The sequence below is a fragment of the Aphelocoma coerulescens genome (genome assembly GCF_041296385.1).
Source record: "Aphelocoma coerulescens isolate FSJ_1873_10779 chromosome Z unlocalized genomic scaffold, UR_Acoe_1.0 ChrZ, whole genome shotgun sequence".
Taxonomy (NCBI): domain Eukaryota; kingdom Metazoa; phylum Chordata; class Aves; order Passeriformes; family Corvidae; genus Aphelocoma; species Aphelocoma coerulescens.
In genome coordinates this window covers 1994715-2225322 of record NW_027184085.1, presented here as the reverse complement: position 1 = coordinate 2225322, position 230608 = coordinate 1994715, and the positions used below count along the sequence as shown (strand labels likewise).

At 49.2% G+C, this 230608-nt stretch overlaps 2 protein-coding genes across 9 annotated transcripts; one reads left to right on the top strand and one right to left on the bottom strand.

Annotated features, from left to right (window-relative positions):
* Positions 1-19148: 19148 nt before the first annotated feature.
* Positions 19149-167254, top strand: CTIF (cap binding complex dependent translation initiation factor). 3 transcript variants are annotated; one of them, XM_069001583.1, is made up of 12 exons: positions 19149-19212; positions 47501-47713; positions 50834-50917; positions 65637-65710; positions 66540-66644; positions 70559-70634; positions 99070-99146; positions 123082-123523; positions 125292-125591; positions 146097-146252; positions 160820-160873; positions 162733-167254. In XM_069001583.1, exons 2-12 carry the CDS (start codon positions 47534-47536, stop codon positions 162946-162948), a joined length of 1764 nt encoding a protein of 587 aa, XP_068857684.1. In that variant the 5' UTR covers positions 19149-19212; positions 47501-47533; the 3' UTR covers positions 162949-167254. The 3 variants fall into 3 exon arrangements, with proteins under 3 accessions (XP_068857684.1, XP_068857683.1, XP_068857685.1); XM_069001582.1 differs by having other exon boundaries at positions 125262-125591; XM_069001584.1 differs by lacking the exons at positions 160820-160873; positions 162733-167254 and adding an exon at positions 153997-154267 and having other exon boundaries at positions 125262-125591.
* A 21355-nt stretch (positions 167255-188609) lies between these two features.
* On the bottom strand, positions 188610-225603 carry SMAD7 (SMAD family member 7). Of its 6 annotated transcripts, XM_069001215.1 has the most exons (7): positions 225532-225603; positions 217104-217206; positions 216173-216354; positions 215020-215738; positions 214047-214100; positions 208931-209005; positions 188610-190484 (listed from the first exon to the last, which is right to left on the bottom strand). In XM_069001215.1, exons 4-7 carry the CDS (start codon positions 215528-215530, stop codon positions 189946-189948), a joined length of 1179 nt encoding a protein of 392 aa, XP_068857316.1. In that variant the 5' UTR covers positions 215531-215738; positions 216173-216354; positions 217104-217206; positions 225532-225603; the 3' UTR covers positions 188610-189945. The 6 variants fall into 6 exon arrangements, with proteins under 6 accessions (XP_068857316.1, XP_068857312.1, XP_068857317.1 ...); XM_069001211.1 differs by having other exon boundaries at positions 215020-216354; XM_069001216.1 differs by having other exon boundaries at positions 208931-209002; positions 215020-216354.
* Between the last annotated feature and the right edge of the window lie 5005 nt (positions 225604-230608).

The following is a 230608-nucleotide window of genomic DNA, read 5'->3' as shown; positions in this document are numbered from 1 at the left end:
GAGCAGGACTCAGGGCCTTGGCTCAGATGCATTGGGAAAAAAGATGACTCTGGGGGCTCAGTGTCACTCCAGTGCCACCAAATGCCATGCTCTGTGTGGCACCAAGCCATTGAGAGGGTGCTATGGCCCCTGAGAGGTTACTGTGGCCATCATGGGGGCATCTTGGCCATCAAGGGGTCACTGTGGCCATTGAGGGTGCATCTGGGCCAATCAGAGCAGCCTGTGCACCACCCACCCCATCAGCACCCCTCAGATCACCAGCTTCATCAGTCACAGGCAGATGCAAGGTCCTCATCCTAAAATCCAAGTCTCTCTTGCTTTGGGTTGCTGGGTGGATGCCCAGGAACCCCGGAAGAGTCCTGGCACAGAGCAGGGCTGGCCAGCTGCTCCAGGAGGCAGGTCAGCTCCACATGGACATAGCCCTGGACGATTTCCTGTGTGTGGAAGAACTTCCTAGTGTCCCACCAGACCTTGGCTTGCTGGCAGAGTCCTGCACACGGAAATTATTTGTAATTTTCTGAAATAGGCTGCAGCCCCAATTATATCTCACAGCACTTTCCCCAGTGCAAATGGTGTTCAGGGAAGTGGAACAGGTTTTGAGATATGCCCACAAAGTCTGAGCAGAGAAAATACAGTGACATATGGGTATGGAGACAGCCCCTGAGCAAAATACTCATAACTTCCAGGGAAAGAATTAGACAGCATCCATGAGATGTTAAGGAGCAAGTTAAAACAAATTTTAAGTATCTTCTTGTGAAGATGCAGCTATGGGACTTGCTTCTGCAGTGTGCCTCTGCCTTCTCCTCTCCAGCCCTGGCTTCAGGAAGGCCCTGAGCTGTGTTCCCAGAGGAGGGGGTGGCTAGAGGAAAATGAGTTGGGAGCTGCATCCAGTGCACACCCATGGCTGCTGGAAGCTTGGTCACTTCTTCACATGCTGTTCGTGGCATTTCCCCAAGCAGTCCCCATCCCTAAAGGATTCAGAGGTGATAGCTGTCCCCGTGGTGGGGGGCAGAGCCTGCTGTACCACCCTGAGCTCTGCAGCCAGGCTGACACCTGGTCTGCAATGGGTCTGACCACAGCAAGCCCTGGAGGGATCTCACAGGGATGCTTCAGCCTCAGGGTGACTTGGGCAGAAGAAACCCGCCCCGAACTGCTCTCAGGAGCTCAGGACCCTGACTGGGTGCTGAAATCTCAGTGGTGAACATCTCTGCAGTGGTGGGAGCTGCCTCAGCATCTGCATACATCCAGCCTGCCATGTGTGGTAGCTGGGACTGGAGCAGGTGCAGTGGGATTTTCTGGTGATCTCCATCATCATCCGTGCATTTTGCCTGCTGGCCATTCCGTTTCCCAAGCTTTTCCTCAAAGCAGGACTACCTGTTAAAGCTCCAAGCAAGAAATCTTTAAATCTTCATCTGACACCCCTTCCAGGATGGTGTGGCACTGAGGTGGCAAAGGGACCCGATTGCTTGTCACAGCTGTGCATCACTGGGGGAAGGAGCATCCCCAGGGACGGCTGGGAACACACGTGCTGGGCATCCTTCCCACTCTCATCCCTTTATCAGCAATCTGGATGAGGGGATCGAGGGCACCCTCAGTCAGGTTGTAGGTGACACCACGTTGGGTGGGAGTGTTGATCTGCTGGAGGGCAGGAAGGCTCTGCAGAAGGACCTGCACTGGCTGGATGTGTAGGCTGAGGCCAGTGGGATGAGGGCCAACAAGGCCAAGTGCTGGGTCACATCAGTCCCATGGAACACTCCAGGGTGGGGCAGAGGGGCTGGAAAGCTGGGAAAGGCCCTGGGGGTGCTGGTGCCAGCGGCTGGACATGAGCCCAGGGGTGCCCAGTGGGCAGGAGGCCAATGGCCCCTGGGCTGTCCCAGCCAGGGTGTGGCCACAGCCCCAGGGCAGGGCCCGTCCCCTGTGCCGGCACTGCTGAGGCACCTCCAGTGCTGGGGACAGCTCTGGGCCCCTCAGGACAAGAGAGACATTGAGGGGCTGGAGCGTGTCCAGGGCAGGGAACGGAGCTGGGAAGGGGCTGGAGCCCCAGGAGCGGCTGAGGGAGCTGGGAAAGGGGCTCAGGCTGGAGCAAAGGAGGCTCAGGGGGGACCTTGTGGCTCTGCACAAGTCCCTGACAGGAGGGGGCAGCCGGGGGGGTCGGGCTCTGCTCCCACGGATCAGGGACAGGAGGAGAGGGAACGGCCTCAGGCTGGGCCAGGGGAAGTCGAGGTTGGATATTGGGGAAAATTCCTCCATGGAAAAGTTTGTCCATCCCTGGCAGAGCTGCCCAGGGCACTGATGGAATCCCCACCCCTGGAGGGATCTAAAAGCCATGTAGATGTGGCACTTGGGGACATGGGTCAGTGGTGGCCTTGGCAGTGCTGGGGAGTGACTGGACCCGATGGTCTTGGAGGGCTTTTCCAAACTAAACAATTCCATGATTCTAAAATCTTCCCATCGGATATTCCATAACACTGGGAGGTCCCATCTGTGTCATCCCCGTGGTGCTGTAGCGAAGGTTTGGGAGAGGCCCCTGTGGGTTGAGGAGGGAAGGGTTCCCTGCATCATCTGGCTGGAGCTGGGAGCCGTGGGTGCGCAGGCAGGGTGTGCGGGGTACAGGAAGGGGTTGGGGTGCAGGCGGGGGTTGGTTTGTGATGGGGACACGTTGGGGTTTGGCGTCATGGGGTGCGGGCAGGGATGGGGGGCAGACGAGAGCTCAAGGGTGCAGGCAGGGGTCGGGAGATGCAGGCAGGGTTTTGGGGGGCGGTCAGGGGTTCAGGGGTGCAGACAGGAGTTTGGGGGTGCAGGCAGGGGTTTGGGGGCGGGCCGGGGCTCAGGGGTGCAGACAGGGATTTGGGGGTGCAGGCAGGGGTTTGGGGGCGGGCAGGGGCTCAGGGGTGCAGACAGGAGTTTGGGGGTGCAGGCAGGGGTTTGGGGGCGGTCAGGGGCTCAGGGGTGCAGACAGGAGTTTGGGGGTGCAGGCAGGGGTTTGGGGGCGGTCAGGGGCTCAGGGGTGCAGACAGGGATTTGGGGGTGCAGGCAGGGGTTTGGGGGCGGTCAGGGGTTCAGGGGTGCAGACAGGAGTTTGGGGGCGGTCAGGCTCTCAGGGGTGCAGACAGGGATTTGGGGGTGCAGACAGGGATTTGGGGGTGCAGGCAGGGGTTTGGGGGCGGGCCGGGGCTCAGGGGTGCAGACAGGGATTTGGGGGTGCAGGCAGGGGTTTGGGGGCGGGCCGGGGCTCAGGGGTGCAGACAGGGATTTGGGGGTGCAGGCAGGGGTTTGGGAGCGGGCCGGGGCTCAGGGGTGCAGACAGGGATTTGGGGGTGCAGGCAGGGGTTTGGGAGCGGGCCGGGGCTCAGGGGTGCAGACAGGGATTTGGGGGTGCAGGCAGGGGTTTGGGGGCGGTCAGGGGCTCAGGGGGCGGGCAGAGGCGCTGCCCGCAGGCTCCGGCAGAGGCCAGCAGAGGGAGCCACAGCGTCACCGCCCGGTGCTACAGGGAGGGGCGGGAGCGGGATGGGGGAACCGGGATGGGAATGGTGGGATGGGAATACACGGACAGGGATACCGGGATGGGGGAAATGGGATGGGAATACAGGGACAGGGATACCGGGATGGGGGAAATGGGATGGGAATAATGGGATGGGAATACAGGGACAGGGATACTGGGATGGGAATGGTGGGATGGGAACACAGGGACAGGGATACCGGGATGGGGGAAATGGGATGGGAATAATGGGATGGGAGTACAGGGACAGGGATACCGGGATGGGAATGGTGGGATGGGAATACAGGGACAGGGATACCGGGATGGGGGAAATGGGATGGGAATAATGGGATGGGAGTACAGGGACAGGGATACCGGGATGGGAATGGTGGGATGGGAATACAGGGACAGGGATACCGGGATGGGGGAAATGGGATGGGAATGGTGGGATGGGAATACAGGGACAGGGATACCGGGGTGGGGGAACTTGGATGGGAATGGTGGGATGGGAATACAGGGACAGGGATACTGGGATGGGAGTGCCAGGATGAAGGAACAGGGATGGGGAACCAGGATGGGGATACTGAGATGGGTGTTTTGGGATGGGGATGTAAGGATGGGGGAACAGGGACCTGGTACAGGGCTGAGGAAATGGGATAGGGGTATTGGAATGGGGATACTGGGATGGGAGAACCAGGAAGGGTATAAAGGATGGGGGAACTAGGATAGGGGTACAGGGATGGGAGAACTGGGATGGGGAACTGGGATAGGAGTACTGGGATGGGGAAACTGGGATGGGGTATTAATATGGGGGAACTGGGATGGGGAACTGCAGTGGGAGTACTGGGATGATGGTATTGGGATGAGGGTACTGGGATGACGGTACTGGGTTGGGGGGACCAGTATGAGGTGAGTACCAGGATGAAGGAGAACCAGGATGGAGGGAGGTACTGGGATGGAAGCGCTCTGGGATGCAGAAACACTGGGATATGGTCTGAAATGGAGGAACTGGGATGGGTGTGCTGAGATGGGAGTTCTGGAATGGGGTAAGTACCAGGATGAAGGAGCACCAAGACAGGGAAAGGGATTGGGATGCTAATGCACTGGGATGAAGGAACACTGGGATGGGGGGATTACAGGGCACCTGTAGTGGAGCATCAGGATGGGGAGGCTGCTGGAATACAGGAAAACGTGGATGGGGAGCACTACGCTGGAGAAGCACCAGGCCCACTTGCAAGCCATCTATTGCAAAGGCTGCAGATGGAATAGGTGGTGTAGGACACAAGGATGGGCTTTGTGGAGTGTGCTGTGGTGTCAGGGACCCAGCGGTGACCCTGTGGTGACCCTGTGGTGCTCAGCTGCCTTTCTGTGCTGTGAGGTACCAAAGGCTCTGCTCAGAGGGCAGCAAATACCAAATACACTGATTGAACAGCTTTTTCTTGTCTCTCATGGGTCCTGTCTCTCCACTCATGAGGGAGGCAGCTCTCCTCCTCTGCCCACCCATGCACAGAGCATTTGCCACAGCTGGGCTGGGTTTGCCCAGGAGAACCTGGAGGATGAAGGCTGTCCTGGATGGGGTATTTGTGCTGAGGGGGGTGTGCTGAGAGTAAAGTCTAATTTTTAGGGAGCAATCATCTGTTTTGGCCCCTCACATGGATTGCAGCACCACAGGCCCTTGGGAAGCAAGTTGTTTGCTCCCAGCTGTTGTTTAATAGGTAATGGGTAAAATCCTCCCTTGGAGCTGTTGAGCCACTGTTAGAGCAGGAACTGACAGAATCAAAGAATCCCAGAATGGTTTGGGCTGGAAAAGAGCTCCAAAGAGCACCTAGTTCAACCCACTGCCATGGGCAGCACTCCCAGAGTGCTCCAAACTCTGTCCAGCCTGGCCTTGGACACTGCCAGGGATCCAGGGGCAGCCACAGCTGCTCTGGGCACCCTGTGCCAGGGCCTCCCCACCCTCACAGACAGCAATTCCTTCCCAATATCCCATCCGTCCCTGCCCTCTGGCACTGGGAAGCCATTCCCTGTGTCCTGTCCCTCCATGCCTTGTCCCCAGTCCCTCTGCAGCTCTCCTGGAGCCCCTTTAGGCCCTGCCAGGGGCTCTGAGCTCTCCCTGGAGCCTTCTCTTGTGCAGCTGAGCACCCCCAGCTGTCCCAGGCTGGCTGCAGAGCAGAGGGGCTCCAGCCTCGAGACTGAGTGGTTTTAGCCTGAGATCTGCCTGTTCTGAATTCCTGAAGGACAGACTCATTCAGGATCATTCAAAGACCATTCAGTTCAATGCTGTAGTTAATGGCAACCGCTTCTGATGGCGTTGGTTTGCTTGCAGGGTTTTTTTTCTTCTATCTAGAATGTGCGTCAAATATGATCTCATAGATATGTCAGTTTTACCTTTAATGGCATTTTTAATCCCATCTTCTCACGGACAAACTCATGGAGAAACAGGATTTTTCACTTAAAATAACATATGCTTTTTGCCACTCCATTCCCTATTCAGCTTTAAACACCTGAATACCGAACCTTGTTTATTTCTATTTTTCCCCCTTCCTGTTTTTCTATCTACCTAACTCACAGGCAGGGTAAACTTTAAACCTTGGGCTTTGGGCTTGATGTGACTGTAAAAGGTTTGGAACCAACTGTGCAAGAGTGCTTTTGTTAACACAGCCAGGGGGTCCAGGCTTGTGGGATGTGAAAGGATTCAGCTGACTAGGAGTATCTCAAATCCTAAAGCTTGACGAGGTCAAAGGGGCAGGGAGCTCCCTGGCAGGCAAACAACAGAGAAGGCATCCAAATCCCCTCCCGGGTCTCCGCAGGGAGAGGCTCCTTCCTGCCAAAGCAGGAGTTTGCTCCTCTCCACCAACCCTTGTGCTCAAAGGAGAGGTTGGGCATCTCCCAAGGAGGGTTCCTGCCCCATCCAAGGCTGCAGGTTGGAGTTGGGATGTACAGTAGAGACCTCTTCCCTCCCTTCTTCCAGGAGGGCCACGTGGTGGAGGTGGGGGAAAAGCAGGGGAGCTGCAGTAGGTGAGGGTGGAGAGGGAAAATGAAGCTCAGTGTGGATTGAGTGTGACTTTCCAGTGTTTCCTCGGTTTATGCTGTACCTAGACATTGGGTTTGGGCTCCTACAGTTTGATTTTGGTTTAGAAGCTGAGGTATTTCAGAGATCTCCCTAAGATCACCCTCTCCAGTGGAGGTCCTGGAGGTCCTGTGTTATCCATGTACCCAGGGAAAGGCCTTAGAGTGTAAAAAAAATCAAACATAAACATGGCATAAAACATCAGTGCTTGGGCAAATTGCAGAGCCCTTTCTATTTGTGATGCTGGTGCCATTTCGGATACAAACCAGCCTCCCCAGGACTCACACTGGAACAGCAAATGCCATTCTGCAGCACAGGAATGTTTGGGTTTGTGCTTAACCAAAGAGCAAGTCAATAAAGGGGCATTCCACCAGACTCTGACTGGGAGGAAAAGGTTTATACACAAGACAGACTAAAAAAACATGGGTTTTTTTGTTTTGGTTTGTTTTTCTTTCTTAACAAAATGATATTTCTCTCCCCCAGTCTCCCATATCCATAGCAAAAATATCCTGATGTCCATTCTGCATGTGACTGCTGCCAGACAGAAGATGGGGATGGGAATTATGGGAACAACATCTGTATGGGAAAAGTGTTCCGGGCCGGAATATGGTACTGGAATATGGCAGGAATATGGCTGGAGATGCTGAGGGTTACGGTCTCTAAGAATCAGAGAATCCCAGAATGGTTTGGGTTGGAAGGGACCCTGAAGTTCACCTTGTTCTACCCCCTGCCATGGGCAGGGACACCTTCCACTGTCCCAGGCTGCTCCAAGCCCCGTCCAACCCGGCCTTGGACACTGCCAGGGATCCAGGGGCAGCCACAGCTGCTCTGGGCAGCCTGTGCCAGGGCCTCCCCACCCTCACAGACAGCAATTCCTTCCTGTACATTTTCTCTTATATTATGTGGATCCTTCCTATCTTTCTTCCTACTATATCCCCATATATTACATGGATGTGGTGTACCATCTCCTCTGCCTAAGAAAAGTGGTCTAACAAATTGTGTTTCAGCAGTATTGGTGGAGAAATGTGGCTCCAGGTTAGTTTTCTGAACACCCAGGTGAACACACCAGGAATTGTGTTTCTGCTGGGTGTCCTCGGGTCAGATGTTGAATGGGAATAACCTCTGTGAGCAAACACGTCCAAGGCTGGAACAAGCTGAGTGCTGCAAGTGAGGGGAACAAGAGCAGCTCCTCTGAATGCTTATTCAGGACCTGACTCAGGTGTCTCTGAGGCTTGGCTGCTGCCAGCAAAGGCTCAGATATGGGAAAAGGGCTGGAAGAGGAGGCTACTGGTGTGTCAGGGTCACGGTACTGAGAACCTGTTCTGATCGATATCACAAGGATTCCTAGAATTTATTCTCTGTGTGACAAACTATGGCACAAAACCTGTAGAAAGCCAAGAAAATATCAGCTGCTACAGCTGATGGCTCAGAGGCAGAAATGCAGCTCTGTTTGACTGTGCTTTATGTAAACTTTGCTGCCACGTTTCACCTGCCACGAACTGCGGCAGGAGCCCAGGGTGGTTTCAAAGGGTGATGCCTGCTTTGCTCAAAGCTGGGGCTGCCCTTGGATGGGGGGTGGGATGTGGTGCTGCTGGGGCAGGGGAGGCAGCCAGTTCCCTGCTCTTGTCTCAAACAGGTTGTTGGTGTTAAGAGGAGTGACAGGGATGGGGAAGGATGGGCTGTGGATCTCAAGGACATGCTCGACACAGAGTTAGTCCAATGGGAGCAGGGAGGAGCTCCTCAGTCTGGTGCTTGGTGGAGGTGTTGTTCTCCCAGTGACAGAAAGGGCTTCTGCTGCTCTGAGGATTTTTATATTCCCATTATCATGGGGAGTAACACCAGAGAATCAGAGAATCTCAGAATGGTTTGGGTGGGAACGACCTGTAAAGCTCATTCCATTCCACTCCCTGCCATGGGCAGGGACAACTTCCACTGTCCCAGGCTGCTCCAAGCCCTGTCCAGCCTGACCTTGGACACTGCCAGGGATCCAGGGGCAGCCACAGCTGCTCTGGGCACCCTGTGCCAGGGCTTCCCCACCCTCACAGACAGCAATTCCTTCCTGTACATTTTCCCTTATATTATGTGGATCCTTCCTATATTTCTTCCTACTATATTCCCATACATTACATGGATGTGGTGAACCGGCTCCTCTGCCAAACCCTTTCACCAGGACAGGAGTCAGGCAGCAAAAGGCAAAGACACAGAGAAACTACAATTTAATGCTGAAAATGGGGAACAGAAACCTCCTTATAAATGTTGGAATATCTTAGCTGCTTGTGCCCGTTACGTGGGTTATCCAGCCTTTGGGCTTGCAGCACTGTGAGGGGTCACAGAATTCCAGTCTGAAGACACCCCAAGGATCATGTGGTCTAAACTTTCTTGGCAAAAGAAACATTCATTCATACAACCCCAAATCTATTAAAACCCCAAACTCTTGTCTCTCCAGACAGAATCCCTGGAAGTATCCAAGGCCAGGTTGGACAGGACGAGCAACCTGGTCTAGTGAAGGGTGCCCCTGCCCATGGCAGGGGATTGGACTAGAGGACTTTTAAGGTCCTTTCTAACCCGAACCATTCTGGGACTCTGTGATTATTTTAATAGAATTTTTTTCATTTTTCACATGTGTTTTCTCCCCACTCCCTTCAGTGGGACGGTGCCCTCGCAGGGTTGGTCACAGCCCCACCACAGCCAGGGGTGCCACAAGGTTTGATGCTTCCCCTTGCATCCCAACGTACTCAAATAATTTATCCAGGATTTCCGAGGTGATGTTTGCAGGTGGATTTTTCCCAAGGTCAGCAGGAACAGGCTTGCTGAGTCAAAGCCAGGAGGGACGGTCTCCTCTGAAGTCTTTTCTCCCACAGCCCACAGAGCCCCACCCTGTAATCCCCAAACAATGCCCACCGATTCACTAAAGCCCCAGCACACTGTTTTAGAAGCCTCTATTAAATGCACCCAAAAAGAAAAGAGAAACAACTTGATTAAAGACTCCAGATGATGAGGAATCCACCACAGCCCCAGGTCCCACACCCTTAATTTCCTTTGCTCTTAAATGCTTGCAACTAAATTTGTCTATCTTTCATGTCCTGCCATGCATACCTGTATTTCTTGGGAATTCCTTGTTCCATTAAAATTGCTGCGTCCTGGAGAGAACAAATAGAAGGTTTATTCAGGGCTGGTTTTGTAGCAAAGTTCATTCCCTTCTGAAGTCAAATCCCTCTTAGGACAACACACCTTACTTGGGAGAGGGAACCAGGTTCTTTTGTTCTTTAAAACTGTAGAAAATAATTTCCCATCACCACGCCTTGAAAATATCGTGGATTTTCCCAGCTCCAGGACCTGGGTGAATGATGGAACGAAGGTTTGAGTCTACTATCGCTCTAACTGTCTGCACTTCAACCCCTGTGAACAAAGCCCAGCTGGGGAATATGGAATTATTATACAGAAATTAAACATTATCTGCTGGAAACTGTATTATCTGGAATCCAAAAGCAGGCCTTTCATGAAAAGCAGTTTCTCTCTGTGGAGCGCACTTAATTGTGCTGCTAGTCCTTCTAATTAGTATAATTTAGAAATTGAGTCAAATTAGACAATTTATTTCAGCAGCAGACGAGGGGACACTGGAATATCTGCTGACTGAAGGGCTGTGCCTGTTCACTCCTGGTCTAGCTCCAAAGACCTGCTAATAATTATTCATAGGGGCAAAGCTAAGCAGAGATGAACTCAGCATCTTCCCAGGTTTTACTGTCACTTCTGAAACAAGGGAAAATTCCTCACTCGATGCAGGGAGGAAACCATCTCCCTGCGTCCTATCCCTGGGGAAAAACAGTTGAGTCCTGCTATACAGGAGAGCCTGGGTGGTGTGGAGTCATCCCCACCTGGGGGTCCCTAGCTGGGGTAGAGCACAGTCATACTATAGTGACATACTAGAAATGCGAGTTTATTTTATGGAGAAAGCTCTGGGAAAAAAAAAACAAACCTGCCTCTTTCTTTTTTCTTTTTTTTTTCTTTTTTTTATATAGCAGTTAGTGGATTCTATAGGAAAAATCATGGAAAATATGAGAGCCATTAGCAAACTTGTGTGTAGCACTGAGGACGAGCCTTTTAGCAGGGCCTGTTGCAACAGGATGAGGGGTGAAGGTTTTAAACTAAAAGAGGATGGATTTAGATTAGATATAAAGATGTTTTTTACAATGAGGGTGGTGAGGCCCTGGCACAGGCTGCCCAGAGAGGTGGCAGATGCCCCATCCCTGGAAACCTTCAAGGCCAGGCTCCCCCAGCCCCTCTGGCTCTTCAGTGCCCTGAGCTCCACGCTCCAGCTCATGGGGGTGAAAAGTGTCAGTCAGAGCGAGGTGAAAAGACCTCTCATTATTTCTGTCATTTCTGATGTCACACACTGAGCATTTTGGGGAGAGCAAACAGAAGTTTTGCTTTCAAGCAGCCAAATCTTTAAGCAATGCCTGTGCTAGAGGGGATAACTTGTGTTGGGCAGGTCAGCTGGCACCTTCACGTTGTTGGTTATTTGGGCAGCTGCAAATTTCCATCTGATGTGTGCCTGCTACCCTGTGTGTAGATATGAGGGTATCAGCATGTCTCTATTTGGTCCCAGCATGGTTAATATAAACCTGCCCCGCACCGATTCGCAGAGGCCAGAACATGATAAAATACCTGCCATGTGCCTGACATGCCTGTGGTTTGATATTGTTATCTCTTTTTTTCCTCCTATCAAAAGCAAGAGTGTGTTAAACCCTTTTTTTTTTTCTCCTAACAGCTTTTGCAGCAAGCAGGGACTGGAAATATTTCCCTTTCCTCCCCAGCCACCTTACTGGGAAGGCAGTGGGGTCAGAGCTGGGGTGCCAGCCCTCGGCAGCTGCTGAGGAAAAGAGGGCAGGACTCCAGCAGGGTGTATTTTTACCAAAGCAAAGTGATAAGAAGCAAAGCCCACGTGAAGATAAGCTCGTTTATTTTATTAGCAGACAAAGGATAAGTCCTGGGCTCTTGTCATTGCTCAGCCTGAGCTGCTGACATGTGGAAACCACAAGTTTATGTGGTCAAGGACTATAATTTCACAGTGCAGAGATGCCCAGTGGGGAAAAGAGGATGAGAGACTCAGGTGTTCTGAGGCATCACGCTGGTGGAAGGAGGGCTGTGAGTCCTTCTTGGAGGAGCAGAGTCTGAGCAACCCTGATGGTTTCTCCATAGCACGTAAAATATAAACTACTTGTCTGTCAAAAATACACATTTTCCAAGCTCCCCCATGGCTGATGGGTGCTGGAGTGCTGTTTGCTGCCAGTCCTTCCTTTTTGGTGGCTCTGCTGGTAGGGGGAGAGAGAACGTGGCTGGAAAGGGAGGATGTCCACATCAGCAGGTGAGCCAGGGCCAGGGAAGGCTGCGTTAGATGTATGAGAGATAACAGAGGGTGCAGACAGGTGACTGCAGAGGATGTGGGCTCCCAGGAGCAGGAGAAGCTAGAACCTGGGCTGCTGCCATCAGCAGGTGTGTGGTGAAGGCCTCATTGATGTGCTCTTCCCCACCAGGTTCTGGATTAACCCAAGACCAGGCAAGGGAGCTGCCACAATCCCAAAGGAGATGAGGCACAAGGCTGTAGTGTTACAATCTGAGACACTTCTCGTTTTCCCAAAGAAGATTCTCTCCTAGAACATGTCCTAAGGACCACAAGCATATGTTTAAAGAGTCCTTGCTGACCCGGGACTGCTGTTATCCCTACAAACACAGTGTTGATGTTGAAAGCTGACTCTCGAGGTGCTTTACCAGCAGGGTAAGTAGTGCTGTACCCACTTCGGAGCAGGAAAGCTGAAGCTGAGAACTGAAGGCTTTCATCTGCCACCACCAGTAGCCTAGGTCATCCAAACCCAAGCCCATTGAGTCATCCTGCCTTCCCTCTCTCCAGCCAAGGGTTGGGCTACCAGCCCTGTGGCACTACCAGCCCTGGCTCTGGCAGAGCCAGCTCAGATGGTGCAGCCATCGCAGCTCTCTGTGGTGCCCAGCCTGCTCTCCTCAGCCTTGTTCATGATGAAAAGTGTGCCCAGGACCAGAGTGCTTGCCCAAAGCTTGGCTTTCTTGCTACTACATCATTACAGGCAGACTTTTGAGGCTACAATTTGCTTAAAAATCTGCATATCAGTAAAACTGCTGTAGACAGTATGACCCTGAATGATGAAATGGCCAAGGCAGAGACCCACAGGATCATGGAATGTCTTGAGTTGGAAGGGACCTGCAAAGCTCATCCAGTTCCACCCCCTGCCATGGGCAGGGACACCTTCCACTATCCCAGGCTGCTCCAAGCCCCATCCAACCTGGCCTGGAACACCTCCAGGGATGGGGAAGCCACAGCTTCTCTGGACAGCCTTTTCCAGGGCCTCCCCACCCTCATTGTAAAAAACTTCTTCTTTATACATAATCTAAATCCACACATTTTTAGTTTAAAACCTTCACCCCTTGTCCTGCCACTATAGGCCTTACTAAAAAGTCTGACCTCACCTTTCTTCTAAGTCCCCTTTATTGAAAGATTGCAATAATTTCTCCCTGGAAAATCAAGTTAGAAAAATGTTTTTCTGTCGTCCTCCATCCAGTGTTCTGGATTTTCCACATCCCTTACCCAATGAAATTCCCCTGCTTCTTCTCCCACCCCCAACTATTAGCAATTCCGTCCCACTGCACCCCTCCAAGCAGCATCACAATCCTTTGATGCAATTAATATCCACAGTAAGGGATTATGGAAAAAAAATCCCATTTGCAGCCAGAGGAAGAGAGAGATTTCTGGGTTACTGTAATATTTCCTGGCCAGCCATGCCGCTGCAAAACATGCTTGTCAACGTTTAATTCGAACTCCGGCAAAACTGGAGTTATTAATGTCCCTGTCAGGGGTGTTTTCTGTCACCCTGTGGAGGTATCTGACAGGATCCATCTTGCCTGGTGTGGAAGGACATCCTTCATCACCATCCCAACTCCCTGTGCTGCCTGCCTCTGCCAGCTCTCAGCTCCTCAGCAGCCTGACCTTTGCAAATCCTCAGGGCTAGAATCATGGTGATCCTTTAAATTGGTAATTTGTTCTCACCTGGAATATCATACTTTGTATTTCTAAGGCCTCTTCAATCCAAAGATGTAGCTGTGAATTAAATCGGTGGAGGAAAGTAATTAATTATGTCCGGGTAGTCTCATTATTCAACTGAATTATGTGAAATACAGGAAATTAAGGCTATTATTTTAAGCTACATGGGAGGTCAAGGAGAAAATTCAGCTGCTCTGAGTTGCATCTTCTCACCTTTAGTACGGAAAGCAGCATCAGGGCAGGATTTCAACCCTTCTGGAGCAAATCAGTACTCACAAACCCAGCTCTCCAAGAGCCTGGGCCATTCCCATTTCAGACCTCCTCCAAATACCACTGAATTTAGCCTTGACTTGCAAACAGCCTTGGCACCCATGGCTGTGCTGGATAAAAATGAAAAATGCCCTTCTAAAAATAACTGGGAAGTGGGGGAAGGAGCCTGTCCCCACATTCAGTATTTCAATACCAGCTTCTCCTCCCACCACAGCCAAGCGTTGCTTCACCCGTGGGTACCCTGCTCTGAAATTTGAGATATATATAGATAGATATAGATATAGATATAGATATAGATATAGATATAGATATAGATATATAGATATATAGATATAGATATAGATATAGATGTATGTATATATATAGGAGAGAGTATTGACATCTTACTGCTGTCTCTTTTGTCATGAACACCCTGTCTGGCCACATTCACACCCCATCACCTCTGTTTCTCTCTAGGTTTTCAGCCAGGCTGTGTCACACTGTAAGGTTTGGATGGAGCAGGGACTGCTGGAACCCCACATCCAATGCCCCTGGACCCCAGGCACAGACAGACATCTCCCTTGGGAAGGGGGACAGATGCTGGGGAAGGAGGGCAGAGCCACTCACTCAGGCTCTGTCACGATGGGAGTAAAGACCTTGTCTGTCTCCAGTCAAAGGACTTTGCTCCTACAGTGGGTCTATTACTTGTGTTTTTAAAGGAGGTCTATTTGCTTTCAATTCAACTGCAGCCCGACCATAACAATGATCAGCCTGATTCTGGCAGGAACGTTGTTGACCGACTATTTTAAGTGTTTATTTTCCTGCAGAAGCCTCTGAGGGAGCATCTGAGCACTTAATGGCCATGGCCACTTCTTAGAAACCCACTGAGGTCATCACTGTGCCTCCATCCTGGCAGACACCTCCATCATCCCACCTACGCTGGGAGGACTTGGGGAAGAAAAAATGAATTCTCATCTTTAGTTTATTTTTTCAGTACCTGTCTGTATGTATCACTGAGAATTCCATGGAGGGGGTGTATGATTTGAGCAGAACACAGTACACTGAATTTTGCCTTCTGCTACTCTCTCTGAGGCCAAGATTTGCTCTGAGCTAGAGAGGGAGCACCAAGCTACCAGCACACAGCAGCTACCAGCAAGGTGCTTTGTAAATATTCTGTATTTCCCCTTCAAATCAGCAGATTCCCACCATTGCTAAGGCAATTCAAAGGCTATTGCCAGGGCAAGACTAGAGTTTGGCACAGGATTTTTTGAGTTGCAGCTTGTGCTCTCAAATATCTTCGTGTCCCCAGCTGCTCTTTCCGCCTCTTGCTATTTTCCTGGGACAAAAGTCTTGAGGCTGGAGCGCTTCCCACTGGCAGACACCCAACAGTTTCCACTGAATTAGGTAGGAGAGAGCTTAGGAAGAGCTCCTAAGATCTTCCCAGAGATGCTCAGTGCTTCCCTGGGAGCCCTGGGAGGATGCTGAGGCTGGATACGTGTACCAGCACCTTGTGAACTCCGTGCTCTGCAGCATTAGGAGCCAGACAGCCTGCCTGAATTCCCTCTGCTAAGGCAATGCAGGGACTCCCCTGACACCTCACTACCTCCCTAAATACATGCTTTTAATAAAGAGCCAATTTAATTTCCCAAACATTGAGTCATCTCGTGTTATTACCTGGCATATGGTACCCAGAACAGCAGCCACAGCATCTTTTCCTTGAAAGAAGGATGTTTCTATTCCCTCCTCCATCCCCAGCTTTTACAACTCCTCTCCTTTTTTTCCTTTTAAGCAGAAATCCTCTCCTTTCCCAGCTTCCCTCCTTTCTAACCTATGATGGGATTAAGCCAGAAGCAGGGATGAAAGGAGGAGGTTGGGATGCGCAGCTCAGAGGGGCTGAGCAGAGCCGGGTTGCTCCTGCATGGGGATGGGATCGGCAGCTCCACTTTGCTCTTTGGACCTGGAGCTGTGCCAGCTCCTGCAGAAAAGTCCCCGCTCACCGGAACGCTGCCTTTCTTCCTGCTGGACACGTGGATGACGAACGCCATGAGCAGCGTGGCCGGGGAGCTGCAAACCCACGCGAGGGTGGGAGCGCCGCGGTGAGGTGACAGACACGGCACCTTCTCCGGAGTCTGGCACCCATCCGTGGGTTTACCTTCGGCTGCCCTGCTGTCACCCTGCTGTCACCCTGCTGTCACCCTGCTGTCACCCTGTCCACACCCCCCCCCCCCCCCCCACACACACCTACTAGAAAAATGAACCCAGCTCCCTCTCACACTCCCACAGACACTGCGCTCTGCGGGATGGGTCGTTTCCCAAAAATCTCGGGCTGGAAGTTGTGTGCCCTGATGCAGCATCCATCCCGAGCTCCTGATCCAAAGCCCCCAGCCCTGCCACCCTCCAGCTTCCACCAAGGATTCAGGCAAACGCTTGGTGGCATTTTGTGACATTTTGTGATGTCTCCAGGGCAAGGATGTCGTGAGCAGGTTGGGGCAAGTGTGGGGTGCACGGAGAGGTCCCAGCATGTGAGGCCAGGATGTGCTGTGCGCACCCAGGAGCTGGATTTACACGTGCCAGCGTGTTCACGCGTTAATGTTACGGGCTGGTGCTCTCCACAGAGAGCGAGCTGCTCTAAATAACTATCTGAGATGAATTGTTTCCAGGTTAAAGCTGACACTGAAATTGCAGAAAAATTATCATTAATGCAAGAGTGGGTCCTACCTTTTTTTCCCCCCCCAACCTGCTCCGGTGCACCAGGAGCATCCCTGTGAAATCCTGGGACTGGGGGCTCTTGGTTTAGGGGCTTGGGGGCTGGAGGGGATGTGGGGAGGCTGCGTGAGGAGATGAGCTGAGAAAAAGGAATGTGGGCAGAGCCGTTTTCTGCCCTGGTGAGCTCTGCTGCTCAGCTGTCACTGGAGAGATGCTATTGGCACTTGGATAAATAATTAAACCATAGTATGGTCATAGATAAAAATATGAAAATCTAGGCAGTCCCCCTTTGCTTAAAATACAACAAAATAAAAAGAATCTGGAGCTAAATTAACAATGTGCTCTCCCAATTACAGCCACCCTCCGGTGAATATCAGGTTGTCATGACAACCTGCCCAGCAAAAGATACGGCCCAAAATAAAGCACAGCAGGGAGAGAGATCTTAGGAATCCGATTTTGCTGTCAAAGTAGAATTAAGGTTTCTTAAGAGGCCAGCATTTCTGGTGAATTTATGGCTGCAGTCCTTCCGTTGATGTTCATTAACGTGAGCCATTTATCTGGAGGAGTGTGACAGAACCAGACAGGGAGCAACAAAGAATCCATGGTTAGAAATAAGTTAACCTCTTGAACGCAACCCAAACCACAAGAAAAGGGAGATGATTGTTGGGTGGGTGTTTTTGAGAGCCTGATGTGGTAAGTAGAAAGTGGTTTAAATTGCTTGTAGGAACATTTCTGGGTGGCTTTGAGCACTAGGGCTGACGGGATCCAGCGGGGTAGAGGGATGTTTAAAAGGTGCTTAAATTCTGGTTTTTACATTTCTTGTCTGAGAATTTCGTGTGTTGTTTATATAGAAACACTTGGCTTATCTGCCATGCACAGGGACCTTGGCAAGCTTGAGAACTGGGCCTGTGGAAACCTCATGAAATTCAACACAGCCAAATGCAAGGTCCTACATGTGGGTTATAGTAATCCCAGGCACAAACACAGACTGGCTGGAGAATGCATTGAGAGCAGCCCTGGGAGAAGGACCTGGGGGTGCTGTGGGGGAGAGCTGGACCTGCCCCAGCCCTGAACCCCCCGTGCCCTGGGCTGATCCCCAGCGTGGGCAGCAGGGGAGGGGGGATTCTGCCCCTCTGCCCCACTCAGGTGAGACCCCACCTGCGGAGCTGCCCCAGCCCTGGGGAACAACAGCACAAGGACCTGGAGCTGCTGCAGCCAGTCCAGAGGAGGCCACCCAGATGCTCCAGGGCTGGAGCCCCTCTGCTCTGCAGCCAGCCTGGGACAGCTGGGGGTGTTCAGCTGCACAAGAGAAGGCTCCAGGGAGAGCTCAGAGCCCCTGGCAGGGCCTAAAGGGGCTCCAGGAGAGCTGCAGAGGGACTGGGGACAAGGCATGGAGGGACAGGACACAGGGAATGGCTTCCCAGTGCCAGAGGGCAGGGACAGATGGGATATTGGGAAGGAATTGCTGTCTGGGAGGGTGGGGAGGCCCTGGCACAGGGTGCCCAGAGCAGCTGTGGCTGCCCCTGGATCCCTGGCAGTGTCCAAGGCTAGGCTGGACAGGGCTTGGAGCACTCTGGGACAGTGGAAGGTGTCCCTGCCCATGGCACGGGGTGGGGCTGGATGATCTTAAGGTTCTTCCCACCCAAAGCATTCTGTGATTCTGTGAAACATTTGCAGCCACCTTCTCTTCAGCCCAGTTTAACACCCCTCCACACCCCCCCCAAAGCCCAGCTGGATGCTGCTTTGTCTCGAGGAGGAGGGCTGGGAGAGGACGCAGCTCTGAACTAAATCCCGATGGATGCAGGTGAGGACATGCGAGTCCGTGTTTGCCCCGGGCGCTGTGTGTTGGGTGGGTTAACACCGCCCCAAAGGCTGCTCTGAGCCCCGGTGGTCTCTCACCTGCCCTGGAGGGTTGGGGGTCCCAGGCTGCGGGCATCTGGGGGTTCCCTGTCAGATCCCCGGAGTGCAGGGCCCGGGGGTCCCTTGTCACATGGCGGGGTTGTGGGATCCGGAGCGTCCCTGCCAGGTCCCCGGAGGAGTGGGATCCGGGGCATCTCTGTGAGACCCCGGGATGCGGGACCAGCGGGTCCGAATCAGATCCCCGGGGGGTGCGGGATGCGGGCGGTCCCTGTCAGAATCCGGAGTGCCGGATCGGGGGGGAGGGGGGATTCCTTCTCAGATCCCCGCGATGCGGGACCCCCGGATCCCTGTCACATCGCGGGACTGGGGGATCGCGGGGGTCCCGGTCAGAGCCCAGGCTGCGGGATGTGGGGGTGTCTCTCTCGGAGCCCCGGCGGTGCGGATGCGAGAGGTCCCTGTCAGATCCCGGCGTCCTGGGGTCCGGGAGGTTGCTGCCCGAGGCCCAGGGTTGCGGGGTTCGGGGTGTCCGTGCCGGATCCCCGCCGTGCGGACAGGCCGCAGCCCCGGACTACATCTCCCGTCAGGGCCGGCGCGGGCCGCGGGCGGGGCAGAGCGCGTCACTGCCCGCCGCCCCGGCCCGTCCCTCCGCCGAGCCGGAGCCGGAGCCGGAGCCGGAGCGTCCTCCCGGGCGGCGCCCCCGGAGCCCCCCGGAGCCCCCCGAGCCCCGCGCCGCGCCCATGACCCCCTCGGCGGGGCACTGACCGCGCCCGGCCCCGCACGGTAAGCGCGGCCCGGGGGGGGGACGTGACACAGCACCGGCCGGGGGGGGTGAGCGAAGGGGGGCAGCGGGGGGAGCGCATCCCGGCTTTTGTCTCCCTTGGAAAGACGCGAGCCCCGCGGGGGGGTGGGGGTCGTGCCGCGGATGGAGCCGGTTTCTGGGCAGGTCTCGGTGCTGGCGGCGTCCCGGCGGCCTGGCCCCGCGGGGCTCCCCCCCGCTCGGTGACAGCCCGTGCGTGGCGGCGGGGGCCCCGCGGGATGCGGCGCTCCCCGCGGAGAGCTCCGGGGCTGGGCTCGGGTGTGCTCCCGGCCTCTGGAAGCTTCCCGGCCGCTCCGTCTGGCTGGAGAGGGGCAGTGCTGCCCCGAGCCCCGCCCGCGGCGAGCCCCCCGTGGGCAGGAGCAGAGGGACCCCATCGCGTCCCCGCCGCAGGAGCCGCGGCCATCGCGGTCCCGTGGGCCCGCACAGCGGCACCGCCGGCACAAAGCTGCCACCGGCACATCCCGGCGGGGGCACGGCCCCGGTGGATGCCCGCGGCGGGGTGGTCCGGGGCCGGGAGCAGCGCCCACCTCGCGGGAGTTCGGGCTGGGTTCGGGTGTAGAGAGCGAGGGCTCGGCAGAGCCCCGATTTTGTTGTCATTTTACGGTTATCGTTTTCCTGCAGAGTCACTCCGGCTGCACGTGGTCTCGGGGGCCGTGGTGGGTGACAGTAGGGGACAACAGATGCGGTGGCAGCGGAGCAGCCGGCAGTCGTGGGATGTTTTTTGCCGCAGCTGCCCCCAGCAATGCCGAGCGCTGGAGGCACAGTTGTTGGGTGTACTGGCCTCCCCGTGCCTCAAAACTCAGTCCTTGGAGTTGTTTTTCTGTACAATGAGACTAAGGTTCACCTCCCAGGGCTGTTCCCTGGGTCAGGCTTCTCTGGAAAGGGTGAGATTTCCTACAAGTGAGATCCCACACTGGATGAGGCAGCAATGCCATTAGATTGGAAAGGGACAGGTGGTGTTTCTCAGTGCCCCAGAACGTGGGTGCTTCTCTCAAATGGGCCATTTCCATGTGTCCATGGGTGCCACGTTCATTCCTTCTCCAGTAATCCACGCTGCTCTTTCTCCACCACTCAGGCAGGTGTGGGATGAAGCTTGAAATCACAGCCTTGTTAATGGAAATTGAAGAGATGAGGGGAAGCAGAAGGTAGACTGAGCTTCCAGGTTGTTTCCTTCAATGCAAAGACGCCAAAATAGGAGCAGGTCATTCAATAGTCCCTTTTCTACGAAACCTAGGAAGGCTTTTTGTTGGTGGACCATCCTCTGAGCATCCAGATTCTGGCAGGGGGTGCCACGCAGGATGGAGAAGAAAACATCCCACTCTGCTTGTGATTTATGTGACCCTGACAAGCAAATATTCACACTTTGTCACCAGTGAGTGGAAAAAGCCATTTTATTGTGTTCTCCCACATTATTTTTCTCTCTGAGGATCATAAAGGCTTTGCTCTGCCATTGATGAACCCGAGGTCCAAGAGCAAAACCTTGTGCTGCATTTTATCCCCTCAAGCCTTGGGTAAGATTTGTAGGCTGTGGTTTCCCTGCGCTGAGTTATGTTATCTTTGGCACAGATGAGCAGTGGCTGTTTCGGGAAGCTCAGGCTGTACTCTTTTTTTTATCTTTTTTTTTATCATTTATAAGATCTCAGGTTTCTTTGAAAGCAGAGGAGCAGCAGTTGGATGCTGCTGCAGGTGAAGGTGATGCGAGGAAGAGACTTCTCTCAGATGAGCTGGGGGTAAAGTCCAGCACCCAGGAGCTCTCCAGCTGATGGAAGACTGGAGAGACTATATGTGGAGATGAACTGAACCCCAGCTCTGCCTTGGTGATGTGTTTTGGGAGAGGACTGAGGTACCTGAGAGGCTTGGCTGGGTTTGGCATGTTTGTTCCCATAGCTGGGTCAACCTGATCCAGAAATGGGATGGGAATGGTCTATGGAGGGTTCCTGAGAGCCCGGAAAAGGAGAATGCAAAGCATGGAAATGCACCTGAGGGATATTAGCCCTGGATCCAAACTGTGGAAGTTTGATGGTGGGGTGCTGGGCTTTATCCCCAGAAGTCTCTCCCTTCAGCACTTGGTCTTGGATGAGAATAATACTGTTTTTTTGCTCTCTGGAGCATCCTCACTTTGGGGTGAATTGCATGGTTGAGTTCACTCTGCTGTGGTCTCCTGGTAAGGACAAATTTTGCTGTATCGACTCTCCCCTTCTTTCTCATTTTGGGTCTCTCTTTCCTGTTTCTCCTTGCAGCCATCCTTGCTGCTGCTTGGTCTTTTCCCAGCAGGAAGGGTGTGAAATTGTGGTAGTTACCACTGGTTGAGATTTTGTCCACAGGTCTCTGCAAAGCAGCAAGAAAACCCTCCTGGACCTAATTTAATTTCATGTTCTTGCTGCTCAGTTGAGTCTTTGGGGTCCTGTGCCTTTGTGAGGAGCTGTAGCTGAAAGTATAGCAAGACCTTGTGGTTTCTATGGAAGCTGGGGGCAGCTTTTTCAGGAGCTGTTTGGGATACATTTAACATTCGTCCTGTCTGTTTTGATGGAGTAATGAAATACTGTTAATGATTTCACTGTTCTTCAGTTTGGCAGAAGTGTTAAGACTTTATTTGTGTTACACCATCATTAAGTTTCAGAGTTAACAGTTTGCTGCTCTGTTTGGGCTAGCATCAGGTTAGGGGAAGGACCACAGAAGACTGGAAGCGTTGAGGCTTCTGGATGAGTAATCTCCATAAATGCCTTGGGATGTTGTTGTGAAACTCCTCGGAGAAGGGGCAGTTCTGCCACCTGAGGATAATTAGCAGATTACTGTGTCACCTGAAATGAAGGGCTACTGTAGCCAACCAGTCATCTTCTGTTTGTTTGCACCCCTGGCTATTTCTATTTATTTATTTATATGCATTTTTGCACATATATTTATATATATTCACTTACAACATAGATGCCTTGCTGGTGATCCTAAGAGAAATGTGTTTCCTGCTCAGTTCAGACTGAAATGGGAACAACATTGGGTGTTCTCAAAACTTTTCTGCATTTAAGCTTCCCTGCTAAAATGAGAAGTTTTGTTTCTTTCGTGTCTGCTTTGGGCTGTTGCATGGTCAGTCTTGGCTTGCTGGATTCTGCATTGTCATTGTCGGTCTTCTGAAACGTAGAGGTACCTCAGCAGTGACCAGGAGTGGGAGGTGATGTCTCTATCATGAATGGATTGCAGAAAATTTATTATGAAAAATGAATAGATTTGAGATTTTGCTTTGAGTTAGCTCTTGGAGAGTCCTTTCAGGCAGTCCATGGACCACTGAGATTTTAGGCACCACAGGTTGGCTGGGGGTAGTGCTGTGCTCACTCCAGAAAGGCCAGTGCTCCCTGTCCTGCAGAAACAACCCTCGGCCTCCCTGTCCCCTGGGCACGTAGCAGCTGTGATCCAGGAGAAGAAGAACCTGGTTTCTGAGCTGTGGGAGAACCTGTGCTGACAGAACCAAACTTCTGCTATCTCTGCAGGACCAAATCCTGCCACACCTGTCAGCCAGGAACCTGCTGCAGGTGTATTTCATAACGTGCAGACACTTATCGAGGGCGTCTCCTCTGTGGCAGCTGGCCCAGCTTCATCTCCTTCCCCAGCGTGGTTGCATCCATGCAGGGGGTGGTGGTGGAAAACATCTGCATTTCCACCAGGATGGGAAGGGATATGGGTGGGGTAGCGTGGATGTGGTGGGGCTGTCCCTGGGATGGGGAGCAGGGGTGGGTGGCTCTGTGGTGTCCCCCATCCCCTGGTGTCACGTCATGCCCGGGTGACCTGAGGATGCACGTGGCTGCCCACAGGCTTCCTATTTCTCACCAGTGGGTTGAATGGGTTTATTGGGTTTGCATGACCAGGTTTTGGTAATGGGGGGAGGGTGCTACTGGGGTGGCTTCTGTGAGAAGCTGCCAGGAGCTTCCCCATGTCCAGCAGAGCCAATGCCAGCCAGCTTCAGGACAGACCCCAAGGCCAAACCCATCAGGAATGATGGTGATGTCTCTGGGATACCAATTTAAGAAGAAAATAAAGTTGTTGCCCAGTTGTAATTGTGACCAGAGAAGAGCAGGGTGAGAACACGTGAGAGGAACATCTCTGCAGACACCAAGGTCAGGCCAAGAGGAGGGGCAGGAGCTGCTCCAGGTGCCAGAGCTGAGATCCCCCTGCAGCCCTAGAGGAGCCCACACCAGAGCAGGGGATGCCCGAGAGAGGCTGTGATCCCATGGGAAGCCCATGCTGGAACAGGGTCCTGGCAGGGATATAGTGTTCTGCAGAAACAGGAGCCCATGCTGGATCAGGTGTCCTGGTAGGACTTGTGACCCTGTGGGGGGACCCATGGTGGAGCAGCCTGTCCTTGCATGCACCCCATGGAAGAGTGATCCACATTGCAGCAGTTCATGGAGAATTGTTGCCCATGGGATGGACTCACACTGGGGAATCTTGTGGAAAACTTTCTCCTGTGGGAGGGACCCCATGCTGGAGCCGGTGAAGGACTCTGACTCCTCTCCCTGAGCAGTGGCAGGAACATCCTGTTCTGAGATGATCATAACCCTCATTCCCATCTCCCTGCACCACTGGGGGAAGAGGTAGAGCTGGGAAGGAGAGAGGGATGAGGGGTAGGTGTTTTTAAGATTTATTTTACTTCTCATTATCCTGCTCTGATTGTGTTGTTAATACATTCAGTTAATATCCCCAATTCAAGTCTGTTTTTCCCATGATGGTATTTGGTGAGGGATCTCTCATGGTCCTCATCTCAACTCATGACCCTTTTGCTCTGTTTTCTCTCCCCTGTCCAGCTGTGGAAGGGAGTGAGAGAGCTGCTTTGGTGGCTGCCTGGAATCCAGCCAGAGTCAACCCACTGCAATTGGCCTTAATACAAAAAGAAACCCAAAAAACAACCAACTTCTCCCTCCTTCTGGAGCAGGCTCCACTCTCTGGGACTGGTTTGTACAGACTGTTCCACCCTGGAGAGGCTTCACCACCACTGGAGCCTGCCCTGCACCAGAGCAAAAGCTACTGGGGGACACACAGCTGCTTCCCCAGGCACCTGCGATGGGGAGCCATTAGCAGGTTCGTAATTAATTCTGAAAAATGCTTTTGAACTCATGAAATCCTGGAGGAGCTGTGCTGCTTGGCTGGCATTCACTGGGACTGTGACAGAAGCTTGGGAGAAGCTGGTGTTCACATCCAAGCTGCCTCCAGTTGTGTTGGATGGCATCTGGCTTGGGACACGAGTGCTCGGCTTGGGGTGGGAAGGGTGGCTGCGGAGGCTGTGGCACGGAAGGGTGTCACACTGCAGCAGCCAAGGTCCCTGACATCAGCTGTGCCGTGCCACGTGTCAGGGGTCACACCCCATCCAAATTAGTGTTGAGAGGGTCTGCTGCAAGGTCAAGCAGTGACAGGGCAAGGGGGAATGGCTTTAAGCTGAAAGATGGTAGATTTGGGTTGGATGTTAGGAAGGAAATTCACCCTGTGAGGGTGGGGAGGCCCTGGCACAGGCTGCCCAGAGCAGCTGTGGCTGCCCCTGGATCCCTGGCAGTGTCCAAGGCCGGGTTGGACAGGGCTTGGAGCAGCCTGGGACAGTGGAAGGTGTCCCTGCCATGGCAGGGGGTGGAACAAGGTGAACTTCAGGGTCCCTTCCAACCCAAACCATTCTGGGATTCTGTGTTTCTATGAAATAAGCAGTTGTGACCCCGAGTGTTTTACATAATTTGATTAAATCTCACAAGTCTGTCTGTGCTACCGCAGCGCTTTTGAGCTACAACAGAAATGCACTGCAGATGTTTCAGGGGGCTTGGCTGTCGCCAGACTGAGCACCTCTCTTGCGAAGCCAAAGCTTTGCAAGTGATATGGAGCGGTTTTTGGGTGGAACAGCCTTGGGTGAGACTGGGGCTGGGGCAGCTTTGCAGAGCTGGGATCACCTGTTGCTGTGGCTGCGAGCTGCTCCTTCTCATATGTGGTCCATGGGGATGTCATTTTGGGGCCACCACCTTCTGCAGGTGGCCTTGAAGGATGTCAGTGTCTGCAAAAACACTCCTTAGTGTTTGTTAGTCAGGGATCTTGCAGGAATTATCCTGGAGTGAATTTTAAAGGATTTTTTCATCCTTCGTGGAAGTGTGTGCTTCAGTCACTGGCAGGAGTGTGATGCAGTCTAGGTCCAGCCAAGCCAGCCCAAAGCAGTAGTCTGCAAATCATGGAATCAGAATCATTAAGGTTGGAAAATATTTCTAAGAGCACCAAATCCAATCACCAATCCAGTACCACCACCATATCCACTACTAAACCATGTCCTCAAGTGCCACATCCACATCCTTCTTGAACACTTCCAGGAATGGGGACTCCACCACTGCCCTGGGCAGCCTGGCCAGTGCCTGACCCCCCTTTCAGTGGAGAACTTTTTCCCAATACCCAATCTCACTTCCCCTGGTGCAGCTTGAGCCCATTTCCTCTCTTCATATCGCTTGTTACCTGGAAGAAGACTCTGACACCCACCTGGCTGCACCCTCCTGTCAGGGAGTTGTAGAGAGTGAGAATGTCCCTTCCTAGCCTCCTTTTCTCCAGGCTAAAATGCTGGTTTGCTTTTGGGTGCTGCATTTCCCTGTATTACCCATGCAGAAGCAAACCCCCCGGGGCCAGAGGACTCGTGGGCGCCGTGTCCAACTGCAGTGAAGCCCGGGAGCATTTTAATAACATGTCATCAAAAATACCATGTTGTGTGTCTGGGCAGGAGGAGAAAAGGAAGCAGGAAGGGTTGTGGTTGTGCTGTGATTGTCAGCTGGAGGTTAATAACAACGTTTGTTGTTTAAGAAGGTGTTTGCTTTGCACAGTGAGAGGAGAGAGGAGTGTATGCCTGAACCCACGGGAAGTGTATTCCCTTAAATCAGGGCATGTCGTTGATCCAAGGAATATCTCTTCCCAGCCAGATGATGGCCTTGGAGGCGTCTTTGATTGTATTTTTCTTTGGCTAGGGAAGCTGGGTCAGTGATGGTGAGACTTGCAGCAGTATTTTTTGCAGCAGGAGGTTTTACAGCAGGATGGGGAGGCTCGGGGGATGCTTTAGGAAATGATTTCTGTATTCTTGCCATGTGCACATTCCATCCTTGCCAGTGAGTAGATGAACCAGGTGAAGTTTTTAGGGTCCCGGCTGTGATGTCTGCAGAGGCCTCTAAAGGAAGAGGAGGCCACAGATGTGCATGAAGGGCTGTGATGAGGCAGTGAATGGTTTTCTCTCACAGCTTTTCCCCCTTCTTTTGAGATCAGCAGTTTCTCTCACCCTGACAGCAGCTCTGCAATGAAACACACACTTCTGGAAAGCTCTTGTGGTGGATGTTGAGTTTTCCATCTCTCCCTGCATCCCTGCCTGGCACAGGCAGAGGAGTGTTTTTCCTGTCTATGCAGGTGCTCAGAGCAGCATCAGCCACGGGCAGGACATCACAGCCCTGTGGAGTGCTTGGTTGTCAGCAGAGCTGCATCATCCCTCCCTGCCAGGATGCTTTCAGTGCCAAGATTCACCTCAAGGCACTGTCCTCACCCTGCTTCTGCATTTTGGAGCATCTGCAGAGCACACATCGTTTTTCTCGAAATTGGTTCTGAGAAAAAGCACTTGCTTCACTTTTTTTTTAATAAATATATTTTTGTCACATGGGGTGAAAGATTCGTTTACTGACTGCAGCCACTTTGAAGCTTCTCCCCTGTTTTTGTGCTTGCTTCTTTTTTTTTTCCAATTAACAGAAATGAGGGTTATGCACTCAGACTGGCTGTCACTCACTATTCCTCCAGAAGATTTTTAACCTGGAGACTAACATAAGCCAGAATTGACAGAGGAGGGTACATCTTGGAGATAAGAACTTAATCTGTAAGAAAGAGGGTGGAAAAGGGAAATGCAAATTCCTTCTTGTCTGCAAGGAGGGGTTGCATCAATCGTAAGCTTAAATAATATCTGTCTGGGTGCAAGCAGGTCAGTTAATTCTTAAGTAAATTACCTTAGTAATTCACTACATTTTATTTAAGGAAGTAACCCAAATAATTTTGAACATGGGGGAGGAGGAGCTGGCTGTAGGGATGCTGCCAGGGAGGGCATGTTGGGATGATGCTAGGTAACTTTTAAAGGTTCCTCCCTACCCAAACCCATAGCTCCTCTCCTCCTCTCCTCTCCTCTCCTCTCCTCTCCTCTCCTCTCCTCTCCTCTCCTCTCCTCTCCTCTCCTCTCCTCTCCTCTCCTCTCCTCTCCTCTCCTCTCCTCTCCTCTCCTCTCCTCTCCTCTCCTCTCCTCTCCTCTCCTCTCCTCTCCTCTCCTCTCCTCTCCTCTCCTCTCCTCTCCTCTCCTCTCCTCTCCTCTCCTCTCCTCTCCTCTCCTCTCCTCTCCTCTCCTCTCCTCTCCTCTCCTCTCCTCTCCTCTCCTCTCCTCTCCTCTCCTCTCCTCTCCTCTCCTCTCCTCTCCTCTCCTCTCCTCTCCTCTCCTCTCCTCTCCTCTCCCACACCATTGTCCCCAGATTTTATGCTTGTGTGTGACCACTGAGGATGCAGTGAAAAGCTGGTGTCTGATTTCTCTCCAGAGTCTCCTGCCTGTACTGGTATCCTGCAGTTCAAAAGGGTTTTCCAGCCTTGATCTTAGCCTTGCCATATGCCTGCTGGGACGGATAATCAGGTATTATATATGCTGTGACTGCTCCTGATAGTGATGTTCCACGTGTTAACACCTACAAGCTCACAGAGTCTTTGCACACTGAGGTGTGGGTAAATTCTGTCCCCAAAAGCTTGCTCGGACACTTCCCAGGCTCAGTGCAGGTTCCCATCTAGACTGAGGTCACAGCTGGCAGCATCACCTGGAGAAGATGAGGCAGCATTGCAGTGGCTTTTCAGCATCAGCCATGTTCCATGAACTTGCCTTGGAGCTGGAGCTGCTAGTGAGCTTTCAGTTCCCTAAGGAGCTCTGCCCCTCTATGCTCTTGTTCCCATTACAGCTGCAGCAGGAGGCTGCCTTTTCTGTCCCTTTCCCTTTTGCTGTCACTATGTGCACTTCGAATTTTTTTATAATTTTTCTTTTTTTTTTACACCGGGGATTCTCTTCCTTTTTTGTCAGCTGGGAGAATGATTTTCCTTACGCTCTTCTCTATTTAGGGCTGTGGGGGAGGAAGTGACTCAGCCTTTCCCCCCCTCCCCCCTGCTCTGATTTGCACCGTCATCCCTTGGTGGCTTTGCCGAGTTTTTCTCTGAGCACCTCCAGTTACGCTCGCTTCATTCAGCAGGAACATTCCCGCCTCCTCGCCGCACGTTCCGGCAGGGAAGGGCACAGTGTGGAAGGATGAGCCCTCAGCAGGATCTTCCCCTGTGCCAGGAGGAGAGTGAAGCGGCAAGCAGGACGTGCTGCCAGACCTGTGGCAGCTCCAAGTCTCTGTGGCAGCTCCAGGTCTCCTGTCTGCTCCTCACCCGTACGGACATCTGTGGAAGAAGGGCTGGCCAAATGAAATTTCGAGGGCTGGCCCGGTCACACTATATAAAAATGATGGAATATGATGTCATGGGCTCTCCCAGGAGGGGAGGTGGCCTGGGTTGTGCTGCTGGCACTGCTGGAGGATGCCCTGCTCGCTCGGGTGATGGTGGGAGAGGTGGGTGTGGGTGATGGATGGATGGTGACGCCGGCTCCGTGCAGGACGGCTGCCAGCTTGCCTTTCATGGCACGGCTGAAATGGCTGCGAAATACCAGGGAGGACACGCTGCCTGCTCTGCTCTCCACAGGGCTTTCAGACATTGCTGCTCAGCAAGGAAGCCAATAAATCACTCTAAGTGATACCAGGCATTTGGTGTCCCATGTTCTGTATAAAAAAACAAGTGCATTAATTTCAGGTTAATTATTCTCCTACCCTGGAAGCCAGCACAGCTCTGCTTCTCTCTAAAGGGGAGAAGGGTAGATAAAAAGAAGATGAAACTCCCAAACGCCCCAGAATCTTTCCTCTCTGCTCCCAAATCAGATACTCAAACCCTGAAAGCAATTTCGATCTGCTGAGGGAATTCCAAATGCATCGCTTACTCTTACGCTTTATAAAGCTATTGGAGAAGGAAATGTCCCCTTTGTCCCAAATTATTCTTCTCTCAGATTTTATCTTCTCTCAAATTTTCACTTTTGGGAGTAGTTGTATGTGATGGGATCCTTGCTGAGGTTGGATGGGATCCAGTAGCACCAAAGATTGGAGGTGTTGGTATGAGCTTTCACTGTGACCCTGTTGTGCCACAGACTTGAGAAGAACTGGAAAGAAAGCAAAGCCTTTTGGCATGGGGGGGTGGTGTTCTCATGCTACATGGTACCAGCAGTGCTTTTGATAGTTTGCTAGGACTAAACCAAGCTTCTGCTTGTCTGAAGCACCTCTAAGGTACCTCCAAGTGCGTAGAGGCTACCTGGGAATCCTCGCATTGAACAGCCTAAAACTGGCAACAAAGGTATTGTGATGAGTGCTCCAAAGCAGGGCCTTGACAAGCCCAAAATCTTGGGGTAAGGAGCACAGAGCCCAGAACCCAGAAGTTATGTCTGATCTCTACTGGGATCTCTCTTGGCCCAGCCCTGCCTAGTTCAGCCAGATGTTTCTGGAGAAGGTTTAGGAGTGTTGCTGGAGGCGGGTGCAGTTGCCTGGGAACATCGCTTTGTCTCTTCTGTCCAGTTCTAGCTGTTGTGACACAATACAGGCGTTAAAAGCAAGTTTTATGCTTTAGACTTGGGTCCTAATAAGGTGGTGGCTGATGTGTAAAAATGTGTAATTGAGGAATTGTGGAAGTTTGGCAGCCAAGGCAAATATTTGCATGGAGGTGAAGGGTGTGCTAGGAAACATGAAGTTGATCATCACCTAGAAATCACCAGTAACCCATCTTGGGTTTAGACTTGCTTGAGTTCATCTTTTTTCTTCTTTTTTAAGAAATCCAGCCACATCCTGAACCTGTCCTCACAGCATCCTGCGCTCTGCTCGGGCCGTATTAGCTGCCTTCTGAACATCTCTGTCTATTGATTAAAGCATTAGGAGGAATTTCAACTTGGAAGCAATGGGTTTGATTAGCCAATTATTTTAACAAAAAAGCTGTGAACTTTGATTAAAAGTACAGAGGGAGCTGTAGTCACTGTTTTTTAATGTGCTGGAAGGGAGGTCAGAGCACATAACCAAATGAGAGCATTTGTCAGGATGCTGATGAGGGGAGTTTGGAGGCTGAAGGTCAGCATTGTGCATGACATCTTCTGCTTGACCTAGGAATATGGAAAATTATTTGTGTGTATTTAGTGGGGGCTTCTGGTTTTTGGCTAGTGAACTGCAGTGAGTGTAGGAACTTCATGGCTGCATGGAACACATAGAGGACAATTGAGTCTGTACGATGCTTTTCTTGTGCGAGAATGGGGTTTAACTTCGACCGGTCAGTCAGTGGAGTAATTATATCCTGAAGGACTTCATGAATTCAGAGAATCATACAGTCCTGGAATGGTTTAGGTGGGAAGGACCTTAAGATCATCCAGTTCTACCCTCTGCCAGGGGCAGGGACACCTTCCACTATCCCAGGCTGCTCCAAGCCCTGTCCAACCTGGCCTTGGACACTGCCAGGGATCCAGGGGCAGCCACAGCTGCTCTGGGCACCCTGTGCCAGGGCCTCCCCACCCTCACAGACAGCAATTCCTTCCCAATATCCCATCCATCCCTGCCCTCTGGCACTGGGAAGCCATTCCCTGTGTCCTGTCCCTCTATGCCTTGTCCCCAGTCCCTCTGCAGCTCTCCTGGAGCCCCTTTAGGCCCTGCCAGGGGCTCTGAGCTCTCCCTGGAGCCTTCTCTTGTGCAGCTGAACACCCCCAGCTGTCCCAGGCTGGCTGCAGAGCAGAGGGGCTCCAGCCCTGGAGCGTCTGGGTGGCCTCCTCTGGACTGGCTGCAGCAGCTCCAGGTCCTTGTGCTGTTGGGGACTCCGGATCTCGAGGCAGCTCCGCAGGTGGGGTCTCACCTGAGCGGGACGGAGGTTGGATACTCCACAGTTGGCAGGTGGGAAAAGCTTGCTGGTATCAACACAGCTGTGTGGACTGCAAGCAGGAGACTTCACAAAACCATCCCATGCTGTTTGTTGTTGTTTGGGTTGTTCTGAGGATCTGTTGTGGGTTGTAGGGGCAGGTGGGAATATTGGTGAGGTGCTCAGAAAGAAGCAGCTTAGAAAACAGTGTGGAGGTACCAGTGAGGGAGTGTCTGCCTCCTCTGTTAGGAAAAGCAAATGTCTTTTGGAAGGAGGTGGTTTGATTCAAATCAGTGCCAGGAAGAAAGACCCGGAAGCCCAAGAAATGGGTGACTGGTTTCTGTGTTCTCGGCTGGGGGGATGGCCAAATCAGAGACAGGCAGATGATGGCACAGGTGGGGAGGAAGAGCCAAGAACAGGTCAGGGCAGTGAGCACATCCTCCTCTTTGGTCTGCCCTTCTTGTTTTCTTGTTCTGGGGTCAAACATCTGGATGTGTTCTCAGTCCAGCCCCCACTCTGGGCCCGCAGCTGCGGCTCTTCCAAGTCGTTGAGCCCCGAGGCTGCCAGGATGGGCAGAGCTGATGGCAAACCATCCAGGAAGGAGGAGATGGGTAATAAAAAGCTTCTGGCTCCCTTTCTACAGGGAAAAGTGCGTGCATACGCTGTTCAGCACTCGCTGCATGGGACCATCCTCTGCCTCCCAGAGCAGGCAGCTTTGCTCAGTGGGATTGCTGTGTACTTGAATTTCATGTCAGCCTGTTTCCTCTCCTAAAGGTCAGCCTGACCCCTTGCTGTGTGAAGAAGTTTCTTTTGGTTTTGATTAAGCTTGAAGTACATCTTTCTTGCTTTTAGTCCTGAAAGTCTGGGCTCAGGGAAAGTCTCCCTAGGTGAGATCCTAGAGTTACTCTGGATTGAAGTAAGCTCTGGAGGTCCTCTTGTCCAGCCCTCTGCTCAGTGCAGAGCCAGCTTCTACATCAAACCTGCTCAGGGCCTCCTCCAGCTGAGTCCTGCTGCTGTTCCCAAGCTGCACACCCAGATCTCACACTCGAGTTACATGTTGGCTGCTGAACCACGGCTCAAAGCGAAGGAATTTTCCAGTATCCCATCGGAGTTTCCCAAGCTTCATCTACCGATCCCCAGACCTAGAGCTGAGCAGCTGCAGCTCTTTGCTGCTGGAGAAGGCTTTCTGCTCCTGGTGTTTTCTGTGCTCCTGGCATTCTCCTGCTGGGTTTCTCAGTTCCTGGGAGATGTCACCACTCCCCGGCCGAGCGGCAGCGCGCGTGTGCCTGTGTGTGCTGGGGAGGCTTATCGCCAACTGACCTAATTATTGTAATCTTGCTCTTCCCTAGATAGTGCAGGTTTCCTTGGCTCTCAGGAGGCTTCATGGGTTTTTCCAAGCTGTTCTTTGATTTATTGTCTGTCTCTTAATAACAGTATTCTTTCGCTCAGGCGAGGTGAAGCCTGAGAATGCGGGTTGTAGCCAGAGGGAGTGTAACACTTGTGAACTGCCTTTCCTGCTCCAATGGCCATCCTGCTGGGTTTGGTGGTCCCAGCCTGCCAGGCTTTCCAGGCAGCCCACCTCCAGGGATTTCCTTGCAGCCGTGCTCTTCATCACAGCTCCCTCCTCTTCCCTCTGCCCTGATTGTACATGTGCATCCTCTTATTGCAGAAATCTCTGTCTGCCGAAGTTAACAGGTGAAAACTGTGCAGTACCACTTTCTGCCCAGCTCTTGGATGCAGAGTTGCCTGTCCCTTTTTTTCTTTAGTTGCCTATCTGTCCCTTTTTTTTCTTTTTTTCTTTAGTTGCCTATCCCATTTTTTTTGTTACCTATTTCATTTTTTTGTTGCCTATCCCGTTTTTTTCTTTTCTATCCCGTCTTTTATGTTGCTGATCCCACTTTTATGTCCCTTATTCCATTTTGTTCCCCATCTCATTTGTGTTGTTCTTCCTGATCCCTTTTATTTTTTATTCCCTATCCCATTTCTTCTTCCTTTTGCCCTCCCTGCTGTGGTTTCTCCCTTCTCTACCTGCCCCTTTTCCTGATTATACTATGTTTGTTTGGCTACAGGTATAGGCCAGGTGCTTTTTAGAGGTGCCAAATTCTTTTTTTTTTTCCAGCAGGACAGGGATTTGCAGCCTGATAACAGGATTTAACATGTACTTCAACATTAAAAAAAATAAAGTCTAGGAGAGAAAAAAAAAATTTAAATCCAGCCCAACAACAAAACATTGCAACCTGGGATGAATTTCCTCCATTCATACACTTAATTTTCTTCCCAAAAGCCGTAGCTGGGATTTATCCCTGTGCTGTCTGAGAGCTCCAGGGTCCCCGTTGGGCAGAGAATAACCCACGTAACACGGTGCCTCCTCACAGGAACAGGGCTTACTGCTAAGCTTCCCGGTTAAACCACCTGATGGGATCAGCAGAGGTTAGCAGCACCGCAGGGGCTCAGTGGCAGAGGGCTTGGAAAAAAACAAGTCAGCAGCACTGCCCTGAAAACCTGTTTTGTTTGGTGTTTTTTATCCCCTCGCCCCATGCGAGATCCAGTCGGACCTGAAAGGGAGTGGGAGAGGATGGAGCGGGGCATCATGCAAGGCTTTATCTGTGTCAGGGTTTCTGCAGCCCTGGGTGTTATCTTGTGCAGTGCCTGATAGTCTCTGGAGAGTAAATATTTTCTCCTGGGGCAGAGCAGCCCGTGGAGGAGCTGGGAACAAGCCAAAGCGAAGGCATTGCTGGGAGGTTAAAGACTGAAGGGGCGCTGGGCTTGTGCCTGGTGTTCCACCTTGCCTGCAGAACTGGGTCTGCACCAGTGCCCCTTCTTCCTGGGGGAGTGTGGGTTCCCATTTTCCTTATTTCCCTCTTCTTTAGAAATAAAATATATGTCTGAACTTCCCTGAGGTTCCTGACTTTCTAACTTACAAGTGAATTACAGTAACACTTTAAATAGCATCTTCTTTCCTGAAGCACTGCTGCATCCTTTGGGTGGGTACCCCAAGCTGCCCTTAGATTCTGTGAATACTCTTCTACACCAGGCCATACAACAAATAGTTAATGCTAACTCCATTTTTTGCCTTAATTAGCCTGTAGAAAAATCATGCTGCTAAGGATAGTAGTGGGAGATAAGAGTGTTTTTAGCTGGGTTCAATGCAAATACATATTTTTATTTGTTGAAACAGGAAACAAAATAATGTCAAGTCCCATTTCAATCCAAAATTAAATCTGTCTTAAATTATTTTACAATGGAGAGTTGTGGAAATTCAGTGTGCATCACCATGAAATAAAAGAAAAAATCCTTTGTTTAAAAATACCAACCCCTAAAAAAAAGGAAAACTATTTTTTCAGTTTTTTTACTGTTTTCTTCCCAGTGGTTTGGCTGCAGTGACTTGACCAAAACTATTTAAAATTCATCAAGCCAAATCTAGGCTGCTGGCAAACAAGTGATTTTTAAAAATAATATTGTTATTATGTGATGGGTTCAGACTTTTGCTTCTTCAGGGATGAATTCTGTTCCTCTGGAGACTGTGACAGAGGAGAAGCATGACCCTTGTCCCACACTGCAGGAGGGGACATGTGGGGCTTGATTGCCAGGTGTCACCTCTGGTTCTTGGTGCTGGAAGGCCTTTGGATGTCATGGACGTGTGGGAATGCTCACCAGCAGCAAGGTGTTCCTGCGGAGGTACCAGGGTTTTCGGGAAGCACCGGCACAAGTTTCCAGGAGCAGCTGTGGCTGTTCCATCCCTGGAAGTGTCCAAGGCCAAGTTGGACAGGGCTTGGAGCAGCCTGGGATAGTGGAACGTGTCCCTGCCCATGGCAGGGGGTGGAACGGGATGGTTTTAAAAGTCCCTTCAAACCCAAACCATTCATGGTTCTATAAAAGCTCTAGAAGGAGTGGGAAGAGCCTGCCCCAAGCCCCAGAGCTGTCTGTTTATCTTGTCATTCTTTGTATATTCCCCTGAAGCTTCCAAGTCCTGCACTACCTCAGCACTAGGAATGAGTTTATTTTCTTTATCATTGATACTGCATCATTTGTTGCAGAAGTGCCTTTTCCAGTCCCCTGTTAAACTCTGCTGCTGAAGTGGTCGGTCATAAAAGACCCCTCGGATGGGCATCCTGTGCAGGCACCCAAAAGCAGGGAATGGTGAGGCTTCACCTTCAAAACCCTTTGATGTGAGACACCATCTGGGTGTACAGCACTAAACAGTCTCTTGATTAATTAAATTATCCCTTACCTCGTTTTTTTTTTCCTTTTTTCTCCCCTTTTTTTTCTGCAGAGCAATATAGTTTGGGTTCTCTATTTAATCTCTGAAGTCAAAGGTACATGAATAGCAGGCGTCCTGCTGTGATGTTTCTGCTGAAGCTGCTGATGCTGCTCCCCTGTGCTGCCCCTGCAGCCCTCCCCCCTGATCCTTTGGGTGGATACCCCAAGTTATCCTCAGATACTGTGAATTCTCCTCCACAAATAATTAATGCTAATTCTATTTTTTTTTTTTGCTTAATTAGCCTGTAGAAAAGTCATGGTGCCAAGGATAGTCGTGAGGGATAAGAGTGTTTTTAGCTGGGTTCAATGAGAACAGGTATTTTGTTGAAACAGGAAACAAAATAATGTCAAGTCCCATTTCAATCCCAAATGAAATGTGTCTTAAATTATTTTACACTGTAATGGAGAGCTGTGGAAAGTTAGCATACCATGAAATAAAAGAACAGGGTTTGTGTTTTACAAGAGAGGGAAGCGAGGCAGGATGGAGGAGCTGGTGACACCCCAGTCACATGTGTAGTGCATGGCACATTTGGGTCCATGGTGGGTGCAACAGGTGGACACAAAGAGCAGCTCAAGGGTATTTTGGGACAAATTTGAGGTTCTTGTCCCCAGTACACCAGCAGCAGCACTGGGACTCAACAGGGCTTTCTTGCAGTGCCTGAAGGGAGCCTACAAGAAAGACAGAGAGAGGCTATTGGAGTGACAGGACACAGAGGGATGGCTTCAAACTGACAGAGAGGAGTTTTAGATTAGATATTAGGAAAAAATCAGGTGGTGAGGCCCTGGCAGAGGTTGCCCAGGGAATTTGTGTCTGGCCCATCCCTGGAAGTGCCCAAGGCTGGATGGGGCAACCTGGGATAGTGAAAGGTGTCCCTGCTCATGGCAGGGGGTGGGACTGGAAGATCCCTTCTAACCCCAAGCATTCTGTGATCCAAGACCTGGGGTTAGCAGAAGGGAATGGTGTCAAGGACACTGACAGCAGGGAAGATCACAGGGTCGGTGAATCCCAAAGCTGTCTTGATCAGGGCCAGTCCCAACTGTCCTTGCTGCTGATGGAGGTAAATAGGCACTCCCCAAGCTCATGTACATTTCAAAACAGATTACTTGTCGTGTCCTGGAAGTACCTGTCTTTCTGTTTGCTTTGTAATAACAAACACCTCCCTGTCCTGCTCCTGCCTGCCAGGACTCAGCCAAGTGAAGCTGCTTCATTTTCCTGTTATTAATCAAACCCAGAGGTCCCCTGGGTGATAAATGTGCAGGTGCTTGCAGCATCTTTATACCCTGGGGGTCATCAGGCTGCTCTTCCCACCCCCATTGCTGGCTTCTTGTCACTCCTGACTCACTGCAATTTAGGGGGGAATAATCACAGGTGGAGTGGGGCCACCTGGGAAGGGAATTTTTGGAGATCTGCAGCAGCATTGCTGGTGCAGAGCACCCAACAGAGTGATAGTCTGGGAGTGATCGCAATAAAATGCACTTCAAGCCTCAGAAAGGAGGCTGGTGGCTGGCCAGTAGCTCCCAAAAATTCCTGTCTGGGGAGGTGCTTGGTATTTTTGGGCTGGTTCCCTAAGGCAGGCATTTTCCTGGTGAATTGATTCAAGATGTCTCATCAGCTGCTGGAAGGAGCTGAAAGCTGGGGATGGGTTTGAGAGGAGGGTTAAGCTCGTGGGCTTGGTTCATGCTCCTTGTACAAAGCAAAGCTTGGGGAGGGTCTGATCCCCCACCCCATCCTAGGCTGGGCGTTCCTGCTGCTGGGACTTCGTCAGTGTGGTGGGTTCACAGGGAGCCCATCTCTGCCACACAGCAGCATCCCTGGGCTTGGTGAGGCCCTTGGTGGGTGCCTGTGCTGCATCATGTTCCTTCCTGGGGCAGCTACTGGGGGCCCAGTGCAAAACCCGGGTCCATCTGGGTATCACATTTGTTCTAGTTGCAGTGGGAAATTATGTGGGAGAATATGGCATGAGATCCTTGTAGGTTGAAAAGTGGATTTAGGGTCTGCAAGGGCATCTAGGAAGAAACTCTTTTATGGAGAAATTCTTCCCTGTGAGGGTGGGGAGGCCCTGGCACAGGGTGCCCAGAGCAGCTGTGGCTGCCCCTGGATCCCTGGAAGTGTCCCAGGCCAGGTTGGACAGTGCTTGGAGCAGCCTGGGACAGTGGAAGGTGTCCCTGCCCCTGGCAGGGGGTGGAACTGGATGGGCTTTAAGGCCCCTTCCAACCCAAACAATTCTGAGATTCTGTGATTTTCTCAAGCTGTGAGAGGTGCCTTAGATGATGCTCTTTGCCCACAGCAGTCACAGTTGAATTTGGAGGGTCCCTCTGATTGCAGTGGGAGTCACTTTTCCATAATGCAGTCACTTTGCTGGATGGAAGCTGACTGTCCTGACCACATCCAGTTCATGTTTCCAGGAGCAGGAGCTAAGGAGGACACTGTCCAACCTACAACTTCCAGGTGAAGGAAAAGCTTTGGTGACTGGCTCAGTCTGGGGTCAAAAATATGAGAGTCAAATGCCTTGCTGGGGTGTCTTATCAGGCTGTGCCTTTCTCTGCCAAGCAAAAGCTTCCAAAAGTTGGGAAGAGCATGGGGAATGCTGGCTGTGGCCACCTTTGTCATGGTGAACCTGTTCATGTGGTGTTGGACACTGACTCCACAGGATTCCCTTTCCCCATGTGCTTCTCCAGGCCTTTTGTTTGGTTTCCTGACTCTTAATTTTTATTATTATTATTATTATTATTATTATTACCAGAAACAGTATGAGGAAACATCTGCTTTTCCTTCTGCATGTACAGAATTGCAGAAGGAATTGTACTTTCCCCAAATCCTATTCTTTTCCACTAGAATTTTTAGAGTATCTCATCTCATGGCTGCTGCCCTATGGGCACTGATAAGGTCAATGACTGATGGTCCCAGGGTGGTTGTGATGTAAAAACCAATCTGCTGCTTCTTTTATAACTTAAACACTAGAGCACAGTGGAATAGTGGGGGTCCAGAGGCAGATTTGGGAAATTTTATTTGTTTGTGGGTGTTGTTGAGTGGGATTTTTTAGGGCTTTTTTTTGTTTGTTAAGAACTGAAGCTAATTAAAGATTCAGAAAATCTCTGAATATACTCATTTGTGCATGGAGTTTTTCAGTTGAGCTTAACTAGCTCAGAGAGGACTTGGTAAGTTATTATCCACTTTCCTCTGCAATGTGGCACAGGTTTACTTGATGATTTCTCTTTCCAGTTCCAGTTGAGCAACTCATGTTGGGCAGAATGCACAGAGATCCCCGGGAGTGAGCCATCCTTGGGTCAGAGGGAATTGTCTCTCCTTCAAATCTTCTTCCTCATGTAACCCCATCCCAACCAGGACCATACCCAAGGCTGGGAAGGGTTGCTCCCTTTGGTTGTAGCAGCAGCAACCCAGGGAAGATTTGCTTTTGATGGTGCAGAAGGTTCCTCATTCCTATTTCCCCTTTCAGAAGCGTTGAATTTGGGATGCACCTGAGGCTCTCCTGTCCCTAGCCTTGTTACACAGAAGAGATTCATTTCCAAAAAAGGGGACAGATGTGGAAGGGAAGCAGGTGGTGGGGGTGGAGGTGAGAATCCTTAAGGATGGGAACCTCTGAGGTTTAACAAGTGCTGGAGCTGCACCAGGGCTGGGGCAACCCCCGGGATCAATCCAGGATAGGGATGAGCAGCTGGAGCAGCCCTGGGAGAAGGACCTGGGGGTGCTGTGGGGGAGAGCTGGACCTGAACCCCCCGTGCCCTGGGCTGATCCCCAGCGTGGGCACCAGGGGAGGGGGATTCTGCCCCTCTGCCCCACTCAGGTGAGACCCCACCTGCAGAGCTGCCCCAGCCCTGGGGAACAACAGCACAAGGACCTGGAGCTGCTGCAGCCAGTCCAGAGGAGGCCACCCAGATGCTCCAGGGCTGGAGCCCCTCTGCTCTGCAGCCAGCCTGGGACAGCTGGGGGTGTTCAGCTGCACAAGAGAAGGCTCCAGGGAGAGCTCAGAGCCCCTGGCAGGGCCTAAAGGGGCTCCAGGAGAGCTGCAGAGGGACTGGGGACAAGGCATGGAGGGACAGGACACAGGGAATGGCTTCCCAGTGCCAGAGGGCAGGGACAGATGGGATATTGGGAAGGAATTGCTGTCTGGGAGGGTGGGCAGGCCCTGGCACAGGGTGCCCAGAGCAGCTGTGGCTGCCCCTGGATCCCTGGAAGTGTCCAAGGCCAGGTTGGATGGGACTTGGAACAACCTCATTTAGTGTGAGGTGCCATTGTCCATGGCAAGGGGTTGGACTGGATGACCTTTAAAGGTTTGTTCCAACCCAGACTGTTCTGTGATCCTAGGATTCCCAGGAGGAGAGGACCAGCTGGCTCCTCCTAGCATAAAATCCATCCAGAGTGGCAGCTCCAGAGTTTTGGCTGGTGGCCAAGGTATGTTGTCTGAATGCTGCTCCAAGCTGGTATACAGGCCCAAAAATGCTTTTTGCCAGTGAACCAGAGGTATGATTTAATAGGGATTAAGCAGCCTCCACGCCTGCCCTGCTGCTGACCAGGATGCTCTGCTCCTGCCCAATCCCTCCCGTAGGCAGCCACCAGCAGGATGGATTACTTCAGCAGGTTGACATCTCAACTTAGAGTTGGATGTGTCTTTTAGGATTACAGAGCTTTTCACAGCCCAAGTGCCCATTATATTGCCTGGATGCCTGGAAAGAAAAGATTTCCTTCCTGATAATGGTTTCCCTTAATTTATTTACAAAGGACGATGCACGGCAGCCGGCACGGGCACGCGAGCGACTGTGTATGGATCAGCTTGTGGTTGTGATGCTTTTGTTTAGGATGTGGGCTGTGCTCTCTGCCTGCAGAGCTCTGCCTGCACAGGGAGTTTTGCACCCTGGTTGCTGCTTCCATGGGATCGTGGCTCATCCCTTGGGGTGCCAGAAGAGCTGGGCAAAAGACAGGTGGTGTGACCTGCCAGGTGCATCGCAGAGGTGCACACACAGGTGCACGTGTGCAAGCTCATCTGGCAGGAGAGCATCCTTGGTTCATGTCTCCCAGCATGATCCCTGCGGCCATCACATCCTGCCCAGCTGCTGGAGTGATGCTCTGTGCTCTCCAAGGAGAAGCAGTGCAGCTCCAAAGAGGAGAGCATGTGCGAAATGCTGTTTCTTCAGATATTCATAATAATTGTTCAATATCTTTACCTGGCAACATTTTCCTTTCTAAAGGTGAAAAATAACAAGGGTAAGATGTATCATGGGCTCTCGTTCCATTAGCTTGTAGCAGAAGCAGAGGAATGTGGAAATCGATTATGTCTGGCTTAAGTCACAGTTTGTAGCATGAACCAGTGTAAAATAGGTTATAAAACTCAGGCTGTTCACAATTCAGAGGGTGTTGATTGGAGGCTTTTTATGACCTGTTTCAGATTTTATATCTAGAAATGCTGAAGCATTTCCATGTATTGAATTTGTATCAAAATCTGTGAGCATTCCTTGCTGTTGTTGCTGCAGCCAGAGTGATGCTTCAGCAGTCTCCTTGCCCTGACATCCCCTGCAGAGGAGCATCCCACCACAGGGTGAGCCCATAAACCCATCTCCACTCACCTGATGTTCAGATAGTAGTTTTCTTAGCTGTGTGCTGTTTTTTCCTTTTCTATTTTGATAATATCTATCACAAGCCAAAGGTAATGTCTTCCCTCAGGCAAGGAAACCCATCTGGTGGAAAACCACTCCAACTTCATGCACAGATTTGACACACTAAAAGTCTTTATGTTTCTAAGGGTGATGTGGCTTTTGGTTTTGTTTAAAAAGAAGAAAATAAAAAAGATCCACTTTCCAACCACAAGGAGCTGCTTATTGCAGGGAAGCAAGCTACAGAATAAATTATTGTCTGGGTGAGAGTCAGGGATTTCTGGCTTTCTGGTTACTGCTTGCCCTTCCTTGCTGAATCAAGCTGGTTGTTTTGGGTTGGATTCTGCAGCACTTGGCTGTCCCTCTCTTTTTTCTCCCCATTTATTTCTGTTTGTTTTAATGGCTCTGTTTCAATGCACCGTGGTGTTTGCTTGCTGTGTTCGTGCCAGGCTCGTGAGTGGCACTGCAGTGTGGAAGCTGGTGGGCTCCTGTCCTGTCCTGTCACTGGGGTTTTTCTGCATCACCAGGTACCAGAAACCAGACCTGAGATGAGAGGGATGGTGAAATATATTAAATGCTCAGCCAGCTGTGCATGCGTCAGTATCTGAAAAGCCCAAGGCTGGCCCCCAGCAGTAAACACTCAATGTGGTTTTCCAAGGTGTTTACATTTTAATTAGAAAAGGGTCAGATCCGGGGTGTAATAATTTACATTTCCACACTTGATGTTTTGGTGTCTGGAAAGGTATTGGTTTTAGAGTAGCAAATCCAAGAAAGAGACCTGATGCTTTGTGGAGATGCAGCAGTACCTGGGTACAGGGAGTCATGGTTCATCTCTGTTGCTTTTATTTTCCATAGTAACTGTTCCTGCGGGTGGCTGGGTACGAGAGCTGCCTGCCAGCAGTAAAGATAAACTGCTCGTCTCGTTCTCTGAGATACTCTCACCGCTTGAGAGAGACACATTGCTAATTGCTTGTTGTTGGAAATGGGCTGGATGAGGAGAGGGAAAATATTGCTACAGAAGGGGCTCATTAACGGGAGATGCTGGGAATCGAGCCGTGCTGATGGCCAGGAGTTCCAGCCCCAAACGCAGACAGTCAAAGGTCTTTGTGCCTGTGCTGCTGTCAGAGTGTGAGCTGGTGCATGGTTGTTTGCAGAGTCGTGGCACACAGAGGGTTTCACCTGACCGGAAGGTGCTGATAAGTAGATAAGAAGGGTTGTCCTGCACTATCTGCTCTGCCCTGGTCTGTGTGGTCAAAGCGTCTCTCATGTATGAGGGATTTTGGAGCCTGGACAAGAGATGTGAAAGTTGGTGTTGGTTGCTCATGAGAGAGGATGTGATGTCTGGGACCGGGATGGGGCCCTTCCCTGTGTCTCCCTGGGGATCAGTTTGGTTCGGTTTTACCATCATTGCATTCAGGTATGGACAAATCTCGGCTGCTGAGCTGTTCTTCAGTTCATGTCCCAGGTGTCTCAGAGCAGAAGGGGCCTGCTGGATCACAGTCTATTATAAACTCCCAAGGGAGAACTAACACAAGAGGCATGCTGGATGTCCTATCACAGAACATTCTGGAAGCAGGTGGCTGCATTGGTACGTGAAGAATTTGCACCGCAGCTGCCTTTTATAGGAGGCATCTCTTGTTCCTAGAAAACTCTGGGATGATAAATCCCATGTGGCAAGACAAAGGCTTTCAGGGATCTGTCAGGATAGCTCTGTAGCCTGTCACAGCCTGCCTCTGTAGCAGCTGGCCTGTGATGGCATTTCTGAGAAATAAATCTTGTATGCATAAAGGATGCTCTGCATTCCTCCTGACTTCACTTTGGAGTCACAGAGGAATGGAGGACTGGCCTGGGATTTTTTCAGTGTTTAACTGGAGGATAAGTAAGGAAGAGACATTGGTTTTCCAATTAAATGCCTTAAGTCAGTCATTTAAGCCTGAACAGCTGAGGGAGGCCATGTTGTTGGAAAGATGGGCTGGGCACTTGCCCTTTCTTGGGATTGGTGGCGGTTACACCTTTCAGTAATTGAATTTCGATTCAGGTGTGAAGAAGCCAAATGCAGGAAGTAGTTCTGCCTGAACTCTGTATTTGGAGTTCTTTCTCAGTGACCTTACCTAGGCCTTGGCATTGGGTATTAGCACCTGGCTGTGTAGTTGTCAGGTAAATCTGCTTTCAGCTTTCACCAATTTGACGTGTGTGACAGTGTAGTGCTCCTGTTTCTCTTGCCTCTGGAAGCCACAACCTTCAAAGAAACTCTTCCATGTGTGCAGAAGCATTTTAAGCTCCTAGCATCCATGCAACAGAAGCAAAACACTGGGAAAAGCAATCTCTTAATTTTGTTACCTTTGCTGATGCTTGATCACATTGGACCTCACGTAGGAGCAAGGTGTGGTGTTGTTGGCCTAACAGCAGGTCAGGATGTGGGTTTGTCTGGATGAATTGGAGCAAGAACTGGCTCGCACTTGGGTTACCCCAGGCCCCTAAAGCTCTAGGCTCGGGCAGAGGGGCTGGAAAGCTGGGAAAAGGCCCTGGGGATGCTGGTGCTGGTGCTTCAGTCCTCGGGACAGCTCTGGGCCCCTCAGGACAAGAGAGACATTGAGGGGCTGGAGCGTGTCCAGGGCAGGGAACGGAGCTGGGAAGGGGCTGGAGCCCCAGGAGCGGCTGAGGGAGCTGGGAAAGGGGCTCAGGCTGGAGCAAAGGAGGCTCAGGGGGGACCTTGTGGCTCTGCACAAGTCCCTGACAGGAGGGGGCAGCCGGGGGGGTCGGGCTCTGCTCCCAGGGAACAGGGACAGGAGGAGAGGGAACGGCCTCAGGTGAAGTCGAGGTTGGATATTGGGGAAAATTCCTCCATGGAAATGGCTGTCCATCCCTGGCAGAGCTGCCCAGGGCAGTGGAGGAGCCTCCATCCCTGGAGGGGTTTAAAAGCCGTGTGGATGTGTCACTTGGGGACATGGGTCAGTGGTGGCTTTGGCAGTGCTGGAGGAATGGTTGGACTCACTGGTCTTGGAGGGCTTTTCCAATCTAAGCAATTCCATGATTCAATGATACTGTAAGAATTGTTTTAGGAAGATCTCTTTATGGGTGGCACTTTTGTTGTAATGTTGCTGTGCCAGCGTGTTTTTGCCCAGAAGCCCCAGCTCCTTGCCTCAGGGAATGGTGTTTGTTTGGGGGGCTGGGATCCCTTGGCATGGCTGGAACACAGGTGGGTCTCATCCCAGGGGAAGAGCTGTGTGAATTTGCCCTGCTGTGCTGTCTTGGCTCTGCCAGGCTGCTGCAGTCCAGGTTTTGGAGAGCTTTTGGTGTGGAGGGGAATGACTGGAGCCTCCTCCCTGGGGGAGGACGTGGGTGTGGGGTCCTCTCACCCAGCCTGCAATGAGCTGATGGAAATACATCGTTGTCCTGTGTGTCTGTGGTCTTCTCATCACGGACTCACCATTTCTTAAATCATTCTGATTGCAAGTTCTGCTCTCCTGTTGCCTCCCAACCCAAAGTGGGTTCCTTCTCCATTGCTGTATTTCACCTATCAAACTCACTACTTGTTTCCACAAGTTCAACAAGCCTGGAGCACCTTTGGGAGAAAGGGAATAAGCCTACAAGTGTCATAAAAAATGCTTGTCCTTATTATTTGCTGATGAATGCTAAAACTATATAAAAAAACTATATAGTCTTGCTAGAACAAGAACCCCATTTAGATCACCCTTAATAACAGCTATTAATAATAATTATACATTACAGTAATGCTGATAATTGCTAAGTTATAGTAAGCCATTTGCACTTCTATTGACTTTTTCTGCTGATGATTCCTTCTTTAATGATCACAGTAATGAGCGCAACATGGGCTCTGTAAAATCATAGAATTCTACAGTGATTTAAGTTGGAAGGGACCTTCAAGGTCCTCTAGCTCAAACCCCCTGCCATGGGCAGGAACACCTTCCACTGCATCAGGTTGCTCCAAGGCCCATCCAACCTGGCCTTGGACACTTTCAGGGATAGGAAAGATTTGGAAGGTAATTTTCAAACTCCCAAAACTTATGGACTTTGTGCTTTGAGAAAGTAGAGGGAGGGAAGGGGAAGCAGGGAAAAAAGTTCAAATTTGAGGTTGATCTCTCTTAATTATGATTAAGGAATGTACCTGGGGTCTGGGAATCCTTTGTGGTAGGTGCTGAGCCAGCACAGAGCCAAGGGATCACTGCTTCATGAAGAGCTCTCACGAACATTTGTTTGCTCAGTGTGGGAAGATGCCAAATGCTTTGATGCTCAAGTGTGGGTTTGGGTTTTTCTTTGAAAACCTCTTTTTTGTACATGTTTTGAGGGCGAGGTGAGGTGGGAAAACAGCTCCAGGCAGAGATCACCAGGAAGAGCAGGAGTTGAGTGATGGTTTCCTTTAGAAAGAGGTGAAGGTACCACAAGATGATTTGGTTTCAGAGTTTCCCACTAGAGATCCACAAATATCTCAAATATGTGGTTTGTGTTTGTTTCCTGGACCTGGTGACTTCTGACAGACGAGTTTCCTTTCAGTTTGCCATCTCTCCTGTTGCTACTTGACAAAATGCTGGTTGGACACCCCAAAAGTGGAGGCATGTGTTAGTTCTTCCTCTACTTCATGTTTTACCATGGGTATTCAACGCGGAGCATCCCCACAGCAGTGCTCTGGGCTTGGTTTCCTCCAGTGTCACCCTCAAAAAACCCTAAAATAGGCAAAAAAACCTTGGGCTTTGTAACGTGTGGCCCAGTGGGATGGAGGATAACCTCTGACCCTGCTCACTCCATCCTGAGTGATTCCACCTATATCATTTGTCCCCTGCCTCATGCCATCTCCCCATGCCATCACACCCCTCCAGGACTCATAGGAGCCTCCTATGCTCGCAACTCTTTCTTTAGTACCTTCTGTTTAATAATTGGTGCTTTCCGTTTGGTAATTGGCACTAATTAGTGAAAAGGAGAGAAGCATGCCCTCCTCCAGGGCTCCTTCTTTTTTCTTTCTTGACTTTTTTCTTTTTTCTTTGTCCTTTTTAGTATGCCACATGATTTTTGTTCAGGAGCGAATGTGTGATATTGATCTACATAATGAGCCTTTTTGACAGTCTGGGCACATTTGGGAATAACTCCTCGTGCAGATGAAATCCTTTAGGCCAGTACTGCTCATTCTCTGCAGTTTCCAAATGAAGCCACAATTGTTCAGAAGTGACAGAGGAGAAAATAATTCAGGAGCTGGAAATTACATGAGCTGGGAACAGATATTTTTTTCCCCCCCTTCCCTTCCGGATGGCATGTGACTCACTCCGAATTTGCTTAGCAATTTTATACTCGTCTCAAAGCAGACTCTTAAATACCCATTCCTGGTGAAGGAGAGGGTGAGGGATGAAGTTTTTGTGTTCTGCAATGTTCTGGGAGCTCCCGTGTCTTCTCCCCTCCAGCTGCAGGGAAGGAGGAATAGGAGTCTTACCACAAGACACTGCTCCAAGGCCTCGTTCTCTCCAAACATAGAATTATAAAATATCCTGAGCTGGAAGGGACCTGCAAGGATCAGAGCCCAGCTCCTGGCCCTGCACAGACACCCCAACAACCCCACCCTGGGCATCCCTGGCAGCGCTGTCCAAACGCTCCTGGAGCTCTGGCAGCCTCGGGGCCGTGCCCATTCCCTGGGGAGCCTGGGCAGTGCCCAGCACCCTCTGGGGGAAGAGCCTTTCCCTGATCTCCAACCTAAACCTCCCTGGCACAGCTCCAGCCGTTTCCTTGGGTCCTGTCCTGGTCACAGGGAGCAGAGAGCAGTGCCATGCCCAGCACAGTTCCAGGAGCTGGTGGTTTCTTTTCTTTACGGTGTTACTGGCATTGAGCCCTGGAGAAACAGGAGGAAGAGCATTATAAATCCCCTGCATCTTCTGTAGAGCCAGTTTTCTGCAGCGAGAGGTTTTAAAAGTGAATTCTGTTCTGATCTCTGTTTCGCCTCCTCACTGGACCATTTACAGTCGCACCATTGTTTACTGCCAGTGCCCTAGAGAAGCTTATCATTTTTCATCCTCTTCCTCACCCTTGTCCATTACCCCCAGCTTCTCACCCATATCCAGCACAACTAGTGCTTTGGATTTGTTAAATCAGACATGTTAGTGTGGGGGTTTTTTTCTCCTGTGCATATGTCTGGAGGTTTTCAGCAGTTTGGGTTTTAAGCAGGAGGACAGGAAATATGTCTGTTGTCCTTAAATGCAGGAATATTACAGAAATGGAACATTTTTTGCATGCCTGGAAACCCTAAATGCAACCACCTAGGATTATTATAAATATTACTGGAAATGCAGACGTACAGAAAAAAATATCCTGCCTGTGGTAACCAATAGGCTTTGTCTGCTGGGTTTTTAATCTTTTTTATAATTACTGGGAAATAATTCCTTGCTGTCTTTCTTTGTCCCGCTTTCTCAGGCCCCCTGTGTTCCCGGCGTGTCCCCTGAAGGGATGGAGAGCTCCTCAGTGGCGTCAGCCTCCTCGGAGGCAGGGAGCAGCCGCTCCCAGGAGATTGAGGAGCTGGAGCGCTTCATCGACAGCTACGTCCTGGAGTACCAGGTCCAGGGGCTGCTCACAGACAAAACTGAGGGGGATGGCGAGAGCGAGAAGACACAGTCCCACGTCTCACAGGTGGGTGAAAGGCTCTCTGGAGGGTGGGAGAGGGGCTGGGGCACGCTGGTGGCTTGTAGGCTGGGTTGGGGATGCGTGTCCCCAGCTGAAGTAGCTTCTCCAGGGTTTGGATGTGAAGCAGGATGTGATAAAACTCTGGGGTTTGGGCAGCTTGCTTGTTGGGGGATGTGTTTGAGGTCTCCAGCCTGCTGGTAGCAGTCTCCTGATGCTGGGTTTGGTTTTTTTATGGTCTCAAGGCACATCACTGAAAGTGTTCTGGGCCAGGTTGGATGGGGCTTGGAGCAACCTGGTCTATTGGAAGGTGTCCCTGCCCTTGGCAGGGGGTGGAATGAGATGGGCTTTAAGATCCTTTCTAATCCAAACCATTCCATAATTCTGTATATGAGGGATCCCTTCTTTATCTGGTATCAGCAGTGTTTGATCTGATCTGTCTGAGCTCTGCAGGTTTGCTGGAGCTGAGGGTCTGACCCAGGGCTCTAGACCTGTTTTCATACCACCTCAATGTAAAGAAATTACCAAACAAAGGAACCTTTTTAAGAACAGGTTTTGGTGAAGAGGTCTTCTACAATTTGAGGATCAAAGCCCTTAGAAGCAGGAGAAAATATATTTTAAAATCTAGTGATCCAAAGTGTATTTTTTAACCTAAGGCTGGAAGATGTCTGTGTTTGAAGTGATGCTTTGGAGGGGCTTCAGGTCAAACAGACAAGTTCTACTTATTAATGTGTCAAGTTCAGAAGTAGTATTGAATTAGAAATAAATTAATAGACAAAGTTTTACAACCGGTTCCAGCCTGTCCACTGCTCTGCCAATAAGCCTGGGCTCCCTCTGCATCTTAAGGACAAAAATTGCTAATTCTCTGAAAACCGTGTACAGTTTTTGCATTAAAATCCTTGATTGCAGCAACCAAATCAATCTTCCAGTTGTGGAAATGGCATTTTAGCTTTCCTTCCTGGCCTGCCCTGGAAAAAATGAGCTGCTGAGTTTTTAATGTCAGTTCTGAGACTGTTCTCTTTCAAGATGGCTGGGTTCTATTTTGAAAGAAAAATTCCTAATAATGAAAGATCTGAACTCTAAATGAAATGAATGATCTGAATGAAAGATCTGACTCTTTTAATTAAACCACTTTTAGAGGCGCCTCAAATGAAGCAGCTAAATGTGGTTGTACCCCAGACCACTGATGCAGAAGTTTAATTAGGATTTATTGTGAAACTTCATCAAAACGCAGCATTTTGTATTTCTAGGGCTGTGTAGTAGACAAAAAGTGAGGATGGGCTTTCACTTAGGTCACTTGCGTTTATCAAGCCATGTCTTAATGGATGCACCAAGAAGGAATTATCTTTTGTCTCACAAAGGTTTTAATTTTTCCTCCTATCAGAAATATTCAGGAATTTTTATTTCTGATTTTCTCTTCCCGATCAGTTCTTAGCAAAGCAAGGAATAAACACGCACATATCCTGCAGCTGGCTGGAGTAACCCTGGTGGAAGCCAGCCTGATGGAAGGTGGCACATTCCCTCTTAATGAAAGCTAGAGGGAGAAAGATGGATTTAGGGGAAAGGCACTCGGCTGAAACCAAGGAAATGGTTTTTAACTGCGAGGTTCTGCCAGCAACTAAATCTTTAATGTTGGGCAAGTTACTTAATCTCCCTGCAGTTTGTTTCCTTATGGCTGTGATAGTGTTTTCCCTGCCTGAGAGTGGATAAATCCATTCACATGTGTGTGAGAGTTGCTTGGATGGTACCGCATCCCTGGACAACTGCTCTCCTTGCTGGGGGCAGGAAGGAAAGGCACATCCTCCATGCTGCTCTCAGGGGAGCTGAATCCATCAGCACTTCAGAGAATCCCAAAATGTGGATCTTCCTGTGATGGGGATGTCCTCAACCTTGCTCCCACCAGAAAAAAAAAGAGAAAGTCAGAGGGGAAAAATGCAATTATATTTTGCTGTGGACATAATAATGAGTGAGCTTTTCCCTTGAGAGACCTTTCCAGGCACATGGTTGCACTCCAAATTGTTAGAGGAGATAGGGATAGGTCTGGTAAAAGGCTCTCAAGAGTGATGGCATCATGAGCCTGTCCAGGTGGGTCAGCAGAGGTGGCAGGAGAGAGAGAGTCATCACTCTCTTTAGTGAGGGGAGGCTGAGATCCCCGCATCTGTGAGCTAGAATGGGCCCTCTGATGAGAGCAGGGACCATGGGCAGTTGTAGTGGTGACTCTTATTTTGTGGCCTCATCCATACCTGTCGGGGAGCTCTCAGGTGTTAGTTTGTATGAAAAACAATGAAAATGGCTTTTTCATTTTCTTGGCACGTTACCCTTGGTGATGGTACCAAGCACTGAGTGTCTCTGGAGCAGCCAAGTGCTTCCAGCATGAAAGACCTCAGAAGAGGGACTGGTCAGTCCTCGCTTTGTTGAAGGAGTGACAAAATGACTTGAGGATTAAACAGCATCTCTCATGTTTGTCTACTGAAAATTGCCTTTTTTTTTTCGCCAGTATGATGCAGCCCTTCATTTCTTTAGGGGGAAAAAAAAGAAGAAAGCAACAAATGACACCAAATTCAAATATTTTGGTGGAGGCACCTTGCTGCCAAACCTTGGGGCAGCCTGGCCTAAGCATCTGCTGATCCCCTATGGCCATGTATGGCAATGGCTAAACCTACAGTTCCATCCTCATTTTCTGTTTTGTTTAAAATGAAAACACAGGGTGTTGGCAGCTCAGGGCGTATATCCATCCCTGAAACACACAAGAGTTGGGAAAAGCAGAAATTTCCCAACTTTCCATGGAAGAATTCCACGGAAGAGTGATAAAGTCAAGCCACACCTGGTGTGTGAGATTCCAAACACTATCAGTGTCAGCAAGGAGATATTTGGGCTGGATTTTACTGCAAAGCACCATATCAAGTGCTTTCCCACAGTTGTTCCTGCATCTTCCCTGTACCCGCTGTCAGTGGGTGGAGCATTTCCAAACCAAAGCCTTTGGGATCATCCTCAAAAAGGAGGGGGTGCCACACGTGTGCAGCGATGCCCATGGCTGGACGGTGTTTTCTGTGCACTCTGGACTGACACAGCAGTTTTGCCCAGCCCAGCTATTATTTTACACAATCCCTTTTTTTATCCCTTTTGCAGTGGACAGCGGATTGTAGCGAGCAGCTTGATGGCAGCTGTTCCCCATCCCGAGGGAAGGGCTCGTCGTCTCATGAACATAACCAGGTAGGGCTTGTGTTTAGTTCCTCCTCCCCAGACCTTTGCCTTTATTTCTTGCACTGCCTCGCCTGGGAGGTGCTGCCAGCTTTCCCTCTCCCCTGGGAGGGAAGATGTGTCCCTCTGCTTGGCATCCGAAAGCTCGTTCCTGCCCAAACCATGGGAGGTGGGCAACATCCTGATGTGTGGTTGGATGCGTTCACCAGGGGCTTAAAGGGGGAAAAATACGGAGCATCACATTTATTCCTGAAGACTTTCTTATTGCCACCTTTCCAAGGAAGTTGTTTGGGGCATCAGAGCTGACTTGGCAGCATGAGCTGTAGCTGGAATGAGGGGTCTTTGTGTAGCTGGGCTTCTCTTTTATGTGCTGTAGCACAAGGATGGTGTTTCAGGGAAGAGCATTAAACAGCTGAGAAGGTGAGCTGGCAGAAGAAGCAAAGTTGCACGTGCTGAGAGCCTCTGTTGGTCGTGCAGTGACAGGAGCCAGGTGTGAGTCGGGTTTGGTGCTTGGTCGTGGTGTGAACACAAGTGAGGAGCATTTACCAAGCACTGCTGGAGGTGGCTGTCCCTCCTCATGTGAGTACCCCCATGGCAGAGGGTTGGGTAGGGTGGGAGCCTGTGTTTGACCATTGTTGCTTGGTTGAGGAGCTGCTGTGTCACCATGAAACCATCAGCTCTGTGAGAGCACCACTTGCCCAAGGAGATGTGAGACTGAGGCATCTGAGGGAAGGGGAAACAGCATTTCCAGTTGTTGTGGCCAATGGATGTCCCACCCGGAGAAGTGGCTTCAAGCTGGTGGCTTTCATGCTCTTGCCCTGCTTGATGTCCTCCAGATTCAGCCCCATGTGTGGGGTCCATGAGGGGGAGCCTGGGAGCCCCTTGCAGGGCATACAAGAGGCTGTGCCAGCCTGAGCAGGGCATGTTGCAGCTCTCATTTTGGGCACAGCTTCCTCCCGCATGGAGCCATGCTGGGACTTCTCGGCTGAGGGAAGGGGGGTCAGGCACCCTGTCCCTGCCACGGCCCCAGATGCAGGGATGCTGGGAGCACCCCTACCGACACCTGCACCCAGCAAAGGCAGGGTGTTGCTGTGTAGGAAGGTGTGTGCTGAACAGAGGCGCTGCTTCGGATGAGCTCCTGGAGGTGCCAGACGGAATTGTGGATTTGATTTATTACAGCTTTGATCTGCGTCGAAATATTCGGCAGCAAAACATCATCCAGGCTCCCTCCCAGCACTGCAGACAGCTGCTGGATGTTCAGCCAGGAGGCTGGCCGTTTCCATCGAGCTTCCTTGAGTGCATCAGGGGCTTTCCCTGGGGAAGAAGGTCCCTGGCTCTTTACCCAAGGGCTCTGCTGACATGCCAGTGGCTGGTGGGGACCACAGGAGGATGCAGGAGTCGTGCATGGGTGTTATTTTCCTGACATCCTCCATCTGCCTGGTGCCGTGCAGTCTTTTGTTTCAGCTTACATGGGGTTTTTTTGGTTTTGTTGCTGGTTTGGTTTTTTTTTTCCCTCAGAATTAAACGTATTTGATCTCCTCCTACAGGGAGCTCCTTTCCTACACACAAACACCATTTGCTGATGCCCAAGCTGCTTACCCTGTGTTTGGGCTCTCTCCCAGCCTGCAGCAGAGCTAGTAATTATCTCTCTCCATGTTTGGCTTCCTTTAACTGTGAGTAACAAATTTTACTTGGCACCAAAGAGGAGCTGCAAGCTATTGTTCCTCAGTCCAGGCAAGCATTTCTTTCACTGTCGCTGATGTATGAGTGAAACGCTGCTGGTGAGGACCAGGTGCAGTTTATTACCATTTCTGGCTGTTTTCACTAGAATCTTTCAATATTTGAAAAAAAAGATCATTAATAAGTTGTTTGTCTTGAATTAAAATTATCGATCACTTTTCAAACTTTCTAAGGAAGAAGCCAGCTAATTTCCCAGTGGAGTACAGGGTTGGGTTTGTCTGGTTTGGTTTGGTTTTGGTGGCGTTTTTATGTTGCAGTTTTTTATGTATTTGAGGGGTTTGGGCAGAAAATTGAATTCCTGGTTTTCCTATTGTGTTTCCGGCCGAGATCTTTGCATTGCCAGTCTTAGTTGAAAAATACTTGGATTTGAGATTTCTGCTGGCTTCAGCTACTGTTAAAATGTGGGTTATGTATCATGGTATGCCTCACGTGGTTCTAACCTGGCCATCAGAAAGGGTATTTATATGGAAATCTAGGTTAGTCCTGGAAATATATTCAGCATGTGGTTCATTTTCTCTGAAGACAGAGTAGTCTAAGCTTGCATTTTCAGAAGTAATTGGCTTCCTAAAGGTTATAGGGAAGCCTAGAGAGAAGCTCACTTTCCCATGCCTGACAGTCCTCCTATGCACTCCTGACTACCTGATGCCTTTGAAATTCTGGGCAGCAAGGTTAAGAAAAACAAAGGAAATATTTTTTTTAGTGTGTATGTGTTATGCATTTATATACAGTATGTGTGTATATAAGCATCTACTGGTTGTACAAGTGTGGGGCTGAGAGCAATTTCTGAATAAAATAGAATTTAAGGATAAAAATGAGGCGTCTTGATGCAACCTGCAGTCCAGGATATCCCTAAATTGCTGGTTTCTGATGTTGTTTGCTGTATCTGGGAAAGAGCACCCAAGACTTGTCCTGCTCTTGCACCACTTGGTGAGACGTATTAGCAGCTGTGTGAGACTAGATGGATGTCAGTTCCCACAGGCTGGCAGATAGGCATCCCATACAAAGCAGTGGCTTAAAAACGCAGAAAATTCCCCCTAAAACCTTCTGGTCTTTCCAGTTCTGTGGACGAATGGCTGTGAGAAAATGGTCTGCTCATGGGGAAATCTCCTGAGATACATTTTGTGAACTCATGTGCTGAGAAAATCCTGGTCTCACAATTGTATTCAGCTCATCTGTAGTTCTGGTTTCCTGCTGGGATCTCTCTGTTTGCTGCATGGCATGGCCGTGCTCCACTAAACCACCAGAAGGTTTGCTAGGTCTCACCCCGTGTGAGCCTCTGGGGTGAAGACCAGGTACTCAAAATACTATTTGAGCACCTCACTGCCTCTATAAATGAGGAAGGTTTAGATAATGGAATTATTTTAAACCCTTTTATGTTTGGATTTTTTTTTTCTTCCCCAAAAAGACCCAGTGGGAAGTTTTTATATAATACTTTATTTGCATTCCCCTTGTGAGGCTGTGGCGAGTAGGAAGCTCTTTGATATATTTCTGAGAGCAATTCATTAAGTAAAAGACTTCTGGTATGGTGCATATTTAGGGAGCCAGCAGAGCTCTTGGTACATGAAAGGCCTGGCAGGAACTCATCCCAGGCTCCCCTTACGTAAAAGCCATTAACAAAAACCAGAGCAACTCTACGGGTTTGTGCCATTTCTCAGGGCAGTGGGAGAGGGAGAGCTGAAAATTCTCCTTCCTGGCCAAGTCGCTCCCTTCCTCCATGGTGGCTGGCTGTCACCCATCATCACCAAGCAAAAACCTGTGTTGTTGGCAGTAAACAGGACTTGATTTTATGCTGCTGATTGTGTCTGTGTCCCACCAGGTGCAGCAGGAACTTGGTACAGGGTTTGGGCCCTCAGAGGCTTCCCCAGTTGATGGTCATGTTGCTGGATCTGAGCAGTGAAGGAGCAGAAAGGGTGTGTGGATCACACCTGCGTGGTCTTATACCTTGCTTGTAGCACTCTGGTCCTGTCTTCCCTGAGGAGCTGGTGGTGGAGGAGATGGCTTGGTTTGCCCTCCTGTAAACCAGCAGATACAGCAGCACATGGTAGCAGGGTGGGGTGGTGGGTTTGTGCTCTTGGGCCTTGGCTGGAGATGATACCACATGGAGTAAAGAGCGTCCCAAACTGTGCTAACATAGAGTTCTGACAAGGGCCTGGAGGGACAGAACGAAGGGGAATGGCTTCCCACTGCCAGAGGGCAGGGTTAGATGGGATATTGGAAAGAAATTCTTCCCTGTGAGGGTGGTGAGGCCCTGGCACAGGTTGCCCAGAGCCCTGGAAGTGTTCCAGGCCAGGTTGGACGGGGCTTGGAGCAACCTGGGGTAGTGGAAGGTGTCCCTGCCCGTGGCAGGGAGTGGAATGAGATGAGGTTTAAGGTCCTGTCATTCCATGTCCATGGCTTGATGTCATGGCTGGAAAAGCTGCCATGTTGCCAAAGCAAAGGCAGTAGGAGGTGTGGGGCAATAAGGGAAGCTGTCTCTTGGGAAACAGCAGATTTCAATGACCAGTGGAACTCAGTTTTAATGGAGAGTGGAAAAATCCAATTATCTGTGCAGATTTCTTTTGCAATTCCAGAGAATTTTTTTATTTGCAGGCATTGGTGCTGCTTGACTTCCTGGGGTCAACCACCAGGACATCCTCCCTGGTGGATGCTGCAAGGGCAGGTGGGAAGGGATCATGTCACCGGGTCCAGATAACTGAAGTTAGTAGGGAAATTGTCTTGCTGGCTTAAGTCCAGTGACATCAGCAGGCAGCGTGTAATGCCCCAAATTCTTGGCTAACCAGATAGGGCTGGAGAGACACTGGATTGGCAGGATGTCTTGACTAAATTTGTCATTCATTTTCCCTGTTCTGGTGGACAGCCTGTGTCTTACTTGAGTTGCCCATCCTTGGGTCCAGATCTGAGAGAAAACAAGAGGGATGACTCTGGAAGGACTTTTAGAAATTATAGAACGTTAAGGGGGTGGAATGGACCTTAAAAATCACCCACCTGCCATGGGCTGGGACACCTCCCGCTACAACGGATTGCTCAGGGCCTTAACTGACCTGGTTCTGAGCACTGCCAAGATTGGGGCATCCACAACCTCCCTGGGCAACCTGGGCCAGTGTCTCACCACCCTCACAGGAAAAAAAATCTCCTTATATCCAGTCTAAATGTCCCTTCTTTCAACTTGTGCCCATTACTCCCTGCCGTGTCACTGTAGTTCTTGATGCAGAGTCCATCTCCAGCTTCCCTGTAGCCCCTTCAGACACTGGAAGGTGCTGTGAGGTCTCCACGTAACCTTCTGTTCTCCAGGCTGGACAGCCCCAACTTTCTCAGCCTGTCTTCACCAGTGAGGTGCTCCAGTCCTTTTATCAACCTCATGGCCTCCTCTGGACTTGCTTCAACAGTGCCATGGTTGGGGCTCTTGTTTGAGGTTCTCCATCTCATTGGCCTGCTCATGTCATAGCCCAGGGCCAGTTTGTGCACTGAATTTGGCTGAGGTTGGCCACCATGTTTAGGATCTGTTGGGGCAGGTGGGTGCTGGCTGATGCTGCAGATGCTGTTTTCATGCTTCTGAAATAAAAAGAGAAAGAGAAAGACAGACACTGGCTTTGCCAGGGAGTACATGTTGGTGTATCCCTGCCTGATGGAGGAAGAAAGTAGAACTTTAAGTGGGATAACTTGCCCATGATCAAAGAGCAGCTTTGAGGAAACCAGTCACTTTTCTGCCTGTAATTGCTGGGTGACGCTTCCTCATGTAGTGAATGCAGCAGCCCTGCTCAGCTGCGGTTGGAGAGGTCTGCCATATAGGTGTAACTTTCTCTGGACCTTGGGGTTGGCCTCACGGAGCAGCAGTGCCTCTTGTGAAGCAGACGCCCGCTCGGGTGCCAGGAGGTCTGGGAGGGAGATGCTTCACTGCTTTGCTGCCTGCTTTGGAGAACTGTTGCTTCTGAGAGTGGAGGGAGGTGTCTTCTGGGCCTGGTGTCACCAGTGACTCACATGAGAGGACATCTTGTCGCCCTCAGTTTCCATTTGGGTGGAGAGGACCGGGTGATGGCTGTCTGCCCACTGCAGAGCTTCCCACACTTACTTTTGTGAGACTTGATTTACCTTTGAGGTCTCCATCCTTCCAGGTTTGGATGAATAGGTCAGCCAGTGCTGAAGCTCCAGGCAGGGAAAGGATGACATGAGCAATTTCCCCTGAGGCTGGGACAGGGTCTTGCTGATGGGTTTCCGTAGCACGTCTGGAGTTCCCAGTGCCATTCCGAGAGTCCTCAGTGTTCCTCCTCTTCATCCTTGTGTGTAAACGAGCTATCTAGCACATCCTTGGCTAGCATGGCTCTTCCAGTGTTGTCCAAAAAACACAACCACACAGGCTTGGTCCTTTCCCAGGTAGTCCAGAAAGATCTTGTAAGCTTAATTTCCTAGTTCCAAGTCCATCAGGTCCTTTGGTCCATTATTGAGACACAAGTATAGATAAAACCTTACTTTCTGTGGTGGAAGAAGAGCTCAAAGTGACATTTGGTGTCCCTTCTGCAGATTGGAGAGGGCTGGGGAGGGTGGACAGAGACCTGGGGACAAAAGGAGCAGAGCCAAAGGGATTTGGGTTACTGCATTTTTATAACAATTTCTGATGTTCTTATAGCATTATGTAATACTTATGAGAAGAAAGAAACTAGAAAGTTTACACTACTAATATATTTAGAGGAATCTTGTGGTTGGCTTGTTGTTGGGGTTTTTTTAAAGGTGTATTTTGAATTGTTAAAATAATTAAGCCTTTGGTTTCCCATAGAAAGATTGGAGTGGTTGTTCTGAAACAGGTCTAGGGAGATGCCTGGAGTGCAGTGCAAAAATTCTGCATAATGGGAAGATTTGGCAGCAGCAAAAATTGGGTGCATGAAAACCTCCACTGCAGAAAAACCTCAAAAAGGGCCTTTTACGCAATAGCTGTTTTCTGTTCTGACAAGGATTTAAAACAAAGTTGAGGAGTCATTTGAAGGACACCCCACAACTTGATCTAGGGATCTCCTAAGCACAGATGTGACGCTTGTTACCCTGGGGAATATCTCGGACGTTTTTGGGGCCTGAGAAATCCTCCACCTTCCTGTTGTTTTTCCTCTGGCCTACCTGTGAGTGCTGTACATTGAATATTGAGATTTTTACATAGAATTGAACATGAATCCCATCCAGAATCCACTGATATCTTCAGGACACTTTAAAACTTGTGCTGCTGCCAGGGTTGATCTACATCTCTACCAGCACAGCCCACTTCACCCATACTTGTCATCACTGAGAGCAACTACGTAGGTGATCACTGTGTTTCCATTTATGGCTTCTGCACTAGGGAAACTTATCTCCTTTTTCTGCAAATAGGATTTTCAAACTTGCACTGAAGCAGCAGGAAGTATTAACTCTTGAGCTGGCAAAGGCAGCAGGATTAATTAGTTCATGCCTCAAAGAGCTCGCTGCAAAGGTGAAAATTGCAGTGTAAGTGAAACATATGATTATTGCTAATTAAAATGCAAATGTTAGATTTGACAGCTAGTTTTCGAAGGAGGGCTGCTGACAGTGGTAATGTGCACGAGCCTGACTGTTCCTGAGAAGGTGCAGAGCTTGGCCAGGAGGATTGGCATGGGTTTCAGCAGCTTCTGGGAATCAGTCTCTGGAGGGATGGAGTTTTCCCTTCCAGTCCCAAAGTGTGGCTCATAAGTCCCATCTCCTGCTGATGAGTGTCGACCACGAATGGTAGGTGGAGGAGCCCAAATAAGAGCCCAAATAGGAGCAAGAGTTCAAGGGCTATGTGGGAAGAGTTTGGGAGAGCCTTGTTTTTTTGAGGGCACAGTAGAGTAATGGGGCCAGGTGATGGGGGATTGGGTCAGCAGGAGGCAAAAGTTGGAGGGCTTTGTGCCATTACATCTGTTTCTTCAGTCTTTGTCAGCTTTGGCAGACAATTCTGTTTGTGCAGCACGCTGGGTTTGTTGAGCAGGAGCCCTGTGTGGAACACACGCAGGTGGTGGTGCAGGATGGAGGAAGATCAGTGCCACATCTCACCAGTGCCAAGCCATGGCTTTCTGCTGGACTCCAGCTGCCTCTGTGGGCTTGGGAGGAATGGGTTTTTATGGGCTTTGCAATGATGCTGGTGAAGGGGTTTTCTTGCTTGGTTGGTTTTTTAAGGAGCAATCATTACCTGCGTGCTCTCACCCACTCCTCGAGCATCACCCATGAGGTTGGTGTGAGCAGCCCTGCTCCCACAGAAGGTCTGCAGAGAGGGTCCATTTTAGCGTGACAAAGCTTTATTGCAGGACACAAAGCCACCAGAAATGTCTGGGATTGTTTCTGAGGGTTGTATTTTCGTTCTGGAGATTTGAATCCCTGTCAGTAAGGTACCAGTAAAAAGTTGTTCATCTGTGGCAATTAGTCAGAAATTTGGGGGAAATACTGAGCTTGGCTCTGCTGGTGAGTTTGAACTTGAGGGTATTCAGGCCATACTCAGTTTGGACTGTTTGCATCTTCAGCAGACGTTTCAACAGTTTTTGGTGTAAAAATTTTATTTCAAAAATTATTTGGTTTTTTCAATATTAGTATCAGTGCTTGATAAAGGTAAGGAAGGCAAACAGGGCAGAAGCCCCAGGCCATGAGTTAGAGCCAGGAGACAAGCTGATTTAGTAAAACCACCTGTGATTGTGATCTAACTGGTTTGTGCTGTATCCAGTGGCTTTTCTCCGTGGACACTGATGCACAGTGGTACCAATATCCTCATTTCTCACAAGGGCTTTGTTGTGGCCAGCTGCATTTCTGGAATTTGCAACACCTTGGATTGTCTGAAGGATCTAAAAGTTGCGTCAACTGAATATAACTGAACAGTGTTTATTTTCAGTATGTCTTTCAAAGCAAAGGGTGTGTGTGCTGACCTGGTCCCACCATAGCATTTGGCACAGAAATTTTGTATGTGTGGGTGAACAAGGTGTTCAGTGTGTAGGATACAATTAATCCTTCAAACATCGAGCAGTGAAGGTACATTTCTGCCAACCACCTTTTCAGCTGGTGCACATCTTTCCCATGTCAAGGGATGTATTTCTCACTTCTCAGGATGCCTGCAAGGTTGGCTCTTCCCCAGGGCTTCCTAAAGTGGCCTGCCTGACATCCACCAAGTTTTTTTTCCCTCCATGCCAATTGAACAACTCCTTTTGTGCCATTTGGTATTTCTCAGCCATTGGGAGATTTGGGTCAGGGTGTGATGGGAAGGGAAGAAGGTGCTTTAACTGTCAGTGGGAATGATCACAACCTTTCAGATTTCATTTACATACAACTTGAAAACTAGATAATCTCTTTTGAAGTCAACACTGCAGTGTATTTGAGCTTGCTTAAAACTTACGAGGTTGCAGTGTGGAGAATGTCCAGCTGGAGCGATGCAGAAACCAGCACTGGAGTGTTTTGCTTCCAATTCCTTGTGTTGGGTGAATGTGCATCAAGGTCCATGCTGGACCACTGGGTAGCATCACCTTAGGTAGTCTAGGTTCTGCTGTGCAGTTGTCTTCCTGCCTCATCCAAGTCAGGTGGCACTTGTGGAGGTGGGACCTGGGCTGTGCCCTCAAATTAATGGCCTGGACTTGGCTGTTGTGGTGAATCCTTTTGACTTCGAAGGCCAAGGTGGCCCTGCCCTTGCCTTAGCCCATGGCACTGTCTGCAGGACCTCATGTAGCCCCATGAGGATGTCTGAGACATGAAAAACACTCTTGAAGTGTCAGCTCTCACACCAGTCCTAAAACAAAGGCTTCCCTTTGTATTTCCCAGATTTTCAGAGTACTTGGAAGAGTTGAATATTCTGCATGTTTTGATATCATGGGGTTTTAATCATTTTAGGTCACTTTAAAAGCCTTTCCCAAGCCTTTTCAGTAATTACCTTGACAATATCCACCTTTTTCCCAAAGCACATTGTGGGGTATTTGGATAGAGCTGGTCAGGTGAGTTATTCTGGTTTTCAAATGAGCCATTATGCCCTGAGGGCTGAACAAGAAACTTGCAGCTTACTTGACAGCACAACAAGCGAGAGAAAGAACATCAGGCACAGCTCCTTAAGAGACAAAAATAGTTACTTGTGTAATGTGTCTCCTGGTGAACTACAAGAGTTCTCAGCCATGTGCACAACTGGACTCCAGCAGTGGACTGAGCAGTGGGAAAACTGACTGAGAAGTTCATCTGGGCCTGGGAGGGGAATGGAATGGAGTGGAATGGAATGGAATTGACCCTGAGATTAGCTCAGTAGGTCAGAGCATGGTGCTAAAAACACCAAGGTCATGGGTTTGATCTCTGTACAGGCCATTCACTTAAGAGTTGGACTCGATGGTCCTTGTGGGTCCCTTCCAACTAAGGATATTCTTCGATTCTGTAAAAGGAATGGAATGGAATGGAATGGAATGGAATGGAATGGATAGAAAAGAATATTTCAGTTCAAAGGTACCTACAACTGTCATCCAGTCCGACTGCCTGCTCGATTCAGGGCTGACCAAAAGTTAAAGCATGTTATTAAGGACATTGTCCAAATACCCTTAAGCAGCTTTAGAGGATGTAGGGTTGATGAATATGCATAATTAATCCTCATGAAGATAGAGAAGGTAAGTATTATTTTTCCCCATGCAAACACTAGAGTACTAGGGCCAAATCTTATCTTCATCAGAGCCTCCCAGAGTGTCATTCCTTTGCAACGTGTAAGTAGAACATGTTAAAGGACCCAAAGGAAGCCCCGCAATGAGGATGCTGCTCATGGGCATGGTTTTGTAGGTGCCAGCACGAGTGGCCTGGGAGCTGGAGCTCTCCTGTCCCACTAAGTCAGTGGTTTTGGAGTGTGTGGGGCAGAGTTGCCCTTGACTAAAGCAACCTTTTTGTTGTGTTCAGGATGAGTGGGATCACAGCAACAGTGGGAGCACAGGATCCCGGCCAGGATCGGGCTCCAGGCAGGGCTCTGGATCCAGGTCTGGCAGGAGAAGCAGCCAGTTCAGGCAATCGACCAAGGTGTACCTGGTAGTGACGTGCTTGAAGCTGTGTCCTGTGCTTGCCGCTTATTGGAGGCATCTTCCTCACGACATGTTTGTGGTGTGTGTCACATGTAGGTGTGGGTGCATGTCAGCTGTGAAGGACACTTCAAAGACCTATTTAATTCACTCATGATGTGTGACCCGCTGAGGTGTGCAGAGTGCCTTAATATTGGGAAAGAAGTCCCTAGTCAGCTGGTTAAGTGCAAAGGAAATCAGGGATTTTTTCTGTATTTGAAGTCTTGGAGTATTTCAGTTTGGGAAATCAAGAGATGTCTGTAATTATTTGCTGGCAGGTCTTCATTAGAAGTTGAAAGATGAGTGGACAGTACATAGATGGTGTTAAATGGTGATCTTGAGTCCAGCTGCCGTCTGTGTGAGCTGTCTGCAGGGCTAGATGGGGAGTTACCTTCCTACCCTGCAAAAGACTGTAAGAATTCACTTTTTATATGGTCTTAGGTCCATCCTTGAACTCAGACTAGGGACCATTCCTGTTAGTTTCTGTCACCTTCTGTCTTCCTGTCTTCTCTTGGGAGTCGCTCTCCTCCTATGCACATGTGAGCACCGGTTGTGCCAGCAGTGGAGGGCAGACTGAGGTCTGGAACCAGTGCTCAGAGTCCTGGTCCATTCATCCTTTCATCCCCCTGAAGAGCTTGAGGAAATAGCTTTTCCTCCTGAGCCGTGCTGTGGTGGGACAGGACCCGCAGAACCTGGCTGTATCTAGAAAGTGATGGTCCTTTCTGGTCCTTTTCAACATATCCTTTTCTCTTTGTCCGGGGATAATATTGTCTTCCTCAAAATTTCTATACTTTTATCTGTGTTTTTCATGTGAAAACTTACAGTTTTCAACAAGGAAATGCTTAATTGGAGCCTTTTCAGACAGTTCAGTATCTATCTCATCTTTTTTTATTTTCTACCAAAGTGCAGCCAGGGGTTGTAGGCAGCTGAGAAGGAGGAAAAGTGGGGGAAGCTCTTCAAGCTCAGAACTGAAAAATGCTTAAGTAACACATGGCACAGGATAATCCCTGAATTTATACCAGGGACCCAGGTGGCCACTTGGTGTTGTTCTGTGTGCAGTGATGATTTAACAGGGTTGCAGTTGTGCAACAAAGGGCATGACTTCGTATTTGTTTTCTGGAGGATGGTAATGAGGAGCGGCAAGAGGTGGGACGCTGAGCTGGGCTTTGGAAAGCTGCTGTGTGCATGCAAATGCTGACTTTGTGGGGAATTTGCTGAAGCTGCATGCATGGTAAACAGCCAGAGTCCACGTGGGCCTGTCCCTGTTTGTCTGGGCAGCTACAGGGGCTGGGCAGCAGTGGATGGAGGTCATTTGTGCTCACAAGGGCTGGAGGACAGAGGTTGTGGACGTGCATTTGAACCGCACGGTGTGGAGGATCTGCTTTACTGGATATCTCATCTCTCAGAGTACTGGTGTTACTCTTGAAAGTCTGTCTCTCAATCATCATTGCTAGTGAATTAATTAATTTTCAGCAGTACTAACTACTTCTCAGTGAAAAAGATGATCTAAAGCTGAGGGTGGGGTCACTGGGAGCTTCATGTTAAAATTGCTGAGGGTTATAATTGCAGTCCTGGGGGGACTGACAGCAAGTCACTGCTTTTCTTAAATACATGCAGTTTTTAATCTTTTTTGTACCTGGATTTGAGAACTGGCTTTTTCAAGTCTTACTATTAAGTCTTGGCGCTGTGCTGGGAGCATTTTAGTGAGCTCCCTGCAGCACGGGGCTGCAAGGCTGCTCCCTGTCCTGTGAGCTGAGACAGAAACTGGTTCTAAAGACAGGTCATGGAAGACCAAAAGGGTGTCTTGAAATGACCACAGTGACTCACAACTTAATGACAAGGTGTGTTATCATTGGGGCCTGGCACTGTCTTTGTGGAGTCTGGCTGATGCTTGGAGTCTCTCCAAGAGGTTGTGGGGACATCCTCTAGGAGGACCAGGTTTGGGTGAGAGCATCCAGCTGCTGCCTTGGACCTGCCTGACCTCCTCACCACCTGAAATGGATTTGTCTGCAAGAAGAGGTTTCTCTTCTTTGTGTGACAGCCATGCTAACTTGCACCTGTGAACTTCCATTGTACTGCATTTGGATGTTTGTAAGGATTTAAAAAACTAATTCCTCTGCTTGGTGGGAGAAAATCGTGCTTACATTTGCCTAAAATAAAAAGCTCATCTTCTGTAACTGATCATGGGACTTATTATGTATTTCTGGTAGTTTGTTTCTGAGCAGAGACATGTCAACTTGCAGATCCCCAGGGGTTAAAATCATAATCCATAAACCCCTTGGAGGAGACTAAAAAGGGAGCAACCTGTCTGTGTTTGGAGTTTCTGGTGTCTAAATTGGTTGTTGTGCTGGAAATAACTGCAAAGTGTAACCATCTGTTCCTTGAGGACATGTGTCCTGACACTGGTTGGAAAAGTGTTGCTCACTTTGTGAGCAGATTGAGCTCTGGGACTTCATTAAGAAATGGTCACATTTTTTATGAGTTTGTAGTGTCTTGGTTAATATTAATAATACTTGAAAATGACAGAAGTTATATGGTGGGGAATAGATGGAATCCAGCTTCTCTGTGTTTTGCCGGAGTGGAACCATTTGGACTGAAATGCTTAAATAATCTGAATATGTGCAAGATTATGAGTAATCTGAATAAGAAATGTTGAGGGGAAAATCAGTTAATATGGGATTCGCTATTTGCAATGCATTCAATCCATCCAGACTGAGTCAAGTCTGATTTCTTGAATGGTCTTGAATGGCAAAATCCAACCTGCTTTACTTCATCTGCAAAGGGTGGAGAGGGCATCCCTCTTTGTGCAGGGAGGACATGTGAGGGGTGATGACTGTGAAGGGGCTTTGAATAACGTATGTGAGGTCTTTGCTTTAGTTGCTCATGCTTTGGGTTGTCCATTTTGACATAAGCAGCTGCACAGGGAAATTCAAGGTGTTTTACTGTTGGCTGGAGGTTTCTTATAATGCCCGTGGGGAAAGGCCCCGCTGGTGCCAGGGGCTGGACATGAGCCCAGGGGTGTCCAGGTGGGCAAGAGGCCAGTGGCCCCTGGGCTGTCCCAGCCAGGGTGTGGCCACAGCCCCAGGGCAGGGCCCGTCCCCTGTGCTGGCACTGCTGAGGCACCTCCAGTGCTGGGGACAGCTCTGGGCACCTCAGGACAAGAGAGACATTGAGGGGCTGGAGCGTGTCCAGGGCAGGGAACGGGGCTGGGAAGGGGCTGGAGCCCCAGGAGCGGCTGAGGGAGCTGGGAAAGGGGCTCAGGCTGGAGCAAAGGAGGCTCAGGGGGGACCTTGTGGCTCTGCACAAGTCCCTGACAGGAGGGGGCAGCTGGGGGGGTCGGGCTCTGCTCCCAGGGAACAGGGACAGGAGGAGAGGGAACGGCCCCAGGCTGGGCCAGGGGAGGCTCAGGGTGGACGTCAGGAGGAACTTTCACATGGAAAGGGTTGTTAAGGACTGGAACAGGCTTTCCAGGACCCTGATGGAGCCCCTATCCCTGGAGGTGTTCAAGGAATGCCTGGATGAGGCACTCAGTGCTCTGGGCTGGGTGACAAGGTGGGGATCAGGCACAGGTTGGACTTGATGGTCTTGGAGGTCTTTTCCAACCTAAATGATTCTGTGATTTTGTGAATCTCAGCCTTCCCCCTGGACTTTGGTGGATCATGGTTGTGGACATGGGGCAGGAGGACAGGGCTGGAGTCAGAGCTGAGCTTGTGCATTGTTTGCTCCATGTTGTGCACAGCTCTGTGTCCCCAGGGCTGAAACTGTCACTCTTTGCCTTCACGGTGCAGTTTTGCCACAGGTGAGGGGTCTCTGCATTGCAGTGAGCACGGATTCACACAGGAGCACAGGATTCCTTGTCCAGAACCAAGACACCTCTGTGGTTCGTGCTGGGAGAGGCTGTGCCGTGGTTCACATAGCTCCATGTGCCTCCTGGCAAGTAACCTCCTTTCCCTCTCTCCTAGAATGGCAACAAGGAGAGCAACCTTGACATGCTGGGCACAGACATCTGGGCTGCCAACACCTTCGACTCCTTCAGGTAAGCTGGTTTTAAAATGCTTTAAGAGAAAGATGAACCCTTAAGATGGACCACACCTTCTCTTAGCCTTCACCAGTGTGTCCATCTTGCTGGTACCCAGACACCAGAAAGTACCCTGGTAGTACTGACATCACTGTTCCTCCTCCTCCTCCCCATCCCCATTTAACCTGTGGCACCAAGCACAATTTATTGAAAGTATCCTGTGTGCTCTGGAGAGGCCACTGGGTGGGTTTGCAGTCCAAACACCTGAAACTGATACCAGTACAATTACTTACAGTCACCCCAGAGCTGCACAGGCAGGGCTTGAGTCAGCTCTGAGCTGCTGCTCTGGGATTTTACTCTCCCATTAGTTGGAGGTACCATCATGTGTTGGCTTCTTAGCTGCTGCCTCAGTGTGGAAAAGCAGTGAAATATGCTTTCTGTCTGGTTTTATGCACAGCCTGCACATGTTGAGTCACTGGAGCAGACAGGTTGTGCAGGATGAGAGAGAACATCATTGCATGGAGCAGACCAGTACCTGTTGGTATACCCCCTTGGTACAGAGAGCGAGTATGTCTTGCAGGGTGTGTTCTGTATCAAAATTAGAGGCTTAGATCAAGCCACAAGAGCTCAGTGTACCTAAAGAACAAGACAAAATGAAATTAAAAGAGATACATCAGTGTGAAGGTTGGAGGCTCACATCCACATGCTCTGCAGCGGGGAGTGGTGCTCCCAGAAATGCCTGCTTTCCTTGTTTGCAGGCTCTGATGTGCCCTCTGCTCTTCAGCTCAGTGGTGTTTAATTAGTAGTGGACTTCCTTTCTCTGTTTTTCCCTGTTTTTCTCTCCTAGTGGTGCAACGTGGGACTTGCAGCCTGAAAAACTAGATTTCACCCAGTTTCACAGAAAGCTGCGAAACACCTCCAAACACCCATTGCCTCACATAGACAGAGAAGGGTGAGTGCTGTGTCTGCAATACTGTGCTCTCCAGGAAGGGTCTCTTAACTTCTCCCTTGCTCTAGGAACTTTGGCGTGGTGGCACACCTCACGTGGAGGACACGGGAAGAAGCGCTGGACCACTTACAGAGTTTGAGGATGCCACAGTCAGTCTGCCTGGCTCCTCTGTCACCCAGTTCCGGGTGGGAGCAGAGTTGTTCTCTGTGTTTTTGCATTGCTTGATAGATTTCAGTGCTTAAATAACTCAGGATCCAAGCCTTTTAGATCCAGGTGTCCTAGATTTACACATCTCTGGATATTGAAGGAAAGATCCTGGCTTAGTGCTGACCTGGTTACAGTTCCTGTGAGTGACAGGGCTTCCACTGTTCTGCCTAGCAAGAGTTCAGGGAAGGAGAGAGCATCAATGCAATTCATAAAACTGTGAAAACATTAAACAGCTCCTTTTGGTGATGTCACCCTCCACGGGCTTCCCTGGTATTTCTGGTTTCCTTACTGGTTGTTGGTTGGTCAAACCAAATAAATGTGTGCTGGCACCAAGTGGCTCACCAGCGTTGCTTGGTTGAATATCATCATTTCTCTGCAGGTTCTCTGCAGATGGAGAAGCAATCACTCCTTGACAGGAGAGTGCAGCCAGGTGGAGATCAGGCTCTTTTCCCATGTAACAAATGACAGGATAAGAGGTAAAGGCCTCAAGTTGCACCAGGGGAGGTTTAGATTGTATGTTAGGAACAGTTTCTTCACAGAAAGGGTTGTCCAGCCCTGGCGCAGCTGCCCAGGGCAGGGGTGGAGTCCCCATCCCTGGAGGGCTTTAAAAACCCTGTGGACATGGCACTTGGGGACTTGGGTTAGTGGTGGCCTTGGCAGTGCTGGGAATGGTTGGACTTGGTGATCTTGGAGGTCTTTTCTAACCATAACAATTCCATGATTCTATAGGTCAGGTTTTCCTCACCCTATCACTCAGAGCATAGAGGAAGGAAAAAATCAAAACAGGTTTAAAAGATGGTGTTGAGAAGATTGCAGCTGATGTTCCATCACTGCCATGTTGTTTGCAGGGATGGAAGTCTTCTCTTGGAGACGTTTTTCTGCTGATAACTTGGTTTTGCCAAAGTACTGTCCAGTGCCATATGCCTGGTCTGCACATCTTGTTTAGAAGACAAGATTAGAATTGTTATTAGAACAGTTGATTGGAAACAATTAGAAACATCCAGCCAGGCCAGCAGTCCCACACCAGCCCAGGCTCAGCATCTGCAGGAGGCTGCTGTACAATACAGGGACAGGAGCACTCACACAACCTATTTTTCCTGCTCTGTAAGGCATACTGCAGGTTTGTAAAGAGCAATTTTCAGAACATTTGGAACAATGTAACACTAAATTTCTCTTAAGTCACTACATCTCATAGTTTACTCCCATTTTTTCAGATGGGTTTGAAAAATGAGATGAAGGGACTTGTCTGTAAGATAAGATACAATATGCTTCCTCTGTAAGAGAAGATATAGTGTGCCCCATGGTTGATGGCACTTGCCAGGTGATCCTGTCAGTGACACCTGCTATATGCAGGGAGGATGCAGCAGGGTTGGTGTTCTTGTTTTCCTCTGGTTCTTGCTGTGTTGTGAATGCCCACATTGCAAACAGGTAGAGGAGGCAGTGTGGAGGAGAGATATTTAATCACTCCTAAATATTACAGCTATAAAGGTGGAGGAAGAATTCGTGTATCTGCAGAAAAGTTAAGCAGATGTTATCAGCACAAACAGTGCATCTCCCAAAGTGCATGCCATGTAAGTAACCTGGCCAGAACAGAGGAAGCACAAAGGAGGACAAAATGGTTCTTATTTTTTAACTTCTAAAGCTGACTGTGCTGTGCATTCATCAGCTCTCCGTGGTGAATCTGTGCTGAGATTTTGCTTGCTGAGCCTCCGTGAATCTCTACCTGCAAGCTAGGCATTTTCCCTCTTGCTTGAATAGGAAGCTTCTTTTAGCAATCTAGCTGTGCAGTGAAAAAAATAATAGAGAAAAAAAAGGAAAAAAAAAAGGAATATGCTGTTCAGTGTGTGCTTTTAACACTAAAAGAATCATTTTATTCCTTAATCTGATCAGTTGCCTAAGGCTGGCCATGTAGTTGCATCCAGTTGTGTGACCTCAAGTGACTTTTGCTTGGGTGAAGCGCTTTCCTCCCGGAAGACATCTGCTTTTACTGGAAGAAGTTTGGTTGCATGCTGAATAATCAAAAGTGGAGCAGTTACGAAAAACCGGGGAACTGTACCGCGTTTCTGACCTGAATTCGTCTGGCTTTAATTTCCAGCCTAGCTCTTGCTCTGCTTTTACTCTTCCAGATCAAACAACCTTTTGTAGCTGGTATTTTCTCTTCATTCCAGGTATCTCCCAAGCACATGTATCACTTGAGTTTTTCAGGTACTCTAAGGAATTTCTCTACCACCTCTTTGAAACGCGACTGCTGGCACTGCCTGTGGTCCTGTAACTGGGGCTCAGCCACGCTGTCTCTAGAGGGAAGCTGCCTTCATCCCCCTAATCCCTGCCTCCTCTTCATCCCCTGCCTTTTTGCCACAGTTCAGCATCAGAAATTCAGCCTGGGATGGTCTCCACTCTTTTCAGATGACCTTTTCCTACAATACCCTTGTGTTCTGCACCTGCAGCCGGCATTATTTGTCCCCAGATGTGTGACACGATTTTTCTCATCTATATAAATACATATATATCAATATTTTTTCATACATTTATTTCTGTATGTGTACACACACTATGTTTTTCCCTCTGTAGATCAAAGTCAGGATTTTATCTGTGATGGAAAGTCAACTGTTGAACACCTCTGATTTCCTATAAACATAGAATCACAGAATGGTTTGGGCTGGAAGGGACCTTCAAGATCACCTAGACCAACCCCCCTGCCATGGGCAGAGACACCTTTTACTAAACCAGGGTGCTCAAGCTGATTAAGATTAATGAAATTGCTTCCCTTCAGCTTGCTGGTTTTTGAGCCTGGTACTTCAGCACACACCATTTTTCTCAGTTTTTTCCTCCCATTTTCTCTAATTCCAAGATCTACTTTTTTCTGACTTCTAGGCACTGGTTACTTGGGGCTGCTGCTGCCAAAGTCTCTACTGTATCTTATTTAACAATATCTCGCTTCTAACTGACAAAAAAGTACTTTCTCATTCTTGCATAATAAAAAAGATCATCTCTGTTGTTTTTGAACATAGAAGGGTGATATTTATTGACCGTTTTTTCTTTTTCTGTATCGTCACAAACTCTCTGCATCCAGCTAGCAATTATCTTTGGATTGGTTTTTCCTTTCTTGTTCCAAGAAAGTCCTTCAGCTGCCAGTTCTGTGTGTGGTATGGGAGTGCTTGACTTCTCACCCCAATTTCTTTGTCTTTCAAATTGTCTGTTTATATTTATATCGATTGCCACTTCCTGTCTGAGGTGTGTGTTCGTGCTGATTTTCGACACCTTTCTCAGCAGGGGAGCTGGAGCTCCTGTGGAGACCAGCAAATGAGCAGTGCTTCAAAGGAAACGCTTTTCATTACTCTTCTTGTGCTCTCATTTCTGCTGTCCAGGTGGGCTGTGCTTTCAGTTTTGCTTGGTCTGGAAATCGAGTCACCCTGGGCTCGGGACTGCCTTTGGTTTTCTCACTGCTGCTACTACCAAAAGTGTTTGCAAGCTGTGGCAGATGGTGCAGGTGGAGAGGACTGAGCAAAGCATTTAATTTTGTATTAACAGCTTTACGCCTGCGTGGGAGTGTTTTGGAGGCACAGCACACTTGCTCCAGAGAGAGCCTCTTTGTTTCCGTGAGAGGCCTTTACAGTAAGAACTGATATTCCCCTTGTGTCGTGATAAAAAATTAACTGTGTCCCCAGCGGGTTTTCACGTGCTTTTGTTTTGTTTTCCTCTTGCCACAGGCTTGGAAAGGGGAAATACGAGGATGGTGACAGCATCAACTTGAACGACATAGAGAAAGTCCTTCCAGTGTGGCAGGTAGGTGACAAGGACATCTGCCCCTGCCACAGTGGAGACTAGCAGCAGTGCCTTCCCTGCCTTGTGTTCCCTTAGGAAACCCTTCTCAGGAGTGGGAAAGCTGCTGGGCTGTGGTCCTTTCGGGGTTGGGATGGAGATTTGTGCCTGTTTTTTTGGATATTAGTGCTGGGCAAGGGCAGTGACCATGCCGGCTTTGTGGGGAGGTGATACACTGAGGGCGTTACATACCTATGTGTGTATATATGTACATGTACACAGGGCTCCTATGTTTAAGAAAAGGAGATTCTGAAAAGCATCAACCCCCCCTGACAGCTCCAAAATAAGTTGCTGTCAGGAAGCCAGCAGTGCCTGTGTGCTGACCCAGGTATTTCCCCTTCGGGAAATACGCAGTGATATGTGCATATGCAGTGATAATCCACCTGTGTGTGTTTTCTCTAGCCTATTTTTTCCCCAGATATCTCTTTACAGCCCAGTTTTGGCAGTTCTGGTTAAATGACCTCTGATGTGTGGATGTTGGGGAATGGCAGGATGAGACCCCACAGTTCAGAAATCAGGTTGAATAAATCAGTGTGTCAGCATCATACAGTTTTTCATTTTACAGAGCCCTAGTCCTCAAAAGAGCTGAGTTCACTGAGCAAGGCAAGTTTCTGAGGATGCTCAGTGTGTTTTTGCTGAAATCTCTTTGCCTCCCCAGGCAAGGATGAAAACATCTCGTGTGCTGTGGTAGTGTTACCCTTTTCAGTGTTCAGCCAAGAGCTCGCCGGGCTTCTTGCTCACGCATCATGTGAGGAAAAGCTTTGCTCATCCTGCAGACCATGTGACAATCTATCTTACTGTTTCTTTTGGGTGAGCTATTTGGCACTGAATACATGAAGGAGTGGAGAAGGGCAGCTGACTTTGGCAGGGAGGAGCACTGCCTGCAGCTGCTTCCTGCTCAGTCTCTTCCATGTTTGGTATGTCTGGACTTTAGGTCACAGGGAAAAAATATCAAGTTCAGCTGATACAAACCCCATTAATTCTGCAAAATAAGGTTAGTTTCCCTGGGGAATAATTGGAAATGAAGAATCAAACCATCTTTGGTGCAAGGAGCTGATTTCCTTCAAGAGAGTTTTAATCAACAGCTGTTAAGTAAGCCAGGTCCTCCTGGTCTGGTTGTCATTTCATCATGTCCTAAGAGTGCATTGAATACAATTAATTAATTCCAATATATACATTAATATCTGGCTTAATTGTTAGTGTGACATCTCTAAGCTGGAAGACCTAGTGGGAATACTGGATTTGATGTTTTGTTTGTGCCTCGGGGCAGACTCGTGCAGTGCTGCATTAATTTGCAGACGTGTTTACCTTGGCATGTACAGTCAGTCATTTGTGTCTGTGGGAACTAGGACCCAGGTGGCTCTGGGAGGGGGTTTATCTTGTTCAGCATGGACAAGTGAAATACTTGCAGACAGCTGGTTTAATCCTGACATATCATTGTTAACTGGATTTGAATGCGATCATGCAATGCTGACAGTGATTTTATAGCTCTTTATCCCTTGTTTTAAATGGCTCTGTGGAGCAGTGGAGGTGGGGGTGTGAGTGGGGAATAAGGGAAGATATTCCCTTATGTGAGCTTGTGAAGGGAAGACTCCTCACCCCATAGGGTTGTCCCACACTGTTATGTTCATGTGCCATCCTGAAGAAGAGGCTTTTCACGTTGGTGAGGTATAAACTCCTGTTCTGTCTGTGTTTGAGAGCTCATGGGTAGCTTACAGCAGGTGTGCACAGATGGAGGGGCCAATCTGAGCATCCTTCAGCCCCACTGGGGTGGTCTGAGCATCCTCCAGTGTGATTGAACCAGTCCAGGCATCCTCCAGCATGACTCAGATGCAAATGTTTTGCTGCTGGGCGCGCTTCAGCAGCTATGGAAAGGTTAAAAGCACCACATTTGAGAGAGGTAGGAAGTCTTGCTGGCAGGTTGCTTGGAGATTTGCCCACTTTGGTGTTAAGGTGTGATAGACACAGGACATGAATGTAGAACTAATCTCCAGTGCACATCCAGGTCTGCATGGGTATCTCTACACAGAGGTGCAGTGATGTCCCTAATGAGCAGAATATTCTGGTTATATGGGGGTTAAGCAGACTGTTCTGGATATCTGGGTGTTAATATCCCTATCCATGAGTTTTTCTGCTGGAATCTATCAGTAGTATTTTAACAAAATATTGCAAGGAAGGCCTATGACTATTCGGCAATTGAAAGGTGGAAAAATAAACAAAACAAGCCCAAACGCCCTCCCCCAGATCCTCTTCTTTTGTTTGGAATTCATGCATCCCAGTCCTTGGGGATGCTGTCACAGCGCGGTGTGCTCTGCCATCTCGTGGACATGCACAGGCTTCACAATTCCTTTTCCACAACTCATAATTTGAAGCTTTCTCCTGCTCCATTCTTTCAAAATCCATCTGAGGTGCTTGTTTTCACTGGTGAATAGGTTTTATTTTTGAAAGTTTCGTGGCTGGGAGCTCATGAGGTCATTGCCTTGGCTCAGCTCATGAGCCATAACCTCTTCATCTCTCGTTACTCATAAGAGTCTGCAGTAGGATTTGGGCACTAATTCACCAAAGTGCTGCCAAAAATTACTCTTTTGAAGATAAGTACTCTCCATTTATAAGATCTGCTTTTTACTGCACACCAGGGAGCATCTGCTGCATAGGGAGGCGTAGCTCAGGTGCAGAGAGAGTCTTTATCATCCTTTTCTTTTTCACATCGGCTGTTTTGTTGAAGGAGACCACATAACCACCTTGGCGTCATGAAGACGTCACAGGGAGGGCTGAGTCAGTGCCTTTTGCTTTTGCTCCCTTTGGCAAACGCTTGGGAAGTCTTTCAGGCTTGGATGTGTCACATCCGAGTACCCTGGCCCCAGATTTAGTCTTCAGAGCCCTTGGCAAGTGAGCCCTTGGCAAACTGTACGCTTACCAGAGAAAACAACCCAAGGGGTCATGTTCTGCAAGATCACAGGACCATGGAATAGCTTGGGTTGGAAGGAACCTTAATGCTCATCCACTTCCAAACCCCCTGCCATGGGCAGGGACACCTTCCATGATCCCAGGTTGTTCCAAGCCCCGTCCAACCTGGCCTTGGACACTTCCAGGGATGGGCCAGCCACAGCTTCTCTAGACAAGATCCACCCCCCTCCTTCCTGTGGAACTCCTGTAGCTCACAAAGGACCCAGGAGGCTGCATGTCACAGGGGTGTGCTGTGAATGCTGCTAGACACAAGCAGAGAGTTTTGGGACATGTCCCAGATAGTTTCTGAACTGGTGTATTGCAGTGTTTGGCTTTCAGTTTGCTGGACTCATGCCTTCAAGCTGGGCTTGCCCTCCTTCGAATGCTGGGAATGTGCCTTCACTGCCCAGCTGCTCCTTGTCTTGTGTTTTAGGAGGTAGAAATGTGGCACTTCTGAAAGGCATATTGGGCTTTATTGTTGTAGTGTGATAAACTTGGAAGATGGCATTGATATAATTTGTTTTGGCATCTTACTGCCTTCAGCTCATCTCCTTCCGTTTCCTTACTGATTCTTGACCCTTTTTGTCATATGCTTGCAGTTACAATAAACTGCTTGTTTCTCTTCTGGCTGCGGTCATCATCCAGCTTCCTTGTTGGAAGAGAAACAAGGGAGAAGCTCCTTAGGAGAAAGGCAGACTCTCTAAATTGTTCACGTTCCTCTTAGCACTGCTGTGATCCTGATTTTGTCCAAACAGGATTAGAAGCACCGGGATTCCTGATTCGGTTTGTAGTTCAGCCTACAGGTGCTTAGGCATATAGATTTGTTATTTAATCTCCTTTTTTTTTTACACATGCCTGTGTTTGAAAGCAAAAGCAAGCAAGCTGCAGGTTCTTCTTTTAGTCTTGATGTTATGCTGCTTTTCTCTTGGTGCTGGAGAACCACATGAATTGAGGAAGCTTTGCCCATTTTCCTTGGGACCCCTCCTCACTGACAAGTATTTTCAAGTCAGACCTTACAGTTCAGTGTGGAGATCCTGTGGGTAAAGGTGGGGACCTATGCATGGGCTGGTCACTGGGGGTTCCTGCCCCAGGGGAGGCATGGACACACTGGGACATGGTTTGTTGCACCTCATTGTAGAGGTCTGGGAAGGGCTGGGTGATTTTCATCTGAGGATACCCATGTCCTTTCCCTGTCAGCTCTGTAGGGTACAGTGATGGGCCAGCTCACTTGTGGATTTGGTCAGATACGGAAGGTTCCTGAAGAGAGATGAAGCCAACCCAGGTATCCAGGGGGAGAGGGTAGATCATGGGCAAATGTCCCCTCTGCTGTCGCTCTGCAGGCAAGGAGGCCAGATTGGTGTCCAGCACTGGTGTGAGGGCTTGTTCTTGGGCCCTGCAGATCACTGATTCTTCCAGGGAGTGGTAGTGGGAGAACAGGTCTCTTTGGAGCTCACAGACAGATTTTTGGTGATGTGGCATTATTTACTACCGCCATACAGAGTTGTCATCCACTCCACCTCCTCTCTTGCCTGCTCTTTCTACACTGCAAGGCTGGGAAGTTCTCTTTTTACCCAGCACATTGGGCAACCCAGATTCCTCCTCTTTCACAGCCTTGGCCATAGCAATGTGGCCCTCTCCTAGCAGGCTGTTCTGTACTGGTGCATCTGGGGTGGGCTGATCCCTCTTCTGTCATCCCCTCCCACTGGGAGTGACCTGGCCGATGTGGTGTGTGCCCCTTGTGCTCTGTGTCCCTGCTGTCACTCACCATGTCTAGCCCTGGTGTCATTTATGTGCCCACCAAACACTTACGAAGAGGGTGGGGTGCTTCTCTAGGAGCCCCAAAAAGGGGAGATTACTTCTGCCCATCCCCAGTTCCTGCTGGAGTCTGCCCAGAGTGTGTGGTCACGGCACTGCCTTCAGAGAAGGTTTCTTGCCTGACAAACCCATATCCCAAGGGTCTTTCCAATACAGTAACAGCTAAAACCGCTGTGGAAAGTCCCTGTCAAAGAGCCAAGGCTTGCTTGAGTATAGGTCACAACGTATTGGGAGTCAGAGCTCTGCTCCTGAGCAGAAAGCTTTTGGTTTGCCGTGATTACCAGTGAGACACGGGCCTTCTGTGGCCCTTTTTTTTGCTGCATTTGACCCACCTGACAGCACCTGGGGCAGAGAGGGCAAGCTACCATGGTCACCTGTAACTCCTCCAGCGTCACTCCCATGCCAGAGTTAAGGCCCCCGTTGCCAAGGAAGGCAGATGAGGCCACAGACATCTCCAGAGCAGTGGAGAGGTCTGAACCAAGACTATCTGGTGTCCCATGCAGATCATCACCTTGCAGGTTCCTGCAGGCCTGGGCTCTGGTGGTAGAGCACAGTCCCTGTGATCCCTGAACCAGATCATAAACCCTGAGGGTTTTATCAGATGTGCAGGAAAGGGAGGATCTTCTAGTGGCTTTTTAAGATTATGATGGTCTTTCATACCACAGAATCAGAGAAATATTAAGGTTGGAAAAGACCCATAAGATCACTGAGTCCAACCATTCCCCAGCACTGCCAAGGCCACCACTAACCCTTGTTTCCAAGTGCCACATCCACGTGGCTTTTGAATCCTTCCAGGGGTGGGAATTCCACTACTGCCCTGGGCAGCCTGTGCCGGGGTCTGACAGCCCTTTCCATGAAGAAGATTTTTCCTAATACCTCATTTCCTAATACCGTACAATAGCCTTTTTCAGTGCATAAACGAAACACTAGAGAAATGGCCAGGAACTTCGATGTTTCCATTCTTATTTTTATTATCATTATTATTTTCTTCATTATCATTATTAAAATTGTTAATGTTGCTTATTATCATTATGTATATTATATATTATCGGTTATTATCATTATTATGGTTATTGTTGTTGTTGTTATTATTATTATCATTATTATGGCTCAGAGCAGGTTCCTGATTGTGGAAAATGAGATGGGCTCTCCCTTCTCAGGGCTGGTGTTACTCTTCTGTCCCTCAGGCAGCTGTAGCAATGCCGACTCATAATTCCTGGGGGTGTCTTCCCAACCTGGTGGGCACAGAGATCCCGTTTCATAGTGGCTCCTTATGCTGCTACTAGTCAGCTGGTCAGAATTAGGGCCAGGCTGCCATGCTTGCCAGGATATGAGGTGTTGGGATGCTCTCACACCCCGGTTGGATTGACTGGTCAGGGGTTTGGGTTTAGGATGAGCAGGGAGGGAAGGTGGAAGGGACGAGGGTGGTTTATGCTGCAGCTCTGAAGTTTGGCAGTGTTTGGTGGCCGGGGGGACAGGGCTGGTGGCCGAGGGGAGCCCTTCAGCACTAGAGGGCACTGCGGCCTCGCTGCACGGCCCTGGAACACGGCTCTGGGCAGAGGAAATGAGGTTTTTCCAAAGGCTTTTTCCAAGCAGAAACCCCACTCTGCAGTGTCTCTCACCCTCCTGTGCCAGGTCATGCTGCTCTCTATCCTGCTGTGTCCACCTTGGGCTCGGAGTGCGTCTCCAGCATGGGGAAACCTGAAGGTGTTTCTCTGTACCTGGGGCAGAATTTGGGTGTGAGCTGCATTTTGGCTCCGAGCAGAATGAGGTTAAAACTGAAGGTGTCTGTGACACCCCCCGCCCCCGTACCAAAGCCCTGAGGGCGGCTGGTTCTTAGGGGTTGGACAAGTCCCATCTCATGACTCCTTGGAAATCCCACCTTTGCACTCTGAGTCCTCAGCTCTGTGTATCTCCCACGGGATGCTCCAGCAGGGCTCAGTCTGGCACGATGTTCCTTGCACCAAGGAGCAGTTCCACATGTGCTGGGGGGTTCTCCCTTTCTCTGGAGGTGCTGCTGCCCTGTCAGGGGTAGGATGTTCCCGTGAACACCCTCATTTCCATCTGTCCCTGTCCCCCACCTACTTTGTTGTACCCACCCCATGTTAAGGACATGCCAGCCTCAGGAGGACAGAGATGGGCACCATGGGTTGCCCACTGCTGGACCATCACTGTTCCTTACACACCAGTTTGCCAGGCACTGGTTTGTACCACAAATAAGATTAATAATGGGATGTGGGCTGCTTTGCAGCTTTTTTTCAGGTCAGGATGATGGAGGGGTGGACACATAGAGATGTCAGGACTAGGCTGGGCTTACCAATAGGAAGTAGTGAAGTTCATGTTCATGACCAGGGACCACAAAGAAAGAGGAGTATGGGAGAGCTGTTCCTGGGAGGGCGATGAAGAAAGATCCTCTGTTTTACTTTTAAGGAGTCCATAAGTAGTTTTAGTCCCGTGAACTGCAGTTTTCTGGGGAATTAACTGGTTTGGGCAAGGGGAATTGTACTGGGGTATAAATAACAGCTCAATAGGCATTTCAGGCTCAAAAGTGTCACCACATTATGCTCTGGCTGAAACACACCAGGGAGCTACTTGGGTTTTTCCCAGCTTTACAGCTGACTTCCCTTTCAGAAAGTTTGCTTTTATGCAGCTATATAATATCCAAAGCAAACCTGTTTTGGTTTTTCCCAGTCATGTCTATAGACTCCAAAACACACCCTTTAAATCCTGCCTGAATTTTATCTTCTCAATAATGTTACATTTCCTTCTCCCTTGTTTTCTCAGAGGATTCATTAGAAAACTGAGAGGGTTTTTGCTGCACTCACTTGAGTTTGCTGAATACTTTCCTGCAGCGTGAAAGTAATGTGGAGGAATGATTAAATTTTAAAAAATGTTATTAAAAGTAGCTGAGAAAAAAAAAAATCCAGATTTCTAAAGATCCCAAGTAAAAACCCAGTGTCTCTTTGGTCAAGCAGCTATTTCTGCTGGCTTGGCTGTTTCCACATCCTAATCCCCTTCCCTGCTCTCTGTGAAAGGGATGAATTTTTAATAAAATCAAGGGAAGGAAGGAATTTTCTCTCTCAAAAAAATGTAGGCATACCACAGGACCAGAGAAGGGAGACGTGCATACATCCCTGTTGTCAGAAGGACCTGGAGAGCCTAGAAACACCTCGCTCTCTAAAAATCCTGCTAATGGGGGATGTCCTCATCCCTGGTCCAACAAAATAGGAGGTTAATGTTTCCTGACACATTTATAAATTTCTTCTTAACCAGAAGCAGCTCCCTCACCCTTTTCTGCTGCCTTTCCTCTGATGTTGTGGGAATAGAAAGCAATACAATAAATGAGACCAGAAGTTCTTAAAATGCGAATTTCCTGCCTGGAGGCAGCAGGTAAGTGAATCCCATTCAGCTTCGAGAGATGTATATATAGCTATGGGTGTAAATATAGGTATTTAGTGGCAGGGTAAGTGTTTATTGCAATGCAGGGTGGTTTGGTCAAAGATTGTCATTTAAGTGGGAAATTTATTGCTGCACACGACGCCTGGATGTCTCTTCCACGGGGAAAATAAAGACTGTTTATGAAGGGATTAAATGATGTCCTCACTGTGGTAGCAGACCAAGCTCTGTAACCCAGAGGTCCTTTTAGTCCTACATTTGTATTGTCCCTCATTTTATGATTTTAAAAGTACTTTTGGTGGTTGGTTTTTTCAGGATCATAGAATCATGAAATGGTTTGGGTTGGAAGGGACCTTAAAAATTTTATTGTTCCAACTCCTCTGCCGTGGGCAGGGATGACTTCCACTAGACCAGTTTGCTCAGAGACCCATCCAGCCTGGCCTCGGGTCACTTCCAGGGATATTCCATTAACTTCTCTGCTGGCTCTGGAAATGGCTCAAATTTCCGTACACGTGCTGGCATGGTCAGTGAAAGAAAACTCTGTGACCTCCCCAAAATGCCTTTGCTGGATGGTGGGCTTGAAGGATTTTGTTGGGGCTAATAGGAATAGCGAGCGGAATGTGGTCTCCACACCTTAGGCCATGCGATGCTGCCCCTGTGTCCATGTCTCCCAGGGTTATTCCTCTTTATTCTTCTCCTGTTCATACTGCTGTGGAGAAACTCCTCATTGTTAGCTTGCTTTCTTTTTCTTTTTTTTTTTTTTGTTTTTGTTTTTTTTTTTAATAATTCTTGTAATGTTTGAGCAGAGAAACCACTGGAGAATGATAAAGCTTCATTTCTTCCTGCTTTTGTGACCTGCTTCATTATTTCGTTTCTCATTGTATATTCTTCTGAGGCGCCCTGTCCAAACGGAAAGAAAATATGTGTGCTTGTAGGAGCTGTTTGTTTCCCTTTGGCTGGGAGAAATAAGACCCCTTGGGTGGGCAAAATAAGTAGGTATCACAGAAGATATGGATTGCTTCTGCTGGTTAGTTCTGGGGAGCTGACATTTGCTCCATCATGCATCTGTGAGCAGCTTTATTTCCTGAAGCTGGTGGGCTGTGTGTACCTTCAGCTGGCCAGCCTTCCTCTTGGTGCTCTGCACAAATAAAATATAAAAATATATGTTCCTTAAGTTTAGGTTGCTGCACATTTTCTAGATAAGAATGAGAAGATTTGGGGTCAGTAGTTACATGTACACGGTTTGAAGGAGCAGCAGGAGAGATGAGACACCCTGTCTTCTTGTTTCATGATTGTTCCACAACAGTAATCCAGACCAAAGGCAGTTTTTAAGATTCAAGACACAGATTTGCCCTTGTAATTCAAAAGAAAACATCAGTTCAGGCTGACCTCCAGAGTTCTAGCCTGATGGCACCATCCCACTGCTGCTGCTGGACACCCTGGGCACACCACAGAATGACAACAGTGGCTGCTCTGCTCCAGCCGTTGGGCCTGTGGTCAGTGAAAGTTTGGTTTTCCAAAGTTTTCCTCTTGTTCGGGTTGTTCCCATACCTCTTGCCCATAGAGCTTGTTCAGCTCTGCATCTAGGATCTTAAAACTGCTTGACCAGGAGGGTGTCGCTGGGGAGAGTCAGTCTGTTCTCCCAGGTAATGAGCAACAGGACAAGAGGAAGCAGCCTCAAGTTGCACCAAGGGAGGTTTAGATTGGATATTAGGGGAAAATTTCTTCACAGGAAGGGTTGTCAAACATGGAAATGGGTTGCCCAGGGCAGTGGTGGAGTCTCCATCCCTGAAGGGATTTAAAAGCCGTGTGGATGTAGCATCTGGGAACATGAGGCAGTGGTGGCCTTGGCAGTGCTGGGGGAATGGTTGGACTCGATGGTCTTAGAGGTCTTTTCCAACCTAAATGATTCTATAATTGTATCAGTCTGTCTCGGTGTAGACAGCGCTGGGAGACATCAGGGATGAAGAAGCTTCAGGATTTCCTGTGGTTATACAACCAACTCAGCCCGAAGGTTATGGAGAACCTGGGGGCTAGGCAGGTGGCTGTGGATGATGACAGGTGGCTAGGTGCAACCAGTGTGCTAAAAAATCATCTCCATGCGAGCAGATTTTGATCTGGAAACCTGGTGGTGTGCTTTGATACCTGTATTGTTGGGATAAGGTTTCCACTTGTGCTTTATTTTGCTGTCACAGCAAAGCCAGCCCCGTGTGCCTCAAGGCTTTGGGAGGCGGTGCAGTCCCTGCGCGCCCTGAGCCAGCAGTGTCCCGGCACAACAGGTCACCACCCCAATAAGCACAAAGGCAAGGAGTCAGGCTCACACTGGAATGGTATTTCAGCCAGAAAGAGCAAAGGGGGCAGAAAAATACCCTGACCATCAGTATGTGAGTGGCCACCTTCGTGTCGTGCGATCACAATATCGGTTTTCTATTTTATTTTTTTTATGGTTGGCTTAACAATTAAAAGGCTACACTGCACTTTGGTTTTTCCAGTCTGCTGCATCGTGTGACCCCGGTGACTCCGAGCTAAGCCTCGTTATATAATGGCGGGGTGTTTTTTTGGAAAACCTCCATTTAATCCTTTCGGAGCAGAATTTGCTGTTTTTGTTTTCTTTCATATCGTCGTCTTGTTTCCCCCCTCCGCCTACCCCTTCCCCGGCCGGCGCACGCTGGAGGCGTCAGTCTGGGAGCAGGGTCCTTTCTTCCCTTTTCTTTTTTTTTTTTTTTCAAATCTGCAGAGAAAGGAAAAAAAAAGGTTTATTTTCGTTTGCTTGGGTTACAGCGCCTTTCCCTGCCGTCGGGGGGAAGGACTACGTGATGTGCAGCAGGTATTTTGTGAATGGAGCACAACCCTGTGACTCCCCGTCGCTTGACCGAAGGGGGAGGCAGGGGAAGGAGAAAGAAAAAAAAAAATAATTAAAAACCACCACCCAGTGACTCCATCTGACTCGTTTTGGCTGGAAAACTTTTTCAGCGCCGTGGTTCTTAAGCCAGGAGGAAGCTTTCTTCTGGCCCAAGAACAATAAAGGGGTCAGCAGCCTGATCCTCCCTCCTACACCCTCTTCCTTCCATTGTGAGGGGTCTGTGCAAATATCCCAGGCTGCTTCTGCTGGGGCCTGAGGGACCTGAACAGCACATGTGACATTAAAGAGAGACTCCGCGAACTCAGTAATCCTGCGAAAAGGAAAAAAAAAGAAGAAAGAAAAAGCAAAATGAAGTCTCAGAGGAGCTCTATTTATGGTGTAGTGTTATGCCTGGAGAAGTTACCGATGGGTGTTTCTCATGGTGGGGGGAAATCCATCCCCTTACCCTGCCTAGGTGCTGCTTCATAATCCACGGTAGCATCTTCACCACTTGGTCAACAAGTGGCCAAATCCACACCCAGGGAACGTGAACCCTCATGTCTCACCAGCCCTGCACCTCCTCCATTTCTTGGCTTATCCAAGAGGGGGAATTTCTGCTGTTCTCATAGTGCAGGTGCAAAGCCTGTGTGCTGCAGGTGTCCAGTCTCCAGCAGAGGATGGGGATGAAGGAGGCCCAGCTGCTTGACGTGTTGTGCTTGTTCAAGGGATTCACCACCACCTGGCAACACTCAGTTTTTCAAGCCAGCGCTTTTAATACTTACCCTTCGGATGTATATCACAGACCATGAAGGTCTGAGCCAGCAATCCCTGGGGCAAAAGGTCTTGAGAGGTGCTGTGGGGCCACAGGAATGTGCCCACCAGTCCTGTCCGTCATGAAGGCCACCCGCATCTCTCTGGAAGGAGGTCAGACACTGGTCAGAGGGCTGCTGTGGTTTCTGTGATATTTCTGGTGAATGCAGAGCAGTCACAAAACTCGCAGCCCACACTAGGTTCTGCCACCATGAGTGATGATTCTCTTTCCAGGTGGTATCTGCCAAGCTAGATGACATCTCCTCCCAAAGGAGAAGGTGGGACATGTGGCCTTCTAAGAGAAGTAGAGTTCAATGCAGGAAGCCACATCATGCACTGAAAACCTGATGCATTTGCCAGAGGGAGAGCATATGATGCTCATCAAGTTGTAGGAACCCACCCTTTTTTTTTTTTTTGACACAATTACCCACCTAACAGCATGTGTGACCTCACCTGGCCACATCCCGGCTCGCTGGCCCCTGGCACCGCGCGGCCGCGTGGATCACGGTGGCGAACTCGCCGTAAGGCAGTTCCCGCCGTTATTATCTCCTCGCCGCCTCGATAACGCTTCACTGGCGATGGCCAGGATTTCCTCGCACTACAGAGCTTTCCTGAGAATCAGCTCTGCGAGCGGCGGAGGAAGCAGCCACTGCGAGATTGCTCCTGGCTGCTGAGAACACGGTGGCCGACTTCAAACGTACGTGCGACCTGACATGATCCGAGGAGCGCCGCGCCGGCTCCTCTTTCCCCTCGCCCGCCTCGTCAGGGTGGGTGGGTGGAAACTCCTCTTCTCCTGCAAGTGCTCCAAGAGCTGAAGCAAGACCAAACATGGTTATGAAAGCCTGTCAGAGGTGGGGGAGAGTTGTCCCATGTCTTGCCTGGAATTCTGAGGGAACGGCCAGAGCACTCACGGCCAGGGTGGAATTCAGGGTGTCCCTGCCACTCCTCTTGCTGTGCCACAGGGTTGGGACATGCTACGCACTTCTTTTTAGTTGAAAGGGAAACCATTTGTAGTTCCATTTTTAAGTGCCTAGGCAAACAGATTTGTTATTTAGACTATTTTCTTTTTTTACAAATGCCCATGTTTGAAGGTAAAAGCAAGCAAGCTGCAGGTTCTTCTTTTAGCCTTTTCTCCTGGTGCTGGAACAGCTCTATGATCTCTGCAGACAGAGTCTAGCTCCAGGATTTTGATGGTGCTTCCAAGTATAAGTGATAATTACATTGGCTGTGTTGACCTTGGTGGAGGGCAGGTGAAGTGTGACAGAGTTCCAAGGTACAGCTCCTTTGCTGATATTCCAGAGAACCAGTACCCAGCTGCCCATGGCCAGTGAGGCCACAAAATTAAAGTAGCTCCAAGGGTTGCAAGTGTACCTAAGGCTGGGAACCTGCTGTGTTAGAGGTGGAGTTCTGGGAGTACCTGACCATCCTGACATTCCTGTCTGAAGGAGAAGAAAACTGCCTCACTTGGCTACTACTTGTTGCATCTTTTCCTGGCATGATTTGCATACAAGGCAGGACTTGAATTTATTCTGCAAGTCCTCAGCTTCTGAGAGTTGTTGGTTCAGGAAGGGCAAGGCTGCAGTGTAGCAGCTGGTGGCTGTGCTCTTCTGGGAGATCTAAGGTAATTTTCCTGACGTGAGGTTGGATTAAAAGACAAGGTGTTTCGACAGCACAGAAGTCTTTATGTGAAAATTGATGATTTAGTGGTCACCTAGAATGATTTGCAGTTTGGATGGAGGAATCCAGGCATCTTTCACAGGTGCTTTTCCAAAGGCACTTGGTTATTTGGTGCCTTTGCTATGTTTAGCATGGGTAAATCAGAAGTTAAAGCCCTGGTGGGAAGGACTGACTGTTCAGGAGCAGAGGGTATTGCAGCAGAGGATGGTTAGAAGTGAATTATATGGAGACAGGGATGGGAGTGGGACTTGGTGGCGGTCCCTTAGTCTACTGTTAAGTCCAGTCAAGTTGCTGCTCCTTGATGAGAGCAGTCCTGTTTTCAAAGAAATTGACCGAAAATCTCCATCTTCTGTGTCCAGATTTCTGAACTTCTGCGTGTGTCTTTTGTCCACGTCTTCCAAGACTTGCCTGTGATGCCTGTTTGGAGTGGCTGCCTGTTTGCCAAGAGGGCTTTCACTCTGCCAGACCTAAGCACCTACCCACAGCCACCAAGGTCCTACTATGGGTAGATGCAATTGAAACAAGGTTTAAAAGCTCATATGAAAGGGCATTGAATGGCAAAACATACCCCGCTCCTGCAAGTGACCTCCAGCCCTTTGGAAGCCATTTGGCATCTTGAAAGATTCCCCATTGGGTGCTGCAGTTTGCTGTGGGGTGGTTTAATGGATTTTGTGTTGCCACATCTCTCTTCTTCCCCTGTGTGGTCACGAAATGGCTTTTCAGACCTTAACTCATGGAGAAAGACATGTCCAGGGGATGGGCTCAGGGAGTATCCTGCCCTGGGAGGTGAGGGCTGAGGCAGCTGGGAGTTTCTGCTGGAGCTTTAAGGAGTCTCCCCATGCTGGGAGCTGTGTACAGTAGGAACAGTCATCAGCCTCATCTTACGTGCGCCTCGTCTCACTGGTTAGGATCGCTTCCCCCGTGGAAACCATCAAGAATTTCCGTTATTTCCTTTCCTGAGGCTTTGTTTGGGTGGGGATTTCTGGAAGGTATTTCACAGGCAGGTATAATTAAAGAAAGACATGCTTTGCCTGGAGGCTTGACGAGATTTCTTTAAAGCCGGGCCTTTAGCATGGTGGCAAAACAGAAACCGTTTTTTTCCCGGTCCAGTGGAGGGGAGGCTGGGGAAAAGGGGGAGATAATCAGCTGGGAATCATCCCAGTTAAATGCTACACACTGGGGTTAAGGCCCTTATCCAGCAAATCCTTGAAATATGTGCTTAATTTTAAGTCCCCCTGACTTCAATCTGTTTACTCTTGTGCTTAAGTTTAAGCATGTGCCTAAGTGCTTGGCTGGCTGCAGGCCAAGGCAAATAGTAGTCTTAGGAGCAGAATCGCATAAAGTAAGTGCTTTACTGGACTGAAGTTCCGTGGGACAGCGGGTGCCGTGGCACGTCTGGGATCCTGGAAGGGGACGGTGCTGTGTATCCCAGCTCCATCAAGTTATTCCGTGTTGGGTACCACAGACTTGGGGCTGTGCGCACCTTGCAGGGAGCATCCAAACAGTGTGGCCTCTAAACAGGTACCTGAATTTCAGCATCTGTGTTTCTCTGTTCTGAAGGCATCAGCCTCACCTGTAACCTTCTGTATATCACAGACACAGTCTTGGAAAAGTATATAATTTATTTCCTCTCAGTTGAGAGAAAAAGGAGCATGTTAGTGGGGGAAAATATTCTTGATTTTATCATCAAAGAAGGAAGGAGAGCAGATTCTATGACCTGACTAATAAATCTTCATAGGAATTTGGGTGGCTGCATTAACACAACAAAAAGGACTCCTGTATTAGCACAAGCTTTTATAATGGCTTTATCTTCTTCTTTCCTGTTCCAAGCTAATTCCTGAAAGCCTTCTTCTAATCCCCCATTTTGCTCATCCAGCCTGGACTTCTTAGAATGGTGACAGGGTTTTTTTTCTTCAGTTTTAATCTATAAATGACAGCACTTAAAGCTAATAACTGTAGCCGTGGCATGCACAAAAGTGAAAAACCACCATCAGGAAAACAAGATCTGTGTTTTTTGAAAACATCACTGCCAGGGGTTAAGGGAAATCTGCAGCTGGAACAAATACAGCATTCGTCTAACTTCCTCAATAACTCTGCCGGGGGAGCGGGCAGTTGCCAGACTGAGGAAGCATGGTTAGCCATCGAGTCTTTGAATGCAGCTCCGTTTCCCCCTCAAACCCATGGAATTTATATTAACCTCCAGCTTTTCTTAGCTGGTGGGAATTTTTTTTTTTTTTAATTTGCTTGAGTAAGAGCCTCACTTTTGTTGCTTTGGTTCACAGGAGGAGCGGAGGAGATGGTTCTGCTCCTTGTGCCGCGCTCATGCTGGCAGAAGGCCAGGGATGTTAAATGAATAATTTCTGGCAGTGATAAAGGAGAGAAAGGTTGAAGCTGCCAAGCACAGAGTCACAGATGCCTGATGACTTGGTTTTGGGAAGGGCAGGCTTGAGAGATCCTGGCTCGCTGGGTTGTCTCCAATCCCAGCAGAGATGCAGGCAGGAGGAAGGACCCCATGTGCCTTTAGCATCTTGTACATGGGTATAAATGAAGTGGGCGAATCACAGAATCACAGAATGGTTTGGTTGGAAGGGACTTTAAAGACCAACTCACTCCAACCCCCTCTGCCATGGGCAGGGACACCTTCCACTATCCCAGGCCACTCCAAGCCCCATCCAGCCAGGTCTTGGACACTTCCAGGGATTCAGGGGCAGCGACAGCTTCTCTGGGCAACCTGTGCCAGGGCCTCACCACCCTCACAAAGAAAGAATTCCTTCCTAATATCTTACCTAAATCCAGCCTCCTTCAGTTATGTGAGAATGCCAGTGGGATGTCTAAAACCATTTTCACTGTGATACTTGTCTACCTAATTTAAGGCCACAGGAGACCTACCCAGGTGAGCATGGAGTGTAGCTTGGGAGACCTCATTTTGCATCCTGGGGCTCTCGTGGGGTCCCTCTGTGACTTCAGAGCCACTTTGGAGGCAGGGCATCTGCCTTGTGGCTGTGGTGCTGATGGTGGTGACAGGAGTCCTGGGCAGAGGAGAGAGCTGGCTGAATGGACATGGTGGATGTCCTGGTTGCCAAAATTGCCACCTCTCTAGTGGCAAGCAGTTTGATGTCTCCTTCCAAGTTGCTCATCACAAAGTGCATCTGCAGTTTTCCTGTCGTGCCCCGTTCTGCTCATTGCCCATTCCAGTCTCAGTGGCCACTATCTCAGACTCTTTTCAGCTTCTGGAGCTGAGCCCATCACAGACCCAGTTCTGCCAGCTGCAAGGGCATCAAGGAGATTAGAAAGCAGCTGAAAAAACTGTAGTGAGGAGGGGCAACATGACCCAAGACATCCCAGTAAGGAAGGTCTTTGGTGTTGGTCACTTGACATATGAAAATGTATCCAGCAGTTTGCTGCAGATTCTTACGGAATCATGGAATGGTTTAGGTTGGAAAAAACTTGTAAGACCATCAAGTCCAACCATTCCCCAGCATAGCCAAGGCTACCACTGGCCCACGTCCCCAAGTGCCACATCCACATGGCTTTTAAATCCCTCCAGGGATGAGGACTCCACTACTGCCCTGGGCAGTGTTTCTGTGTTTGACAACCCTTTCCATGAAGAAATTTTTCCTAACATCCAACCTCAATCTCATCATTTTTGTCCCCAGTTAGATCTGATGAAACACCTGAAGGTGCGTCCTTGTGACCAACAAGGAATTAATTGAGCAGGCTTCACCCAGCACCTGGTAGTCATTACAAAAGCAGCTCTAACTTAGGCTTTCTCTGTCAGGAAAGCTTATGTTTGAATGATGCCACAGTCTTTGGAGTTGACACGTTTGAGATGCAGACTTTGCGAGATGTGGGAGAAGGGATATGGCCATCCTGCTGCCTGTCCTCTATCATCTGGACAGAAACCAGTTTTTGAGGATTCTTTTTTTGGTGGGGATGCCAGATCCATGTCCAGTGTCAGATTTGGATGCTGCTACAAAGCAGCTACAAACATGCCTTTCTCACTCATCCCCATTTTACTGCTCAGAGTAGCCTGTGGCTCCCAGAGGTCTGCAGAACGTCAGTGAAAAACCACCAGCTTAATTAATATATGATGTGATATGATTGATATTCTGTGGCAAGTGCATCATGTTTTCTGAGCTTTTGCCTGCATTAAAGCCCATTGCAGCTGGAGGAATCTTAGATCCTCAGTGCATGAAAGGAAAGTCCTGGGGAGGGATCAGACAGACACTCAAGGAGCAGCTTCTTCTCCCCAGGTACAAACTGCCAGTAAACTGGCAAGGAGCAAGTCAGACCCTTGTGTTGCACAGCCCACACTCCCGTGAAGGACTGACACTTTTCAAAGGGAAGAGTAGGGCTTTTATAGGATTAAATTGGCATGTGCACCGCACCTTGGGATATTTTCCAAGCCAGAGTGACTGAGACATGGGATCCTTACTTGATCTCTGTGGGCTGAACTAGACTAAGCAGCAACTTCAGAGAGGAGAAAAGACATCTCTTGGTGGCATAGTCCTGAGGAGAGTGCACTGGCTCAGTCTTCAGCTGACTGCAAACAGGAATATCTCTTGTGTGAGAATGTTTCCAGCACAGCACAAGGGACTTGGTAAAGGAAAGGACCATGCTTCGGCCATGAAGGCCTGTGAGAAACATCCACTGTTGGGCCAAGAGGGGCTGCCACCAGCATGACCATCTTCAAATTGATGCCAAAATTCCCTTTTGCTTTGGTAGTGCAGTGTAGGGATCACAGGGATATGGATCATGTAAAAAAAAAAAAAAAACCAAAATTGTTGAATTATAAACTATTGTTTGCAACCTTATGGTGTTGAAAAACTTCATGCACTTGGAAGATGTCCAACGGGAAGTGCCAAGGACTGAGCACTGAGAAAGTTCTCCTAGTGCCTCTGGATCTACCCATGGTGAAAGAAAAGAGGAGCCACCTGTTGTGTGTAAGGCTGTGAAGTTGTCACTTTGTAAATAGGGCGGTTCATCACTGGTGTACTGTCCCAAACCCCAGGAGCTTGCACAATCTTGAAGCTCCTTTAGGCTGAAGCTCTGGTCTGCCTAAAAGATGAGTGGAGGCCTGGTTCTGGGGGACTGCACAGATGGACGTGGAAAATACACCTTTTTTTAATAGTAAGAGTGAAATGGAAATATTCTTAGATGCAGCCCTTATCACCTGGGAGCAACACTGAGGTTCAAGCATACCTGGCCAGGGAGGCTGTACCAGCACTGGGGGTAGCACAGAAGGGTTCCAGCTTAGAGGTTCCTAAACTCCCTGAGTATTACTGTCTCTCTCTGGCTCTGTGGCTCACACGCATGTACACACAAACACACAGCTAGCTTCAGTATAAAGTTGGTGGCAAAAGAGGCAGGAAGGTTCTTTGCGTGGCTTCCAACAGGAGCATTTATTGCTTCTACACTGTCGAAGGTTGCAGAGGCAAAGATGAACATGATCCCAAAGCTCACAGTTTTATCTGAGGGCGGGGAAAAGGCAGGACCAGGGAACGGGGACCAGTGGGGAGCTCTGGGGGAATGATGAGGGGTAGAGGCTGACAGCCAGCCAGGGAGTCCAGACTGGGAGAGATTAATGTAACAGAACAAGCATGCTGGGAGAAGTCTTTCTGGTCACCCCAACATGAAGTGCTTCTTGTGGTACTAGGGACTTGTCTTACTGAAAACTCTCTGTCCCTTGTAATGTGTGTTCACCGGCCACCACACCTGAGGTCCTGTCAGGTCTGTTTATACATTACCTTAAGAATTTATCCCAGTTCTGCCTGTAGGTCTCCTCCTTGTGACACCACCCACCACGATGGAATGGTGGGGAGGTGTTGAGGGACCTCCTGCCGTCCCACCTCCCTCATCTCAGCGGGAGAGATGTGGTCAAACAGCACACCAAGGTGCACAAATGGGGGTGGTGGGCTTTGAAGAGCACAAGGTACAGGAAAAACCAGACTGGGGAACTTGACAAGTACAGAGGAAATGTATATTTTAAAGAAAAGTGGGACTGAAATATTTCAGAGGGACTGAAATAGCTCAAATTATAAATATTCCAATAGCAACCTCATAACACTCTTAAGGCCCGGGTAAAGCTGTTCCTCTCTCACCCCCAAGCTGGTGCAAGCCAAGGAAAATGTAGGAAAAGCTTTTCAGAGTAGTGCAGCCCTTTCTCAAGATGAGCTGGGGCTACCTGGACAGACTGCAAACCAAACAGCGTGTCTGGTGCCTCCTGGTCGCAAGTGATGTGGGCAGTATTTATTCCCAATATTAGCTGAAAAAGGCTCCTTTTTCCAGGGAAAAGCAAACCTAGGTCATCAGTGTGATTTATTTTAATGATTCTATTTAAATATTCTGCACTTAAAGACTCCAAGCAATGGTATGGTTATAGCTATACCTACTGGATAAATGTATTTATTTATGGATGGGATGCTTTACTGCTGACAGTACAGTTTGTTTTTAAGCCTGACCAGGGTAGAGGAAATACATACAAATAAACAATAAACCTAAACAACACTAAAATAACATCAGTTAAGACAATTAGAGTTACTTCCACTCGCAAAGTATTGTTCCCATTTTGCTACAACATGGGAAAAAGCTCCATTTCCTAAGTCAGCTAGTAACTGATTTGGGATTTGCGGATTCTGGTAACAAAAGGGGATTTCTTTTGTCTGTTATTTATACTCTTCCTATGGCTCCATGTGTCCGTGTCGGCATGTCTGGAGCACCCTGTCTCAGTGCAGCAGTGTCTCCAGCCTGTCCCCATCTCCGTGCCTTAGCTGGGCCTGGTTGGGCTTCTCCTGCTGCCCGTCCTGGTTGTGCTGGTGTGAACATGTGTGTTTGCAGAGGCAGTTTCTCCTAGAAGACATTGTCCTGGTTTTTAAAGTTTTATTATCTCTGAATTATGTATAATTCAGGAGCTCAGGGGCCAAGAGTTAAAAATAGAGCCCGGAAAACGCGCTGTCAGTAATCAGCAGAAGGCGCCAAGGAAGGTTCAGGCCATGTTTTAATTGGGATGCTTTGCCTAATTATTCTAATGCTTTAATTGCATTTGCATCCTTCACCCCACACAGGGAGTTTCATGCTGGGTTGTTCTACCATTCTCTGTGTGTTTTGTGCCATCCCAGAGCTGGCTGCAGAGGGTTGAGGTGGGACAACTTAGCTGCCACCAAGTAGTTTGTGCCATTCCCAACACTGTCTTGCCTCCTCCAGCTGTGTGTCTGCTCTCTGCCAGGAGCCAGTAACAAGCACCAAGGAGAGGTGACAGGATAATAAGTGTCTGAATGATGCTTCTTTGGGTCTGGGGCTGCTTGTGTAGAGTCTGTGGTTCATGAAAACACCCATCATTCTGTGAGAAGTGTACACCAGAGCATTCACACTCAGCAAGTGGGAGTGCAGGAGGTTGTATCTTTGGGGCAACAGGGGAAGGCAGAGCCCTGCAGGGAATACTGCAGGTGCTTTTAATGATAACTAAAGAGTGATGTTTAGCTGTGACCATCCTGATCACAGTCACAGCAATCCCAGTCTTTTTTTTGGAAGAAGTCTCCTCCAAGGTGCTTATCACCGAGACGTGTGCTGCAGCTACACATTCAGCCTTTGCTGGCCATCTGTGATTTCTAATGTATGCCCCAAAGATGCACTTAACCAAGAAATCCTCCAAACTGGGACATCTCCCATGCAATTGCTTAGAATCACAGAAACATAGAACCACCTGAGCTGGAAGGAACCCATAAGGATCATTGAAATCCAGCTCCTGGCCCTGCATAGGACAGGTCTAAGAATCCCACCCTCTGCCTGAGAACGTTGTCCAAATGCTCCTGGAGCTCCTCTCTGGGGCATGTTGCCCTATGCCATCAGGCCAGCACATCCTACTGTCAAGGTCCCATAGAGCATCTCTTCTCCACAACAGAACTTCTTAGATCAGTCGTGGCAAAACCCGGAGAGTTTTGTTCCTTTTCCAGCTCCGGGATGGCTGGAAATTGATTTCTTCATCAGTCCTGTAGTTTAATTTAGCCCTGACTCCAGTGACTGAGGTTGAAGAAGGTGTCCTTGGAGGTTGCCAGGACCCACGTGTGCTGTGTTGTGGATGAGGAAGGATGGTAGAGCCACAACTGTCAAGTACTGTTAGGGTTTACTTGCCTTTTATCTTGTGTGGGGAGTATTTTGCAAAACTGTTGCACTTTCTGTTCTCTAGATGTTGAGCACCAACCGGTTGCTTATTCAGAAGCAACTCTTATTGTAAGCACCTTACAGGAAAATATGAATAGCTTGCAATTTAAAGGAACAGATTTATCACTTATGTTTTAACAGAGAGGAAATAATTTCTGTGTGGCTTCCTGACAGTGTTTGGTGTCCTTCCATGGCCTTCAGACCAGGTCAAGGCTTTGGTTTGTGCCTCAGCTCTCTCCTTTCAAGATGTAAAAAATTCCCCTCATGGGTGACAGGCCAGAGCCGTGGGAATTCCTGGAAGAGGAAGAGGCAAGTGGCCTCTGGGAGGAGAGCTCTGCTGGAAGTGCCCACAGGACTTACAGGTGTTCATGTGTCACTGAATCATGGAATCACAGAATGGTTTGGGTTGGAAGGGACCATAAAGCTCATCTCATTCCAACCCCTGCCATGGACACCTTCCACTGGAATCACCTCCAGGAGAAATGCTGGCCTTGGGTGGATAGAGGTGATGCTGCCAGTGGCACCTTTGCCATGTTTTTCATGTGCAAGGGGCTGGCCGGGGTGGTTGTACTGAATATACTGGCACATTGAACCCCATAGGCACCGTGATTATGGGACTAACACAATAAAAGTTAAATATATCTGCAACTCTGTGCTGTCCTGGACTTCCCTGCCTTGGACAATCCATCCTATAGGCAGATGAAAGCCTTATTGCGGGGTGTTGCAATTCACTGGGTGGGTTTCTGCTGATCGTTTCTGGAACCACAACATATTTCTCTTTTTACACTCCCTCCAGCCTCAGTATTTCTGTTGTTCCCTTTGCATGGACAGATGGGTTGTCCTCGGTGATCCCAGCCCCACCTCACCCTTCCCACTCCCCCAGAAAATAAATCCCACCCTGAACTTCGTGTGCAATAAAACCCAGCGAAACTCCCAGCTCCTACCTCAGGCCTAATAACCAGTTTGTTCAGTTCAGGCCTTCTGCAACCATTTGTTTAAGATAAGCGAGAGCGGATGTTTCTTGAGGGCACAAAAGGTTCTTGAGATAAAGCTCCAGCAGGACTGATCCCGCGCTGTGGCTGGAGCATTTCCTTCTCTCATCACCTGAGTGTTGGTTTTTTCCATCGGTACAGTGCTTTTCTCAACCTTCTGTTCACACTCAGGGTTTCAGCGTTGCTGTTTCTATTCAGGTGTCTTCACCTGCTTGACGATCACAGGCTGGGGGTGTTTCTGCTGCATGGGGAACATCTGTGAAAGAGGCTGAGTAAGTTGTTACGAGTGAAGACAGTTGCCTTGTGGGCTGAGGTTTCACATCTGAAAGTCAGGCTGTAAAACCACAGGGATGAAGCAATGAACCCAAACCCCTAGAGGCCCCTCGAATCTTTGTGAAACACCCATGAGTTCAGCCACCTCAGGCAACAGCTGCACTTGGGAATTGCAGCAGTGGAGGAGGAGGAGGAGGGAGGGTACAGATTGGTCCCAGATAGAACTATCTCTTTTGTAAGGCTGTTGTTGTCAGATGCCAAAGGAGTTGCCGTGATTTGCTGCCTCGGGGTGGTCACAGAAGAACCACTGGGAGCAGAAAGCTCTACCTCATTCCTGCTTATCAAATTGTGACTTGGGAGTGTTCATGGAAGAGAGGCTGGACCTGCCCCAGCCCTGAACCCCCCGTGCCCTGGGCTGATCCCCAGCGTGGGCAGCAGGGGAGGGGGGATTCTGCCCCTCTGCCCCGCTCAGGGGAGACCCCACCTGCAGAGCTGCCCCAGCCCTGGGGAACAACAGCACAAGGACCTGGAGCTGCTGCAGCCAGTCCAGAGGAGGCCACCCAGATGCTCCAGGGCTGGAGCCCCTCTGCTCTGCAGCCAGCCTGGGACAGCTGGGGGTGCTCAGCTGCACAAGAGAAGGCTCCAGGGAGAGCTCAGAGCCCCTGGCAGGGCCTAAAGGGGCTCCAGGAGAGCTGCAGAGGGACTGGGGACAAGGCATGGAGGGACAGGACACAGGGAATGGCTTCCCAGTGCCAGAGGGCAGGGCTGGATGGGATATTGGGAAGGAATTGCTGTCTGTGAGGGTGGGCAGGCCCTGGCACAGGGTGCCCAGAGCAACTCTGGCTGCCCCATTCCTGGCAGAGGGGTGGAACTAGATGGTCTTTATGGTCCCTTCCAACACAAATCATTCTAAGATTTGTTATCCCCAAATTTGCTGTCCCCAGTTTTAACAGGCAAAGCTGGTGCCTTCCTCCAACTTCTTCAGATGATCCTGCTGCAAAGGAGGCATGAGAAAGATCGTAGCAAAGTCTTTCTTGTAGGAGGGTAGCACTAAACCCAACCATTTCCCTCTTCTGATCCTGCCCCTCTTCCTCGTGTCCCTCCCAAGCCAGTATCCCACAGGCTACTGCGCTGGGGTATGGGGTGGGATCAGCAGAGGGATGTTGCTGGGGAGGGGCAGGTATCAGTGGGTGAAGAGGTGGAGGCTCTTGGGTTGCTGCAGAGTGCCAACGAGATCTTGAAAGCTTTTTATTTGTTCTTCCATTAAACTTTGATGCAAATGGGTCTGAGGGGGGCAGCTTTTTGGAAACACACAGGCAGGCAGACAGGGATGAAGCTTGGACAGACAGGTAAAGCACAAAAAGAGAGCACATGGCCTTCAAACCTGCTGCCTGTGACCTCTGTTTGCAGCAAGTCCAGTAGATGACAGGTTTTCCTAGCTGGCCATAGGACAGTCACCTGAGCTTGCCAGACATCACCTTCTCCAAGAGTTGTTTTCCCCCAAAAATCTAAAAATGTGTATGCACGTCACAACACAGCTGGTCTCCTGGGGACTGGCCCAGAGGGCAGACCATTCCTGAACAACCCTTCTTTTCCAGAGCTTCTGGCCCTTCTTGTCAGAGCATGTATGTTTATGATTTAAATTGGAACGTATGTGCATTAGAAGTCCCATGGGCGTCTCAGGTTCTGCTCCAAGCTTCCCACCATGCAAACCACAGAGTGTTTAGCATCCAAAACTGAAAATTAGCCCTGTTAGCAATCCTTCCTGTGACCATGGGCTCCTTGTGCTTTGCTTTTCCCACACCCCTTGCTTTCAGAACCAGCAGCACTGAAATGCTGGTTTGTTACCTTCTCCAGCCACCTGTGCATAAATATTAGAATAAAACCCATGTGGGAAGGAGACCAAACATGATTTTGCTGCCTGCTGAGGAGCTGCAAACCTGCCTATGAAAACCATGAGCAGCTGAATTGGATGGTGTTTCTGGCCAAAGCAGGAGAAAAACCCATGCCTGTTGTAGACCCACTGAAGAGCAGAGGGTGGTCTTCTGCCTTCAGAGACGTTTCCCTTTGGCTCTGTTCAGGGATTTGGGCTTCCCAAGGAGTGTCTCTGCTGAAAGACAGAAGAGCTGCATTTCAGATCCACGTTGTCCTCAGTGAGCTGGCTCTGCTGAAGGCACTTCCATGACTGTCCTGCACGACCTATGGTGGGCAGCAGCCTCAAGGCAAGAACTGTGTTATCAAAGCTCTCACCGTGCCCTTGGGATTCTGCCCCCACCCACCCATCACCTTTGGTCTTCTCCAGCCGCTCCGCCCTACTTGCAAGTTGCTGATATTTCCTTTTACATCAGCTCGCTGCACAAAAAAAAAAAAAAAGAGTCAACTTTTCTCCCTTCCAAATTTAGCTTTGTTTAGGCACTAAAATAGACAAGAGTAGGGATCAGTGACTGTTTTTTTCCAAAACATTGTCTCATGACGAGGACTGAGGAAGGGAACTGCTTGGCTGCAGAAGAGAGATGTTTGATTTTTGTAAATGGGGACACAAAGTTCTCCTCTGTTCAGGCACAGGCGGCGTCCAGGAGTGCTCCTTGGATTAGGAAGTTATTCCCAAGTAATTAATTCATCTTTCATCCCCTAGACATCAGCTGCTGGTGGGTAGAGGTCTGAGGAAGGACAGGGATTCTCTGCAAGGAGGACATGCAGGAATGCACCGCCGTACGTATGGTTTCTAGTTGGAAAGAGCAGAAAGGCAGCTCCTGAGGCTTTAATGAGGGCTTCACTAGAGGAAATTGGTCCTTGAGTGGAGTGGAGATAGTTTCATTTTTCCAAGGTAATTGTATTTGCACATGTGTCTGCAATGCAGCTTAAATTCCTAAAAACACCCCAAGCATTAGCCTGCTGTGGTAGTACAACATTTAGAAGCAGTCTCACTAATTATTATACTATTTTTAGTCTTATTTCCTAAACTAGCTCTGCTGATGGGATTGGGCTGTGTGTGTCTCCTCCTTCCCTTCCTTTTCTCATTCTGTTTGTTATCTGTTGGCCAATTTCAAGTAATTTTTCAGAGGAACAGAGATCTCAGAGATATTGAGCTCTTCCTATGCATTCAGTGAAAATAAATGGTTGGGAAAATGAGTGATGAAGAACACTCAAACCACAGCCCTCAGTAATGAAGTTTCAGTATGAGCATGCTGGTCCAATGTAAGGTGTCCCTGCCTGTGGCAGGTGGGTTGGAACTGGATGATCTTTAAGGTTCTTTCAAATCCAAATCATTCTGGCATTCTGTGATTCTAAGCTATTATAGAATCATGGAATTCTAGAATATTCTGAGTTGGAAGCCACTCACAAGGATCATCCAGCCCTGCTCCTGGCCCTGCACAGACACCCCAACAACCCCACCCTGGGCATCCCTGGCAGCTCTGTCCAAACGCTCCTGGAGCTCTGGCAGCCTCGGGGCCGTGCCCATTCCCTGGGGAGCCTGGGCAGTGCCCAGCACCCTCTGGGGGAAGAACCTTTCCTGATATCCAACCTAAACCTCCCTGGCACAGCTCCAGCCGTGTCCTGGGTCCTGTTCCTGTCACAGAGAGCAGAGATCAGAGCTGTCCTTTGGGAGGAGCTGCAGACCCCAGTGATGTCTGACCTCAGTCTCCTCAAGGCTAAACAAGCCCAGTGATGTCAGACACTTCTCGTGTGACCCCTCCAGACCCTTCACCATCATTGTAGCTCTCCTTTGGACCTTTTCTAATGGCATTATATTTTGGTTCGGTGAGTTCCTTATGCCTTGAAGTCTGGAGGAATGAAGCTCTCTGAATGGGAAGACTCCAGCTGCCATGGGAGTGATAGGGTTGCTGCAGCAGCAGTTTCTCCAGGCTTTTTGCAATGGTCAGGATGGATGGTCACTATAAACCCCATCTGTCCTCGACTTGGCAGTGCCTTCTCTGGCCTAAATTCATCATCATTCCCAGCAACTATTGTCCTCCATTATGTCTTCCACAGAGAAACTCAAAATACTGTTATCTCAGTAACTGCTACTAAAATCAACTGTCATTTCCACAGGCTCTTCACTCAGAGAGCGGCTTTTCTCTGAAGTCAGTGTGTTATGTTGTCATGCCAATGTCACAAAGCTGCTGCTGGATGAGGCACATCCCCATCCAGCCTTTGCCCTTGCCCAGGCTGCTCCCTCATGACCCCTCGCACGTGGTGGTTCCCAGCAGTGGCTGGAGCTCCAGGCTGAGATAGATTGCGATGGAAATAAAAGGAGCAACTCTTACAGGGCTTCTCGTACCAGCTGGAGAAGGACAATACTGCATAAATAAAATTCATTATGGTTATGACAGCTCTGTGGTCCCTGGTAAATAAATAATGCTTTGCACTTACGTAGAGCCTTTCATCCAGGAACCTCGGAGCTCTGTGTGAGCATTAACAAAGCCTTGTCATGCCCATAGTAGGATGGTAAATACAGCAGCCCCCTTATCAGATGAACAGACCGCATCAGAGTCAGCACCTTCAGTGGAAAGAGGGCACTGGAAAGGCAGCAGCTGGAGTTACACACAGCTCTTCCACTGCCTTGTCTTGGAATCGTAGGATCCTAGATTGGTTTGGGTTGGAAGGGACTTTAATATCATCTAATTCCATCCCCCTGCCATGGGCAGAGGCACCTTCCACTATCCCAGGTTGCTCCAAGCCCCGTCCAACCCGGCCTGGGACACTCCTGGGGATGGGGCAGCCATGGCTTCTCTGGGCACCCTGTGCCAGGGCCTCACCATCCTCACAGTAAGGACTTTCTTTTTAATTACCAATAAAAAATGTCTTCCTAGTATCTCATCTAAATCTGTCCTCTTTCATCTTGTGCTTGGTCACATGCTTTACCATCCTTGTCCTCAGTTGTTCCCTGCAGGGTGGATCCCACCTGTCCTTGCTGCAGGGGTGGCATGGGCTGACTCGTTCATGGTGGGCAGGCTTAGTGAGGTGCTCCTGCTGTGGTTGTTCCCTCCCTGCTGGCGTGAGGGCACAGTCCCAAGACCTGCCTGTTGGCTCCTGTTGGCTTCCCCCAGTATCCTCATAACAATGCCGAGCATCCTCCTTTACAGACATTTTTTCACCTTTTTGGATAAATATACAAAGGAAGCAGCACAGGGAAATTGGATGGCTTAGGTGCGCCAGTGTCATGTGTGAAGTGGGTGAATTCCTTGTCTGTGGTACATATGGGATTTATACATCTGTGATCCAGTTATTTGCCCTTTGTGGTTCCTCCCATACAGAAATTGCAGACAACTTCATTCCCTGCTCCATGCAATGGCCCTGAGACAGTAGAACATGTCTGTGGGTTTTCAGACCTGCTTTTGTAGGGTCTGGATGTTGTAAGGATGTTTGGGTGGGAGCTGTTTCTTTTATTATGCTCACGTGCTGAGTGTACAGCTCTATCCCACTCTGACCCTTTCCATGTTGACGCCTCCTGGAGCTAATGACTGCTTTTCCCTCTGCTTTGCAGGGTTACCATCCATTGCCTCATGAAGCTGAAATCGCACACACCAAAAAACTGTTCAGAAGGAGGAGAAACGACCGGAGGTAGGTGAAACCTCTTCAGTGTTTGGGGTTTTTTTTAATCTTCTTTGTTGCACATCTTCCTCAACTGCCTCATGGTGAATCTTTGGACAGTGCTGCTGTTCAGCAGGGTTAATGAATAAACTCTTATTTGAGCACTAACATCCTGAAAATGTTTTGGGATTGTCCTGCATTGCTCCAGGAGTACCTTAAGGACCTTCTCTTCTTCTTGTACTTATTCCTGCATAACCAGATCCTCCCACTTGTACTCGAAGAGACAGCTGGCAAACTATTGTCTGTAAAAGCTCGAGTCCTTGGGATTTGTTCTCTCTTTTTCTGTTGAAAAGCAAAACTTGATGAGTTTCAAGGTTGCCTGGAAAGCGGGTATGGTTTGGTTAAGAGGGGGTCACAGCCAGCCTCAGGTGTCTGTGGGAAGGAGGGGATGTGCTGTACAGGCAGCTGAATTCCTGTGGCATTGATTTCAATCCGTTGAGTTAATTTAATCGGGTCGATTGGATATTTAATTGTATAAAGTGCATATTCAATTATATGAGGGCATCTAAAGTCCTTGATGGGAATTGTGACCATGGTTAAATGTGAAAAGAAGCGAGGAATAAGGGAGTTAGTTGTACATGCAGCTTTATTTCTGCTGACTTGTTCTGCTGCAGCTGCGACAACACACCCAGGGCAATAAAGCAGCTCTAAAACCACGACTTTGAAAGATGATTGAACAGGAGAAGAAGTGGCCAGTGCTTTCTCCTGGAATAAACAGAAGTCTGTGCCTGAGCTGTCACAGGGGGAAATTCTTGGTGAAGCCTGGAAGACACCTTGGAGTGTGTCCTCAAATCCCCCCATCACTTCTTATCTTGTGAACAGCTATGATGTAGTTAACTCTGCATGGTTTGGTTTTCCTAAACTTCACTGAGTGACCAAAAAAACAGCTAAAAGAAGTTTTCTCAGGCAACCTAGAAACATCCTTCTGTGGTCAGGATGGTTTGTCAGCAGCAACTCCGTTTACTCTCCTTCTGGAGACTCCCTCCTTTTTAGCTGTACACAATTTAAAAGCCAATATAGTTTCATGATTTGGGGCAGGGGGAAAAAATCTTATTTCAGCTGGGTTGCAGCCCTATGATCACCAAAACATGGTTAAAACCAAGCTGAGGTCTGCTGTGTTGCAAAACTGAGCTGGGTGAGCTTAACTGGAGTACTGGGCTGGGCTCCTTGGAGGAATCACAGTGGAGGTTGGAGAGTTCTGCTCCCATTTCTGGTCTTCCTCTGCCATGCAAAGAGTGCTTGATGCTTTGGGAGAGGAGACCTTCAGGGCCAAGGGGTCTTCTGCCTGAAGCTCCATGCCCAAGGCTGTGATGAACCGTGGAGCTGTGTGTTGGTTCTTCCCTCTCATCCAAAAAAACCTGCCTGTTGGAGGGGTGGGAGAGAACATGCCAAATGTGCATTTCTGTTTCTTTTTTCTTTCTGGTCCCTTCAGATAAGCCATCAGCAGACAGAAGCATTCAGCCCCCCAGGGCATCCCTGCCTCCTGCACAGATGGCAAGGAGAGATAGCAAAAGAAACTGCCTTGGGCTGGGGTTGGAAGATCACGGGGTGAGATACAGCCCCAGCCAAGTAGCCCTGGGATAGTGTCCCAGGAGAAGAGAAAAAACCTTTAAAATCCAATTGATCCAGCATCATTCCGGAGGAGACGTGGGGTCACTTCAGCCCTAAGCAGTCTCAAATGAAATAAAATGGAAAGAGCAGAGGATATGCACTTCTGCCCAAGTCCTCCACAGTGCTGTCAAAGCTTAGCCAGAAAACCACATTTTTTTCAATTTCAAAAAGCTAAGAAGCCTGAGCAGAGGGAGCTGCAGTGAAAAAACATTTTTTTTAAGTATTTAAAAGGAAAAGGCATGGTTTCTGTCCCCTTCCTTCAGCTTGAAACCTCAGCAGTCTCTCTCTCCCCATCCCACTTGTGTTGTTGGGGGTTTTCAGGGTCCCCTTGTCTCTGTGGTGCATTTGGGAGTAGGAGGGCAGGTTTAGTCCTTTTAGTGTTGCTTGAGTTGCTCCAAGAGAGCACTTGCTCCTTGGAGAGCTCCTTGCTTCTTAGAATTGATTTCTAGCAGTGAGTTAGCTCTTAGAATGTTTATTTTATGTGGAAAGCATGACAGAAGTAGGGGGAGAAAAGGGCAGGAATTGGTGGGGGAGAAAGGCAATAGGAAAAAAACAACAGATTGTATCAGAACACAGACTACAAAGCTGTTTACACTTTATTGCAGTGCTATTATCTTAATGTCCCAGGCATCATTCTGGGGCAGAAAAGCTCCATTCCGGAGCTGGTGGAGCCACACAGGTGATATAAAAATTCCTCAGGGTGAGATTTTATGTCAGGCAGAACAGTTGGGAGTCACAGGCTTTTTGTTTAAAACCTTATCTGGATACAGAGAGAGTCAAAATTGCGGAGTGTGGAGGGGACATCAGAGACAGTGAGGTTTGGGAGAGGCCTAGCAGGGCCATTTGGTGGTGCATGGGTTGGGAAAGGGCTGCAAAGCAGCTCTGGATGCCTGGACCCAAGGGAAGAAGGTCTGGTTTCCTAGAAAGGTGGTTGGTAGCAGCCAAAGATGGGAGTAGGGCTGGCATGCGGTGAATTTGCAAGAAGAGGAGAGGTTGTCCTGCTAAGTTGGTTAGAAGCAGGTGTGGCCCCAAAGTCCTGGGCACACCTGGGTCTGGTTTTCATGGGGCAGCTTTTCCCCTTCTACTGAAGCTGGTGAGTCCTGAAGCAGCACCCTGGGCCCCACAAGTAATGCCTGCATGTGGTATACGGGCTTTGCCTGCCCAGCACTTGCCTCATCCAAGGCTGACAAATCCCCACTGACCATGGTGGGCATCTCCTGCCGGGTGCAGGAGTCACCCTCACAAGTGGCCATCCAGCTTGGGTCAAGGTGTCAACCCCCAGTATGACCTCTGCTCAGTGCACAGGTCCAGCTGGCCTTGCCTGGCTGTAGGTGACCTTTGGGTTAGCTGGAGCTTTATATAACACACCTACTACAAAAAAAGCTGATAAAGCACATTGGTACCAAGAAATCTGCCTTTTTTTTTTTTCCAGCTGGTCTTACAAATGGTACTGATTCCCTCCCAGAACGTGTGTGGGCTTCTCTGGCCTCCCTGACAGTGCCATTCAGATGGGGACACGTCTTGGGCTAGCGAAGCACCTTTTGTTTCACATGCAGACTGACGCTGGTGTCCAGCCCTGCTATAAATAGCGCCTGTCTCTGCTTCCTTCCTGTCAACTTTCCTCGGGAAATGCTGTCCCTGGGTTATGGAGGAGCACAGCTCACCTACCCTGAGGTCTCTGCCACACACCTTGCACTCTCTTAAGGAGAAGCAACCCCAAGGGAGTGACCCATAGATCTCTCCTTGCATATGTGCTATGTTTTTGTGTTCCCCAAGTAATTTTTTCTGGTTCTGTGGATACATCATCCTTGGAAATGCTCAAGGCCAAGTTGGATGGGGCTCTGAGTAACCTGGCCTAGTGGAAAGTGTCCCTGCTTCTGGAGCTGAATGGTCTTCAAGGTCCCTTCCAAGCCAAATCATTCTGGGATCCTATGATTTTTCCATGGATGCATGCGTGAGGCAGGTATGAAGAGCGAATTAGATGTCCTTAAAAAAAACTGGACACATTTTCCATAGCAGCAGTCAACATCTGCTGGAGGGTTTGGTTGCACAGGGTGTTGTAAAAGCCTGCAGAAGGCGGTGAGGTCCTTCCTGCAAAGAGCTTATGATCAGAGCAGGCGAGGTATCAACCTCTCCACCTCTCCTGGCAGAAATTCTGCAGGCAGTGTCTTCTCTGTTGGCTTGGAGTCAGGAGGTGGGACTGCTACCTCCTGATGAGACTGGTGGAGGGCATCACTGCTTGCTGGGGTCATGGAAGGGGAGCAGCACAGGCAGATGTTTTCATACCATGTCCAAAGGCACCAAAGGCCAAACTAAGAGTTTGACCTCCCAAAGGCAACCACCTGTAGGGAAGGAGAGAGTTTTCCTGGGTGATGGCAGGACCTCTCCTGCAAGAAAAAAAATTCTGTGGGATATGGGGCACTCCAGACCCATTTCTCAAGTCCTCTACTCTGACCTTTCCCAACCCAGTGCCTCTCTCGTGGAAGAGCACAAGCTGTGCTGGGATGTGATCTCCTTGGACAGGTGGGCTCTGGGTTTGGCCCCTTGTTTTTCAAAAAGTTCCCAAAACCCCCCCTTTTTAAGCATTGCAAGTTGGCTTTTATGTTGCACAGGGTTCCCCCAGTTCCCATGGCCTCGTAGTGTGATGTGTTTGGAATGGAGAGTCCAGCTGGCCAAATCCTTTGGCCTGGAAATGCCTGGAAGTGCACACACAGAGGCTTGCCCAGCCTCGTAGGAATGATAAAAACCACTGCCAGTTCAGGTAGGATTTACAGGCAATACATGGAGTTGCAATGGGTTAAGGCAGGTGAGGTTGTACCTACTTCTTGGTCTTAGTTAGCAGTACTGAAATGGTTCTGTGTCACTTGAGGAAGGGCACAGTTTTTCTGAGGACCAGGAAAAGGTTTTTGGAAAAGTCTTAAAAAGTTTGCACCATTGAAATCACATTGATCCAACATCTTGTTGGATTCAAAAGACAAATCAGGCTGAATACCTTACCAAGAGCAAATCCCTGGGTGTGCACAGATGCTGGCTGGTACCTCACGGCGCTTTTGGTGATCCTTGTCTGTGGGCAAGAAGAGGAGAGGATGGCAGAGAGAACAGCCCCATGTCCTGGAGAGGATGAAGTGAAAGCCTGAGAGTTAGTCAATCCCCTCTTTGCAAAAGAGGCCTCTGAATTCCTCTTTTCAGTAGGAAAAGTGAGAATCTCATGTGGTTCTTCTGTGCAGCTGGTGTGACCAAAGCCATGAGGGGCTGCCCTGCTGGTCCCAGCCAGGATTGTTGGGGGTCACAGACAGCCTCTGGTGAAGAACCATCACCTTAAGCTGTGACTGAGCTTTGTGTCATCACCTCCTCCTGTTGGATGAGATTTTAAGAGGGGTGTTTCTGCACCTGGGAAATCCACCCTACATAAATCCCCTGTGTGGGGAGCTGCAGCAGAAGGCTGCATGGATCCTCCTGGCTCATACATGGAGGGAAGGGTTGGGAGCATAGAGTCTCAGGAGCTCTCTCCATCTCCCTTCAGCATGCCTCAAATACTTAAAGCTTTCAAGGACAGAATTACAGAAATGTCCCCAAGTTTTCTCTAGCATTGTCTGAATTTATTTACTTCCTAGCGTTAACTTGGCTTTGCACTTAAATGATCAGGAAAAAACAGCCTGGATTATTTTTTTGTGTGTTTGTGTGTTTTCTGGACTTAATTAGATTCAGAGCTGGGGGAGGCAGAAATATCCTCCTTCCCTGGAGAGCCCCGGGTGGCTGTCAGGGACAGTTTCCTCTTCCTGAAGCAGGAGGGTTGTGAAAGCACCCCTGACCCTCCTGCTGACGCCCACGCCGCACACTGGGTTATCTGGGGTGAGTGCATGGAGTGGGCATCCCTGTCCCCACTCCCCAGCCAGAGCCTGCTCTGCTGAGAAACCTCCTGGGGCTCATCCCAGCCCAGCCATGTGGCCCTGGCCTGGGTCTTTCAAGGAGGTGGTTCTGCCTAGGGACTGCCCAGAGGACGGTCACAGCGGGCTCAGGGCCAGGCAGGGAACGTCCCATATCCGCTGGCGGCTCCACTGAGGAGCGTAGGCAAGCTGTGATATATTTCTTTTCCCATTATATTTAATTTTACAGACCCTCGGGGACACTCAACCACCTACAGTGATTAGTTCAACTGATTAAGCTGCTTTTCCTCTTGTGACAAACTCCTTTTGTGAAGGGTTTTCAATAGCCATGCTGCTTGGGACATTGTTCCTGTACAATTTCCTTTCAAAACACCATAAAGGGCACTCTACCGCTTCACCCTGTCGTAAAACACCACAGGAATCAGCTTGGCCCAGCTTGCTCCTTCAAGGGCAAGATCTCCTCATTCAGGGACAAGATATGAGGTTGCGTGGGAGTTGCAGGACCGTGTGGAGCTGGAGTGAGATGGAGCCATAAGCAAGGGGGATTTAAGATGAGATAAGATGGAAAGCAAAAGTTTTCCGCCTTTTTTTGTTCTTCTGTTTGTTAATAAGATGATCCAGGGTCACCTGGGGAAGTGAAGGATAAATAAACTTGAGAGCACAGAGAAGGAAATGCTGCCTCACACACGTCAGCTGGTTCAGCCTTGCCTGGCAGAGGCTGGAGGCAGATGCAGATGCTCTCGAGGTACCCGGGGGTAGAAGGTGCAGGGCCAGAAGGGCAGTTTCTGCTGAAGAAACACATTGCTGTGAGCAAAAAAAAAACCTGGCCATTTAATTAAGACTGGAAGTCAGAGGAAGGTCTGATTGACACCAAGGCAGTAACAGGTAGAACTGCAGGGAGTTGCAGCAGCACGAAGTCATTCTTCCCTGTGTCTGTAGTTACTCCCATGCCCTCTCATGAGGCTGTTGGGTAGGACCTGTTGTCATTTGCATCTGGTTGGCCCAGCAGCTGCTCTCTGGGTGAGGTGATGATGGAGCAGGGCAGAGATGGTATCGGGAAGGGTCAACCAGGAGCCCTTTCGACCTACAGAGCTGTGCTGGCCAGACACCCTGGCATCGCCCTGCCCCACTGCCCTTCCTTCCAGGCAAAAGGCTCTGCCAGGGGTCACAGCACGGGGACTCCACTCCTCCACAGAGGAGGTTGTTGAGAACAAAGCCTGCACAAGGCTCCCCATTGAAGGAGCAGTCCTCTAATGATCAAAAAGCCACCTCCTGACACCCTACGGACATGCAGCTGGTGTGACTCAACTGTGGAGCTCCTGGTGGAGTGCTGCAACTTCTTGGCAGGAGGGAACTCTTGGAGGTGAGGTCTGGGGGTTCTTTGTCTCTATCAACACCTTTTTCTGCCTTTTACCATGGCTCAGTGAGCAGAACACAGCATGGCAAAGGGCAGTGGCTTCAAACTGCCAGAGGGCAGGATTAGCTTAGGGATTGGGAAGGAACTCTTGACTGTGAAGGTGGGCAGGCCCTGGCACAGGGTGCCTAGAGAAGCTGTGGCTGCCCCTGGATCCCTGGAAGTATTCCAGCCCAGGTTGGAGGGGGCTTCCACTTGGGATAGTGGAAGGTGTCCCTGCCCATGGCAAGGGGGTGGGAACAGGATGAGCTTTAAGGTCCCTTCCAACCAAAGCCATTCTAGGATTCTGTGATACCCCGTGTAGTAATCTGAGCCCTGGTACCTACAGGGCACACAGATGATTCAACAGCTCTGCAGAAGCCATCTGAGTGCAGCCAAATTTACATCTAGCATCAGTCCTGGGCCAGCTTATCTAAGAGCGAGTCACCTGCCCCAGCACCATCCCCAGAGCTGCAGATGTAGGGTCTTTCCATCATCGGAGTGGTCCGTGTGAAACACTGGGAGCAGTGAGGTGGAGCAGTTGGTATTTAGCATCCCCTGGGGAATATGTTTTGCCTGTCACCCATGTCTCAAGCTGTGGCGGGCTGAGTAGAGGTTTTCCACCCTCTCGTTTCTGGCATTGTGAGCAGCACTGAGGCCTTACATGCTTGAGGATGTCAGTGGAAGTATGCCCAGCCATGCATCACCCCCAAGGGCAGGTGTTGTGGCCGCGATCCTGCCGGCAGAGCACACCGCAGAAGGGGTGCCGTGCTCACAGCTCCTTTCCTGGTGCTGGCAACAGCCAAAAGGATTCTGCATTTTATGCATGTGCAAGGTTAAAGCACTTGTGTGAAAGTCAGAGAGCTCTGTGGGCTCAAGACTAATGGCAAGAGAAAGATAATGAGATAGATTATGAGTTCAACAGGACGTGGTCCGCGTGAGCAGGACATCAGGAGATGCATGTCCATTACAGTTCTCCATATCTGCTCCATCCTCCTTATGTGCCTAGCCAAAAACCAATGCAGAAGGGTTAGAAGATACTCATCTAAGCAGATTTAATCCTTTCCTTTCATTGTTCAGTTTTTTCTAATGCCAGGAGGCAGGAGTGAGCCGGGTGTATTTCTCAGCTGCAGGGTTGCCACCTCTCTATTGAGAGTGGCTTTGTCATTGCATAAAAACTCTAAAACACAAGACTTTTTATACCCTTTTTTTTCTTCTCAGCCTTGGGGACTGAAGTGACCCCTGTCCTGCAGACTAAATTTAACCCAAATTGCCAAGCCACCAGTAGACTTCATGGCATCAGGAGGCTTTGCAGGTTGTTTGTCTCTGTCTCTGCCACTGGTTGAAAGACTTTATGTACCACTGGCAAACCATGCCACTGTTATGAAACCTTGATAGAAATGTAATTCTCTTCTGATTAAGCTCAGGGTCTTATGATGTTGCTTCACAGAAAGCAAAATAATTGCTCCAGCAAAAAAAAAATCCAGAACTCCAGCATGTGGCTGTGGTGGAGACTGTGGTGGAGGTGGTTTTCATCAAAACTCAGCATTTATTAGGTATCTTTTTACTGCGTGGCATCAGGGGTTGGTCTGGAGGTCAGTGAGTTGTTGTCACTGATGGCTCTTCACAAATGTTCCAGGCCAGATTGAACAGGGCTTGGAGCAGCCTGGTCTGCTGGAAGGTATCCCTGCCTGTGGCAGGGGTGGAACAGTGTGATCTTTAAAGTCCCTTCCAACCCAAACCACTGTGTGATTCTGTGATTTTTGTGAGCATTTTGGAATGGGGAACAGGAGCTTATGGTGGCTGTACAACTGTGGAGAAGGTTAGGAGAACAGCTACTCCTAAGTCCAAGGCTTTGAGGGGATCAAGGCTTTGAATGGGAGACCTCATTTCAGTGCTCACCTTTACCAGAGATTGCTGGACTTCACCTCCGTGATCACAGGTTTTAGGTGCCCTAGCTTGTCTGGAACTCCATGCAAGGAGCTGTCAAACACCAGACCTTATGACACCAGCACCAAAATGGCTGGAAGCCAAATAAGATGCTGTAAAGCACCTCCAGTGTCACTGCCATCTGGATCTCCCTGCATGTGTCCATAACTGCGTTGACCAGATATGAACTAGAGGCCCAACTTCCCATTATGCTCAGAGGGGATGTGTTCAATGAAGTTTGGAGGATGCTTCACCCCCACTTAAGAAAAATTAGCCTGTTCATCTTAAAGAGAACAGATTTCCTTGCTTTATTTTGCCTTCCCATGTTGACCAGAACCAAGGAAGTCTGAAAAACAAAGAGAAATGGGAGGAGTTGAGCCAAAACACCTCACACTGGAGAGAGTGGTGGGATAAGGATTTGTTTCTGGCTCTCTTCAGCAAGAACAGACACTTCAGGCTTGGCATCCCAGTCTCAGCTGGGATTGAGACTTTCATTAGAAGGGCATGTAGTGGTTGGACAAAGAGGAATGGGTTCACACTGCCAGAGGGGAGGGTTAGATGGGATATTGGGAAGGAATTGCTGTCTGTGAGGCTGGGCAGGCCCTGACACAGGGTGCCCAGAGCAGCTGTGGCTGCCCCTGGATCCCCAGGAGTGTCCAAGGCCAGGTTGGATGGGGCTTGGAGCACCCTGGGATAGTGGAAGGTGTCTCTGCCCATGGCAGGGGGTTGGAAAGGGATGGTCTGTAAGGTCCCTTCCAACCCAAGCCCTAAGTTATATGGTGAAGTAAGTACCTGCACCCTTGTTCTTTTTCTTTCCTCTACTGAAACCAAATAAAACTCAACACATCAATCACAAAGTATACAGTTAATTAAAAAGTGACAGGTGAGATAGGAGAAAGAGGCAGTGGTGACCCTTCCAAGGCCTACCAGCCAAACTGGCTTGGTGCTGCTGATGGGCAGGATTCAACACCAGCCACTGGTGTCTCAGCAGCTTGTGTGAGGTGTGTAGTAGCCTTTTCTTGCCCTTGTTTCTTCCATGAACAGGTGTCATCAGAACTGTTGTCATCACAGGTGAACACGTTTAGCTCTGAGCCCCTTAAAGGCTACAACCCCTAGCTCATTGTTACATCAATTATCGATTTGCATCTTCTTCCAGAACTTTTCTTCTGGTAGAGAGCTGGTGGGTCAATGTCCAGTTGATGCATCTGTTATGTCCTAAGATAGAAACAGGCTTAACTGGAGTGGTTATCAAGAGGTGCATGGCTGTGGTGCTTTTTGCACATTTCAGGCAAAAACTTGAGTGGAATCTTGGGAAATTGGTTGATGAGTGGTGCCTAAGCTGTGTTGTCAATGTTCATATGTTCCCTTAGATTTGGTTTTAAATGTAAAGACAAAATAAATATATGTGCTGAGGTGTGTTATGGACATGTGAAGTCATGGGAGCGTCAGTAACTGGCCCTAAAGCAGTGCAATTTGTAGTTCTATTTAAACTTTGAACTTATTTTAAAGCTATTTTTCTAGCTTGTGTTTGAAGGGCATTATTAATTTATTTTATGTGAAAATCTTCTCCTCTGCATTCATTATTACCTAATTCTGTGTTATCAGGCATCATCTTCTTTTCTACTGTTTCATTTCTTATAAAAAATGTCTTTCCCTCTTTTTTACCTTCCTTAATCTTGCACTGAGTGTTTAAAGATACACATAACCAAGCTGTCCCAGCATTTTGTCTCACAGGATTTTTTTTCTCAGTGGAACTTTACCAAAAGAAATCTCCACACTTCTTCCCACAAACATCCCACTGGCAAGTCAGGAGGTTGGGATGCATCCTCTTCAGGCCAGGTAGTTCTTATACTAGGAAGATTAAGAGAAGCCCAGCCATCACTCAGGAGTGTGACATGCCAAGGTATTTATTTGAAAACTCTTTACAATCGGATGACAGCCCATATTCATGCAGTTTTCATGCTGTCTTGAATGGGTTGCACTATTTCCAGAGCCAGTCCATTCATGGCCAGCGCTAAGGCTCCTCTCACAAATAAAAATAGTCACAGGAGTGGCTCTCGCCCTGGGTTTGAAGATTGCAAGTTATTTTGGGTGAAGGCGAAGGTGAACGTGTTTTACGGCTGGCATGAGTGTGTCAGTTTTAAGGCTGTGAAATTTTGGAAAAGCCTTAGAAACCCATTCCCAGAGGTCAACAGGACAAAGCTCTCCTGCTGAGCGAGTGAATAGAAATGAGTTCATAATTACAGAGTATAGTAGCTTTTTCACTGCTTTAATTGAGGTTTTTCAGAAAGGAAGAGAACTTAAAACAATACAGAAATGTCTTTTGTTCTTTCAGGGCCATTTGCTGAGGGCTTTGCAGTGAGAGGAGAGGATGTTTATTAAAAACAACAATATCAAGGCGTTATTTTAGGGCTGAAGGGCCATTCCTAACTGGAACAAAACTAAATGCTTGAGATGGACTGGGTACTCACTGAGAATTAGCACTGAGCTAAGTGATTTGCAGCATATTGCTGAACTTCTGTTGGAACAGAAGAAAGAGAGAGGAAGGGAAGGAATTGAAGAAGTTGAAACACCCCTTTCCTTCTCATTAGGATTTCCAAATCAAATTAATTAGGTTTAACAGCACATGAGTCTGAACCCTTGAAGCAGCATCTGGAAGTCAGGGGTTTATCCTCATCCTTATGCTCCTGTCTTCTCCATGCCCTCCTGGGAGCTGATGAGGCTTACTGGAGGGGACTGGTTTTGGGGGTGCAGAGGGAACACCCCAAACCCAACGAGGATGTCACAGCCACCCATGCTGAGCAGGGTGTGGGGGAGTTGAGCCAGCGTAGTGGTGGCTGTGAAAAACTGCCTCTTCTCAAAGAGAAGCAAATGCAGGACCGATATTTTTTTTTCTTTTTAAGGGCAAAAGTGAGCCTGGTGATGTGCTTGCCTGCAATGGAAAACAGCAATACTAGCATCTAGTGTTTAGAATGTAACGATGCAAGAAACTCCTCTAAGAAACTGAAAGCACCTAAGCAGAGATGTTAAAATAATAGGTGCAGTTCTGCCTAGCATTTAAAAACTTTGAACCAGTGATGAAGGATAGGTCATGTTTTCAGGAGCAACTGCACTAAGGGTGCATCTCAGACAGGAATCATAGAATGGTTCGGGTTGGAAGGAACCTTGAAAATTATCTTATTCCACCCCTCTGCCATGGGCAGGGATACCTTCCACTGTCCCAGGTTGCTCCGCCCCATCCAGCCTGGCCTTGGACACTTCCAGGGATCCAGGGGCAGCCACAGCTTCTCTAGGCACCCTGTGCCAGGGCCTCCCCAGCCTCACAGTCAATAATTTCTTCCTAATACCAAATTTAAATATCTTCTCCTTTAGTTTAAAACCATTCCCCCTGGTCCTATTAGTAGAATGTGTCAAAATGGAAGGATCCCGTAAGGATCATCAAGTCCCAACTCCCTGCTTCTCACAGTACTACCTGAAACTAAACCACATGACTAAGAAAGCTGTGCCAGCTGAAGCCGAGCCTCCTCAAGAACAAGATGAAGAGCTCCTGATTGCAATGCTGGTCCTTTGTGATGAGACTCCTCAAGGACTTAAGTCTTCATAGTCATGACAGTCCCAGCAGTGGGTACTTGCCCTGCCTGCCCGAGCAGAGCTGGCCGTGGCAGGGCCCCAGCCAAGGGGTTGGCAGAAGGCAGTTTAGAGACAGATCATCATTTTGGTTTGATTTTCTGCAGCGTCGCTGGGAGTTATTACGCTAAATTAATTCTCCGGGCTGCAGGTCCCCAAAGGACAATACACCCTAGCAGTTTGTTCCTAGCAGGGCTCAGCTGGGTGATCATGTTAGCACGGCCTAATGAATTACGGCGCGCGAGCAGGGTGGATGTAATTGTCCGCATGTGCTGCTGGCTGTGCCTGCCACCTCCTTCCTGCTGGGACATCACTCCCCTTCTCTTGTGGTTGCCATGCCATCCTGCATTAGCAGAGTTTGTAACTTGCAGTTAGATGTACTGTTGGTCTCTGGAGCTGGACAGAAAGGCCATAAGAGCAAGAGGAGAGAGAGGATGTGATGGGTCACACAAGGCCACCTGGCTTGGTCACCAGCAGGAAGAGGATGAGAGGAACAGGGCACTCATGCAGTGCTGCTTCCCAGCAGTGCTCGCCTCTTCTTAATGGAAATGATCTTAACTTGATGATCTTGAGGTTTCTTTCCCCGTAAGTACTGAATGGCTGCAATAAAGTCACTACAGAGCCTTCCCCAGGCTGAACAGCCCCAACTCTCTCAGCCTTTCCTCATAGGAGAGATGCTCCAGAACCCTCTGAGGAATTTTTTGGTACTCCACCTGGGTCATCTTCACAGGATCACAGAATGGCTTGGATTGGAAGGGATTTTAAAGATCATCCCGTTCTACCCCCTGCCATGGGCAGGGACACCTTCCGCTGTCCCAGGCTGCTCCAAGCCCCCTCCAACCTGGCCTGGAACACTTCCAGGGATCCAGGGGCAGCCACAGCTGCTCTGGGCACCCTGTGCCAGGGCCTCCCCACCTTCACAGGAAGAATTTCTTCCTAACATCTAATCTAAATCTTCCCTTTTTAGGTTTAAAACGATTACCCCTTGTCCTGTCACTACCTGCCCGTGTAAAAAGTCATTCTAGTTTTTATAAGCCCTCTTTAACTACTGGAAGGCAGCAATGAGGTTTCCCTGGACCCTTCTCTTGTGCAGGGGAATATCCTCAGTTTTCCCAACCTGTCTCCAGAGCAGAGGGGTTCCAGCCCTCGGAGCATCTCCATGGCCTCTTCTGGAATCACTCCAGCAGGTCCATGTCTTTGGTATTGCTTGTATTGGTGTTGCTTTGGTAGCTGATTGTGTGATTTATTTATTTTTACCCAACATGTGAGGAAAGTCCTTGTTACGTGTGCAAGCATGGGGTGCTCTTGGGTCAGTCGGGTGTAGGATGGGTGACGGGGAGAGAATGCAAGAGCCACTGCCAGGGTACAGCCACAGAGATGGACAACAAAACACCTCCAACCCCAAAGTGCTCTATGCTAGAGGACTGCTCTCAGCGTCTCCCCTTTGCCTGTGAGGAAGCTGAGGTGGGAAGGTGGAAGGAGTCTATAGTTGGACCTTCCCCCACCACAGACCTTGCAGTGAACCTGTGGCCACCAGATCCTCCTGTGTGTGAGCCCTGCCACCCCTGAGCCTGCCCTGCAGGGCTGCTCCCTCAGTGTCACACGGTGCAAAACACGGCTGACTACGTGATGCTATTTCAGCCGGCCAGAATTGAGGGAAGGAAATATAGCGGCAGGTTCCTCTGCACTAGGAAACCGATCTGTTGTTGGAATGGCTTTCTCTTTGGTGGAGTGTTTCCGGCACGGCTCCTCAGCACTGGAAATGGCTTTATCCATCTACACCTTGTTTTCCAGCCTGAGTTCATGGAGGTGTTGTCAGCAGCTGGTTGCTGGAGTGAATATGAAGTGAAATAACTTGTTTCTTTCTCGTGCTTTCCATCCTCAAATGTAAATGTGCCGCTGCCTTGGAGTGAGCACCCAGGGCTTCCTGCTGCCAAATTGCTCCCCAAAGTATCTGGCAACTGAGCTCAGAGATAAGGGCAAGCACAAGTTGATACCCTCAGTGGGTATAAATAAAAAGCTTTATGGCACCTGCTGTCTCACACGATGTCATTCAGTGAGACCTGGCCCATTTGAAGAAGCCCAGCAACACTTCAGTGGTGTGGTTGCAGGGTTTGGGTGGTGACTTCCAGTTTTTGGCCATGGTAAGTAGCCACCCTCAGCAAAAGAGTGTCTTCCACCCATTCTTCTCCCTGCAAACCCATGCTAGGCCACGCTCTGGCCACAGAGACCTGGGAGGGACTAACAAGCTGAAGCTCTGCAGGGCCTCCTGGCATGGCTAGTGTGTGAAGAAGTTGCCAGCTTAAGTTGTTTGGGCTCTTATTGCAGAAACAATATTTCTGTCTGACCCCAGTTAGCAACTGATGTTTGCAAAATAAAGAAGTCAAGGCACTGGAAATACTTTCCATTCCAGCTCTTGTCTCAGCCCAAAATATTAGTATTAAAAATATTGCATCTATTATATGCCGCTAATATCTCTGCTGGCACATAAATCACCCAGGGATTTTTCATCTCCATATTAAAAAAAAAAAAGTTAACTGTGCTCTATTTTTGGGTATTTGTTAACTGTTTTGTTTCCATTTATTCCTACTACAGCCACAGCAGTCTGTCTCCAAGGGACCATCTGTGGGAAAGAGAGTCCCTGGATTGATTCGGAAGGTGTCGAGGTCATTGACAGGCATGAAGGCGCTGAGTCTCTGCTCTTTCTCTGATAATGTCTTTATTTAGCATGACAGCCTCCAGGGCACGAGTGGACAAGAGGCTTCTTTCTTTCCTTTAAACTAACATTGCTGCAGCCATTCCCAGCATTGTGCAGATGCTGTGGATCTTCCTAGTTTCCTGATTAAAGCTGGGGGTGCGGGTCCCCAAGCAGCGAGGGCCAACAGCTACGTGACATCGGAGCTGCAGAAGGTGGCCCAGCTCTGTGCCTGCCCCCAGGCAGTGTGTTCCCATCCAAACTGACAAGTGAAAACTCATCCAAGACAAATTAAATTTTAGGAGTGAATCAGACCCTGGCACAGCTCAGCAATTCTGTGGGAGTGTTAGGGATAGCATGAGAGAGGAGGCAGGAATGGGGTCAGGAGCAGACAACTCCTCTTGTTGAAGATGACCCTGCCCATTCCGGAGGGGGTTGCCTAAATGACCTGTAAAAGGCCCCTTCCAACTCAAACCATCTATAATTCTATGAACTCTTCTTTTGACAGTGAAACAGAGTTAGGTAAACATTCAGGAAACGGCTTAGGATTGTCACTGGGTTGCAATAAATCAATTTCCAGATCAATCCTGTCTCCCAAAGCTCTACACTGAACGCTAGAGCCTGCTGCATCTCTTTTAAAGAATTTTATATTACGTGTTTGATAAAGGCTTCTGGCACACCTAAGTCCAAAGCACCTCTGCAGCTTGGGTTGGTGTTTTACTGGATCCCTGTGTCGGAAGTAATTGCTTGCCATTGACTTTGGGTCATCTCATATGTCTGGACAGCTGTCAGGAGATCCTGTCAAATCTTGCCTTAGCTCCTACAGGAAAGACATTTATTTCTTCACTAGAAAGCACTGGTATAAATAGGATATGGAAAAAAAAACCCTAGGATGTCTCCTTGCTGCAGGTCAAAGAGGCACAGGGGTCTAAAGGAAGACAGCTGACCACAAAGGCAGCAGGTGGGGGCTCGTTGTACTATTTAGGATGTGTCTTGGGGGGAACGGGACCACGGAGGCGTGGTGGTGGGCTGTGTCTGTGCATCTTGGCATGGGTTTAAAGTTTATATCTCTTGGAGGATTATCAGATCTCGGGTTAACTGATCAGCCTGGGTGTATTTTTAAAGGAGGCAGCCTGGAGTCTGAAGTATAAGCTCTTTTATTGCAAAGTAGTAAAAGATTATTCCATATTCATTCAAGCCACATTCTTACCAGTAGCCCAGGATCCGTTTGTGTTTGGGAAACATTGTGTACTGTGGTCGTGTCTTAGTTTAAACTATTTTGTCTAAACTGGACTCAGTTCCTTGTCACTGTGTTTTCCAATGGTTTTTATGTAATTCTTGCAATCTTGTTTACAGTATGCTGAGAATCCAACAACGTAATTCCAAGTAATGTAGTTTACAAAGAGAACCATTTCCAAGCGATTTCTACATGAAATCACAGCAGTGATTTCTACACCAGTCTGGGCAGTCAGCCTTGAAGTCCAGGGGGTGCCTTCCTAGCTGTTTGCCCGCTCTGTGCAGCAAGGGCCTCCATCTCGACATCCCTCATGATTTGTGGGAGATCCAGCAAAGCACTAAAAGAGCTGTTTCAGAGCTATCTCACATGCCATCTGTACTTGGGATGTCTTTCCCAAGCTGGTGTTGCAAAACAGCTCCTTAAATTCCTCCTGAAGATTCATTTCCATGAAGCTTAGAAGAAAATAGCTGACTCAGGCAGCCTGTGCAGCCAAGCATTGCAGAGTGTGAGGGCTGTCCCTGGGCTTCAGCAGCAGTCAGCTTTGCTTTTTGGTGCTTTTGAGTCCATCTCGAGGGGTGTTGTGCCATGTCCCCTCAGCCCAGCAGTGCTGTCTCTGCTGCTGCAGCACAGTCTGCTGGCTGGGCATTCGTCTGGTGGTCCTGTGGAGGGGGTGGGAGAAGTTCGTCATTCATCCGTTTGCTTCAGAGTCAGTGGGAATTTTGGATGTAAAGACAAAAAATCACACTGATAGAATAGCTGGGGTTCAGAGGTACCTTTAAAGCTCATCCAGTCCCATCCCCTGCCATGGTTAGGGTCATCTTCCACTAGACCAGAGTAGCTCAGAGCCCTGTCCAACCTGGCCTTGAATGTTTCTAGGGGTAGGGTGTCCACCACATCTCTGAGCAACCTGTGCTGGTGTTTTACAACCCTCACTGTGAAAATCAGTGCTACCATGTTGGTTTATAGTGACTCTATGTTCTAGAGGACCAAATGAAATCATCTCTAGCAAACAAAGGCAGATGTGGTGTCCAGGCCCAAAGGAAGGGTTGTTAGCAGTGACTGTACCTCAGGACCAAGGTGGTGACAAAGGGAGCTGTACCCATGTAGGCAGCTCACATGAAGATTTCATGGTGCTTTTCCCAGCAGCCAGAGACTCTGAGCTTCATCACAAACATCTCTCCCCTCACAGGGTTGTTTTGGTTGGCTGTGCTTGTCCTCTGGTGTTCATTGTATGTTTGCAAAGATGCGTACATGTAAGACTTAAAGCATGCACTTCATCTCAGCTGTTTAAAGATGGTTTTAAATCTTGATCACCACCATTTTGACAGGCGGACTTTCTACACTTCCAAGATGCCATGTCTGTCCAGATGACATGGGCTCAGTCTAGCAGCTGGGGTGGTCTTTACCCTTGGTGACAGAAAGGCATGAAAGAAGTGTGAATAATTTCATTTTTGTTTTCAGGAGTGAGCATGACATCTTGTTCCCTTCTCATCTGAGAAAAATGCAAACAAAAATGAAACTGGAGCCAAGTGAAACCAGTTTGAGAGAGAAAGCCAAAGGGAAAACACAACACAAATCCTGTGCTCTTCATCCTTGGAGCTGGTGGTTATTGCTTTCTGTGGGGTTTTGAGGTTTTTGATTAAATTGTGTGGAACTGTCAAGCTTATTTGAGTATTTCCCCCTCTCAGTCACAGCAAGGATAGAAAATGGCTGGGGCTGTGATGCTCCCTGATCAAAGCAGGACTGAGTTATCATTATCCATGCACACGAAACATCAGAGGGCCTTTGTTGGAGGTAGGCTTGCTGAAGAATGCTTCTGGGGGAAGTCAGGCCTCTAGAATAGAAATTCATACCTTTTCCTCATTATATTAAATAACAATATTCCCCAGACCTCTTGGGACCAGTTTTAGATGCTATAAAATTCCACCAGGTCCTAACTGGGATCCTTCAGTCCCTCCAGTTTGGACCACAACATCTCTTAAATGCTCAAAGCCAGTGATGATGGGTGTTTCTGACCACAGCAGTACTGCCATGCCCAAACCCCTCCAGCAGTGCCTGCTTCAGGATACCAGTCCAATTGTTTGTGGTCTGGCTGGAATATGCTTAGTTCAGAAAGATTGGGCCTGGAGAAATGGGTTTGTTCAGGGGATGTTTCAGAGGATTTTGCTCCTTCCTGCCTTTTCCCTCTTCAGGCTGAGTTTCCTGGGCAGCTAGCTAGTACAGCCGGGAAAAACCCATGTTCTAAATTGAGAATTTTACTCTTTCGGTGGTGACTCTAAGAGGGTTTCTTTTTAATTTCCCTCCCTCAATGGAAAATTGTGTTGGGATTTTCAGAAAGAAGGTGAGAGAGGTGGCCTGTCATCCCACAGAGCCAGCCCCACAAGTCCTCCATTTGCAGGAACAGCTGCTGAGTTCCCTGGGGGCATGCTGCTTCCCCAGCTTTGCGGGGTATCAGAGATAAGAGGGACCTGGACTTGTCATGGGAATGGAAGGTCCCACAGACTCCATTTCTGCTGATCCTGGAAGTGTTCCAGGCCAGGTTGGATGGGGCTTGGAGCACCCTAATGTAGTGGAAGGTGTCCTTGCCCATGACAGGGAGGTGGTACTGAATGATCTTTAAAGTCCCTTCCAAACAAAACCATTCTGTGATTCTGTGATCTTAATCCATCCCTTGCCACAACAGTTGCTAACTAGTTGCAGGCATGTTAATAGCAAAGTTGATCATGAGACACTTCCAAGACTTAGCATTATACTCCTCACACAGAGATGAGACCGTGTCCAAGCAGATGAAAGGGTGCACAGAAACTTACTGTCTGTCAAACGCAGTGAGGAAGGTGTTCGTTCAAGCACCAGAAGGATGCAGGTGATGGAGAAGGTTTGACCTTGGTACCGCTCTTCATTCTCAACCTCTTGCCTGAGTGTCTGCAAGTCCACATTAGTTGTTGATTACTGGGTGGCCCTGGCTATGCCCACCAGGTATTTGGTCTGTTTGGCTGTACAAGGTGCTCTGCATCATGAGGTAAATGTCTCAAATGCCACTGGAGATGTATAGAATCTTAGAATTATTTAGGTGGAAAAAGACCTCTTAGATCATCAAGTCCAACCATTCCCCCAGCACTGCCAAGGCCACCACTGCCCCATGTCCCCAGGTGCCACATCCACACGGCTTTTAAATCCCTCCAGGGATGGGGACTCCAACACTGCCCTGGGCAGCTGTGCCAGGGCTGGACAGCCCTTTCAGTTAAGGAATTTTCCCAATATTGAATCTAAACCTCACCTGGCACAGCTTGAGACCATTTCCTCTTGTCCTGTCACTGTTCCCTTAGAAAAGAGCCCGACCCCCACCTGGCTGCATTCTCCTGTCAGAGGCAGAAGGTCCCCCCTGAACCTCCTTTTCTCCAGGCTGAGCCGCCCAAGCTCCTTCAGCTGCCCCTCATGGGACCAGTGCTCTAAAGTAACTCCTCACCTCTCAGCGTTTGTAGGAATTGCTTACCCAAATCTCTGTGCAGCCACCAGGAGAATGCAGCCCTGCATTGTCCTCCAGCCTCCCCACATGGCAGATGAATGGTGGGGGCTCTCAAAAGACTCATCTCGCTCGGGATATGGTCAAGGCTGACAGGACAGAGCAACTGTGCTTCAGACCACAGCTGTTCACGTGTCTAGAGTTATTTTCCCCAGACTTGTGCCTTCCTGCTCCTTTCCTTAGGAACAAACAATGTAGTAAAAACTTGCAGGAATCATATATTTCTGAGCACGTAGGCTGGTAATCACCAAGACAGCTGAAGCTTTAGATTTGTTTTGCGTAGGCTTCTCCAACAGAACAGACATTTGTCAGATCTAAATTCTGTTGAAAGGTATCTCATTTAGTTAGTTAAATAAAAAAATGGGTGGAGAAACAATAGCAGAAGCAGTACCATCCTATTTCCAGCTTGGCAACCCTGACTGTCTCCCCTTGGTTTTTAGTACTTTTGCAATTTCTTTGTGACTCTCAACATCTCTTTAGTTTCCATGTTGTCCGATGGCCAAATCCCACTGAAGTCAGGGGGAGTTTTGTAATGAATTGGAATTTGGCCTTTGAAGTGAAAATAGTTATTTAATGTTAAATGGAGTCAAGAGATAAGAAACCGTTGTGCTGTCCAGATGCTTTTTCTTGTAGCTGAATTATGGTTCCCTGCAAGGCACTGCATCCTTACGGCTCAGGATGAGCAGAGGGGGACAGAGGAGGGATTTCCCAGTAACTGAAGCATTTTTCTGGGGTGAATTCTTGCTTTTCTTTGAGTTGTCACTGTGTGATTCAAGCTTCAGCTGTTCCTCCCTTCAGCGTCTCAGACCTAAGAGCCTAGGTTGGGAAGTGCTTTTAGGTCCTACTATAGCCTGGTTCCCTGGGCTTGGCACGTCACCCCAAGGCACCGTCTTGGGTCATCACCTCAAGCTGCCATCTGAGCACCTACAGTGCTGCCCTTGAGCAAGCACAAGGTTGTTTACACCAGCAACCCACAGTGGGAGTGGCAGGATGCCCATGTCCCCATTTTGTCTCTTCCCAGGGCGCTCTGTGTCCCCAGCACCTTGGTCACACCTGAGAGCAGGGATGGGTCATCCCAGCTTCTCAGGCTTTTGAGATACTCTGCAGTCAAGAAAGTTTTGAGATCTGAGCCCCGTTCTCCCTGCTTTGGCTCTTCCTCTCTGCAGATCCTATTTCTTCTTGGCTTTTCTTCTTCGCTGGGGCGTTGGGAAGATAAAAGCACACAACACGTCTTTGCCTGAATGCTGGATGATTGTCTAGACCCCGACTGCTGCCAAGTCACAGACATTGCTCCTTTTTTGACATTCTCCTTCCTTTGCCTTTTATTTCTTTCAAATTTTTCCTCCAAACTTTTTTAACTCGTGTTTTCCATCCTGTGATCAGTGACTGCAGAGCTTTGGTCTGTGTTTGCTCTGCCCCTTGCCATGGGAACATCACCTTTTAGCTGTCCTGTAGAGGAACAGGGCTGCGTGTTCTCCCCCATCCTATTGCAACAGCCTCAAAACGAACAATCTTGCCCATTCCACATTGGCTTAACTGGGTTTTTTTAAAATCTTAAACCTTTTTTTCATTCATAGCCCTTAAACATAAAGGGCTTGGTTTATAATATCATTATGTCTTCAGAAAAAAAACTGTTCCTGCATGCATTTCTTGCAGGAATTTACAGCTAAGTTTGGTTCCCAGCTCATTTCCAGGCATTTTCCCTTGCCTCTGAAACTACAGCTGTGTCTTTGTGCAACTTTTGTAATTTCTGTGCAATATTTACAAATTAAATAAAGTAGCAGGCTGACTGGCTTATAACCTGAGACTTGAAGTGCAACCAGACAGTTAAACTCAGATGTCTGAGAGAAGAGCAAAACTACAGAAAGCAAAACTCTTGCACACTTAGGCCTGTGAGGGCTTAGTACCAGATAAGGTTTTTAACTAACTTTTATTTTGACATTCCCCTTTTAATAAGCATTGCTCTTTACAAAGCGGTTTATGTGATTGCGTTACTGAGAGGAAACAAAGAAATGCCAGGAAAACTTGATGTGGAGGATCTGTACTCATAAAATGCTTCTAGGCTCCAGCAAACAGGAAAGCTTTTCCCATCTCCTTTTTCTTTTTTTTTTTTCTTATTTTCTTTTTTTTTTTTTTTTTTAATTCCCTGCCATTCAGTTTGCAAGGAAAAAAAAAAAAGAAACAAAACCAAAAAACCACACACTGAATATCTCAGAAAACCAGATCTGGTGGTCTGAGAGTAAATAGGAATTCCTTCCAGTGCCACGAACAAGCCTCTTCGTCCTGTGTTTGCTAAATGCGAGCCCTCGCTCTTTATGGTTAAAAGCCAGTTGGCCTTGGAAAATAGGTTTTGACTCCTGGGGGTGCCAAGGAATACAGATTCCGTGGACAGATGACTTTGGCAGGCAAGGCTGGAGACTGCTGACCATTGAAATGTATTTGTGAATGGCTGCTTCCTTCATCTGAGCGCCCTTAGCTGTGCAGTGCCGATGGTGAAAACAAAACTAATAGCTGTGGGATGGGTTTAAAGTAAATGCTGCTATTTATCCAAATTGGGGTGGGGGTTTGTAATAAGGGGTGAGGCTGAGCAGGGATTTTATCATGCCTAAAAAACCATTACGGATGCAAACCACTGTGGTCACCGCAGTGCTCACAGTTATTTCCCTGGTTTTGGGGCTGGTACTGGGGAGATGTCCTGTGCCACCCTCAAGCACTGCTCCCAACAGCCTTGTAAAGAGCCAGGCATTAAAACATCCCACGGGCTCTCAGAGCCAAGACCAATATCAAAGAGGCAGCAGGCAGAGAGCCATGCTCAGGGTAACCCTGGTGGAGACCCAGCCCTCATGAAGGCAGCCAGTGCCAGGACCATCTCCATCTTAGCTGCATCCTGGATGATGGCATTCCGGCTTTGCCTTCTCCACTGGGGACAGCCACGCTGCAGTCTGTTTGGAAATCTGAGATGCCTGAGACTGCCAAAGCATTTCTTCCATTCAACTATTGTTTTTTTGGGGATTTGCCATCTCGGCTACCGCTTACAGCCAGCACTCAGGGGCTTGCTCACTCTTTCTGAGATGTCGTAGTCCCTCGAATAAACCCTTTGGGGACAGTTCCTCTTCTTTGTGGCTGTTGGATTTCCATGTTATCTGTTTGGTGCTCTGTACACATAGTCCTCTCTCTGGAGGTTGTGGTCCTGGCTCTCCCTGCTGCCAGAGCCAAGTATGGTCCTCTTTTCATCCATGTGTGTGTCCTGTCCTGGTGTAGCAGTGCTGAAGGATGTGTATAAAATAAGGCCAAACAAAACCATTTGGTGTGGGCAGATTACCAGTTTACTTGGTGGCTTGTTTTTTAGTTAATTTTTTTCCACTTCGGAATTCCTGATACACTTAAAATGGCTCACTGCAAACCCGTGCAGTAGTGTGCCATGTTGGCAGGCAAGAGGAGAAAGTGATGCTGTAGGCCAGGTATATCAGGAGCTCTAAAGCCTTCAAGAAAAAAAAATCTCCTGGTGTTTCTTGCCTGTCTGACTTCCTGCTGCTGTTTTTCCTGGTTAGTGTGGAAGTAACACAGAAACCTGGGAGAATTTAACACAGAAACCCAGGAGAATTTTTCATGGGAACCAAAATCATGTTATCCAATTTTACAAGAACTTCCAACTGAAATATGACTGTCACAGAAAGAGATGGAGGCATGAGCTGGTACTCAGTTGTCAGATGACAAGAAATTTACTCCCCTTTTGTGGTCCCCTGCCAAGGGTCAGGCTGTTTGGCGGGACAGATTTGTTGGCCCAACAGAGCCACGAAGGAATGGGTGAACTTTCTTTGACTGTCGTATTTTTTTTGTTTTAATTCCCTGCCATTCAGTTTGCAAAATAAAAAAGAAAATACAAACAAACAACAAAAAAAAAAAACAAAACCAAAAAACCTGTTTGGTTTCCAACTAATAGGAGTTAAAATCGATTTTCTGAGGCTCCCTGGCTTTTCAATGACTTTCTTTGCCTTTCCAGGCGACAGCAGAGACTCCCCAGTGGGAACAAATCTCAGCAGCACGCGGATCATCAGCAGGGTGGCACCAAGCATAACAGGGACCACCAGAAACTCTACCAAGGAGGCCAGGCCCCTCACTCCTCGGGCAGGACAGGCCACCACGGCTACAGCCAGAACCGGAGATGGCACCACAACCAGAAGCACTCGCCCAACGACAAAGAAACGCACAGGAACGCCAAAGAGACTGAGAATTTGAAAATCGAGGACAGCTCCGTGTGCACGGTGCCCGTGCCCGTGGAGGCGCCCCGAGGCCCCGAGGCCGTGGAGAAGCAGTCCCAGCAGTACATCCCCGAGCCGGAGACCAAGCGGAAAGACAGCGTCCACGAGCGCGTTGGGGACAGACCCAAGATCAATTTGCTTCAGTCTTCTAAAGACAGGCTGAGGAGGAGACTAAAAGAAAAGGTATTATTTCTTGGGGAAACGTTGAGTTTCTCTTTTTCTGAGAGTCTATCTGTTGGCTGTTTTCCATACAAAGGGTGGGGTGGGCTCAAGGGACCTTACCATCAAGGCTCCCAATTTACCTTAATCCCCCAGTGTCAGCACCTCTCTTGAGGTGTCTTTGTGCTCCTTCAGGAGGCCTTTTATTGACAGAATTGAGGCTCTGAGTTTGATTTCTTGGTTGAGGTTGCTACCAGCTTGAGTTCTCCAAGGACTGGGAACTCTCCCCTTTTCCATGGGGGAAGGCTGGTGCACACATGAGCTTCCTCCTGGTGTGAAGAGCTCAGTCACTTCGCTAAAAAACGTCTAAAAAAGGCAATTTGTCTCTCTGTGACTACAGAGCTAAATCCCTAAACTCTACAAAGCTAAACTTTGACTCTTGAGTGCTGAATAGTTGGACTCCACTGCTTTAAAGCTGATACCCATTTATCTCTGCAATGAATTGAAATGCCCTTATCTCCCCCTTTCCTTCCAACAACCCAACAATAACAAAAGTATGCATGCAAGTGACGGAGGAGAAATCCTTTCTGGAAACAATATTCAGCCACAGATTTCTGAGGAATTTGGAGATGATATCTCTATTTGCTCCCTGTGAAACTCAGATTCTTTCTGCTGAGATTCTTTTGTCAGACTGTAAAAAGCATCCATGGGGTTATCTCTAATGAGATTTCCAAAATACAGAGCAAAAATAACCTGAACATATACAATTCCATGGGAGTGCATGTTGGAAATGTATACCTTTGAATGCATGAGCATTTACTATTTCTGGTAGTGGCATGAGGGGGAGTAAGAGATTTTGTTAGTTATTTTTATGTTCTTTAAAGCAATGGGAGCATAGTAGAGACTTTCAGAGTATTTGTTTTAAGGCTCGTCTCAAAAATTTAGAGTCTTGTAAGAATAAAAGTCACATCAGCACCCACTCTTGGGTGGGTGTTGTCAACACAACCAGTCTCCTGATGGAAGGCTTGGACAACTCCCAGCTGCTGTTTGGAGTTGGGTTTGTCCAAAAAACTGCTATAGGTTTGTACTGTATAGTACATTATAAGATTGAGGTGGAGGGGTAGAAGGGAGCAGAGCAGAACAAGCAGGATGCATGCCTGACACCAGGAAAAAGGGGCAAATGCTTAATAAAACATTGAAAAGAAGCAATAATTTCTGTGGTAATAATGAGAAGTGGAAAGTGTAACAGGCAAGAGATGGAAAAGTCAAGAGTCGTTTGAATGCTGGGATCATGTAACTTCTTTGATCTCAATTTACATTGTTAAATATATATTATAAAGTAGATATTTTTGTGGGACTGTTGTCTGAGCATTTTGCAAACAACAGTGCACTTTCTAAAGAGAGGGAAAAAAATGTCCGTCATCACGATGCCACAGACACCAGAAAAACTGGTCCAGGATGCCAAAGGCAATTGGGGTGGTCAGACTTTGGCATCCTGGCTCAGGACACTCAAGGACATCTTCTCCCTGAGCTGGGGGGTAGGACTTTGGGATTAAGTGTGTGGAAAATGGAGGAAGGGGACATTTCTGGGGCAGGATGCATGCGCTTATGCTTTCCAATGCTGAGATTATACCATTGTGCCACTAAAAGATGCTCTGTCTTTTCTCTCTCTCTTTCTGTTTATGTCCTCCCAATCCCCTTTCCCTTTTGCTGTTTGTGCAAGGACATGGGCTGATATATCTGTTTTTTCCTTGTGTAACAGACGCCTTGTCTTTCCCTTTTCACGGACCAGGACGAAGTCACAGTGGAAACCACTGACCCTGAAAAGAATAAAATGGACAAATTAATTGAAATTCTCAACAGCATGAGAAACAACAGCAGTGATGTTGACTCCAAGCTTACCACCTTCATGGAGGAGGCCCAGAACTCCACCAACTCTGAGGAGATGCTGGGGGAGATAGTCAAGACCATCTACCAGAAAGCGGTGACAGACCGCAGCTTTGCTTCCACAGCAGCCAAGCTCTGTGACAAAATGGCCCTCTTCATGGTGGAAGGAACCAAATTCCGGAGTCTGCTCCTCAACATGTTGCAGGTAATAAGATAAAGTTGGCTGTTCAGATGCCTGTAGCATCACCTCACTTAGTTTTACCATATGCTTGGAGCTGAGCTGTTACCAAATTCCTTTTGAACCCAGGTTATGAGTTCGTGGTGTGTACCTCCTATTTTGTCTGTGCACATCTTTAATGGTTACCTTAGATAATGTGACACTGAGGGCATTATCAAGGTACTCTTCATTCTTATTTCATGAACTCTACATGGAATTGTGGCATCTCACACCAGGGCCTGTCTGTGTAATGAGTCAGTTGCTTGAGGCAGCATCCCCATGGCATGAAAAGAAATTAACTGGGAGGGTCTTTCAGTGTAGGCTGTTAGAGTGAAGGGTCCATCTCAGCACCAGTGACACCAAGACAAGTCCCTGATGGTCTTAGACACCGAGATGGTCCCTGAGCAGGCTTTTGGCTGCATCAGCTGGCTGAAGGGCTTGCTCCTGGTTTCTGATTTCAAACAAAACTGAAATAATTGTGTATTTTCTCATTATTCTGGGTGACTTGTTCATTGGTATGTGGAGAACTGGTTGGTTGTTCTGCTCCGAAACCATCAGTGACAGCAAAGTTGCAGAGGGGGTAAAAAAGCAGTGGCTCTGATAATTGGTCTGTGAGGTTAATGGTTGGACTTGGTGGTCTTGGAGATCTTTTCCAGCCTAGATGATTCTATAATGATGTTGGATGATGAGAAGAAAGGGCTGTCCTCAACTGCCTATGGTCTGCTGAGTGTGTGCTACTGCAGTGCCACCATCAGAGAGGGGGGTTGTTTTCTGGGAGGGTGTCACATGCACCTCCAATTTTCTGCCTCTGGAGACAGAGTTGAAACCACGAATTTCCATTCTTAATTTAGTGTGCATTTCCATTCAGCTGTTCCCTCACACACATCTGTCTGTGGGACATACAGTTCATTTCTCACATGTCATTTCTCTGCTCTCCACACAAGTCTGTTGCTCACTTCACTTTTTGACTCATCTTCTTGTTGTTCTTGTTGCTCTTGTTGGAGATCCTCTCTTGGATGCTGTGCCTGGCTGCCTGTACCTTGAGTTGGCTTTGTGGCAACACAGCAAGCAGGGAAATAAGGAGTAAAATAAGATAGTCAAAATCAGTATCAGATAATTCTGCACAATCACTGGCCCAGCTTTGCTTCTCTCATTGCTCTGGGTGCGTATCAAACCCAGCATCTCTCCCTGTGCCCACTCTCTGCTGCAAAGCCCTAGGGTAGCATACACATCTGCCCATTGCCTGTATCAGGTGGTGATCTTTTCCAGATGAGTATTTCCAAAGGTATTATAAATCAGAATGAGACAAATTGCAGACAGAATCTGTCCCAGAGTTAGCAGCAAGGGGCTGGAGGGAGCTCTAAACCTGCTGTGCATCCTGCTCTTCCCATCACAGGTCACTCTCGCATCTTCCCCTGTTAGGCCGAGCAATGTAAGAAATCCAGAATAAAGCCCAGGAATGATGGCCAGGGAGCAGGAGGGTGCTAGCCCACAGCTGATTCTGATGGCAGTCCTGGGTTTGGGAGGACTCTTCCGGTTTGCTTTACTCTCTTGCCCCAGCATTTCCGCTCATGCGAACAGACCCAGTAAACTGATTTTTTACTGCAGCATCCTGTGCAAGACTGAGTGGCTTCACATTCAGCTCTTCACAGCATGAATGTAGGATAAATAATATATCTCCTACCTCCAGAGAGACTGAAAGTGCTTTTCAGGAACGTGTTGCCAGTCACAGTGTGATGGGAGCATTGTGGGGAGGAATGAAGTGCAAAGAGCGAGTGGGGTGTGTGGGTGACCGAGTTCATGTGCTGAGGCACAGAGAAATATGCAAAAGGGATTTGTTCAGCCCCAAAGTGCACATCTTTTATAAATGTCTTGATGGGGCAAAAGGTGACAGATCACTACAGGTCAAAAGCAAAGTGCTGTGTGAAATTAAATAATTTAACATTTCCTTTCTGATAGTAAAGGATTTTGAATTTCTCCAAGCACTGTTTTGTTTTCTCAACAAAATAATCAGATGCACTCACACAGATCATAAATACTTCGGTCAAGCCCTAAACCAGGAATTTTTTGAGGCATTCAGGCCTGATAGCCCTGCCTGGAGACAGAGCCAGGTATGAGGCACAAAAGAGTCGTTGCAGCTGCCTTGGTGTGAAATAAGGAGGTTGATTCTCGATATCAATGTGGTATATTGGAATTGATATACGATACATTATCAGTATCTATAAGGCATATCGGTTATTATGTCATGTTATGGAGTAGTGTGAATATCCTATTGATGTATGATATATTAATACATTGATATCAATTATTATATATCCACATATATATACCCACACATATATATACATATATAAACACACATACCTACATACTCATGTTATAATCATATTTTTCTATGACTGACCTTACAACATTACCCAGCTGTAATCCTGGCCCTTCCACCATCAGATATTTTCCATCAGCCATTTCTAGATAATTTACCGTTAATTAAAAAAGAGAAGTAAACCTTTCATAAAACGCTTGCTGCAGAGCAGGATTTGTGTCTCTCTAGCACCTTTCAGACTAATCTGATCCCCGGACGTAAGGAGCTCGGCTTGCTGGGCACCGGCGAGCTGGGGAATTACTGTGCCGGGGTGTGATAAATCGGGATCAGCGTGATCCCTCCCCGTGCTGCTGGCGCCTGGGGCTGCACCGCTCGCCCCCCCATCTGCTCCCGGCAGATGCTCATGTTTTGTAGGGGCTTGTTTGTCCCTTTCCCTCAGGACTGCGATGGCAACAGCTCACCCCCACCAGAGCACCTCCGGAATTAGTGCGTGAACCCGCTGAGGTGCCCTGTCAGCGTGGTTGTGCCTAAGGAGAGCATCCCTATACCTATGGACAGCGTCCCTGTGTTGTGCTGGACTTTAAAACAAGCAGCAAGGGGTTTTTTTTCCTGCAAAACAGGCAGTAAACTGTCTTTTTAACCTGGCTCCTCTTCTATTTTCAGCTGTTGACAAGGTGCTCATGCTCAAGGGTTGCACATGTTCACAGCTAATCTCAGAGCACTTGTTTTGATCCCAAAAGAGATGCCAGAGCTGCAGCATGGGAGTGTTGTCACATCATCGCCCTCCCTGCCAGCAGCTCCTCTGAAGAGCTTCCCTACAGCCAACATGGTCCACTTCATGCTCTTAAGAGGATCCATGACGAAAACTCTGGTTTGAATTTATCCCTCCCTCTGTGTTTCGGTCCAAAATCTTGGCTAAGTCTTGAATTTGAGTGCTGCCAACCTCTCAGGAAAAGAGATGTGGGAAGTGGAGCCATGGGGTGGACAGCTGGTAGAGCTGCCATGTGGGAGCTTGGCACTGGGGGAGATCATTTGGTGTCTGGGATGTCCATCCCTGGCACAGCTGCCCAAGCAAGTGGTAGAGGCACCATTCCTGCGGGGATTTAAAAGCTGTGTGGATGTGGCACCTGGGGACATGGGTCAGTAGTGGCTTGGACAGTGCTGAGGGAATGGTTGGACTTGATGATCTTAGAAGGCTTTTCCAGTGTAAACAAATCTGTGGTTCTGTGATTTGGGTTTGATTTTCTCCTCATTGAGTTTGGTTTAGTCTTTTGGTAGCAAGAGCAATTTTGAGCTGTGTGAGCCCTTGGGATGGACCTGGGTGAGCTGGGCCCAGGGAGCTTGGATGGCTGGGGACATGAAAGAACATCTTATGGACACATACACAGTTTCTTCACGCCTCTAGAAATACCTTCTTCATTAATACATTGAAAATAAGTCTCCTGCAGGAGGTTTTTGCTTGTCATAGTTTCACTCACTGGCATGCCTAGGCTTCTTTTTTTTTTTTTTTTTCAGTGGGGGGTGTTAAGCAAACCCTTCACATGTAACATAAGTTGGAGTACTCCTCTGCTGGAACAACCGTGCTCTTTATAGCAGAGCTGTGTCTGCATCTGAGCTATGCAGAGCCAAGTATATTATTAGAGTGGACATCACTAGGGCTGTAATTGTACACTGCTCCCCTTGGCAACCATGGCCAACAGCACATCAAACAGAAGGCTGATACCTTCTTTTAATAATAATAATAAAAAAAACAACAAACTAGAAATCACGCAATGAACATCCCAACACAGAGCAGCAGAGCCCGCTGGCCTGCAGCCAGAGCCTGGTGCATCCGTGCACATGGAATTGCCTTGGTGCCAGAGGAGAAGGGCTGGTTCTGCTGGATGCCCTGTGGCATACCCTAATGTATACCCCATTTCACACCCTAATGCATACCCTAAGGCATGCTGCACTGGATACATCATAGGATACTCCGTGGCATACCCTATTGCACGCCCTAATGCACCCCAAAATTTACACCCTAATGCATACTCAGTGGTGTACCCCAGTGCATATCGTGTCGGATACCCTGTGGCATTCCCTGGTGAATATCTTGTGGTACAGCCTAATGCATTCCCTATGACAAAGCCTATGGTATATCCTAATCCACACCCTCTTACACAGCCTAATGCACTTCCTATGGAATATCCTCAACCCTATTACATACCTTAATACACTTCTCATGGCATATCCTGTAGTATATCCTAATGCACACCCTATTGCATACCATATTGCATTCCCTGTGGCATACCCTATGGTATACCCTAGTGCATACCCTACAGCATATGCTAAAGCATTCCCTATGGTATATCCTGATGCATTCCCTAACACACATCCTGTTGCACACCCTAATGCCTACCCTGTTGCACACCCAAATGCGTACATTATGATTTACCTTACTGTATATCCTGTTGGATACCCTGTGGCATACCCTAATGAATACCCTATGGTATATCCCAATGCTTTCCCTATGGTAAATCCTAGCATGTTCTCTATGGCATACCCTAATGAATACCCTACTGCACACCCTGATGCCTACCCTGCTGCACACACAAATGCATATCCTATGGCTTTCCTTATTGCCTACCCAGCTGCACACCCACAGAGGATTTCTTCACCCTCTGCAACCTCTTGATGCCCCAGAAATGGCCCTTCCTTGGTTCAGTGCTGTGCTTGGCTCTGGTTGTGGAAACCTCATAGAAACACAGAACATCCTGAGCTGGAAGGGACACACAAGGATCATGGACTCCAACCCCTGACCCTGCACAAGCACCCCAACAACCCTGGCAGCGCTGTCCAAACGCTCCTGGAGCTCTGGCAGCCTCGGGGCCGTGCCCATTCCCTGGGGAGCCTGGGCAGTGCCCAGCACCCTCTGGGGGAAGAACCTTTTCCTGATATCCAACCTGACCCTCCCTGACACAGCTCCAGCCATTCCCTGGGTCCTGTTCCTGGTCACAGGGAGCAGAGATCACTGCCTGACCCTTCTCTGGGGGAAGAACCTTTTCCTGATATCCAGCCTGACCCTCCCTGACACAGCTCCAGCCATTCCCTGGGTCCTGTTCCTGGTCACAGGGAGCAGAGATCACTGCCTGACCCTTCTCTGCACCTCACAAGGATGCTGTAACTGCAATGAGTCTCCCCTCAGTCAGTTTCCAGGCTGAACAGACCAAGTGGCCTCAGCCCCTCCTTGTATGGCTTCCCCTCCAATGCTTCCCCTCTAGTCCCTTGAGACTAATCGTGTGGGTTTTGGCAGAGGTTGCACTTGGGTCTCAGTGGCCTTGGTTGGGTTTGAGATGATTGGTGTGACCATTTGTAGAGGGGGTCAACCAGGAAAGTGGCCACAAATCCATTGTTGTCATCCCAGGTGGGGGATGGAAGAGGAGAACTTAGGCTGAAGCATTTCTTGGGATGTAGACATTGTGGCATGAGGTACTGGAGAGTTGATTGATTCCCTTTAGTAAATGTAGGTGCGGTGTGAAGTGTTTGCCAAGCTGAGCATGAGGTTTTGAGATAAATGAGCTGAAGTTCTTCCTGTCCTCTAGGCTTTTTAGTCTGAGCAAACAACCTCCCAGTGATAGCAGCCCTTTCAGCATCATGGTGCTCTAAGTTGTAATGATAGACACTGGGTGGATACTGTGGGAACTGGGATGTGGAAGTAGGTTGGACTCAATGATCTTAGAAGTCTTTCCCAACCCTAATGGTTCTGTGATGTTCTGCGTTATTCTAAGTAATACACTAATGGTTAATGCTGAAAGGCAAATTTTTTTCCCTTCTCAACATGATTATTGGTGAAGAACAGTTTGTGGTTTGGCAGAGGTGGAGGCAGGAAGGATCCAAGTGCGGCTGGAGAGCATCTGACCTGTGCACCATGTCCAGCACTGACTGCAAAAACCCATCAGTCCTCTTTCCGTGGCTGTTTTTAATGTAATTTAAGTACAGATGGCCCAGTCTGTGCACACAAAACAGTGGTACCACTTGTCTCTGAAAGGGCATTGCCCAGCAAACACCAGAGAGGTTGCTTCACTGAGAGACGGGGGAAAAAAGGTCCCAATGCCCCTGGAGCAGATCCTAAAGCCATACAGATGTGGCCATACAGGTGTGTGTCTCACATGCCACAGCAGTGAGCTCAGCTCCACGGAGCAGCCCCACATCCATCTCTCAGATCTGTGGATGAGCCAACATCGCAGCCTTTAGTTTCTTCTCCAGAAGAGTTGATGAGCTCTTCCCCCAGTGAGGTGGAGATTCAGTGGGGAAAGCCTCCTTGGCCCAAGCAGCTCTTCTGTGCAAATGAGGAACATCTTGGTGGTGAACCTCAGAATGGATGCCAGCTCCTCAGGAGCCTAGCACAAGCACAGAAATAACAAGTGATGCTGCCCTTGTGTTGACACCTTCATTTAGGGGTTTGCAGAAACCCGTAGAGCTCGGAAACCTTTCTTCCCTTACATTTCTGATCTTGATCAGAGCATCAAACATCAAACTGTCCTGCCTTTGTAAATCACAGTGGGACTCCCCCCAGCAAAAGCTTTTTGTAGCTTTGAAGAGATTTATTTTCTGTATGCCCAGGGAATTCAAAGGCAGCTCTAAATTCGTGCACACTCATATATCTATGTAGTGCTTGAAGGGGCACAGGGAATGTAGCCCCGTGGGTGGCTCTGAGGAGCATCCCCAGCTGCTGCGTCCTCCTGCTCTCAGGCACGGAGAAAAATAGTGGAAAGGAGACACATTCCCTGTTTTTTGCCACAAGTTTTGACTTGTGTCTCTGGAGACATTCTCTAATTCCTTCGTGTATTGATTATTCCATTTTTATTATTTATTATCGTATCATTTTTATCACTTCGTTCTTGTATTCAATTACTTACTTTGCTCCTATGTTAATATATATGCTTATTGCATATATATATTAATTATACATCTATATAATAATTATATATATATTTGCTTATGACATATGTTAGCATTCTGTAACTTAAAATGTTAGTAATTTTTTTTCTAATTCTTAACATGGTTCTGGGGGTGGTTTTTTTTCCCTTCTTTCACACAGTCATCCAGGGCCAAACACAGCCGGTGCAAGTGTCGGCAGCAGGCAGGAGAGGGAGCCCGGGGAGCGGGCTGGCAGCCTGCCTGCGCCGGCAGGTGAAGGGCAGGGCTGGGCATCAATTCGAGCTGGCCCTGCCTTTACCCCGAGCCCGGCCAAGCTCCCTGCCCGTAGTAACAGCGCTGGGCTTGGCCACGGCAGGCTCCAGGAGCCGCTGGCACACGGGTCCCGTGCGGGGCTGGGAGTTACTGGAGAGCCCTGGGTTAAGTGTCCGGCTGCGTGCTTTGAACTTGCCACTTCTCCCAAGCGGAACGGGGGCTGTTGGAAGCACCCGGCTGCTGTGCGGCCTTTCCATGGCAAGGCAGCGTGGTGGGGGCCAGGGAGCACCAGGCAGCACCTCTTTGGAGGGTGGTGGTGAGGTGAGGGAGGGGTTAGTGGAGCCCAAGATGTCAGGTTTTAACGGAGCACAAAGAAAAAGGCAGTTTTGCACTGATAGGAAGGAGGGGATGGGGACAGGAGATGTGTCCCACAAGCACTAGGAGCTGTCTGAGCTGGGAGTAGTTGATCCAGACCCTAAATTAAATGAGCAGTGGGTTTGCACTGCACATCAGTCCTCAGTCTGAGGCCAGGGGTGGGTTTTGGGGATCACGTTGAGCTGCATCTAGAGGTGTCCACAGGGCTACTGATGTAGCAGTGGGCATCACTGGGGATGGCAAGGGGTTTGTCCCCAGTGCTCTGCAGGTTACTGGGGTCTGGAGTCTGCCCAGTGCAGCCACATTCATGGCTCTGCACAGGAGAGGTGTTTAAATTAGACTAGCAGTGCATCGTGCAGTTGGGAGTTTGATAGGAAGCAGGACTGATTTTCTAAAAAAAATCCCTTAGGGTTTAAAGATTGGTGCATTTGACTTTAATTCAGTGTTCTGGTAAGGTTTTATACCTTATACCTCTACAATGCTCAGGTGTGTTGTGAAAAAACAGCCATCACCTTTACTCCATAAATTAGTGTGTGGTTTCTCCTGGCTCCTTTTCACCTCAGAGCGGCCAAGATTTTGAGGCCACAGTGGGGACCAGCCTGTGCTCCAGCACATGATGGGACCACAGGGATGGTACTTGGTGTCTCATTGTCTCTGCTGGGCAGTGGATGCCCTGGGCATCTCCCAGTGGTGGTGGGACCCAGCAGAGGCTCCTCGTGCTCAAGCAGGTTGGTGGTGAAGAGTGTCAGGATCACTCGTGGCCGAGCTGCTGCTGCCTGCTAAAAGCACAGCCGAGTTCAGAGCGCGGGCTTTGCGCTGCGGTGGGACCCGTGCACACCCTGTGCATGGGCTCAAGCACGGAGTAGAGGCTGTTCTGGGCTCTAGGTGGAGACTGCAGACTGCTGAGCCTGCCTGCAGCCTGCCTGCATCCTGCCTGCAGCCCTGGGACAGAGCCAGGCAGCAGCCTCCTGCTGGGGTGGGCTCCTGGGTGCCCCCAGACATTGTTGGTGGGTGAGGATGCTGGGGGTCCTGGTAGAAACAGCAGAAATGGAAAAAAAAAAGAGCCTCAAAATCCATTTATCCATTGATGAGAGGTGAGGAAAGGCAGGGAGACATTTCAGTGCTGAGACCCCTCCAGATGGGGCTGAACTGGCGTCAGCTCCTAATCTCTCGTTTGCTCCCAAAATGCTCAAACCCACAGCACGTGGGAGTGTGTTCCTGTCAGCCTGGGGGCTCAGCTGGCCCGAGGCACCCTCCTCGCAGACCATCTGCTCCTGCCTGCTCCAGCCCCAGTCCAGCTCAGGCTGCTGCAGCCACCCCTAAGGTGTGGATTTTGGGATGCTGCAGAGTTGGATGATCCCTGCTCCCTATACTCGCAGACAAGCTGCTGTGCCCAGCCCTGCACTTAGCTGATTCCCTTCACCTCACCTGGGCTCGGGAGTTTTGGAGGCTCATCAGGACCCCGTGATGCATCACCCTGCCTGGCACCCGTTCCACAAACCCCACCCCACCCTCCCCGCTGATTTTGTCAGGGAATGAAGCATCCTGCTGACACAGGAGCACCCTGGAGAAGCAAGTGCCAGGGACATTACCTCCTGTTCCAAGGCCAGGGCAGATGCGTGTGCCAGCATGGGGTTTGGGTAGAAGGATATTGGAGAGGGAAGCACCTCTTTTTCTGCCCTGGGAAAGGGGGAAGATGAGAGAACATGTGCTTAAAGCACATGTGCTTTGCCCATCCCTGGCTTTACTTGGACATTGGCCTGTAGCATGCAGAGGATGCTCTTGTGCTCTCCAGCAGGAAATCTCTTAAGATTTTCTAACTGGGTCACGAGTTTCTGAACCAGATTCAGTTCCCAGCCAAGTGAACCCGACTGCTGTGGTGGATCCCGGAGGGATGGTCCCGTGGGACCTGCAGCTTGAGCACCCTCAGCATCCCCCAAGCACACTTAGGCTCAGGGGTTTTTCATTGGTGGGTGTTCTGGTGTGTAGCTATGTCAGAATCTGGAACTGGAGAATCAATGCTTTCACAAAATCCACATCCCCTTTCCTTCCCCTGTGGGGATGGTTTGGCACTCCCCATCTTTTCCTGCTGCACACACGTAAGCAAAATTACAGTGGGAGGTGGCTTTGGTGGGTCCTGGGAGCAGAGGAGCCAGAGGACGCTTGAGGGGTGTGGAATGAGGCTTGAGAATTATTTCAGGTCCCTGTCAGCTTGCCAGGCCTGATGCTGATGCAAAACACAGAATCGAAGTCTTGGGGACAGGAGCAAACAATGCTTGGCTGGAGGATGCTGCCCTACCTTGACACATCCTCTGGTCTCATCAGCAGTGCTGCCAACCATGGGGTGTCCCCCCTGTGCTCTCCTTCCTCACTGAGCATCCCAAAACAGTGCTTCCTTTTCCCCTCCCAGTGATAAATTCCTCCACTTTTCTTGCTTCATTGTTTTTAAATTACTATTGCTCTAAATATTTTTTTTTTTTATTAGAGGGGTTAAAATAAGCATCTCTGGCAGTGCTGGGAATCCAAACCCAGTGATAAAGCCAGGCTGGACAGGGTTTGGAGCAACCTGGTCTAGTGGACGGTGTCCCTGCCCATGGCAGGAAGGTTGGAATTAGATGATTTTTAAGACCCCTCCCAACCCAAGCCATTCTGTGATTCTGTGATAATACTTCCAGTCCAGGAGCAGCAGGAACTGAAAATGAGGACAGCGAGTGCAGTGTCCATCAGCTAAGGAGGCAGTGTCAGGCTGGAAAAACAAAACTCTTTCTGTTTCTGCTTTGTTCATAAGAGCAAGGTGTGTTTCCATGAATCTCTTTAATATTCCAGCCCATGCCATCCAGGGGTCTTACAGGGTGATGCTCACAGTCTGCCAACATGAGGCAAAATACACCATGGCAATCATGGGCATCCCTTCAGAGATACAAAGGATGGAGCAATTGAGGGCTTTTGCACCTTGATGTTGTTTTCTGCATCACCCTTCTGTAATCTAAGCTTTCCCAGGATGGACAGGCAGCTTTGGAGTCATTGTAGGGTGCTCCATACCTGCATGCTCAGGGGATAAGCAAAAAATATTAATGCATCTTTCACATCCCGTAAAAGAAAAAATCCACCAGCCAAATATAACATTTCTTACAGCAAAAGCTCCCTGGCTACGTAGAATTTGTAAGTGTTGGCCTCTGAGAAAGATTTTCTGAGCTCCTTTGTGTAAATAACATTTTTTTAGCAGACTGGCACTTCACCTCCAGGTCTCGATTTTCAAGTGGTGGCTTGTTCCCCCCCATCCCAGAGCTGCATTTCCTGCAAGGAGATCCAGCACCGGTACACGATGCCCATCAGGTGCCTGGTGGTGGGAGAGACATGGTGAAAAGCAGACGGAGGAGATAAGAAGGGTGACAGCCCCTTTGCTCTCCAGCGTGTTTGCTCAGCAATGCTGAGTGCTGGGCCAGAGCCACCACCTCCCTGCAGACTAAACAGTTGCAGTGTTTTCTCTCCCATGACCGAAAGAATTTAGTAAAGGGTCCCGGTATGAAACTTTACACGAACTCTGGGTGCCACGAATATCTCTGGCTGGGAGTCTGTTAACTCCTCCGGTTCCTTGATCATCCGCACGGTTCAGTCCCGGGGCAGATGAAAGGAAGACCCATCCCACGATGGATCTGGCCAGCTGCCTGCAGGACCCCCCGTGCTCTCCCACCCACCGAGTTTTTGTGCGTCCATCTTTGCAGGTTTTTTTTTTGCTTTCTTTTCAAGGAGACAGCCAAGAACTCTGGCCCATATGGAGCTCTGGAGTTCTCCAGTTCAGGAAAGACATGAACCTGTTAGAACGGGTCCAGGGGAGGATGTTCCCAGGGCTGGAGCCCCTCTGCTCTGCAGCCAGCCTGGGACAGCTGGGGGTGCTCAGCTGCACAAGAGAAGGCTCCAGGGAGAGCTCAGAGCCCCTGGCAGGGCCTAAAGGGGCTCCAGGAGAGCTGCAGAGGGACTTGGGACAAGGCATGCAGGGACAGGACACAGGGAATGGCTTCCCAGTGCCAGAGGGCAGGGATGGATGGGATATTGGGAAGGAATTGCTGTCTGTGAGGGTGGGGAGGCCCTGGCACAGGGTGCCCAGAGCAGCTGTGGCTGCCCCTGGATCCCTGGAAGTGTCCAAGGCTGGGTTGGACAGGGCTCTGAGCAACGTGGGATAGTGGAAGGTGGCAGATGGGTTGGAACTAGATAACCTTTGAAAGTCCTTTCCAGCACCTGATTCTATAATATCTCATGCCCCTTGGACTTCTTTATAGCCACCTCTGTGCACTGATGTCCATCCAAAGGTTGTCTGCTCTCCTGTGCTACCCAGCTCGGGGGCTTCCACTTCAGGGACAAGTTTTGGGGATGTGAGAAGCCCCTGAGGCCTCATTCATCCATCGGTCCTGGCTTGCAGAGAAGCAGGGGCCAAGCCTCAGTATCTTGCCCAGCTCAGCAGATGAGTGGTCCCAGTCCCACCTCATGGTGAACACCAGCAAGAGGGCACTTCCTAGGAGGGTCTTAGCATCCCACAGGAGAACATCCTGCTGCCAGCTACCAGGCACTCCGGAAAATCCCTTCGTGGACCAAACTGATGTGAGCCAGGAGTGCCTGTGCAGTAAAGCTCCTGATGTCAAACAGGATTAGTTGCCTGCCTTTCCCTGCCCGGTTTCATTCATTCACAAGCAAGCTGGCCTTTCAATGGACACAGCTTCATTTCCAGTGCCAGTGGAATTCCTCCAGCCCTGGTGCCTGGACAAAGGAGCACCTGCCTCCACGGTCAGTTTTCCTCCTCTTATATCCCTCTTTCCAAATTTGGCCTGTCCCCATAGATGCCTTTTCATGTCCACCTTAGAGAGGACACATCGCATGTGCAGAATTTAAAATAAGAATGCATCCTGCTGGCAAAATCCAGCTGGTCACTGCTGCATCCTACTGGGCTGCAAGGCTGGGCATCTCCAGACATGGCATTTGAAAGCAGGATGCATCTCTCAGCCACAATTGGAGTCCCAGTCATCACCTCAACCTGGTGTTGGGAGTGGGATGAGCATTTTCTCAGGCACAGAAGTGGTCTCTGAACAGATTTGGGGATGGTGCTGGGGTTCAGACCCTGCTGCATTGCAGAGAAGGGTTTGCAAACTGCCTGCCAAACCATCTACACTCATATGAAGGAGCCCAAAAATAGGTTTTTGTGATATTTCTTGAGACCATTATGCTTTTACACTGAGCTTGTGCTATGAGGAATGCAGCCCATGGGATGGGAGATTTATATTAATTTTCTATGGAGTGGGGGTATCAGCACTGCTGTGAGTGCTGGGATGAGCAGGGATTTGCTGTGCTTGATCCTCTCTCTTCCTAACATCTCCATGTAGCTAGGAGGGGATTGCTGGCCTAGGGATGGGATGCTCTAGAGGGCATGGATTCTTTGTTTCAGGGGGAGGACTCTCAGTGTCTCCGAAATTCCAAAGGTAGCCCAAGGTTTCCTGTGCATGCTCATAAAGGCAAAGGGCACATCACTGCCTCAAGATTCCCACTGTACTGGAAAGTGCAGGAATAAAATGAATATAGCCAGGATCTCCTGCACTGCTGCAGAAGAGCAAGGCTGCCGAGGGGGAGCGGCCTCCTCTGGGCGTTACATGGGGTGTCTGCAGGGCTGGGTCAAACGGGTGTCCTGGCTGCTCTGCTGGCAACCCAGCAAGGAAATCAATTTGTGTTTCTCTGTGGTCCCTTGTCTCCCCTCCAGCCCCTCTCCGTGGAACTGAGAGACTGGTTTGTGAGTCTCAGACGTGTGAGTAGCTCCCCGTGTCTGTGTGTCCTGCAGATGGCGGGTCTGTCCCTTGCTCGCTGCAACGTCTGGCTGATGGTGTGTTGCTGTGTCTGGGTTCCGTGGGATAACAAGTCTTTAAGGTGATGATAAATTGCTGTTACCCAGCTGAGCTGACACCCTGGCACATGTTTGGGAACCCAGAAAGGTGTGAGATAGGAAGGACAGCAATAAAAATTAAGTGACAAAGAAGGCAGCTCTGTCACCTGGGTGGTGCTGGAGGAGGCACTGGCAAACATCCAGGACAAAATGGTGATTGCTGTTGTTTGTGTGCAGACCAGGCTACTGAATCCACCCTCCTGGTCCTCTCAGAGCTTCCACCCAGACAGTGCTCCGAGATCTCTAGCAGCTGCGAGGTTAGCAGCAAAACTTTTGTCACCACATCCATCATTATGCTCCCACCAGGGTGATTTAAACCTCTAAATCAATAATTAACTGCTCTCACCTCTGCAGCCCTTCAAGGACCTGACAGGCATTGCTGTCTGAAGCCATGAGACATCCACATTGGGTGGTTTATTGCTGCTGATCCCAGATTTGGAGCCAGATGGAGAGAGGTCGGGTGAGACCAGGAGGCAGGAGGTTCAAGTGACCACTCGCCTGGTCACCTCAGGGTGTTTGTAGACATGGGAAGTATCCACAGCTACTGTTGGCTCTGGTCATCAGCTGCCTCAGTTACCCAAACCTGGGAATGTAAAATTGATTATGTTTCTTGTCCTGGGAGTTTGTTTAGCCCCTGCTTTAGAAAAACCAGGAGTTTTCTGACCTTACTTTCCCTTCATGCCCAAATCCTTCTGAGAGGAGTAAGCACTGTGTCTGCCTCATGGATGCAGAATCTTTGAGTTGTTCTTGCCAATGTGGAAGAATTCCATATCCCTGGAATTGTTCAAGGCAGGTTGGATGGGGCTTGGAGCACCCTGGGATAGTGGAAGGTGTCCCTGCCCATGGCAGGGGATAAAACGAGATGAGTTGTAAGATCCCTTCCAACCCAGACATCCTGTGATTCTGTGAGTTGGTCAGTGACATCTAAGGCAAGTTACAAATCATCTGGTGGGGGAATGATGTGTGGTAGGTGTCTGTGGGGTGGTGGTCACAGTCCTGGTAGCCTGGACCTTCACCATCTGGTGCATTTTGGAGCCCTCTGTGATTGAAACAGTTCACAGAACTGTGGCCATCATAAAGTCAGATCCACACTGAAGGCCACTGGTAGGATTCCCTGCTTTTCCCAAAATGGCCAAAACATCCTGAGAAGATGTTCAAATGGTGCAGCTCCAGCATGGAGGAAACGACGTGCTGAAAGCCTGTGGGAGTGAAATGCCTCATGGCTGGGTGAAGCCAGGACCTCTGCAAGGCTGGGCACAGGGTGTCATCTGTAATTTAAAAGCTTTAGCTGCTTTAAATGTCAATAGCTCCTTTGTTGCAGTCATAATAATTGCCATGATTCGCATGTCTGGGTCACACGCCCCAGAGCACTTCGCAGAGGAAGATGAGCAAATCATTCCCGTTTGTTGCCGGATGGGAAATCAGGGTACAGAGGTGATGGCAGCCCACACAGGGCTGGAAATAAACCTCAGTCTCCTGTGCTGCTGTTCTCCAGGTTCTGCGTGGGAGCTGTAGGCTCAAAGCAGGTTTTCTGTCGTCACCTTACTCTGCTCTGTCTTGTCTCCGTGCTGGCAGTAGCGTGGGCAGGGACGGTGTGGTGGGATCTCCATGGGGTTCTGTCCTTGGGTGCAGGCAGAGAGGCCAGGAGTGGCTGGCTGGAGGAAGAGCAGAGCCCATGGAAGAGCTGATGGTCCCACTTCATGTCCCACCACCTCCAGCAGAGGTGTTTTTGTAGTGTTGTCCATGAAGCGAGACATTCTCAGTGTAGCTGTGGGTGGTACCGAGGAGCTCAGTGAGACCCCATATATCCATGGGCAGAGGTGTTTGATCCCTCCCTGGTGCTGTCACAGGTTTGTCCAGCACCTCCTGAGCTGCTCCTGAATGCAAACCACTCATCTCACAGGTCTATACTCTCAGGAAGCAAAGCTGCACACCAGAGTGTCCTGCAAGCCAGGACATAAAGACACGTAGTATTTAAATTCTAAGCGGGGAATAATGCAGTGATGTTAATTATGCAAAATGTGATTTATGGAGCCCTTTCTAGGAAGGTTTGTGCTTCTCCAGGACAGCAGTAAGGGACAGATGCTGTCCAACCTCTGCCCACCAGCTCCCTTCTCCAACCCATTGGATTTGTCTCGGCCCTTTCCCAACAGCCATTTAGGGTTTCACAGAACATTGCCAGTAAGATCAACTATTTAGCACAGCCTATCTCAGCTTTTTATATAGCTCTTAGCACGGATATCTAAGCATCATATATTTCTTTTTGTGCAGTATTTCTGACTCAGTATTTCCTGCCTCCTTGACAATGACTGAGTAAACAGCAGAGCTGCCAGAGGAAGAACCCTGTGTTCACAGAGCAACAAGCCCAAATGTGCCTCTTTTTTTTTCTATCAGAAGGTGGCGATGCTTAAATTAACCCTCATTTTTATCCCTCACTAAACTTTTGCCCTCGAACTTGCTGCTGCCAGAGTCAGCTATGGGTCGGTGGGCCCAGATCTGGGGAAAAGTTATTTGGAACTTGTCTTTAAAAAAGTGTGGCAAACTCCCAAGGGAAGAATTTTCAGCTGCAGCTGTCTGAGCTGGAGTGAGGGCTTAGATCTGATGGCAGAATGCTGCTTCTCATCCCACCTGACTCTGCTGCCCACCAAAAATGTTAGAGGATGGATTTGCCTGCTCTCCCACAGAGTGGCCATTCTTCTTGGCTCTTCTAGCTTGCTCCTAGTCTTGGAACGGTCTCATGTCCCCTGTCATGAGCCGGTGTTGCATGAACTGCATCTACACTGGGATGGGGAGTGGGCTTTCACTGGACTGCAAGAGTGGACACCCCCAGGATGGGGCATTTTGAATTTCCATTGCTGGCAGGAGCTTCAGGCAAGCTTACAAAGGATCCCACAGAGGATGTCAGAGGTTTTGCTGAGCCCTGGGCCATCTCTGTGATGTGTGAACACAGGCCACCCTGACCTACCCATCGCACATGGTGAGGCCCAACACGATGAACGTGCTTAGCCTTCAGATTTATGCCCCAAACTTGTCCTGTATGAGAGCTCTTTAGAGGTCCCCTTGGCATCCCCCCACTTGCCACATGGTTTCCCAATGAATTCTTCTCCCAAACCAGGCAGAGAAGGGAGGCCAACCCTGCTACCTGGTATAAATACGTTTTATTTTAAACTATAGGCACTGAAGGAAGGTCATCCAGTAAACACACCCAGATTATCTACAGGCCAGAGCACCCCCAAATTAGTAATACAATTTGTGTTTAAAAACACAGCCAAACTGATGAAAGATAATTTGCTTACTGCTCTGACATCACCACCTAAGCATGGGGCAAGCCAATCCACAGGTTATTTTTATATAACTCCGTGAGGCATTTCCAGAGCAAATAAAGTTCAATGGGCAGGGCAGTGACCCGGCTGTCTGGTTCCAGAGCTTTTCAGCCCCCTCAAGGCTCGTCATCGGTGTGTGGAGGTCTGTGGGTCAGGGCACGGCTCCATCGGATGTGCCCCGGGCACACAGGACGTGGGGTTTGTTCTCTGCCGGCCGGCTCCTCACCTCTCCCACGTGCTGGCTCTGGCTCATCCGTTTGGGTTGCACAGCCTTTGGAGCTGCTCTCCGTGTTCTCAAAGGGTCGCAGGGCCTGCTGTGGGCATGGCTGGCCTGCAGCAGGTGAGTCACACGTGTAACTCCATTAATCAAACAACCCAGCTGAGCCTCGGTGACGGCAGTGGTCTCCTCAAACACCCCAAGGCAGATGGAACACCTCTGCATGGGTGGCACTCAGTGCACACCGTGGTACGGGTCAAACCTGCTCTCTGAAGGCCAAATTTAAGCACAGAGCTCCCTGGACCACCTTCCTGGAGCATGCTGAGACACTGGTGTAGCACCATCCTGAGGCAGATGGGTTTCTCAGGATGCTTCAGGATACCCCTGGCATGCCAAGTCCAGCTGCCATGGAGGTTCCTGCCAATCCCAGCTCTGGCCTGTAGGCAAGCGTGGTCCAGAAAATTTCCTCCCACTGGCGAGATGCTCTTCCTGCTTTGTCAGAGGAATCAGTGTCACTCCCCTCCTTTTGCAGAATATGTGCAAATCACCTCCTTTTGCAAAGTTTGGCCCAAGCTGAGTCTGAAAATGGAACAAAATTGTTCCCTCTGTGGCATCGCATTCTGGGTGGAAATGTTCGCGGGGCCTTCTGCATCCATCCTATATTCCATCCCCCTCTCCCATCCTTCGTGGGGGGTCCCTCAAAGTCTGCACAAGCTTTCCTGTGACTGGAGGAGAGGGAACCTCAGACCCTTTTCTTTTTACAAGGATCTTCTTACAGCTGCAAAGGTGGGGCAGTGTTCATTGATGTCTCTGCATCACCCACCAGGTGCCACAGGATGAAAAAAGGAGGGTGATGTGTGGTGGAATCCTTTCCTGCCTGGCTCCATCCCAGGCCTGATGAGTTTGGTTTGGTTTGCTGGTTGGTTTATGGAATTTTGGGGGGTTGGTTGGTTTGATGGGGTTTTTTTTACAAAAGATAACCATTTTTAAAGGAAAATGTTGAAGAGTCAGTTTTCTCTCTTGCAAGGGTGCAGAGCAGGGCATGTTTGAAGCAGGAACAAGAAAGAGCAGAGTTTCCTGAAGTGGTTTTTATTCTTGCCCAGTAATCTGGGACTGCAGAGCCCGTGCAGTTATCCCAAGCTGCTAGGAATTTCGCAGCATGCCCCAGAGATCCCAAAATACAGCACAGCTCCCCAGGTATATCAGTGTGGAGCTTCCAGGTCTGGGCAGGACAGAGGGTGCTGAAGGGCATCCAGGCTGGGAGGGTCAGGATGGGCTGGGGGCTGGAGCTGGCTGGGCTGCTGCATGAGACAATGCCGGGAAATGCAGAGGAATCCAGAAAAGCTCCAGGGTTCCTAGGGAGTTTTTTGTGCTCTACATGGGTAGATGGGGCAGAGGAGGGGCATGGGATGCTCTTGCCTGTTTTTTTAATTTCTCAGTAATCAGGATATCATGTCTCTTTGACTTTCGTTTTTGCATTAAAAATCAATTGAAAACTCCAGGACAAGTAATTGAGTAACCCTGGGGTGATAACCTGAGCTGGCAAATAACTCTTCCATTACTGCCCAGGGACTGGCTGGTTAATGAAAGGATGAACTCTGCAAACTCCCCCAGAGAGTCTGGGGAGAACCAGCAGGATTTGGCTGCAGGTTGACTTCGAAGTCGCAGACACAGTTGGGCAACTGACTTATGGAAATGGGTGTAGAGAGGAATTAGTCATCGCTGTTTGGTTAATAAGTGCCTCAGCTATTTTACAAGTCTTTTTTCCTGCATATGCAAATTCATATTTTATTTTTCCTTTTGTAGTGAAACATATAAATAGCTCCTGCCTTGGATCTTCTGTGCATGCAGTTGTGTCTTGAAAATAATCATCATGCTTTTGTCTGGCTTTCTTTAGCAGCTGCTTCACTTTCCTTTGTTCTAAAAGGAAGATCTCCTGTGTGTTGTCCAGGGCAAGAGAGCAAACTTTGGTGTGGTGGCTTTTTTATCTCCCCAGCTTTGCAGAGAGCAGCTGCAGGTCAGAGCATTTGCAGCAGCAAAGCCCTTTGTCTCAGGCAGTAGGAATAAACTGAGATGAAAAAGATAGAAGGTAATTTATTTAGTTGCTGGATTTCAAAGGTTGTGCAACCTGCACTGGGAGCAAGCAGTGTGGACAACGAACTTGTCCTCTTCTTCTTCAGTGTTCCCCTGCTTAGTGTCTACTAAACTTTAGTACCAAGAAAAGGTCTCTATGGAGACAGACAAGCAAAGTCGTGTGGGATGTCATGCAAGAACCTCTGCTGCATCTCTTAGGGCCCAGGGAAACCTTCTTGACTCTGAGCACGATGCACCCCCCTGTGCCATCCTCTAGAAAGGTTTTTATTTGCTTTTCTGTGTTGCCTTGTGCTCTTTGCCATACACTTCCATTACATACATCCCTCTTCCTACCCTGCTTTTGGACAAACCCCTTCTTTCACCCGAGCTGGAGGTATGATGGAGAGGCAGCTATCTCCCTGTGTGCTTCCTCCTGATGCTGATCCATAAATCACGTCACTGGGATAATCCTTAGTCATAGCAACCATCAGCTCAGGCGCAGGGTGACCTTTTAATGCCAAGCCCAGGCTGCCCTGATCTTCTGGTCGGGCAGGGAGCCAGTCTCTGCCATTATTTTGTGAGACGCCAGAGAGCAGCCAGACCATTAGGATGCTCCTGGCCAGACACTGGGTCTGCTGATGATACTGGAATGAATGGGCTGGGCAGGTCAACCTGGACCACCAAGCCCAGCACGGCCACCAGCATTTCCTCTGCATTTTATTTAACCTCTCTGTTGCTGCCTTGATTCAGTCCTGGTGGTGCATACAGAAAAGAGTCTCCGTGTCTGTCAGGGGGGACAGGGGCACAGGGGACACCGTCTCTAGTGCAAGCTCTGGCAGTTATTGCAGGAGTTGGTGCTGTTTCTACAGTACCTGCTTTCTGGTGGCTTTGCTGTGTTGAAATTGCAGCCACTCCGCACGCATTGAGTAATCTCCCCACTGTTACTAAAGAGTCAGTCTGTCTGTCTGTCCTCCCCCCGCCCCGAGTTTCAGTTTCCTCCTAATTCCCTCTCTAGACAGCCGTTGCCTCTCCCGTGGTGGTGCGGTGTTGCTGATGCAGCCTCTTGTCTCTGTGCCTCTTGCAGAAGGATTTCTCCATGCGGGAGGAGCTGCAGCAGCGGGACGTGGAGCGCTGGCTGGGGTTCATCACCTTCCTCTGCGAGGTCTTCGGCACCATGAGGAGCAGCACCGGGGAGCCCTTCCGAGTCCTCGTCTGCCCCATCTATACCTGCCTCAGGGAGGTAAATGCCTTCCCACTTTGTCCTTCCCCACCAGTGGGACAAGCTGTTGTGTTGCTGTGTGGAGATGCCCATGGTCCATGGATGACACTGGAAAGGCTGTGGCTGCCCCTGGGTCCTTGGAAGTGTCCAAGGCCAGCCTGGACGGGGCTTGGAGCAATCTGGGGTAGTGGAAGGTGTCCCTGCCTATGGCAGGAGGTCAGAACTAGATGGAGGATCTTTAAGGCCTTTCCAGCCCACATTCTAGGATTCCATCTCTGCTTTATAATTCCTAGAGGTTTGCTGTGCCTACACTTCTCACTCCAAAAGTACCCACATCTGCAGGGATGCTTGGCTCTTCCTGCACGTTGTCTTTGTGCTCGTTAAAGCACAATATTTAAAGCTTGCACTCCCTTTGTCCAGGGGTTAGAAAGGACCAACAGTTGGAATGGCAAACCCAGCACTGGAGTTTGCCAATCACAGTGCTGTGAAAATCCCCACCTAAGCAACTTAAACAGTTTCTTAAAGCAGGTGAAGCCACCTGTATAGATGAGACAGACTGAGGGGAGGAAGGAGGGAGAGAAATGAGGGCCCTAATGTCCTCAGACCCCACCCAGTACAACAGAAACCCAGCTCTGTCATCAGAGTTGGAGATTTTTTGGAACTTGATCTCCTGATGAGCTCCCCGTGGCTCAGGGTGGTGGCAGAAACCTCACTGAGTACATACAGAAAAGACAGCTCAAGTGTTAATGTTCCATAGAGGAGGAGAGGGCTTCCCTCCATCCTGTTTTAAAAATGGTTTTGTCTCCTGCTGGTGCCTTTAGAAGACTTTCTGAGAAAAACCCGCCTTGTTTCCCAGAGCTGGAGCTGTGAATCTCAAATTGTCAGTGGTGCTTCTGTCAGGCCATAAATAACTCACTGTAAAATAAGTTCTCCGCTAGACCTCGGGCAATGGAAGGATAAAGAAAGTGCTGGTGATGACTTTTTTTACATGCATGGGAAGTTTCCTCTGAATGCAAACACACCATAAACATTTTGTCTGGGTGGTAGTACTGTGGGAAGGGTTCACAGATGGTGACTGGAGTGGTGGAGAGTGCGGGCCTCATGATGAGACACACATATCCAGAGGAGGAGATGGGAGAGGGACGCTAAGAATAGCCAAACTTCCCCAAAATCTCTGCCCACTGAGGTATGTGTCACTTTCTGGGGAAGATCTTGACGTCTAGCAAAGCCCCCGTGCCCATCCACTTCCCATCGTAATCGTGACACAACACAGCCCTCATTCTGCCAGAGTTTTTCCCTGCCCACTCCCATCTGCCCTAGCCATGCTGTCACTGTCCCTCTTGTCACCTTTCTGCTCTGTAGGGACATGGTGGTGATCTAAAGGTGTGCAGAAGGACGTGAATTTAATGTATCAGGGATATTTTTTGCTACAGGGCAGCTCCATAAAAAGATTTACTAATTATATCAAGATGTCATGCGTAAATTTGCTCTTAAAAATACATTTCTGTTCCTTAGCAGGACAGGTCTGTCCCTGTGGTGTTGTTTGTCACAGATGACTTTACTAGGTGATCTTTAATAGCGAGGTGATCTTTAGGTCCCTTCCAACTCAAGCCAGTCTGTGACTCTAGGAAGACTCTTAGCTTAGCTGACATGGGTGAGCCTGACTCTTCTGGCTCCCCTGCCCCAAAATGGTTGTTCTGTGACTGCTCTCTCTCTGCAGTGCTCTGACCTTGGTTCATGCCATCCCTCTTCCATGGCTTTGGAATGGGTTTTCATCCTGACACCTTTTTTTGCCATTGCCAGCTAATCCTGCTGCACAGGGCCAGCCCAGGGGAAAGGATCACCTTTTTGTTTATCAGCAGTGACAAGCTCTGAGATGATTGCCAGGGCCAAAGGCAGGCTGTAGACACAGCTGAGGAGGTGGTGGGGTGCTCTTCCAGCTGCACCCAGGAGAGGACAGGGACATGTGCACAGGCTGGCCCTGCTGGGTGCTCTGTGAGAATGTGGAAAGTCCCTGACTGTGCAGAGTGTTCAGGCCTTGTTGATCCCCATGAACCACATGGGTTGGTGTCCCAGCAGAGCAGGGGGTGTCACCATGGCCTGTAAAGCTTGGGACTCCCACATGCCTCAGGACAGGTTCACAAGGTGTAGTAGCACTCACAATGGGTTTTTTCCCTTCTGCTGATCAGAGCATACGTCCCCATGCACATGGCTCAGCCCCTCATCCCTAACTCCCTTCATGTTGGGTATTCCCCAGCAATCTCCCTCTGTGCTGCCCACAGTCCTGCACGAGTCCCTCTGCTTCCATCCACCCATCCTTTTACCATAAATCGTTAGCAGAGGCAAGATAACATCTTTCCCTCTGCCTGTCCTTTCAGCTCCTCTTGCTTTTTAGTTTCTCTTTTTTTTTTCCTTTTTCTCTTTTCCTTTATAGCTGTGGCAGACTCAGCTAAAGGTCAGAAAGGCAGTGAGCAAGAGGAAAGAGAAAATTGCCTGATGACTGAGGCAAGAATGTCTCTTCCCTTCCCCGTGCAAAGCTTCCTCTCTCCAGCTCCTTTCCCCCCCAAATAAAAGCTTATTCACACCATCATTAGCTGGGTGGGAGGGAGTGAGGGTGGCCGTGAGGACATCGGTGCTGGGTGGGGAGGAGCTAGGGACATGGCTGGGGCATTGGGTGACAATGTGTTGTTTATTGATCGGTGTGGATGGGTTGGTTTTGTGGGCTGGGAAAGAAAAAAAAACAAAAACCAAACAAACACAAGTTCATTTAAGGTGAGGCTGGAGTGATAAATGCTGGGGTTTGCTGGCTGATCGACCCGGCGCCCATCGATGTCCTCGGGGAAGCAGCCAGGCCTCCGTGTCTCAGCAGTGGGTGGTAAACCATGGCAAAGGAAATTTGGGTCAGGGCTGCCACCTCGCCCAGGCAGAGTTTTGGGAACCAAAGGAGTGGCTGTGCCCCTTGGCACAAGCAGAGTCCAGACCAAGTCCCCCTCCCGGGTGGGCTCTGCTCCACCCTCATCCATCACTTGAGCTTGAAACCAGGGGAGAAGGAAGGGACTGCCATCACAGCCAACACTGTGACAGCATCTCCCAGGAGCAGAATTCCCTACCAAATAAAAAAGTTTAATTTCTATGACTATTCCGAGGGTTTTAGGGTGGGGTTTGTGCAGGCTGAGAGTGTGTCCTCACAGTGAGGTCTGGTAAGGTCAGCATTAGGATTTTAGGCAAAGAGATGGTTTGCCAAGGGAAGTAAAAGGTGGGTCCAGCTCTCATTAAAATAGTTTAATGGAGCACAGTGCATTTGGATGGTGGTTTGGACCAAAACATGTTTTTCTGCTAGGAACAGTGCATATTTTAAGTTGGAGAAAGGCAGTGGATGTCCAAGGTTGGCCCAAAGACCTGGAGACATCTGGGGAAAGGAGGAGAGCCCTTTGCAGATGAGAACGATTGCAGCCATCAGATCTGGGAAGCCTGGGAAAAGAATAACAAAGCAGAGATGTTAAATAGAAATAAAAGCGCTTTCCTCCCATTCTTCCCTCAGAACTTCGGGGAATCAAGGGCGAGCTGGAAGAAGGCATTGTTCCTGGGATAAAGGCTTTCCCCAGGGATGGTTATGCTGCAGCTAGGGCACTGTGGGTTTGACCCTTGCCTGCTTCCAGACCTTGCTGGTCTCACTTGGGACCAGTGGTGGCATCTTGCAGGACCCCATTGTTCCATTAGGCTTTTATCTGGTGAAAACACTTTCAGCAGTATTAAGAAGTTGTCCCGTCTGCTGTGCATGATGGTCTTAAGCAAGAGGGATGTCCCGCTCTCTCCTTCCAGCCCTGTAAGCCCTCTTGACTCTGGCCTCACTTCATTTCACAAAACCACTCTAAATTTGTCCCTGAACATCTCCTTCTGCCCTTTCAAGATGGTGAGATGTGAACATGCTGGCATCCATCCTGCTCCAAAACCTCTGCCCCATGTCCAAACACCAAGGATCATGCTGAGGCATGCTCCAACGATGCTTCATATTGCATGTCCCCCAAAACCAGGAGAATAACCAAGGGACTTTGGTTCTTGCAGCCTGGCCATATTCTTCTTTTCTGTGGCCTTCGGCAGAGTCAGCAAAATGGAGAAATTGGGTGGTTAAGGAGAGGGAGCAGCAAATGTCAGTTGAACCATCAGAGCCCTGTGTGCAGTGCAAGAAGTGCCCCGTGGGTACTGAAGATGTAGAGATAATAAATAATATTATTTGCCATCTATTGTTCACTGATTGTCACCACTTTTGCCTTCCCTAAGGATGGTGTGAGCTGGCTGTCCCTCATCCAGCTCTGTGCTCCCATGTCTGTGTGTGAGTCAGCAGGGTGGCCATGGGCCACCACAGCTCAGTGCCCTCCCTGCTTCATCCCCTGGTGCTGCTGGGGAGGGGGAGCATTAGGACTGGATCCCAAGGGGCCCAGCCCAGTTCTAGGTGACATCTGACCTCTGCAGGGAAGGAGGGATCAGAGCCAGTGTGGCTGTTGATGAGTGCTGTTGGGAGGTTTGCCTCCTCTGGTGTCTGTCTCATCCTCAGCAGATGTTGTTGGGACACCAAGGAGGTGGCCCTGGGGCTGGGAGCTGCCACCTCCCTGCCAGCCCTCCGCCAGGAGCAGCCAATTCCAGCCCAGGTGGCTGGTGCCAAGTGCTGTTCAGATGCGTTTGTTTGTTCTTACAATGCCATTTAGCAGCCAGGTAACCTGAGCAGTTGCCTATGGCAGCAGAGCAGGAGGGTGAAAAATCTGTCTCAATGGACTCAGGCTCAAAGTGATGCCATGTGGCAATAATGCCACTGTGGTCCCTCGAGGCACCTCAGCAGCTGGTGTCCCACCCGGGCAGGGGACACAGGGAGGGCTCTGCCACCTCTCAGGCCCCATAATAACCCTATTCCCACCCCTTACCCATGTCCCTGTGCTCTTCTCCTGCACAGGGCTGATTTTTTGTTGAAAGTTTTAAGTTTCCTCTTGATACTTTCCTTCACCCCACTGAGGTCCTTCTCACTGGTGTCTCCTTGAACACATTTCAGTACATCCCAAACTTGCTGTCACTTCCAAACTTCACAAGATCGTTCTGCTCAGCTCCTCCAGGTCATGGATAAGGATGCTAAATAGGGCAGGTGTGGGGATAACAACTTGGTAGTCCTCATCCCCGGCCTTCAGGCAGAGCTGAGTTGGAACCTAGTGGCTACAACCCTCTGAGCCCAACCATCCAACCCGTGTTTTTACCCATCCAGTTGTCCTGGCTTGGATACAAAGGGACTGGGTCTCAGGGGTGACAGGGGGCTGCCTTGGCACCATTCCCCTCTGAGCCCCCAAGGTGCCTCGGACAGGGCTGTTGGGGCAGGTTCAGAGCAAACCCCAGGAAGCAGCTCATCACAGGAGGACTAATTAAACTGCAGAACTCCTTCAAGCAGGACCAGTTCACGGAGATCCCTCCAGCTTGAGAGGGTTATTGCTGCTGAGGCTGGGTGTGTACCCTGGGGTATCCCCATAATAGGGATGTGGTCATTGGCCTGACCCAAGACAGATGCTTTTAGGGTCTCAATACCAACCCTGGGGACCGAGGGCAGCTCCCAGGCACTGTGAATCAGCGGGGATCAGACCCAGCAGGCTGGCAGCAGGCAGGACAGTTGCTTCTCTGCAGGAGTTGTCTCCTACCTCCAGTCTGGTTGGCAGAGACAGTCCCATTTCAGCATCGTTTAAAATCTTGGCACGCTCCCATCGCTTCCCTGCCTTGGTACACGCTGCTAACTGAAAGCCTCAGGGTGGTGGTGCAGGGAGGATAAATACTCCCCATCTAATTGCCTTCCCCCCACGTCTGAGTCTGCGGTGCAGCGTGTAGACGGGTATCCACTCCCCTCCCTTCTCTTAGTGCCTGTTATCTCCTGGGGCCATGCTGCGTAATTTAGCAAAATATTCTAACACAGTAATTAACGTCTGAACTTCAAGAGGGCACTGCCTTTTCACTGTCTCCTTCAGAGGAAGAAAAAGGAAAACCTTCCCGGCTGCAGTTGGATGAGCGAGGAGGGTGGTGCTCTTTGGAAAAGAAAATTGTATCTTTTAACGTGGGTTGTGTTGGGTTTTGTTAATCACTCTCACTTTTTAAAAAGCATCAGCCTTTTGAGTCAAAAAAAGGGTCTTTGACAGTGTAATGAGATGCTAGGATTTTTAGTATTATTCTCCGAGTCAGAGAATGAAACAGAATTTTTGCTTTATCAAATGAGCAAAGGCACCAAGGGGGTTGGATTTTGACCCACACCACGCTTCCACTCAAGAAGCTCCATGAGGCCCTATGTGAACAGAGAAAACATGTTCTTTATGAAGAAGGAGACTTACATCCTCACGGAAGTCCCCTTCTGGTTCGCCCATATCTGGTTCTGCAAAAACCTCAAAGGTTTGGTCTCCAGTCTGGTGGGACAAACTGGGAAGTGTTTTGTCTAGGGAAAGGATGGAGGAGGCATGAGGGCTGTGGGCATGGGAGGGAAGGGATTTCAGAGAAGGAGTGAAAAAGAGTGACTGGGGGCCAGGGACATGGGGAGGAAGGAAAAGTGAGGAGAACAACAAGTGGGGAGTTGTCTTGGGAGTCCAGGAGATGTGGGTTGAAGATGTGGAAGAGCTGGGAGGAAAGTCTGGGGTTTGGAGCAAGTGGGGCACGGGGGTAAAAAGGGGTTGTGGACTTCCAGAGCCGTGGCAGGAGGCAGAGTGCAGGAGCAGAGTCTGCAAAGAGCAGGGGTGGATGCCTGTCTGTAGGACCACGCAGGGCAATGGTGGATGTCCCTGTACATCTGTGCCTGCCATACATAAATAAACAATTAACCATGCAAAAAGCTCCCATGCCCCCAGATCCCCATAGCTGTGCTGGCAAAAACACTCCTGTGAATGCAGCTTATTTGGGAAACAACAGATTTCTTTTAATCCTCGCCATTTTGATCAAAGGGCATAGTTAAGGTGGAGGAGGTCGAGTGTTATTTGGGAGCAGATGAGGACAGGCCAAACCGAGGAGGACTGCCCAGTGCCTGGAAGCCCATCTGCCCTGTTGAGTGTTTCATGTGCAGGAACATATTCTTGGAAAGCCACAGGACTCGTTCAGTCCCAGCATTAAAACCATGGTGTTGTATCTTAAATAGGGGAGGGGAAATGCCACCCTCGTTTCTCTGGGACCCGCGGAGAAGGCAGAGGAAGCAATTTGCGCAGATAAAGAAGTGAAGCCAGATACCATCTCACAGGATGGTCCCTCCTCCTCGCGTGGCTTTGTTTTTCTCCCTCGCCCTCCGTACCAGGCATTGTTAGTTCCCAAAAACCCTTTCAATGGGATGTAAACACAACTATTTGCGTCTGCCGCCGCGTGCTCGCTGCCTCTGCAGAGCCAGGAAAGCGCAGAGCCTCCGGCCAGCCAGGGTGGAGCCCGCTGCAATCAAGCACCATGGTCTCGCCACTGTTTCTTTCCATGTTTTGTGTTTCCCCGGGACCCTTGGGATGAGATCACATCCTCCTCTCCCAGGGTTATTATGTCTTCGGACAGGCAGGATGAAGCCAGTCGTCTGGGTGGCTTGAACTCCCTGTGCACCCAGACCGGGTGGCTCTGGTCGTCTGTCCTGCTCACCTTTGGGTCCTGGAGGTCCACCTCCAGCCAGGGGATGTGTAACCACCAGGCTACTGTTGGATGGCAGCATCCGGGTTGATGAGTGACCAGATTTTCTTCATCATTGTCTCCAGTAATTGCCTCTTAATGGTTTCCATCTTCGCAGGAATTCTTTCTGCTGTTCCAGATCCGGGGAGAGAGAGTGTCGTGTTTCATGGTTTCCCTTGTCTACAGTGGAAAGGAGTAGGAGGAGTTTCCCACGACTGGGTACAGGATTTTGTTCCTCTGGCCTTAATTCAATTTGCTGTTAAGTATCTCTGAGTTCCTCAGGAGCCTGACAAGGAGGATAACCAACATTTTGGTTTACTCGATGCAATAAACAAACTAATCTCCTCTTACCATCCTCCCAGGGAGTCCTGGTTGTGTAATAGGAGAACAGAAGTCTCCTCCTGAGCTGAGAAGAGCACATCAATGTAAAAGGAGTTGTTGCCACCAAAACTGGTTTGAGTCATCCAAAATACGTGAGAGAAAGTGCCTGCTATGGACGAGGCTATGATGCAGCCATGCAGGCACAAGCAGCTCCAGCACAGAGCTCCTTCCCCCCTGTGCCACTTCGTCTGGGCAGCTGCTTGTGGGATCAGCAGTGGCCCATGCTGGTGGCCTCTTCCTCTTGGAGCAGCAGGAGCTGCTGTCAGTACATTTTTCTCCCAGGCTGAGACCACAACAGCCCAGTCAGGCAACTGGGAAGAGGGTTCCTTCCACGAGACACATGATGTGGTGGCGCCTTGTGTATCTTCTGTAGGCTTGAAAACTTCCCAGATCCCCAGAGAGCTGTGAGCAGAAGGGAATGGGGAGAAAAGCACCATTGCTAGTGGAAGCAGCTGGACACAGACTGCCTCTCCCAGCTCAGCTGTGTTTTCAAATCCCAACAAATCACATTCTGGAGCGCTGCAGAGCCTGTGCCTTGTGCAGAGATCAGCACAGGCAGCTCTGTAAGGAAAAGGTTTTCCCCAAAATTTTGTGTTTGGGCAACCTCAGCGTCAAATGGGTGAGCAGCAAAGATTTCACTTATGCCTGTGCACTTCTAGAAGTCTGTTTCCATGTGCTCATTTGTTTCTACTCTGGAGAAAGTCAGTCTCATCTGACTTCCTTCGATCCCAGAGAGGGACTCGGTGCCCCTTTAGAGAGGGTGGCACTGGCATAGCTTGTTGGTGGGCACAGGATGAGCTCAGCTGACCTTCTGATATCCTGGGTCAATGAATTGATACATCTGACGGTAGCAAATTGTAGAAATCCTGAAACTGGCCCTGTGGTGGAGCATTTTGCAATCACTCATCCCCACACCCTTGTGTGTACTTTGCATTTTCCCCAGTCCTGGCTGTTTTCACCACCCCGTGCCCTGTGACAAGAAGAAAAGTGGAGCTGTACCATTGCCTATGTCTCAGAGAAGTGCGTGACTGTCCCCATGCAGAGCCATGCAGTCCCATGGATCTTATCTCAGGTGTCTTCCTTAAAGACTTGTGACAGTCGATAAGGGGCTGCTGGAAAGGCAGAAAATTGCTACTGATGTATGTCTGCACAGAGCCCGTGAAGCAGAATTGTCCTGTGCTCCCAGGAGGACCCACATAGCAGACTGTGAGGATTCCAGGAGGTTTTGGGAGCAGGAGTTCCCCATCTGTGGTCCATTAGAGCACTGAGAGTACCTGCAGAGCTGTGTTAGCACCTAAACTGCACTGTCAGATGTAGGGGATGATCACAGAACCATAACGTGCTTTGGGGTGGAAGGAACCTTTAAAGCTGATCCTGTCCCACCCCCTGCCATGGGCAGGGACACCTTCCACTGTCCCAGGTTGCTCCAAGCCCCATCCAACCTGGCCTGGGACACTGCCAGGGATCCAGGGGCAGCCACAGCTGCTCTGGGCACCCTGTGCCAGGGCCTCCCCACCCTCATCATAAACAAGTTCTTCCATCTATTTAGTCTGAATCTCCTTTTTTTTAGTTAAAAATTATCACCCCTATCCTGTCCCTACAGGCCCTATAAAAGCTTTGTCCTTACTTTTCTTATAAGCCTCCTTCATAAGGGGGTCTCCATGATGATCCTGACCACAGATCTGAAACAGATCCATCTGTCAGAGGACAAAGTCCATCACAGCTCTTCCCAAGGCCCTTTCTGGTTAAAAGCAGGGCTGGGAAGCACCATTCAGTAAATCTACTGCATTTCCAGTACAATATGTCCACTCTGCTTAAGCTCCAGGTGGCACAAATAACTGATTTTTCACTTCCTCATGGAAGTATGTCTCCATTTTCCCCCGTGGCCTTGCTCCACACCAGTGAGCCAGTTGCAGCACCTTGGCAATGCGTTTGCAGCATGCTGGTTCCCCTGTGGGCATGCTCCTCAGTTTCTGGGAGGGGGGAATCCTGGGAGGCACCTCCTCATGACCCAGGTGCGGATGAAAAGCATACCTGTGGGCAGCCTGGGTGTCCATGCGTGTTGCCACTGGACGCATGGACCCGTCGGGGAGCCAGGGTGAGCGGCGCGTGGACTGCGGTCACCCCAGCTTTCCCTGGGTCTCAATCCAGCCTCTCCATGGCTCTGGGTGGATATTTTCCAGGTCTCTTGCGCTTTCACGCTGGAGTCATCACCAAAGCATCATAAAACACTGCATGCTAAGGGGTAGTTAGTGGCCGGCGTTGCTTATGTGTCATTTTGCAAGCGATATTGTACACAGTAATTAGTACTGTGCCTCGCAGGAGAAGTATCATTGCATCTGGAAAGGGTAATGTGTGCGTTGGGCTGCTCCCACCCCATCTCCTGGGGAGAATTGCTGAAGAACACAATTAAACCTGCGTGGTTTGGTGATAAGGGGCAGTGGGGTGGGTTCTCCTGTCCTCCTCGTGGTGTGGGCACCCCTGAGAATACCAAGTAAGCACTTCAGCTTCTCAGCAGGCTGGGTGATCTCAGAAAGCAGATAATAAACCCAAATATTTGGGGTACATCCCACTGTCTTCGCTTTTTGGTTTGCTCACGGTGGTCTGCACCCCGTGCAGGTGCATCTGTTGCTGTTCAGGAGGACCAAGCTGGTTCTGTCTGTGGTGAGGCACAGCTGCAGTTTTGGGGCTCTTTCGGTCCTTCAGCCATGGCTGCATGTCTACCCCATGTGGCTTATGATGCTTATCTCTGTAAAGATGTAAAGGGAATGTTCTTGGGCCACAGAGGCCAGGGAAGATGAGTCCCAATAGCACACCATGGAAACCAGTTGCGCTCAAGAGCCTCCCTGCAAGGCGCTGCAGCTCCCCACAACACACAGCACTTCCAGGAGCAGAACCCAAAACTTACTTCGGGTTGCTTACGCAAATATTTATCACCCGGAGCCCACCTGGGCACATTGGCTCTGCAGAAGACCTTGCCCAGTGCTCATCTCGCAGTGTGACATAGAAATTTGAAAGAGAAGGCGCCTGGTATCTTCCACCAGTCTGCAAGGCTGAGTCCAGCACCAGAAACAAAAGTGAGAAGCCTTTCGCAACTGAGGCTGGGTATTATATGACTGGCCGGGCAGATTCTGGCATGCAGCCTCCTCTCTTAGGAAATCAGGCAGACTCTTTGTCTGCTTTCCAGCAGGAACTGCTGCTTTCATTGCCCGGCTTCGCCCGATACGGGGGAAACCGGCTGGAGAGCAAAGGGAAGTTTTCCTCACAGACAGCCCCAGCCTCCGGGGGATGATTACAGGTTAAACTGAGGAGTGCGTGAGTCCCAGCTCACCTGCCCTGTTGTCTGCCTCATGCTCCTCTTTCAGATCCCTCGTCCACGTCCACCAGCTGGTTTGAACCCTGTGGGAACCTGGTGGAGAGGGATGGGATTGTGCCCGTAGTGGGAGTTGGGCAGAGGCACACAGCAGGGAGGAGCAGCTATAAATAGTTAAATAAATAATAGTTCCAATGTGGGAGTGCTAATTTAATGGGTATAGAGTGTTTACCTTAAAATATTTTAAGTAAATATGAATTAGATTGCAAATAGTGAATGCAGTTGGCTGGGTGGTCACACAAATGGCGGGACTTTAGGGTTGTGATTTCCCTGGAACTCTCAAAGCATTTTCACCATTTTTTCTTGCAGTCCTGGTCAGGTCTGACTCAGGGGTCACAGAGCTTTGGGAAACACTGTGCTCTGGCTGAAGGAACCATCCCAGTGCTTTGAGAGCCTCGTGCTCACATGGGGCACCATCAGTGGGGGTGAAATACTCTTTGAGACATACACGCAAGTTGTCATTGATGAGTGAGGACATCCGTGGTGAGAACACAGGCAGCACAGTCCATGCAGTCAGCAGAGTTCAGGGCCCATTCCAGGCTCCCTGATCTCCTCCTGCCCCATCAGGCAGAGGTCAGAAGCAGGTAGTGCCTAAACCCATCTTGCTACGGCTGTCATCAGAACATGGAGAGAAGCAGTGACATCATTCTGATCCTCCAGGCTTCAGTCCATTGCACTGATGCAGGTGGCTGGCAGCCATCTGTGGCCATGGATTTGGACTCTGTTCCCCCGAGCGCCAGCAGATCTGACTGCTGGGCTGTCCCCTGATGCACAGGGATGCACCTGGGCTTGGTGGGCAGGTTGTGGGCCTCCCCAGCCTACGTGTCTCAGGCAGAGGCTCACCTGTAGCGCTTCAGACTGGTATCTCTTAGTGCTCTGATGGAGCAGTGAAGCATGTGGTACTTGGGTGGACAAGTGGGGCACATGGTGCCTCTGGAGCATGGATGGGTGGTGGAGCACGTGGTGCCTCTGGAGCAATGGTGCTCGTGGATCCTGGATGGATGAGGTGCAGTGCATGGTACCTGGATGGACATGGTGTCTCCATGGACAAGGTGGAGCACATGGCACCCTGGTGGACACACTGGAACACACGCATTCTCCTTGTTCAGCCAAGTCACATTAGATGGTGTCCTTGAGGGCAGCGTGAAGTTGGAGGGTGCCTGCCCAGGGCTGGGGGTAGGATGTGTTCTGTGTTTCATCACAGAGAGGTGAGACTGTTCCTCATTAGCCAAGTATCTGAGCACTTGACAGGGACATGTTCATCCTCACCAACACCTTTTGAGGTAGGGAAGCATGTCCCAACCCTGTGTGTGGGAAGCTGGGGCTAGTGAAGTTGCAGCCTTTCTATGACCACATATCCTGGGCAGGGAGTAGGATCACTGAGGAGACCATGGCAGAGGAAGGGCTGGAGTCAATCTTAACTCTACTTTCATGCTTTAGTTTTCGTGTTACATTCTTTACTAAAGAATAGCAAAAATAAGAAAGGTGTTGTTAAAAGGTAATATCTGTTACTCTATTTGCAGCCCTCCTTCATGCCACACTCATGAGCTAAATACCCCAGGAGGAAATATCTGGACTACTGCCTGTTTATATTTTTCCCTAACTGATATATTTTTTCATTGTTGGTGTTGGGTTTAAAATAATCTCATATTTTCTTGTGAAGAATCTGAGCTGTTTGTGAGAACTTATCTCAGAGCACACGGCTTGGGCTTAACATTTTCCAAACAACTCAGCAGAAAGATAAACTGGGGGGGGTGTGTAGAAAAAAAGTGTTGCATGATTTAAAACCCTGGCTGAAGCTTTGGCTAACGAGAGATAAAACCGATGGACAACGTGCTCATCAAGATGCTGTAAACACCATCTTCAAAGTGAGCAATCCACCAAAAACAGAAGACAGTGAAGACAAAACTCTGAGAGCAGTGATAATTCCTTGCGTTACCTCTTTTTTTCCCCTATCTATTTTCCAGCCAGTGTGGAGCTGGTAAACAAACAGGCATTTATTTGTAGATGAAAGGAAACATGGAAAAACAAGAGTGGGAAGGAGAGATGATAAGGCTCAGAGTCACAATTCTGATTTTAACTAATGGATGTGACTTTGGAGTAACGTTTAGTTATGCTGAGCAATTTTTATAAGGGCAGTTTTAATCAGTTCAACTGCTTTTAAAAAGTCTGCCTTTCTCTAATGAATTTCAGATACTAGTGAAGCCAGTTTTCCCATTTTTTCTGCTTTTGCTCAGTGGTTACTGCACACAGGGATTAGCTCAGGGCCATCAGGGCTTGTTCATCCCAAAGTGATGGGATGGAAGTGGCTGTAGCTTCGAGTGTTGCCAGTACCTGTAACTGTCGTAAGGATGAGAACAAAGGAAAATGTATATTTTTGGTCCTGTTTCCAGGGTCCTTGCTTGTGGTTTCCATGTTTGTGGGGTGAGACATGCTGAGCTCCTACACTTTGCCGTTGTCAGGTGGAGCTGTTGACCCTCGCTGCACACCCTGGGTCTGAACGAAGAGAGATGAGCATCTTCCTGCAATATCCCATGCCATGCCCAGCAACATTTGGGTCCTTCCTGAAAGCTGCTGCTGTTTGCAAGCTCATGTTTGTGACACAGAGTTCATGGAGAGCAGAGCGGGGTTGGAGTTGGTGCACCTGAGACTCCATAGTTTCGTTGGCACCCCTTGCCCTTGCACCACTGTATAATCAGCCTAGAAGGAGCTGTATTAATTACGGTGTATTGGATGTAGCCCTTTCCCATCAGGCAGTTTTGTGGCTGTCAGAAGTGTCCCCAACAGGGATGGAGAGGTTCAGGGGTGGGTGGCAGAGCCCTCCCCTTCCAAAGGGCCACTCCCAGGGTTGTGCTGCTCTGGTGTGGTTGGCTGACAGCTGCATTTATTCCCTGTGTGTGTGAAATGAGTGTGTTTTCTCACTGCCTGCCATGGGACAAAAAAAGCAATGCAACCTAAACAAAATTTATTATGGAAGTTGTTAATCTAAGATTTACCCCATGTTTTGTCACTCCTTACCTTTAAATCTTTGTGTTGACAATCTCTTTTCTCCCCTCTTTCTGATTTTATGCCCTTTCCTCCTGGAAGTGTCAAAAGCCAAGCTGGACAAGGAGATAGGAGAGTCGTAAGGGAGGAGGAGGAGGAAGAGGAGGAATTTCTCACTGCTTCTCTCTTCTCTCTTTCACAGTTGTTGCAATCTCAGGATGTGAAGGAAGATGCTGTGCTTTGCTGCTCCATGGAGGTAGGAGGCACCTCTCCATTTGCCTTGATCCTCACTGCTTTGCCCTTTCTGTCCTTGCCCATGCATGTGTCAAGCAGCTGTTGGATGTTTCCAGACCCAACAGCTGTGTTGCCTCTGTGCATTTTGGAATGATCAAATGGTTTGGGCTGGAAGGGACCTTTCACGGTCATTTAGTCCAACACCCCTCTGCAATGATCATGGACACCTTCCACTGTCCCAGGCTGCTCCAAGCCCTGTCCATCTCGGCCTTGGACACTGCCAGGGATCCAGGGGCAGCCACAGCTGCTCTGGGCACCCTGTGCCAGGGCCTCCCCACCCTCACAGACAGCAATTCCTTCCCAAGATCCCATCCATCCCTGCCCTCTGGCACTGGGAAGCCATTCCCTGTGTCCTGTCCCTCCATGCCTTGTCCCAAGTCCCTCTGCAGCTCTCCTGGAGCCCCTTTAGGCCCTGCCAGGGGCTCTGAGCTCTCCCTGGAGCCTTCTCTTGTGCAGCTGAACACCCCCAGCTGTCCCAGGCTGGCTGCAGAGCAGAGGGGCTCCAGCCCTGGGAGCAGCTCCATGGCCTCCTTTGGCCTCACTCCAGCAGGTCAATGTCTTTCCTATTCTGAGGACCCCAGAGCTGGATTCAGGACTCCAGGTGAGGTCTCACAAGAACAGTGTGGGTAGAAGACCACCATGAGATTAGAGATGGCGTGTTGAGATTCTGTCATTGGGCTCCTGATGCATGTTAAATGAATGCAAGAAGTTTGGTGGCTGGGCTCCCATCACAATATTTTATCATCCTGGTTCCTTCAAATCTCACCCTCCACTAAGTTTTTAAGCACAGAAACAGCTGTATTGGAGCAAAAGCTGCCCCATGACTCACTAAGAGGTTTGCTGTGCTCAGCAGCAGTTTTGCAGAGAAGCAAATGACTGGACATGGCATTCAGTGCTCTGGTCTGGTTGACAAGGTGGGGATCAGTCACAAGTTGGACTCAATGACCTTGGAGGTCTTTTCCAACCTAATTTATTCTGTGATTCTGTGAAATATAGAAGTTCTATTGGTTACTTTTTTGGGAAGTGATTGGCCCATGGGGATAGATGCTTTTCTTGCAGAGAGCGGTTGAAATTGCAGCCTGAATAGTTAAAATTCAGCGAAGCAGACAAGGAGGGTTTGATTTTAAGGTGAGGACTTTGGGGAGCTCTGCTTTGAGGAGACCTCCGTGATGGTGGACTTACCACTGTCCGCCCCAGACTTGGACCTTCTCTGCACTGCTTCATGGAGGTTCTCCAAGGAGTAATTGTTTTAGAAAAAGCCTTTGGCTGTCTTCAGCAAAGCAGCACGACAAGTATAAATGCAGATCTCGACAGGGCAGGATTTGTTATGCACACAGGAGCGTTCTGCTTATTCCAGCTAATGACTGGGAGTCACTGGGAGCTCTGAATCAGCGAGTAAATGAAGGGCCAGGTAGAAGGCAGGAATACCACATCACAGCCTGCACTTTGTTTTGACAATAGCATGATTTTTAGGTGGGATTTTTTTTTTTTTTTTCAAAAGCAATCCGTCGCTGCCACCTTTGAAGTCAGTGGGAGCTGAACCATTCACTCCTCCAGCAGCCTGGTGCGGATGCTTTTGAGAACCTCGCCCTTCGTGTTCAGCTCTTGGAGCCTGCTGCTGGGTGGTTTTGGTTTTCAAAAGCCACGACGCCTTTAACCTTGCCTGCACCAGGCAGGGGAAAACCAAAGGGACGGGAGGTGTCTGTAAAAAGCCAGAGGGGTGTCCTGATACCATAGAGTGATAGAATCATAGACTATCTCAAGCTGGAAGGGACCCACAAGGATCAGTAATCCATGGTTGACCCCTTCTTCTCCCGACAGCTGCAGAGCACCGGCCGGCTGCTGGAGGAGCAGCTGCCCGAGATGATGACAGAGCTGCTGGCGATAGCGCGCGACAAGATGCTGTGTCCCTCCGAGTCTATGCTGACCAGGTCCCTGCTGCTGGAGGTCATCGAGCTGCACGCCAACAACTGGAACCCCCTGACGCCCACCATCACGCAGTACTACAACAAGACCATCCAAAAACTGACGGCTTGAGGGGCAGGGCAAGGTGGGGTGGTAAGGGCCGAGACGAAGACATGCGCCTTGATGGGACCCGGCAAGAGCTTTTCTGATTTAAATCCCCCAGCAGACCAAACCCCAGCATGCTCGAGAATACGTTCGTGGGGTGGGGAGGGAGCAGCATGTTTCTTTTTCAGCCGCGTCGCCAAGTGCCACCCCTCCTCCCCGCCGTGGTTTTGTTTTAGGGGTTTCTTTTTCTGAACTCATTGCTCAAGCAGCAGCAGCGCATCCCGCCGGGTTATTGTTTGGCTTTCGAAAGAAGACAGAGAATTTGGAAAAGGAGGAAAAAAAAAATAATCTAAGTGGGGGCTAGTATTGTTTTCACGCCGTCCTCCTGCCTTGCCCTGGCCAACTGGCAGGAGACAGCAGGCAGCAGATGTCTCGGGAGGACAAAGCCAGGCACACACTACACCAGACGCTCATAATTGATGGCTTTTGTCAAGCGGGGCTTGCGTTAGGTCCCCCCCTCCTTCTCTTGTTTTCGACTTTCTGTGTGTTCCCCCACCTACCCGCCACCCCTTCAGAGGCAGATTGGAGAGCGGGACAACTTTCTTACTTGCACTGGCTTTTCTTTTTCTCGAGCATTCGTAATTTCTTCTTATCTTATTGTCTTGTTGGACGGACAGTTGTGAGCGGCTCGGGGACGGGGAGAGCAGCGCCTTCCCTCGAGCTGGGTAACGGTTTATGTGAAGATGCTTGAAGCAGAAGGAGTGTTTTAAAGGAGTCCTAAAGCCACTGCAGAAGTTACATAGCCACCATCATCTTGCCAGTAACCTCCTCGGTGGATTGAGAAATGTGTCCTTTGAGCTGGGGGCTCTAAAAACAGGGGATTCTGTGGCTCTTGCTGTTCAAGTCGCCATTATTCCTCAGCCACTATAATCATTTAACTTTTCTTTGTAATAATTTTTTTTTCCATTGAAGGAGTGCTTTATTGTTATTACTGTCATGGTTGTAATTATACATTTAAATCCAGGCCTGTCGTAGTTGGGCCTAATAATGTACAGGGCAAGGGGGAAATGAAGGTTTGATGTTCTTTGGAGACTGGTAAATAGAAGACAAGCAGTGCATAGCAAAAAAAAGAAGAAAAAAGAAGAAGGAAAAATAGAAAAAGCCAAAAATAGAAGTTTTGAGCCTGGCTTCTAACTAGCTGAATATGCTATCCAGCGTTCCTAGGTGTGCAGTGTGCAGGAGCAGCTCTGTCCCGCGCTCCGTGTAAGTGGTGCAGTGTCATCAAGACATGGGGGACATCTTCAGAGAGGCAGAGTGTGCTTGGGGATCCCCAGGGTGCTCCAGGATCCCCTCATGGCTCTGTGCTGGAGCATCCCAAGGGAGAGGACGGCTGTGGGGGACGGTGGTGAGGTGCTACCTGGAGGGTGAGAGGCTGGGCCAGGGCAACGCTTGAATCATGAAGAAGACGCAGTGGGCTCCTTATTTGCTGATCTAGCAACACTTTGACTTGGGAAATCCCTCCAGGTGCTTTTTCCAGTGAAGCCTAGCGAGGGTGCAGGCTGCCCCATCCTGCCTGCAGGAGCCAAGGAAGGCACAATGCCGTCAGCCCATCCTGGTTTCTTCTCACTGTTCAGTTTATTTCCTTTATGATGGTAAGAGAATTTGTGCCGCAAGGATGGCGCGCACGGACCCCGGACCAGGCAGGCTGGGCCTGAACTCAGCAGCTCAAACCCATTTTTCCAAGCAAAACGTTGCATTTCTGGTGGCTTGTAGAGAAGAGAGATTTCACCCCAACCTCCTTGGACGTGCAGTATGTTCTCGGGTGCCTTATGAATGTGTTGGTCTGTCTGCGATGGGGAGGAAGCTTTTGCTGCAAAATTCAAAGGGCAGAAATTTTCAGCGGAAAATGCATTGCAGGGGGTGAGAGTCGTGATGCTGCAGTTCAATATTACCTGAATTTTCATCTGGTTGTCTGCTGATCCAGTTTTCATTCTGCACCTGGAGCAAGAGGAGCGAGCTGGAAACAGGAGCTTCGGGTTTCCTGTCTACCCAGAAAGCATCAAAATGATTGCTGAGTGCACTGGAATTGTCCGGAAAAATTAACTTTTGCTTCACTTACTCAAGCCCAGGAGCTTCGCACGGTGACGGCGCCTTGCTTTGGGTCAGCTTCGTTAGTAGGAATATGGTTTGGTAGTATTAATGAGCAGATGAACTTCATTAAGGCGGCAAAGCCCATCAGTATTACAAGGCTCAGGGTTGTGCCCATTGCTCTTTGTTTTTCCTGCTCCCTGAATTCTCAAGGAGTGGAGGAGAAGGGGATATAACACCCATCACAGTGCACTTAGGCACAGTGTCAGTCTTCGGGGAGAAGGCCTGAAAAACAGTTTTGTCTTGATTTTTTTTTCTTTCTTTTTATGAACAGAGAAGTCCTCTAGCAGGGACTGCAGCCTGATGGGTTGGGGTGCCAGGGATCCCGCCAGCAGTGATCCAGACTGCCACTCTGGCCCCTGCAGCTTCTCACTTCCCACAGAATTTTTTCTTGGATTGTAGTGAAAGAAGAAAAAAGAAAAGAAAAACACAGAGAATTGGGGATTTTGTTTCTAAAAACTTGAATTTTTACCCATCAGTGCATCAGGAGGCATTCAGAGTCAAAGTGTAAGCCACAGGGCAGTATTTCTCCTAAAGCATTTCCCTAACCCTACCTGCTGTGAGAGTTTATTCAATTTTCTCATTGTGGGGCAATCCTGCAACCCCCACTGACCTGGCTTGGCCCATGACTTTCCCTTCCAACACTGGAAATGAAGAACTTTTATGTGAAATCCGTCGTTTTTAAATGTCTTGCCATTAATCTCTGCTATTAACATACATTCATCCAGCCATTAACTGGTATATCAGTCACTCTGTTGATGTCCGAGAATCAAAATGTTGACCAAAAATGTCGGGTTTTTTCCCAAAAATTACATGCTGCCAATGGTATCTTTCTGAAGTCCATCCATAGGAAGCCTGTGGGCGCATGGCATCATTCACCAGATACTGTGTTGGGAAAAGAGGCACCACGAGGACATTTGATGGGCAGGATGGGGAACAGTGCTGGGGAACTTTTTGGGTGAGAGCACCTGGGGATCCTGGAGTGTTTTCTTCTCTTTTTTTTCCCCTTTTTTTCCCCCCCCATCTTTTGGCTTACTTTAGAAATGGTCGCCAAAGAGCGTAATTCTCCAACATGTATTTTTAGGTGCAAAACCACTGGCTACGTCTCCCCAGATCAGCCAGATTCCATTTTGCTGCTCAATAAAAGTATCCATGTGGGGTTTTACTGTGTTGTCCCCATACAACTACGTCAGCAAAGGGGAAAGTAGCCCCCTCAGGCCAAATGTGTGTGGGGCCAAACCTCGGGGTGGTGTGGAGGCGAGTGGCTGCAGCATCACTTCTGTGCCCATCTCCCTGAGATGGAGACCAGGTTTGCTGACTCCCTGCCAGGCTCCCCAGAGTCTAATTCACCTCATTCCTGGTAAAAATCTTTCCAAACTAATGGGTTTTGCTACACAGAAAGTGATTTGTTTGGTTTCCCCTTGAGGGATTCCACTGCTTTTTGGAGAACTCATGTGTATATGGAGGTGAAAAAAAAATGGGGAGAAAAAAAAGGAAAAGTAAGTGATTTGCTTGGTTCCCCTCTTCCCCTGAAGGAGATTAATTAGTATCTATTCTTGGCATGATTGATGGCTTTGAAAGAAAACTTGTCAGAATAACTTATGATTTATTTTCATGCTTATTTTTATAACACCCCTCACTTGGAGATCTCTCAAAATCTTAAATATGATTTTTTTTTTTTAATTTCCCTGCTGGGTATTTTATGGCTTTACACTAATTTTGCTCTTCTTGGTGGTAGCTATTAGGCAGTCCTGGTGATGTTTTCAGTATTTTTTCAGAAGAAATGATACTAAGGGTTGCAAAGTCCACTGGTGATAGCCAAGGGAGCTGCGGTGTCCTGCAGAACACGAAGTTAACGCTAGCAATTATTCTTTTTTTTTTTTTTAATGTATTTATTTGCATTTGAAAAAGCGACATTTTTAATTTAATCATATTTGTTAAACTAAGCGCTTTAAATTTTTTTTTTTTAAATTTAAAAAAGAAAAGGAAAAATGTTTTGGGGAGAGTAAAGACTAGATATTCATACTTAGAGAAATCACAAACTCATCGTTTGCAGCATTTCAGAGACTGTTAAAACAAGGGAGCTCATAACTCTTTGTGGTAATTCAGTCTTTGTTTATAGAACATCCAGACCCACTGTATGCTATAAAATGCATCATCTGAGTAATAAATGTTTAAAGCTTGACATTTCCCCATCTCTTTGTGGGTACGCGCTGTCGCTTCTCCTGCTCTGGGAGGGGCTGTCCTTTAGTTCAGGATGGAAGGAAAGGAATATTGGGCGGGTGGGAGCAGAATATCCCTCATGGTGCAACTCAGGAGGGCTCCGTGGGGACAGCTCAGTGCTCCTGGTGCCAGGTCACATCCTGCTTCTCTTCCTGTGGGGCTTGGTCGCTGTCCCTGTCACTTCTCACAGGGGTGAGGGTGAAAGCTGTGGGAATGGTGCAAAGGGCTCAGAGCTCCATGGATGAAGGATTGAGCCCCTCTCCTGATGTGCCTCCACTGCTGCCCCCTCCCCTGCTCCCCATCCTCTGCCCAAAGCAAATTTCCCATCTCTTTGTGTCCTACCTCAGCTGAGCCTGGGGGTCTGTTAGAGGATCCCCCTGATTTAATCACATCCATTCCACCCAGTGCTACAGCAATGAGGGCTCACCAACCACTGCTGCCTGTTAAAAATAGTCTTTCAAAATGATACTCAAGATGTTTATCACAAAATCACAGAATATTCAGAGTTGGAAAGGACCCACAAGGGCCATCAAGTCCAGCTCTTAAGTGAATGCCCATACAGGAATACCAACTGAGCCAATCTCAGAAAAAGCAGGTGTACTACGAGGTCTCCTCTGGAAAGCCCTTCTCAAGCCCAAGGCAATTCATTTTTGTCTAACTGAAATGCCTGTATCTTGTCCTGGCCTGAGGGACGGAAAGAGAGGGAGAAACAAAATGTGGGGTGAAACAAGGAGTGACAACACCACCCGGATCCCACAGGGAGATTCGTGTTGCTTCCCACACCTCTATCCCCACATTCCCCCTCCATTTCCCTCATGCCAGAGCATCTTCTCCCTCTCGAGTAACAGGCTCACAGGACACAACTAAGCACCACAGATGTCCAAACTCCCCCAGGGGTCACCCCCTCCCAGAGCCAACATGCTTGCTCCAGAGAGCAGGGCTTTGTGGGAAACTCCCTACCTTGCCCGTCATCGGTGGAGGTGTCTTGACTGCAGAGTGATGTCCGTTCCCTGCACACCTCACCTTCTCCCACCACTTTGAGCAATGCTGGGCTTGAAACTGAGCCTCACAAAGTTGGATTCAAGAACACTTGTAGTTTAGATCAGAAACTGGGAAGGAGTTCCTGGCTGTGAGGGTGGTGAGGCCCTCATTGAGGGTGGTGAGGCACAGGTTGCCCCGAGAAGCTGTAGCTGCAACTGTCCAAGGCCAGGCTGGATGGGGCTTGGAGCACTGTGGAATAGTGAAATGTATCCCTGCCCATGGCAGGGGGTGGAACAAGGGGTTCTTCAGGGTCCCTTCAAACCCAATCCATTCTGGGATTCTATGAAACACCATACCTGACCATGTGCCACCCTTTCCAAGGATCCACCCTTGAACATATTCATCATGAGCCCCAACCTGCAGCCAGACCCTACAGCTCTGGGGTGTGTGCTGGAGCTGGAGTTTGGCCTGTTCCTAATCAGGGGTTTGAGCATCTGGACCAGCTCTGGGAAGAGTTTATCGGCACTGGAGTTTGGCTAGGAGCAGACAAGCCAAGAGCAGAGACGATCCCTGGGGCCCCTGGGACCACCAAGATGTATTAAATGAGAAAATAACCTGCAGTAGCACAAGATTTGGAGCAGATGGATGGGCATCGCTACAGAGACAAAGCTTTCAAGATGCAGGAATATTTCTGTGAATTCCTCGTGTCTGCCAAAAACCCAGACAGCAGCAAATAAACACTCCACAGATCAGAGTAGGATTGCTTGGCTTCCCTAAAACATGGCAAACCTGCAAGTAGCCGAGATGCAGGATGTTCTCCTCTTCCAGCAGCCCCACATCTGCGCTGGGTGTTAAGGGGAGTTTTTAAATGCTCCTTCTGGTGGCAAAATGGGCAACAAAGATAAGTAACCGTAATGTAACTGCAGTGGTGCTCTGTTTGCCATCTGAACTGTAGCTTAAGTGATTATTGCTTGGGATGCAAGAAAAACAGTGATATTAAAACAATAATGCACATTACAAGACTATGTGGCCTCTTTCTTTTGTATCCCACACTAGGATCCCCAATTACAAAGCTGGAGACTTGTGTGGCTACGTAAATGTGACTACTGAGCCAAGCTTGATGTCTGTCCTGCTCCCCAGGACTTCTCTGAACTCCTAGAGAAAGATTTCTGCAAGAAATACTGCATCCTTGAGCTGTAAATTACTGATTTAAACATTTTCAGGAATGCAGACACTGCCTGTACCTCTTGGAGGGGTCACTGTGCTCATCCTTGCAGATACAGGTGAGTGTGGGGTCTCGAGGATGGATGGTCCCAGAAATGGATGTTTGGCTTTGTCTGCCCCAGAGTCAATGGTGAAAAAATGCTAAGTCCCTGTCAAGAGAAACACCAAGATTTCAGAATTGCATTCTGTCCTAAATCATCCTGGTTTTTCACCAAACAAAGCGTTTTGTTTCCATGTATGTTGTGTTGCTGTAGCAATAACATTTAAACAAATTGGATTTTATTAGCTCAGACCTTTTCAATAACTTCCCTCAGAGCTTTCCCATCAGAAGTTTCCACTTCGGGGAAGCGATGCCAGGAGATGGCAACAGTCTGATGGGAGAAATCACCTTTGCCATGTGCTGAGTGGTCCTGGGCTTGCTTCAGCCTCTGCTGCTCTTCTCCTATCCCTGCCAGAGGAAAATGCATCAGCATTTCTGTCCCCACATGCCGTTCTTGATGTCCAAATGCATGACATGTGGCCTTGCAGCCAAGACTTCAAGCTGGACATCAGGAAGAGTTTCTCCATGGAAAGGGTGGTTAGACATCGAAGGGGCTGCCCAGGGATGGTGGAGTCCCCATCCCTGGAGGTGTCCGAAGAATAACCGGATGTGGCACTCTTGGCTGGGTCACAAGATGGGGATTCATCACAGGTTGGACTGATCTTGGAAGGCTTTTCCAGCCTAAATGATCCTGTGAAGATGGGGTAGGACTGCACACCCTGCTAGTGCTGCCAGTGACCCCACGGCAGTCACTGATGGTGGAGCTGTGAGCAGAAACCAGGTCTTGGAGCAGATCCCTGCAACTGGTGGAGGTGTGGGAACAGCTGTCTGAGGAACTGGGCTGCAGTGAGGGTCTGCATGGGCAGGAGAGCTCATGGAATCACAGAATCCCAGAATGATTTGGGTCGGAAGGGACCTTATAGATATCTTGTTCCATCCCCCTGCCATGGGCAGGCCAAGACAGGGGTCCATGAGATTCCATGGCATCTAGGACCTGTGCAAAGTCCAAGTGGGTGGTGATGAAGACTATTTCCACGCTTCTACAGACAGCACCAAGCCTGGTTTTTATTTGGGGGGGTGGGGGGGGGGGCCTTGAATATACAGATGGAGCACCCAGGTTTCCCAATCCAAGGGACAAATCCTACCTGCTCTTGCTTCATGCGGGCACCTGGGAGGCGTTCCTTCTGGCCGTTGTCCTGTGGGTGGAGGTGGGCAACAAGCAGTGCTCTTTTACCTGTAACAACAGGGAGCTCTGCAGGAGCCTGGGCTTTCCTGGCACAGAGTCCCGTGCCCTGTGCAGAACTAGGGTGCCGTGCACAGGTGGGTCATGAGCCATGGTCAGGTGTCAGCTGAGCTGGGGCTTCCCCCGGTCCCATCTGTCAACCATGGCCAAATTATCTGTCACTGGCACTTTTTCCTTTTTTTTTCCTCCCTGGGATAAAACCCAAAATAAATCCTGGTCAGCATTTTCTACTCCCTGTCTTGATCATAGAATCATGGAATCTCAGAATGGTTTGGGTTGCAAGAAACCTTAAAAATCATCTCATTCCACCCCCTGCCACGGGCAGGGACACCTGCTATCCCAGGTTGCTCCAAGCCCTGCCAACCTGGCCTTGGATACTTACGGGGATTAGCAAAGTTCAAGCTCAGAAAGCAATTTTAAATTTACCTTTTTTGATAATTTAAAATTTTGAGGTCCAGAAGAGGTCAGCTTTCAAAGCAAGTCTGTAAGATTGGGTAGATTAGGGTGGGAGGAAAAACTGCACCAGGGGATGGGTTATCCAAAACCTGTCTGGCGGTAATTACACGTCGGTGGATGAAAAACTGGTTTGAGGGCAAACACCATAAAAATATTGCTTGGGGAGAGAAAGACGACAAAGATTGTGAAATCCAGTCGGCAGATTGTTTTACAGCAAAGGTAGCTTCTCTCCCCAGGGCTGGATTTTACAGCTCACGTAAGAAACCAACCCCCGGTGAGCAGGGCTGCTCTGCTCTTCTTTTCAAGCACAAAAAATGCAGGGTATTTGTTAGAAACCATGGGTTTGTGCTGATTTCTTAGAGATAAATACAGTCTTGGTTTTGGGGGGGGCGATGAAGCGTTTGGGAGAGGGATTGTGTTGCATGTAGTGACTGCAATTTGTTTTTACAATCATTGCATGGACACATCCTGCTGTATATATTCTTTATATAAAATTGCATTTCCATTGTTTCTCTGAGCACTTAAAGGGGGTGCTGCAGGGGCTCACTGCTCTCCCAAGAGGGCTAAACCCAAATAACCCAGTGCTGCTGCCTGGGTTCTGGTTTTCAGCTCATTTTACACATTTTTTTCTCCATTTGCTCTCTGTCCTCTAATTTATATTTCCCTTTGCTCCCTCTGTGTTTGCGGGCAGGTTTCCAGCTCTGTGCTGCAACATTTGGCCACCTCAGCTCCCTTTTCACAGCTGAGGATGTCTCTTCCTCAGGAAAGATGAGTTCTCCTTGTACCAGTCGCCACCTGCACTCACCTTTTTGGGAACAGGTGACCATCCTGGGTCCCTGCAGCTCACATTTAGGTTCCCAGAACCTTGCACAAGAGTTTTCTTCCCTTACTAACACTTTCTGCAAGTGCTTTAGAATCATAGAATCCCAGAATGGTTTGGGTTGGAAGGGACCTTCAAGATCATCATCTCCCACTCCCTGCCATAGGCAGGGACACCTTCAACTATCCCAGGTTGCTCCAAGCCCCGTCCAGCCTGGCCTGGAACACTTCCAGGGATGGGGAGTCTACAACCTCCATTTTCCGTGGGGTGCACTGGATTTGCATCCCAAAATCCCACCAGGAATCACCACCACCCATGTTCCCCTGTAAATGCCAGGAGGAGGTTGCAGGGAGCCTCATCTCCTCCTGTTCTTCCTGCCTCTTCGTGCACAGCCCCTTGTCTCCGAATTCCTCCCCTAATTACCCTCTTCTCCGGTTCTAATTGCTCCCATGGTGCTGGATTAAAGTGACGCTCCTAAGGGAAGCAATGGGAAAAAAAACCCAGTCCAACAAGCAGTTGTCCCTTGGAGACCTGTCCCAGCCCAGCATGTCCCTGCCCAGACACGGATGGGGACAGCCAGCCCCATGGCATGGTGATGCACCATGGCCACCCCCAAGGAGAGGCTCCCATGGGGTGTCTGGGACACTTGGCCTCATGCTTCTTGTCCCACCTGCAGGTGGACAGGAGTTTTTGGGGACATCCAGGGGGGGCTGGTGAGGGTCAGGGCTGGATTACCCCCAGGGCACTGTGCTGGAGCCTATTTTCTGGTGGGAATTGTCAGGATAAAATTAGAAGTAGGTTGAACTTTATCTACAACTTGAACTAAGGCTGAACTTGGCCCTGTTTTGTTTTAGCTTTTCAAAGTTCAGTGAAGTTCACAGGGAGGGAGGCAAGTGGGGGGGCACTGGATTATTTTATTTTAACTTGGTCTTTCTGTGATTTCACTGTAGTTTGACTGCCTCCTCAGCTTGGAAAGGCTCTTCTCAGGGTATTCCCAGTCCAAGGTGATGTGGTGGCTCAAGTACTGCCATAGAATTTATTCCATTTCAGGTTGGGTTTAATCCCTTTCGGGTATTTGTGGCTGGGGTAGTGCAGGGCTGACCAAACCTTTCCCTGGCTCAGCCCTGGGTCTGCTCCAGCCCAGCCCAGGATGGGAAGACAAAGGGGAAAACTTGGAGTGGATTTGGAGTGCAGTCTGCACTTGAGATGCTTCAAGGGATTTTTGGCAGCTTTTTGTCCCATGCTGACCAGCTGGGCTTCCAGACAGCTTTCCAGCACTGCCGACACTTCTCCTAATCTTAATTTTTCATGTGGCCACCCCACAGTGGAGATGAGTTTGCTTGCCTGGATGCACACTATGCGACCCGTGAGCCAGAGCTGTGCTGCCTGTCCCTGACCCCGTGGGTTGTGCAAGCTGCTGGCCCCGTGCAGAGGTGTGTGGGTGGTGCAGGGAGCACGTACAGTGCTCTGCACCTCGCTCTGGGGACACAGCAGTCCCCTCTGGGCCAAGGAAGGTGGTGAAAGCAGCAGCAGAAGGACGTGGTCGTGGAGGTTTCACACTGAACCCATCGCAGAGCTGCGAAGGGACAAGCGGCACTGCATCCCTCCAGGGCCAGTTGTGTTTCCCAGCGAGCCAAACATCCCTTCCCAGAACAGACAGGAGACTTCTACCACATGGTTATTTCACCTCCTAAATTACTCAAGAGTTTGTAGAAACTTCACCAATTTTTTAACAAAGATGCCTCCTAGATCACTGACAAATCTAGGGAATGCATAGGGCGGACTGATTTCCTGGAACAGGACTTACTGGAGGAAAAGTCCCTCCAGGCTGGCTCCTAACTATGACACATTTGATAGCCATTCAAGGACTACTGGGAAACTTGTCATTTGTCTCCTTGAGGCTTCAGACAGAGTTTCATCATAAATTCTGACTGTTCTGTGAAATAAAACCAGCTAATGTCTACCAGCAGCCCTACAACTTCCAGGGTTTATGTAGGATGTATCACAGGGGTGATTTCCCCCCCCCCCCCAAGGTTTTATGCCCGGGTGCAAAGTGACTTTATTGCACCTTGTTTTCTTTCTTCCTGGCATGGTGACCTGCCTTGTCCCATGGAGGGTGGCATGGGCTGTGGGTGTGCCTGTGCCGCCACCACTGTCAATGAACTTTGGCACCTTAAACCGTGGAAAACCCTCCGTGCCAGAGGGAGGGATAGGTGCCTGGCGTCCAGGAGATCAGATTGCCCCAGGGGATTTGCTGGGAGTCCCATGATGAGCCTGGAAGGGAGCCCAGACGGCAGGGCACCGCCGTGCTTTCCACCCAGGGCGCTCAGTCGGGGTCCCTGGAGGACAGCTGGTGGCCTTTGTCCCTTACTGTCACCCTTGTGTGTGCAAACCCCAACCCCACAGCACCCCAAAGTCTTGCTGGGGTGAGTTGAACCCACCACATGGGATGTGAACCCACCAGCTCTGCAGGGGATGACAGCACATGGCAGTGGGCAGCCTGGTGTTAACCCCTCCTGTGTCTGCACCGGCAGTCCCAAGGGACCATTCCTGTGCTTGCCTGCAAGGGGTGTTCACCAGGCTCACCCGTGGCAGCCACCTTGGGGTGGGTGGTTTTTTAGGACAAGTCTGGGTCTTCAGCTGTGACTCACTTCCCTGTGCTGCTCCAGATGCAGGAGATGTTCTGTTCACTCCCAGTTCACGTGAGCTGCAGCTTGGCCACCAGCATCGTCCACCCTCCTCAGCCTCACGGTGCCATCCCGGGTCCCCAGTGTCACTCATCACTCTTTTTTGCCTCCAAGGTGTCCAACAGGATCTCAGCAGCAGCTGTTTTGCAGGCAGATGAGGAATCCAGCACTGCAGATGGGTTTTTAATGTCACCCATCTCAGCCCTGCCATCCCTGTGAGCTGTTCCTGGGAGTCCTTGCCCAAGAGCTCTGCCTCCAGGAAATGCCATTATCAGCTGCCTCCATCGGCTGCTCCACTTCGAGCTCCCTGCCTCACTCCTGGGGCGCCCAATCCCAATCCAATTTCTACTGGAAGGAGATAAGACAATGAAAGAAGATAAGGGCCAGCCAGCAGGCTGGTCACCCTGACTCACAGAGGACAGGTGTCAGCACGGGGAAGACACTGTCAGAGCAGCACTTTCAGCCCTGGAAATGGTGGGTGGGTATGGCATGGGCAGCCAGGGGTCCCCAACCCGCTGGGAAGCTGGCTGGCACCAGGACTGAAGCATTTGGGGTAGATTGAGGTGATGAATTCACCCTCCTTCTAGGGTGTGCACAACTAAAACTGGGCATTCACAACCATATACAGGCAGAGGGTTCAAGTTCAGGACCAAGGGGGGCTTTGCATCACTCAGTTCTTATCCCTGTGCACCTGCATGGTGCAGGTTCCTCTCTTTCCTCCCCAAAAGCACAATCTCACGCCTCCTTTCCCAAGCACCCATCTCCTCCCCTCCTTGCAATACCAAAGATTGCCAGATTAGTGACAGAAACAGAGAGACGTGATGGTTAGGGACCACCCATTTATCCTCCCAGCTGGTCAGAGGCAGCTGTCTGGTGAATGCCTTTAATTAAAACTAAATGGTTAATAGGAAGCTGAGCAAAGGTCTCCCTCTCGGCTCCTGGCACAGGTGCCGATGGAAATCGTGCCGAGGGCTGAAGTGCTCGGTGTCGAAACAGCCAGACTCCACCTTGTCTCTTTGCCAGGGCACTAACATTACCACAGAATGCTCCCAAATACTGCTGGCCCTGGTGCTGCTGAACCCCTGCCTCTGAGGGGGTACATGCCCGTGGACACCCTTCAACCCATGGAGCCCTTTTCAACAGGGGGTCTTGTCTCTGACCTGCAGTTTTGGTAGGAAATGGGGTTTTTTTAAACCTGGGGCAAGTCGTATTTTGACTGTTGCACATTTGAGGGGGGGGGGGGGCAGAGAAAAATGAGGAATTACCCAATGCAGAGCAGTTTCCCAAGGTTGAGAAGCAGGAGGTTGGGAGTAATAATTAATTTACAGCGGCTGGCAGGGGCTTTGCTCACCTCAAACAACCTGGTCTAAGGGTCACTTCACAAAGTCGTCTGCAGCTTACAAAAGAATAGATCTTGTCCTGGCCTGAGGGACGGAAAGAGAGGGAGAAACAAGATGTGAGGTGAAACAAGGAGTGACAACACCACCCGGATCCCACAGGGAGATTCATGTTGCTTCCCACACCTCTATCCCCACATTCCCCCTCCATTTCCCTCATGCCAGAGCATCTTCTCCCTCTCGAGTAACAGGCTCACAGGACACAACTAAGCACCACAGATGTCCAAACTCCCCCAGGGGTCACCCCCTCCCAGAGCCAACATGCTTGCTCCAGAGAGCAGGGCTTTGTGGGAAACTCCCTACCTTGCCCGTCATCGGTGGAGGTGTCTTGACTGCAGAGTGATGTCCGTTCCCTGCACACCTCACCTTCTCCCACCACTTTGAGCAATGCTGGGCTTGAAACTGAGCCTCACAATTTGGATTCAAGAACACTTGTAGTTTAGATCAGAAACTGGGAAGGAATTCCTGGCTGTGAGGGTGGTGAGGCATCGTCACAGGGTGCCCAGAGCAGCTGTGGCTGCCCCTGGATCCCTGGCAGTGTCCAAGGCCAGGCTGGATGGGGCTTGGAGCACTGTGGGATAGTGAAATGTATCCCTGCCCATGACAGGGGGTGGAACAAGAGGGTCTTAAGGTCCCTTCCAACCCAAAACACCCTGTGTTTCTCTGATCATCACCCTTGATGAAGCAGACATCATTAAACACTCATGAAAACACAGTTAAATGTATTTCAATGTGTAATTTATTCTCAAATGGCCTGAATTAAAAATGCAGGAGAGTAAATGGAGCTCTTTGACCAAAACCTCTGCAATATGTGCTGACTCTTCAAGCAGAAAATAAGTGTGCTGTGTTGTTCTTGTATTTAAAACACCCTCAGCAGACATGTGGTTCATGCACAACAATTCAGTGCTTTGCCACACGGATCCCAGGCCAGGTCTCCTACTGGAAAAAACATTCCTAGCCATGCTTGTGTAGGGCTGGAGATTTTTACTCTACTTGGGGGTCTGATGTCCTCTGTCTGAAAGGGAAATCAACTCTGCACTTGTGGCTGATGCTTATCTCACTGGTAATGCTGTTCCTGGAATTCCAAGGTCCTCCTTATCTTCAGCAGAGTCAACTGTATCCTCAGAGATAATTGCAATAAATAGCACAAAATGCTTTCCCTTATCAAAATGTCTTTGTGGAAAAAACCCATCATTTCAGAATGGATAAAAATGTGGTGTACTTGACCCATTTTTATTTAATGCCTGGCAAGGCTGCTCCCTGCCCAGCCTGAATCTGGGGACTTCACTCTGAATTTCCATGGGATCCTGTGAGTTGGAACTGGACCAGTCCAGGGCTCCAAAACCATGTAGACCTCAGAGGAACCCCAAATTCCTGGTGGGTGTTTTACATCTCTTTGGGGATGGAGTCCTCAAAGACATCCAAGCAATGGTTGGGGAGTTGGGAACCATTCAGCTGGTCCTTGTCAAACCCCCCCCAGCTCCCTGTGGCCCTATTGCAGTCTGGTGCTGAGAATAGCTGCCCTTACACACCCATCCCTCACCTCTGCAAAGCCATAAAGAGCTGGCAGATGGCTGGACAACAGCTATTACATTCTGTAAAAATGAGCAGAAAAAAGATATTGTAATAAACAGCATTTACCCAAATAAGTGATGTCTAATGAATCCTTGATAATGACTTACTAATAAAGGTGGTAAATTGGTAACAGAGGGAGTCTGGAGGATGGTGTGTAAAGTGCTTAGAAAATCAAAAGATATCCCAAAAAGGAAGCTTGAAGGACCTGGGGCTGTTTAGTCTAAAGTAAAAGACGAAGGGATATTGTAAGTTGTAAAACACGGCCGCCGAGAGAAAGGAAATAAACCCTTCGTTATCACAAAAGAAGGGCTGAGAAGTCGTGGGCTTAACCTGCAGGAAGATGCAGCCTTGGTGACAGACAGATAATAAAGGCTTGGAAAAAATTGCCTGAAAAAACATAGTAATGCTGCACTTAAGATTTTTAAGAACAGGCTGGAAAAACACCAATTGCAGGTAGTTTAAGGATGTCTGGATTGCCCCTGGGATTAGCATGGAGTTAGTTGATTTTAAGTGCTCTCTTCCAGCACCATTTTCTATAAATTTGGTTTATTTTGCTTCCATAACTGGGTTGTGTTTCGGAATGTAAAGAAATATCTCACTTTCACATTTTTCTCAGACCAGTCCTCCTGCAGGGAAGATGTCTTCTCCTCCAGCAAAGACAACAAATATCCAAAGTGGGGAAAACCTGGACCAGGAATTACGAACAGCAAAACCCAGGGACGTAGTAGACATTACTCCAGATATTCAAGGTCCAGTGCTGGACAGGTGGGAGCTCAGTTCCTAAAATGTTATCTTTCAGAGAGATGTACCAGTCTTGAGGAGATTTGTTCCCATGAGATGCTGTGTGTCTGTTGATACTGTTCCTGGCACAAAGACTAGCCTAAACATAGTTAAATCCTTCTGAAGTTCCTCACGTTTAAGCTGCAAGGACAGACAAAATGATAGGAGGACGGCGATGAAGAAAAAGCAGACAGGGCTTTGCACCCCAGAGCTTGTTTACAGAGGAGGGATGTGGCATGGAGAAACACCCCAAAAAAAGCTGGGTCTGGAGAGCCTCTGTTTGGGAAGATCCCAAAAATGAATGAGGTTTTAAGGAGGGGTTACAAGAGGAGGGTGAACAGGGAGTGGTTAGGAGGAATTTTAATTAACATCAACGTTTGCAATGTTATTTAATAGGGTCCAAAAAAACATCTGAGAGCAATGAAAGCTGAAACCAGCATTTTCAGAGCAAACAGAGGCAAGTGTGGGGCTGGGGGAGCAGGGCTGGCTTCCTGGGGGATGAGGGGCATCTGAAGAGGTAGAAGATTCTGGGGAGAGAAAAGAGAGAGAAAAAGAGAGTTTTTGGGAGAATTGCAGGGTAGAGGAGAGCTGAGCATTCCTGGGGCTGTGCACAGTGCAGGGACAGAACCAGCCATCACAGGTGATGTTTAGGGAGGTAGAAAACCAGCAGCATCAGAAACTGAGGCTCTTTAGGGACCTAGAAACCCCCCAGCTGAGGTGCTGGCTGCATTGAGGGCCTGCTGTCCGAATTAAACACCTTGCAGCAGCTGAGCCCTGCTTTCCCAAAGGGATGCCCGTTCAGGCATGAAATGGAAGAGTGACCTTGGAGAAGGCGCTCAGGACAGGCACCCAGGTTTGTGGCACGAGGGTGGGGACAACCACGAAACTGCAGCAGCAGTGCAGGAGGGCAGTGCCCACGTGCCACACATCCACCACCAGCAGCTTCGCCCGCCCAGGACGGCGGCGCAGGCTTTGTCCCCACTGCAGAGGACGCCGCGGCCCAGGCCGGGATGTGCCAGCCCGGGCAAGGCCGCGGAGGTGCGGGAGAGGCGGCCGGGCCTGCGCGCAGCGCGCCGGCCTCGGCGGCTCAGCCTCGTCCCGTGCCCGAACTTGTCGATGGGGCTGTTCAGAGCGATGACATAATTACAGTTTCAATCGCAGATTAATAAGAAGTGGGGTTTTTTTAGCAAACTGTGAGGCATGCCTGAACTGGAAGGGCATTTCAGCTCCCCGCTGCCTGGGAGCTGAGGGTGCCATGCCTTCTTTGATGTCTCCTGGCATGGAGGTGCTGCGAAGACCGGCACTCATGTCCCAGCTGCAACTCCCCTCCCCACTGTGTGCTCTCCTTCAGCTTTCATCTCCAGCACTCACTTGGGTAGTGGGTGTATAAATGGAGGAGCCATCCCCAGCCTCTAAATTAAGCAAATTCTGCTGGTGGAGGAAAGTCACTCCAGATGCCACCAAAGGCACAGGGGCTGATAACTGGGAGGAAGGGGAAACTGAGACAGAAGCAGTTTGCCCAAGGTTGTTCAGAGAGTTTCTGTGACATGTCAAGCTCAGGGATGCACCTGGAAGGCTGCAGAAGCAGGAGGAGGTGGCAGAGTGAGGCCACCATGGACTATGGACCACTCTGTAACTGTGAGATGAGAGAGGGATGACACCCGTGGGCCACATACCAAAACCCGAACTTTTAGTCCAGCTTTTAGGGTTCTGGGTCAGACCCTGAGGTACAACTGCTTAAAGCAAAACCAGAGAGGGGCAGAAATTTGTTGCTTCAGGGAATGATGGATATGTAAGGGAATATATCAATTTCCACCACAACTTCTTGTCTCTGTGCAAGATCCCCCAGTTTTCCTCCTCCCCCAGCACTCAGCCTCAACACAGCTTACTTGGACCAGATTAATCTCTCACATCATTCCAGTTTGGATGTTTCAGTGCCTGATGGAGGAGCTTTTGCACACCCTTGGGCATTTCAAACTTGGGTCTGTCCGTCAGCTTCTCCCAGCAGGAGTCCCAGAGCCCAGCCAAACCCTGCCAACCCAACTATTTAAAAAGAAGAAAAAGAATCACCCACATCCTCAGCTGACTTAGAAGTCATGATAACCTCCTAATAACCTTTTTTCCCCCTCACCTATCCAGGCTCCAAGTCTTCATCCTGCACTTGTCAAAGTTCTGCATTCGGAGGACTGGAGAGTTGTGCTTTCCACTTTCTTATTCTTACATGACTCCTGAAGCTCACAGATGTTTGTGAGACCCTGGTAGCCGGTCAGGAGACAAGAAGCAGAGTCCACAAATGGGAACCTTGTATGGAGCTTCAAAAAAGCAGATGAGACTTTGCAACAGAAATGTATAACCAAGGTCTGCTACTGTTTCTCCTGGTCTCTCATGTTGACCACCTCCACTTTCAGGTCGCTTTGAGACATTCCTCATATTCTGTTTTATCATTATTCGGTGCCCCTTATTGCTGCAGCTGAGGTTGTTTTACTGGACTCCTCATCTCCCCAGGAAGGAGATGGGTATATTTGAAGATGCTGAGCTCTGAACACCAAAATCACTCTGGCTCCATCTCCCTGGAGTTTCCCAAGCTACGAGCAGGTCTGTATCTGAGATCAGTTTCCTCTGACAAAGCCAGTCCCTATCTAGGGATCTGTTTTCCTGCAACAAAAATATGCCCCAGGTGAGAAATTTGCCTCCTGAACTCAGTGTGACCTCCAAGAGCTAAAAGGCTTTGGATTAGGAGCATTGAGCTTGACTGTGCTGAAAATCAATCCAAACCTGGAGCCTTGCTGCTGCCAAGAGTGGTGATGCATCTCTGTAAAAAAAAAGTCCCAAGAAAAGTTATTTTTATAGTATATACACTGAAACACCAATGTCCCAGTCCAGCAGTCTCTTTCAGTCTGGATGCCTCCAGGGAATGATCCCAGTTGGGGGTTGAGGTCCCACTGTCCTTCACTCCATGGGCAGGAGACAGAGCTGGCAGCTCCTCCAACTAGGGATGCTACTGCATGGGTTTTTTAATCTTCAACTGCAGCCTTTTGTCCCCAGAAAAATCCCTAAAAGAAAAAAAGAACCTGAAGGGTTAAAGTAGCGCTGAAAGTTTTATGAGTCCAGGCTGCAGATGTTGCAGGCAGGGAGATGAAAGCAAACCCTTCCACCCGGTTGTGGAGGCTGTAAGCCCTGAACAGCCCATCTGATGGAGGCAATTCCCTGCCTCCAGCCCCACTCCACTCTGTCTGCTGGCTGGAAGTGGTTCTGCTGGTGAGCCCACAAGCAACACATCGCTGCACGAGGCCTCTCCATCCCACTACTTGCTCTTGATCAATTATTAAAACCAGAAAATTCTCCAACCACGAAATTCATCCCAGCTTCCCCATGGCATGCTGGGCTGGAAGAACCAAACCACAGGGCCTGAGCTCCCAGGGAAGGAGTAAATACCACTTCCAGCCGGGCATTTTGGGGTGCTGGACCATCTCCAGGGGTTTGGTTTTGTTTGTGCCAGTGTTCTCCTGTGGCTCCTGCAGCCATCCCAGCTAAGCAACCTGCCCACCCACTGCTCTGCAGGATCCCACCACCCAGCTCCCATCAGGAGGTTGGTTTACCTTCTTTCACCGTTGTCAGGTCTGGTTTCCAGTTTCTTTCACTGGACCCCTTTTACAACACCTTCATTTTCTAGTTTCCTCCTCTCAGTCTTGGCTTACCTTGCTGATGAGAGGCAAAACTTGTTTTCTGACCCATTTCGCACTGGAGATTGGCTCCAAACTGAGCTAACAAGCTTTGATAGGTGTGGTACTGGAGCCCAATTCTATCCCTTCACTGGTTGACGGTTGGGAGCCCAAGCTGTCCTGCTCCTTTCTTTGCGGCATGTCTTGTGCAAAACAGATATCCTTGGGGTTAGAATGTGTTTTTTCCTATTTTAAGCATATTCATGCTGACATTCTCATCTGGGCAGCTGCAGGGAATAACAAGAGACCCCCCTCGGCTCTCACACAACTCCCCGGAGGTCTTTGGTGGTCCAGCTCCAAACCAGAGTACGGACATGCCCCAGAATAACTTACATATTTGCTACAGGGCAGAGGATATAAATACATCCATGGTAATGCCAGGCCTATCGCCTCGACAGCAAAATTAGTACTTAGTTCCTTGCAATATGTGGGATTTTTTTCCCCTTTTTCCCATGCGTGTTGTAACCCTGGTAACCGACAGCACCCGCACCGACGTCTGACTCGCACTGCTTTGTTCCCGTCTGGTACGAAAAAAGGCTGCAAACACTTCACCACGCTGAAAGCTAATGAAACCACCCAGATCTGACTCTCAGAGCTGATCTGAAACCCAGCGGGCCTATTTCGCCCTCCCTTCAGCCCTGACCCTGCTCCAATGCAAGGGATGGAGCCAAGAGCCCTGAGCACCTGCCCGCAACATTGGGTTCAGCTGAGCTCAAAGGGGCTCAATACCTCTTGCAGAAGGAGTTCGCAGTCCCCACAATCTCCCGATGGTGCCTACAGGCTGAGCTGTGTGTGGAGGGTGCAAGGGGATTCTTAACCTCTTGTTTCAGCCCAAATGTAAATATGTCACTATTGCAGATGGCACCAGGCATGCACAGGCTGGGGACAGGAGCACCAACACCCCCCTGCACAGGGAGTCTTAACCACTGAAGTAGATTTGTGCCCCTGCTCAGCACTGCTTTTCCTTGCTCACCAATCCAGTGAGCATCCCAAAAGCACAGACACCAAAGCACCATGCCCCAGCCCAGAAAAAGCACACCCCTGTTCCCACCACAGGGTCCCTTGAGGAGGATGAGTCATAGCACAACTTGAGCTGCCTCTGCTGCAGGACAGCTGCTCATTCAGGTCTTCTCCCTCCATCCAGCCTTTGCTGTTTTTGGAAGTGTGAATTCACTCTCAGATTTCCACCACATTTCCAGACTTGATGAACCTTGTCACCAGGTTCAGGAGACATTTAGAATCATAGAATCGTCAAGGTTGGAAAAGACATCCAAGATCATCAAATCCAGCCATGTGTGCAGCTGACAGCCAGATGTAGTGTGTGAGCACTGGAGCCTCTTGGCTTTCAGAAACCAGAGTGTCTAAAAAAAAAAAAACCCAAGAGGATGGTCAAATTCATCACCAGGAGCACTTTGGCAGTTTATGGTGGTGATCCAGTAGCATGACAAGAGGAAACATCCTGGGCTTTTCCACTGAAGCTGATGACAGGGACCTTGGCTGGTAAGCATTACACAGCAGTGACTTCCCCGTTAACCACAACAGCCACCAGAGGCTCTCAAGTGTTTCGGGGTTTTTTTCATTTCATCTTTAAGCCACACAAAAATTTGTACAATGAGTTGCTGGAGAGGCTGGGAATGTTCCTCTGCCTCCTCTGTGCAAGGCTGAGCAGGGCTCCTGCCAAAGTCTGGTGACACAGTGCGGTCACGGGGCACAGACCTCCCAACCATAAGTTGTCTGTTCAGCCATGGTTGTTCAGGTCCAGTCCTGGCTTTGCTGTCCACCCCCCAGCACATCACCTCTCATTGCTGCTTGGTGCAAGGTCTATAAAAAAGCCTGGTCCAAAAGAGCTCATGTGAGTCCATGGTACTGCACAGATAAATGACATGGGAGAAGCTCCATCTTCACTTCTTGCTCTAAATATTTCTCACAGTTGGTTGTCCCAGCCCATTTTAATCTCCTCCCTTAAACCCCCAGATGTGTGCCCCCACCCTGGCATCTTCTGTCCAACATGTGCCAAATAAACCAGGTTGAATTTTTAAAAGCATGTAGACAACACAAAGAAAATGCTGTTTCCTTGTATGGGTGTGTTTTATTAATTCCTCTTAAGCCAGTTTTCTACCAATTTTCCTCCACAAGCCCTTTCAGGGGATAGATAGATAGATAGATAGATAGATAGATAGATAGATAGATAGATAGATAGATAGATAGATGATAGATAGATAGATAGATAGATAGATAGATAAAAATAGACAAATACCCAGATGAACTACCATTTGCAAGCTGAGAAGTCCACTGGAGCAACTTTACACCCGTGAAAGCACAACCAGCATAAAGAATCAGCTTTTCCAAGGATTCATGGATTTGAACTGTCTGGAACAGCCGGCCCATAACCACCACATGAGGGCTGCATGGGCAGGAGGACCCATTCCCTTCAGGCTTGAGACAACCCACAGATGCCTCAGGGAGGGTGGGGAATGAGCCAGATCCTGAGCATCACCTGACGCTGGGATCGTGGCTCTGCACCACCTGCAAATGGTTTTCCTGTGTGGAAAACCAAGATCTGAAGAGGGTGGAATTTTACCACCTTCCCTTGCAGTACATCAGCAGTTGACACTTCAACAATATTTCAAGTATGATTTAGGACAAAAATTGCATTGTTTGACCCTTCTTTATTGCACTCTTCAATTACTGCTCAGCAGCACTGGGAGAAAAGTCCCTGCTGTGCTGTAATTTACCATGTTGCAGTGTATCATTAGAAGATTCAGCACTTTTGATTCTGGAGCTGTGGTCCAAAGCAAAAATACAGTTAACAAGAACACACTGATTTCAGTCATCCCAGATTTCCAGAGAAATTCTTTTCTAGGAAGGAGAGGAGGGAGACATGTCCCGCCATCCACTGGGAAATCTGGACTTCAGACTGTCTCAACCACCTCATGTCTGAGCCTCTAAAGCAGATGAGATTTCTCTAAGGTGATTTCCAAGGAGGGAAGAGTGGAATCCACCGATAAGCTGTACAGAGCACAATGATAGCTGAGGTCCCAGGGCCACCATTGCTCTGCTGGAAGATGTCCGTGAGGATGGGGTGTGCCTGAATTTAGGTGCTGGAGGCTTGAAGCTAGAAGGGCATCGTGTCCAGGAGTGACCTGCTGGCTGGACATCAGCACTTTCATTTGGGAAGTATCTGGCTTTGTCCTTGTCCACAGCTCCTTCATCTATGTTTCTGCTCAGACCAGGTTTATACCAGATCAGCACCTTGCCTTCTGTGGCTGCAGTTTTTCTGAGCCTTAAAGATGGAATTACAGCATTGGCAAATGCTTGACAAGGGGAAATTCTCCCTTGCTTAACCTCCAGTCTCTATTTTAACCTCCCACTCACCCCGCAGCCACCAGCTCCAGAGCTGAACGAGTGAATGGGGACACATATGAAGTGGTGCTCAGCATCCTTCTGTCGTGTTCTTTTTTTGTGTGTGTGTGTGTGTTGAATGAGGGCTAAAATTAGCTCAGCAGGAGGTGAGGGCTGGAACATTTTAACTAAAACTGTCATAGTATTGAAAAGCCATAGTTTTGCTGATTATTTCTCTGCTTTCTTACTGTGAACAGCATTGCCTGGCGTTTTATTTTGACAGATGAATGCAGGCAAAGATCTTATAGAATAAAGTGATCTGCCAGGCTTTTCATGTCTCCAGATGATTTAATATTTGACCTGGAAAGGCATGTCCAGTTGAAGGTTGTGCCAGCTCAGTGTGTTCCAGCCCTGGCCAGGGGGAGTCACATAGGGCAAGATGTAAAGGAGGGGTTGTGGGGGATATCCCAAACCTTCAGTGCATCCTGCAAATGATATAAGAGCCCACCAGCACTGCACCCATCATGGGCACGTCTCCGCAGACAGACTCTGGCTTTGCTGGATCATTTTTCCTCTTTGTATTGTCCCAGAGCAACAGAACAGTTTAAAGCTGATCTGTTCCACCCCTTGCCATGGGCAGGGACACCTTCCACTATCCCAGGTTGCTCAGAGCCCTGTCCAGCCTGGCCTTGGACACTGCCAGGGATCCAGGGGCAGCCACAGCTGCTCTGGGCACCCTGTGCCAGGGCCTCCCCACCCTCACAGACAGCAATTCCTTCCCAATATCCCATCTGTCCCTGCCCTCTGGCACTGGGAAGCCATTCCCTGTGTCCTGTCCCTCCATGCCTTGTCCCAAGTCCCTCTGCAGATCTCCTGGAGCCCCTTTAGGCCCTGCCAGGGGCTCTGAGCTCTCCCTGGAGCCTTCTCTTGTGCAGCTGAACACCCCCAGCTGTCCCAGGCTGGCTGCAGAGCAGAGGGGCTCCAGCCCTCAGAGTACTTTTGTGACCCAGTGTATTTTGGAAAGCTGATGTGAAAAGTTTGTTTAGGGGTATAGTATTTCCATCCCTTGCTTTCAGCTCTCAGAATGAGCAGCTTTTTGTAACCTCTGTACCTCACAAGTGGAAGTCCTGGAAAACAGGAAGGTTAAATGAGTTGGTCACATCTCATGGCCTCATGAGTGGGGACAAGAATCAGATCTTAATTCAAGGGACAAAGCCATCTTCGCTACAATTTGGCTTCAGGGCCTTAACTACCGGGATACAGTGTGTACCTCGTGGAACAGGGTGAAAACAAATGAAAACCATCTCTGCAATGCAGAGTTTTGTGTGTGTCCATGTGGCTCATTTGGTGCCATACCTCAGGTTCAAAGCTGTCATCTCATCTCTTCTGTTTTAAGACCCAGCAGCACAGCTTGGAAGAGGGAGAAATACGAGTGAACCAGATATTCTTTATCTTTTGGTTAATGCAGAGTAAAACCCACCCAGCTGTGGTGGCCCCATCCCTGGAAGTGATCCAGGCCAGGCTGGACAGGGCTTGGAGCAACATGGGATAATGGAAGGTGTGCCCTACCCATGGCAGGGGGTTGGAACTAGCTTGAAGTCCCTTGCAAACCGAATCATTCTATGATTTTTCTGTTTTCTGTGATTCTTAGACAGCTGGCTGTAACCCCAACATGATCCTATACCTGGTCATATACCTAGATTTGGAGTACTCTTTCTAACCCCAGGTCCCTGCTGCCCACACAGACCTGCTCACACAGATCAATGCTACAAAAACTCAAGAGGAGTCAGCAGTGGGTTTTGTGAGGAAGTTGTCAGCTTCATCCTTCACCTGCAGTGCCTTTGATGGTGTTCCTGGAGCTTCTGATGTGTGTCATCACTGCTAGCTTGGCCACTGGACCGCTCAGGTATCTCTTGATTATTGGATAGTTCACATTTGGTGGCTCAGAATGGAAATGAGCCGAATTGCAGCATAGATGACATTGTTTCATCTCCTGCCCTCCCAGGTGTGTCGTAGTGCACATCTAGCAAGACAGGATGGGTGCCTCCATCCTGCCTCAGCTTTCCATGGATTCCCACCTGAAGGATGAGGAGAGAACCTGGAAACTGAAACTTGCCCATGATCAAAAGCCATTTTGAAGCTGGTTCATGGATCCGGCTGAAGGCACAGTCCATTTGGAGACAACCAAATGCTGTGTGTCAGTAAATCCCTCTGGGAAGGACACATCTGTGCTGAACAGAAGGCCCAGCATCGAGCTGATTATCACAGAGACTGACCTGCTAATATGCCCACCCACCCCCTGGAGGACAGCAGAGGCTGAAGTCACATTCCTGGGGTCCAGGAACTTTGATAGGGTGGGAGCTCACAAGCCCATCTGGACATTCATTTTGTCCATGTTCTTCAGACTACTGGGCTCTGGTAGTTTCCACTCAAGCTCCTGCTCCATGGAAGGCAGGAACAAGCTATTGAGACTTGCCATGTGCAAGGGGGATGTGGAGCAGGGAATGCCTGAAGGCAGGGTGAGGGGGGCAAAAGGAGCAAGCACCTTTATTTCCAGAAGCATGAGAGGTGAAAGGGGCAGGAAACAGTTGAGGAAAACCCAAGGGAAGGCCTCCACAAATTTTCCTGCTCACCTGGTGGCACAGACCACCTGTGTCCCAGCACAAAGCACAAGCTTGGCCCAGTATTTCTGAGACAGGGACAGGGTCAAACAGGAGCTGTGTCCCCAGCACTGGGGTTCTTTCAGGCTGAAGTTAAGAGAAATAGGAACAACAAAAACAACCCCAGCAGATTTTGTGCAGCCAGTCCCTCCAGCCTTGGGCTGGCGGGGTGCATCCAAACTGGGGACCCGAAAGCCGTGTGCACCGAACCAGGCCAACAGAGCCCAAGGCTCAGGATGATACCACCCAGGTGTTACCCACCCCAGAGAGGCCCCACACAAAACTGGGGGGGTGCTCCCACCACTGACCCCACACAGCACTCACTCAGAGCAGCATCTCTCCAGTCCACCTCGTCCACACCACAAAAAAAGCCACTTGGCACAGTTTGGGATCAAGTGTACATTTTTATTTTTTAATGGAACATAGACTCCTTTAGAAAAAGAAACATTCAGCTGGATGATAACACCCATAGAAAAAACACCAATCTTGTGTTCTCTTTTTTTTTTTTTTTTTAATTTGGCATTTGTTATCTGCATTTATATTAAAGCAAAGTGCATCTTTCTTACTTTTTTTCTTGTTTATACACATTGCACAATACATAAATAATGATGCTTATAAAACGTCTTTATATTTACAAGTAATAATATATTTATATATAACATAAAATACATTTTTTTCTTTAATAAATCTCAGGGTTTTTTAAGGAGTCCTTTCTTTTTTGTGGGTGTTTTTCCAAAGCACTACAATGCTAAAGTTCCAAGAAGAATGCTCTCTTGTTCAATTAAACCTTTATATTTAGAAAAATAGCTTATGTTAAGGTCTAAACATGCTCATTGAGCTAAGAACAGTGTAAAAGTATCATACTCGTGTATGAATTCAAGAAGAAATGAAAGCACAACTGCATTTCCAGATAAGATGGTACCTGGATAACCTGATCTAAGCAGGTTACAACACACCAACTATTGTGAACACTTTTTCTCTTGTTTTCCCCACTTGTTTTTCTTTAGTTTCGTTTTTATTTATTTTTAGGTTTAGAATTCTGTCACTTCAAATCTCAGCTCAAATGATCAAGCACGGGCCATGCCCGAAGTCCCTCCACTGTTGTTTTCTCCCCTTACATCAATCCACGATCATAAAAAACATAGAAAAAGCAGTGGAACAATGAACACAGTGACAAGACATGAACCCAGCAACAAGAGAAACACAAAAGGTCAGTAAAAGACCTGTCTGGGAAGGTTTTGCACCATCCTTCGGCGGCAACGCGGGGTTAGCACTGCTGGGGAAGGGGTCTTGGTGTCACCGTCACTGGGAAGGTGGTGCGTACAAAAATACAGTCACCTTGTTATGTTGTCCAAGAAAAGGAGCTGTAACATAGAGCTAGTGGCTTTCAAATCCATCGATCCCCATTGGATAATCCTTTTGAGAGGCGTGAAGTTATTATCTCATGTGATCTATCCCCACTGCACCCTTCTCTCGCCCTTGTGAGAGTTATTGGTCATTCACACTTTTAAAAAATAGATATATTTATCAAAATACCCCAAAGGCAAAAACAACAAAAAAACAAACAAAAAAAAAATCTTTCGTAAGCTATTTCTCAAAACGAGGAAGGGTGAACAAACGAAACAAAACAAAAAAAAAAACAAAAAGTCTGCATGAAAAGCAAGCACTCAGAAGGAAGTAATAGCAGCAAAGTAGTATAGATGTCATGAGTTCACTCTGTCTTGAGTCACCGGTTGTTGAAAATAACCTCCAACCAGCAGGGGCAACTGCTGATGAACTGTCTCGTGTAGCACTGGCCCCAGCCTTTCACAAAGCTGATCTGCACGGTAAATCCAGTCCATGGCTGCTGCGTGAACTCGTGGTCGTTGGGTCTCTGCAAGGTGTATGCCTTCTCGTAGTCAAAAGCCTTGATGGAAAACCCTGGGAACACTTTGTGAACCTGCAACGTCCTGGAGTCGGGGTTGTCCAGTGTGGCCGACTTGATGAAGATGGGATAACTGCTGCGGTTGTACACCCACACGCCGTCCACTTCCTTGGTGAGCTGGATGCCGTAGCCGATCTTGCTGCGGACCTTCTGCACCAGCTGGCTTTTGTTGTCTGAGTTGAGCTGTCCGAGGCAGAAACCATTCCCCTGAGGTAGATCATAGAAGATATCCAGGGAGGGCTCTTGGACAGAGTACAGCCGACCCACACGTGTCTTCTCTTCCCAGTATGCCACCACACACCAGTGTGACCTATCCCCTGGCTCCTGAAGAACTTGAGAATCTGCAGAACAGGAAAAAAAAAAAGGAGAGATTTAGCATCAAGGGAATTTATACAAACCAAAAGCAATGCAGAACAGGCAGGACCTTGCTTGCCCGTGCCTTCACAATCTTGTCCACACGTACATCAATGTCCACAGTGCACCGTTTCCAAAAGAGCGTTTCCAGGTTTGCAGCACTCGTGCTGTCCCAGTGCCTAGTTCTAGTTGGATTTATGGGTCCTGAATCACCAGGTCCACCTTCAAAAGTGGCTCCAGGCACAACAGCAGCCCCAATGGCACAGTCACCCTCACCCACACCAGGACCACCTCCAGTGCCAACAGGAGAGGTGAGATGCTCGTGCAACCAAACACCCAAACCCCCTTATTTTCACCCAACAAATAATGGATTAATTTCCATGCATAACAATCTACTGTGCACAGACACTGAAAAAAATGAGGTGATGCTAAGAAAACCACATTGAAAGTCACCCCGTGGGACCAGAGGGGACAAGAACTTGACTGCTCTGGTTCATGGGGCTTTTCCCTGCCTGCAGGGCCAGAGTGATGGATGTTATGGGGACATCAGATGACACCCTAACCCATGGGAAGCTCTAAGAGATAGAGGGAACCAAAAATCTCACACGTGTTAACAAAAACAGTCTAAAAACTTGCAAAAAAACATAGAAATTCATTGCTGTAGCCCTTCTCTCAACTCCCTTTCCCATAGTTACCCCATGCAGTGTGGCTATGATGTAGGAGGAAAAAGCAAGACAGGAGGAGGGAAAAAATGTGAGAAAACCCCTTTTCCTGACGGAGGATCCCAAGCAGCCTGGCGCTGCTCAGCGGGTAATTCCTTCCAGCCTCAGTAGGCATGTTAAGACCTGGGAACTATTCATCTCTATAATAGTATTAAAAAAAAAAAAATCGAGCTGGGAATGCAAGTTAGTGAGCACTACCAAAATAATCCCCTGAACTATGGGAGAAACTCCTGGAGCCGGGATGGTGGGTGACCCAGCAACTCAAAGCTCTTCCTGCAGCCCTCCCCCTAAACCCGCCCTCCTCAGGGCAACTTGCTGGCTGCCTGCTCTCTCTATTTTTTGCTATTAATAAGCCCATTTTCCCAGTGCAGGCATTTTCCTCCCATCTCGTTCAAGCCCTGCACTGTGCTTTTAAGAGAGGAGGGAAAAAAAAAAAAAAGAAAAAAAAAAAAGCGCCCAGCCACACACTTTTAATTTCCTCATTTCTATGCCAGCGAGGAAAATACTTCTCCAGTTGCTGGAGGCAGCTACTAAAAATGGGCCTGACTGTGTATGCCTCAAAACAGGGACCCTCATTCCCAGGTTAAACCAGGGATGGGGGTTATGGTCATGCTGGGGTAGTCCCTGGCATAGCATCTGTCAAGGTGCACCCCAGTTTGTCCTTCCACCTCCCTTTTTTGGTGCCTCACAAGACTTTGCTGTGGGTAACTTTATGCGTTGCTGAAACCTGGGACTGAGGAGGGGCAGGGTGGGCAGTTTGGGTTACCTCCCCACAAACCCAAATGGGGTGCCCTCCACGCAAAAGTGCATCCAGAGGGGCAAGAAACACCCCCAGGGTGGAGCTTCCACCACCTGCCTGGGGGACAGAGGAGTATGGGAGGGATGCTTCTGGATCCAGAGGAAGGATGCTCCTGCATCCAAAGGGGGAACTCTGTTGGCCACCCACCACCTCCCTCCTTACTGTTGGCCTGCTGATGACATTCAGAGCATTTTGGGTTTTGCTTTAAAGCAGCTGAGGGAATTTTGGAGCCATTGGACCCCTGCTGAAATTCCCATAGGTTTTTATCAATTTGAACATAAAAGCATCCCTTTCAGGAGGTGGCAGGGGGAAGAAGAGGACTTTTTCACCTGGTATTTGTGCTTGCATTAGTGAAGACCATGTAACAGCTAGCTCACTGCTGCTTACAGAGAGCTATTTAATTGCTAAAACATTTAAGGAAACAAAAAAAACCCAAACCTACCAATAATAAAAAAAAGAAAAAAAAAAAAGAAAAAATAGAAAACTGCCTTGGCGATGAATGAACAGACCTTTATGGAGGGCTGGAAGTTCATGAATGAATCCCACTAGCTTTTTGAATGACATGGGGTGACCAGACCTCAAGGACGAATCTTAGGTAATCCGGGATGTTTGGGTTTTTTTTAAGGAGCTGATGCCAGCACACAGTATAAATATGCCAGAGCCTCTTCCGTTTGCGGGCTTCGGCTGTTGACTGCATGTCTAGTCAAAAAGCCATGAGAATACAAGGGCAAGCTCAGATAAACAGGTTCAGGCCTCCCTGCCAGCCACCACCAAAGCCTCTTTTTGCTGCTTTTGGGACCCCGGCAGAGCCCCCTTGCTCCCACCCGCCCCCCTGGTTCTGGCATCTGCCAGGAAAAGGGGTGGGAAAAGCCAGTGGCATCACTCAGGCAGGAGAGGAGGTGGCAGGAGAGAAGGAAAATGTGACTCAAGAGACGCTTCCTACAGTGACAGACTTCTTTTTTTTTTCCCCCAAAAGGCTTTTTTTGGTGGCAATAATCACGGATCTGTGCAAATGAAGCAAACAGAAGTATTATGCTCAAAAACACCCTGCTGGGTTCACCCTGTGCAACCTGGGGTCATGGCAGGCACCCACCATCCAGCTCCCATCTCCGCCTGCGGCAAACTCACACAAAAACCCAGATCCCAGGAAGATTCACAGCCACATCCTCCTCAACACATCCTCGTGTGCGACAGCCCATAGACAGCTGCAAACCCTTTGGGATCCCTGTTTTGAGTTAAAAGCATCGTTTTTACGAGCTCCTCGGAGCAAACACGTCCCTTTCTAAATGCCTGGAAAACTCCCAGCAAACTGGGAGCGTTCCCATATCCCAGCAAACAATGATAATATTTAATGCTATAAACATCCGCGCTATTATTTCGTTATTAAGGATCCCTCCATTTGCTGCTATCACTGGGTTATTAGGATTTTCCATGGTTTCCATTACAGCCTGCCTTGAGGCTCTGACAGCCTCCCCCTGGTGCCTTGTGCAAGCTCATTGTGAAGAAATAATAGTATAGAAATAACTGAAAATAAAGTGAGTTTACCCTCAGGAATTTAGGGAATTAGTTGTATTGATCACTCATAGTCAGGTCTAGAGATTCACACTAGCTCCTCATAGAGGGGAGAAATCAAGGCAGTACCCCAAAGCCCCTGGGGTAACATGTTTTGTAATTTTGGTGCAGATGGTTCATCAGCAGTGATGCCCCAGCACAACCACATTACACAATATCCCATTCCCACTGGAAAACTCCTTTTTTTGCCACATTTTTTACACCTTCCTGGATTTTCCTGAGGGGCCCCAATTTTGCCAGTGCATCCATTGTCCTCCATAGAAGCATCATCCCACCTAATTCCCAACACATCAATCAGCACAAGAGGCTGTGAGGTTCTCCACCACTTGCCTTGACCCTCACAAACTTCAAGTCCTGCCTGAAATTGCTCAATAAAAGACCACAGTCAGGATTTCTGCACACTGGGGGTGCACATGCTGTCTGTGGGCTCAGAGCATGATCCTGCTCCTTCTGAAAATGCTTCATCCATACAGAAATCCTGGGCCAACAAAGTAATAACCCCAAAAAATTGACAGCTGCAGAAACCAAAGAGGTCAAGAGATAGCAGAGGGTACGGGCCATTCACACCACAGAAACACCCAAATTTATCAAGTCCCACACTTGGTTTTTCCAAGCTATGGCAGAAGGACTCATATCTCCCATTGCTTGGCGGGGTATTTCTGGTGTGGCTTTTCTCCTCATCACATGGTGAGTTTTAAGTTGATGAAAGCATGTCATCCATACTTTTTCTTTCCAAGCTCCGGCAGTTTTATTAGGAATTTGGGAAGAAAATGTTCTTTTTTTTTTTTTTTAATTCACAAAGAAGCAAAGCATTTTAGCAAAATTGAATTTAGAAAGCAATAATAATAAACTAAAACAACATAGCTCCTGTCCTGGGGTTATTTTAGATCTCTGTTGTCCTTCAGATCTCAGCCCTGTCCCAGTGCCAGGTTCATGAATGTAGAGGGGAGCTAGGCTGGGGATCTTTCAGTTTTGTTCTGGTTTTTTTTTAGCTAAAGGTTTTCCTGTAGTCAACCAGCCTTGAAAGAAAAGAGCAAGTTTAGCACACATTGAGTTATCTGACCTGCCAGGACTGCTCCCAGCTGACCACGTCAAGGGCTGTCAAAATTATCAGCAGTATCTGTGGTAACAACTCACTGCTGAAAATGGGAATAAAATAGCCTTCCTGATGAGGATTTTAAATGCATGTAATTGGATCTTTCATCAATGACATCAGGATTAGAGGCAAATTAAACTATCCAACACTAGAAGTGTTCCGAACGATATATGTACACTTTTTCTAATATATGTGCATATACATTTATTTTTCAAAAGAGCAGTTTTATCCTGGGCATCTTCTCATGACCTTCCTAAACTTCTCACCATCTCACCCCCTCCTCTCCCTCATTCCTGGGTCTAGATTTCCCAACAAACATCAACCCTGGCACAATACTCACTATATGAACATCTACCCTGAACTACTAACAAAAGTCTTCTAATTTTAAAAAAAAATCACAGGATGGTTTGGGTTGGGAGGGACTTTAAAGACCCTCTTGTTCCACCCCCTGCCATGGGCAGGGACACTTTCCACTATCCCAGAGTGCTCCAAGCCCTGTCCAGCCTGGCCTTGGACACTGCCAGGGATCCAGGGGCAGCCACAGCTGCTCTGGGCACCCTGTGCCAGGGCCTCCCCACCCTCACAGACAGCAATTCCTTCCCAATATCCCATCTGTCCCTGCCCTCTGGCACTGGGAAGCCATTCCCTGTGTCCTGTCCCTCCATGCCTTGTCCCAAGTCCCTCTGCAGCTCTTCTGGAGCCCCTTTAGGCCCTGCCAGGGGCTCTCAGCTCTCCCTGGAGCCTTCTCTTGTGCAGCTGAGCACCCCCAGCTGTCCCAGGCTGGCTGCAGAGCAGAGGGGCTCCAGCCCTGGAGCATCTCGGTAGCCTCTCCTGGATTCACTCCAGCAGCTCCACATCCTTGTGCTGTTGGGGGACTCAAAAACCTCTAGAGAAACCTGCCTGGCTTTCTAGAAGACAGCTTTCTGCTGGAAAATAAGTGCCATGGGCACTGCCAAGGAGCAGATGAACCCATACAGTCCTTCCTCGTTTATCCATCAGCACACACAGAGGGCATTTGTGCTTAAAAAAAAAAATTGGCTGGACTGGTGTCAGCACAATGTGTCTGGCTGGGGCCAGGGCTGAGACCAAGCTCAGCACATCTCACGCCCGATAATCTCTCTTGGCTGACCTTAAGTGGCATTTGTGTGTCCAGGACAGTGCCATGACCCTCATCTTCTCCTCCTCTTTGAGATGCAAGAGATGGAGACACAAAACCCAGAGGTTTTCATGGGGTTTTGAATGCTCTTCTGGAGGGTCCTCAGGACTACTCCAGTTGCAGTTTTGCCCCTCCTGTTATTGGCAAGTGCTGATTTTGTAGGATCTCAGGAAAAACATCCCCCTGGCCCCTTGCTTCAGAAGTGAAAGGCATTACATCAAGGTGAGGAGAACACAGAGCACTGTGTCCTCATCAAAAGAAAGAAAAATAGGCACCCAAAATGGAAATCCTACTTCCTTTCTAGTCTCTTAGGTGACTTACAGGATGGAAGAACAGAACAAAACAAAAAAAAACCAAAAAACCAAAAAGATAAACAAACAAACAAAAAATCGAAACAAAGAAAAATAACTAAAAGCTACATTTCCAGGTACATTCAGTAGAAGCAAAGGGAAAAAAAAGGCCAAATAAAGGATAAATCCACATTAAAGGATATATCCTGCTGCAGAAAAGGGGCTTTGTGCCTTTAACAAAGTTTGTGGGCAGCCTGGAGGGTCCACCCATAGCAGTGTTTGCCCCAGACCTTTGTACCTCCCAGCATACCAGAGCTAGACTGCTTCACCTTCCTCAGGAGCCCCTGCTCTTGATGGCTGGGATGGTTTCTGAAAGCCTAACTTCGACGACGGTCCTGTGTAAAGCTCCTGTTGTTTGCAGAGGAAATAAACCCTCACCTACTGCAGGGATGCCACCACCCAGGGGGCCCGGGGGGTCACTCCACCTCCCCAGCACCAGAGCCCCCAAGAGCTGAGACAGTCTGTCACGTCAACACCTACTTAGGGAGCCTTTAATCTGTGGATTATTGACATGATAGACCATAACATCTCTTTAGGAGCCACTACAGCCCATCGTGTCAGTAGGTATTTAATGCAGTCCTTAATCCGCGGATTGACAGGCTAGACCATAAATTTGTGTCTATGTCTAATTAGACGGCTCTTATTACTCAGCATATACAGTAGTCATGCAGGCTAAAGAGCCTTAAGATTACTTTTTTAATTTATTAGCAAGTTGTCCAATCAATCACTCAAATGGTTCCTTGTTCCTTGCAAAATCAGTCAACCTTGCATGAAAATAAATGTTAAGTTTCACCGCAAGATTTCAATTTGCTGATGTTTACTAAGATTGAGTCTGATGAGGTCAAGCAGGATAAAATATGGCAGAAGCCATCAGGGAAGGAGTCTCGTATTTCCCCATTTTTCTAGGGCTTTGGTTCAGGTTTGTATTAACAGTGACCTGAAATTTTGGGAGGGCTTTGCTTGGTCCCCAGGTGACCCAACAAAAAACTGCCATCATCTTCCCCACATCTGGGAATCCCCCTTGTGAAATCAGGACAAAAAATGAGGTCAGGTGAGATGGTGGGTAGAGATGATTCAGCCCTGAGGACATCCCCTCAGGTTCCCATCCCAGCTTGGTGGTGCCCTGAGTCAGCCTTCCCCCAGCCTAGAACCAAGCCCTGACCTTTTTGAGGGTTAATTCAGCAAGAACATAAAAGTGAGAAAGAAAGGAGCCCTACAAGCGTGTTGTTGCAGACCTTCAGAGACTCAAAAGCAAACACCACTATGGCAGATGCCAAGGCTGGACCAGGAGTGATGTCCAAAAATATTAAAAAATATACTAAAAAAGATAGGGTGATCCATGTCCCCTACATTGCAGGACGGCAAAGAAAGAACCCAAGTGAAACTGCCGAGTTCATGGAGTCCACCAAACCAGAAATTTGATTCATAAACATCCTATTAGTCACTGCTACTGTCTAATTACGGTGATTAATCAATTACCACGGCTAAAAACGACTCTAGAAGAGAAGAACCCTTTTCTTGTGACCATTCTCTTTAAAAGCCAAGCAAGGCTGGAGCTACAAGGCGGTGGGGTGGGGGGGAAAATATGCAAGCACACACCAAAAATGCCTGTCTGCCTGTCTCCAGTGGTTAGAGGAGCCAGCTGACTCCAGTTTCCTCCGTACCAGGCTTCAGGCCTCATCAGCCATGCAAATTATAGAGTACCGTGCTGTCTGAAGGCCGAATTTCGACTCAGCTCAGAGAAAAGCCTTAGAGGAAGGGTGGGGATGAAGAAGCCAGCCAAATCCATTCATAATATTTACAGTAAATGGGCCTCTTTGCTGTTGTTTAGTATACAGTCAGCCTAATTATTTTTGAAGTTTTAATTTAAAGAACCTTCTTTATCTGCCTCTCCTTCTGCACCCCTCAAAGGTGTGGGAAAACTTTTCCCTTGTTTCAAAAAAGCAGTAGGACGGGAATCCCTTCCCCAAGCTCCAACTCGACAGTTGGGTGGGACAAAGGGATGCTGCAAGAGGTGAGACCCTTCCAGAGCAGCCCTGCCAAAATCCATGGGGGTTTTAAGATTCCCAGGCCATCCAAAGAGGCACAAGGGCATGCAGATCCGTGTGGAAACACCCCAGAAATCCTATTTTTGCTTCATGTGTCCCCATTGCTGTTCTATGCTGGTGGGGACTTGCTGTCTCAGGAGGTGGTGCAGGTGCTACACTGCCCCATGCACTACCCAACCTTCTCCCTTTCCTTGAGGGCAACATGGAATAATCTCACTTTTGTAACAAATCAGCCAACAGACTTATCTGGAAAACACAGCCAGCACTCATGAGATGCTGCCCTGGGAGCCGCAAGTGACTCAGGGCTGGTAGCAGCCCCAGCTCCCAGAGAGGAGCAACCACCTCCATGCCTCAGTCTCAGCAGCTACCAGGACACACCTCTTCCCCACCCATACCCAACCCAGATCTCAACCAGAAACCTTCTGAGAAAGAGAAACCAGCACACAAAGGGCTCCTGGCTTACTGCAATGCAAATCAGACATGAGGATGAGCTTGCCAAGAATCTCTCTCCCGGCTTGGGCTGCGCTGGAGGCTCCTGTGGCAGCATCCTGCCCATCACCTTTCTGGGATAAATCACGCCGCAGATACCAAAGCCACCAGAGGCCACAGGGCCGTGCCAGCCACGGGGTCACAGCCCCCCACAATGCAGTCAGCCAGCTGGGGCTTAGAGGATGACCTTAAAAAGCTTTTGCAATGAAACATAAATCTTCAGTGTTGCAGGGAAGGTCCCTCAGTGCCCAGGGGGTGCCCTGGGAAGAACTGGGATACAGCCCCCAGGGAAGCCTCGGCTCTCCACTAGCAACATGTAGCTATGTGGGTTACATGTTAAAAACCTTGTTAAGACCTTAATAAAACCTGAAGTAGAGCGGTCTAGGATTTCCAAATGGATACCTAATACACAGATGTGTGTTAGGATCTTTCCCCCGCCCCCAACTGCATTACATACACACGCACACGCACACATACAGAACACAGCATCGCTGCTGTTCTCATTCCAATAGTGAAAAAAAACCTCTCCCTGCAGCACACTGACCTGGAATTCTCCCCTAAAGACTGAAAACAGACGTAAATATATATTTCTCCACACACCAAAAAAATAAAAATGCCCACTTCCCCCAGCAACTTTTCCCAGAGCAGCATCTCCCTCGCAGGGATGTAAACCCATGGAAAAAGTAGAGTAGGAACAAAAGTCCTTTTCACGTTCATCGTGCCCCACTCCGTAACAATTATGAAAACTGTTTAGCTGGGCTGGCATTTGGAGCATTTACTGCATTCCTGCCAATAAATTCCAGTCCCGGATCCGATGGAAAAGGCTCCCTCCCTCCCCTTTCCCCTCCCTCCCTTGCCTTCATTCCTCCTGGCTTTCTTTACAACCTAATACCCTGTCAACGCGGGGCCAGGGCCTACTTAGGGGGAAAAAAAAACACCCAGCGCCAGACTGGAGACAGCAGGCAGACTGAAAAAGTTAATCATTACTTCTGTCTGCCTTCATAATCTAATCACGCCTATTCCTAAGAGCAGGCAGCAGAGCACGCTGGCGTACGGGCACGGTCACCGCCCAGGGATGGACGGATGGACACACGGACAGCACCAGCCCCAGCCCGGGTAGGGGGCAATCAAGGGATGGACAGACAGGACGGATGGCGTTGGAAAGGAGTTCACAAGCCTGGCCATGCACACACACCCCTCCCCTCGCCTCTCACTTTGCTCTGGATTAATAACACGTAGCAATTATAGAGAATATTATATTCATTAAGTAATTAACCCTCCCGGCGCTCCGGCGGAGCTGGCACCCCCTTCTCGCAGACAGAGGCCAGCAGAGGTTTGCCCCGGGCTACAAAACGGGGCAGGTCGGCAGCACCCGGGTTAAAAAAAAAAAAACCAAAGTTCCTCGTGGCTCATCTCATCCCACTGCTGGTGGCAACAGCAGAGCCATGTCCCAGGTGGAGACCTGCCATGACTGGGGTGGCATCACCCACACCCAGCAGGATCCTCCCCTGGGGACAAAACTCAGGAGATTTGGGCTGTCACCAAGAGGCAGCAGCATCATCCCATGGACACAAAACTCAGGGGATCTGGGGTGTTACCAACACCCAGCAGCATCCTCCCATGGGGATGAAACCCAAGGGATCTAGGCATCACTAAGACCCAGGCGCATCCTCACACAGGGATAATGCCCAGGGAATCTGGGGCTTGGCAAGCCCAGCATCACACCAGCTTCTCCAGAAAATAACTGCAGTGCAACTCTCAGGTGAGCCAAGGCTTCATGCTCTTGACACCCAGGATACATTTTCCATGCTTGGCTGTGACAAAGAACAGGAAAACTACAGGCCTCTGCCTATGATTTATGGGTTTGTTCCTTATCATGAGCTAAAAAGTCTCAGACTGGCTTCCAAAGAAAATGAATTCATCAGTTCAAATGCAGTGATGTAACTTCAGGCTCCCAGCTCCTTTTCCAAATAAAACTCCTGTTACTTGATTCCTGCTCGAAGAATGATTTTATGGAGTTATTGACTCCGTCCGCTCTGCCTGGGAAGGTGCTGCCAGAGCCCAGCCACAGGGTCACTGACGGCATCCCGCGTGGGCGAGCAGGACCTCATCTCGTGGCTTAGTTTCTTGACTATTTTGCCATTTTCCCTGCTTTCCTACTCAAAATCTCACCTTGCACACCAATGTGCAAACAGACACTCAACTGCACTGGTATGATTTTGCATCACCCACCATGGTGGGGGCTCCTCCTCAGCAATGATGCCTGGTAATTTTCATCACCCATACATTCAACCCATAGCCTTCCATCACCAAAAATCACTGGCTCCACAGCCAACTTCACCACTTGCAAAAGTGACAGATGTCCGAACTTCCACCACCTTCCTAACAGCTGAGTTTCTCCACCACAAAGTCACCTCTTACTGATGCAGTTCTGGGTCTATGAACAAAACCTCTTCAACCTTTATAAATATTATATAGAATTCTATACAAATATGGAACTTATTCAATATACAATGAATATATTGAATGTATTCAACATATATATCTATAAAATGTATACACTGTATGTTGACTATATCCCAGATAATTCTATATATTATATATAGAATAAATTATCTCCATACATATTCAACCTATACATAGAGGTTGAATAGATTTTGCTTTATATTTTACCGTCTGCAGTCTCACTTATTACGTACACCTATAAGGCACATATTTGCAACTAGGGTTAAGAGTGCGAGCAGCTCTGAATTATTACTTAAAAGGCAAAATTTGCCTTTTCACATGCTCAGGGAAAAGCCAGGAAAGCCATGGGAGCCAGCCCCAAAGCTGGATCACCAAACCCCAGTGCCCCAACAGGGATCCCACTTGGTTGCTGAGGGAGGATGAGGAAGGACCACAGAGCCAGGAACAGCTCATCATACACAGAGGACCATCACCAAGGGCATCACCAGGACCTCCTGCCACCAGCCCACAGTGCTTCAGCACTGCCAGCACAACCCAACCAGGGAGGCTGAAGCCAGTAGGTTTTTCATGTAGTGAGGTTAAAAGGGTAGAGAAGGGCTGAGCCAGCTCTTACAGGGTGGTTTTTTTTTTTTTCTTTCCCCTTGCAAGTTAAAACCAAGATAATGACACTGGGTGGGGACCAATTTGAAGGGCTGAGCAGCCAAACCAAAATTAGTCTCCCGGCCAAGAGCTTCCTAGGCCTCACAGTTTGGGGAAGGAAGCTGAGAAAAAGCATGAAAATAAAAAAAAAAATTCCTCGGGAAGCTGGACCGTCGCACTCAAGCAAAGGTGACCCTGCTAGTCAAATATTTTTCACCATAATAAAAGTAAAATCAAGTACTGGAACAGCCTCCCTTGGAAAAGCAGGACCTATGAGATGGTGGTTTTTCTCCTTTTTTCTCCTTTTCTTTCTTTTCCCTCCCCTGGCACTTTCTTTCCTTTCACTAATAACTATGTTTTCTTGCATTTTTTTTCTTGGCTCTTTCCTCATAAAAGACTGATGTAATTTCCTGTCTTGTCCCAATGTTTCCTGTTAATTAACAGGGTGAAAGTTATCATCACGCATTTAAATGGAAACCCAAAAGAGGGGAGGGAAAAAAAAACGGGGGAAAAATAAAAAAGAAATTAGAAAGGAGAGAAAAGGGCTGTCTGTTAGCAAACACCACATCCCCAGCAGTACAAAACACCCTGGAAAAAGCTTTTTGGAACTGATGACTTGAGCCCATGGGCAAAGACCCCCCCAAGGGTGGCAGCAGGTCTGTGCACAGGGAATCCAAGCCCCCACCCTCCCCTGGATGGGGATGGAAAATCCCTGCAAAGCTTGCCCAGAAAAGCTCTTTTCTTGCATTAAGAAGGAAAAATGAAGGGAAACAATGAGATGGAAAACAGGAGGAAGAAAGAAAACAAGTAGAAGAAGTAAAAGAAGAAAAAGAAGGAAAAGAGGAAGATAAAAAAAGGACAAAAAGAAGGAGGAGAAAAAGGAGGAGAAAAAGAAGCGGAAGAAGGAGAAAAAGACAAAAAAGCAGAAGAAGGAAAACAGAAGAAAAAAAGAGGGAAAACAGGAAAAGAAAATGGAAGGAAAAAGACAAAAAAAAAAAAGAGAAATAAAATAAAGTAAAATAACTTGTAGAGAAAAAGGCAGACAGCAACACCCAAGATGTTGCTTTTATTAAGAGAAGTTGAAGAATAGAAAAAAAAAAAAAAAAAAGAAAAGCCAGGGGCTAATCCAAAGACAGCAGGCGGAAATCCTGTGAGCCGCTGAGCTCCTTCCCTTGCCCGCCCTCAGCCCCGTGCAGGATCAGGCTCCTCCATGCCCTCTGTTCCTCAACAGCAGCCGTGACGCAGCCGGTGCCCCTGCGGCACCACAGCCATGCCAGCGGCCCCGGCACGCTGACGGCGGGCGAAACAAAGCGATTTAGGCAAAAAGCGAGGGTGGTTAGAACAGAGACTGTGCCTCAGCAGTTAATAATATCCCAGTGCTGAAAATAAACTGGGAAGGAAGCTCCTTTGTGACAGTAGGCAGGCGGCCAGGCTGCGGCGTGGGTCATTCACGCCAGCGGGGGACGGCAGTGGGGCTGGCACCCACCCACCGCCCAGCCCATCACCCTGCTGGAGCACAGCTAGGGCTGGGGACAGGGTCCCTATACACAATTTCCTCCTGGGCACCCTAAAACGGGCTGCACCCCATTGTAAGCCAGCAGGGAGGTTTACGGTGTTGGCCACCGTGGCTGGAAACAGGCATCCCCCCATGCCCGTGGTGGGGAAGTGCATGTGGCTAATGTTACTGGTTCCTTTAGTGTAAGTGATACCCACTGGCAGACAGCAGGGATGGAAACGATGCAGCCTGCATCCCTGCCAGCCCAGGGCTGCTCCTCTACGAGTGTTTTTGTCCCATGGAGTTTTAAATGTCCCCAGTGATCAAGTTGCCGGCGCTCATCGGGACAGCTACTGCGAGCAGAGCACAGTTTGAACTGACACCCAACTTCCAAAATTCGCCTTTCTAGCCTCGTTCTTCCCTAAAAAGTGCCAGGCTGTGGGATTAAAACACAGGTGGACCCCATCATGGTCCCCATCACTGTTCCCACCATTATCCCCCTATGACAGACTTGCTGGTTCTAGAATCTCCTGCATTTTATCATCAGCTGTTCCAAAGGCACCATTCAGCTGGGAAAATCCACTGGCGTCTGGAAAAATGGGTTTAATGAAGCTGTACAGGTATAGATTGAAACTATCTAATGGGGGCAGCACCTCTGCTATCATTTCTTTTTTAAAACACATTGTAGAAGAGTATCTAGGAAAGGCTCAAGAGGCTCTAGAGCACTTAAAAGTAATTATTAAATGTATTCTATTTGCTTTGGAATGACTCTAATCGGTGAAACGCCTGGAGCTGGGAGGAGGATCCCGGCTGTGTCCCAGGGGGGTCCCCACAGGGTGAGAACCCCCTTAAAAAAAAAAAAGAAGTCCTCACGGGGCTTGGAGGAACCGGAGCGGGTGGCCAAGCCAAGAGCCCGGGGCCGGTGCCAAGCACCAGCTCCCTCCTCCCAGTCGGCCACGGTCAGATGATGTGCGAGGCGAGCCGGGAGGCTCCTAGTCTGGCAGGCAGCCTGCTCTGCTCCAGAGGCTCCAGTGCTGTCATCCTGGCGTTAACCCCTGATAACCTTGTCCTTTCCAGGACAGGACCGTGGTTTTTAGGTAAGCAAGGAGCAGGGGGTCATGTCTCCCAGCGAGGCTGGGAAGGAAAGGGTGCAGCGCCCTGCGATGCTCAAAGCAAATTAAAAAATATTAAAACGACGTAGGCTCAAAAATAAACCAAAAATAAGTGACTTAAAGAAAAAAAATTCCCAAGCAATTGTTTATCCCTGGGACAAATATACAATCCTAGTTCCACAGGAAGATGTCTCAATTTCAGATTATAATAGGATGCCAATTTGTAAATAAAGGCATTTCACAGGAGGTTATAAACTCCGTAGGGGAGGGAGGTGGAAGTAGGGGGAACGGGAAAACACAGGCAGGGCTCTGGCGGAGACACAGCACAGGATCCTGTTTACACGGGTGGGGGGAGAGCGGTGGGGAGCCGCTTCGGGGGGCAAATATCTCCGGATTTGGACAAGGTGCTTCTTCCCCGTCGAGCAGATACCAGCAGGGATCAGAGGCATAGTGAAACATTCCCGGCCTGTCCGCAATTTTGGAATGAAATGTCAATCAGCCAAGAGGTCCCTTAAACCAGACAAGGTCCCACAGCACAGAGAGCTGGAGTAGGGAATGATGCTAATATTTTTCCAGCCTGGGGAAATCTTTTCCCCGTGTTTTTGGTGTGGAGTTGGGAGGGAGAAACTGAGTCTGTGTCTGCTGCAGAAGAGCGTTGTGGGTTTCCCAGCCTCAAGGCTTGCAGAACTTTGATCCAGCACCCACCAAGTATCATCACTCAACATCCACTGGCTCTTGGAGACCCTGAGGTGCTTCCAGAGTTTGGGCAAATCAACAGGATTCGGCCAAAATCCGGAAAAACTCTCAGGTTTGGTATTATAGGAACAACCTCTATAAAAAAGGCAGTGGATGTGGCAAGGACACAAGCCAGCTCAGCTTGCTTTCCCTCTCCGAGGACAAGCTCTGGGCTTCTTGAGAGCTTTGCTTTGCCAGCAGATCCAGCACTATTCACCTGTCCTACTGGAGAACCACCTCCTCACCCACCATGGACACCACAACCTTCCACCAGCCGAGAGCCACCAGCCCCACACCACACACAGGTCAGGACAGAGATGTCCAGGGCTGGTGGATCATGTTCCATGGAGACCCAGCACCAACACCACCAAACACCACCAGCTCACTTCTACCCTTGGAGCACAGCTTCTCCACAGGTCATACAGGAATCTGGCTCCCACCAATCTGATGCCACCAGACCACGGGCCAGCCACCTCCAAGTTCTCCAAGCATGGCTTTGCTTGTTTGAAAGAAGTCATAACCAAACACATCGGCTGAGAACAAGTCAGCTCAAAATACAGGAAAACCACCCTCTGTCTCCTATTTACGGGAATTATTTTTATCTCCAATGTGATATTTTTGCTCTTTAACCACACTGAGGACAGAAAGGATCTGGCTACTAATACCTGAGCACAACCACGTCAGGGGGAGAAAACGTGAGCGAGGAGTCCTGACCCACCCACAGGCTGACCACTGATAAAAATAAAGATGATATAAGAAAATAAATAAAGGCCAGAATACAGAAGTGAGAGCCAGTGCCTTGGGGGAAGCAAGGGGTACATCAGCCAGAGAATGGGATGGCTGGGGGAGACAGAGCAGAGGTGGGATGAGAAGAGGACACCAGCATGGTGTGAAGGACTACCCAGGATTGCATTCCTGGGTCAGGAAGAACAGAAAGCAGAGGGAGGGAGGAAAAGAGCAGCTCAGATTCGTTATCACAAGGGGGAAACACTCCCCGTACATCCCCCCGGCCGCGCCACTCCCCCCGCCACACATCCTCCAGAGCCTCTGGTATCCATCAACACAACTGCCTGCAGCCCCAGCAAGAGACAGACCCCAGCAGTGGCTGATCTGAGACTCCTCCTCATCAAAGGCTCCTCATGGAGAGCTGCAAGGATGCTCGCTTTGAGTCCCTTCAAAGCTCTCCTTGCCACCATCCTCTCAACCCCTCCATGCATTCCCCTGCCAGAGTAGCCATGAACCCCAGGCTGGCCCCATTCCCAAATTCTCAGCGTTGAGAGTGATCTTCCTTGCCAAATCCTGCTTTTTGAGACATCAGAGCAGATCTACTGACCTTGATCTCTGCTAATACACCAGCATCCAGCAAAGGCTGCAGTGCTGCAGGAACCCACCACCACCAACAACCACCTGTGACGTCTTTTTCCTCACACACCCACTCCAGTTTCCAAACTACCAAAATAATTATGGGTTTTTTTCCTTTTCTGAAGCCATCCTTTCATCAAGGAGCCACAAATCCAACATGTACAGGTCTGGAGGAGATGAGGGATGCTGGATTCTCCACCCAGCATCACCCATCCCCATCTGCCTGAACACAGATAAGACCAAGCCAAAGCACTGGCCATGTACGCTGCCAATAGCTCATTAAAGCCCTCTTCAAACACACTCTTCTGCTAACTAAAATATGCAGGAGGGGGTAGGAAAAAAAGGAGGAGAAAATGAGCTTTGGAGGATTGCTCCAAAGTGCATTTATTTTCCTTTCTTGACTGGGTCTCTCCAGTTGGGAATTTTCAGCGCTGCACTTCTGCGCGCGGAAGGGAGATGCCAGTAAATCAGAGCAAATTCAAAACAAATGCTCTTTCATGTGGAGGCATTCGGCTTTGTTTCAGGGCTTGGGTAGCTAACCATATCCCTTCAAGAGTCAACTCTCCTATCAGCTCCTCATTAAACTAAATGGCTACAATTACATTTGGGGAGGAAAAAAGAGCGGTTAATGATCGTAAAAGGTTCTGTTTCCAGGCTTGGGGAGGGGGGGGGAACGTTTGATAAGGGCAACCAAGAAAAAAAAATCCAATCCAATGAAATAGTAACAATAGAATAAAGTAAGTTAAAAACCTATTTTCAGGTGGAAATGTGCTTTCATTTGGGGAAGAAGTTCAATTAAGGAGCTAGGGGTCCCCTTCCCACAGCCCTTTGGGAGGCACCAGGAACGAGCCATGTTATTTCCTGCAGCCCAAGCCCCCACCTCCCGCCTTCCCTTCGGGAGCAGAGCTGCCAGACGAGATGTTATCAATAGGCTGAACTTTACAGAAAGCCCCCTTTTAAAAGCGAGTACTTCCTCTGCTTATTTCATGTGGTATCCTGTGGAACCAAACTCTCTCCTCCCCTCTGCAACGGGTGTATTTCAGGAGGAAAAAGGAAAAAAAAAAAGAAAAAAAGATCTAACAACATTCCTATTGTGTTGTTTTGCTTCTTGTCTTTTTTCTTTCTACAGTGTCTTTTTTTAAATTCCCTGAAGCTATAGGCTCCAATAGTAAATGAAATAAAAAAACCCAAAGCTGCCTTAAGAAAAAAACCCCAAACAGCAACAAGTTTCCCTGTTCCCTCTCCCCCTTCATTTGATTAATTCTCATTAGGGCCTTTGAACAAACAATATGCTCCCCTCTCAAATAGCAGACAGGGTATATATTACACCCAAAGAAAAACAAACAAGGCTCACTTAAAGACATCACATCCACACCAAACGCAATTCCTGGAGAGAGGCAGGGGCAGATGCATGCGTGTGTGCAGCCGCCGCTGACCTAATTCTGAATGCCAGTTTCAAGGTGATGAATAAATCATAAATCAAGGAGACATCCCCACAAAGGCAAGCACCTTCAAACATCAGCCAGTACCTGCAGGTACATGGTTTCAGACACTTTAATCCTGGTAGAGACACTGAGGTGGCCAGTCTGGGGTGAGAGGTGAGGTGCTGGAGACATCACACCTTGGAAATGGGGTTGGGAGTTGGACTAGATGACCTTCAAAGGTCCTTTCCAACCCAAACCACTCTATGTCTCTGTGCAAACCCCTAGAGGGGTGGGGAAACCACCTTATGAGCCTCCATCCTGAAACAGGAGGCTGAGGGAGATGGCAAACAGGAAAACAGCGGAAATCATAAAATACCTCAGGTTGGAAGGAATACGAAAGGATCATCAACTCTCTCTGCTACATCCTCTATAAAAAAGCAGGCCACTTTTCCTCCCTGGGCACCATGAGCCTTGTGCAACAGATGTGGGATGCTGGTGACCTTACGAGGAGCCAAATCGGAGTAGGGCTCTCATCCCAGAGACCAGAGATGCCCCCACCAAGTCAAGGAGACCTTGACACCAAATCCTTCTTTAAGGTACGAGCACCTTAAGCACCTGCTCCCATAATCCATACATCCAAATGAATGGTCAACCAACATTGCTTTGCCTTCCCCTGCCTCAGCCCTTTTGCCTCTTCCTGCCTCAGCCCAAAAATGAATGGAGAATGAGGCCGGAATTTGAAGGAAATACAGGCTTTCAGGGATGGAGAACCTTGTCTGGGATTTCAACACATCATTTTGCACAAGAGGTACACAGCTGCTACTGAAATGAAGCCCAGCTCCCCTTCCAAGCACACCCTTCTCAGTGATGTGCATTCCCAAAAATCCCCAGCATCACTTTGCCTTTTGCCGGGACCCTCAGCCAACGCAACCCACATCCAAGATCAAGGGCAACAAGAGATCTCTTACCTGAGAGCCCCCCAGGGGCTAGACAATTAGTTCCCCCTGTTTCAGTGGAGGAAGGCACAGAGTCTGGACAATCTGCTGGAGCAGAGGAAAAGGAAAAAAAAAAAAAAAAAGTCAGTATATAGGTGGTTCTTTGCAGGCTCCCAGCATCGCCCCAAGCAGAACACACATTCCAAAGGGCTTAGCAGGAAGCGATTACTAATTGTCCGTGCAGAGACGGTAGTTCATCAAGAAGCATCCACCCTAACTCGTTGTCTCAGTCAAGGCTGCACTTCATCACCAGCCAGTGCTGATTATAGACCGGCAGAAATTATAGGCTGGCTGCCACCTCTCTGGACAAGTCACCGGCTAAGGACATCAAGGTTGTCGCCCTTCTGATGCAAGCGAGCTTCCAAAAATTCTTAAATCGTGACTTTATGCACCCAATTTAGTCAACACCTGTAACTCACCAAAATGGGAACCGAAAGGGAAACGTCTCATTGCTGCCCTTTTGCAGCAATCGGGCTGAGTTTGTGGTGCCCCACTCAGTTTTTGTCACCACCAGCTGCTGGCAGATCTTATTGCCACCTCCTGGGAAACTGGACCTACTCTTCCATGCACCACCCAAGGGCAGGGTAAGACTGGCTGCTTCATTAGAGGTTTCTCCCCATGCATGCAGGTGCTGGAGCTCAAGGTTTGGACTTTTCTATCATAAGCCTGCTCCTCCGGGTTACAACAGCCAGAAGCAACACCAATCTTCTGGTCCTACGGACCAACTCCAGCTTTTTGGTCATTACCATGTGGGACCACAAGCTGAAGAACAAGCCTGAGAAGACCTGTGAAGTTCATGCAAACTTCTGGTCCTCAGGGACTTTGGGTTTCACCAAATTTGGGCTCCCTATGCCATCATTTCATTCACGTCTGTATCTCAAAGTAAGGACCACCACCAGGAGAGCCCAAATGATTTTCTTCCTACTGATAAAGCAATTCTTCCAGATCCCACCCCTGAAATACCAATGAATAAGAAATTCCTGTCTGCATAACCTCATTTTATCAGAGTAAAGTAAAAGCCCTAACAGGAATATACAGTTTAACAGGATATACTTAATCAAACTGAAAACAATAGGGGAGACAGGAAATAGACTTACTTGTGAAATACTGTATATGATATGCTCTCTAAATGCCTTGTCGTGCTTTCTATGCTTTAAAGAAATAGGGGTTTTACTTTTTTTAACCCTTTTTAGTCCAGACAGAAGATTCCCCTGCCATTTCCCCTCTGATAGCTTCAAGTGCTTGAGCTACAGACGCTTTCTGAACACAGGCTGGATCACTCTGCCCTGCCCTGGGCTCCCTGTGCCCGCAGCTACAGTTCCCTGAGGAGTTCCTGTGGATAAGGGACATAATTGGTCCTTTCCATGTTGTCTTGCCGTAGGGATCATACGTGACCAGGTTCTCTGTTACCACATCAGGCAGGACAGAATCCTATCCAAACTTCAAGTACATAACCCTAGCAATGGGGGGATGTGCTTGCACACTTCTTCCTCAGTTCCCTTCCCGTGTCCCATCGCCCAACAAGACAGTTCCCCTCATCCATGAATCACCCCCTGAAGTCTCTTTAAAAAATGCAGAGCTGGTGCAGCTCAACTCTAGACCAACCATGACAGTCAGGTGTGGAATGAACCCAAAGTCAGAACCCTCGCGGGGTCTCTGCCCTGTGTGCGGCTGGATTAATTGCTGCACTCCTCCTACCACCCACAGAGCTGCCCAGGACTCTTGTTATTAGGGGGCACTGGGGCTCATTTTACCTTCAGCACCAAAGAGGTGGCAGGATCAGCCCAAATCAGGATTTGTCCAAGCCTGGTACGCATCAATCCTCTCCGAACACTGCCTTCCCACAGTATAAAACCATTGTAGAGACACAAAATTATTCCTTCTGGCCACCATCCCAACCTTGCAAGGTGTCAAATAGCTCCTGGGAGCTGCCAAACCTCCAGCTCCCCTGAAAGCTGACGCCACAGGACGGCATTCGGCCCTGCAGCGACATCTCGGTGAGTTTCCTGCACTCTCACACTCCAGCACCACCAAGACCAGTCATGCAGGAGCACAATGGAGCCACTTGCAGCCCCTTGTCCCACTTAAAGCTTCATCAAAAATCTCCCTGAATTATGAGGGCACTACTATCCACCTCACTTTCAGCATGGCTGCAAGTGGCAACTCCAGCAGGGACATCAGGAATGCTGAGTGCCCACACACCTCCATCATCCATCCCTGCCAACGTCCTGTGTGAGGGAGAGGGAAAGTCCTTCCCTTGATTAAAGTCCTCCCCATCCCTGGAGGTGTCCAAGGCCAGGCTGGAGGTGGTTTGGAGCAACCTGGTCTACTGGAAGATATCCCTGCCCAAGGCAGGGGGTTGGAACGAGATGAGTTTTAAGGTCATTCCAACCCAAACCATTCTGGGATTCTATGAATGAGCAAGCCAGCCTGACCTACAGCTTCTCTCAGGTAACTCAGCCATCAAGGGCAGACCTTTCTGTTCTACAACAAGTACACAAATACCAGATCTATCCTACCAACACAGCCTGACGTGGCATTTCACTGCCTGCAGTGGACTCCCAGCTCCCTGTCCAACCCTACTTTCCTCCAGCCTGCGATACAGCCTGTCTCAGCCTCCATCCCCTCCAGAAAAACTGATTTAATCCCCATGGTAAGGGTTTTAAACTAAAAGAGAAGAGAGATTTTGATGAGATTGAAGGAAGAAACTATTAATGATGAGGGTGGTAAGGCACTGGCACAGGCTGCCCACAGAGATGGCAGATCCTCCACCCCAGAAACATTCAAGGGCAGGCTGGATGGGACTCAGAGCCACCTGGTCTAGTTGAAGATGTTCCTGCTCATTGCAGGAGAGTGAGACTAGAGGGTCTTTAGCGTCCCTTCCAACACAAATCCTTTTTTGATTCTCTGATCTGGCAGCCTCTGCCAGAGCCCACACCAGTCCAGGTTTAATACCTGCCTGTCTCTCCATATAAAGCACTTACAAGACATGACACTAAACACTTAAAAACTTTTACCACTACTATCATGCTCAGTGGAAAAGCAGAAGTTTCCTGCTGGAAGAACATTCCCAGCCCCACTGATAAGAGTCTAAACATGGGGACGGTTCCCACCCAAGGTCCCAGGTGAGAAGACGGCTGATGAGCATCAGCCAGGTAAAAAAATGTTCACACCTTCCTAGAGTTCTCAACATGCAGCTGGGCAGCTGCCACAGGAGATGGCACCAAGGCTGGGACGGGAAACCCTCAGTCCTCTGCAGAGGAAATGCTAAGAAACCCTGAGCTTGCAAAACCCACCTGCCACCACAGACTTCCAGGCTCCGCTGGTGCCTGTCACAGCCCCGTTAGTCAGAGCTCAGCTGCCAAGCAGATTTTTCCTTCAAAAAGGAAAAAAAAGGAGGACTTTTTGGTGAGTAACCCAGTTGTTTCTGTGCTTCCGATGGGCAGTGTTAATCACTTCCTATTGGCCAATAGGAATAACTTTTCCTTTCGAAATGGCACATTCATGTTCTGCTGCTTTTCTGTTTACACACATTTTGCTACCTTATGTCAACACTTGCTAATGAATAAATATATCATTCAGCTAACTGAAAATGAGATCCTGGCAGAGGCAGATTGAATGTTTAAATCCTGCTAATAGATTTTATCCTAACATCTTTGCAGGAAACCAAAATCAAGCTTTAACCCTTCTCTCCCGCAGCTCTGAACCCCTTTGCATCCCATGCCAGGACCATCAATAGGTGGAAAGAAAAGCTGTGAAGGTAAAAATAGGAACTTTTAGGGGAGCACTGCAGGGATGCAGTCAATATTATGTGAAACCCACAAAACTTCATGATCCAGCAGACCCTCAGAGTCTATTACAGGACAACCCTTCTGCATTCCAGCACATGCTTGGGATGCTGAACCTACTCCGGATGTCCCTCTTCCATTCATGAGCCCTTATCTCCTGTTTTTTTCACACCAAGGCAAGATAGTTCATACTTTGCAACCCAATTGTTTGTTAAACAACTTTGTTTATTTCCGCAAGGCAAAAAAAGACTTATTAGTGTTCCCAAAGAGTTTGCAGGGGGTGAAAACAACAGTCCATCCTCCAAGGGAGCAGCAAGCAGGATGAGACCCCACCACAGCACCAGAGCAGCCTCAGGGTTGGGGTTTCTTTTAGCCCTGAGACACTGGAGAGGGGTGATTTTACAGACACTGTTCCTTTGACCAAAAAACCCCAACCAACCAACCTGACACTGGTCTTCAGGAATATCTATCTACCTCTGCCTCCCTGCAGTGCCTCCCCTGTCTGCCACAACCACAGGACGCGACCACAGAGACCACCGTGCTCCAGCCAGCACTCCAGAGCCACTAATCCTCAGGAAGCCAGGAGCTGCTCCTCCTGAGCTCCCCCTGTTTCCGATCCTCCCCACCTCTCCTCCTTCTCCCAGCCTCATTTATCTCACACCCGGCAAGCTCGCTGCCAGCCAAGAGTTTATGCAGACAACCGCAAAAGAGCTGGTGCCAGCCTCAAATGGGCTTCTCCCCTGGCACCCTGACATTCAATTACAAGCAACAGGCATGCATAGTGGTGCTAAGAAATTTAAATTTTAAAAGTCAGAAATAAGAACTTCCCAACCTCTTTTCCCATTTTTTTTTTCAACCTGATGAGGTAGGATCAGGCTCCTATAAAACTCAAGAGAGATTTCTAATCAGTCCATCTATCAAGGTTCTTTGGGATTCCCAGGCATCAGGGAGATGCTGTGCTGGACCCCAACCTAAATCCCTAAAAATTCACCCAGGGGTGCGGGAGCACTGCCATTTCCAACTGGAGCCTATGGTTTTCCTGGCTGACTCAAGCAGCACAGGTCTGCGCTGCACTGCAATCCCTTCTGAAGTTTCCTGCCAGAGTTTTAAAATCCTACTTTGTGCACAAGGTGGCTTAGATAACTTATATGTTAATTCTTACAGGGGTAGCAGGAGGCACAGAAGCACACAAGCAACCCAAGAGCGAAATGCATGACAAAGGCAGGAGACTGCTTTCCCTGATAAAGGGGCTGTTTTCCCATTTTTTATCTCTTACCCTGCACTGAAAAAAGTCTACTTACCAGTTGGTTTGAGAAAATCCATTGGATATCTGGAGTAGGGTGGAGGGGGAGACTCTGGAATTAGAGAAGTACAGAGAAAATAAAGGCAGAGCCATGAGAAAGAAAAAAAAAAAGAAAAAGAAAAAAGATAGGAACTTATGATAACAGTGGCATTCTTTTAGTAAAACTGTTTGTCTTAGCTCTGGGGGTTGGAGGCAGGGCAGCGAGGCGGTGATTGCCTTGATATTTAGCTGTCAGATAAACAAAAGGGGCCGTCTGGCGCCAGTCTCCCTGCTATCTGCCGCTCGGGCTGTCTGATCGGGGCCTCCTTGGCTCGGCGGAGCCGCGGCAGCGCCGGGACCGCCCGGCCCTTAATCCCCCGGCACCGCGCGGGGACGGCGGGGAGGCAGCGCCGGGGCCCCCGGGAGGGGAGGGGGTCCCAGAGGTGGGGGGGGGTCTCCCCCTCCCCTAAATACAAAAGGAAATACATAAACCACGGCAATAGAAAGTTTTTGCGCGCGTTCTGGGATTTGCTGTTTGTTGTGGCTTGGTTTTGTTTTGGTTTTTTTTTCTCCAGAAGGGAAAAAAGTTTTGTGGGCTGGGAGGTGAGTGGGGCTGCATCCACTGTATCCCCTCCATACATGCATCCCCTCCAACCCTGCACACCTCTAGCCGCTGCACCCTCTCCATCCCCCGCACCCCGCACTCCATTCCCCATATCCCGTCCATCCCCTGCACACCTTCAGCCCCGGCACCGCTGCATCCCCTCCATCTCTTGTATGCCCTCCAGTCCCTGCACACCTCTAACTCCCGCACCCCCGAATCCCCTGCAGCCTTGTATGCTCGCCATTCCCCTGTATTCCCGCATCCCTACAACTCCTGCACACCTCTAAGCCCCGCACCCCTGTATCCCCTCCATCCCTCTACTACTCCAACCCCTGCACCCTTCCATCTCTCGCACCCCCTGCACCCCTGCCATCCCCTGCCGCCGTACCTAGCTCGCAGAGCCGGCTGAGGTGGTGCGGGTTGCAGCAGACGAGCTCGGAGTGAGCCTTGCCGTAGGATTCACAGCAACATAACCGCTTCACTTCGGAGCAGTGGCGGAGGTCGGGCCAGCGGAACACCTTGCAGAGCAGCACGGGCAGCGGGTACCAGTGCTGTCCCAGCCGCGAGTCGGCCTTGGCGGGCAGCAGCAGGCAGGGGGTCCGCGCCCCGCCGCGGGACTCCACGGCGTGCAGCAGCCCCTCCAGCTGCCGCTCCTTCAGCCGCTTCAGCACGGCGTGGGTCAGCGCCTTCAGTTCCGCCTCCGCGCCCGCCGCCGCCCGCCCGCCGCGGCCCGCCTTGCCCGGGCAGCACCCGCGCCCCCCGCCCAAGTGCGCCCGGGGCTCGGCCACCGCCGCCTCCGCGCTGGGCTCGCCCGCCGCCGCCTCCTCCTCTTCCTCGCCGCCGGGCGCGCGGCTCCGCCAGAGCCGCCGGACGAGCACCGAGCGTTTGGTCCTGAACATGCGGGACGAGAGGAGGGGCCCCCGGCTACAAAACGGGCATGTCGTCCGCCGAGCATGAAGGGGCCGGCAGGCGGGATGCGGCGGCAGCGGGGGGCAGCGGCGGGGGGCAGCGGAGCCGAGGCGGGCTGTGGCATGCGCCAGTCTCCGCGCTGGGGCCGCGGGTCCCGCCGCCTCCCGCGGGGGGATGCGCCGGCCGCGCCTCCGCCCGCTGCGAGAAAATTTACAGAAAAACCGAATTAAAAAGAAAAAAATCAAAAACTGGAGAAAAAATAAAAAAAGGGAAAAAATAAAGATGGTGGGAAGGGAAGGGAGAGAGTCGCCGCTCGCTCCGGCTTTGCCCAAAAAAGCTAAGAAAAATGAAAAAAAATCCCGTCTAAAGCCCGCGGCGCCCGTCGCGGGGGCAGGCGGGCGGGGGCTGCCGGCGCCGCGCCGCCGTGCGCGGAGCGCGGCCCGAGCCGCGGGGGAGCCTCGGCCGCCCCGGGGCCGCGGCGCCCATCAACCCGCCACGCCGGGGAGCGGGCGCGGCGGTGGGGATGCGGCGCAGGGCAGAGCCAGCAGGCAAAAACAGAAAGAGCGAGCGAAAAAGGCGTCTATTAAAAAGGAGCAAAAATGGAAAAAAAAGAAAAACCCCAAAACACCAACCCTAAGGTCTGGACGTCGGTTTAAGCATCTGTCACAAAAGAGGCGAACGAGCGCATCCAGAGTGTTGTATCCCTTTTTAAAAGCCCAGGTCGTCCTGATGTGGGGGTTTCGGGGTGGGCTTTTATTATTTTTCCCCTCCTTCTTTCCAAAGGTTTAATCCACACGGAGTCTTGATCCGGCTGCTACGAAGAGAAAGAAAGGAAATAAAAAAAAATTAAAAAAAAAAAAAAAAGAAAAAAAAAAAAAAAAGAAAAAAAAAGGAGAGAGAGAGAAAAGTGGGGCTATGTCCCTTCCTTCCTGCCTTCCCCAGCAGCCGCGCCGGGCCGAGCCGGGCCCGCCGCTCCCGGCGGAGCTTACATGGGTGCGGGGGTGCCCGCCGGCCGCCGACCCTCTCCCTGCTGCCGGCGCCTCTGCCGCGGTGCCTTTTTTTTGCTCTTCACTCCTCCTTCCTGCCTTCCTTCCCCTCCTCCTCCTCCTCCTACTTCTCCTCCTCCTTTCGTGGTTTTTTTTTTTTTTTCCTCCCCCTTTTTTCCCCCCTCCTCTCTCCGCTCTCCGCAGTCAGCCGCCCTCCCCGCACCTCCGCCTTCCCCCGGGTGCGTGCGGGGGGAGCGGCGGCGGCGGCGCGGGGCGCGGCGGGAGCGGAGCCGGCGCGGTGCCTGCGCCCTCCCCCGGCCCCCCCGCACCGGCGGCGGCTTCGCAGTGCGCAGCGGCCCGGCCCGGCCCGGCCCCGGCCCCGTCACGTGGGCGTCTAGACACCGTGTCGCTCCGGGGGAAAAAAAAAAATAAATAAATATATCTATATATTATATTTATCTCCAACCGCCTTGCGCAAGAGGCGGCTCGGGTTGCGGAGAGGTTGTGGGTCCGTGTGTGCCCCCCCAAACCTCCCCCCCCACTGCCGCGCCCCCCTCCCGATGCCCCCCCTTCATACCTGCTCCTGGGTGGGGGGTGCGGGGAGACTGGGGTGTCCCCCCCCCCGCACCCCGCGGGGCACAGGGTGGGGAGCTCTCGGGGCTGGGGTGTGCCGGTCCTCACTGTAAATATTGGAATATTAAACCAAATCAGCCGTAAAAATTTTAAAAAATTGATATGGCTCTGGGTATCGAACGAGGGCACATCATAAAAAGCAATAACAATAACAATAATAATGTTGATAATATGAATAATAATAACAATTTCTGTTTTTACAGCACCTGTCACCAAAGGACAGGAAAATACACCATGCAGGCTCGGTACGCTCCGATTCTCGCCAAACACGAAGCAGAAATGATGAGCATGTAGCACTTCGATATTCTCGTTACGGGTACTACTAGTGGAAACACCCCCTGGCACCCTGGGCGCTCCACAGATTCCCCCATTCCAATTCTGGACCTGCAGAGGGTGAGGAAAACTGAGCCACCAAGAGGCTGCGCTCTCGTCCAGCCTTGGTGCGCTCTGCGGCCGAGCTGGGAAGTCCGGCCAGACTTCCTAGCGCCAGGCTTGGCAGGGCAGCAGAACTCCCCAGGGGTCCCCGTCCTGCACGCACTCCCACGGAGGAGCAGCTCCTTTTTCACAGAATAACTGCGGGCGGATGAGTTGCTTTAAGGTCACTCTCTAAGGCAGTTATCGTGTCGGAAGTAGGAGCCAGGACTCTTAAATCATGGCTGCTATTAAGCAGGTCCAGTTCAAATCCAGATCCAAATCCAAATCCAAATCCAAAACGAATGCACCCAACTAAACACGGCACCAGATAGCATATAAAACTAACATCCCGTGCAGGCAGGGCATCCCTGGGGTGCCTGTCCTGGATCCCTGAATTTGGTGTAGGCAGGAGAGCAGGGATAATTTAAGCATCCAGTTGTGCACATACTCACATGAGCAGGTGAGGGATGCTACAAACTGGCCCCCGGCATTTGCAGAATCTGGATCTAAATTAGTCAGAAAGTGGCTAGATCTGGGGGCAGGCTTATTAAATGTTAACCAGACTATACCTACCCAGGTATAAAATCTGCTCAAAATCTAGATAAATAGTAGCAAAAGCACTGGGGAGGGGACGAATGTTATTTGCTGGCATCAGGAGGAATAATTTAGGAAGGCTTATTACAAAGCTGGAGTCTGAGGAAGGCAATTGACTCCTCGCTTCACCTCCAAATAATTAAAGGCAGGAGGGGAGCCCAGGGCACAGCCCTATGGTCTTGGGGTGATAGCAGGGGCCAAATCAGAACAGCATCAGCATTTGTTTCTGCACATGCTAAAAAACCCCATTGTTTTTAAAATGATCCCTTCTGCACCCTGAAAAATGGAATTTGGGTAATATTTTTTAGTTCAACATCTTGTCCGACAGCCTCCAGAGTGACCTCACATACACTGGGGCTGATTTCCTCACTTCCTCAGAGAACCTGAATCTCTTTTCTCTGTAATGTATATGGTAAATCAGGAAAGGGAAAAAAAAAAAAAGAGTTCCTTCTCATTCCAATATTTGCTGGTGAAAGACACGTTGGACATGTCCACTAATCCATACATTATACTTTTTAATTTTTCAAAACTTGCCAGGCTGTTCTAAATGAGATTAAAATCTCCTTTTTTTATTTTCCCCTTTGTGGCTCCTCTTGCCTCAGCACTGACAATTATGATTACTTTATTGTTGTGAAGGAAGTGACAAAAAGCACAGTGTAGTGTATGCTGTGAAGAGGGGGAGGGCAGGAATGGGATCCAGGAGTTAATATAATGTTTTGGCCCTGCCATAGGTTCTCCAGGTGACCTTGGCCACCTGTCTTTCCCCGTGAGTAGAGACCTGGGCTTTGGCACCTCTGTTTGCCCATAGGTACAGCTGGGACACCAGCACTTACCTGGTTTTGTGATCTCTGCAGGTGAAAATTGCCCCAGAAGTGCTAAAAATTAAATAACTGATAAAGAACTGCTTTCCAATTAACCCTGCAAACTTGTTTAAACAGACCATATGTATGTGCCCATATGGAAAATACAGAAATAAGCATAATGAAGCTGATAAGTATGGGCACAGGACGTGGGCTGAGGGGACGCTTGGAAAGGGGGGTGATACCCACAGCCTGCCCTGCTCTGGATGTATTGCTCTAATGTCAGCCTGGGCCAGAAACCTGTCCTGAAATGCATGAAGGGCACCGTTAATCCCCGAGGAGAAATAAAATACGTTTGAGTCATAGAATTCAAGAATTGTTTAGACTGGAAGGGACCTTAAAGCTCATTTCGTTCCACCTCATCTGTCAGGGCTGGGACACCTTCCACCAGACCAGGTTGCTCCAGCCCTGTCCAACCTGGCCTTGGACACTTCCAGGGATGGGGCAGCCACAGCTGCTCTGGGCAGCCGGTGCCAGGGCCTGCCCACCCTCACAGACAACGATTTTTTCCTTCTACATATTCTGAATCTACCCTAATTTAGTTTAAAACCATCACCTCTTGTCCTGTCGCTTCAGGCCCTACTAAAAAGTCTGTCCCCGTCTCTCTTCTAAGCCCCTTTTAAGTGTTGAAAGGATTTATATAATGTACTGCATTTGTATAACGTGTTTGCACAACGCATTGCATCCCTCCTGCCAAACACATTAGGTCCTGGATGCAAAATCGCTCCGAGCCCACCCTCCCCAGCCCCGGACCTCCATTCTCACGGGGGTTTCTGGGGACCTTTCCTGAACCCAGCTGGCTTTGAAGAGCTGAAGCCGAGTTAATTTGCATTGCAATTCAGCCTTTGACAGACAGTTGGAGCCAAGGCACTGTTAACCTAATTGTTTTGCTAACAGCACCAGGGTGTGAGACTCACCAAAGGCACTTCCAACAAAGGGGATAAAACCAGACTTGGGAAAAAAAAAACCCTTTTCCTGACATCATTACCGGGTACAAACAAACAGAGCTGATCCCTCTTCATACACTTTCCAGGCGAGGGTCAATAACAAACACACTTTGCTCTTTTGGGGGTATGTCTCTCCTTTTCACAGCAGTGAAAAGCCATTCAGGGGAGGTAGGAGAGAACAAGCCAGGCTGAAGGCAGGGCAGAGGCAGCGCAGGCTGGCTCCTGGCACTCTCCCATCCTTTTGTGCACATTAGGAATAGCTAAGCTTGTGGCCCTGCTTCTATTTTTATGCATTATTTTGAGAGCAGAGCTCTCAAGCAGTGTTCAAAGTCTGGGTTATGAAGCCGTTTTGGCTGTAGCCAGTCACCTTCCACTCCAGCAGCTCATGTCAAGAGAGCAGATTCAAGCAACAAGACCCAAGGTCTGCAAAGAAAAGTATTCTTCAGGCAGCCTTTCTGTGTGGTGAGTGGCACAGGGAGGCAAGGACCTCGTGCTCACTCCTGTCACACAGCCCTGCAAGCTAAAATCATAATTTCAGTGCTGGTGCTCCTGGGTGCTAGCAGTCATTCCAAGGCTGCTCTGTTGGGAAAGGATTCAGTAAAAGTGGGTACAAGGGGAAATTCACTGCACCCACTTCTGGGCTCCAACAGCACAAGGACCTGGAGCTGCTGCAGCCAGTCCAGAGGAGGCCACCCAGATGCTCCAGGGCTGGAGCCCCTCTGCTCTGCAGCCAGCCTGGGACAGCTGGGGGTGCTCAGCTGCACAAGAGAAGGCTCCAGGCAGAGCTCAGAGCCCCTGGCAGGGCCTAAAGGGGCTCCAGGAGAGCTGCAGAGGGACTGGGGACAAGGCATGGAGGGACAGGACACAGGGAATGGCTTCCCAGTGCCAGAGGGCAGGGACGGATGGGATATTGGGAAGGAATTGCTGTCTGTGAGGGTGGGGAGGCCCTGGCACAGGGTGCCCAGAGCAGCTGTGGCTGCTCCTGGATCCCTGGAAGTGTTCCAGGCTGAGTTGAACAGGGCTTGGAGCAACCTGCTGCAAGTGAAAGTTATCCCTGCCCATGAAAGAAAGGGTTGGAATCAGGTGAGTTTTAAGGTCCCTTCCAGCCCACACCATTCTGTGAGAAAAGTGAGAAAAATGAGAATAAAGCCTGGTGAGATGTACCCTTGCCTGTGCTTACCAGCCATGGGGAAAACCACTCCTCGCTCGAGCCCTGGGCATTGGTCCATCCAAATCAAATGTCCACCAGTAGCTGTGGCAGGCACCAGTGCTGGCTCTGGGGGGCTCATTCCGACATGGGAATACTTTGATTCAGCAGGGCACTCACTCATGCCCGACTCTGAGTATGTGCTTTGCTGGCTGAAATTTTGTTAGCTTTATGGGTTGACCACACAAACATTGTAGTATTTAGGTTTGGTAGCTAGAGAGGGGTTAAACACAGGGCAGTCTCCCTTATGCCAACATAAAGGAAATTATGTATATAAAAAAACATATTAAATTTATATCTCTCCCTAATTCTAGTGGGAGAATTCGCTGTTTGCAAGGTAAGATGCTGGTGTAACTACATCCATCAAAGAGGAATGTAGATGCTGCAGGGACCAGGACCCAGCATGCTGCAGGGAAAGGAAGAGCAAAGGTGGGCTGCTGTCAGAGGGAAGGTGCTGCTGCCAAAAAGGATCTGGTGTCCCACAGCCATGACAAGCCAAGGTAGGACACAGGAGCAGTGCCTGCCCTCCGTGGCCTCTCTGGTGACCACTCACTGACATACTCAGTGTCCACAGAACTGCCACATCTCTGTCCCACAAATAATTTGTGGCAGCAGTGCTGTGTCACCAGTGGGGCCAAGGGTCAGCCCAGCTCCTGATGGATGTCACCAGTGGGATTTATGACCAGGATGTGAGAGGGATTTAGGTCAGACAGTCTGGGAGGGGATGATGGTGGAGCTGGGCAGGAGAGCACAGTGTCATTTAGGAGCCACCGGCCAGGCAGAAGAGGCACAGGGCTGTTGGAGGGAAGATGTAAAGGGAAGGACTGGAGACAGCTGCAACATTTGATTTTACAGATAAAAGAAAGCTTGAAAATCCCTTTAGCTGGGGCATGCTATGCTGAGGAAAAGGCTGGCTTCTTCCTCCAGCAGTCCAACCCAGAGATCCCAGTGCCTTTGGCACTTGCCTCCACCTCACTCCTTAGGATCTAGCAGAGTCTAAGACTCAATGTTAATATAAAATACACAATGTTAATGCACCACCTTAGTTGTAACTCTTCATTTATATTGTACCTGTACTGCTGTGTTTCAGATGTCCAAATCAGTGACATGAGTTTTCAGATTTGTTTTGGAGTGTAAGCTCTCAAAAATAGATTTTTTTTTTCTGTAAGGAAACAGCAAAGTGGCTCTGCTGGAACACTTTAAAGATAAGCACATGTGGACAGTATTGCAGTTTCAGTAGTTTAAATAAAAGTCCTCTTTATTTCAAGTACGTACATTTGCATGAACTGCAATGTTTTATTTGTAGTTACCTATAGTTACCTATGGCAATCTCTGGATGAGACAATGGGATGTATGGAAAGAGCTGGGGCTGGCATGAGAAACAGAGGTACCCATTTGTTCCCCTATGATTCCTCCTCCTGACACCTCTGGAGCCCAGAGGACACACAGGCTTTCTGGTCTCAGACATATTTGCTTTTAGACCTACCCATGGCAGGGAGATTGGAACCAGAGGATCTTTAAGATCCCTTCCAACCCAAACTACTCTGTGCTTCCACAATTCTAGGACCTCAGGGTGCATCCCAAGTGAGGATCCACTGCCTCTTGGATTCTGGTATATAGAACATTGCAACACCAATGCCCAGGAGCGCTGGGGAGGGGTGGGGTGTCTATCACTTAAAAGCAGCGTTTTAGTTCTAATGTTATCAAGCCAATCCCTGAATTCTGGCTTTAGGGGGATTTATCAGATCCTGAGAGATGGGCTACTCAGATGCAGCCACAAGGCAGGGATGTGTCCTTCCTCTTACCCAGAGGAGGAGATTGAGGTGCCAATGCCCTGCAGATCAGTTTACCAGCGGGAGGAGCCCACAATGCCCTCACTAAAATCAAACAAAATTACTCCAAACCCTTTTTGGCAGAAGGAAATAGTTGTAAAAGGGATGGGAGAGTAGCAAGCAATGCAAGAGGAAAAACTCCAGCTTCTGTATTTCCTATTGCTGGCAGGTAGGGGTGTAATTTTGGAGTTCCTTCCTTTTTAATGGGATAGGTCGTAACCTTACCATCATTTATGTGTCTCTCTGTATTTATTGCAGAGGCCTGGCCAGATGCACTGTGGAGCTGATTTCTCTCCCTCAAACATTAGTCATGTCCTCACAGATGGCAATACAACAGCCTATGCTTTTCACAGACTTTACCAAGGAAAATTCCCAGTCATGCTAATGGGAATTTTGTCCAGTCAGAAACAGGGCTCGGCCTGTTGCAAAAAGAAAATTCTCATGTTTATGGTAAGTTGTTTGGCATCAGTGTTCCTCTTCCTGACCTACAGCTTGACATAAAAAAATAATCCAACTATCAGACATCTGCAATCAAGGACTTTATAAAGCCCTGACCTTATACATGTGGCGTATCGCAGTTACACTGCACAACAGTCTGCTTCAAGGAACACAGTTTGGATTTCTTGTCCTCAAAGCCAATACAAATACTCACTTAAAATAACAAAATTATTAGATGTTTCTTCATATTCCAGTTCTCTGGGAGCATTATAACTCCAGATTACAATATTTTTGACTTACATATGATATGCCTTTTTGAGGTGTGTGAGAGAATGGAGAAGATGCATGCAAATAATTAAAAGATGCTTCACAATCAGGACAGCTGAGGTAAGTAATGTCTTTTATCTGCAATGACTTAGTCACAAAATACCTGCATGGGTGAAAAAACAAAAGGTAGATGCTCTGCTAGGAGGACACAATTGAGAAGTGAAGCATCGTTTTTCAACAGTAATGATCCAGGTGGAGTAATTAACCACTGGTTGTGGTGGATGTTTCGTCAATAGTAATTGTGAAATGAGGTTTTGGTGGTATTCAGCAGATGAGCTCCAGCTGGTTTAAACCTGTACGGGTGCAGGGAGTCTTTCTTCCCCGAGTTACTCAGGTGGGTAGTCTAGACAGTAGGAATAGCTCTTCATACCCGATAATTTATGAATTAGTAGAGCCAGTGTATTAAAACAGATAATTGAAAAGTCCGCATTTGTCTAAGTGTAGGGTTGGGATTCTTTAATAACTTTTTACAAATATTAAACCCAACAGAAACGCTTTCATGACAGTCTTGCACATGGCTCAGTTCCAGGAAAAGCAACCTGCTGGGAATTGATTTTTTTCTCTGAAATTTCCAAGTGATGGAAATTGCTTGAGAATGGGAGAGTAGCACTGAAATAAAACTGAAACTCTGTCTGATAGTCACTACCTCCAGGATGAGAAAATTTCTTTCAACCTCAAGTAAGGGAGTTTCAGGTAAACAAGAAGTATAGGATCGGACAGGAACTGACTTCCCTGATTTCACAATCCAAATTGCATAAAGTGAAGAAAAAAAGAAGTATTAGAAGTAGAGTGTAATTTAAAGATTGGATTTTCAAAAGCACGTTACCCAAACCTGCACATTCATTTTATCTGGAGGGAAGAAGGCACGCCATCTGATAGCAATGATTAATCCAAAGGAGGCCCAGACTTGTTCTCTTCATTTAAGAGGAAAAATTACATATTCTGTGAGGAGGGAAAAAACAGCTGTACTGACTGAGATACTTGTGGCTCTTCCAGAGACTGAGGAACATGGCTCACCATCTCCCATATGTGTTAATATTTGGGGTGTTTTTCAAAGACATAAAAGTAACTTTGGGTCTGAAATATCCAAAGTATATTGGAGACACTTTTTTCTTCATTTTATGAATTTTTGGGGGTTTGCTGACATAATTTAAGGACACAAAGTCAAACCACCCACCACCATATATGGAATAGAGAAGAAAACTGATTTACAGCAAAGAGGGAAAGTTCACTGTAATGGATCCTATGCTAACTGTGCCTTCAAGTTCAGAGAAAGACCTCAGATGTTAAAGCGTATTAATTACAACAGCAAAATTAAAAAGGTTTTTGTTTGCTAGTCCTAGTGAGGGTACTTAATTGTGACCTCCTCTCAGTGCCTTCCAACAGTCACCTGCCTCCCAAATCACAGAGACAGGGAAGAGCACTACACAAAGAATTACAGGATGACTTTATAGCCATTGTTTAAAACCATAATTAACAAGGTGTTTAAAGCAAAAGTGAGACAATTACCACCTCCTAAAGCCCTTAAGAAATCTGAGCAGCAGACCTCCTGCCAGACTTTCTGATATCACAGGCACCATAAACAAGAGCTTTGCAAGAACCATCCCTTTCACAGCCCCAACAGCTATTGTCCTTATGTGCTAAGTATTATTATTATTATTACTATTACTCTCTCTGTTTATGGTGATGTGCTAGAAAGTCAGCAACTCGAGTTTCTCAAGATCTTACTGACTCCTACAAAGAGTAGCCTCACCTCCAAAGTCTGTCAGTGGGAGTTCAGAGCTCTCAGGGCTTCTTCACCAGCACTTGGTCCACTGGGAAGATCACAGGATCCTGGAATGGTTCGGGTTGGAAGGGGTTTTAAAGCCCATCCAGTCCCACCCCCTTGCCATGGGCAGGGACACCATCCACTAGATCAGGTTTCTCCAAGCCCCATCCAACCTGACCTTGGACACTTCCTATGATAAAAAGGGCAGACAGCAAGGTCTCAACTTCTTGGGTCACAGCTAGAAACATTATGACACATTGTCCTGCTCCCTCTGGCGAGTCCTAAGTTGAGTTTCAGTGCATCATCTCCCTCTGTCTCACGTCAGTCTGCAGAGCAGCAGGTAAGGCAAATTGGTACTGCTCTAAAAGTGCCTTTAGACCGGACTAGTTAAACTATCCTGCAACATATTCATTACAGAAAAATGTGGTAAATTAGATTAAGTAAAGCCAGAAAGCTTTCTTAATTGCTTAGACTTACCGGGAACACAACACTACTCAGAGTCTCAGAAGAAAGGATTCATTTTCTATACACCTGAACTATTTCAAGTGCTACCTCCCTGCCTACAGAGTCCTGCTACAACACACACTCTCTGTCCCCATCAGGGCTCTCACACAGCACTGGCTGGGATGCAGCGCTGGGATAAAGGATGTGAGCCATCCCACAGCTCTGGAGCATCTTGCAGTTGAACAATGGGAAATAATTGGTAATATGTATAAAATCACAGAGTTGTTTAGGTTGGAAAAGCCCCCCAGGATCATTGAGTCCAACTATTGGCCCAGCACTGCCAAGACCACCACTGACCCATGTTCCCAAATGACACATCCACACAGCTTTTAAATCCCTCCAGGGATGGGGATTCCACCACTGCCCTGGGCAGCTGGGACAGGGCTGGATAATCTTTTCAGGGGAGAAATTTTCCCCAGTATCCACCCTGAGCCTCCCCTGGCCCAGCCTGGGGCCGTTCCCTCTCATCCTGTCCCTGTTCCCTGGGAGCAGAGCCCGACCCCCCCGGCTGCCCCCTCCTGTCAGGGACTTGTGCAGAGCCACAAGGTCCCCCCTGAGCCTCCTTTGCTCCAGCCTGAGCCCCTTTCCCAGCTCCCTCAGCCGCTCCTGGGGCTCCAGCCCCTTCCCAGCTCCGTTCCCTGCCCTGGACACACTCCAGCCCCTCAATGTCTCTCTTGTCCTGAGGGGCCCAGAGCTGTCCCCAGCACTGGAGGTGCCTCAGCAGTGCTGGCACAGGAGACAGTGCAGAACACACAATAACTCCTCAGCCTGTGGTTCTGCCCTGCTCAGACCGTGCCAGTCTCAGCCTCAGTGGGGTCCCTGGAGCTGGCAGTTCCCTGACACTTCCTCCTCTTCCTCACCCTCCTCCTCTTCCTCTTCTTCCTGCCACCCTTCACCCTCAGCAGCCCCACCCACTTCCACCTCCACACTGCCACACCCTGTGCCCACTCTGTTCCTCGACACCCTTTTTCACCAGGGCCACCCCCCTTCCTCAGTTTACCCAGCTATGTCTGTGCTTACCAACAGGTTATTACCTCTCTGTATTATTACTCCTGGGCAGATCAGCCACTGGCAGTCAGAAGTGCACAGTTGCTCCCCTCCCAGACTCCGAAGGGCACCTACTGCAAAGCAGAACTAATTTTTTTAATTCACATTTAACATGTAATCCATGGTCTGCCTGAAAACTCAACCGAGAAACAGCTAAGAGGGAGGAAACCATATAACAAAACCTAATTTCTATCTCCCTACCCCCTAAAAAAGAGAAGAAAGTCTGTCATTAGATGACATGGTGTTAAAGGAATGCTGTAACGTACAGAAATCCCATGCCATTATACGCACCCCTGAGGGCAGTGTGGATTTCTGTTCCAGCATCTGCCAAGGCACTTCATCTCTGCTCACCAGGCTGGATAGGAAAAACTCAATGCCTCATACACCATTGACACTGATAGAAAACATTAATTTCACTATTGGCACTCACCTGGCTGGACCATGCATTAAATGGCATTCACCTCACATAAATTTTGACTGAAGGAAGCTAGATTTCTGGTCTAATATTGTTTAGTACTTCCTAGAGGGTTTCTGAGAGGAGAAAAATCCCTTCAGAGTGCAATTCCTTCTCCTGGACACACATTGCAATGTGGGTGATCCTTTGTTGAGACCCTGCTCACCCCCAGGAGATGCCCAGGGAGCTGGGTGGTCTGGGTGGGACACGGGGTGAGTGATGCAGTGCAGCTCAGACAGGTTTGTTTTGGGGATCGCTGCTTTGGGACCCAACAAACAATTGCACCCTGGGAGGTCTGCAGCTGCACTGGGGAGATGGTGCCACTGCCCAGCTGGGAGCAGCTGTTTTCATGGAGTCAGAATGGTTTTGGTTGGAAAGGACCTTGAAGATCATCTCATTCCACCCCCTGCCATGGACCTTGAAAATTATTGCATTCCACCCCCTACTGAGGGTTGGGACATCTTCCACCACACCAAATTGCTCCAAGACCAATCCAGCCTGGCCTTGGACACTGCCAGGGATCCAGGGGCAGCCACAGCTGCTCTGGGCACCCTGTGCCAGGGCCTCCCCACCCTCACAGACAGCAATTCCTTCCCAATATCCCATCTGTCCCTGCCCTCTGGCACTGGGAAGCCATTCCCTGTGTCCTGTCCCTCCATGCCTTGTCCCAAGTCCCTCTGCAGCTCTCCTGGAGCCCCTTTAGGCCCTGCCAGGGGCTCTGAGCTCTCCCTGGAGCCTTCTCTTGTGCAGCTGAGCACCCCCAGCTGTCCCAGGCTGGCTGCAGAGCAGAGGGGCTCCAGCCCTGGAGCATCTGGGTGGCCTCCTCTGGACTGGCTGCAGCAGCTCCAGGTCCTTGTGCTGTTGTTCCCCAGGGCTGGGGCAGCTCTGCAGGTGGGGTCTCACCTGAGCGGGGCAGAGGGGCAGAATCCCCCCTCCCCTGCTGCCCCCACTCTGGGCTGTACCCACCCCATGTTCCTGGCTACGGCTGCCACCGAGTGTCTGCAGGCAACCACAAAGCAGCCATTTCCCTAAAAGAGTGAGTACATGACCCCATTTCATAGAACACAGACAGTGATGTGCCATTTCACCACGTAATCCTTCCGAGCTCAGAGCCTCTGGGAGCTGAGGAAATCAACATGTCCTCTTGCAAAGGCCTGTGTCCTATTGCCATCTCCCCCTGTGTGGGTGCAAGTCCCAGGAATCCTGACTCCTTGTCTCCCTGGCAACTCACTTCCTTGCAGTGGCAGAGGTATTGCAAAAGATCTGCATTTTTCTTTCTTTCTGGTTCTAGAGTTTTGTTGATAGGAATAGGGGAGGCTGCGAGTTGTAGAGGTTGAAGGGACTCAGCTGTGGAGGGGAGGTGAAGAACAGCTGAAACACAATGCCAGTCAATGCTCAAGCACCAGAAACCCCAGGAGACCCATTTCCTTCTTTCTCCAAATTTGGGTGCCAAAGTTTCCTGCCTGGAAGCAATTTCCTGAGCCTCACCCTCTTGCACATCTGCCTGTTCCCTCTCTACCACCATGTCCATTATTTGTCTGGAGATAAACCTTTCAATCCCTCTCAGGTGGCCTGGTGAGCCATCGTGGTTTTGTGCTGGCAGGCATCAGTGGGAGTCACCAGCCGTGTGTCTGATCTGCAGATGATTACAAAAGCATTTGAAACCCTTTATGCTTCCCCATTGCTTCCTCTTCCCAATTTCTACTTCCCTCTCCCTGAGTTAATTGAGTTTTGCTCACCGAGAGCTGAACTTTCCAAACCAACGCATCCTTAATATTTAAATTACTGTGCTGCAGGTAGCAGGGAGCTCCATATGGCACTGGGAAACCTACACCTCTCGACCCAGGGCACAACCTGACATGGCAGGTGTAGAGGTGCGGCTGAATACTGTGCCCCAAGGACACAAGAGGGAGGACTGCCCTTGAGAGCAAAATAACTTGCGTCAGCCAGAACACCCAGTGCTTCGGGCTCAGAGCTACAGGGTCATTAATAAACACAGACAGAGAGAGAGACAGAGAGAGGGTCTAGAAAGATCATACATCTGCATTATAACCCGTCATCATATGCGTTATAACCCTCGCACAAACTCTTATATGTGGAATAGTCTCCCAACAGCCTCCTTGGGAAATAAAGTGTTGCCCACTGGAATGAAAACATTCAATAAAAAGGTCATTTTTGTGAACAAGGCTTTGGAAATAGAAAAGTACTTTTCCATCACGAGTACGGAACAGTGAAGAACACACACAGGGGGCAATAAAAGCCGAATTAAATTCTTTTGGTATGTGCTTGATAATGGTATAGGACCACGTTTGCCCTTCTGTGTGTGCATACTTAAGTGAGGTGTCCCTTCTTTGTAGTTCCACAACATCTCTTCTTGAGCCAGCATTTGTAAAATGGTATTTCTATATTTACTTAAGCATCTATTTAAGGAGGAACCCCTCACAATTACTCACCACACAGATAGATGACACTGTTTGGCTGTGTTTATCTAGTTTCTATTAGTGATTGGCAAAAAGTCTATTGTGGCTTCAAAGCAGATATAGATGAATGACCCGATGATCATAAAATAAAATATGATGATCCCTTCTAGGCCTTGTGGAAAATGGCATGTAGAGGAGACATGTATCACTATCTCATCCTGCCACTTTGTGATATAATATAAAATCCAGTCATTCTGGTAGGTTTAGCTCAAAAGAAGATGTACATACAGCGTTGGCAGGCTATGGTGTGGAATAATGACAGCAATTCAGGGCAAGCTGTTAGCTTCAAAGCATGAGTTCATTTGTCACTGCAGGTGAGACATCTTTCTGCAAGTCCTCTGTCAGTGATGACGGACAAAATAAGAGCCATCAGAATGCTGAGCTCAAATTTTTAGCTTGCTGTTACCTGCTGGTGCATGGTAACATCTGGGAACTCAAGCACAGGCTGTCCTCTGCTCAGCTTCACTCACCTAGAGCTTGGTCATGGAGTGATGTGGATGACACAGGCAGAGCAGCATCTGGACTGTGATCAAAGGACATATGAAAATTTACTGTTTGCCATCATGTATTTCACTGC

Coding starts and splice junctions, on each gene's coding strand:
- CTIF (XM_069001582.1), top strand. CDS start 47,534: ATGGAGAGCTCCTCAGTGGCGTCAGCCTCCTCGGAGGCAGGGAGCAGC. Junction 47,714..50,833: donor CACAGTCCCACGTCTCACAG/GTGGGTGAAAGG, acceptor TCCCTTTTGCAG/TGGACAGCGGATTGTAGCGA. Junction 65,711..66,539: donor AACACCTTCGACTCCTTCAG/GTAAGCTGGTTT, acceptor TTTCTCTCCTAG/TGGTGCAACGTGGGACTTGC.
- SMAD7 (XM_069001211.1), bottom strand. CDS start 215,530: ATGTTCAGGACCAAACGCTCGGTGCTCGTCCGGCGGCTCTGGCGGAGC. Junction 214,101..215,019: donor CAGCCGGCTCTGCGAGCTAG/GTACGGCGGCAG, acceptor CTCTAATTCCAG/AGTCTCCCCCTCCACCCTAC. Junction 190,485..208,930: donor AGCCCCTGGGGGGCTCTCAG/GTAAGAGATCTC, acceptor CCTGTTCTGCAG/ATTCTCAAGTTCTTCAGGAG.